This window comes from Delphinapterus leucas, chromosome 18 (assembly GCF_059928025.1).
Source record: "Delphinapterus leucas isolate spDelLeu-1000000601 "Yukka" chromosome 18, BTC_Dleu_Yukka2, whole genome shotgun sequence".
Taxonomy (NCBI): Eukaryota; Metazoa; Chordata; class Mammalia; order Artiodactyla; family Monodontidae; genus Delphinapterus; species Delphinapterus leucas.
In genome coordinates, this window is record NC_143146.1 from 15,070,587 (window position 1) to 15,358,944 (window position 288,358).

The 288,358-nt window shown below is 42.8% G+C and overlaps 1 protein-coding gene and 1 pseudogene across 1 annotated transcript; one reads left to right on the top strand and one right to left on the bottom strand.

Annotated features, from left to right (window-relative positions):
• The first annotated feature begins 17,660 nt into the window (after positions 1 to 17,660).
• Positions 17,661 to 235,110, top strand: ABCC4 (ATP binding cassette subfamily C member 4 (PEL blood group)). The gene is made up of 31 exons (XM_022576930.3): positions 17,661 to 18,391; positions 61,971 to 62,081; positions 62,639 to 62,759; positions 74,392 to 74,616; positions 94,683 to 94,772; positions 95,349 to 95,512; positions 96,892 to 97,017; positions 98,753 to 99,002; positions 105,395 to 105,496; positions 109,040 to 109,129; positions 110,325 to 110,516; positions 115,267 to 115,361; positions 115,589 to 115,675; positions 121,620 to 121,716; positions 124,756 to 124,965; positions 126,326 to 126,466; positions 127,288 to 127,325; positions 127,719 to 127,813; positions 129,528 to 129,674; positions 165,544 to 165,623; positions 185,761 to 185,911; positions 187,327 to 187,446; positions 189,059 to 189,169; positions 190,374 to 190,474; positions 191,527 to 191,718; positions 196,432 to 196,587; positions 212,457 to 212,546; positions 214,423 to 214,595; positions 215,031 to 215,136; positions 221,463 to 221,597; positions 233,341 to 235,110. The coding sequence occupies exons 1-31, from the start codon at positions 18,318 to 18,320 to the stop codon at positions 233,446 to 233,448; spliced, it is 3,978 nt and encodes a 1,325-aa protein (XP_022432638.1). The 5' UTR covers positions 17,661 to 18,317; the 3' UTR covers positions 233,449 to 235,110.
• LOC149746826 (large ribosomal subunit protein uL30m pseudogene) lies at positions 89,132 to 92,918 on the bottom strand (annotated as a pseudogene).
• Positions 235,111 to 288,358: the final 53,248 nt, after the last annotated feature.

Consider the following 288,358-nt stretch of genomic DNA (forward strand, 5'->3'; position numbering starts at 1 on the left):
ACTTCCTGGACTGTTAAGCTGTAAACTAGCACCAGTGAAATGAATTTCTCTTCCGTGCACCTAGGTTCTGCATGGCGTTTTCACACGTGACATCCTGACGTAGACGCTCGGAAAGGGATGGATAATCACAGGTTCAGACTCTCAAGAAAAAGAATCCAAGCTACTAACTTAATCAGGGGGAGAAGTTATTACAGGCGTTTGCATAATTCATAGAATGTCCAGTAGGGGGGACAACTAGGATTGAAGGCTATGTCCACAGAAAAAATACGTCCGAAATTGTGCCGCCCTGCTAGGCTTGTGAAGATGCCTTTGCTACTGCCACTGGCCACAGACATAGCCTCCTGCACTGTTCCTAGACCTTGGACCCTGTTGTTAGAACCATGACCTCCACACTTCTGGAAACTGGCTGTAGTAGCCCTACCTAAGACAGGATGGATTCCACACAGGTCAGTCTCTTGGCATCAGTAGTTCCTAGATCAAAATCTTGTGTGGGTAAGTCCAATTGACAGAGCTTAGGCAGGTATCTGGCCAGGTGGGCAGGTGAGAGGACATTGCTGAATGTTACCCTTTTTTCCTGCTGGCACAGACCCAGTTTTGTTCTGATATCTATACTCCATGCCATCCTGTGATTCAGAAAAGGTGGATTCAACCACCTCAGGAGTTGAATCTAGACCTTTTAGGAATTCTGTTCCCTTGCCAGTGGACGTGTGGTACAATTTTAACCAATGAGATGTGAGGATAAGTCTGTTACAGGGTGTACAGATTCCAAGACACTCAGTTCTAACTTTAGGTGAACAAAATGAGAAAACAAGGCCCTAAATGTCCTCTGTACCAGACAGAGCTTTGTAGTCCCATGGGTTTCATCAGTGACCTTCATTCTGTGTGTGTGTGCGTGTGTGTGTGTGCGCGAGCAGGATGCATTGGAAGAGGGCTGGTCTGCTCTAATGAGGGGATATGTCAGAATAGGAGTCGGGGTGCTTAGCACCACTATTTCCCCCATTAAGTTCTCTAGTCATGGCACATGGAGAGTTGAGTGTTTCAGGGACCTATGCCAATATCTGGTCTAAAAAACAATTATTGGGACTTCACTGGTGGTCCAGCAGTAAAGAATCCACCTTCCAATGCAGGGAACATGGGTTCCATCCCTGGTCAGGGAACTAAGATCCCACATGGCGCTGTGGGGCAACTAAGCCCGTGTACCACAACTACTGAGCTCGCGTGCCTCAGCGAGAGACCCGTGTGCCACAAAAACTACAGAGCCCACACGCCCTGGAGCCTGTGTGCCACAACTAGACAGAAAACCCACACACCACAACTAGAAAGAAGCCCATGCGCCGCAGGGAAGAGCCCACAAGCTGCAGTGAAAGATCCCGCATGCCTCAAGGAAGATTCCGCGTTCTGCAACTAAGACCTGATGCAGCCAAAAGAAAACAAAAACAAAAGCAAAAAAAAACGAAAAGAACCCACAATTATCAACTTCAAAATATCAAAAGAAAGCTATAATATTGAGATTTACAGTTATTTAATTATTCATACAACACAACCAATGACAACTCCTTTCATTGCCAATTTTAATATTTATGAAAATGTTAATGAAAGTGATTTGAAGGACTTACCTGGTGGTCCAGTGGTTAAGACTCCTTGCTCCCAATGCGGGGGGTCTGGGTTCGATACCTGGTCAGGGAACTATTTAGATCCCGCATGCTGCAACTAAAGATCCTGCACATGGCAATGAAATCCCGTGTGCCACAACTAAGACCCAGTGCAGCCAAATAAATATTAAAAAAATAAAAAAGAAAGTGATTTGAAAGGTCTGGTTTTCTCACCGCACAGGTGTTTCTAAACATATACACTATTTGTAAGGATATCTACGGATAGAGATATTACAGTCAATCAAGTAAATGAGTTATTTGTAGCCACATAATTTCAAAGCAAATTCCTTTCTCAAATGATTCCAACATTAAAGCATATCTTCTGTAGGATGTGAGTGCATTTTTTTTTTTTTTTTTTTGCGTTACGCGGGCCTCTCACTGTTGTGGCCTCTCCTGTTGCGGAGCACAGGCTCCGGACGCGCAGGCTCAGCGGCCATGGCTCACGGGCCCAGCCGCTCCGCGGCATGTGGGATCTTCCCGGACCGGGGCACGAACCCGTGTCCCCTGCGTCGGCAGGTGGACTCTCAACCACTGCGCCACCAGGGAAGCCCTGTGAGTGCATTTTGACATGAGAACTTATGTGGGGTGGGACCCATGAGAAGTGTCCAAAGCCAAGGCCACTTTTGTGGACATGCAACCGGTGCATTAGCACAGGGCCCCTGTTGAGAAGGGCCTTGAGATTGGTTTAATGACCTACTGTTGTTATCTTGGAAGTCTTAATAATTTTTAAAAAATGAACCCAACATTCTCATTTATCACTGGGCCCTCCAAATTGTGTAGCTGGTCCTGTCCAGAACTTAATAAGATTTTAAAACAGCCCTGGGTGGAGCTGTTCATCATTCCAAAACAATAAGACTACTGCTTCCTTTGCTTTGGCTTGTTTTTAGGTCCTGTGTTTCACTCATTTGAAAAATGTATGAGATTTTATAATTCTTACAGGGTAGCCTAGATTTTAAAAGTTGGGGCTTGAAAAGACAAAACTCCCGTTAACCAAAGACACAGACCAACATCAGAAGGCATTACAAACAGTGCCAAGAATTTACAAAAAATAAAGGGTACATCAAAATTAGATTCAGACTAATCATTTCAGTAGGTATTGGCGGCCAAATTGCATCCAGGCTGGGAACCAAGAGTGAACAAACATTTACCTCCACAAATTAAATTTTAAGTGGCTGCAAGACATTTTCATCTCCTTCGGATAAAGTTTTAATATGGTTGTATCCACAGTCCATCAAAATACTGTCTAGACAATGGATGGCATTTTCTGTTTGGGGAAACCAGGGGAGGAAAAACCTCAGGGCCACATCCTGCTGATATCCTAGGAGACTCAATGGCAGGATAAGGCCCTGAGCATTCACTTAACCCTCCCCTTTCTTCCCACGCCCTGAGGAGTCAAGGGCCAGGTGAGGACACTGCCATTTGTAGACATAAAAGGAAAAGTCAGTCTAGGGACTGGTGAGCGGAGATGCACACACCCTGGGAGTCGCCGGTGCTCTTTGGACAGGATGAAGGGAAGGATTGCCAGCGGGAGTGGGGCTGTTCATCTTCATCCTCATCAGTTTTATTCTTTAAATAAACTTCATCTTAATTTGCTGGTCAATTTGTTACCCTGCTCGTCACGTAACATTTAGAAAATATGGAAAAAAGCAGAAGAAACCACCCATAATTTCACTTCTTTGAGAAAAACCATTACATCATTAATACTTAGATATCTTTCCTTCTGGTCTCTCTTCCACAATAATGTATATTTTTACACAGATTGAGTAAAATATATGTTCATATTGTACATATATAATTTTGTTTCCTTTTTCCTCTTAAATGGCATGACACAATCCGGATAAATAAAGTAAAAAATAAGATGGTTGAAATTAATTCTAAATATATCAGTTATTATAATAAGTTAATATTGATTAGTTTTATGAAATAAGAGAAATAAAATGTCATGTTGGATGAATAACAAAAGACAGACCTATACTGTTTTACAGGAGACAAAACTAAACCATAAGGACCCATCAAGTTGAAAGGAAAAAAAAAAAAACATTAATCAGATACCAGGTAATACTAGCTAAAAGAAAGCAATAGCCATAGTCATATTATGCAAAATGTATTTTATCCCTCAAATAAGATCTGAATGAAAATGAAAGGGTTGCCTATCAAATCTTGTAGGATGCAGATAACCCGTACTTATCAAGAGTTACATGGTGTCTGTATCTGGGGCATCTGTATTTGGTTATCTGTATATCTATTTTGTAACAGTACAGTTGTTCCAAATTCCTTTGTATTCTTGGCATGTAGTTTTTTTTTTTTTCCATTTTTAAATTTTAACCATTTTTTATGGAAAGATAGTTGATGTACAGTGATATTATATAAGTTACAGGTGTACAATATATTGATCCACAGTTTTAAAGGTTAGACTTCATTTATAGTTATTATAAAATATTGGCTGTGTTGCCCATGTTGTATGTTACATCCTTGTAGCTTATTTTATACCTGATCGTTTGTACCTCTTACTCTCTTAATCCCCTACCCCTATCTCGGCCCCACTTTGTCCCCCTACTGGTAAACACTAGTTCTCTATATCTGTGAGTCTGCTTCTTTTTTGTTATATTCACTAGTTTGTTGTATTTTTTATATTCCACATATAAGTGATATCATACAGCATTTGTCTGACTTATTTTGCTTAGTATAATTGGGCATATGTTCTATTATTTTGGGGGGGGTCATATGTTCTTACTGCATCCCATCTCACCGGCCCCAGCCTCTCCACACACACATTTTTGATATAGGCATGATCAAAATAATCATATTTGGATAGTTGGCTACAAGATGGTTACAGAAAAGCATATTCCCATTTTTTTCTAAATTAAAGAGATTATTCCCTTTAGACCCTTTGAGTGCATCAAAGGAAACTATTGAAGGAAAGGTAAGTTTCCCTCCCATCCTAGACCCCCTGGTAACCCTTTCCAGAGGCAGCAACTGTTAAGTTTCCACAAACGTGCAAGGATGACATATGCTACTGTTTTGGGTTTTTCACAGAGGGGACACATATAAGTACTCTTTTCTGTCTGGCACTTTTCATTTCATGATATATTTTGGGTAGCCTTTGATATCAGATACAGCAGATAGATCTCTACCTCTCTTTTCTGTTTCCCTGGTATTCCATTGTGTCAATGCCCCACATTAATTTAACCAGTCCTCCATTGATGAGCACAACGTATCATTTGCAGCCCTTGCTTTTACAACCAGTTTTGTGATAACATCTTTCTTCAGAGACGTCAACACACAGGCATGATTATCTCTTTAGGATGTGTCCCTGAAATACGTTGTTGTGTTGAAACACATGTCCATCAAAATGTATATAGACTTCGTTTTTCATAAAATGTCACCAAGTCTTATAAAAAGGCCAGTTCCACACCCTAGCCAACACATTTTTTGATCTTTTGCACTCTGTAAGGTGAAAAATTATATATCATTGTTTTAATTAGTTTCCCTAATTATGAGCAAGATATTAAGCATCTTTTCTCTGGTTGATAAGCAATTTGCATTTTTCCCTTATGATCAGCCTTCTGGATCTTTTGTTCAATTTTCAATTGGGTTGTTAGTATTTTTCATACTGATTTATCCAGTATCATTGTAAATGAAAGGAACAGCCCCTTTTATCTACAGCATACCTGCCGCAATTATCTTTTTTTCCTGTCTTGGCATTTATATTTTGATTTTTCTTTATGTGATTTTTGCCATACGACAAACTTCTGTTTTTCGTAAATCTGTTTTAACAGTCTTGTTCTCCATGGTGTGTGGGTTTATGACTTTTAAAGGTCTTCTCTAAGCCAAGATTATTAGAAAGAAATCACCTATGTTTATTTCTAGGACTTTTATAGATTCATTTTTTTAAATATTTAAACCTTTGATTCACATATATATAATATATATATTTTATGGTATAAGGTGTGACATACATATTAAATTTTATCTTTTCCAAATAACCTATTACTTCAATACTATTTATTTTCTTTTTTCTTTCCTTTTTTTTTTTGGCTGTACTTTGTAGGATCTTATTTCCCCAACCAGGGATTGAACTGGGCCCTCAGCAGTGAAAGCTCAGAGTCCTAACCACTGGACCAACAGGGAATTCCCATCCAATGCTATTTATTCAAGAATGTATCCATTCTAGTTTCAATGGCTGCCTTCAGCACAAACTGACCTCCTTCATGTATTGTTGTCCAAAATTGGAGTCTCTTGTATTTTATTAACCATGTTGGTGCTAAACTTTAATTATTTTAGTGTAGGTTTTTGCATTTCTTCTCTGAGGTGTCAACTCATGTTTAGTTCCTTTCTATTTTGTCTTATCCTTACGCACATTTACTCCTTAAGTCCTTAGATTTCTTCTTGGAGCTTTTGCTTCAGACAGGCCATATTTGATTGAATGGATTAGTATTTACCCTAAATTTCATTTTGGATTCCTGACCTGTGCTGTCAGTGATTTCTGATGGAGATTGGCTCTGGAGGTTGAGCCTTACTACTTAGGTAAATAGGTAGGCGACATTGTCCTAGGAGAAAGATTATTTACCTTGGAATTATTTCCATCGTGCAGGGAAGAGTCACTTGACCAGAGTCTCAATTATATAAGCGTATGGTGAGTAGGCCTCCTGTACCACAGTTTGTCTTGCTATAAATTTGACTGCTCAGTTTAGAACAACATAAGTTTCTGTATAAGGTGACTAGCCCCATGTCAGGGAATAATTTAACTAGATTTTTCTCTGTGAGTGGCTTCAGACCTCTGCCATGAAGGAAATGGGGGAAGGTGGGTCTGGTCAGAGAGACAACAGACTAGGACATTCCAGACACAGCCCTTCAGAAGCTGGACAGTACTATGGAAAGTGATTGGGTCTGTGAGGTAAGACAGTTGATGCCTGTCACTTTTACGCTATGCCATGTACCCAGGCCTGTTTGCGTGTGAGGCAAGCTTGACTTGAAGGAAAGCCTCCATACAGAGTCTTTGTACAGTGACTCAGCCCAGCACCAAATCAGCCTCCTCCATCGGTTCTCAGGGCAGAATCTGTTTTAGGATACTTGGTGACACTGATTCCCTAGAGCCAAAATCTCTGTATTTCCACTTTAGATATGCTGGCCAGCACCAGCTTCCCTCCAGCAGCCAGAGAACTATGTGGCCAGGCAAGCCAGAACAGAGGGCTGAGAGAGAAAGGCCTTCCTCCCAGTGACCTCAGCCTAAAGCTTTACTGGGGGATCCCTGGTGCATGAAAGGAAGGAGGCTGGCAGGGGAGAACCTGGATCTCTTCCGTTAAAGCACTCTGAGGATGACTGGGACACTACCCCCCAAATCAAAGAGAAACACCTCCACTGCTCTATTAAATATTACACATTGAGAGCCTGTAAAACAGCCTTGGCATTGGGACCCTAAAAAACAGATGGACAACAACATGGAGGGATTTGGAGGGTATTATGATTAGTGAAATAAGTCAGACAGAAAGGCAAATGCTATACAATATTACTTATATGTGGAATCTAAAAAATAAAACAAGTGAATATAACAAATAAGAAGCAGATTCACAGATATACAGAACAAACTAGTGGTTACCAGTGGGGAGAGGGAAGCGGGGGGCAGGGGGATTAAGAGGTACAAACTACTGTGTATAAAATAAGCTACAAGGGGGGAGTTCCCTGGCGGTCCAGTGGTTAAGACTCTGCTCCCAATGCAGGGGGCACCGATTTGATCCCTGGTCGGGGAATTAAGATGCCACACAGTGTGGCGAAAAAATAAAAAAACATTTTTAAAAATTTTAAAAATAAAATAAGCTACAAGGATATATTGTACAGCACAGGGAATGTAGCCAGTATTTTTTAAATAACTGTAAATGGACTTTAACCTTGAAAAAATTGTGAATAACTGTGTTGCACACTGGAAACAGTAAATTGATATCTCAGTAAAAATTTAAAAAATAAATAAAAAGATAGAGAGATTCTTCTTTCCTTCTTACTTTCAGCAATAACACTTTGGGGCTTCCCTGGTGGCGCAGTGGTTAAGAATCTGCCTGCCAATGCAAGGGATACGGGTTCGAGCCCTGGCCTGGGAAGATCCCACATGCCGCGGAGCAACTAAAGCCGTATGCTACAACTACTGAGCCTGAGCTGTAGAGCCCGCATCCACAACTACTGAGCCCACGTGCCACAACTACTGAAGCCTGCGCCCTAGAGCCCGTGCTCCACAACGAGAAGCCACGACAATGAGAAGCTGGCGTACCGTAACGAAGAGTAGCCCCCGCTCACCACAACTAAAGAAAGCTTGTGCACAGCAACGAAGACCCAACACAGCCATAAATAAATAAATAATAAAAAAAGAAATAACACTTAAAAAAAAATCGTGCTTATAGGGGGTCAGGATATACCACCCCCAAATATGCTACTTTGGCATAAAAGTTATTTTGAACTGGAGGCAAGTGAGAATTAATAGATATAAGAAGAAGCCTTCCCTGAGCTTCCCTTATCCAACTAAAAACAGAAACTTCCAAGAAATGAGGCCAGCCATAAATTCTGTCTCCAGGAAGGTGTAAGGTCCTGTGGAAAGGACTCTCCTGGTGGTCCAGTGGCTAAGACTCCGTGCTCCCAATACAGGGGGCCTGGGTTCGATCCCTGGTCAGGGAACTAGATCCCACACGCTTCAACTAAGAGTTTGCATGCTGCAACTAAAAGATCCCCCATGCCACAACTAAGACCTGCCACCGCCGAATAAGTAAATACTAAAAAGAAAAAGGCCCTGTGGAAGACAGAAAGTGGGCACCACGATTAAAATATTAAAATAACCCTCATCTTCCAGTAGTTTCCTCCCATATATTTACCTTCCCACAGTTTGCCATCCCTAAAAACCTAACCTGGTTTTCCTTTGTCTTGTCATTTCTCTATAGATCTGTTTTTCTTTAAGATGCTACACATACCCCAAGTTCTAAGGACCCCTTTGAGTTACTCAGCACTGCATTTCTCTCATATTTATGCATGCTGCACATGTCAATAAACTATTTTTCTCTTGTCCATCTGCCTTATATCAGTTGGCCTTCCAATGCCCCAGTCTTCTAGAAAGGTAGAAGTAAAAGGAATTTTTCCCTCCCCTACATGGTAAAATATAAATAACCTCAACATTTACCTTTTTACTACTTTTTAAGTATATTGTTCTGTGGCATTAAGTACATCCACATTGTTGTACAACTGTCACCACCATCCATCTCCAGAACTTTTTCATCTTCCCCAGCTGAAACTACCCATTAAACAACTCCCCACCCACCCCAAACCCCCATCCCCTGGCAAATACCATTCTACTTCCTGTCTCTAAGAATTTGACTACTCTAGGTACATCATGTAACTGAAATGATTACCAAACGCAAGTTCACGTGCCCGGTGCACAGTGAGGCCAAACGAACAAAAACGTGAGAGTTTGGAGTGTAGAAAGGTTTACTGCAGTGCCGAGCAAGGAGAACAAATGGCTCACGCTCGAAAACCCGAGCCCTGATGGTTTTCAGGGAGTTTTTATAGGCAGAATTTGGGGTGAGGGCTGCAGGGTGTGTGACTTCCTTTGGATTGGTTGCTGGCGAGGTAACAGGGCGGTGTTCCAGGAATCCCGTGCTCAGCCTGAAGTTGCCATCCTCCACCTGGGTGAGGACTTCAGTTCCTGCAGAAGAACTCGAAGATACTGTTATGTATATTCCTTGAGGAGGAACCAGGATCCTGCTTTAATCTCTGCATTATAGTTTCTTGATTGTTCTTCCTCTGTTTTTGCATTTCCTTATTTCCCTGAATAGCAGCTGTTTGGACCTGCTCTTTGGCATTGAGGAAGGTCTAGGAGGCTGAAGTCTTTTTCCTGCAAATAAGAAATGGGGGGCACAGAACAGCTTTTGTGCCCAGGAGGGCCCTACAGAGTCCTGCTCAATTTCAGAATGGCATTTGTTGACTCAGTACTTCTGGCCACCAAATGGTGGATTGTTTTCCCCACACTAACCAGTTCTCCAACTCTCCAGACATCAACTGTGTCCTACAATTTAACTCAATTCTGACACTATCTACCTGGAGTTAGTGTCAGACCTTGTAGGTTAAGGGCTCAGTCCCACAAGTCTGCCCCTCCTTCCCAACTTTCGAAGCCAATCCTAACTCCAGGTTGTCACACGTGCTTCTTACAGACTGGTTATAAATCAGGGTTCCCACAACCCCTCCACGGGTTTCGTAATTTTCTAGTGGCTTACAACTTAGGAAAACAGTTTACCTAATTAGGTTACTAGTTTATATTATAAATGGATTCAACTCAGGAGCAGCCAGATGGAAGAGATGCATAGCAAGCTATGGGGGGAAAGGGCATGGGGCTTCCAAGCTCTCTCCAGGCAAGTCACCTTCCCAGCACCTCCATGTCTGCCAACCTGGAAGATCTCTGAACCCCATCCTTTTGGGATTTTTAGGTAGGCTTCATTACTTAGGTGCAGTTGATTAAGCCATTGGGCGTTGGTGATTGAACTGTTTCCAGCCCTTCTCCCCTCCCTGGAGGTCGGGGGTGGGACTGAAAGTTCCAACCCTTGAATCTGCTGTTTGGCTTCCCTGAGAAACAGATTCATTCACTCAAACTCAGGTGTGGTTGAAAGGGGCTTGTTTTAAATGACAAAAGAAACCTTATCTCTCTTGTCTTAGACCTCCTAAAGGCTTGAGGAGCTCTGAGCCAGGAACAGGGTGAAGATCAAATGTATATTTCTAATTATAAATCACAATAACACAGTCTTCAGTGTTCATCCATGCTGCAGCATGTGTCAGAATTTCCTTCCTTTTTAAGGCTGAAAGATACTCTATTGCATGTTTACCACATTTTGTTTATTCATCCCAGAAATAACACTTTAGAATGCATTTATTTTCTTCAAATAAATCTTGACATACAGGGAATTCCCTTGTGGTCCAGTGGTTAGGACTCCGCACTTCCACCGCAGGGGGTACAGGTTCGATCCCTGGTCAGGGAACTAAGAGCCCTGGGTGGCATGGCCAAAAAATTAAAAAAAAAAAAACAAAATGAAAACTAGTATCTCTTTAGGAAAAAAATCTTGACATACATATTCAGATGGGTTTCATATATGGACAAAAAGTCTGAAGTTATTTATTTCTCTCTTGTGCTGATATCTACTTTTTAGCTCATTTTTTTTTTAAAGCTGAAAATAGAACTAACAGGATTCTTTCTCCCTTCTCTCCTAAAGATTAGTCTATGTTTTACCTGTAAAAGTAGTGAGTGACTAGTAAATATTCAGCAAATACTGCTGAGAGATAGGTAAGATCTGTTTTCATGTGAAGTGTGATTGAAGAATCTAATTCTGACCAAAAATTTATTCTACAATAGGTAATTATATAATCTGTGCCATTTCTAGGCTTTTAAGCTCATAAATACTTTAAAATTGTGTTTTCTTGGACTGGGCAATTAAAAAAAAATCCATATCTCTGCTGTACAAGCTGATTTTTCTGCTGTTGTGATCATACTGGTTCCAGGGTTTGGGGAGCACAGCGTTCCAGTCATTCTACCCAGCACGATTCTGGTGACACTACTTCACCTTGCTCTGAGGCAACCATTTGCTCCAGCAAACTGTCTTTATACACATCCAGCCTCCTGGTTCTAAATTGCATCAAGTACCTCAGAAATGTTGATGCAATGATTACTTCTTTACTTTCTGTTTGTGACTCTAAAATCATATCTGAAGATGAAGAGAGAGGCAGCCCGAAGTGGCAGAAAGTTCATGGGCTTTGGGACCAATATCTGTGTTCAAATCTTGTTGTTTTTCCATTTTGGAAAATTCACTTCACCTTTCTCTAAACTTCATTACCTGTAAGAAGATAATTATATATACCCTATCCCTATTGCAAGGATTTAGTGAGATGATAAAAGGGTACAGTTACACATTCAATGAAGGGTGGTTATTGTTAGTGAATGAAAAATACCACATTTTGCCAAACAATTGCCTTATATGACATAATCTTTGGTCAGAAGCATAATTACAGACTGATTATAAATTCCTTGGAAGGCTGGATTTTTGGTGTGTTTTTCATATGAATATTGGTACGTAGTTCATTTGCTATGTGTTGCTGAGAAAGCTAACATCAGCATTGATTTTATTTAGTAACGGTTTTTGTTCTTTCAACACTGCCTTCTGAAATTTAGAAAACCTCTGTTAATCTGTATAATGTAATACAGCATTTATTTATTTATTTACTTATTTTTTGGCCACGCAGCACTGCATGCCAGATCTTAGTTCCCTGACCAGGGATCAGACGAGCACACCCCTGCAGTGGAAGAGTGGAGTCTTAACCACTGGACCACCAGGGAAGTCACTACAGCATTTCTTTTAAAAAACTTTTTTTCCCTCAGGAAAAATAAGGTTTTCCTTGGTTTTTAATTACCCATAATGTGACAATACAGAAATAAACAATTATTTGGAATATTTTCATTTGGAATATTTTCTTCCAGTGTTTCTTGTTTCACGCATTCTTGTGCAAAATTGGTATAATGGTTTCATGTCATTATATGAATACTTTCTGTTGTATTAGTTTGGTCCTCTGAAACTAAACTCTAGGACAAGAATTTGAATGCAGTAGATTATTTTGGTAGTGGTCCCAGGAAACGCTGGTAATGGAGGGGGTAAGTGAGACAAGAAAGGGAATGAAGGCAGCAAAGGTTATATTATCAAGCATTTTCCCGGGATGGGCTACTGGAGCATAATCCTGCTGGGTAACTTTAGGAGACAGTGTGGAACACAAGCCTCATGGTTAACTTCTTTGAGGAGTGAGTGAGTTGGGGTATTTATACTCCTGTCTGTCTGTTGACTGAAGGCTGCTGGGGGAGGAGAGCAGAGACATTAAATTCCCTGGTGCTCTGGGCCTGCCTTGTACTTGAGCAGAGCTGACTGTGGTGGCAGACAAAGCCCTCAGGCAGAGTTGCAGGAAGCCAGGCTGGTGTGAAATGTGAGGGGCCAGGGCTTATGGGCAGGCACTGACATCATTGACTCGTCCATGTTATTAAACACTGGCTGTAGAACAGTCTACAGCGTGGAGGAGTGCCTTCAAGGGTTGTACTCCTGCAGTTATTTCTTTTTCCATTTTCTGCTCCTCCTCACAGCAAAATTTCTCAGAGGAGTTGTGCACAGCCACTGTCTCCACACCTTCACACACTGTTCTGTGCTCAACACAGCTTTATAGTGTTTCTGTCTCTCTTTAAAATACTGCTTTTCCGAAGTCACCGAAACCCTCCACTTTGCCAAATCCGGTTGTTACTCTTCAGTCTTCAACTTACTAGCCTCTCACAAGCATAGGTTCCAGCTTTTCCTGCACTTCTGTGACCACATTTTCTCCCACTTCTATCTCCTTTGGCTTCTCCCTCTCTCTCTCTTTCCCTTTGTTTGCTTCCATACATCTTAGTTCTTTAAGGAAAATTCTAAGTAAATATAGGAAAATCAGTATTTTATATAATCGGGGTTATATACACATTTAAAAAATAAAATTTGGCGATACTTTTAGCATTCTTAAAATACTTCACATTAAAAGAGGGAAAATTTACTAACCATTTAGAGACACTTATAAACCATTAGCAAACCAAATCGCCTTGTGATAACATTCGCTTCTCCAGCTGTCATTCTTTAGGCAAGTTCAGTTTCACAGAAGACAACTGAGGCCAAGAGGCATAAGTTGCCAAAATTATATGTACAAACTCATTATTCCTAGCAGAGAGCCTCAGATCCTTACTTTGAAGCCTATTCAATATTACTTTACAAGCCGGTTTAAAAGCATTTAAGGCTGGGGGCTTCCCTGGTGGCACAGTGGTTAAAGAATCTGGCTGCCAATGCAGTAGACATGGGTTCGAGCCCTGGTCTTGGAAGATCCCACATGCCACGGAGCAACTAAGCCCGTCCGTGCCTCACAACTACTGAGCCAGCGTTCTAGAGCCTGTGAGCCACAACTACTGAACCCATGTGCCAACAACAAATGAAGCCTGCGCGCCTAGAGCCTGTGCTCCACAACAAGAGAAGCCACTGCGGTGAGAAGCCCGCGCACCGCAATGAAGAGTAGCCCCCACTTGTCACAGCTAGAGAAAGCCCATGCACAGCAATGAAGACCTAACGCAGCCAAAAAAAAAAAAAGGCATTTAAAAGTAAAATAGTATTAAAAAAAAGGAAGAGAAGAAATAAAAATGTAGAAAAAATAGACGTGAATTTTTTAAAGTTTAAACTTTTTTTTTGTTGTTATTCAATATATATACATAAATCAGTAAACCCCTATACCTATGTTTCATTAGGCCCAAGAGTATTCCACCTAATGACACAATACCACATGCTGGTAATTGTAAGGTCGGATCTTAACAAACGGCACCACGAAACAGAGGAAAGCTTCAAGTGAGCTTTATTAGGGAGCGCTCCCGGGCGAGGTTCACTGGTCCGAGAGAAAGGGGGCCAGAGAAGTCGCACCCTGGCGAGGGTTGGGCAAGATTTTATAGGGGAAGAAGGGAAAGGGGCGTGGTGAATCTGGGAGGGTGCAGGGTATTCCTTATTTGGTGGTCTTTTCGGGTATCCCCGGGGAACGTTAGTCCCGCCCCTGGAAAGGAGGGAAGGCTGGGCTGGGTTCAAAGTCCCCAGGTCAGTTCCTGGAACTGGGTGGTCCGGAATGTCTCCAGGGCAGTTTCTGGAACTGGGTGGTCCGGAGAATTTCGGTCTGATGCAACCTGTGAATCTGATTGTGTTCCCCTGCCTCGGGCCAGTTGGCCTTACAGTAATGATACTAAATAATTAATAACATTTGTCATTGTGTTCTGCCCACTCTGAGAATGGAGGGCCATCAGCAATACATTTTAGAAAAATGCCCATCAAAAAAGTCAACATTTTTTGTTTTAATATTGAAACATAATGGAATTTATTTCCATTATTTACGTTACAATAAAAGCCTTCACTCAAAGGTGTGTCTCTGAGGATGGAAATTGCTAAATTGTAAGCTCTGTGAGGGTATGAAACTTACATGTCATTTAGATGCAATTTGCTACTTCTATACCTACAGCTTCCCTGAGAGTTCATATCTAAAAGGAATGAAGGGGGGGACTTCCCTAGGACTCTGAGCTCCCGATGCAGGGGGCCTGGGTTCAATCCCTGGTCAGGGAACTAGATCCCACATGCATGCAGCAACAAAGATCCTGTTGCTGCAACTAAGACCCGGCACAGCCAAAATAAATACCTAAATATTAAAAAAATAAATAAAAGGAATGAAGGGAAGTCTTTTCAGAAAACCAAAAAGAAATTCTAAAGTTTTTAATGTTCAGGAAGAGTGCTTCAGCTTTTTAACCCCTGAATGTTATATATCTATGAGTATCTAAAAGAGATTAAACAATATGCAATACAAATTAATTTTATAAATCTATTTCTTACCTCAAATTCTATTTCTCTTAGTTTAATATATAATAAAATCTTTTTTAATGAAGAAAAAAATGGACCCGATGATGGTAATTTGCAAGGGACGGAAAGGAGATTATTATGATAACTTTAGTAGTGTTTATACATTATTTCTAAAAATTGACAGGAGAAAAGCTAAGTCTACCCTTCTAATTTTCTTGAGTTGAAGAAAGCTGTATCTCTATCAGATGCAATATAAGACTGAAATTCTCTAAGGGATCAATGGGGATATTTTATTAATACAGAATCGAATCTATAACAAAAAAAAATCTATTTCCACTATTATAACATTTCACCTTTTGGATAAATAGTCTTCATCAGTGTCTTACCAGTGTTTCATAGATTTTTTTTCCCTTTTCTTTCCTCCTTCCTACCTTCCTTCCCTTCTTTCTCTCTTTTTTTTTGAGGGGCAAGTACAGAGATTTCTCATATCTGCCCTGTCCCCGCACTCCATAGCCTCCCCACTACCAACATTCCTCCACCAGAGTGATACATTTGCTACAATTGATAAATCCACATTTACACATCCTAGTCACCCAAAGTCCATAGTTTACATTAGAGTTCACTCTTGGTGTTGTGCATTCTATGGTTTTGGAAAAATATATAATGACATTTCCATCATTATGGTATCATACAGAGTATTTCCATTGTCCAAAAATCCTCTGTGCTCCACCAGTTCATCCCTCACTCCCACCTCCACCCTCTGGCAGCCACTGATCTTTTTATTGACTCCATAGTTTTGCGTTTTGTCATATAGTTAGCATTATACCGTATGCAGCCTTTTCAGGCTGGCTTCTTTCACTTAGTAGTAAGCATTAAGCTTCCTCCATGTCGTTTCATGGTTTGGTAGCTCATTTCTTTTTTGTGCTGAATAATATTCCATTGTCTGGATGGGTCAGTTTATCCATTCACCTACTGAAGGATGTCTTGGTTACTTCCAAATTTTGGCAATTATGAATAAAGCTGCTATAGGCATTTCACAGATTCAAAAAAATTCCTTTCCCTTCCTTCAAAATTGAACATAAAATCAACGAGCTTACTTCCAATATGCATCCAAACCAGACTGAAGAGGTGCCTCCTTTGGTCTACTTCATACTCTCTCCATATTTGCATTAATTGCTTTATTGAATTAGCATACTGTTCTCTCCATCTTCCATGTATTTATTTTAAACAATGCAGGAAAATGCAATAAAACACCCAAATGGATCGACAAGTGCCATTACAATACAGAGATGGTTTTTTAATGGAAACTGAAAAAATTGACTCATGGGCAGAGATGGTTGGTTCATGCTCAGAAATTGCAAACTCCCAGATGGTTTTGGGAAGACATTTTTATAGGCAAAATTTGGGGTGAGGGCTGCAGGGTGTGTGAATTTCTTCAGATTGGTTGCTGTGAGGTAACAGGGCATTCCAGGAATCCTGTGCTCAGCCTGAAGTTACCGTCCTCCACCTGGGCGGGGGCTTTATTTCCAGCAGAAGAACTCAAAGATATTTTTATGTATATTCCTTGAGGAGGAACCAGGATCCTGCTTTAATCACTGCACTATAGTTTCTTGATTGTTCCTCCTTTGTTTCTTCAGTCTCTTACTTCCACTATTAGCAACTATTTGAATCTGCTCTTTGCAACAGGGAGGTCTAGGAGGCTGAAGTATTTATCCTGCAAATAAGAAAGGAGGGGACAAAGACAGGTTTTTGCGCCCCACAGGGTTGTGCTTAGTTACAGATTTATTCATCTTGCATTAACTGACGCTATAAAAGCCGTTGTTTTTTTTAAAATTGAAGTATAGTTGATTTACAACGTTGTGTTAAAAGCCATTATTAATAACACCATTTTAGCCAAGGTACATGGGAAATTATCAAAGTGATCTTGTTATAAGCACCAAGAACTTTGATCTTCCCTCATTTAGGGTAGAAGGGATGAGAAACTGCTGAGCTGGTAAGATGGCCACACAAATAACTAAACACTTATGAGTGGGAGCCCAAGATTTTGTTCATTCAGCCCTACAGTCATTCATTCACTCAAGGTGCATTCTAGGTACTTTCCACACACACTGTCCATCCACCAGACCATGCTGGACTCTCTCTTGAGTCCAAATCAGAATTCATCATTTATTGATTTTAAGACCTTGGTCAAGTTCTGTCCTTAAGCCTCATCTTTTTCATCTGTGAAATAGGGATAATAATGCCTTCTTAAATAGGGCATTGTTAGAGTTAAAAGTGAGATCCGGTCCCCAGAAATTTGAAAAACCGTGTTTTGTAAACATATGTCACTGTTCTTCCACTAGGATCTGAGCACATGACGAAAGAAATCATAAGGCAGTCTCTCTCCCCCATATTCCCCTTTCCTCATCTAAGAGGGCAGCAAAAAGCTCACAGAGGTCCCTCGCACAGTGCAGCAATGTGAGATGCTAAAAGCCTGTCCCCAGTGGCAACATGCAGTCATCTTCCAAAATCATTTGAGTTCTAACCCTGTGTTACTTTTCTCTAGCTCTTGCAGCTCTACGAACATAATCTGTGCTAAACCCTGCTGTTGTCCGTGGTCAAATGCTCGGCCGCAGGTAGGAGACCTTCCCCCAGGACTCCAGTTTGGTCAGGATGAGGGCAGGGGGCCCAGAGGGCAGACTGCTAACGCCTTCTGCCCGCTTTCTCCTGGCGTTTGGAAAGCGGCTGCCGAGGGGGCGTTTCTGAGCAGCAGGGGCGGGCAGATATGGCGCCTCCCCTCTCCACCGTCTGGGTGGGTGCCTGGGCTGGCAGCAAGAACTACGGCAGAGTTTGCAGCCAGGTGTCAGCACGTGGCCGCCTAGGCGCGGAGCCCGGTGTTCCCTGCGCTCGGCCTACCCGCCTCTATCCAAAGGCGCCGGCGACCTTGCCTCACACCTTCGCCAGGCTCCCTACTGCGTCCGCGCGGCCAACCTTTTGTGCCGCCGCCCCCGCACGAGGCCTGTAGCTCTAGGCTCCCAGGGATCCGGCATCAGCGCATTGCCGGCTTCCTCCAGGCGGCCCCGGGAGGCGGTGCGGCCTGGGAGGCGGGGACCCGGAGGGCCACAAGCGCTCCGCTCCCGGAAGCGAGTGGTTCTCTGGCTCCCGGAGCGCGGATCCGCGCGGCAGCCTGAGGTCCAGCATCCCAGCCGACGCCTCCAGGAGCAGCGGGAGCGACGCCCACGCCGGAGCAGCGCCACCCCGGCCAGCGCCCGTCCTGGCCCGCAAGATGCTGCCGGTGTACCCGGAGGTGAAGCCCAACCCGCTGCAGGACGCGAACCTCTGCTCCCGCGTGTTGTTCTGGTGAGCGCCCCGCCTGAGCCGTGACACCCCTTGCCGCCGCGGGCCGGCGCCTGGCGCCTTTCAGGGGCAGAGGGCTGCGGCGAGCAAGCGGTTTCCGCCGGCGCCCAGGCCGCTGGGCTTCTTGCTGCTGGCGGGGCCGCCCCGCACTAGCCGCCTGGTACCCGCCTGCGCGCGGCGGCGGAGGACAGGGCCGGCGATTGGGACCTGGCGGCGGCGGCACCGGGTGTCCCTGCCTTTCCGCTCGCCGCCGCGCCGGCTTCCAGTTCCCGGGAGCGGCGGGAGCAGGAGGCGGGGAGGCTGAGACCCTAGGCTGCCCGCTGGGAACTGGCCGCCAGCGGGAGGAGGGACTGCACCCTCCCCAGCCCCCGACTCCACCTCTGAACTGCACCCTTGTTTCCTTTTTTCGTAAGCAAGCAGCTTATGAACAGCTTCCTTTATGTGACTAGTGCCCTGGACCAGTCGCCGTCTTCCAATAATGTCCCCACCTTTCACCATATTCCTTACGTCTTATATGACGGCAGCGTTCCAACTCCTCCGGGCTCCCTCTGTGTCTGTGACCCTGTCTCCCTCCCTCCCTCTCTCCGTGTGCGTCTCTCAGTGTCCTGGTACGTAGTTAGGGCAAATTTCTAGTGGATTAAAAAACACTCTTAATTTGTATTTAATGAACGGGGACACTATTCGAGAACACGTTTTGCTTTTGCCTGGGACTCACAGCCACGACTGGAGTGTGTATTTGATCAGCCCTTTCCCTGTTGGGAATCTTTCCACTTTCACCTTTGAGGACCACTCTGGGCGTGGGGTCCCTGAAGTCTGTGGGGTCTTACCCAGCTCTCTAGCCTTCAGAGAAGTGTTCTGTGGTCTTGGTGCAGGTGGTCTGCCCAGGAGTCCCATGGTCTTGAAACCACTGAAGAGTCCTTGAGTTGAGAGGAAACACCAATGAAAAATGGTTCAGAGAGGAGCTCTTAACTGAAGTTTTCCATCTAGTAGCTGGGACTACTAACTTCAACCTTTGGGCTTTAGTCACACTTGCTTGATTGTTAGATCTTTTGTTTCAGGACCCTAACCCATTCATCTTTCCCATATATTCTATTTCCTGTTTTTAATGGGACAGCCTAGGGGATCCCCCGGGGATGGGAGCTCCTATGCTTGTTTTGGTGGTGGTGTTTTCAGTTTGTGTAGCTACGTCTCTTGGCCATTTGGTGGCCTTTCAGGAGCAAGAGGGTCCTAGAAGAAGAAGCATGGGTGTGGTTACAGTAACCTCAGGCAGGGCGAGGAACTCTCCAAGCCCATTCTGTTGGTGGACTTTGAAAATGTATGCGAATGGAAATGGGAAGGTGAGGACTTCTCATTGATTTTGGTAGGCATCCATTTCCAGTTTTCCTGCTGGAGGGCAAGGACCTATTATCTCTTATTTTACAGCTGAAGGCACCGAAGCAGAGAGTTTGAATAAGTTGTCTACCATCACACAGCTAGTAAGTGGTGGAGAGGGGCCGTTAACCAGGCAGTCTGGCTTCTGAGCCTGTGTTCCCTGTGTATGTAACTGCAGTTCTGAGCTGCTTCTGTTTGTATACTCGTTGGTAAACGCACAGAGAAGGCGATTGCAAACACATCTTTGTTCTTGTCGGCAGGAGTTTCTCAAGGGAAGTTCTTAGCAGCTGTTGGAGGTCATGGTGTGTGATACATCTCTATAACCAAGCTAAAGGGCGGCTGTTCTCAAAGTATGGTTCTCAGCATCATCACCTGGGCGTTTGTTAGAAATGCAAATTCCCCTGCACTCATTCTAGGCCAGTTCTGTAAAATTAGAAACTCTTGGGATGGGGTTTAAAACAAGCACTCCAGGTGATTCTTTTTTTTAAACATCTTTATTGGAGTATAATTGCTTTACAATGGTGTGTTAGTTTGTGCTTTATAACAAAGTGAATCAGTTATACATATGTTCCATATCTCTTCCCTCTTGCGTAAGCACTCCAGGTGATTCTGACGGAAGGTTGGTGCTGGCTACAGCTTTAAGTCACTTCTCCCACTGGCATTGTTACTTCAGTATTAACTTTTAAAAAGGGGTCCAGGACTTCCCTGGCGGTCCAGTGGTTAAGACCCCACTTTTCCACTGCAAGGGGCACGGGTATGATCCCTGGTCCAGGAACTAAGATCCCGTATGCCACGCGGCCAAAATAAGAAAGAAGGGGAGTGGGGTCCAGACTTTGCGAAGTTAGTTGTTGACCATGATTGCCATCCTGTATTCAAAGTCTGAGGTACCTTAGTGATTACCTTGTGTCCCCAACTTGGCTGTCACGGGAAAGCTGAAACGAGCCCAGCCAGGAAGTTCCGCCCAGAGAGAAGGCCCACCTTGTAGAGAAAAGTCAAGTTTTCATCTTCTCATTGGGTATGTGCTTCTTAAATTTCATCTGGGGTTTAGTGTTTCCACAGCACGGGCTGCGCACGTAGGATCTAAGGAGTCATACACTATGGCTATTGATAATTTTTGTGGATTTTAGGAAAGAATATATATTTTTCTATTTCTGTAAGAAATTTAAAACTATAGAGCAAGACGAAAAGAATAAGGGTGTGTTTCTGTTAGCCAAGCACACTTGCTGATATTTGGTCGTTTCTTAGTCTTTCCCCTAGAAATCTTTATGCACACCTCGTGCCCACATTCGTCTTTTCTATAAAAGGAAATCGTTTTGAATCCTGAACCCTTCTTAATTTTCTATGGTTAACATTTACTTACGGCATTAAATAAGCATGGTATTAAAACATGGTATTTAATTGCAGTTTATGCAGTCTTTCACTTTTGTCCAGCACAGTTATATTGCTAATTATGATGTGATGTATATCCACGACCTTGTATTTTGGTGCATCTTTCCTTTTTCTATATTCTCAGAAGTAAAATAACCAGTGAAAGGCTACATTGTTTTCCATCAGGTTTGGGCCAATTTGCCCTCTTAATAGCTGTTTGTGAGCTCATTTCATTGTCAGCTTTGAGTACGTGAATTACATTTTTCTAGGCCTAAAGTTAAAAATAATATCAAACTCGTTTTTTGTTTGTTTGTTTTGTTTTTTTTGGCTGCGCCACGAGGCATGGGGGGATCTTAGTTCCCGGACCAGCGATGGAACCCGGGCCCCCCCTGCATTGGAAGCGCGGAGTGTTAACCACTGGACCGCCAGGGAAGTCCCCCAATATCAAACAGTTTTAATTTGAATTTATTTGATTTGCAGAAATGGAACCTTTTTTTGGTGTCTATTGACCATTTATTTGTATTTTTTTGAATTGTGTATTAATAGATTTTTTCCTATGAGGTATTTATGTTTTTGAAATAACTTGTAATAGTGCTTATAATTTTCCAGATTTTCATTTCTCTTAATTTAGCTTAGAGGTTTTAAATTATATATCATTAAGCATATCAAGCTTTTCTTTTTGGTTTCTCCTGTTGCTTTTGTAATACCTTTTCTAAATCCCAGCATCATCTAAATCTCTGTAAGCATTTTACGTTACTTCTTGTTTCATTTCTAACAATAAAGCCAGCTATAATTTCTCTTAGTGTTAGATATAAGATAGGCCCCATTTTTTCTGAAACAGCCCATCTTCCTATCATGGTTTATTGAATAATTCTTGCTCATCCCCATTATTGGAAATAAGTGGCATAAATTATGAACCGTGTCCAGTCTGCTGAGACTCTTCCTGGTCATGTTCCCGCTGTCCTGCACAGCAGGCCTCTGGGGTGTGCTCTGTACTTCTCTCCCACCCTCGTCCCAGAGGCCAGCAGTTTGGGGGTTAGTGTGGGACCTGTCTCCAGAGATGAGGGTTGAGTAGGGTCTTTGGCCAGATGCACTTGGCCCATCAGGGAGTGGTTAAATTGTAGCTCCCCCGACGCTGACCACGTCTCAGCTGGTGAACTGTCACCTTGCAAAGGGAGTGCTGTGGTGGAAACTGCCCCTGGTGTCCAGACAGACTCTGGAGACTCTTGTCAGAGAAGCTGATGGCATGATGGGGGATGTGAACTGGCTGAGTGCTGAGATGTGTAGGGAGGTTGGTCCTGTCAGGCCCTCAGTAAATACTGATCATGAATGCACAGAAATGTATAATTCCAAACTAGGGTTCTTTGCACCATTTTCTCCAAATGCTGCAGATGCAGGCTGGGTGAGCTTCCCAGGGCTCTTTCTCCGACTTTGGTTTGTTCCCCTTTCTTAGGTGTCTAGTTTGATTAGTTCTGGCAATTTTATACAATAACTGCAGCACCGTGGAAGATGAAGAACACCCTAAAGGTGTATTAAAATTTACTGCTAAGTCCTTACAGTGAAATGCACAGTGTAACAAATTTAAGTTTCCTTCCTATAGTATATTCTTGATTTTGGGCGTCTCTATAGTCCTCATCTGCTCAGCCTGAGAGGTATCAACTAGTGTCCATTCAGATGTGTCACGTGAATAATTTGCCTTTCTGAGTCTTCCAGGGGTCCCCCAATGTGTTGACTCCCTTCCCTTTGTTGATCTGAAACAGACTGTCAGATATTTCTCCAGCAAATATGGGTTTATTTGGGATCAGCAGAGAGTTGCAATTCAGGGTCTGCAGCCATGGCGAGCCATGTGTACGTCTCCAAAGGGCAGGGGAAGGAGAACTCTTATAGAGGGGAAAAGAGAGTTGCGAGGGCTGTTGTCGTAAGCAGAGTCCATGGCTTTTCTTTCTCCTTTTTTAAAGAATAAATTTATTTCTTTTGGCTGCGTTGGGTCTTTGTTGCTGTGCGCGGGCTTTCTCTAGTTGCGGCGAGCGGGGGATACTCTTCATTGCGGCGTGCGGGCTTCTCATTGCGGTGGCTTCCCTTGTTGCGGAGCATGGGCTCTAGGCGCGTGGGCTTCAGTGGTTGCAGCACGTGGGCTCAGTTGTGGCTCGTGGGCTCTAGAGCACAGGTTCAGTAGTTGCGGCACACGGGCTTAGTTGCTCCGCGGCATGTGGGATCTTCCTGGACCAGGGCTCGAACCTGTGTCCCCTGTGTTGGCAGGCGGATTCTTAACCACTGTGCCACCAGGAAGCCCCATGGCTTTTCATTGGCTCAGTCCTTGGCAGGAAAGAAGAGGAGTCTGCTTGCCTTTGGGCTCTGATATTTTTGCAGGCGTGAGAGCTCCCCCTCCTGGTCTCCCAACTATTTAATTGAGGTTTCTGTTTGTTAATTTTTTTGCCCTCCCCTGTCTGTCTCGCAGGCTGTGTCTGCTATGTGGGGTGTGGAACACCTTCATCCTAAATCTTGCCTGTAACTTTTTGATGGATCCAGGGAACCCTGTCCCTCTTACCATGAGGCTGTTTCCATGGGTTTCCTCTTTGTGTGAGATAAGCCCTTGTAAGAGTTTTCTGTGTCCACCATGGATAAAATGAAGGTGAATACCTGTAATGCAGTGGGAAGGTCTGGACTTAGGTTTGGATGGACTCAGGTCTTATCTTCGGCCCAGCAGTTCTATGTAGCTACATGCAAGTGAATCTCAGCCTCCCCTGGCTTAAAATTGGGAGGCTGGAGATAATCCTAATGCAACTGACCCAGTCCAGAGTTATGGCCTCAGCTTGTTGGGGCCAGGGGATGCCTGAAGACAGGAAGGTAACTTTTAGGTCCGTTCAAAGATTATTCCTTTTAAGATCTCTTTATGTTAGATAAATACCTAGGGATAACTGGAAATGGCAGGGGGTAAACTGAATACTTCCTTCAGATGTTAACTCATGTTTTCCCATTTTCAGCAGTATTTTCTGATGTGCTGTTAAAAATGCAGATGCAGGGCTGTTTCCCTCCCTGCCTCAAGGTATTCAGATTCTGGTAGGTGTGGAAGGGACCTGCCTTTTAAGTTTATTCACAGCACTTACATGCAATTAGTCCTCAGAGATGGAACCATTTAGATAACAATACACATAACCACTAACACCTATTGAATGCTTCCTCTGGGCTCAGAATCTTACTCATTGTTTTTACTTTGTTCAAAATTTTATTTATTTTTGGCTGCTTTGGGTGTTGTCGCTGCCCGCTGGCTTTCTCTAGTTGCGGCGAGCGGGGGGCTGCTCTTCCTTTGCGTGGGCTTCTCATTGTGGTGGCTTCTCTTATTGCAGAGCCCGGGCTCTAGGCACGTGAGCTTCAGTAGCTGTGGCGCAGGCTCATTAGTTGTGGCGCACGGGCTTAGTTGCACCGTGGCACGTGGCATCTTCCCGGACCAGGGATCGAACCTGCGTCCCCTGCATTGGCAGGTGGATTCTTAACCACTGCGCCACCAGGGCAGTCCCTGTTTTTAATGTCTCATTTAACCCTCAGACATTCCTATGAGTCAGTGAGGCAGGCATCCTATGAATGAGGAAATCCAGGTCCAGAGAGGAGCCTCATAGCTGGGAGGTCTGAAGGCCCCAGCTGGGACTCCTCAGCACACCCAGGAGGCTGGCAGTACTCACTGTCCTGTCTGCCTGGCTTTAGCTCCCACAGGTTGGGTGAATAATAAATGAATATGCTGACAGTTAAAACTCATGTTAGTGACTGTATATGCTCTTTACACAGGCATGCATCTGGAGCATGTTTTCCTACGTTCTGTTTGTTATGCTGCTGCCCGAATTGCTGAGTGGGTTGTTGGCATCCTTATTCCTCCAGTTCTGAAGGCATCAACCTGTCAGTTCCCCTCGACTTCTTCAGCCTCACCTGCTGACATCAGATCCTGTTGATTCAACTTTAGACATGCCTTTGGAGTCATTCGTTCATTCAGCAACTGTTTCCTGAGTGTGGATGTGTGGAATTCACAGGAAAGGGGACCACAAAGATGCCACCCTCCTGGAACTTGTGTCCCTCCCCGTCCCTGTTCCGTCCTCACCTAACAGTCTTGGCTTCACGTCTTCCCAACGGGTCTTCCTGCTACCATCCTTTCCCCTAAAACAAATCCATGCCGTCCCCCTGCTTAAAAATCTCTCCTTCCTCCTGCTCTCAAGAGTAATTCTCTAGCATGGCCTTCAAGGATCCTTCAGAATCTCCTTTCTGAGCCTCATCTTTCATCATTTCTTACACAGCTGGACTTGTGTGATGAGTTAAGGCCGATCTTATAGCTATCCTGCCTTTGCAGGGCCATCAGAGCCAGGCCTGGGGTCCTGCCTGGTGAAAGGCAGCTGCCGCTGAGTGAGCCATTGTGTTACCGGGGCTGTGGGAATAGATGCGGGATAGCAGGCCGATGCCCATGTTGTTTTCCCAGCACCGTTGCCAGAGGCTCATTTATACAACACTGAGTCCTCATCCAGGTCGGGTACAGTGGAGCAGTGCCCTATCTGAAGCCAGATTGCCTGGGTACAGATCTGACCTCTGCAACTTACCTGACCATCATACACACCTCACAGGGTTGTGGAGAGCATTAAATGAACCAAACACTGGTGAAACATTTAGTGTCTGGCAGATAGCAAGCAGTAAATAAATATTAAAAGATAGCCATGCCACCTTCTTGTTAGCAGTTGTAAGCTAATGTTTTCGTTTGTAAATTGACACGGTCTATTTCCCAGATGGGTGTGTGCTGCAGGAGGGTATGAAGAAGGTGTGCACTGATTGATGCAGGGTTTTGAGGAGCGGTTGGACGGAGAAGAAGGGGACTCATCCCAGGCAGGAGACGGGCACACGCAGGACACAGAATTCTGCAGAAGGTAGTATGTCCTGAGAATAGAAAGAAGTGTGTGGATGCCCCTCTCTCCCGTCTGGCGGTGTTTGCGGTTCTTCAAGGTCACACCCCTCCCCTATTTCATCCCTGCTGGCTTGCAGACTTCTCTGATCCTTTCCCCTCGTCCTGTACTCCTGACGGATGTCAGTAGCCCGTCTGTGGTTTCTGACGTCGCTCCTCATTCCATTTCCTGGTTTCATGGCCACTTCTGTGCTGATCTCTTCATGTGGCTAGTCCCCACCTGGTCTTTTCCCGAAACCAGCTCCTGTCTGCCCTCCTTCCAGTGTTATGAGCTCAGAGGGCTGGAAGGGAGAGAGCTTCTAGTCCATACTGGATACAGGAACCTCTTCCAGACATTGTGCAATGGGGAAATTTACTGCTCTTATGTCTTCATATTAAAATGACAGAGTGTGGTCTATTGAGCCAGTTTTCTTTCTGACCAATTGATACCCATCTGTGTCTCCTTTTATGTTTTTGGTCAACACAGGAATTTGACTCCCCATCTTCATATGGGGGCCTCCTGGTATTCAGAGATGGGCTTTACGGACCCATTAAATCTTTAAAGAGAACTGTCTCCAGTTTCCATGCTGCCTTTTTTAAAAAAATTAATTAATTTATTTTTGGCTGCGATGGGTCTACGTTGCTGCGCGCAGGCTTTCTCTAGTTGTGGCGAGTGGGGTTTACTCTTCGTTGCGCTGCGCGGGCTTCTCATTGTGGTGGCTTCTCTTGTTGCGGAGCACGGGCTCTAGGCGCGCGGGCTTCAGTAGTTGTGGCACACGGGCTTCAGTAGTTGTGGCTCGTGGGCTCCAGAGCGTAGGCTCAGTAGTTTTGGCGCATGGACTTAGTTGATCCGCGGCATGTGGGATCTTCCCGGACCAGGGCTCAAACCCATGTCTCCTGCATTGGCAGGCGGATTCTTAACCACTGTGCCACTGGGAAAGCTCCCATGCTGCCGTTTTTTTTTTTTTTTTTTTTTTTTGGTGGTACGCGGGCCTCTCACTGTTGTGGCCTCTTCCGTTGCGGAGCACAGGCTCCGGACGCGCAGGCTCAGCGGCCATGGCTCACGGGCCCAGCTGCTCCGCGGCATGTGGGATCTTCCCGTACCGGGGCACGAACCCGCGTCCCATGCATCGGCAGGTGGACTCTCAACCACTGCGCCACCAGGGAAGCCCCTTAAAATTTTTTTTTTTTTCTATGCTGCCTTTTTAAGTGGCAAGGTTTTCAGGCCCTCTTCCATCCGGTTGAACTGAATGCTCTTTAGTAAGGTTTCTTTTAAAAATAAATTTTTTAAATTTATTTATCTATCTTTGGCTGCACTGGGTCTTCGTTGCTGTGCGTGGGCTTTCTCTGGTTGCGGCGAGCGGGGGGCTGCTCTTTGTTGTGGTGCGCAGGCTTCTCAGTGTGGTGGCGTCTCTTGTTGTGGAGCATGGGCTCTAGGTGTGCGGGCTTCACTAGTTGTGGCACGTGGGCTCAGTAGTTGTGACTCATGGGCTCCAGAGCGCAGGCTCAGTAGTTGTGGAACACGGGCTTAGTTGCTCCACCGCATGTGGGATCTTCCCAGACCAGGGCTCGAACCCGTGCCCCCTGCATTGGCAGACGGATTCTTAACCACTGCGCCACCAGGGAAGCCCCTGAATGCTCTTTAGTATCAACATCTTTATTCTCATGTGGCATCTGGAACTGGACAGGTTTGATCTGATCAGAGGTAGTGTTTTAACTAATTACTTAGACAGTTTAACAAATAATTTGCGTGCTTGATGTGTTCCAGGTTATGTTCTAGGCCACGTGTTGGCAAACTATGACCCACAGGTCAAATCCAGCCTACTGTCTGCTTTTGTAAATGAAGTTTTATTGAAACACAGCTATGCTCATTCATGAGCATGAATGTTGCAACAGATGCGAAGTTGCAACAGAGACTGTGACCTGCAAAGCCTAAAATGTTTATGATCTAGCTCTTTACAGAAAATGTTTGCTGCCCTGTTCTAGATGTTTGGGATATAGTAGTGAGCAAAAGAGGTAACAGTCCCTGCCTTCATGTAACTTAAGCTCTAGAAAAGGTGAATAAGTAACCTATAGCATGTTAGATGGTTATGAGTGCTGAGAAGAGAGAATAATAAGATGGGGAAAGGAATCAGGAGTGTGTGTGGGGAAGGGAGGTGACAGTTTTAGGGGGGCCAGGGGGAGCTTCACAGAGAAGACAACACTCCAGAGAGATGACCTGGAGGAGGTGATGGAGTGAGCTGTGCACATTCAGGGGGAAGGACAAGTGTAAGACAAGAGATGATGGGGACTCTGTTGGCCATTGGAGGACTTGGGCTTCACTCTGCGTGGATGGAGTCTACTGAAAAGTTTTGAGAAGAGGTGTGACATGACTTGCTCAGGATTTAGTAAGATCACTTCTGGCAGCTGTACTGGAAGTCAACTAAAGAAAGTTATGGGCAGAAATGGGGACACTGGCAGGAGATTTCACAGGAGTTCAGGCCAGAGATGATAGTGGCTTTGACCAGGATGGAAGGAGTGGCAGTGGTGAGTAGCTGGGTTCAGGGAAGAGCTTATTTAAAGGTGGAGCTGTGGGAGAGGGGGTTGGCTTTGATGGTTGTACTTGAGAGGAAGTGACTTTAAAGGTTATCTCTGGATTTGGCCTGAGCACCTGCAAGGATGGAGTCACCATTAAATGAAATGCTGAAGCCTGCAAGAGGAATGGGTTGGAGAAGACCAGGAGTTTGGTCTTGACCGAGTTAAGTTTGAGATGCCTGGTGCACCTGGGAGAGGTTGAGCAGGTCATGAGTCAAGGGCTCAGAGAAGTCTGAGCTGGAGATAAGATTTGGGCGTCATCAGCAACGCATGCAGCTGAGATGTATTGGACCCGTGGTCAGCTGACTTCACAGTGCATCCCCATACAAACTTCTATTTTCTCTGGTTTTAAGTTCATTTATTTTGTTGATATCAGAGTTCAACATCTCATTGTTGCCTGTAGAAAGTGCTTTGAAAACTTTTGTTGTCTTTACTTGAGAAAGGACAGGTCCTGGGACTGTCCTTCAGGTTATGGCCAATCTGCTAATGAACACCGTGGGCAGTGGGTGAACTTGACACAGGTATCAGGAGAGGTCGGGGGTTCAGAGGTCTCTTATCTACTGGGTAGCTGTTCTGAAACCCTACAAAGAGAAGACTTGAGGCTAGTTTGACATGATTTCCTCTTAATGATTGCAGGCTGGCTCTTGGTGCTGCCTTTCCTAAATAGACTTGGAAATTACCTTCTTCGAACAATTGTTGGCGTGTATTATCTGTTAAACCTGCCAGCTCTTAATTTCATCTTAAGTTCCTGCTATTGAGTGTACAGCGGTTTCTCAGCCCTCAGTATGATTGAATCACCTGGGCAGCCCTAAAATTTGAATGCCTGGTCCCTCCCGTTAGGCCAATTTGAATCATCATCTCAGGGCATGGAACCCAGGTATCAATATTTTTAAAAGGTTCCCTACAAGTTTCTGATGGACAGTGAAGACCAAGAACCCCTGATTAAAAACAATTTCCAAAGGTCAGACATTCTTCTGTGCAAATTTTCGTTTCTGTGGCTGGGGGTTCTGGTCTGCCCTCACCTGCACCCCCTTTTCTAAGTTCCTCTCAAAGCGGGAGAACAACTGGCTTGTTCATCCCCCGTGGGGACTCAGCAGGGTGTTGTGGAGGAAGAGAGCTTCCTCTGTGTGGGGATCTTAGATATACTTGGTCCTTGGGTCCTTGTGGTAAATGCTTGTTGAACCTGGTTTTGTCCTCATCTTACCAAAGCAGGACACTGAGGAGCTCCGAGTTGAGTCAGGATGACAAATTCCAGAGAGTGAGCCATGGCATCTGTGTCACTGTGTTTATTTCCTCACCCTGGGCAGACAGGAATGCCTGGATTGATTGAGCCTACAAGGGTAATTGAGTGGAAATCTCACACTTGTCAGCAAAAAGCTCGTGAGCGTAAAATTGCTACCCAATAAATTGCTTTTATTTGCAGACCCTTATTGGTGTGTTTTGTTGGTCAGGATGTGACTGAGATTAGATGATAAACCCAGTTGGCTACTTCTTTTAACTTCTATTGAAGGGATTCTTCAACTAGGCAGTGTGCACTCTTTTCTCTCTCTGTAAATATAGAAAGGTGTCTGTCCTGTTTTTTTTGGCTGCATCGGGTCTTCATTGCTGCGCGCAGGCTTTCTCTAGCTGCCGCGAGTGGGGGCTGCTCTTTGTTGTGGTGCCCGGGCTTCTCACTGTTGTGGGTTCTCTTGTTGCGGAGCACGGGCTCTCGGCGCGTGGGCTTCAGTAGTTGTGGCACGTGGGTTCAGTAGTTGTGGCACGTGAGTTCAGTAGTTGTGGCACATGGGCCCAGTAGTTGTGGCTTGCAGGCTCTAGAGCACAGGCTCAGTAGTTGTGGCGCATGGGCTTAGTTGCTCCATGGCATGTGGGATCTTCCCCGGGCCCGGGTTCGAACCCGTGTCCCCTGCATTGGCAGGCAGATTCTTAACCACTGCATCACCAGAGAAGTCCTATCATGTCTTTTTATTGCTTTAAATGATCAAGTGTTATTTAAGTCTTTATTCATTTGTGACTTAAAAAAGAAAAAAACTATATTGTTAGCTCTTCAAGGGCAGAAACTAGTGTCTTTGGCATCTCTCAGTGCCTAACTGAGCATCTTGCCCTTAATAGGTTTATTCAGTGATTGTAAATTACTTTAGTCTTAATCTGAGTTTTTCTAACTTGGAGTTGCTGACACCTCCGTCTTAGATGGGAGCAAGCTGAGTATAAGGAGAGGGCATCAGACTGGAGCCAGGGGTCCTAGTCTGGGATCTTACTAGCTGTGTGACCTTAGCAAAACACTTAACCACTCTGGGCTTTGGTACCCTCTTCTAGAAGCTGGCAGAATTAAACCTACTCACAATGTGTTCTAAAAATTAGATTTTAGATTTAGTACAATGAACGAATATAGTTCCATATACTTATTTTTCTCCCCCACTTCCAATCAGGCAGGGCAAGGCAGCAGGGAAGTAATGTGGGAAGTAGTGCAGTGTATAATATCCATCTCTGATGAATGGAGAAGTGACCCGTTAGTAACTGTCCCACAGAAATTAAGATATATGAAAAAAAGCAACAAAGGGGAATGTAATTTATACTCAGAACTGGGCTGCTGTCTGTGGAAGCACTTTGAAAATTATTGGGTGGTGTTGCTACATCTGCCAGAAGTCTTCTGGAAAGCAGTTTCTCAGCAGAGCAATGTGGCCAGGACTGCCCAAGTCAACTTCCGGCAGCTTCCCTCTTTCATTAATAGCGCCAGTGCCTCGATCTTGGACTTCTAGCTGGCAAAGCTGTGAGAGAATAAATTTCTCTTGTCTAAGTCACCCTGTGTGTGGTACTTTGTTAGCCTGAGCACATGAGCAACTCCCGTTTCCCATGGAGGGCTTGGTTGGAGTTAGTGCCACTGGTCATTGATCAGAGCTGCTTTGTATTGTGGTAGTTTGTCCCGTTAGACTGGACTCACCAAGGATTCTGACCCCACAAGCCTTACCCTCTACTCCATCTGCTTATTATAGACCTGCCCTCACATATTTTTTTGAGTTGAATTCAGGTATAATTCCTAAGCCTTCAAACATACATGTAGCCAATCTTCATAAACCCTTCGAGTGCTGTACTTGGGAGGGGAGAGTGCGTTCTGCCCCTGGACAGGCAGGCTGGGCATTGCAAGTATAATTTATTGCTCTAGAAATTAGATTACTCATTGTTGCTGTTAGTTCCCCCAGCACGAGGTGGGGACATCTTTGGCATAAGGCTATCCAGTGTAAGCTCTTCTGTTCTTTTGGGCTATGAGGTAACTCAGACTCATGCTCTAAACTTTCTCTTTTTCATCTACATGAAAGTTTCCCAAATAATTTTGCTTTGGGGAAAACCCCATACAAGACCGTAGTGTATCTGATATTAATAGTCGAAAAAAGATGGCTCTGTTGTTCTCAGGCAAACTCAAAATCCTTTCTTCTCCCCCCTTAGAATACGATGTAGTCCTAGTTTTTCCTTCAACAAATATTTTAAAGAGTAGTCCCTTTGAGCAAGCCAAATTAGGATTCCTCTTCTCCGTCCCTCCTCCCTCCTCCCTCCCTTCCTCTCTTGAGTGGATTTTGGTCATGTCTGCTAGGAGCCACTCAGAAAGTAAATTGAAGTCTTTTGAAGGGAAATTCCAGCCCCTTCATGGGGAGGGATTCCTATAAGGGGGAGACACATTTTCTAAGAACCCCTTCCAGGAAGGATGAGGTGCAGCAGGAAGGAATCCCACAGAGCAGCCAACTCAAACACAGAAAGGGAATTAGCTGCCTTTGATTTCTGGGAACTGGCCGTTTTATTTAGGGCAGAGCAAAGTGAGTAACGAGCAGCTACCGCTGAATGCGAGTTGTGCAAAAGGTGGTCTATGCGGTGGGGGAGGGCTGTGTTGGAGAGATTGAACTCAGCCTGCAAACTGCAGGTGAACTCGAGGCCGGCTGAGCCAGCTGACCCTCTGGGAAAGTCTGATGACTCTGAGAAGCTGGTGACAGGCGAACAGGGGAGGCCCAGGCAGGTTGAAGAAAACGCTGCGCAGGGTCACGCAGACAGAGCCGCTGTGGTTTAAGCCACTGTGCGGTTTCCTCCGCCTCACATGTTTAGGCTGAGTTCCTGGCAAGGATTTCAAGGCCCTAAGAGGTGCACATGAGCACCGCGGCAGCGCCCCGTGTGTGGAAGGACCCGCGGCGCCGAGCGTGGTGGAGACCGTGGACCTGAGTGAGGCCGCTGCGTCCTGCCTTCCGGGGGGCAGGAAGCACGCAGTGCCGCCGCTGGCCTGAGGTCTTACCCCACGCTTCCGGACGCTTCTGTGCTCCCTCCCTCGGGCCTCTTTCTGCCTCCTGGTCCTGCCTTCTTCGCTGTTCTCTGCATCATTTTTCTCTCTGCTCCCCTCCCCTCCGTCCTCAGAAAATTGGCCCCGTCTACTGAGCTCCACGGAAATCCATGCAGTGACGCTGGGTGATCTTTGAAGGTGGGGACTGCGGGTTACCAGGGGACCTCGCCCCGCCCGCCTCCATCCCCCTCTCAGCTGCCCTCGCTCTCCGAAGCAAGAGGCAGTGTCTCCTCGCATCCTCTGCACAGCCACTCTGAGCGCTCCAGGACCCGCGGGGGCTTTGCGGAATACTTTCCAACCTTAAGCAGATTCCGGTAATGCCAGGTGCGATGCTACCGCAACCATGGTTTAACGTTTGTAAAAGCCCGGCCAAGGGCAGCCGCGTTCTTTGCCGCCAGCCGAGGAAACCGAGGCGCGGAGAGGTTAAACAATTTTGTGCCCAAAGCAACACAACTTTGTAAATGGGGAGGGGTTGGTATTGTCTCAGTTTCAGATGTTGCAAGTCCGGTGCCAGAGGTCCTTGGAAGGCAGTGGAGGAAGACTTACACTGAGCTTCGGGAGCTGCTGTGATCTCAGACTAGAACCAGGTGGTGCTTGGAAAACTACATTTTATCTCAGTTTGTGCAGAAATTCTCTTTTTTTAAATCCCTTAAGAAGTGCACCTCCAAAAGCATATCGCACTACAAATGATGGCTTCTTGGCTAGGTTTAGCAGTCTGGTGTTTATGTCCGAGTCCGATCTTTATTTCTGAAGTGTCACCTGATTCCCGATGGACTTTAGCATTTGGCTTGATTGTAGACAAATGGGTTTGTGTTCTTCATATCCTGCTGTTCTGACAGGCCAGGATCCTAGTGTTGTTGCGCTTGCATTTTTTATTTTGTTTTTGTTTTAAATTTTGTTTATTTTATTTTTTTGGCCGGGAGACACAGCTTCTGGGATATTAGTTCCCTGACCAGGGATTGAACCCAGGCCCTCGGCAGTAAGAGTGCAGAGTCTTAACCACTGGAACGCCAGGGAATTCCTGCATCTTTTTATTTTGGAAGGGAATGATTTGGTCTAGCAGCCTCCCTCCTGCTCTTCCACCCAAAAAAGGGGAAATAAACATACCTTGATTTGATATGAAATCAGATTAATAGTAAAATTTTTGATTGCCTGAGGTTGTAGAGCTGTTCTAGGTATTTATTTATTTATTTTTGCGGTACGCGGGACTCTCACTGTTGTGGCCTCTCCCGTCGCAGAGCACAGGCTCCGGACGCGCAGGCTCAGCGGCCATTGCTCACGGGCCCAGCCGCTCCGCGGCATGTGGGATCTTCCCGGACCGGGGCATGAACCCGTGTCCCCTGCATCAGCAGGCGGGCTCTCAACCACTGCGCCACCAGGGAAGCCCTGTTCTAAGTATTTTTTTTGAATTTTATTTATTTATTTTATACAGCAGATTCTTATTAGTTACCTAATTTATACATAACAGTGTATATATGTCAATCCCAACCTCCCAATTCATCCTACCACCCCTGCTGCCCCACCCCACTTTCCCTTCTTGGTGTCCATACGTTTGTTCTCTACATCTGTGTCTCTAGTTCTGCCTTGCAAACCAGTTCATCTGTACCATTTTTCTAGATGCCACATATATGCGTTAATATACAATATTTGTTTTTCTCTTTCTGACTTAGTTCACTCTGTGTGACAGACTCTAGATCCATCCACGTCTCTACAAGTGACCCAATTTCGTTCATTTTTATGACAGAGTAATATTCCATTGTATATATGTACCACAAATTCTTTATCCGTTCATCGTCGATGGGTGTTTAGGCTGCTTGCATGACCTGGCTATTGTAAACAGTGCTTCAGTGAACATTGGGGTGCATGTGTCTTCTTGAATTGTGGTTTTCTCTGGGTATATGCCCAGTAGTGGGATTGCTGGGTCATAGGGTAATTCTATTTTTAGTTTTTTAAGGAACCTCCGTACTGTCCTCCGTAGTGGCTGTATCAGTTTACATTCCCAAAAACAGTGCAGCAGGGTTCCCTTTTCTCCACACCCTCTCCAGCATTTGCTGTTTGTAGGTTTCCTGATGATGGCCATTCTGACTGGTGTGAGGTGATACCTCATTCTAGTTTTAGTTTGCATTTCTCTAATGATTAGAGATGTTGAGCAGCTTTTCATGTGCCTCTTGGCCATCTTTATGGCTTCTTTGGAGAAATGTCTATTTAGGTCTTCTGCCCATTTTTGGATTGGGTAGTTTGTTTTTTTAATATTGAGCTGCATGAGCTGTTTATATATTTTGGAGATTAATCCTTTGTCCGTTGATTAGTTTGCAAATATTTTCTCCCGTTCTGAGGGTTGTCTTTTCATCTTGTTTATGGTTTCCTTTGCTGTGCAAACGTCTTTAAGTTTCATTAGGTCCTGTTTGTTTATTTTTGTTTTTATTTCCATTACTTTGCGAGGTGGGTCAAAAAAGATCTTGCTGTGATTTATGTCAAAGGACGTTCTTCTATGTTTCCCTCTAAGAGTTTTATAGTGTCCAGTCTTACATTTAGGTCTTTAAGCCATTTTGAGTTTATTTTTGTGTATGGCGTTAGGGAGTGTTTGAATTTCATTCTTTTGCATGTAGCTGTCCGGTTTTCCCAGCACCACTTATTGAAGAGACTGTCTTTTCTCCATTGTATATTCTTGCCTCCTTTGTCATAGATTAGTTGACCATAGGTGCGTGGGTTTATCTCTGAGCTTTCTATCTTGTTCCATTGATCTATGTTTCTGTTTTTCTGCTAGTACCATATTGTCTTGATTACTGTATCTTGGTAGTATAGACTGAAGTCAGGGAGTCTGATTCCTCCAGCTCCGTTTTTTTCCCTGAAGACTGCTTTGGCTATTCTCAGCGTCTTTTGTGTCTCCATACAAATTTTAAGATTTTTTGTTCTAGTTCTGTAAAAAATGCCATTGGTAATTTGATAGAGATTGCATTGAATCTGTAGATTGCTTTCGGTAGTATAGTCATTTTCACAATGTTGATTCTTCCAATCCAAGAGCATGGTATATCTCTCCATCTGTTGGTATCATCTTTAATTTCTTTCATCAGTGTCTTATAGTTTTCTGCATACAGGTCTTTTGTCTCCCTAGGTAGGTTTATTCCTAGGTATTTTATTCTTTTTGTTGCAGTGGTAAATGGGAGTGTTTCCTTAATTTCTCTTTCAGATTTTTCATCATTAGTGTATAGGAATGCAAGAGATTTCTGTGCATTAATTTTGTATCCTGCAACTTTACCAAATTCATTGATTAACTCTGGTAGTTTTCTGGTGGCATCTTTAGGATTCTCTATGTATAGTACCATGTCATCTGCAAACAGTGACAGTTTTACTTGTTTTCCAAGTTGTATTCCTTTTACTTCTTTTTCTTCTCTGATTGTCGTGGCCAGGACTTTCAGAACTGTGTTGAATAATAGTGGTGAGAATGGACATCCTTGTCTTCTTTCTGATCTTAGAGGAAATGCTTTCAGCTTTCCACCATTGAGAATGATGTTGGTTGTGTGTTGTCATATATGGCCTTTATTATTTTGAAGTAGGTTCCCTCTATGCCCAGTTTCTGGAGAGTTTTTTATCATAAATGCATGTTGAAGTTTGTCGAAAGCTTTTTCTGAATCTATTGAGATGATCATATGGTTTTTCTTCTTCATTTTAATATGGTGTATCACATTGATTGATTTGTGTGTTTTGAAGAATCCTTGCATCCCTGGGATAAATCTCACTTGATCATGGTGTGTGATTCTTTTAATGTGTTGTTGGATTCTGTTTGCTAGTATTTGGTTTACGTTTTTTGCATCTATGTTCATCAGTGATATTGGCCTGTAATTTTCTTTTTAATAGTATCTTTGTCTGATTTTGGTATCAGGGTGATGGTGGCCTCGTAGAATGAGTTTGGGAGTGTTCCTTCCTCTGCAGTTTTTTGGAAGAGTTGGAGAAGGATGGGTGTTAGCTCTTCTCTAAATATTTGATAGAATTCACTTGTGAAGCCATCTGGTCCTGGACTTTTGTTTGTTGGAAGATTTTTAATCACAGTTTCAATTTCATTACTTTTGATTGGTCTGTTCATATTTTCTATCTTTCTGGTTCAGTCTTGGAAGGTTATACCTTTCTAAGAATTTGCTCATTTCTTCCAGGTTGTCCATTTTATTGGCATAGAGTTGCTTGTGGTAGTCTCTTAGGATGCTTTGTATTTCTGCGGTGTCTATTGTAACTTCTCCTTTTTCATTTCTAATTTTATTGATTTGAGTCCTCTCCTTTTTCTTTGAGTCTGGCGAAAGATTTATCAATTTGACTCTTCTCAAAGAGTCAGCTTTTAGTTTTATTGATCTTTGCTATTGTTTTGTTTGTTTCTTTTTCATTTATTTCTGCTCTGATCTTTATGATTCTTTCCTTCTGCTAACTTTGGGTTTTGTTATTTCTTCTTTCTTTAGTTCCTTTAGGTGTAAGTTTAGATTGTTTATTTGAGATTTTTCTTGTTTCTTGAAGTAGGCTTGTATCGATATAAACTTCCCTCTTAGAACTGCTTTTGCTGCATACCATAGGTTTTGGATCGTCTGTTTTCATTGTCATTTGTCTCTAGGTATTTTTTGATTTCCTCTTTGATTTCTTCAGTGATCTCTTGGTTATTTAGTGACGTATTGTTTAGCCTCCATGTGTTTTTTACTTTTTTTCCTTGTAATTTTTTTCTAATCTTGAGGCGTTGTGGTCGGAAAAGATGCTTGATATGATTTCAATTTTCTTAAATTTACTGAGGCTTGATTTGTGACCCAAGATGTGATCTATCCTGGAGAATGTTCCATGTGCACTTGAGATGAAAGTGTAACCTGCTGTGTTTGGATGGAATGTCCTATAAATATCAATTAAATCTATCTGGTCTATTGTGTCATTTAAAGCTTCTGTTTCCTTATTAATATTCTGTTTGGATGATCTGTCCATTGGTGTAAGTGAGGTGTTAAAAGTCCCCCACTATTATTGTGTTTCTGTCGATTTCCTCTTTTATAGCTGTTAGCAGTTGCCTTATGTATTGAGGTGCTCCTATGTTGGGTGCATATATATTTATAATTGTTATATCTTCTTCTAGAATTGATTCCTTGATCATTACGTAGTGTCCTTCCTTGTTTCTTGTAACATTCTTTAGTTTAGAGTCTATTTTATCTGAAATGAGTATTGCTATATCAGCTTTCTTTTGTTTTCCTTTTGTATGGAATATCTTTTTCCATCCCCTCACTTTCGTCTGTATGTGTCCCTAGATCTGAAGTGGGTCTCTTGTAGAGAGCATATATACGGGTCTTGTTTTTGTATCCATGCAGTGAGCCTGTGCCTTTTGGTTGGAGCATTTAATCCATTCACATGTAAGGTAATTATTGATATGTTTGTTCATATTACCATTTTCTTAATTGTTTTGGGGTTGTTTTTGCAAGTCCTTTTCTTCTCTTGTGTTTCCCACTTAGAGAAGTTCCTTTAGCATTTGTTGTAGAGCTGGTTTGGTGGTACTGAATTCTGTTAGCTTTTGCTTGTCTGTAAAGCTTTTGATTTCTCTGTTGAATCTGAATGAGATCCTTGTCAGCTAGAGTAATCTTGGTTGTAGGTTCTTCCCTTTCATCACTTCAGCTATATCATGCCACTCCCTCCTGGCTTGTAGAGTTTCTGCTGAGAAATCAGCTGTTAACCTTAAGGGAGTTTCCTTGTATGTTATTTGTCATTTTTTCCTTGTTGCTTTTAATAATTTTTCTTTGTCTTTAATTTTTGTCAGTTTGATTACTGTGTGTCTCAGTGTGTTTCTCCTTGGGTTTATCCTGCCTGGGACTCTCTGTGCTTCCTGGACTTGGGTGGCTATTTCCTTTCCCATGTTAGGGAAGTTTTCCACTATAATATCTTCAAATATTTTCTTGGATCCTTTCTGTTTTCTCCTTCTGGGACCTCTATAATGCGAATGTTGTTGAGTTTAATGTTGTCCCAGAGGTCTCTTAGGCTGCATTCATTTCTTTTCGTTCTTTTTTCTTTATTCTGTTCTGTGGCAGTGAATTACACCATTCTGTCTTCCAGGTCACTTATCCGTTCTCCTGCCTCAGTTATCCTGCTACTGATTCCTTCTAGTATATTTTTCATTTCAGTTATTGTATTGTTCGTCTCTGTTTGTTTGTTCTTTAAGTCTTCTAGGTCTTTGTTAAACATTTCTTGCATCTTCTCGATCTTTGCCTGCATTCTTTTTCTGAGGTCCTGGATCATCTTCACTATCATTATTCTGAATTCTTTCTCTGGAAGGTTGCCTATCTCCACTTCATTTAGTTGTTTTTCTGGAGTTTTATCTTGTTCCTTCATCTGGAACCTAGTCCTCTGCCTTTCCATTTTGCCTATATTTCTGTGAATGTGGTTTTCATTCTACAGGCTGCAGGGTTGTAGTTCTTCTAGCTTCTGCTGTCTGCCCTGGTGGATGAGGCCATCTAAGAGTCTTGTGCAAGCTTCCTGATGGGAGGGACTGGTGGTGGGTAGAGCTGGGTGCTGATCTGGTGGGCAGAGCTCAGGAAGACTTTAATATGCTTGTCTGCTGATGGGTAGGGCTGGGTTCCCTCCCTATTGGTTGTTTGGCCTGAGGTGACCCAGCACTGGAGCCTACAGGCCCTTTGGTGGGGCTAATGGCGGACTCCGGCAGGGCTCACAACTAGGAGTACTTCCCAGAACTTCTGCTGCCAGTGTCCTTGTCCACATCATGAGCCACAGCTGCCCCCTGCCTCTGCAGGAGACCCTCCAGCACTAGCAAGTAGGTCTGGTCCCATCTCCTGTGGGGTCACTGCTCCTTCCCCTTTGTCCTGATGCACACATGACTTTGTGTGTGCCCTCCAAGAGTGGAGTCTCTTTCCCCCAGACCTGTCGAAGTCCTGCAATCAAATCCCGCTAGCCTTCAAAGTCTGATTCTCTAGGAATTCCTCCTCCCGTTGCCGGAGCCCCAGGTTGGAAATCCTGACCTAGGGCTCAGAACCTTCACTCCAGTGGGTGTACTTCTGTGTTATAATGGTTCCTCAGTTTGTGATTTGATTTTATTGTGATTGCACCCCTCCTACCGTCTCATTGTAGCTTCTCCTTTGTCTTTGGATGTGGGGTGTATTGTTTGGTGAGTTCCAGTGTCTTCCTGTCGATGATTGTCCAGCAGTTAGTTGTGATTCCAGTGCTCTTGCAAGAGGGAGTGAGCACACATCCTTCTACTCTGCCATCTTGAACCAATCTGCCTCTAAGTCTGTTTTTTAAAAAAATTTTTCTTTTCGCCTGTATCAGGTGGCTCAACTCTTGGTTTTCCCAGGACGGTCCTGGTTTACATCACTTATCGCATTGTAATTATTAACAGCACCCCGTTTCACTCCTAGGAGTATCTTAGGTTGGATGATAAATAATATGGTCACTCTAATGGAGCTAAGGTCATCTTCCTTAAAATGTGCCCCTCCCCCCTGCCGTGGAGTATGGGCAGGAACTGTGGACAGAGTAATGCTAATAAACTTGTTAGTATTTGCTAGACTTTTACCAAGAGTAATGATTAGTGAAAACCTATTACTATTATTATCCCCACTTGAGCGGCTATCCTCCTAAGATAACCCCTGACCTGTGATATGTACATGAGAATGATGGCTGTGAAAGCTACAGGGAGAGTATGTCCTCCTGGAGGTGGCATCTGGCAGGCTAGGTGGGTGGGCGTCTGGGCTGCCTGGTCCCAGCCGGTTGTGGGACCTGGGGGAATGTTGACAGTCTTGGGCCTGGAGAGACAGTACCTAAAGGGGTCTCTTGAAGGTGTGTGCTAGTCTAGCCAGTGAATGCGCTTAGCTCCAGCAGAAAGCCAGCTGAATAGGAAGCCGAGGCAAGGGGGGCCCCTGAGCGGCCGGGCGCCAGGGAAGTCCTGGGTCAGGTGGAGAGGCTGGCTGGCCCCCGGATGACCCAGACGTTCACCGTCTTGGCTAGTTTAGACGATAAGCTGATTGTAGTGCTGTTGTAGTGGGTTGGGAGGAAGAGTGGGCCAAGGGCTCCGAGGGGCCTGGTGGCTCCCTGTGCCCTTGGGCTCTGCAGAGGCTGAGGAAGCTGGATTCTCAGCCCTGATGGAAGGACACTGTGTCTGAGGTGGGGCTTAGTAAGTGAGTTTGAACTCTGTGGTGACTGTCCTGGCTTATTACCAGCTGTGTCATCTCCATCTTGGTCCCGTTCCAATCCGAGCCAGTCTCTTTTTTTCTTTTCTTTTTTAAATTTGGCCACGCCACTTGGCTTGTGGGACCTTAGTTCCACCACGAGGGATTGAACCCACACCCTCTGCTGTGAAAGCCCTGAGTCCCAACCACTGGACGGGCAGGGAATTCCCCAAGCCAGTTTCTTTATTTGCCGATATAACATATTAGTATTAACCTTGTGGGGTGGATGGGAGAAGATTTTAGCCACGTTTGCTTTTGCTGCTTTCCTCTGGGACCTGCCTGAAGCCCAGCTACCTCTCCCAGGTTCCCCGATACCCTCCCTTCTACAGGACATTCTTTTACGATCTCTGCTGAATTAGAGGCAAGTACTTAGTATTTCAGGATTTTTCTGAGAGTGCTTTAGGCCTTTGGCTTCTGACTCGTTGTTCTCTTTGCTTGGAACACGACCCTGCTCGTCCTTTGAGTCTTGGTCCACACCTGGCCTCCTTGGTGAGCACGCCACCTAAAGCGGCTGCCTCCACCCTCAGCCGTGTCTCCCTCTTTTTATTTTCCGTCTGGTCATTATCATTGTTCTGGATGTATCTTTTTTATTTGATGATCGTCCTTCTTCCCTTCCTGAATGTGAGCTCCATAAAAAAGACTGTATCTGAGGTCTAGAACCTAGAAAAGTGCCTGTTACACGATGGGACTGGAGAGACAGTACCTAAAGGGGTCTCTTGAAGGTGTGTGCTAGTCTAGCCAGCGAACGCGCTTAGCTCCAGCAGAAAGCCAGCTGAATAGGAAGCCGAGGCATTAATTCGAATTAATGGTATAATTCCGGTTTCCCTATAGTCCTGTTGTTGAGATTCCTGGTGAAAAAAGTGAGTTTGTGTTTTGCTTCCTTTTGTATTCATAAAGGGGTTACGCATGTGCTGTGGTTTGGGGGCTGCTGCCCTGGGGATCGAGGGAGGAAGATCGCATTTGTCTCTGGCCTCTTTGGAGGGAGAAAGAGGGAGCGGCCCTTCCTCTGTTCTTGGGTTACACAGCAGGGTCCTGGGGCCCTTTCACTGTTCTTAACCCTTTGTGGGGTGTGTGTGCGGTGGTCTCTCTTACCTCTGTCCCCCCATCCTTCTGATGAAGTGCAGGTGACCTCCATGAGGGGCGGGGAGTAGAGAGGCTTGTGAGAGGGAATCAGATTCCCTTGAAAAGGGCATTCAGATCACAGGGGCTGGTTTAGGGCTGTGGGGAAACAGCACAGGCTGGAGCCAAGGTGACAGGCCATCTTAAAGTGTCTCCTACAAAGCATTCTCTTTGCTCACGAAGCCTGCTTGTGTTGTTTTCTGTTGCTTTTTTCCCACCTCTGCAAGCTTATAGGAAACATTTTTTTTTTAAAGCAAATGGGAGAAGGTACCAAAAGTATTAAGGAAGCTGTTTTAGCCTGTCCTAGGATTTGCTAGGGAGTTTCGTCTCTCTCAACTTACTTCCTATCAAATAAGCCCTTTAACAGACCCCGTACAGAGGCTTTTCAGAAGATGTTTTTGTTCTTTCTGAATATGCAGCTATTCAAGCTGAGGGTTGGTATGTTCATAATTGACCTAATGCTTCAAAGAATGAACTGGTTTAGCTGGAATTTTCCTAAAGTCTGTCCTAGTGACTTAGTATTGCCCAGATAGAAAGTCTATAATTTATAATTAGCTTTTCCCCCGTAACTCTGAGTAATAGGCAGAAAGCCTGTTACATTTTAAATTGGGTTGTCATGTTGGACAGCTCTTCTCAGTGTTATGTAAAGAATCCCACATTCCAGGTCTGGATTTTTGAGAGCTCAGAGCTCTAAACAGTTGCCTAGAAGAAAGATGGACAGAATAGTCATAAAGAAGGACTGACTTGGTGCGGAAGAGTGGTTTTATGTTCAAAGCCAGCGTGGGCACTGGGGATTTTTCCATCACGCCTTCTGCCTCAGGGCTGTTGGGCCTTCTGTGTTTTGTTTGTGGAGCTTAAGGAATCTCTCAGTTATTAGCTCATGGATAGTTACCAGAAATATGAACTCAAGGACTTCTCTGGTGGCGCAGTGGTTAAGAATCGGCCTGCCAATGCAGGGGACACGGGTGCAAGCCCTGGTCTGGGAAGATCCCACATGCCGCAGAGCAACTAAGCCCGTGCGCCACAGCTACTGAGCCTGTGCTCTAGAGCCTGCAAGTTACAACTACTGAGCCTGCAAGCCACAACTACTGAGTCCACGGCACCTAGAGCCCGTGCTCTGCAACAAGAGAAGCCACCTCAGTGAGAAGCCTGCGCACTGCAATGAAGAGTAGCCCCTGCTCACTGCAACTAGAGAAAAGCCCGCGCGCAGCAACAAAGACCCAACACAGCCATAAATAAATAAATAAAAAGTGATGTGTGGTCTCTACGCACTTATTAAAAAAAAAGAAATATGAACTCAAATCATTGCTTTTTTTTTAATCCTTTACCTTTTCTTCTGATCATGTAGGGTGGTGACATAAAAATTAAATGAAAAAATAGGCTCACCTACTTTATTAGTTATTCTGTTTACTTGGAGTAAAATCATAGCTGTGTCATCAACTGCCCTTTCTCTTCAAACCTCATACCATTTGCCAAGAGATAATCGTGAATTGTAGGGCAACCTAGACCAGGGGTGGAAGTCTCTGTCAGAGTGTTCCTACGGGGCCTTAAATATTTAAAAATTAGTCACCTTGCTGTGTGATGATATAGAAGAATCTGATGGCCAGGCCCGAGGAGAAAAAAGTTTGGGCAGAAACATGAAGAGCTGAAGCAGTTTGCTAAGAAAATCCTGGAGCCAGCTGCAAGAGGCATTGGAGAGAACAAGAGGGTCAGTGGTGCTATACCAAAGTCTTAGGGTCCTCAGCTCGCTCAGCGGAACAGAAGGAAACGCACCAAATGCCGCCTCATTGAACATCGTGAGTTTAATTTTAACTTTCTGTATTTTCGATGACATCCTCTGGGGAATTGAAGGCACAACTGAGTCTGATCGGTGGGCCTGCCGAGTCATGACCCCAAGGGGAGGGACCAGGAAGAAAAGGAAGCAATAACAGAGGTCCGCCCTTCAGGACTTCACGCCTAAGCCAAGTTGACAGAGCTGCAGTGAGGCTGGGCAAGATGGAATTGCACCCTGAAATTCACATCAGTGTTGAAGGGAGCCCTAGACTGTCAATGCTGAAAGAATCATCAGAAAAAGAGAATGTCTAAACATTAGAACTGTGCTGTGTGGAGGCTTTGGGAAAAAAAAGTTTGGAAGTTTTGGGGAGATTCCAAATAAATAGGAACCTTGTTCTGAATAAATTGTTTTTGAGTTAGAGATAAATGATTGCAATAGATGCATCTTCCTGATTTTTTTGGGTGGCAAAGTATCTGTTTTTCTTGTCCTTTTGGGGGACATAAAATAAATGGGGTCACAAATTAGGCATATGTGTGTTTTTGTGTTAAGTAGCAAGTATTTAGGTTTGCCCAGAACATACTTTGCATTATATATATTAGATGCTTTGGGGAAATGAAAACAGTAAAGACAGCCTGTGGCCTCGTGGGGCCACTGAAAGTAGAGGGGATTGATTTAGATTTCATGTTTGACTGTGAAATTTGTGGCAATTTCAGCAGTGCCAGGCTGTAAGGTGCTTTCTTCCCTGGCTGTGAAATGTTTTTCCTAAGTACATAAACATTATAAGTTAGATGCCCTGAACTCTAGAATGTTTTTCCCAAGGAAGTTGTCTCAGGTCCCTGAGATTAAGCAGCCTGCGCCTCTTTTGAGTTCATCCGATAATTTAGATTTCTCATGAATTCCCCTTCAGATGGCTTTTTCTTAGAGTTAGTGGGCAGAGGCTTGCGATGGGAGTTCTTGGGGCGTGAGTGGGGAGGATCGGGGCTTCCTAGAGATGTTCAGCCTGTTTCCCAGGCTTTGGTTTAATGGTGATTGCAGGCTGAGGGAATCCTGTTCCCCTCTTCCGGTTTCATGCAAAGCCATGTCACACTTTGTGCCCTGATACATTGTGTGCCAATGTCTGTTACGTGCATAGCAAAAGAACACAAAGTTAGGTAAACTTCTCCCTAAACCCAAGAAGGTTCCACTGCAAAACAGAGCGTCTCAAAGTATCATGGGGTTATTGCCAAGTTCTCAACTGCTTCTTGCAAATTTTGGACACACACAGTGTACAAAAGGTTACAAAACCTTTATAAACACTGGACTGCTAGTATGTTGAGGGCTGAGGTGATGCAAATATTTGCCGAGATTTTATATAGACAAGTAGTCTGTTAATGATAGCTGTGGTCTCAGGGAGTAAACAATTTCTACATGGACTTCTGCGTAAGAACAGGAGTTCTGGTGGGCCCTGTGTGTGAACCCAAGGCCCACGTGTGACCTTCTTGTCCTCTTGTCCTCTTCTGCCAGGCCAGCTGTCGCTGTTCGTGTGCTGTGGAGATCCCACTGTTGACAGCCCTGTCCTCTGACTCGGGGCGGCAGATACTGTTTTTAATAGAACCCAGGCAACTTGTATCACGTTACACATACTAAAGTAATCTGTCTGCAGCTGTCTCTGGATTCATTTGCTAGCTGCACTTGGAGACCGGAGTTAATCATAGGTCAGAGTTAAACTTTGTCATGGGTCAGGAGAGAAAGGCCAGCTGGCTGTTCCTGGTCGGGTCTTTTTTGGTGTGTCTTCTACTGCTCATCATTTGACTGCCATCTCTGAGTCATCAGAAATGAGAACCTCTTTGGTGGGTGTCTGCCTAGAGCCTCGCTGGTCTGCAGACCAGCAGTATCGCCATCACCTGGAGCTGGGGAGAAACATAGTCTCAGGTCCTGCCACAGACTTAGTGAATCAGAATTTGTATTTGACCAGGATCTCCAGGTGATTCGAATGCATGGGTCTAGGCCAGGCTCCTGTTGTCTTCTGCTTTGTCGAAGCTGGGTTACTACCTCATCCAGGTTCTGACGGTGGAAGAGGAGAGCGTGGAGGAGGTGTGCTCATGGTGTTAAGGCCTGGATCCTGCGTGTGAGTGGCACACAGCCCTTCTCCTGTCTCCCGTGCCACACCATCTCCCCTAACTGCAGGGGGGCTAGGAAATAGTCTGAACATATGCCAGGAATAAGAGAAGGAAGGATCAGCTCACGAATGGGCCAAGGGATGTATTAGGTGAGCTACGCTGTGGATGGAGTTCAGCTGTTAATATTATTCCCACCTTTCCTTTTTTTACTCCTTTATTCTTTTTCATTAATTAAAATATTTAAAAAGTATACTCATTGCTGATTAGAGAAAAAGATATTAATTTTATTTCTAACCACAGATAACACCAATATTAATTGTTGGGTGACTCACTTTTATAGAGAAAATAACCCAACATCTAAGACCTATGTACAGATGTGGATTTACCCTCAGTCTTCCTTTTCTCTCATGATGGAAAATGACAAGCATATACAAAAGTAGAAGGAGTTGCATGATGAACCCCTGAGCACTCATCTGTAAGTGTCAACAAGTGTACCACCTCATGGCTAATCTTGCCTCGACTCACTTCATGTGCTGGATGCGAAGTGTCCATTTTCTTGCATGTCTGATGAGTGAAGAATGGTGTTATGGGCTGAATTGTGTCCCTGCAAAACTTATGTGTTGAAACCCCAGTGCCCAGTACATCAGAAAGTGACTGTATTTGGACATTGAGCCTTTAAAGAGTTGATTAAGCGAAAATTAAGACATTAGGGTGGGCCCTAACCCAATATGACTGGTGTCCTTGTAAGAAGAGAAAAATCGGACACTGAAAGAGACACTGGGGATGCACATACACACAGAGGAAAAGGGCCTATGAGGAGACACAGAAGGTGGCTGGCCGACTGCAAGCCCAGGAGAGAGACCTCAGAGGAAACCAGCCCTGCTGACACCTTAATCTTGGACTTTCAGCCTCCAGAAATGTGAGAAATTTCTGTTGTTTAAGCCACCCAGTCTGTGGCATTTTGTTGTAGCAGCCCTAGCAAACTAATACAAATAATATACCATTGCTCTTTCCTTTTTTTTTTTTTAAAAGGAAGAGCACCAAAACCCACTCTTCTTAATGTCACCGTATATATTTGTTATGTAATTTTCACAGGTCTTTGTAGGAAAGTGTCAGTATGATTATATATACACATACACACCTGTTAAATTATGTATTGAAATCACATTGTACATCTTCTCACTTCACAATTTTTTTACTCTTTGTGTCATACAACAGGCACAGAATATTATAAACAAAGGCATAGCTTTAGAGAACTATTGTAGAGTTAAAACCCTGTAACCACCATCCAGATTATGAAATAAGGTTCTGCCAGCTTCCCCATCCACCTTCAAGTATCCTGTCCCAGTCATAAGCCCTTCCCTTTCCTCAAAAAGAATTAAAGGTCAACTTCAAACTCTTCAGTGTCTATTTCTTTTAAATCTTCATCCGTATACCTGTATTGTATTCATTTTTTTAGAGTTTTAATTAGTCTGCATACTCTGACGGGTTCACATCCTGCTTCCTTTTTTTTTTTTTTTTTTTTGTGGTACGCGGGCCTCTCACTGCTGTGGCCTCTCCCTTTGCGGAGCACAGGCTCCGGCCGCGCAGGCTCAGCGGCCATGGCTCACGGGCCCAGCCGCTCCGCGGCATGTGGGATCCTCCCGGACCGGGGCGCGAACCCGCGTCCTCTGCATCGGCAGGCGGACTCTCAACCACTGCGCCACCAGGGAAGCCCCATGCTTCCTTTTAAAATGCAGTATAATTTAATATAAGCAATGCCTTTTGATAATGCAGGTCCTATATTTATCTTTTAAAACAACTCTAATATATTCTAGCATATATATTTTAGCGATTTATCTGTTTTCCGGCACTTGCCATTTGGCTACTTTTTTTTTTTTTTTTTTTGCAGCACGCGGGCCCCTCACCGCTGTGGCCTCTCCCGTTGCGGAGCACAGGCTCAGTGGCCATGGCTCACAGGCCCAGCCGCTCCGCGGCACGTGGGACCCTCCCGGACCGGGGCACGAACCCGTGTCTCCTGCATTGGCAGGCGGGCTCCCAACCACTGCGCCACCAGGGAAGCCCCTGGGCTACTTTTTTACGGTAGTATTTTGAGTGTGATCATCATCTCTGGCCTGATTCTTTAATTCTGCGCCATGTAATCGTTCATCCTCCTCTGCCCCAGGTACTGGACTACGCACTGGGGGGAGAAAGCGCTGGCCTTCTCTCCCAAGCTTTAAAATTTAGCTCTGTGGAGTACATTTCTTTTTTTTTCTGGCTGCGCCGCACAGCATGGGGGTCTTAGTTCCCTGACTAGGGATCAAACCTGCGCCCCCTGCAGAGGAAGCACAGAGTCTTCACCACTGGACCGCCAGGGAAGTCCCTGGAGTACATTTCTAAAAGTGAAATTTCTGAGGCAAAGGATACACTGGCTTTGTATTAAACACATCTGGGTGTTTTTTTTTTTTGTTTTTTTAATTTTATTTATTTATTTTTTGGCTGCATTGGGTCTTCGTTGTGGTGCACGGGTTTCTCATTGCGGTGGCTTCTCTTGTTGTGGAGCGTGGGCTCTAGGCACGAGGGCTTCAATAGTTGTGGCTCGCAGGATCTAGAGCGCAGGCTCAGTAGTTGTGGCGCACGGGCTTAGTTGCTCCACAGCATGTGGATCTTCCCGGACCAGGGATCGAACCCACGTCCCCTGCATTGGCAGGCAGATTCTTAACCACTGCACCACCGGGCAAGTCCCTACATCTGGGTTGTTTTAAAGGAAAATTGGATCAATTTGAAATAAGCCAATCTTGTAACTGTGTCTGTGTTGACCTGGCCAAAATTGGAAGGAAAAATGCAATTGGTCTGGCATGGCACCTCTGTGTTTTTCTGATTCCCACCAAGGTTGACGTTTCCCCAGCACTGTTTACTGTTGGGTTTCCTGAACAGGTTGACTGTTTATCGCTCATGCCCTTATGTGTGAGGCAGGGCCAGGTTCTCTCCTCACAGGTGTCCCTGACTTGAGTCCTACCCTCTTCACACTGGCGTGGCCCCAGGTGCTCGTAATCTGTCCACTGACAGCCCTTCTCCTACCTCGTTCCAGTTGCTGCTGTCAATTTCCACAGCTGCCTGGAGCCTCAGACCTGTTCCACTTCTGAGCCAGCGGTCAGTGGTGGCCGGAGTGGCGGACGTGAGGGGACACCAGTGACAGGGGCCCGTGCATTCCCATTCAGTAGCTGGTCTGCTAGGCAGTACCCTAAATCCTTGCTTCCCCGTCCTTCCCTCAGGCATCCACCACAGCTAGATTCTAGGGGGAGGGAGGGATCTTTGACCTACCCTTTTGCAAGGTTCCTCAGGCCGGGTATCCCAAAGCCTGAGTTTTTGGTTCTAGTTCAATCATTTAACCGACCTTGCCATCTTAAGCCAGTTTTCCTCTCTGGGGCTCATGGGCTGTACTAGATTTTCCGAAGTGTCTTCTAGCTCTCATCCCCTGTGATCCAACAATCGTTTGCCACCGCCAGTCTTTCCTGGAAGGGTAATTCTCCACGCGGCTCCGGACCAAGCCCACGAGGAGTGCTTGCTGAAAACGCAGATTCCTCGTCTCTGCCCCAGATGTGGGGAGTCAGAACCCTGGCGAGTGGGCTCTGTTTATTTTTAACGAGCGTCTCAGGTGATTTCATTACAGAATAAAATGTGCGAAGTCTGTCCTAGAGTTAGATAGAGCCTGTGCCCACCGGGCAAGAGGAGGAAGCTCTTAAAACATTCCTAGTCTCTTCTTTCCGTGTTGGCAGAAATGTTCATAGTGACAGCGATGGGCTGGTGGGCACTAGGTCTAGGGCTGTAGTTGTGTATTAGCTGCGGGGAGGACAGAGAGGCTGTGGGAGAAGGAGGTGGTCAGAGCAGAGGAGCCAGTTGGTGGGGGGCCTCGGCCAGCAGAAGCTAAGCGTGTGTCGTCCTGAGATGTGAGCTGATGATGTGGGGCCTTAAGCTCTAGGGCAGAGTTCTGCACTGAGCTCTGACACCAAGTCCCAGGAGTTGACCCAGACTGCACAGGTGAGGGGCCTCGTCCTCCACAAGACTGCCCTCCCTCCCTTCAGACGCCAGCTCCCAGTCCGGGGCTCCCCAGGCCACCCTCACTTTTGACCCACTGGCTACAAATTAAAGGATTCGCACAACCCCCTCCCATTCAGTAATTCATTAGAACAACACACAGAACACAATTGCTTATTACGGCAAACAGATTCAAATTGGAACCAGTCAAAGGGAGAGTCACACAGGGTGAGGTCTGAGAGGGTCCCAAACTCTAGGCTTCCTTCCTTGTCTTATCCCTGTGGAGGCAGGACATGTCACCCTCGCAGCACATCGGTGTGCGATGGTAGAGTATGGCCGACCAGGAAATCTCCCCCAAGCTTTGGTGTCCAGCGTTCCTATTGGGGTTTCATTATGTAGGCATCATGGATTGGACCATTGGCCGTGTGATTGATCTCATCTTCAGACCCCCCTCTACAGAGGTCAGGCTGAAAGCATGGACTCACAGGCCCGACCTTCTAATCCCACGGTTAGTCTTCTGGTTTGGCTACTCCCCATCCTGAGTCCTCATTAGCATGACCTTTAGGAGCCAACCATGAGTCACCTTGTCAGCATAAACAGTCAGAGCCCACACACTGTTACTTGGGAAATTCCATGGGTTTAGAGGAATGAGGATAAGTAGCAGCCAGTCTTTTTTTTTTTTTTCCTTCCCAGCTTTATTGAGGTCAGTCGACAAAATTGTAGGATATTTGGAGTTTACGATGTGATGAGTTGATATATGTATGCATTGTGGAAAGATTCCTCCCATCAAATTAAGTATACATCCATCATCTCACGGACACCTTTTTTTTTGGTGAAAACATTTAAGTTCTATCTTAGCAGATTTCATTTGGACAATACAGTGTTATCAAGTATAGTCACCATGTTTTATATTAGATTCTCAGACCTTATTCATCTTAGAGCTGAAAGTATGTACCCTTTTACCAACCTTTCCCTTTTTATCCCCAAGCTCCTGGCAACCACTTTTCTTTTGTTTCTATAAGTTTGACTTTAAAAAAAAAAAAAAAAAAGATTCTGCATATAGGTGATACCATGCAGTATTTGTCTTTCTCTCTCTTTCACAAAGAAAGCATAATGCCTTCTAGGTTATTCATTGTTGTCACAAATGACAGGATTCCCTTCTTTTTTAAGGCTGAAGAATATTCCATTGTGGTGTGTGTGTGTGTGTGTATACATATGCATATGTACATATACATATCACAGTTTATTTATCCATTCATTTGTTGGACAGGTAGGTTGTTTCCTTACCTTGACTATTGTGAATAATGCTGCAGTGAACATGGGAGTACAGGTATCTCTTTGAGATAAAGATTTCATTTCCTTTGGATATATACCCAAAAGTAGAATTGCTAGACTGTGTGGTAGTTCTGTTTTTAACTTTTTGAGGAATCTCCGTACTGTTTTCCATAGTGGCTGCACCAACTTACCTTCCCACCTACCGTGTATGAGGGTTCCCTTTTCTTTACATCATCTCCGACACTTGTTATTTCTTGTCTTTTTGATGATAGCCATTCTAACTGATGTGAGGTGATGCATCAGTGTGGTTTTGATTTGTATTTCCCTAATGATTGGTGATGTTGAGCATCTTTTCATGTGTCTGTTGGCCATCTTTATGCCTTCTTTGGAAAAAATGTCCATTCCGATCTTCCGTTTTTTAATCAGTTTTATTGTTTTGTTTTTTTGTGAAGAGGTATGAGTCCTTTATATAGTTTGGATATTAGCCCCTTGTTGGATACGTGATTGGCAAATATCTTATATTCAGTAGGTTGCCTTTTCATTTTGGTGATGGGTTCCTTTGCTGTGCAGAAGCCTTCTAGTCCCATTTGTTTATTTTTGCTTTTGTTTCCCTTGCCTTTGGAGTCAGATCCACAAGAACATTGTTAAGATTGATGTCAGATAGGTTACTGTCTATATTTTCTTCTAGGAATTTTATGGTTTCAGATCTTACATTCAAGTCTTTAATCCATTTTGAGTTAACTTTAGTGTGTGTGGTGTAAGATAATGGTCTAGTTTCATTCTTTTTTTTTTTTTATAAATTTATTTACTTATGGCTGTGTTGGGTCTTCGTTGCGGTGTACGGGCTTTCTCTAGTTGCGGTGAACAGGGGCTACTCTTCATTGCGGTGCACGGGCTTGTCATTGCTGTGGCTTCTCTTGTTGTGGAGCATGGGCTCTAGAGCGCAGGCTTCAGTAGTTGTGGCACACAGGCTTAGTTGCCCCGCGGCATGTGGGATCTTACCGGACCAGGGCTCGAACCCGTGTCCCCTGCACTGGCAGGCGGATTCTTAACCACTGCGACACTAAGGAAGCCCAGGGTTGGGACTGTTGATGTAAATACAGACAAGGTGTGCCAAAGCATGCTCTATGGCAGGTTCTCAGACTGCAGCCGGCGTCAGCATCACCTGGAAGACTTGGTACAGTACAGCTTGCTGGGCCACACAGAGTATTTTTCATAGGGCAGGGTTGGGACTGAGAATTTGCATTTCTAACGAGTTGCAGGATGTTAATGTTGCTGCAGTGGGGACCACAGTTTGAGAACCTGTGCTGTATAGAAGATGGGTAAGCTGGGGGATTGATCCCTTAGCCCTACTTCGTCCTACATTGACCTGCAAAAAAGCCAAGAAGCAGATCCTATGCATAGCTCACAACCACAGTTTCCACATCATATTGTAATTCTTTGTTAACATAGATCCCTTGCTCCCAGACTGAGCTGCTCAAGGACAATTGAACCAGCGAATACAGGGATGCGTTTCAACCATAACCCTTGACTTGGTGGCTGAGGACTGCTGCCAGTGTGCTGTGCTACTCTCTGGGGCCAAACTTTGAAGTAGAGTTCTGTGCCTTTTCCAGAAAGACAGATTAGGGCAGTGGTTCTGATCTAGATTTTGCTACCAAAATGTCATTTTAGGTTGTCACAATTTAGGGTGAAGAGGTGCTACTGGCATCTTGAGGAAGGAGTCCAGGGATGCTGCAAACTCTCCTACAAAGCACAGAAGAGCCACCTGTGACGAGGAAGCATGCAGCCTGAAATGTCAGCACCATTGAGCTTAAGAAATCCTGCCAGGGCTTCCCTGGTGGCGCAGTGGTTGGGAGTCCGCCTGCCGATGCGGGGGACACGGGTTCGTGCCTCGGTCCGGGAAGATCCCACGTGCCGTGGAGCGGCTGGGCCCATGAGCCATGGCCGCTGAGCCTGCGCGTCCGGAGCCTGTGCTCCACAACGGGAGAGGCCACAGCGGTGAGACGCCCGCGTACCGCAAAAAAAAACCAAACAAACAAAAAAGAAATCCTGCCATAGGGGAAAGTGTTCTAGTGCGGTAGGGTGGGTCTTACTGTGAGATCTGTCTGCGTGCCTCTCATTTGTCCCTCACCTCAGTCCCTGCTCTTGGACTTTCTGACCCAGGTCACCCTGCTTCCCTACACCCCCTGTGTCAGCAGCCCTGCCCAGGCTGGGTCATGGAAGCCTCCAGTAATCAGGGAGCACTAAACAACGATTAATAATTTGCCACAGCTAAAAGTGCTTTAAAGTGCATTATTCTTTCAAGAATAAATGACTTATTTGAGTGGGGTGAGGGCACTGGTTGAATGATTAACTGACCTCAGCCGACCTCTGCATTCCCCTTCTCCTAGAGAAATTTAGAGAGGGCTGTGTGAGTGTGTTCTTTGCCACGGCTCCTCCACCAGCAAGTTGTTCATTTATTTATTCAGCAGAGTTTTGAGTGACTCACTGTGTGCCGGGCCCAGTGAACCACCACGGAAAGACTGGGTCCTACCTGCATGGAGCTCCTGCATGGAGGACGAAATAAACAAGTGGATTATTTTTCCTCTCAACAAATAGAATGTAGTAAATGGGTAAAGAAAGTTGGAAGGAGGAAGTAGAGAATCTGGATTTGCTTTTTTAGACAAGGCAGTCCAGGCCTTTCTGTGGAGGCAACAATTAGCTTGAGACCTGGAAGAGAAAAGGTGTAATGATGGGGGAAAGTGAGCAAGTGGATCTGTCTGTTCCCAACAGAGGGAACAGCAGTCAGGAGCCGGGCAGGCTCTCGGAAGCACAGCACAGCAGCATGGCTGGAACGCTGAGCAGAGGTGCTGGACGGGAGATGGGGTGGTGAGCTGGGAGGGGCCCATCATGAGTTGCACTCGGCCAGGACCGTAGGTGTAGTTCTAGTGCAGGAGGACAGCATGCTCATGTACTTTTTTTTTTTTTTTGCGGTACGCGGGCCTCTCACCGCTGTGGCCTCTCCCGTTGCGGAGCACAGGCTCCGGACACGCAGGCTCAGAGGCCATGGCTCACGGGCCCAGCCGCTCCGCGGCATGTGGGATCTTCCCAGACAGGGGCATGAACCCGTGTCCCCTGCATCGGCAGGCGGACTCTCAACCACTGCGCCACCAGGGAAGCCCTGCCCTTGTACTTTGAAGACAGCATTCTGTCTTCTCTGTAGAAAGATCATAGGGAAACCAAGGGTGGAAGCAGGCAGTACAGTTTGCAGGCTCTTGCAGCTCTGAGAACCGATGGCGGCTTGGGGCTTTGGTCTCGGGACGATGGTGGTGGGAGGGTGACAAAAGATGCCAAGTGGTTGGGGCCAGGCTGCATTTTGGAGAAGCAGCTGTGGGACTAGTTGGCGGGTTGGCTGCGGGGGTGAGGGGAAGGGAGGCATCAAGGGTAGTGACCACCAGGTTTCTGGTTTGAGCAGTGCGTCTGTGAGGTTGACATTTACAGAGAGAATGGGAAGAGCAACTTTGGTGGGGAAGTCAGGAGTCCCATCTTGGACTCTAAAGTGGAGATGCCTGTTAGCCATCTACCAGGAGAGGACAAGAAGGCACTTAGCCACAGGAGTTTGGGGGAGTGGCCTCTGTCAGAGAGTGCAGGGAGCTGCTTTGGCTAACATTTCGACACTTCTTAGTGTCTCCTTCAGCCTCTCCTCTTGGGGGCCTTGGGGAACAGAGCTGAAAAAGCAGTGGCTTCATTCACAGATACACTTCCTCAACATCAAGTGGGTACAGCTTCCCAATAATGGAGCCTCAGTTCTGTTTTCTAGCCCCATCCCTGCCTACCTGTAAACACTGCCCGACACCTATAGAGGCCATGGCACGTCTTTGCCAGTTGTTCTCTTCATTCAGTGTTTTTTTTTTTTTTTTTAAGCATGTTCCACAGTTTAATAAAACTTGCCAGGAAGATGCGCCAGTGTTTCTGTAGCTTTGTGCACTCCTGGGGCATCCGTGAGCCCTCCTGGGAGTGTGGGGTTCCCTTGGTCCGGTCAGGCACATGGCTCCGTGGGGCACTGGCCTTTACAACATAAGTACTTGTATTGTTTTGGTCGTTTTACATGTCACTTCCTTCTCACTTTATGCGAAACAAGTGACACAGGGTGGCAGCCAAGTGTGAGCTGGGGAAGGAGGAAGCCCTCCTCAGAAGGAGGTCATTTCCATGTGGCTCCGTATTCACTGAGCTTCACTGTGTCCCAGGAACCGTGCGGGTCACGGAGTGTGTGAAGCGTCCGCGAGGCTGTCCTGCCCTTGAGGGAGCCGCAGTCTGTTGTGGAGATGATGGTGCTGAGGACCGTGTGTGCCCAGCGGACAGCTGTCCACACCAGTGTGGTTCAGATGTAAGATCGCAGCCCATTGGTGCAGCACGAAATCAGTTTTGTGGATTTCGACTGGTGTTTCTTTCTTCTTCAAAATAAGTTTTAAAAATTGTCGTAAAATACACAACATATTTACCACCTTAACCATTTTAAAGTGTACACTTGAGTGGAATTAATGACATTACACTGCTGTGCAACCATCATCATGGTCCACGGGATCCTTTTCATCAGTAAAACAGAAACTCTGTACCCCTCCCCCTCCCCTCCCCTCCCCTCCCCTGGTAGTCACCATTCTACTTTCTGTGTTTGTCATTTTTGACTCTTTGGATACTTCATATAAGTTGAATCATATGGTATTTGTCTCTGTGTGACTGGCTTATTTCACTTAGCATAATATCCTTAAGGTTCATCTATGTTATAGCCTGTGTCAGAATTTCCTTCTTTGAGACTCAGTAATATTCCAGTGTACATGTGTACCACACTTTGATTTTCCATTCATTCATCATTGCTTCCACCTTTTGGGTACTGTGAATAATGCTCCTGTCATTATGGGTATATCATGACTGGCATTTCTTTTGCAATGAAGTAGGCTAGAATAGAAAATAGCAGGGGATGGGACTTCCCTGGTGGTCCAATGGGTAAGACTCCACACTCCCAATGCAGGGGGCCTGGGTTCTATCCCTGGTTGGGGAACTAGATCCCGCATGCATGCTGCAACTAAGAAGTCTGAATGCCGCAACCAAAGATCCCACGAGCTGCAACGAAGATACGGTGTGCTGCAACTAAGACTTGGCGCAGCCTAAATAAATACTAAAAAAAAAAAAGAAAAGAAGAAGAAAATATCAGGTGTACATAGTGTGGGCAGACCCAGACTACTGATGAAGCATGAGGCACAGCTTTGCAAGCTGTATGAGATGCCATATATCGTAAATTAACCTAGACGCATTGATGGTTATTTCCCATGCACCGATACACTGCGCACTCTGTGAAAGCATCAAGATAACTTAATAAATTCTATCAGTTCTTTAATCTTGAGTTAGACATCCTTGTTTTTGGCCACACCACATGACATGCGGGATCTTATTTCCCTGAGCAGCGATCGAACCCGCACCCCTTGCAGTGGAAGCACAGAGTCTTAACCACTGGACTGCCAGGGAAGTCCCCTAGGCATCCTTTTAATTAAGAAAATGTGAATTACTTGTTCACATGCATTTGATTCAGCTGCTGGAATGGTTCTTTGACCCAAGTAAGGTAGTTTCTTTCCTTTGCTCTGTGGTTTCACAAATCCCAATGAGTAGCATCAAAGGCTTGCTTGGGTAGGCAGTCATAGTCATACTCCTTACTCTCCGGAGGGATATCTGGAACTTGGAAGCAAGAGCTCTGTCATCCCTCATGGGGGAAGAAGTTTAATAGTTTGGGAGAAAGCGTTTGATTGGAACAGACACTAAAGGCCAGATATTCAGAGGTGAGTCAGCGCAGGCACTCACTGGCATAGAGGGATCTTGGTGACGAATTGAGTCCTGTATCTGTTGGTGGCCGTGTGTGCTGTGCTAAGTAGGTAAGGTGTCACCTGCTGGTTGTGAGGTCCCTTACTTGTTAGTTCCAACCAATACTGCTTCAATCCCTTCAGAACCTTAGGAGGTGGTCAGCATGAGTAATATTTTACTTGTGATTCCTTGTTTTATTCTCAGTGTTAACTGAATTGCATGCAAATGTGTCAAAAAATTTTTTTTGGAGGGGAGAGATAAACTGGGAGACTGGGATTGACATATACACACTACTATGTACAAAATAGATAAGTACTAAGAACCTGCTGTAGAGCACACAGAGCTGTGCTCAGTACTCTGTAATGACCTATACGGGAATAGAATCTAAAAAAGAGTGGATATATGTATACGTATAACTGATTTAGTTTGCTGAACAGTAGAAACTAACACAACACTAAATCAACTCTACTCCAATAAAAATTAATTAAAAAATTATTTTTGAGGAGGTGATGAGGATGGTTACCCATGCACAGTAGTTGTAGATTCTCAGTCTTGGTTGTAGCGTGGGAAAAAGTATTTGGAAGACGTGTGGTGATAAGACAAGGGACACTACGAAGAAGTGAAAGGAGGGGATTAGCTGGTGGGAGGAAAGGGAGATAAGAAGGCCAGGGGTGAACCAGAAAAGGCCTGGAAGCTCGGAGGCAGGAAGGCTCTGCAGTGCCCACAGCCTGGGAGGACCCTGGTGGACCCCAGGGTAGAGGGTATGGAGGGAGCTGGGGGCACGCAGCTTGCATTGCTGCTTCGCTTAGAACAGGAAGTGGATAAAAAGAGCAGGGATGAGAAAATGGATTTTGAGCAAGTTTTAAGAAATGGGGGGAACTTCCCTGGTGGCGCAGTGGTTGAGAATCTGCCTGCCAATGCAGGGGACACGGGTTCGATCCCTGGTCCGGGAAGATCCCACATGCCACGGGGCGGCTAGGCCCGTGCGCCACGGCTGCTGAGCCTGCGCTCTAGAGCCCGCATGCCACAGCTACTGAAGCCCGTGCTCCACAATAAGAGAGGCCAAAGCAATGAGAAGCCCGCGCACCGCAACAAGGAGCGGCCCCCACTCGCCACAACTAGAGAGGGCCCATGGGCAGCGGCGAGGACCCAATGCAGCCAAAAAAATAATTAAAAAAAAAAAAAAGAAAAGGGGAAAGTTACAGAGGAAAGGAGAGAAGATTCTAGCTTGAACATTGCCACCCACGTCTAATTGGATTTGGCTGTGGGCCACTCCAGGAAAGCCAGGGTGGTGACCCGTTTCAAGATAGTTCATCAGCACTGTGGGTGTTCTGATGTCACGCTGGATAGGCTCCAGTGGTATCTGTGCCAGGCACCGTGGCCCGCGAGGCCCATGGAGATCCCACATGGTACGTGAGTTGTCATTGCCTGGAGGGAGTTGTGGTCTCTGGTGGGACAGTTAGGAGGGAAGTGCTGCTGTGGATGAAGACTCGTGGTGGGGGGGAGAGTATCATGGTGGCGAGGACGACTCTTGGGTTGGAACTGGGTTGAGGGATGGCTACTTTGGCAGTGGTCTCAGTGCTGTCAGTGATAAATTGGAGTCAGGGTGCCAATTGACTCAGGTCTCCATGTCTAACTGTTCAGGTGGCGACACATACTTTAGGCTCCCGTCAGTGAGCTTGCCATCTGATGGAAGTGAAAACCCTCATGCCTTGATATGGTACCCAGATTTGGGAAGTGAAGGGATTTGTGAGGGTCCTTAAATCAAGAGCTATGGGGAAAGACATTTGCCTAATTGAGCAACTTCATCTGTTTTCTGCTGGGGCCCACATGGGATTCCTCAAGATCGCTGTCATGGTGACCTCTGCTCTTTGTCTGATGGGACTTTGTAGTGTTCAGAGCAACACTGATCCTTTCAGTTGATGGCTCAGCAGCCCAGGGAGGTGTTATTATCTCCAGGTGTTCTCCCCTTTTGCTGGAGGCCAGTGCTGAGAGGTCATGTGGCTAATTCAAGGTCATGCAATCAGAAAGCAGCAAAGTATCATTACATTTTAAGAAATTGTGGTAAAATGCATATAAAATAACATTTACCATCTTGACCATTTTTAAGCACATGGTTCAGTAGTGTGAAGTACATTCACATCACTGTGCAACCAATTTCCAGAACTCTTCATCCTGCCTTAGTGTGTCATTAAACACTAACTCCCCACTCTCCTTCCTTCCCGCCCCTGGCAACCACAGCACTACTTTGTTTCTCTCTGAATTTGACTAAGTACTTCATTGAAGTGGAATCATACAGTATCTGTCCTTTGTGACTATACCATTTTACACTTCCAGCAGCAGTGTGCAAGAGTTCCAGTTTCTCTACATCCTTGCCAACACTTATTTCCCTCCCTCCCTCCCTTCCTTCCTTCCTTCCTGATAATAGCCATCCTAATATATGTGAGGTGGCATCTCATTGTGGTTTTCATTTGCATTTCCCTGACAATGAGTGATGTTGAGCGTCTTTTCCTGTGCAAGTAGACTTTTAAAGAGGGCCTTTTCAGGGTAAATCCCAGTGTTAATTCCCTGAGCGTTTTTGGGAGGGAATAAGTGTAGGATAAATGGCAAAACATTTTTCAAACCTGTTTAGTGGTGATGCTCGCAGATTTATACTTTTACTTTGGAAGGAAATTGAGACCTAGAGATATTAAGGATCATGGAGATGCTGAACTGGAGTGGAGAAGGAGATGGGGGGGGACAGTTGAGGCCCTGGGGCCTCAGTACCACTGAGGGACTAGAATGCAGTCTTCTGCCTCCTGGTCTGGGGATCTTTAGAGGTGCCAAGCTACCAGGGTTAGCAAAATCTGAAGCTTAGTCTCTCTTACTGCTTCTTTAATAATTCATAGACATTCATTTATTCAACAAAGAATTCTTTAGCATCTCCTTTCTACCTGTATTGTGCTAGGAATAACGCAATAAAAGAAGTGTGGGGCTTCCCTGGTGGCGTAGTGGTTGGGAATCCGCCTGCTAATGCAGGGTACATGGGTTTGATCCCTGGTCCAGGAAGATCCCATGTGCCATGGAGCAACTGAGCCCGTGCGCCACAACTGCTGAGCCTGCGCTCTAGAGCTCACGAGCCACAGCTAGAGAAAGCCCGCGCGCAACAACGAAAACCCAACACGGCCAAAACAAAAAAAAAAGAAGTGTGGTCTCTGCTTTCATGGGTTATTATTGTCTGGCCTTGGAAATCTCCCTACTCTGGCAAAGTGAGTAGAATGGTGTTAACCTTTGGGCTGTCTCTGCATATTAATCATTACTTAAATAATGCATAATGGACTTGGATAATGTTTTTTTTAGCCCTTTGTATAGTTACTGTTTTTTCCATTAATAATAAATAATTTGTAGAGAGGTAGTTTGAGATTATGTAAATATCATGGTTCACACAAGCTTTCATCCACGAGGTTTAACTTCCATTGATAATTTTCTGACTCCTATATATTTGTTCCTTCTATATTTGTTTGCATTCTAGACTGCAACAGCTTTCCCTTCTCTCCTGTTCATGAAGCAATAAAGTCATGGATTCTTTTGTTATTTAATGGGTTATAATTCACTGACATTTATTTAATACCTAAAGTATCCCAGATGGCTAGCAAGAGCCCTTCAAGCTGGCTTCTCTGTCTTTTGCACACATCCTTGTGATTACTTTAGAGCTTCCTTATTTTAGGGTGCAAGATGTCCAGGCCCATCTTGTACTTTCTCTGCCGCTGGTCCTGGCCTGTCGATGGTGATGCTGTTGCTGGGAATGCCTGGGGCTCTACTCACCTGGACCTGGTCTAGTTATAGCAGCCCACACAGAAATTTCCTCTTTTGGGGCCCATGTTGTGGCTGGCCCGGTCCTTGTGGTTCTTAAGATTGTGAGGCATGTCTCAGCAACAACCAAGAGGGAGTTCTGAAATGGCAAGGTTTATCACTCACATGTCTTGAAGGGTACAAGGCACACCTGAGGTCACACAGCCCCAGAGAGAGAGGGAGAGGGAGGGAGGGAGGGAGGGAGAGCACGTGCATGTGGTGAGCTTGTACCTGCACTTCTGCCTTGTTGGGGTCAAGGGCTGGGTGCATGTCAGGCAGGCACTTATGAAAAAAGCTAATTGTCAGGTGCTGACACACACTGAACCAACCTTGGAATCAGCCATTGCTTCAAGGAGCGCTGGTTCCTCTTAGGAAGGATATTAAAAAGCCGAGATCTGGGTGAAGGGGACCAAAAGGCACAAACTTCAGTTATAAAAGAAATAAGTCATGGAGATGTAATGTCCAGCATAGTGACTGTGGTTAATTATACTGTGTTTTTGAAAGCTGCTGAGAGTTGACCCTTAAAAGTTTTCATTAGAAGAATAAAAAAAATTATTACTGTGTATGTTAAAAAAACAAAACACCAAGATCTGGAGACTTGAATGCTCCTTGCTACCAGTGTGTCACTTCTTCCAGGGCCTCTCAGCGTATAGAGTTGAGAGAGAGAGAGAGAGAGAGAGAGAGTGTGTGTGTGTGTGTGTGTGTGTGTGTGTGTGTGTGTGTAAAAACACGCATCTAATTTTCTTCCCCCATATCTCTATATATTTAAAATGTAGACCTATTTCTGTAGGCCTCTTTTTTTAATTTTTAATTTTTTTTTAAAAACAAAGGCCGTCGATGTGGGATTCTAATTAGACAGATGTGTAGTTTGGATATATGTCACTCTCCTTTAATTTTTAACAGGTGGCTAAACCCCTTGTTTAAAATCGGTCACAAACGCAGATTAGAAGAAGATGACATGTACTCAGTGCTTCCGGAAGATCGCTCCAAGCACCTCGGGGAAGAGCTGCAGGGGTAAGTAGCAGGCAGTGAGGGGAAGGGGAAGGAAGGGTGAGAGCTTCTACATGTGGCTAGTGGTTTGGAGTGGGTTTTACCTTCCTCTGGGTTCTTCTGCAGCCTCCTCGCCCATGACATTGCACGCTCACCCGCCTGGGGCTGACCCTGGGCTTAGCCCACTTTGGAGGCCGGGGGGACCCATGTTTCCTGTGTTTTCTGTGCGTTTGTGGAAGGGGAGGGAGCCAGTTGCCAAGGCCCTGGATGCTGAGCTCTGTCCCCGGAGGTGGTGTCCCTGGAGGAGGCTGTCTGCCCTCTTGAGCTACTCATGGTGCTGTGCATACAGCAAAGCTTGGAAGTAACTTGTTTCCGAGACTGTGACTGTTCCCCTCAGAGCCTGTTTTTCTGGTCCTTCAGGGTCTGCACCCTCCTCTTTCCGGAGCCCTGCAAGCAGTTAACCAGCATTGATGGGACAGCCACAGAGTGCCCTGTAGTGAAGGCCTGTCTTCCACTCTGCCACCTCCCCTGTTTTACCCGTGCCAGGGCTGTTCTTTACTGTGCTTGGTTTCTCATTGCAGGTACTGGGATCGAGAAGTGTTGAGAGCGGAGAAGGATGCACGGGAGCCCTCTTTAACGAAAGCAATCATAAAGTGTTACTGGAAATCCTATTTAGTTTTGGGAATTTTTACGTTAATTGAGGTAAAAGCTGTTACATACAGCGCATTGCTTTTCGGTGTATGTGGCTCAGTAATGAGATGGATGCGACGGGTGGGGAGAGGCCAGTCGTTTAAGGTCCGAGGATAAACCTTGTCTAGGAAACATGTAGCCCAGCGGTTGTATTTAGCTTTAGAATGGACAGGTCCTTAAAAGGAGTGGACCTCCAGGGGGTTACTATTTTTCTTTTAACTGATTAAAAACATAGTGTCGTGGAGGGATGGTGCTGAAAAGGAAAGACATTATGTTACGATGTTCTCGGTGCTCAGTATAACTGCTGAAAGTGATCCTTGACCAAAAGAAAATCCAGCAAAACCTCAAAGAAGATGTGCCCTGGGGTTTGGAGAAAGTAAACTTGGACCTGAGCCCACAGCAACATAAGACATTTTACAGACGTTCAACAAATAACTGTTAACTTGACCAGGTCACATCTGATAAATGCTTTCCTAAGAAGGTATCTTCACCTTCCCCCTTCCAGCGGAACAGAACCCGTGGCCCTGCATCTGGGTTGGAGCTGCCCAGAGCTCGGAAGAGCACACCCTTCGCTGGGCTGGCCCTTCCCAGCGGGCCGGACACTGAGAGCCAAAGCCCCCCACGGGGAGGAGCTCCAGCTTCACCACGAGTTCTGTGCACCACACGTTCTGGTTTTGGTCCCTGGCTGTGGGAGTGGATTGCTGGTTGAAAGCAGAGCCTTGGTAGTTTGCAGAGGGTGTAGGAGGGGGATGTGCAGGGGAGAACCTAAGGCAGAAAGCTGTGAGGTCAGTGACCACCATGACCCAGAAGGTTCTGGGTTAAGATCCCCTAGTGAGACAGTTCTCCCTGGGGGCACAGTGCCAGTTGGCCTGCCTATTCTGGCTGCAGCCTGCTGGAGGTCTGCTGCAAATCCACTTGGGTGGCTCGTGCTCTCTGTGGTACCTTAGTGCTGCCGTAGGGACAGGGCCAGCCTGTGAGTGTGTGAGAGCAGGAGGGATAGAAGATGCAGTTGCTATGAAAGAGTTGTTTTAGGTGGAGAAGGTGAGTTGTCATAAATATGTTTTTATTGGGGGTGAGATGGGTCTGCTAGGTGGTTTGTAGGTGGCAGGTGTGGCTCTTTTTTTAAATTTTTATTGGAGTATAGTTTCTTTACAATGCTGTGTTATTTCTTCTGTACAGCAAAGTGAATCAGTTAATGTATACATATATCCCCTCTTTTTTAGATTTCCTTCCCGTTTAGGTCACCACAGAGCATTGAGTAGAGTTCCCTGTGCTGTACAGTAGGTTCTCATTAGTTATCTCTTTTTTGCATAGTAGGGTGTATATGTCAGTCCCAATTTATCCTGCCTCCCCCCCGCCCCCAATTCCCTCCTTGGTGTCCATAAGTTTGTTCTGTACCTTGTGTCTCAATTTCTGCTTTGTAAGTAAGTTCATCCGTACCATTTTTCTAGATTCCACATGTATGCAATATTATATGATATTTGTTTTTCTCTTTCTGACTTACTTCACTCTGTATGACAATCTCTTGGTCTCTCCACGTCTCTGCAAATGGCACAATTTCGTTCCTTTCTATGGCTGAGTACTATTCCATTGTATATATGTGCCACACCTTCTTTATCCATTCGTCTGTCGACGGACACTTAAGTTGCTTCTATGTCCTGGCTATTGTGAATAGTGCTGCAATGAACATTGGGGTGCATGTATCTTTTGTAATTATGGTTTTCTGCGGGTATATGACCAGGAGTGGGATTGCTGGGTCACATGGTAGCTCTATTTTTAGTTTTTTGAGGAACCTCCATACTGTTCTCCATAGCGACTGTACCAAATTACATTCCCACCAACAGTGCAAGAGGGTTCCCTTTCTCCACACCCTCTCCAGCATTTATTGTTTATAGGTTTTTTGATGATGGCTTTTCTGACTGGTGTGAGGTGATAAATCTCACTGTAGTTTTGACTTGTATTTCTGTAATAATTAGTGATGTTGAGCATTTTAAAATGTGTTTGTGGGCCATCTGTATGTCTTTTTTGGAGGAATGTTTATTTAGGTCTTCCACCCATTTTTTTATTGTGTGGCTCTTGTTTAAAAGGCTTTGTTGTCCTGAAGGGCACTGCGGGCAGTGGGCAGCTGGGTAGGTGAAGTCTGCCCCACACAACTGGAGAAACCAGAGAATTCTGTCACCTCACAGGTGACTGGATGGTCCTGGGAGATTGAGTTCTTGTTGATGACAAAGCTGGCTTGGCCATTGTGCCAGAGGGTGGGGACATCTGTATGGGGCCGTGTTCCATCTTTGAGAGAGCACTGACCACCTAGATACTGCCGTGGCCTTGTGAAGGGCAGGGTGGAGATGCAAACCCATGCGATTTCCTCAGGGGTTGGAGAGGGTGCAGGAGCCCCTCAGTCTGTCCCAGCCCTTCTTTGACCTGTGTACAGCTGTCCCAATGATGGTGTTTCTGCATAGTCACAGTAAGTCTCTGTTTGAAATACAGGCAGCAAGCTGGTGTGGACTGTGTGTGTAGGATTTCCTGACCTCACAGAGCAAGCGCTCATGAATTCTGCTTGTCCGGAAACCTTGGGGCTTCGGGGTGTGCCTGGAGCTCATGCCAGGTGCCTGGTTCGGGGTGAGCAGAGATGAGTGGCCTCAGGGTTTAGTGTTGGATCGTGTCCTGGAGCAGGTCTTTCTGTGCTGTCCGTGGTTCTCTAGTTCCTCTTTGGTACGAGATGCTGAAGAAGGTGAAGGCAGGTGGGTCTCAAAGCGTGGCCCATGTGGCTGGGTTTGAAGCGAGCTGCAGGTTTTTCATGCTGTCCTGCACTGTTGGTCCCTTGGGTGGGGTCACTAAACTTTAGATGGATCGCATCCTAACATGAGCTCCAGGTCTTTGCTGTGGCAGCTTATGGGAGAAGCAGACACAGAGGGAGAGGCCACAGGAACTGGGGTTCTTCCTGAGAGGGAATCGGCCGCACTGGGGTGCTGGGAGCTTTGATTCCAAAGTTGTCCAGCCCCGGTAATACTTACTGCTAGGGGTCCAGGAAAACCAGGCCTGGGGGCTGCGTAAGGTGCAACTGGTAGAGCACTGGCCCCTCTTTCAGGAGGTTGGTTGTTGGGCAGTCATGGCAGAAAAGGGGGGAGTAGAAGACCTGGCAAACGTGCGGGCTCATCTCAGTAGTAGTACTAGAAGTACTAGTAGCGGTAACAGGGGCTCCTACTCAGTAGCACTGGTGGTGGCGACTGCAGTACTATTAGTGTGGTAATAAAAATATTAAGTTCTTGAAAAATACTATGTATCAGAACTGCTGTAAGCACTTTATATGTGATATTAGTATTATTTCTTTGGCTGAGTCAACAAAGTCATAGGTATTATATTACCCCCATTTTAGAGAAGAAGATACAGAGTGCTAAGTAGTTACACAGTGTGCCTGTGGTCACACGAAACATAAAGGACAGACTGAGGTTCCATCTCGGACGCTCTGACTTAAGAGAATGTCTGTCTCAATGACTGAGCTTGTCCAGGGTCAGGAGGGCTTGTCTTGAGAGCTTTGTTTTCATGGTCTCAGACACATGCATCCTGAACTTGGTTTAAGGATAATAAATAGGATGCTAAGGACTTCCTGGAGCAGGAAGCCAGATGGGAACATAAATGAAGGCGGAGTCAAGGTGACCACATCTCCTGGGTGAAGAAGTTACTAGGGCTTTGACACTAGCAGCAGTGTCATGCTGTATTTAGATGGACCAGGAGAGGCCCTTTAGGAAACCACCTTTCACTCGTTACCGGGCTGTAAGTGGATGAGGTTGTGACTGTTCCGGTGACCCAAGTTCTAAACAACCATCCACACTTTTACGAAACCATTCCAGATGGGCTCCCTGAGATGGACCAGGGGGAAGGTAGTAGGTCTTGGATGGTGGCTACGGTGGGACATTGATAATCTGGGCACAGGTGGAGTGTTCCGTGTTGTTTTTTAGTAAGATGCCCAGTTGCTTGCTGAGAGCTCGCTGAGAACTTCCATCCCTGTGAATATGCGGTTGCATTTGCTCAGCGAGAATGAGAATCCCAGGTCGGTTACTGGGGTGTGGAGCAGTTCTCCTGTTCTGTTGTCTGAATACACTTTCCCACACACAGGCGTGTCCCGGGCCTGAGGTCTTAGAGTGATAGCTGGGTAGGACCAGCTGGACTGGTTAGGATAATAAGTGGCAGAACTCATGGTGGTTTACAGTGTAAAACTAGACAGTGGTCTCTCTTCCCTAGGTGATTGTTGTGACGGGCATACGGTGCTCATTCTAAATTTGTGTCCTTAGGATAATAACTTGCAGAACTCTTAGTTCTGATGCAGTGGAGTTCAGGGAGTTGAGGGCCATTAAAGATCAAGGAGAAGTAAACATCGAATTTTATTGGCAGTCAAACGAAGCCTGAAATCCAACACAAATATTCCTGTTTTCCTAGACCTGCCTTTTGACATACTGCTGTTTTGGAGAAGTTAAAAATCATTCCTTATGACAGAGCTAATAAGGATCTGTTCCATTTAAAAACTCATTTTCTGGTGCTGTTTTGGGTTTTCAGTGATTAAAACTACTGAGTTAGATGCAATAAATGTTAGTTAAATAATTGATTTTATGAAGCAACTTCCCATTTTGTGATCGTCTACGCTGCTTGCTGGTCTTTGTATTTTATTTTATTTTAAAAAATATTTATTTATTTATTTGGTTGTGGCAGGTGAGCTCCTTAGTTGTGGCATGCGAACTCTTCCCCCCCACCCCCAACAAATTTATTTATTTATTTTTGGCTGCGTTGGGTCTTCATTGCTGCATGCGGGCTTTCTCTAGTTGCGGAGAGCGGGGGCTACTCTTTTGTTGCGGTGCGGGGGCCTCTCCTTGTCATGGCTTTTCTTGCGGAGCACAGCCTCTAGGTGCTCGGGCTTCAGTAGTTGTGGCACATGGACTCAGTAGTTGTGGCTCGCGGGCTGTAGAGCGCAGGCTCAGTAGTTGTGGCGCACGGGCTGAGTTGCTCCGTGGCCTGTGGGGATCTTCCCAGACCAGGGCTCGAACCCGAGTCCCCTGCACTGGCAGGTGGATTCTTAACCACTGGCATGCGAACTCTTTTTGGGGGCATGCATGTGGGATCTAGTTCCCTGACCAGAGATCGAACCTGGGCCCCCTGCATGGGGAACGCAGAGTCTTAACCACTGCGCCACCGGGGAAGTCCCTGGTCTTCGTATTTTAGATAGTGGAAGATGTATACTCAGTACTCCGTCCTGGATTCTCTAAAACGCAGATGTTTCTTCCTTTGTGACCTCCAGCCCTCTTTTAATTCCTCTGGTGCACAGAGTGCCTCGTGGATCACCCATGATTCCCATGGAGTGTGCTGTGACCACCCACAGTGCAGGCGGGGCCTCCCCCGGCACTACCGGCGGCAGCACCAGCGGGAAGAGTCAGGTGATTCCAGCCCAGGGCGAGGCTTTCGGGATTAGGATTTTGAAGTATGAAAACCTCTGTCCTCTGATAATTGAGGAGTGATCATAATGCTTGGAGAAACAAGTACCAGACTGACGTTGAACATGGAGCTCTTGCAGGCCACCCCTAACTAGAACAGAACGACCAGCGAGTTCGCAGCATGCCTGGCTCCTGTGTGCACCTTCCTGGGGACCGCAGGTGGGGAGGACGGGTCTCTGCCTGCCCAGGGCCCTCAGGTTGGAGAGGAGGAGCCTGAAGTCTTTGCCTGGGCCAGAGACACAGAGGCTGCCTCCCCAGGTCATCGGGGGCCTTCTCCCTGAGAGATGAGGTCTCTGCCTGCTTGCTGGTGTGTAAGTGGGGTGACCTCAAAGAGCAAGTGTGGGTTCGCCCAGTCCCTTCCCCTGAGAGGGGTTATGTATTGTTCCCGGGACCCTTAGCAATGGCCCCCACCTTACCCTTAGAAAGGCCTCATTTGGCCTTTTTCTGAGGCCACTTTTGCTATTGTCTCTGGTCCAGGTGGAGCCTGTAGGGAGGCACATGTTTGTTTCAACCTACCTTGGAACTCATCTGATGGATTGGAAGGAAGCAGAACCCTCCGCTTCCCTGAGAGCTGTACTGGGCCTTTGCATCTGTTTCCCAACACTTCCTTCCACATGTCTCTCACTTCCACTCAACCCAGAAGACTGAGGATGGCTCCTGGTGGTAAAGATACTGTGGGCCATGAGCAGCCACTGAGGGCCACACAGCAAGGGAGAGGTAGAGGGAGCATTGAGCAAAGGATATGGGGGAACCTGCAGAGCAGAACTGCTGTGTGCACCCTGCTGGTTCTTGAGTGTATACATTAGCCATTAGATATCAGTAATACCCATAGTGATGACCTTGAGTCATAAATGAGGGTGATGCTTTTCAATCAATTTTCTTTCCTTTTTTTTAAAACATATGTAAGTTTTTATTATAACAAAAGTTTTAAAAAAATTGGAGCACGATTGACTTACAATATTATATTCGTTTCAGGTATACAACGTAGTGATTAAATATTTCTATACATTACAGAATGATCACCCCCATAAGTCTAGTTACCCTCTGTCACCATAGAAAGTTTTTCAATATTATTGACTATATTTCCTGTGCTCTATGTTACATTCTCTTGCCTTATTTATATTTTAACTGTAAGACTGTACCTTTTAATCTCCTTCACCTATTTCACTCATCCCCCCACCCTTCTCAACCCGTCGTTTTTTAAGAAGTCAGGCAAGTATGTGACTCATTTTTACAAGACTGCATTTATAATGGTTCAAATTTTAAAAATCTGCTTAGAACCGAAACTTTTTATTACTTTCCAGAAAAGTTGGATTTTATGAATGACTTCTCAAGAGTGCTTGTTCTGCTATGATCGCCTGTAAGAAGCAATGAGTTTTCCAACCCTTTGTGAAACCAGCCTCTGCCATTCAGAATAGAACAGGTCTCTTCCCAGAACTTCTGGATAATAAAGTGATCATAGCTTGCACTTGTTTTTAGGCTGGTTTCAGAGCACTTTGAGCTGTTTGTTGATTGCATTTAGCTGTCCCAGGATTCCTCTGAGGTAGACAAGGCAAGTATTTCCACAGACAAGGCCCTGGAGGTGCAGGAGGGCACATGATGGGCTTAGGGGGTCATGTGACTTGCAGGTGGCAGACCTGGGTTCTGAAGCACAGCGTTCTGACTCCTAGGCCAGTGTTCTTTGCATTCTGTCCTGAGGCTTCCTCTCCTGCCACAGCTTCCAGTGAAGGCTCACAGAGCCAAGACTTTATGAGAACAACTTTTTTTTCTGAAAACAGCTCTGTGCTCCTCTTTCAGCTGCTTCCTGCAGTGTGTTTTTTTGTCCCGTCCCCCCCCCCCCCCCCGCTGAAGATTTTAAAGGACATTTCAAAAATAGAAAAACAGAATAATGTTGAAAGGTAGCAGAATGCACCACCCTAGAATATGAATTTCTGGAGTGAAGATTATTTTGAGCTGACTGTTTTTTGAGAAATAGACACAGGGACATTTACATTGATAACTCCATTTGTAAGGGCTTCTCCTTCTCTGTACCTGGAAGAGAAGGTTGGCTCTAAATCACAAAAGAATCTTTTCAATGAAGATTGGGTTTGCATAAGGAATCCAACTCTACCTTTCTTAACTTGTTTACTCTGCTTTTCCTAGTAACCCCTCATAAGGCTCCCCCCTCCCCCCGTTTAGCTGGAACCTCAGGACTTGTGTTCATATAGGTTTTCCTTGGAAGTACGATATGTCTCATGGAATTCTGATTAAAACCCTTGGTGGTACTTGTAAGTCATTCAGAGCAGGTCTGTAGCCCCTCCAGACTCAGATGCCATGGTGATGCGGGAGAGGAAGACAGCAGATGTTTACGTGAGGTTAGTGTCTGCATCCAGAATCTTCCAGGGAGAGGGAATTTAAGGCTCCATCCCTCATCTCTTGAACCTAAACCAGTTCCTGGAGGCTGGGCCTGAGGCCTGTGAGGGCTCTTAACTCCTCGAGGTGATGCAGTCACAACGAAGGCCACTGTGGAAAAGAGGAGTGAAGACAGATACAGAATCCTGGTGGTGATTATTTCTCCAGATCCACTGCTTTTCCTCCTTAGCCTCTGTATCTTTCTCAACTCTAACTTGGTCACTTCTTCCCCAGTTTCTAAAAATTAACTGCCTATTCATTTTCCCCCAAGCTCACTCATTTGTTTCTTTGTGTGTTAGATGGTTTCTATTTCCTGTAATTTTTTTTTTTCCCCTCATGACTCAGAGATGACGGAGTTGGGCAAGAAATATTTAAAGTACATGGGGGAGGGACTTCCCTGCTGGTCCAGTGGCTAAGACTCCGTACCCCCAGTGCGGGGGGGGGCCCGGGTTCGATCCCTGGTCAGGGAACTAGATCCCTCATGCCACAACTAAGACCTGGTGCAGCCGAATAAAATAAATAAATAAATATGTAAGTAAATAAGGAAAGAAAGAAAGAAAGGAAGGAAGAAAGAGAAAGAAAGAACATGGGGAAACATGGAGGAGAAACTAGAAAGAAAGAACATGGGGAAACATGGAGGAGAAACTACCTACTGGGGAAGTTCTACCATCAAACTGTGTAAGAAATACCCCTAAGAAGTAAGAGGTGGGGTTAAATGTGAGGTGCTTTCAGGAGGCTGAATACGAAGGACTCCACCCAGAAATATTTGCCCGAGAGAGTCTTGTGAAACGTCGAACAATGGGACTTTGTCGTATTATATTGGGTTGTTTTAAAATTCCTTTATGGTTTTGCAGTTGTGAAGAATTCTTGTGAAGGAATAAGAACTGTATTCTCAGTTGGTTCGTGGAAAGAATATTCACTGGGTCATAAGTTGGTGCCAAAGATGAAGGGTTTATTGGAGCAATTTTTGACCTTGTTCCTGCTTATCCAGAAAGTTTTCATTTGGTTAGTTTCAGGTTTGATGATGAATATTGTTTCAGTTTTATTTCTCACTAGTTGAGGGTTAGGCTCAGGAACAGACAGCAGTTTGGAAGCTTTGGGCCATGGACTGGCATTACTCTTTTTTTTTTTTTTTTTTAAAGATTTATTTATTTATTTAATTCATTTAATATTTTTGCTGCATCGGGTCTTAGTTGCGGCATGTGGGATCTTCGTTGTGGTGTGTGGGCTTCTCTCTAGTTGTGGCGTACGGGTTTTCTCTAGTTGTGGAGCACAGGCTCCAGGGTGCGTGGGCTTTGTAGTTGTGGCGTGCGGGTTCCAGAGCACACGACCTCTAGTTGAGGTGCACGAGCTCAGTAGTTGTGGCACGTGGGCTTAGTTGCCCCGCGGCATGTGGGATCTTAGTTCCCTAACCAGGGATTGAACCTGTGCCCCCTGCATTGTAAGGCGGATTCTTTACCACTGGACCACCAGGAAAGTCCCTGGCATTACTCCTTAATGAGACTGTTTGCTCAATTGAGTTATTAAAGACGGTCTCGGTGAAAAAATCATGACGCTTAGGCAGTAGTGATCTGCCTTTATTTTGTACTCTTTTTTGCTGAATTTGTTGCATCTGTCGGTATTCTCTTTGGTGGGTTTCTGACATTAGGCTCAAACGGAGAGCTGAGTAACAGGGAACGGTGATTCCCAAAGATAATTATAAGTTTTAGGTAAGTTTGGGACGGCAAGTGTTACCACTGGGCTACTGGTGGAGAGTCCCAGGTTTGTAGGTTGCAGCACCGGGCTGCCCTTGGCCATACCCGGGCTGGGACTGCCCGTGTGTACAGTTTGACATTCTTGCTTCTCTGTGTAAGCCTCCAGATTTCCATCTCAGTAAATTCTAAACAGTGTGTTTTACCATCTACTGTATGAGGGACTCTTCCATGAACTCTTAATGCCTCTAGGGGTGAATGAAGGGGCATGCTGAAAATGTAACAGTGAGCCTTTGTGTCCTTGAGAGCTGATTATCTTGTTCTGATCTGATGATTTTACTCATCATGATTGTTCAACTAAACAGTGTTGCCTTACTTGTCTGTAGTAGATGAAACCTTCCGTGACGTCATGGAAGGCGAGGCAGCTGGTGCAGCCTGTGAACATGTGTGTAGAGCAAGATAGGAGGGTTGGGGTTTGATGTCACACCGATTTGAGAGACGGGGACAGCTTTCAGTCCTGATTGGGTACTAGTTGGTTGAGCACAAAATGCATGTTAGTTTTTTTTTGTTTGTTTGTTTTTTTTGTTTTTTTTTTTTTTGCGGTACGCGGGCCTCTCATTGCTGTGGCCTCTCCCGTTGCAGAGCACAGGCTCCGGACGCGCAGGCTCAGCGGCCATGGCTCACGGGCCCAGCCGCTCCGCGGCATGTGGGATCCTCCTGGACCGGGGCACGAACCCGCATCCCCTGCATCGGCAGGCGGACTCTCAACCACTGCGCCACCAGGGAAGCCCTGCATGTTAGTTTTGTTTCGCGTTTGGAGTTTTGGAGTCTCCATCCCTTCCTCTTGTGTGTGGGTTCTTCAGCTTCAGACGGACAGAAGAGAGCTATCAAATTCAACCTGTCATTTGTTTACCATGTCTGTGTCAGTAAGGAGGGATTGCCTAAAAGGAAAAGCCGAGTTCCAGAAAGATTTCCAAACTTTTGGCACTTTGTCTTTTGAGAAGTCTGTGGAGGAAAGGATGTGGAGGGCGGAGGTGTTTACTTTTGGTGACTTGGATTTGTGTTGAGTGTTTGGTTTTCCTTGATGGGGGAGAAGGGTAACTTTGGAGGGGTGAGTAGAGGGAGGAAGTAGGTTACCGGGTGGAGCAGCCATTTGGCAGGGTGGGCAAGTGTTGCTGTTGTGCCTTTAGTTTTGGGAAAGAAAATTGCTTTCACTAAGTCTTTCTCAGGAGGTAAGCATCAATGCCTCTGAACTTATTGGTTTTAGGATTTTAATTTTGGCCTTGGGGAATAGATGATTGGTAACATTTCTTCCAAACCAGCAGCTGCAGTGTATGGCGGATGGAGAACCATGGATGACATCACTTTTTAGCTTGGCTTCTGTCCTGTTTAATTTTTGATTCCAAGTAACATCCCAGCTTCTAGTGGGTAGAGACATATTCACACAGCGCCCCCTGGGGCTGAGAGCCTGCGAACCTCCCAAGCTTTTGTTTCTTTGTGATGCTCCCTCAGAAGCTGGGCTCCATTTTCTTGATCTTTGGACATGTGGAGTTTGGGTTGGGAAAGAGTGGATGTGTTTATGCCAGTGTCTCATTTCATAAAGGCTCTTAAAACAGAAGATGATGGCAAGAGCATGTCTCCTGTACATGAACCATCTTGACTTTCTGTTGGGCTGGGACGTTGAGAGTACAGGGGGCAGGGGCAGGCTGCCAGCAGGGCTTGTTCATATGGAAGCAAATTTCTTACCCTTCCTCAGCTTATCTTCAGCTAAGACTTACTTGGTATTTTGCCAAATGTTTTCTAAAGCACCGGTTGTAATATTTACTGAGCATCCACAGTGTACGAAGCACAATGCACCAAGGCTTTTTTGTCTTTGTAAAATTTTTGCTTAAGGTTAAATCTGTTGTCTGCTTGTGTTATAGAAGGTAGTGGATATGTGGATTTTCCTTTTAGATTAACCATGAATGTTGCATTTTGTCAAAATGCCTTTTTAACAAGTAATAATAAAAGCAAAGTTTGTGTTAAGAAAAACTGGTTTGGCTTGTATTTCTAATTAAGGCTTTTTTTCTTTACTTTTAGGAGAGCACCAGAGTAGTTCAGCCCATAATTTTGGGGAAAATTATTGGTTATTTTGAAAACTACAATCCCACTGATTCTGCTGCTTTGTACAAAGCCTACGGCTATGCCGGAGTGCTGAGTGCCTGCACGCTCGTTTTGGCCATTCTGCACCACTTATACTTCTATCATGTTCAGTGTGCGGGGATGAGGTTAAGAGTAGCCATGTGCCATATGATTTACCGCAAGGTAAGTGTCATTCGGAACCAAAGTGTGTACCTTTCCTGAACTATCAGAAGCCTTTTGGGGAAGTTCTCTGTAAAGTAAAAACTTTATAACTAGTAAAAATTGTGAATCACTACATTGTACGCGTGTGACTTATATAATATTGCACATCAAGTATACTTCAGTAAAAAAGTAAGAAAAACACATTGTACCCGGGAAAAAAAATTTTTTTCTTAATGACCGTACTCATTTACACCGTACTACAGAGGCTTGCTATTTGCATCAAGCCAATTTTGTTGTTTAAGCAAACCTTACAAGAATATAATGAAAAGATTTCTCTCAGGTCAGGGCTGATTTTGATAACTTTCACTCACAGTCCACTGCATGGTATGCAGTAAATTTGTAATGAAGTCTATAAGCACCCGTGTTATCAAGTTGATTTTTACTGTTTTCATGCCTAAATCTCATAGTGGTATTTATGGAGGCTGTTGTTGTTCATGAAAACCTTTATTTACACAAAATTGTATGTAATAGTAAGCTTCAGTGATTGGATCTATAAAATTAAATCTAGGAGAAAAGAGTGTATTTGAGAAAGGGAATGTTTATATTTTTAAGTGACCCATCTAATCATATTCATTGTAGTTATGTTAACTAACGAGAAATGTCAGTGGAGCCCATGCTACACACAGACTCACTCACTGTGTTGCAGAGCTGTGATTGTTCATAACAGCATTAAAGAAAATAGGTGTTTGGGATAAAAGTTGAAATTTTTCATTGTTTTTAGTAATTTTGGGGAGAATTTGTTACCGTTCATTCAAAGTCTTTTTCTTAATACATTTCCCTTTTTTCTTTAGTATGTATTATAGCAGTTTTAATAAGACCTGGTTTGATGTTTTCAGCGCTTTTGTATTGAGAAATGCCCATAGAATTATTCCATAGATTACCCTGGTCTTAACTAGTATAAAAGGAGTAAGGATTTCAGGTGTCTTTACAAAGGAATTGCCACAGATACACCAGTGTCAGGAGCTGAAGGGCTCTTTATAAACTTGATCCTGGATATCTCTTGTACCTATTTACTTTTTAAAGAATTTTCATTTGACTGTATTGTATACTTGAAATTTACTGAGATAGCAGATACACACACAAAGGACAACTACATAATGGACATGTTAAGTGGTTTTACTACAGTAATTATTTCCCACTGTATATTTATATCAAAGCAACATGTTATACACCTTAAATGTATACACTTTTTATTAAAAAACAATTAAAATCGTCCTTGAAAGCCAAAACCAAACAATTTAAATTGACATTTTTCACTTCTTTTACCTAGTTGCTACTTATTTAGACCTTCTCTTTCTTGGCAGAACTTTTCCTGGCAAAATGGAAGATGTGTCATCATCTTTTCTTTATTTTATTTATTTATTTTTTTTGCGGTACGCGGGCCTCTCAGTGTTGTGGCCTCTCCCGTTGCGGAGCACAGGCTCTGGACGCGCAGGCTCAGCGGCCATGGCTCACGGGCCCAGCCGCTCCGCGGCATGTGGGATCTTCCCGGACCGGGGCACGAACCCGCGTCCCCTGCATTGGCAGGCGGACTCTCAACCACTGCGCCACCAGCGAAGCCCTCATCATCTTTTCTTGAGCAGAGTCTTGTGAATCTCGGGGGTCTGTGAACCCAGGGACCTGGCATCTCACTGTCTGTGTTTGGCTACAGCATCTGAGCCGGTTTCCTCCTGGGTGACGTGGAAATGGTAGTGGTGCCCGTACACTCTAGTCAGGGGTCTTCCTTGTCGTTCATCATCATCTTTGTTATTCTGTTGCGCCTTCTACTACTTAGGAGATGGGTACTCAGCTTCCCACAGATTAGCTAGGTGCTTGTCTCTCCAGATCATGCTTAGCTCCCATAAATAAATAGGAAATTTCACCAGAAGTGCACTGTGAAAACCTTTCGTTAGGTCTGATGGTTCAGTCAAACAGATCGCTCTTTGCTGCACAGGTGAGCCATTGTCTACCAGTTTTTCTTCCTCTTCCCACTGACACTTGGCGTTGCCGTTGGGAAATCTGATATAACCTGGCACATTTGCTTAGATGAATGTAAACATGTCCCAAAGCCATTAATTTGCTGGCTTGATTAGGGTAAGAGAATTGTTCTTTAGGAAGTCAGCTATTGTTGGGATTATACCGTAGATGTGACCTGAAATTCCAGAAACGTGGGAAAGACCAGTTTCCTCAGGCACAGCCTTACATCTAGGAACCTTTTTAGGAGTAGAAATATGACACTGCTTAGCAGGTTACAGGTGGGCTAGTTCCTTAGGGGAAAAGCTTGTACTGCACAGCAGCTCTGAAAAGCCCCTGTGATCTTTGGGGTTTATGCGCCCCCCCCCCCCCCCCCCCCGCTAATCCCTGGTCCTGGGGAGAAATCAGGTTGGGTGTTAGAAATGGAATGGCTGCTAAGTCACAGTTGTAACTTTGAATGATCTTGTGGGATGTAACATATGTAAGAATGACTTGTCGTTTATCTACCTTTCAACTGCTTTGGTAAAATTACTTTTGATCACTGCTTTTTATAAAAATTGTAGTAAATTGTACACAACATCAAATTGTCCATTTTAACTCTTTTTAAGTGCGCTGTTCAGTGACATCAGGCACGTTCACATTGTTGGACAGCCATCATCGCTGTTCGCCTCCAGAACTTTTTCATCTTCCCAAACTGAACCTCTCTCCCCACCCCCTCTCCCCTCAGCCGTCACCCTTCTACTTCTCTCTATGAATTTGACCGCTCTAGGTGCCTCACAGAAGTGGAATCATAAATGTTTGTCACTTTGTGCCTGGCTTACGTCATGTAGCACAGTGTCTTCAAGGTTCATCCATGCTGTCGCAGGTGCCAGCATTTAATTCCTTTTTAAGGCTGAATAATACTCCATTATAGGTTTTGTGTATCCATTCATCTGTCAGTGGACATTTGGGTTGTTTCTACCTTTTGGCTATTGTGAATAATGCTGCTGTGAGCATGGGTGTTCAAATATGTGTTCAAGCCTGTGCTTTCAGTTCTTTTGAGTACATCCCCAGGAAGTTGAATTGCTGTATTATATGCTGATTTTATGTTTAGCATTCTGAGGAACTTCCATACTCTTCCACTGTGGCTGCATCATTTTACATTCACACTTGATCATTGCTTTTTCTGTTTAACTTGAGGACTAAATGAGAGGTTTTTATGAACCGTGACGCTTTGTTTGGATCAGTGGCTCCAGTTGTTGGTTTGTAGAAACAGCTCATGATGGTCTCTTCAGGTTCCTCAAATCCCTAGAGCATTTTTTCGAACTTCTTACCAAATAAAGGGATTGTGGAACGCGGGCTCTGTTTTGTGTAAAGTCAGCAGACTGGCATTACAAACACAGGTTCCTCAAAGCAGTAGTGTTTTAAACATTATATTCACTCATTTTGGGAAATCGCCCCCAGTCCCTGCTGACATTCCCAGCGAGACCAGTGTCTTAATTCCTGTCTTTCTTTGTTCTTGGTTGGGACAGAGAAGAAGGAGAACTCATCCGGCTTCAAATCTCAAAGGGTAACTTCCCCAGCTCAGAGCATGGGAGGTGGGCCCGGGCTGGGGGAAGATGGTAACTTCAAGCCAGCTGAGCCTGGATTGAAGACAGCTGTTGATCTCCAACCCCAGTCAGTAGTGAGAATGTATCTCCCAGTTTCCAGTCCTGCCCTTGTCTTCGTGCCTGAATGTTACAGGTGTTCTGACCTGGGGCGGACAGCATGACAGTCTCTCTAAGCAGGTTGATCGTGTCATATGGCACAGAGATTTTACGTATTATAAAATGCATAGGGCACAGATAGTTTTCCTTAAGAGGCTCCTTAATAGCCTAGTGGACTGTAGGTTTCCTGACTTTGTGTGCAGTTTCTAGAGCTGCGGCCGTTCCCCATGGTGGGTCCTGACGATGGATGGTTTGCTCTGAACGCCAGGTAAAGCCAGAGCAGACAGTCTTTGAGCTCACGGAGCGCCCTCTGCTGCTTGTTTACCCAGTGCAGGCTTTCTTGCAGAATCTAATTAGTTCGAGCAGATTTCTTACTGTGGCTGAAATCATCACTCTCTTTACTGTTACCCAAAGGGTAGTTTGCAGGAGAGATTCGTCATTCTTTGTTTCAGCTTCTAAGATGAGTTGACTCCCTGCAAACACCCTAGTTTCCCTTTATCCTTTATTGTAGATCTGTCCTACAAGCATTTATGTACAGTTAATCCTGGATATTTGTAGATTTTGTGTTTGCGAATTCGCCTACTTGCTAAAATTTATTTGTAATTCTAAAAATCAATACTTGGGGCTCTTTCTTGGTCTTCTGCGGGTGTGCACATAGTCTCTTAAAGTTTTTTGTCATCTGACGTGCGTATTCCCAGCTGGGGTGAAAACAACATGTGCCTGTTCTCATACTGGGAACAGATGCCCTCTCTGTGGTCAACTTAGTGCCTTGCTTCCCACATTTTTGTATTTTTTGGGGGGTGATTTTGCAGTTTAAAATGGCCCCTAAAGAGGGCTGAAGTGCTGTCTGGTGTTCCTTAGCTGAGGAAGACTGTCGTGTGTCTTATGGAGAAAATCTGTGTGTAGGTGAGGAAGCTTGGTTCAGGTGTGCGTTACAGTGCTGCTGGCTGTGAGGCCAATGTTAATGAATTTACAACAGCGATTACATAAGGTTAAGTAGAAACATACGTAAAACAAGGTTATGTAAGTATTGAGATGGTGAAGATGTTGTTACCAAAGGCTGCCAGAACCCTAGCCCTGTACTTCCCTCAGGAGCAGTGAATATTCACTAGTTGACATTCATAGTGACTGTAGAACATGAACATTGTCAGTAGTGAGAATCGACTACTGACTCACGGAGGTTGTTTCTATAGATCAACATCCTGCCTAGAGAAATATTCTTACTTACCTTAGATCTATTTTCAGTCATCTAAGTGATGTAGTTGTATGTTCAGTTTGTCGGGGGACACACATGCTCGCTGTATCCACACTATTTCTATTTCGTGGTTTCAGGTAACCATCATCTTTCTGAGTGAAGGACCCTTTCTCTTTCCTTTAATCCTGTCTCTTAAGACTCCCTCCTCCTCTCAACCACTTTATTTCTTTTTCAGACACTTCAGCTCAGTCATATATATATATATATATAAATTTATTGATTTATTTTTATTTTTGGCTGCGTTGGGGCTTCATTGCTGAGCGCGGGCTTTCTCTACTTGCGGCGAGGGGGTTTCTCACTGCGGTGGCTTCTCTTGTTGCGGAGCACGGGCCCTAGGCGCGGGGACTTCAGTAGTTGCGGCCTGCGGGCTCAGTAGTTGTGGCTCGCGGGCTCTAGAGCGCAGGCTCAGCAGTTGTGGCACATGGGCTTAGTTGCTCCGTGGCATGTGAGATCTTCCTGGACCAGGGCTTGAACCCATGTACCCTGCAGTGGCAGGTGGATTCTTAACCACTGCGCCACCAGGGAAGTCCCAGCTCAGTTACATTTTAAGATCAGTGGTCAGGACAGCAGGCATCCTTTCTCACAGAGCCTAAGCAGGAAGTAGAAGGAGGCCTTCCAGGGTGCAGGGAGTGACCAAGTTTGCAGACTCCTGCGAGCGATGTCTGCTGTCCTGTGCGTAAATGGAGCCTGACTTTAAAAAAATCTATGCACTGAATGTGCTAAGTGTGAGCCGGGAAGGAAAGGTTCACCTCCTGCAGCACCTCCCTCTTCATCCCACCCTTCCAGTTTCATCTCCGTCTGAATTTGCTCCTTGGAGTGTGGAAAGCCGAGAGTAGAAAGCTTTGTCACTGTCTCAGCCATGTGATGTTGTGTTCATAGCTCTCAGAACTTTTGTTTTTATTTAAAGCTAATTCTGTTTCGGTACAGACAGTATATTGCTTTAAATTTAGACTGGACAATATGAAGTGACAGATGTTCAACTGATTTGGGCTTATAAAGCAGCAATTTCGTAGGGTTCAATCTGATATCTTGCTTACTAGTCTGTGGTTGTATTGTATTTTCTTTCTGAAAATATTAAGGGACCAGCATCTCGAGTATTGTTAAAGTGAAACAGTGTGGTATTTATGGAAATAGAGTGACTCCCTTGAAGCACGTGGCACTTTGTTTGGACTTTCTCTTCTAATGGTATTTTCTAACTTTCTGACAAAATTAGAATGAACTAGTAATGCTTCTTACACTGTTCCACACTTTTACAATATTTTAAACACACTTTTTTCCTTATTTCTCATTTATTTCTGATATAAACTTGAATTGGATCTGTGCATTTTGTGAAGAGTTAATCTCATCGGGGGCAATTGGCAGTTGTTCTAATTTGCTAGGGGAGAGCTAAGAGGAGCCATTGGGTGAAGGTTTAATTTTCTGTGGGTGCTCCTAACAAAGCAGCTTAAGGAAGGAGAGGAGAGGCTGTTTGGTTTAGCTTTGTTCAAAGGGGATGTTTCTGCTGCTGGAGAGTAACGGATGTCAGCTGTATTCTACCACCTGATAACTGTCTGCTGTGTGGGGTGCAGTACAAGCTGGAAGGGAACGCTTAGCTCAGTGATTCCCAAACTGCTGCACGATGGATCCATGAAAATTTAAAAACAACACTGATACCCAGGCCCTCTCCGCAGGCATTCCATTTTAATTGGTATGGGGGGGGAATTTTATTTTATTTTATTTTTCGCATGCAGCATGTGGGATCTTAGTTCCCTGACCAGGGATCGAACCCGTGCCCCCTCAGTGGAAGCGCCGAGTATTAACCACTGGACTGCCAGGGAAGTCTTTTTTTTTTCCTCTTTTTTTTTTTTTTTGTATGGAGGGAATTTAAAAAGATGCCAGGTAATAGCCATAGGCCTCAAATGCATGTTCAGCTTAATTTTTTTTCTTATGTCTTATAACCAAGACCTTCCAGTACATAGGGTTATCATGTGGGCTGCAAGTTTAACCTTTCTCAGTGGAGATACCCTTTCAAAATTGCAGCTGTAGACCTGAAGGGTGGTGGCTGTTCTGTAGGCCTCCTGTGTCTCAGATTCCGCGCTGGGAATCTCGTGTGCACCGAGCCATCAGGTGTTGAGCCAGGTGCACAGGTACTTTGTAGAAGACATTGTGGCAGGTCGGATAGGGTAGAAGACTGTGAGTGTGGACCCTGAGAACAGCCAGGCCTGAGATCCAATCCTGACTTTGCTGTTTGCTAAACTGTGAGTGAACTCACTTCTCAGGGCCTCAGTTTCCTGAGTTGAAACGTTGGAGTAGAGAATATCTGGTTCATGGGGTTTGGGAGCATTGGATAAAGTAACTCCCGCGCTTTTTACAGAAGTCATTTATTAAATTTAGGAGGGTGGGCTTCGTAAGCATAACAAGACTCTGTAGTTTGACTGCTTTTGTATGAAGCCCAGCTTTCCTCTTTGTAGATGTTTGCCTTAGGCAAACTGCTCTAAGCCTTAATTCCTCGTTTGTAACAGTACCCAACTCTTAAGGTTGTAGAGAGGATTAAACGAGTCAATCTGTGTAAAGCATTTAACATAGTGCCTGGTATCTAGCTAATGTTCAGACATTCCTATCATCTTTATTATTGGCACTCAGTCACAGAAGGGTCAAATACATAATATAATCAGATGAAATAGCAGTACGGGTGCTAAGTGGTACACAAGTGTACAGACTTAACGGTTTAGGAAAGGATCCCTCCAATTGGTGGAGGGGATGTCTGTGTATGTGTATGTGTGTCTATGTGTATGCACATGGTGGGGGGCGTTCCATGCATTGAGCAGTGTTGAGATGGAATGTTGAAACAGTTTATTCAGGGAATTGTGGAAGCACAGTTGGCATAAAAATTTAGGAGAGCACTAGGCTCCAAGGTACACTTAGAAAGGAATATCGGGACCAGGTGATGGAGGGCCTTGATCATGAGTTTTAGTTGGACCTTGGATTTATTTAGTTGGCAGAGGGGAACCCCTGGAAATTTTTAGTAGGGTAGTAAATGATCAGAGCAGTGATTTAGGAAAATGCACCTGAAGCCTATTGTTCATGGCCATGCATGAAGTTGCAAGGGACCCTCATGGAGATAAGGGTTGGAAAGGAAGTCAGGTCTGGGAGGTGCAGTCTGAGTATCTTACAAGCCATTCATTCACTCGTTCTCTCATTCATTCATTAACTCTTACCATTTCGTCTATTTGGTGAAGCATTTAGTTCTCAATAACTGCTCCTGATACCCCACAGATGAGAGTAGTAGGTCATTGTAAGAATATAATAATGTCTTATTTCATCTCATGTATACGTGAACTGATCTAGTACAATAGTGGGCAGAAATACATGTTAGACAAAATAGCAAAGTGAGTTAGTATGTAGACCTTTTAATTCATTGAAATATTCATGAGAGATGGAGAAAAGAAGAATTGAAAGGAGCCAGATCTGAGCGATTAATTATAGAAGGGGAGAAAAGTGTTGATTAGGAAATCATAGTTGTAATAGGAATCCACAAAGCTCTCAGTCTCTTAAGTATTGCTGTTTTTGCTTACCATCATTCCAAAAATTTGGGGAGGAAGTATCCCAAATGCCATCATCCTATAATGGCAGGTATCGTTTTGCAGATTCTTTTCCAGCCTTTACCTAGCCACACGTATCCATACACTTACAGTCTTATTATGTATACAGCTTGTGTCCAGTTTTGTCACTGTATTGACTGCACGGTTACCTCCTCACTGGCTGCATTGATAGTCCATCTAACAGACTCCCTGTGTTTGCTAGTCTCAGGGTAAAAGATGTCTATATTCATGGCCTTACATGGAGTGTCTCTTTGGTCCATGTTTTGGGATATGCCGAAGTGACCTTCAGATGGGATTTTTTGTTGTAATCGTTTATGGGAGACTGAGTATGGTAGTACACTGTTCCACTTGAGCTGTGCCGTTCTCATAGTGACAATGTTAAGTCCCCCCTGGAGGTGGGCTGTGTGTGACCCAGGGTAATAGGTTTTTACTAGCTAGCCAGTCTGAAAGCAAATGGGCAATACTTGCTTCCTTTCAAAAATTCCCCAACAACAGCAACAACAATAAAATTCCTACACCCTTCCATCAAAAGTTAATGTAACTAAATTCCTAAGTTTGGGGTATACGATACACTTTAATACTGAGTGCTCTGTTTTCATGTAACTAAAGTTCTGTTTCTCTTCACTATTTTTTAATCAACTCGAGTATTTTACATAAATGCACACATTTGTGCATTTGATTTTTGACAAATGTATACACTCGGAATGTATGTATAGCAGTTTCTTTAAGTCTTTCAAAACCGAATGTCTGGGTCAACTTTGTTTTTACTATGAAGAGTGCCTTCTTTTTTGTGTGCGTTACATTTTTAAATTTCTTTGTGTGTCTAGGACTTTTACATTGTTTATTGGACGTTATGAAAACTCCCTTGTAGGTTTGCATTCTGATGTTTTTCTGAAGAGTGTTGAATTTTGCCCAAATCTGTCTTTGAACTTGTGTAGGCTTGGTTTGATGCTTTGTTAGGTTAGATCTTTGGAAGTCCTAAGGTGTTTTTCCCAAGCTTGTCTAACATGTGGGACTCCACCTTCACGCCCCATGTTTCTTGTGGGTCTTCTTAGGCCTTGGTGTTAGTCTTTTCTAGGACAAGTCTAGAGTAAGTCTGTTTTAGAGGAGGGTTTCTAAACCTCAGCAGTACTGACTGCCATCTAGGGCTGGATATTTCTTTTTATGTGTGTGTGTCAGGGGGACGGGGTGAAGAGTAGGGGGCTACCTTGTGCCCCGAGGCTCCCAAGATCCCTTTTTTTGGTAAACCTCTTTATTGGCTGGCGTCTCGCCCTGGAGGAGCCTGCCAGCTGCTCCAGCTGACTCAGTCTCTGGCCTCTGCCTCGGCTCCATGGGACTCCTGTGCTGTTTGGGCCTCAGTTCGCTGCCACAGTTGTGAAGCGGCTGAGAGCCAGGGCAGTGACCGTGTTCACCTCGTGGGTGTCCCTTTTCTCAAAGATCAGTCTTGTACTGCCAGTTATCCAGTGCCTCCCCATGTGGTTGCAGTGGAAGTGGGGCTATTCCACTATCAGCTCCTCAGCCGTTCATCAGAGCAGCAGTCTCTCCACTGCCTTGTTTTTTTTTTTTTTTTTTTTTTGCGGTACGCGGGCCTCTCACCGCTGCGGCCTCTCCCGTTGCGGAGCACAGGCTCCGGACGCGCAGGCTCAGCGGCCATGGCTTACGGGCCCAGCCGCTCCGCGGCATGTGGGATCCTCCCGGACCGGGGCACAAACCCACATCCCTTGCGTCGGCAGGCGGACTCTCAACCACTGCGCCACCAGGGAAGTCCTGAGCCAGTGCCATTTTTGAGAAGATGGATTATAAATACTTTTTCTATATTTTTTTTTTGTTTTTTAGAAGTACGGAAACACGATACATTTTTTAAAAATGTTGATCGAAGTCTTTTTTCCTCCACCCTTTTGGGGGGCCAGTTGATTTGTATTCTCATTAAGATTATCTTTTCTTGCCAAACCCTAAAATGTATATTTATGCATGTTCTTGGATCTCCTTTCTCTCCTTGTCATGGGGTTTTCAGCACTCTCCATGGTTCTTCTTCCTGTTGCCCTACTAGCTCACCTTTGCCACAGCTGTGTGGTTCATCTTTCTGTTCACTTCTCTTGCTTGGTAAACCAGTCATCGGGGCTTCTCTTTAAAACGGAGCAGTTGGTGGTGGAAGGGTCTAAGGGTAAAGGGTCTTTCAGCCAGTATCTTGGAATGTGACCTCGCTCTGAACATACGTCTATGAATTTGCCTTATCTATTCCTTGCATTGATATCATAGACTTTATTAATTAAACTGTAGTCATTTTCCTAAAACAATATATATTGACCACCATCTCACTCATGTAAACACCTATTTTTAGTTCATTGTTTCAAATTTTCTGGGACGTTCTCAAGGACCTCGGCCCCTTCCAGCCCCCCCACAATGGGGAGTAATATTTAGCATGCTGTGTGGTCACCAGCAAAGGGTTTGGCAGTCTTGGTGGCAAGACTTGTCGTAATGGGGGCCTGGCCATATTCTGCTTGTCTTCACTGCAGGAGCTCTAGGGCTTGGGGGGATTCCCAGGGTGCTGCCTCAGGGACTCATCCCCCAGAGGGGATGAGGTCAGAGAATGTGAAGAAACTCCTCCTGAGGAGTTCACGTCCTTAGCCTGACCTTGGGGTAGATATCGCAGGCTCCCATCCCCCAGTGGTTCTCGCGGTCCGCATTATGACTCTCACGTTCAGAGGCTCACTTGTCAGCTCTGTATACATGGCATTCTGGCGAATCCAGTAGGTTTTGTGGTATAATGGTAAAAGGTGGCCAGCAGAATTTAAATGACAGCTAACAGTTCTTCCAGGACAGGAGGTAAATGCCACATCCTTCAAAGCTTGCAGAGAGCTTCTGAGTAATTGTGTTGGCTCGCGTGCCAGCCATGGAACATCAGGCCAACGACAGAAAAGGGCAGTGGAGTTGTCAGGTGAGAGAGCAGCATGTGGTTGATCTCGCATTGACTTTGTTTTTCATTTCCTTCGGTAGGTTTTTTTCCTACAGAACCATAGAGGGAATGTGTTTAGTTTTATAGAGGTCAGTCGTGTTCATGGGGGTGGAAGGTATTAGGCAGATTTTGGCTTCTCCCCTCAAAGCGGAGATTAATGGCTTTAGATTATGCAATCATGAAAGTAGGTGTGACAGCATTACTAAGCACCTCTGGGCAACAATATGGGAAAAATACAGCAATGTTCTGCTTTAGGTGAGCTAAACATATTCTCACCCTAGTTGCCTGTTGGAGTAATAGCCAGTGTACCTAGAAACTGCATTGTCTGACAAGCTCAACTCTGGGGGTAGGGCCGTGAACCAGGAAGTAAGCCAGAAGTGCAGAATAAGTGACACAGTGCCTGTTTTCTGTTCTGAAAGTCCTTTAGGTTCCTACTCAGAGCCTGTTTACTCTGACTCACTTACAGTATTACGAAGCCATATCCTAGTTGAGAAGCAGCAGTAGTTAATGGTGAGATAGCCTCTTGAAGGGATAGCCTGATGGCAAGGGACAAGATGGAATGACAATGTATGAAAACCCCAAAAAGCATGGCCATTTTGGGCACTTCGTAGGAGGGAGGAGCATCTACACACTGAGGATCATTGGCCTCGGAAAAGAGTCATGTTAGTGATGAGGAATCTTCATCATGAGGATGATGAAGTACAGCTCCCATCTTCTGTTTTAAAGGACTATTGGAGAACGGTTTGGGGAGCATTTCTATTAAAATGAAGATTGGATTCTTTTTTTTTTTTTTAGATTGGATTCTTAAAGGGATAATACTTTTCACCAGTCTGGAAAACTCAATTCTGTGGAAAGAAGCTTCTTTTCTCCTCTGCTCCTTTGATGGTTACATTTATCTGCCCACACTTGCGTTTTGTGTTTCACGAAGTCTGCTGATTTAAAATAATTGAGGAAAGACACACTGTTTATTTTTCAAATGAATGACTAATATTTCTTGGATTTCTTTTTTAAAAATTTGAACAAAATCGATGTTTTGGCCTAGATTATAGAGTTCTCTTATGACCCCATATGTAATTTACCACCCCCCACCTCCCATGCCATAGAAACCCACCATAAATGGATCCTTGCTTGGGTGGAATTCGTACTTCGCAATTCATAATATTGTTCTTAAAGGCCATGCGGATTCTAGTATAATCAGTAATTAGATATTCAGATTGTTTTCTAGTTTTTATGTATTAACAAACAGCAGTGCAATGAACCTGATTAAAGCTAAACCTTTGGAGACATCCTTAATTTCTCAGAGTGTATACATTTTAAGCCTTTTGATATGCCAGATTTCCTTCTAGAGTTAACTGTGCGTTCTCTTTAGTGAAATGAGATGGCCCTACACCCTTGCCAAACGTGGATGTCACATTTTGAGTTTCTTTGAATTTGAGTATTTGCGAATTTTCATTAGCCTTTTGTGTGTTTTGTAGTGAATTTCCTGTACATGTTCTTTGCCCTTTAAATAAATTGGTAGGCTTTTATAATATAATTCTTATCTATATTTAGGTGTTCTTGATTTACTGAAGATTAATAGCTTACTAACTAATTTAGCGTCTGACATACATGGTGCAAATTTGATTCCAGTTTGTTTGCCTTTTATTGTTCTCATGGTGGAACTATTTTCTTTCACAAGGAAAACAGATTTAACCAAATAGTATCCCCTTGTAAAATGTCAACTTAAAGGAAAATAGAACCAAGACATTAGCATTTATTTGTATGTTTTTCTCTACACTGGATGTGACGTGTTTTTAACTATAACATGTACATTTTATTAGAACTGAAGTTTAATTTTATACATTAATGAGGAGCAGTGTGTGGACTGAAAAAAAAAAAGCACAACCTAGAAGTTGAGAGTTATATTTTATTTAGCGGACTCTGTCAGGACCTCAAGCCCTGGAGACAGGATGCTCGGATCACTCTGAGGGACTACTCTGAAGAGCAAGGGGGTGCAGGGGGCGAGGCAGGATACAAAGGGGTTTTTGCAACAAGGACTGGGTAGTCAGAACATCAAAAGATTACTGTTCATTAAAGAAAACCAGACGTCTCAAGGTAATGAAATTAGCTTTTTTCTGTGTATAGCAAGATGCAAGTCTGGGCTCATTGAAATCGTTCCTTTGATGTGCACCCCGGCTATCTGGGGCCAGTATCCTGTGCTTTCTCATCCTTAGTCTCCTCAGGGTGCATGACAGGGGTGGCTGCAGCAGTTGACTGCCTCATGACCAACCAGCATTCTGTTTCCATCCCGAGTTCCCTCAGGGGACCGGCAGTAACGTGGCAGCCTGGTGGCTGCAACATCCTTTGTTTAATGACTTGGCAGGTAACATTTCTCTCCTTCACAAGTTGTAACTTTGCTTCATTCGAAACAAAAACAAAACCAAGTAACTGAGTGCCCATTCTTTGTCAGGTATGAATACTTGCAGTTTATTTTCTTATGTGCAAAATAGGAAAAAATTCTTACAAATAAGGTTGTTTTCTATTCCGTGTCTGGCTTGTAGTATGTGCTGAATACATGGTAGCTGTTTTTATGATCATGATGACATAAATGACTATGACGTCTGTGAACTCAACTAGCTGATGGCTCTTGGGGGCAATAGACATGTAATTGATTACCCATATTTCTTATTTCCCTTGTGATACTTTATTTGTTTCCAATATTAACATACTGGAAATATGTTAATTTCCAAATAGTTGGGCTTTTTAGATAAGATATAAATTATTGATTTCTAATTTAATTCTTGTCATCAGAGAACATTCTGCGTACCATTTTTATATTTAGAAATGTATTGAGATTTATTTTATGACCCCAGCATATGGTCTTGGTGAATTTACAATGTGTACTTGAAAAAAACCTGTCCTATAATTGTTGGGTGTGGTGTTCCATAAATGTCAGTTAGATTAAGTTGGTTACTTGTTATTCAAATCTTCTGTATTGTTACTGATTATTTTTTGGAGGGGGTGGTGTCTACTTGTTACATTTACTGAGAAGAAGGATGTTAAAAACTCCTGCTATGATTGTGGGGTTTTCTGATTTTTCTCCATAGTTCTGTTGCTGTCTCATAGACGTTGCAGCTCGGTAATTAGATCCATACACATTTAGGAGTGGTGAATTGACTATCCTATCATTATGAAATGTCCTTCTTAATCTCTGGTAGTTTAATTCCTTGACTCAAAATCAACTTTGATAATAATATAGCCTCACATGATTTCTTGCGCCTACTGTTTGCATGCCACATCTTTTTCCATCCTTTTACTTTAAAGTGTATGTCACATACACAACAAGCTGGATCTTTCTTTTATTAATCCAGTGTGAGTGTGGCAGTCTCTGGCTTTTAACTGGAGTGTTAGTATGTTTGCTTTTAGTGTAAATATTGATGTGATGGGGCTTAAGCCTTTTACTTACTGTTTATTTTCTATTTGTTTCATCTTCCTTCTTTTTGGGTGGCAGGGCTCCATTCCTGACTTATTTCAGTCAATCAGATATTTTTTAGTATTCCATTTTGATTCCTTTGTTGGCTTTTTAGCAGCATCTCGTATTGTTAATCTTGCTTTAGTGATTAAAATAGGCATCTTATTACAGTCTCTTTCTGCATGTTAGTATTGGATTACTTTACATAAAATGTAAGAAACGTATAGGAGTGACATCCTATCCCTTGTACTGTTGTTATCTATTTTACATCAACGTACAAAGTACGGTGTTACCATTATTTTGCTTTTAAGCAGCCGTTTGTTTCGCAAAGAAATGGAAAGGAGTAACGCAATCTCTTATATTTACCTGTATTTTTGTTTGTCATTTTGGTTTCTCTATTTTTCTACAACTGAATTTCCATCTGGTACCATTTCCCTTTAGCTTGAAGAATATCCGTTATAATTTCTTAAAGGTCAGGTTGGGTGGTGAGAAAGTCTCTGAGACTTTGTCTGAAAATGTCTCAATTTCACCCTCATCATTTGAAGGATATTTACTTTTGTTGGTTATAGAATTTGGGGTTGACAGTTATTCTTTTCTTTCAGCACTCTATACATTTTGTTCCACTATCTCCTCCTCCTTTTAAACTGAGGTATAATCGATATACAGCATATTAGTTTCAGATATTCAGCAAAATGATTCAGTATTTTTGTGTGTGTGTGTGTATATATATAGAGTGTATAGTATGTATGTGTCTACGTGCGTGTGTGTACAGAAATGACCACAGTAAGCCTGGTTAACACCCATCACCACACATAGTGACAGAACTGAGTTTGTTAAGTCAGCTATTAGTTGCATTATTTTTCTTCTGTATGTAATGCGTTGTTTTTCGTGGGCTGCTTTCAACACTGTTACTCTCTGGTTTTCAGCATTTTGACTGTGATGTGCCCAAGCATAGGTCTCTTTGTTTTGATCCTTTCTGGGGTTTGCTAAGATTCTTAGGTATCTAAATTAATATTTTCTACCAAACTTGGAAAAATTTCAGCCATTATTCCCTCAAATATTTTTTTCTTCCCTATTTTGTCATCTTCTCCCAGGACTCCAATTACATGTGTGTTTCATTGCTTGTATGGTCCCATTGAACCCTTAGGCTTTCTTTTCTTCAACCAATCTTGCTCTCGTTCTCTGTTTTCTGTTTGTTCTTCAGGTTGTAAACTTAAAGAAAGGCTTAATGAATCTGGGCACAGAGCAATGGAAATTATCTGATATTAAAGTTATCTAGTGAATTTTTCATATTGTACTTTTTAGTTCTGGAATTTCTGTTTGCTTCTTTTTGATAGTGTCCATCTCTCTTCTGAAATTACCTATCCAGAGAATTCCCTGGTGATCCAGTGGTTAAGACTCTGTGCTTCCACTGCTGGGGGCCTGGGTTCGATCCCTGGTTGGGGAACTAAGATCCCACAAGCTGTGTGGCGAGGCCAAAAACAAAAAAAAAATTACCTATCCATTCACTTGTTATAACCATATTTTCCTTTAGTTCCTTGAACGTATTTATAATAGTTGTTTTATAGTTCTTGTCTGCTAATTCCAAAATCTGGATCATCTCAGGGTCTATTTCTAATGCTTGTATTTTTTTTCCCTCTTGATTATGGGTCAAATGTTCTTGCTTCTTTGCAGGTCTAATAATTGTCTTATTATGTTGGGTGTTATGAAGTATACATTATAGGAAGTCTGGATTAAAGGGTATTTGTTCTGATAGGGAATTCCTGGTAGATTGGTCTTGTTAGGATTGGCTTATTCATTCTTTCTATCTTTCTGTTTGTCTTGTCTGTCTATCTGGGGCAATTATTTTCATTTTGAACTTAGTCCAAGTGCATGGCTCTACTCTACAGCGTAAGGCATGGCCTTCCTGGCAGCTAAGTGAATGTCTGAGGCGCTTAAGAAGAACTCTTTCTTCTAGGTAGGCAGAAACTCTAGTCTCCTGGCATTGGCGTGACCTCACAGAGGCTTCATGGAGTCTGACCCTGCTCACGGACAGTGAAGTTCTGGCAAAGTCCCTTTGGTAAATCCCCACAAGATATTCTGGGTCTACCCTCTGCTATTCCTCCCAAATTCCAGCCGTTTCTGCAACTCCCTCTTCAGTTCAGTGAAACTGTAGTTCTGCTTGGGCAGAAGATACCCCCAGGCAGAAAGACAGGCCAGTCCCAGGCTCTCCTCTTCTCTAGGCTTACAGTTTAGCCCTGCTTGTCATTCAGTGCCTGAAAACAGCTGCTTTTCATATATTTTGTCCACCTTTGCAGTTTTACAATGGCGGGCGAGTCCAGTACCAATTATTCTTTCATGGTTGGAAACAGAAATCTGGCAGTTGACTTGTAAGCTCTGTCTCCTCATTAATAATATTACTGTCACTTCATGTTCTGTTTTTTATCCTGTGTGGAATATGACTGATTTTCTTTTGACAGATCCTTGATTTCTCTGTTGGCTGCAGTGTTTTGTTTTTGCTTTTGCTTTTTTGTTTGTTTTTAGAATTTAAAACATATTTTAGGGCTTCCCTGGTGGCGCAGTGGTTGAGAGTCCGCCTGCCGTTGCAGGGGGCACGGGTTCGTGCCCCGGTCCGGGAAGATCCCACATGCCGCGGAGCGGCTGGGCCCGTGAGCCATGGCCGCTGAGCCTGCACGTCCGGAGCCTGTGCTCCGCAACGGGAGAGGCCACAGCAGTGAGAGGCCCGCATACCGCAAAAAAAAAACAAACAAAAAACCCCGTATTTTAATGAGAACACTTTCTCACCATCTTTAAATAGAAGTGACTTGCACTTTTTACTCTGGAGCTGCGAGGCCATCAGGACTTACTCACTTCCTGGTCCGTGGGGCTCTGAAGCCACCCCACCACCAGCTCTGCAGTGCTCCTGAGACACGTGCTGGACATGTTTTCCTCTGTTGGGAGACCTTGTGGCAGCTTCAGGGGCTTGATTCTTACCAAATGTTTAACCACTTTCAGTTCTGCATTCACTGAAGGGGCATTCTTGTGAACTTGAGGGGTATGTGCTTTTTGTAACCCAAGCATCTTTATTATATCTTTCTCCCAATGTGGATGTCTTTTTGTACTTTTTATTCTGGCAACAATATGCAGTTTATGAGGTTGCTGTGGATCCCCACCATATTTTTCATGATCTTCAGGTGAAGGCTGGAAGACTTTATCTGGAATTCTTGACTTCGCAAGTTTGTGACGAATCCAGTCTGTACAAACAAGGGGCTCCACACCTTTTGTCACCATTTGTAGTCTGCCTGGGGGCCTCTGAACTATTGAGCGCAAAATCCCTGCCATGAGCGTGGTGACTGTTCTCCTTTAGGGACAGCAATTCCTAAATGTCTTTCAGCCTGAAGCTCACCACTCAGGGGAACCAGAGCAGAGAAAGGACTTGTTTTTTGTTTTTAAATTAATTAATTAATCAATTAATTTATTTTTGGCTGTGTTGGGTTTTCGTTGCTGCGCGCAGGCTTTCTCTAGTTGCGGCAAGCAGGGGCTACTCTTTGTTGCGGTTCGCAGGCTTCTCATTGTGGTGGCTTCTCTTATTGTGGATCACAGGCTGTAGGTGCGCGGACTTCAGTAGTTGTGGTGCACAGGCTCAGTAGTTGTGGCTCGCGGGCTCTAGAGCGTAGGCTCAGTAGTTCTGGTGCACGGGCTTAGTTGCTCCGCGGCCTGTGGGATCTTTCCGGGCCAGGCCTTGAACCCTCATCCCTGCACTGGCAGGTGGATTCCTTACTGCAGCGCCACGAGGGAAGTCCCTGGCTGCAGTGTTATAGTTGATTCATGTTAACTTTTGTTCCAGAACCAGCCTTTGGGTCCATCAATTCCAATTAGGTGCAGTTGTCTTGATTTTTTTTGATGATCAGTTTAAACTCAGAGTTTGGTACACCATTCTGCCTTCTTTTAGTTGTTCAAGTTAGGGATAAACTAGCTACTTCTTTAAAATAAGTATTTTCTTCATGAGGGATTAACATGTATTTGTATGTAAAGCAGGCTTTAAACCTATTTTCAAGAGAGCTTTCAGAAGTTAAGGCACAGTATGGTTTCTTTCTTTCCTGTAGTGGCACCTCCCTCCCTCCCTCCCTCCCTCCCTCGCTCATATTTGCAAAGCATTTTTCACCTTTAAGAGTGTTTTCAGTGGCCCTTTGCTACCATTCACACATCTCTACTGCGCAGTCTGGTTACCTCTTGACTGTTTCACTGACCCCTAATTCTCCTTTCTTCCAAAAATCTCCTGGGCAGTCACTTCTTCAGTTTAATTTTCCTAAAGTTGAGTTTCTCTAATGTGAAAAAACATTGACCGTTCCATGTTGCCTTCCAAACTCCTTAGCTATTTCCCAGACCACCTTTCTAGCCAGATTTTGCATTTTCCCTCCCTGGAGTCTCTGCATGGGTTCCTCTCACCCACATTGCCCTTCCCTTCTCTCCATACAGTTTATCCTTTTCGTTGTCCAAGCTCCTCCCTCACCACAGTGTCACTTGGTAGAAACCTTCCCCAGTTCCCTGTGGCACTGTGTTTAGTGTTCACTTCACACCTGAATTACAGGTGTTGGCATATATCTTGTCCCATCTCCAAAGATGAGAAGACATGACTATCAGTAAATATATCTCCAGGAGCACCTGGTTTCCTCCACATAGTAGATAACAAATCTGCCATTCATTTGTCATACGTACCCTATGATCTTATGCACGGTGAAGAGTTATTTCCGTTCAAAGAATGAGGAAACTTAGAATACAGTGTTGAAATGATGTCACACACAAAATTAACGATTGATTTGCAGGCAGCTTCCCTGCTTTCATCTAATATGGCCTAAAATTACTTTAGTTGGCTTCTAAGTATGAACCTACATCCCTTTATATTTGGGGCATGTCCAGATTCATCAAAAAAAAAGGTGGGAGATTTTGCGTCGGCCCCTGTTTGCTGTCCTTGTGGGCATGGCTGTCGCCACATTGAGGAGCCAAAGGGTAAACATGGGTTCCTAGAGCCCTGCTGTCAGGGGTCATGCTGCTTGTCCTGACACCACTCAAGACCCCATGAAAACGTGCTCTGTTTTGTTATGTTCTAAGAGTGACTTGGTATCACCGCAGGGATCCAATTCTCTGTTACCCTCTCTTGTTTCAGGCACTTTGCCTGAGTAACTTGGCCATGGGGAAGACCACCACAGGCCAGATAGTCAACCTGCTGTCCAACGATGTGAACAGGTTTGATCAGGTAAGCTGCCCCTGGGGGATCCTTTTCCATTTCCTGTCCTTACTGTGTTTAGCTTTTTGGGATGCCAGGTGGCCAGGATTCTTTTGAAGACATAAGACAAAGAGTTCTCTTTATTCAACTCTCATTTCTTCTGTGTGCCTATTAGATGTAACAGTGTGTATTGTCCTTTAGATGAGAATTTAATTTTTCTAATAATAAATAGGCAGCAGTGTTCTTGCCCAGCGTGGTTAGCGTCTCTAAGGGTGCTCCTGGAGTGGCCCTTCTTGACAGGGGCTGAATTCTGGGGCGGACTGTGAGGAAGCCCTGAGCTCATTTGTGGGATGGACAAAACTGAAATCTTCCGGGCACTGCCGGTCCTCTTCTCCCTGGACGTCCCTGAGCCTTGCCCCATGCTGTCCCAGAACAGCATCACCTGGGGTGGATACTTGATTTCTGCTTTAGCAGGTTTAAAACCCACTGTGATCATTTCTGTTTAGGTTCCTGTCTGTTCTTTGACAGAAGATTGTTTCTAAATTGTGTCCTCACTGGTCTGGTTTTTATACATTCCTAAGAAGACTTTGTTTTTCTTCTTTTAAGGTAACGATATTCTTGCACTTTCTGTGGGCAGGGCCACTGCAGGCTATCATAGTGACCATCCTGCTCTGGATGGAAATAGGAATATCATGTCTTGCTGGGATGGCGGTTCTAATTATTCTTCTGCCTTTGCAAAGCTGCATTGGGAAGTTGTTTTCATCACTCCGGTAAGAGAAACACTGGTGTAAAAAAGTGTTAATATGCAACTGGTAACATCCACCATCTGCTTGATGCTTTTGTTCAAAAACAAAACAAAAATGCCTTCTTTGGTCTCTTTGCATGTGTTGTAGACCCTTTAGGCTTAGCCAGTAGATGCTCCAGCCTTAAGCTGAAGTTTGATCCTGAAACGGGAAAGGTGACAGCATTCGCTCTCTCCTCCCGGCACCGTACCTGAACAAGTAGAGTGTCCTTAAGCGGAATGTACATTGGATAGTGTTATTTAAGCATTATTAAATTGTAATGATCTTACGGGCTCAATTCCATATGCATCTATTTTTGTTATGCTTGTTTTGTTAGAGCCATTTTCAGGTGTGTATATGTTTGCATCTTGTTTTTAATTCAATGTTTCCATTAAGCCCAAGGGCAAGATTGATCTTACTACGTATGTCTTTTTAAAGCCCCACATTCCCAGCAGCCTATGTGATAGAAAAGTGGCTGGTGATGGAGAGCCTCATGCTGATTAGTTAGACTTGAAGCAGGTCCCAGAGGGTTGGAGGTGGGTCATTGTGCAGGTTGTCAGGGGATGGAGATGTTGTGCTGTTTGAAGCTCATTGAGTTCTTGTGTGTGTGTCCGTGTGTTTTTTTTTTTTTTTTTTTGCGGTACACGGGACTCTCACTGTTGTGGCCTCTGCCGTTGAGGAGCACAGCCTCCGGACGCGCAGGCTCAGCGGCCATGGCTCACGGGCCCAGCCACTCCGCGGCATGTGGGATCCTCCCGGACCGGGGCACGAACCCGTGTCCCCTGCATCGGCAGGCGGACTCCCAACCACTGCGCCACCAGGGAAGCCTCGTGTGTTTTTTTTTTTGTTTTGTTTTTTGTTTTTTTCTCTACTTGGAATTTCGTTTCCTCTTTTTGCTATGGAGAGATGTTCCTTATCCTTTGAGGCCCTGTTCCGATGCTACCGGGTCTCTGAAGGCTGTCTTGTTCTCCTTTCCCAGTGGAATTAACAGCCCCATCTTTTCTGCTCCCCAGCACTTTACTCCTATTTTATTACAGCACAGCCACTGTCTTCCTGTTAGAGTCGGGTGTCTTTCTGCCTCCCCTACCTGACCGTGACATCCTTGGGCAGATGGTTTGTACCTGATTAATTCTGGGTCTTCATTAGTGGATACTGCAAGTTCTCCAAGTTACTTCTTGAATTGGGCTGAATGGTTGGCTTCCTAATTGAAGTCTTCTCCATTTCTACTTTGAGTAGGACCTGCCTGTCTGCGCAAAAGAGCTGTAGGGAATCATTTGATCCCTGGTCTCTGGCTGTGCCACTGTTGCTGCTGTTAAGGAAAGTTGGGCTGTGGTCACTAAGGCTCATCTCTCACGTCTGTCCCTTAGGAGTAAGACTGCAGCTTTCACAGACACCAGGATCAGGACCATGAATGAAGTGATAACTGGCATCAGAATAATAAAAATGTATGGCTGGGAAAAGTCCTTTGCAGACCTTATTACCAGTTTGAGAAGGTAAGTGTTTGTATATATACAGCATATTTTCATAATTTATCTCATATTTACTGAATGGTTTAGAAGTCTTACCAAGTTTTCACATTAAGGTGAACTTAACTACTATCCACTCCACCCCCAACATGTGGCAGTGGGGTTAAGTAGAGCAGTGGAGACGTCATTTTAACCTGCTCCTCCATTTACCATCTTCTTAAAGGAAAAAAAATATATGCCTCTTACTTATACAGAAATTAAATTCCAAGTATTTCTGTCTTTTAAAAAAATTATTTACTCATTCATTCATTCACTCATTCATTCATTCATTTATTATTTTTTTGGCTGCATTGGGTCTTTGTTGCTGCACGTGGGCTTTCTCTGGTTGCAGCCAGCGGGGGCTACTCTTCAGCGCGGGCTTCTCATTGCCGTGGCTTCTCTTGTTGCGGAGCACGGGCTCTCGGTGAGCAGGCTTCAGGAGTTGTGGCACGTGGGCTCAGCAGTTGTGACGCACGGGCTTAGTTCCTCCGCGGCATGTGGGATCTTCCCGGACCAGGGCTCGAACCCGTGTTCCTTGCATTGGCAGGCGGATTCTTTTTTTTCTTTTGCGGTACGTGGGCCTCTCACTGTTGTGGCCTCTCCCGTTGTGGAGCACAGGCTCCGGACGGGCAGTCTCAGCGGCCATGGCTCATGGGCCCAGCTGCTCCGCGGCCTGTGGGATCCTCCCGGACCGGGGCCCGAACCCGTGTCCCCTGCATCAGCAGGCGGACGGACTCTCAACCACTGCAGCACCAGGGAAGCCCTGCAGGCGGATTCTTAACCACTGCGCCACCAGGGAAGCCCCCAAGTATTTCTTAATAGCACAGATTCCAAATAAACAGTGATTTAAGATGTTGACGTCTAAAACGATATTTAAACTAAAAGTATAATTTATGTTAATGTAGCACAAATGGGGAGATTATAAAGGTTGGGTACTTACATTGGGCCAAACTTTATGAGTCAGTATTATTCATTCCAAACAAAGCCATAAATATATTTTTTGCTTTGCTTTGTTTGTAGAGTTTTTTTCCATCTTTGACTTAAATATCTGATGAGTGCTTATACTCCAGCACAGGGTACTTAGAATTCTCGGGCAGCACCGTGTCACCTCTCACTTTGCACCTTTGTGGGTGCCCCTCCCTCTGCTGGGAATACACTCATCTTACTTTTTCTCTGGCCTCTGCCAAGCCCGACTGACTCCAGCTCATCTCCTCAGGGTCCACATGCGTGTGACTTGCCCGGACTCTACTACTCCGAGTTACACGCCTCTGCTCTGCGCTCCCGTGGGGGCCGTGCTGGCGCCTCTGTCTAATGCCTTGGTGTCTCACAATTTTGGGGTTGTTTTCTCTATTCTTTTATGAGTTTGTCAACTCCTGGAGGGGGATGGGCTGTGTCTTTCTGTCATCAGTGAGGAGCCCGGCACAGGGCTTCTGGTAATGAATGGATGTTGACTGAATGTTCAAACCCAGTCTGATTGACCCAAAATGTTTAAAATGTGACACTAAGCCTCTGTTTAGTTGGAAGAGTGAAGTGGTGATGGAGTGTGTGGTCTTTGTGTCGGGCGGGCCCCCGGGTGTACACTGTGTAGTATCTCCATGATGTGAGGGATGGTTTATCTTCATCTGTGTCTACTCCGTAGGTAGAGGCCACTCACACAGGACACTTGAATTCATGTCTTGGATGTTGATGCTTCTTTTAAAATCTATTTCCTACTCTTTTCCAGGAAGGAAATTTCCAAGATTCTGAGAAGTTCCTACCTTAGAGGGATGAATTTGGCATCGTTTTTTGTTGCAAGCAAAATCATTGTTTTTGTCACCTTCACCACATATGTGACGCTTGGCAATGTGATCACAGCGAGCCGTGTGTTTGTGGCGGTGACACTGTATGGGGCTGTGCGGTTGACAGTCACCCTCTTCTTCCCTTCGGCCGTCGAGAAGGTGTCAGAAGCAGTCGTCAGCATCCGAAGAATCAAGGTTTGCTGACAAGTAACTTTATTAACTTGTAGGTGGATTTTACCTGAAATGCCTCCTTTTATTTGGTGTCACTGTGTGCCGGTTAGGTGAGACCTAACTCTCACTGCCTAAGCTGGTGGTTGTTCCAGAAAGTCTTTAGTACTCCCGTCTTCTGACAGAGGGTGCGTTATAAATATCTTAAGAGCCTGCTCATCTATGGGCAGTAGTATAAGTACCAGCGGTACAGGGCTCTTGTCGAGTAATGACTGCAAGACGATTAAGTTGTCTGAAAGTAGGAGAAGCAAACAGATCTCATCTCCTATGCTAACTCCACTGACTAGGTGACATCTGTGTTCAGTCCTGGGGTGAATAGGATTCCTCTCTGGGCCGGGAGGGAATGAACATGCTGAGAGGTCTCTGTTCCTTGGGTAGGAAGCATGGCTTCAGTCTCACTTCATTCTCTGTGTTTAAAAATGGGTTCTTTCCTCCGTAGATGGTTTGCTTGTTGATTTCTGAGTATGCTTTTTCGATCTGCCTTTTTGTCCCTGTTCTCTTTTCACTTACGTGTAATCCTATCTCTAGCTGCCCTCTTCCCTTCAAACTTGTGATTCCTACCATACCCACAGTCTCTCTCTCTCTCTCTTTTTAATCTGTCTGTAAACTGCCAGGGGTGAATAATTTACATCACCAAGATAAGAACCTGTAGATACTTAAGGAGTTGTGTGTTTATTAATTGGTGTAAAATGAAGATAAATTGGCTTTGTGAGCCGGCCTGGGTGTGAGCTTGAGTGTCTGGGCTTTACAACACATCTAATTTGTTTTGTTCCTACTTCTGTATAGTGATGGATGGCCAGTAATGGATCTCTTGTGAAGTTAGATAGCTTTGGCTGTGATTTTTATTTGATCATTCAGTCGCCATAAAAGGTTATGATGAAGTTTCTATAATATAAAAAGCTATTGCCCATAAAACAGATCAGTTATACGGGGTCAGTTCTGCTCCCCTGAATTTATCATTCTTTCTTTCTTTTCTTTTTCTTTAATTTTATGTATTTATTTATTCATTTTGGGCTGCATTGGGTCTTGGTTGCTGCGCATGGGCTTTCTCTAGTTTTGGCTAGCAGGGGCTGCTCTTCGTTGCGGTGCGCGGGCTGCTCATTGCAGTGGCTTCTCTTGTTGCGGAGCACGGGCTCTAGGTGCGCGGGCTTCAGTAGTTGTGGCGCATGGGCTTAGTTGCTCCGCGGCACGTGGGATCTTCCAGGACCAGGGCTCAAACCTGTGTCCCCTGCATCGGCAGGCGGATTCTTAACCTCTGCGCCACCAGGGAAGCCCTAATCATTCTTTTTGATGGGGGCTTCTGGCAACACTGTTAAGGGATGGTCCATGCAGTTCAATAAAATTTCTTTTATGAAGCTTTCACATCTTGAAAGAGGACATTTAGGGATATCCTGGAACTGTAGTGACGTTCTTAGTGACACAGTAAGCTGTCCAGATGGAGGCTTCACACGTCTGTTGTGCTGCTGTGGTTTTGTTGTTGCTGCTGCCGCAGCTGCCGGGCGCTCCTGAAGCCTTTGCATGTCATCTCATTTAATCCTGAGAGCAATTGAATGGGATAAGCATTAGTGTCCCCACTTTACAGATAAGGAAACAGGTTCCTATAACAGGTGAAATAGCTCAGCTATCCTTACATAGCTAGGAAATGACAACTAGGATCCTGCCCAAAGCCTTTTTTTTGTTGTTGTTGTTGTTTTTGCGGTATGCGGGCCTCTCACTGCTGTGGCCTCTCCCGCTGCGGAGCACAGGCTCCAGACGCGCAGGCTCGGCGGCCATGGCTCACGGGCCCAGCCGCTCCGCGGCATGTGGGATCTTCCCGGACCGGGGCACGAACCCGTGTCCCCTGCATTTTTAGGCGGACTCCCAACCACTGCGCCACCAGGGAAGCCCAAGCCTGGGTTTTTAAACCCTTGTTACATTGCCTTCTTAGTACCTTCTAGCATGTGGAATTTCTATTTACGTGTTGTTTTCATCATCTGGTCTTAGTCCGAAGACCTTCAAAGTTTCCATGTTACTTGCAGAATCAAAATTTTAAACGCTACGCTCCATTGGCAGCTGTGTTTCACAGCGCACGACCCTCCACTCTGCTGGGGGAGGGGGGAAGACGGGCTGTCTGTGTGACCTGTCACCTTCATCCCTGGTTTTGCCTCACTTTTTGGGCCCCCTGGGTTGCCTTCTCATCAGTCCTTGATTTAAGCAAATGCTGCTGAGCCTCCAGCAGCCCCATGCCCCTCTCCCAGCACTTTCATTCGCACTGATCTAGGGCTTCCATTTGTGTGCAGGGCCAGCCCTGCACGGCCCAGCGTCATGTCAAGTGGGGTGGTCGTGTTGTGACTCCCCAGGGGTATTCTAAGCCCCTTAACGGGAGAGATGGATTGTGGGCTCCTTTCAGTTTTGGGGCTGCAAAGTCACCTGGAATACTAAGGGGAGGAGAAGAGCAAGAATTTGTGTTCTTCCTTTCCCTGCTTCTCAGTTAGATGTGTTAATGCCTAATTAGAAGATGAGGACGGCAGCAAGAATGGAAGAAAACTAGGTGAGGTTTGACCATAGACGGGCTGGAGGCGTGGTGGGCACGTAGAGTTTAGAACAGAGCGTGGTTTAAGCCCTGCTGCCCCACTGCCTTCTGCAGCCTGGGACTCAGTAGACTGGATGGGCCGTCTTCCAAGGTTTCCACTCAGGTCATGTTTGGGGGGTCCTAGGAAGAAAATCCACCACCCCTGGCTACCTTGGAGGTGGTGCGATGGTCCCCTTATTTTTCTCTTGGTAATGAAAGGGGACTGAAGGTCTTGGCATTGAGCTACTGCAATAGGATTAAAAATATCTTGTCTTAACTTAAACGCACTAAAAGTCTTCAGTGACTTTTACATCCAGTAAAATGTGTCTCTGAGGTTATATTGTTCACAAAGCTGCTTAGGTTTTCCCCTACCAGCCCCTGGGAAGTCAGTCTTTTTGGCTGCAGTTCTGACGTTGATACTTGCCCTCATGATGTGTTCTGGGTCTGCACTTCATGGCTCTAATGGCAGTTTAATTTCACCTTTTCCATCAGCCTGAGTCTTGGGGAAAAATGCAATCAGCACTTCTTGCAACTTTACAAGCTGGTCATGTGTTGAATGGAGTCTCATTTAACCCCTGGAAGATTGTAACTTCTTTGCCTTAGCAGACGTATTATTTGTAGACAAGTGCTCAATAGATCTAATTCCTCATTTAAGGCATACTTTTTCTTTTTTTTTTGAAAGTGGGGAATTTCTGTTCTAGCATACATACACTGAATATTGAGGTTTTTATTTTTTACTTTTTTGCGGTACGCGGGCCTCTCACTGTTATGGCCTCTCCCGCTGCGGAGCACAGGCTCCGGACGCGCAGGCTCAGCGGCCATGGCTCACGGGCCCAGCCGCTCCGCGGCATGTGGGATCTTCCCGGACCGGGGCAAGAACCCGTGTCCCCTGCATCGGCAGGCGGACTCTCAACCACTGCGCCACCAGGGAAGCCCTGAATATTGAGGTTTTTTATCTTGGTAACACGCTTAAGGTAAAATTGGAATTTCTGTTTAGACAAGATGTATAACATACACGTATAACCTTTTGCTCGTTGCTCTGTTAGCTCAGACTATGTAAGGCTGTAGCCACGCAGTCACCGGTTGGACTGATTTGAACAGCCATGTAGTCTGTTCCTTCCCTTAGCCTGATACCCATGATGGGCCAACTCTGTGCAAGGCTTGGTCTCAGATGGAGTTGGGACTGTGTAAGTGCAGGAATCACCCAGTGTCTCCCCTCTTTATGACTTTATATCCCTATGAGGATTCAGAGGTAGGGAGGTCAGTGCCAGCCTGGATCCTCCTGAGCTGGTTCCCAGGAGGATTAGCATTTGAGATGACCCAGAAGGATGGGTGGCATTAGTTAGTACTCAGGGTGTCCAGGCAGAGGCCACTTGGGGATATGGACATAGGTGCTGATGGCTCACTGGAGGGGTTGAAGCGTGCTGGACACTCTCAGAGGTGTTGTAAAGAGATCAGGAGGGAGTGGTGTTGGGGGAGGGTCGGTGGTGCTGGGGAGGGCTGGGGAAGGAATCAGCAAAAGAAAAGGCATATCAGTATTTGAAATGGTTAATAGCAAGTGAGATTCTGAAATTACGTTGTTTCAAGAGGAAAGGAGAATTGGGAGAGGGATGAACTGCGGCAGAACAGGCGAGAGCTGGTACCTGGCTGACGATGGGAGAGGTGGTGTGGAGAGAGAACTCAGGCTGCAGTGGTTGAAAACCTGCAGAGGAGTCCTCAGACCACTGTCCATCCTGCCTCCTGCTGGACACGGGCTCGGGGCGGGTAGGAGCGGCCGTGCCCAGTGTTCAGGTTCTCAGTGAGCCTGGATGAGAGGAGGTGGGAACGAGAGGATCGCATCTCCCGCCGGCTGGTCTTTGAGAGAAATGCAAGGATCTCGTCTTCCTTTTCCTGCACAGAAGCAGGTTTTGTTTGTTTGTTTGTTTTTTAAATAAATTTATTTATATATTTATTTATTTTTGGCTGCGTTGGGTCTTGTTGCTGCCCCTGGGCTTTCTCTAGTTGTGGTGCGCGGGCTTCTCACTGCGGTGGCGTCTTATGTTGCGGAGCATGGGCTCTAGGCTCAGGGGCTTCAGTAGTTGTGGCACATGGGCTCTTAAGCGCAGGCTCAGCAGTTGTGGCGCATGGGCTTAGTTGCTCCGCGGCATGTGGGATCTTCCCAGACCGGGGCTCGAACTCGCGTCCCTTGCGTTGGCAGGCGGATTCTTAACCACCGCAGCACCAGGTAAGTCCTCATGTTCAGTTTCAAGGTGTCAGCAGGGTCACGATTCCTCTGAATTCTATAAGGGGGATCCTTTCTTGTCTCTTCTAGCTATTGGTGGCTGGAGACAAACCTTGGTGTACCTTGTCTCCTAACAGCCGTCACTCCAGCCTCCGTGTCCATCGTCACATGGCTGTTGTCTGCTTGTTTGTGTCTCTGCGTCTCTCTTCTGATAAGGACACCAATCATATTTCATTGAGGGCCCACCCTAGTCCAGTGTGATCTCACCTGAATTTATTACATCTGCAACAACACTATTTCCAAATAAAGTCACGTTTTGAGGTATTTGCGGTTAGGACCTTAACATTTTTTTTTTTTTTTTTCATCGGGGTGAGCAATTCTCCCTGTAACAAGTTCCATGGCTAGTATGATCCTCCAGGGTGTTAGGGACCCAGACTTCTCTCTTGTTACTCCTCTGCATGTGGCCTTGACCCAGCTGGTAACCTCCAAGGCCCAGGCCGTGGGGTGGATGAAGGTCCTGGACATTGTCACTTTCCACCGGCCTGGATGTAGTCACATGGCTACACCTATCTGCTCGGGAGGCTGGAGAGAGAGGGCCTCCTTCCAGGCTGCCAGGTGCCAGCTAAAATCTGGGGTTTGTTTCTTGTTGAATTATGTCCAGCATTTGCAGGGCAAGAGGGAGTTTTCCTATATATGATTATGTTAGTTCAGTAGTGGTTCGCAGGACTTGGTTTTATTCAACTGAATTGCATTGAATAGCTGCTAAGGGGTGTGAAAATAGCAAGCAGTGGAGGGTGTGGCCATTCCTGCTGTCGGGGAGAGAGGGCGTTGACTAAGGAGAAGAGACAAGTGATTGTGAATAGATGCTTGTAAACTATTTTTTAAGAGACAGAAACTTAATAAGAGCGTTTCATTCTTAGAACAGTGACTTGAGTGATAGTTAATGACAAGCAGTGATTGATTTAACGTGCGTGAGGAGTAAAGCAGAGTGTACTTAAGTGCCCAGGGAAAGGTCACGACCCAAAACAGGCAGAGCCAGGGTTTTCCTAGGTCTTGTGTTCCCAGCCTGTCCAGTGCCACCTGATACCTGCAGGCCTGGGAATGGCCTTCCTCTCTGTGTTCCTAGCAATGTTGCATGGTGCTTGGCACATGGTGGGATTCAGTAAATGTTTACGGAATAATTCCCTACCAACTCTTTTGTTTATTGTTAGTAACACAAAAGTAAAACAATGGAAATATCAAGCTTTTAAATGTGTTGGAGTTTGCTGCCACAGTTTCTCCTTAGGGTGGAACCAGTACACTTGTTAAGAAAGTTACAAAGACAGCCTCAGGGCCAGGAACTCTTTATTTGTCATATATGTAATATATATCATACTATACCATACACTATCTGTAGACTTTATTGTATATCGTTATAATAGTATATAATATTCCGCATATTACCTAGTCTGTTCTGATGTGAACCTACACTTTAAGTACAGTTGGCAAAATGTATAAAGTTTTTTACTGCAAATTCCAAGAAAGCAGTTATTGTTGTTTATGCTTTTCTCCTGGAGGTTAAACAATCTGTTTTTCCTTTTTCTGTAGAACTTTCTGTTACTTGATGAGATAACACAGTGCAACCCTCAGCTGCCATCAGATGGTAAAATGATAGTGGACGTGCAAGATTTCACTGCTTCTTGGGATAAGGTAACACATCCTGTGTACCAAGATTGTGACTGCTAAAAGACAACAGATTTATTGGAGAACTTTGAGGTTTTACACCTGGTGCAAAATGTGACCTGCTAATTTACTTGAAAGTATGTTATAAAAATTCTCAAAATCAGGAATAGGTTTGCAACTACTGGAGATTAAGTGTAAAATCAGCCTAAGACATTTGACATGTTGCTCTCTCTCGTTTTCAAGAGAGCTTTCAAAGTATTAGCACATTTTGACCTTAAAGTCCATATGTTTGTAATGTTAGAATTTATATTGATTGTGGAGAAAAAAAGCTGCAGTATGGAATGGGTTAACTAAGAAATATACAACCAGTTGTTACAGACCAGAGGCTTTGGGGAATCAGTGTACTTTTTTGCCTTGATGTTCTCAGATCATCTTATGACATACTGAGGCCATGATTTTGGTCTTTGCTTTGGGGCAGGGTGGGGCTCCCCCATCCTAAGCTTCTCGATGGTTCTGGCTACTTTGGTGGCAACCAGGGACGGGGAGGCGACAGCAGGAGGGCATAGTGAGCACCAGTGATTCCCAGTTGAAGGCTTGCACTGTGTGGCAAGCTGACAGGGAGAACTGGCAGTTGCGAACACTTGGTTTATTTATGACGTTCAGGCAAACAGGAAGAAGAGCAGGGTCCGCTCTCAAAACTGCACACCTAGTGCAGCCCCCTTTTCTGACGACTGAAACATTCCTGCCTCCCCCGTTCAGTGGTCCTCTGTGGATCACTCAGTAAAACGGAACCCATACCACAGGAGGGGGCATTCCATGTGGGGAATTACTTATGCAGAGGATGAAAGATGGGGGAAGAAAAAAGCAGAAAGGGCAAAATGAGATCAGCAGTGATTAGCAGTGGTGGGAAGCCGCTCCCACCCCCAGGGCTGGAAGGACTCAAACGAGGTGGTGCCTCTACCAGAGGGTCCACCATCCGGTGCAGAGCCCAGAAGCTCGACTGCTGGTGGGAGTGGAGACCACAGTGCAAGTGTCCGGACTATGCAGACTCCTCGTGTGTATTCATGCCTGTCACACTAAGTGTGGTGCCACTTGCATCCTGTTCACCTACTTCTGATTCAGTACCTGCTTCCCCACCAAGAAAACAGTAGTATGTTCCCAAATAAATAAAAATATACCCCCTTAGCTTTCGCACATGGAAACTCTAACAAGGTACCTTATCTGACCTGATAGTTTCTCCTACCTTAATAGTGTAGATTTACCTCCTGCTTGGTATTTCTCATCATAATACACTCGAAGCATTTATGAAAAGCACCATTAAAATTCCATTACGATGGCAACTCTTTGTGAATGGTAACACATACTTTGTATGAAACATTAACAAAATCTCTTACACCAAACTATGCAGCATTATAAAATGAGCTGTTTTGTTCTTCTTGCAAGAACGTGATAATGTGCTCTCAGACTTCTGTGTAACTTGCAGTGTAGTACAGAACACCCTATTCTGTTGTCCTGGCCTTGCCTATGGAAGGCTGTGCCCTGTGCTGGGTCATTAGTAATTAGGGCCTCTCAGGTTAGGTCATGGGTGAAACATCCCTCGGCGGGTGGGGAGTGGCACAGACCTTGGGGATTTTTGGAGAGAAGCAGAGTCTGAATGAATCCCCTGCTGGGTTGGGAGGCTGGAGATAGACATGGGCTTCCTAAGCTGCTCCGCTATACGGCCCCTTGGGCAGGTGGCAGAAGGTTTCAGGGACCCAGGTCTCATTCATGAAATGATGGGACTTGGTCTCAGTCTTTAAGGTTTAAAGTAAATGGTCCTGTGGGAGCCTCCAAGGGACAGGGATTTCAAACTGTGTCTGGCAGCTGAGTGGGGCTCATCTGATGATCCTGTGTAATCCGCATGCCCTGAGCCTGGATAACCAGGAGAGGACAGGCCTCAGTACCGTGGGCTGTCGAGTGCTGCCCGCTTCTGGTCACCGCAGAGCAGTGCCCGATCCTGAAGCCTGAACAGGGAGGGAACTCGGTGTCTGGTCCTGACACAGTGTGAGGTGTGGTGACAGGGAGCTGATGTTTGTAAGTGGCCCACTATTTTGTCGTCTTAACTGAGTCAAAAGTGGTAAAATAAGAACTCTAAGTGTCAGAGAAGAAGTGGAGAAGCTTAAATGTTTCTCATGTATTAAAGTCTAGCTTCTTATTGATAGATTTGTAATTCCTGTAACATCTGGGGCTAGTGTTTTGGTGATGAAGAGCCTCAAGCCTGAACAGGGAGGGAAGTCCATGTTTTTTGCCCTGACAAACTGAAGGGCTGCAGCAGGAAGCTGTGTTTGTAGGTGGCTCATTATCGTGCAGTCACAACTGAGTGAAAAGTAGCAAAATAAGAATCCAAGTGTTAATCAAAAAGAAAGGAGTGGAGTAGCTTTAAGAAAATGTCTCGTGTTAAAATATGGGGCTAGTTATTTTGATGATTAAAAATAATTATTTTTTCAGTAGCTGCCTGTATCTATAATCAGTTCAGTTCTTTCCAGAGAAATTTTCCATTTAGAACATTATCCAGACTTCTTATCCAGACCCTGTGCTTTTATTAGTCTTTTGGGCATTTTACTTAATCACACGTAACCACTTTTTTTTTTAACATTAGCAGTTAAGATTTTTTTTTAAACACTTATTATATGTAAAGAAATACACATACCCCTAAGTCTCTTTATGATAGAATTTACAGTTTGTTCAAGAACATGACCTGTGATTGGCACGATGAGTACTTTATCCTTCTCCTTTGTGTTAGATTGTTTGCTGTGACATGTACCTCCATGGTTTGTTTTTGTTTTTTTTACGGTAGAAGTACTTTGTTGTCCCTATTTACCCAGAATAGGTAATGCATGTAAGAGGTACAAAATTCAGGCTTGATCACTCTAACCTACTGTGTTATACGTAACCCCCCCGCCACCCCCCCCCCCCTTTTTTTTTTTTTGGTTGTTAGTGTTAAATTGAATCTCTGGTGAAATTGGAGCCTTGACTGCCATTTATGTGACTTTATTTATCAAGAGCAACTTTATCATATAAAGTGCCCCGTTGCTTGCTGACCATTACTGAGATTCATTCTTTATCAAGTGAAAATAAAGAGATGAGTGGAGATGTCAAATTCTTAGTAGAGGACCAGGCATGATATGTACTTACACTGCCACCCTGTGGAGAGGAGTGAAGTAAACAACACCAATGGCTCTAATGAAAACTTACAAATGATTAAAAACCTCCCATACTGGATATTCTATTAATTATATTATATTACTAAGCTAGTGTGCATCATGGAGTTTGCATTTCGAGGACGGGCCTTGTCATTTCAACTACTTAAATTCTGTGGGTGTCTAGAGCTGTGTCCGTATGAAAGGCAACTAGAGGTGTTTCAAACGTGTTTTTTGATGAAAAGGCCCCCAGGACTCACTACCTTAAAATAGGAAGGTCGAAAATGTGGGTTATATTAGCATATCAATGACTTACGTTATTTTCTCTACTTTCTGAAGTTTGCTTTTTTATTTTATTGACATGAACCGTTTTGTAAACTTAAATTTGCAGGCATCAGAAACCCCAACTCTACAAGGCCTTTCCTTTACTGTCAGACCCGGTGAGCTGTTAGCTGTGGTCGGACCCGTGGGAGCAGGAAAGGTAAGTTACGATGCCTTTCGGCAGCTTGATGCAATGCCGCAGCCCCTGTGAAATTCTCAGAGTCGAGCCCAGAGCTGTAGGTAACACAGTTTGAATTGGGTGTATCTCAAACAGCATTTCTCTGTTGCATGGAACATTAGTTTTGCAAGAAGGTTGCATGTCCAAATAAACGTGCATAAATGCCCATTGTGTTTTCCTTCCTGGTGCTTCCTGTTACACAGTTGGGAACTGCTTGTCGGGACTTTGGACTTCTCAGTGAAGGAAATGGTTTATGTGACAGCTGTTCAGGACAGAATGAGACAGTGGGGACTTCTTTCTGTCACAGTGGGCCCTCCAGGAGGCCTGGAGGTGGTAATGGCTCTTCCGGGAAGCTCTGAGCATTTCCTCACGTGACTTGACGTGGTCCCGTCAGTGCACGTGTAGTGAGTGTGCAGCCATGTGCTGGCGCTAAAGATACAGACGTGAGCAAGCCCCGGACGCCTCTGCCCTCCAGAGGCAGCCAGGTTCTGGGGCGAGACAGATACGCACGCAGACTATTTCAGCCCAGCGTGGTGAGCGCTGTGATGCTGTGGACACAGACGCGCCACCTCTGTGTGTTGTTAAAGATTTGAAGGACATGTGCACGTGCACTTGGTCTGAAACAACAAAATACAGGAACCTAAACGTGGGATATGTACACGAGGGGGTGATGATTTAATTTATGATGGAGTTTTGCTCTTTGGACAAGACTCACTTCGGAGTATTTTCGAAAATAATCATCTTTCGATATATTATTCATAGAAAGCTTTATTTAAGAACAAGTGTTTGTCAAGTAAAGGATACCCGGATGCAGGAACAACTGCATTAAACATCAGATACATGAAACTACACGTCCTGCTGGGCTGCTCTGCTAGTTAAGGATGTTAAACATTCTAACTTAGTCTTTGCTGAGCAGAGCATTTCCGTTGCGGGAAACTCTTGGGCAGTTTAGATTGTCATAGTATTATATTAATATTCCTTATCAATCATTAGTGTACATTGACCAGTAGTGTTATTTTCAATTTTTTTGTCTCAACTGCCACAGCTGTACTTTATCCTCTTTTAAAGGAAAGGGTTCTATCGTTTACCAAGCGCCCAGGGTGGGGACAGGTTGTTCTGCTGGCGTGTCCGTCCTGAGTGCTGCCTGTTCACGTGTGTGTGTTGGCATCTGTTTCAGTCGTCACTGTTGAGTGCTGTGCTGGGGGAGCTGCCCCCGAGCCAGGGGCTGGTCAGCGTGCACGGGAGGATCGCGTATGTCTCTCAGCAGCCCTGGGTGTTTTCAGGAACTCTGAGGAGTAATATTCTATTTGGGAAGAAATATGAAAAAGAACGATATGAAAAAGTAATAAAGGCTTGTGCTTTGAAAAAGGTGAGTCATGACTTTTGAGTTGCATATACTCGAATTTCAAATGATGATAGCGTTGGTTTAAACTACAAGGTTTGTTAAAAGATCTTAATCTTGTTAATGTTGTTTAATGCTTTTCAGCTGGTCTTCTGGATGAACATGTACACACGTATGCTACTGTTTGAATTCTGATGTGGTAACGATGCTCACAGAATGCCTGTTTGGGGGAGGGGACTGTTTCACTTTGAAGTTTCATTCACTTTTACCTTCTTTTTTTAATGCACAATTACAAAAATTTGTAAAAATAGAGAGCACAGTTTAATGAACTCTCAGTTACCCACCCCCAGCTTCAGCCAGGATCGGCTCGTGGCCAGTCTTGCTGCATCTCTCCCCCTGCCCACTGCCAGCCCCACTCCCACCCCAAATTGTTCTGAAGAAGATCCTAGGCCTCAGATTATTTCATCTGTAAACATTTCACTAGTTTTCTCTAAAAGACCTTTGGAAAAAAATTACCCCATTATTACACCTGAAAAGTAACCTGAATTTCCTGAATATCATCAATGTTCTCGTCAGTGTTTACATGTTGTTAATCACCTCACTGGGAAATTTCTTTAACCATTGGCTTGAATCGGGCTCCACATAAGGTCTGCGCCCTGCACTTGGTTGATGCCTCCTTGGTCCCTTTCATTCTCTAGGTTTCCCTCTCCGCTTCGCTTTTGACTTGTAATTTATTATTTAAAGAAAAAGTAATGCTTTAACATTTCTTCTTAATACTGCCTATTTTCATTGGGGAAGAGATTGTTTTCAGAAATGACATTGAATTTCATAGAAAATGGAAAATGAAACATTTCTCTGTACCTGGGGATTTAAATGAAATTAGTGAATCAGTTATGCAAACTGAACTTAGCTTGTAGGATAATATAATTTAGTGAAACAAAAGAAAAAATGTAAATACTGATAAATACTGTGTTATTCTCTTTGGTTATAAAAATCTGAATAACGGCGTTAAAGAACTCTCCCCGGGGTCTGGTCAGAGCAGTCTGAACATCGTATTGTTCTTTTATACTGTGAGGAAAGGGCTGGGACAGGGTTTCAAAGGCGTGGTGTTGAAGGCCTGTGTGGGAATAGTTACTCTGCCTGAACAATGGCTTGAACATCGTAGACTGTGTTGGACGAGTAGCATTTGATGAAGCTCTGGGCACAACACAATTGTTTGCTTGTTTAATGGGCTTCTGTTTCCTTCTCGTGAGTTATGGTTAATGGGAGATTTTTCGTTTACAGAAGTGAAGTAAAGTTGACAGCAATGAGGTAGATTTTTTAAAAAATGATATACGAAAAGGGGAAATGCAAATGTAAAAGAGTGAGAAAAATAGCTCTCATTTATTCAGAGTCCATGTGGAAGTCATTTTTCTGTTTGTCACTCACATGCAAGCACACATAACAAGGTGTATGAGTTATTAATCTTTTACAAGGATCTTTGATGTTACCATCCTCATTTTATAGTTAGTAAAACTGAGGCTTGAGAGATGGAATGCCTCACCTCTACATTTGCAGCTCAGGTTTAAGACCCAAGGGGGTCAATGCTTTGCCCCAGCCCCGTGGGGTGGTGGAACCAGTAACTCGGGCCGTGTTCTGGGGCTTCACCCACCCTCAGGTGTCCCTGCGGCACAGACTCTGGTGGGAAGGGGCCCCTGCGGGATTGGGCTGCACAGCGATTCTTCTGTACGTGATGTGAGGTTTATAAATACGTACTGCTCTCCCGTTGTGCTGCGTGGTCGGGACATAGAATTGGGGCCCCTCGTGTCCATTCCCTCCTTGGCAGGAAGGGAGGCCCAGGGCGGAGAAGGAGTGGAGAGCGGAGTCCTGGCCCCGGCTTCGTCACTTGCCTGCTGTCACTTTGGACACGTCCTGTTTCCTGCCTGGGCCTCTGACGTTTCTGCAGCAAAATGAGGGCGTTGGATCAGAGGGTTTCCAAGAGGTTTTGCTGCTGCTCTGAAATGGAATCTATGTGTCAATGAATGGTCATAAGACCGTTACAGGTAATATTGGTGTCGTGGAATTATTTTGACCTGTAGATACAGAGACTACATGTGTAGTAGGAAAAAAAGTGTGGTCTTTGGAGAGAAATGGTCCTGAGTAGTAATTTCAGGTGTTTCTCTGTTTCCTTTTTATAAAATGAGGGGGAGGTATGGGTTTATTGTAAAGAGAAAGGCAATGTTTGTAAAATGCAAACCTGCCAGGTATTCAGTAAATACATACATAGAAACAAAAATAATAAAGATTTCTTTTTATGGGTGGTTCCCATAAAATAGGAAAAAGCAGCATTTCTTTTATTACATGTCTTAATAACTGGATGCTTTATACTAGATCTCAATGAAGTACGTGTTTAAGTTCATTGAGCCGAAAACATATCTGTAGTTAAAATATAAAGTAATCACATTTGGCAACGTCGAGTTAAGCTGATGCCATATTCAAAGTGACCCTATAGGGAGTTATACAACACAGTGTAGGGAACCACACCTAATAATGTTTGGTCTGCTGTAGGGATCGTGTTTAAACTGCAAGGCTTAGGAGATTGAAGGTTCAGGGAATGAGTTTCAGTTTCTCTATTTAGTAGGGAAAAAAATCATGTGATTTCAGCTGCTTTTCTGAACCTCACCTGGCCTCAGTTTCATCATCTTTAAAATGGAAATCATAGTGCTATCGGCCAAATGGATTTAAAGCTGTGATGAAAGGCAGTTTTACGCTGTTTGACTCTGGAACCCAGCCCTCCTCTGCCAGGGGCTCACGTCAGGTCCCCATTAAATATTTTAACAGTCTGTTCCATGTTTGTACACGAAGTCTCCAGCATCCCTAAAGGGCCCTTGATGTGCTTCTGGACAGATGGCATCAAACCAGCGTCGCCATTTCCTAGTTGTCCCGTAGTTTGTGTGTCTGCTTTTCATTGAAAATTGGTGAAGAAGAATACCTTCCTGTCAGTGGGAGGAATTGTAATGTATGATGAACTCAGGCCTTTCCCCTTTAACCTAATCAGAAAATGGTGGCTGGGAAATCAGCCTGACTTGGATTTTACTTCAAATCGTCTAAAATGTTTTCCCATTCGTGGCTGGTCCTTAAATAGATTGCAGAGCTAACAGCACACTGGAAGTCCTCCTACCAGACTTGGAGAGAGAGCCTGTTTCTTATGCCCTAACTGTGCTCGAGTGGATCTAGGTGCCTTTTCTAAAACATGGTTCGGGTTGCTGCACTACAGTGTGCTACTGCTTTGAGAAGGAAACCAAAACAGCATAAAATGGAGGCATAAAAACTAAGCAGAACAGTTTGCAAGGACTGTCATCAGTGAAACAGAGGCCAAGTAAACTGTGTGTGTGTGTGTGTGTGTGTGTGTGTGTGTAAGGCTGCGAACATATCTTCAAACGGCTTATTGTATCTCAGGAAAACCCAAAGCAAGCGATGGTAGTAAAGAATTCAGGTGGAAACATGATGAATTTTCCTGACAGAGCAATTGCTCCTTCCGTTTGATGCCCCGCATTGAAGCCTTGAGGGCGCAGGGGACCTGCGTGCGCCTGTGTGTCCTTGTGGCTGTCGGGGAGGGTTATGATGGGGAGAGTCTCTTTCTTCTCCTTGTGGTCATGTGCTTTGCGTGTCACGATTCACACTGTGCGTGGGTTTTCACTGTTGGTTTGATGAGAAAATAGGCCTCAATCACCAATAGCAAGTTACAATCCCTTCACGTCCTTATTCCATTTATGGAGGGTGTTTGTACACTTGTTTTGATTCTCACAGGATCCTTGAGTTTAGTGATTGTTTCTGCAGCACATTTCTGTAGAAGTTGAAAATGAGACTTAGGGATTTCAAAGGACTGGTTTATCATGGAGATCCCAGTGTGCCACTAGTTCTCTCCCCAGATTTGCTGAAGTAGAGACCAAGAAATGAGGGCTTCATTTGTAGAAAGGTAGTCTGTGTATCCTAGGCTGATGCCTGAGGGGTTTAGTAGAAAACGAACTCTCTGCAAACTCTGCTTGCAGGATCTGTCAGATGATAATTACCCGCAATCTAAATCTAAGCCTGCTTCACCCTCCAACAGATCTACTCAAACCCCCTCTGAACTGAGCCCTTGTCGACCCCAGTAGTGACTCACTTTCCCTCCTTTACTCCCTATCCCCCTAAGCCGGCTTCCTTTTTCTTCTAGTCCTTAGTACTTGCACTCATGTTAATTTTCCACCTCCCATCACGGAAAGAAACTCTAGGGACTTTGTTTCCTCTTGGATGAATTCCTTGTGCCCAGAACACTGCCTGGTATATAGTCGATCCTCAATAAATGTGTGTCAAAATAGTCAACTGCATAAATGCTGTGAAAAACTACAGAATGAAAAAAAATGAAAAGCCCTGAGAGGTTTTTTTTAATGTTTAATGTTACAATTTAGTCACTATAAAATATACCCATTGCTGTTGATCAAATACTTTTATAAAGAACCGATGCTAGAAGGTTAGCATGATAAGAGGAGAACACATTTTATGTGGTTTTTTTGCGGTACGCGGACCTCTCACTGTTGTGGCCTCTCCCGTTGTGGAGCACAGGCTCCGGACGCGCAGGCTCAGCGGCCATGGCTCACGGGCCCAGCCGCTCCGCGGCATGTGGGATCTTCCCGGACCAGGGCATGAACCCGTGTCTCCTGCATCGGCAGGCGGACTCTCAACCACTGCGCCACCAGGGAAGCCCGAGAACACATTTGAAATCTTTCTCTTTTTCCCCTTTTCTGTCTCCATGTAGGATTTACAGCTTTTGGAGGATGGAGACCTAACTGTGATAGGAGACCGGGGAACCACGCTGAGTGGAGGCCAGAAAGCCCGGGTCAACCTCGCAAGGTAAATGGCGTTTCAGTTGCCTTCCTGCCCCTCCCTCCTCCATGGCCCCTAGTGGAAGCGAGCGCGCAGACCCTGCTCACCGGGTGGGCCCTGTGTGAAGCAGGGTCTTGGCCCTTTTCCATGGGCTCTTGGAATGAATAATGATTTGCTGGACACCATCTTGATTCAAAGATGGGACACAGGAAGCTTGAAGCGTCCTTCTCCTGACATCTCTCTACGTTTCCTAGAGCCGTGTATCAGGATGCAGACATCTACCTCCTGGACGATCCGCTCAGTGCAGTAGATGCAGAAGTGAGCAGGCACCTGTTCGAACTGTGAGTTTGCTCCTGTTTTCTATCATTTCTGCTTTCCAAGAACCCCATAGAGATCAGGGAAGAGAGCTCAGGAGAGCGTTTGTGCTTCAGGAGACTCAGCTCGTTCTGCCCTGGTGTCCCTGTCCCCGCTCCCTTCCCTCCACAGAAGATCCGTCCTAGAGAACTTTTGCATGAGGATGAGGTCAAGATAGGAAAATGCAGAAGGAGCTTGCAGTGTGTGGAGGCCAGTGGAGTCCATGCTTTGGGGAGGAGAGGAACAGATGGCAGATTTCCCCCTGCTGCTTGTAGTTGACAACCACACATTGTGGATGGATCCAGCCCCAGCAGTAAGAAAGACGACGTACGTACGGTTTTTAAATCAGAGAGTGGGACTCAGTAGCCTGGTACTTGGCTGCCGGTCCTTTTCCTCCATCATTTGTTTAAGGCATGTTAGAATCGAATTTCTCAGTAGTGACATAGGGCTTCCATGGAAAGGCCTAGCTGGTTTATGCTTATTATTGTATCGGTTTGGAAATACTTAATGAAGTCTAGAATTTAAGAATGATTTTTCTTCCACCTCAGAGTATGACTTCAAATATTTAACATTGCTTCATGGATGCTTACTAGAATTAATACTTAGACCCACATTGTAGGGTTAAGTTGAATTTCAAACTCGGTATCTAATACCTGGGTGAAATGCTGACTTTCACTTTGAGTTTCTGGAATTTGTTGTCAGTGGCTCTTGTTTGGCCACGGAACCCCTGAAGCAGAACAGCTCTGATGCTTTTCTGTGTATAATGTGTCCTAACACATGCTGACTGAGGCCTCTATGGAGTCTAGACTGGCCTCTTTGAAAGCCTCGTGAACTTGCTTTTTCTGAAATGCCACCCAAGTCTACCCCACGGTTAGTTACCTTGCTGTTCACCTTGTTAAAGCCAACAAGCCTTTCTAGCTGCACTTATTAAAGCCCTACTGTGTGCACTGAGATCCATGCCCTTACAGAGGCTATTGTTCAAGACCTCTCCGTTTACAAAGGAGAATAGTGAGCCAGGAGAGGGGAAGGACCCACACGGGGCAGAATAAGGGAGACTGAGACGTTCAGCTCTCATTCCTGCCTCTAAGGAATCTGTCTGTATGGAGCTTGTTAAGACAGATGCCTGGGAAAAGGTCAGCAGAGTCGCGGTTTAGAGGGTTTGGATATAGGATGGTAAATGCTAAGTGGAAGTAGAAGTGGGCAGCTGTAGGCTTTCAGGTGAAGTTGGAAAGCTCCCTGTGCACTGGCCTTAGCGGGAAGTGCCCTGTGGGCCTGCAGGCTGGAAGGGTTTATGGAGGCTGAGAATAGGATTCAGTTCCTTTTGCTAAATGGGAAGAAGCAAGGCTGTGAGAACAACAGCAGGCACGTCCTCGCCTGGAGGATGCAGGTTGTATGGCAGAGAGAAGCAATTTGAAATTTTCGCCGTCAGTTCCTCTTAGTTTGCTAGGGCTCTGTCTGTCCAGGCTGCTCTCACAGGAGACCATAGACTGGGCAGCTAAGAAATAACAGAAATTTATCTCTAACAATTCTGGAAGCTGGGAAAGCCCAAGGTCAAGGCACTGTCAGATTTGGTGTCTGGTGAGGGCCCGATTCCTGTGTCTTCACATGGCAGAAGGGGTGAGGGAGCCGTTTGGGTTCCTTATATAGGGACACTGATCCCATTCATGCAGGCTCTGCCCTCGTGACCTAATCACCTCCCTACGGCCCCATATCCAGTACCTTCGCTATGGGGATTAGGTTTCAGCGTATGAATTCTGAGGAAAAAAACAGTCTGCAGCAGCCTGTTACATGGAGAAGGCTGGAAGGTCAAGATCAAGGTGTGGGCAGGTTTGGTTGCTGCGGAAACCTCTCTTCCTGACTTGCGATGGCATCCTCCTCGCCGTGTCCTCTCGCTGTGTCCGCACGTGGTCTGTTCTCTGTCCATGTGCCCTGCTCTTAGGTATTGGGCTCCTCTGTTTCTTTCTTTCTTTCTTTTTTTTTTTTGCGGTACGCGGGCCTCTCACTGCTGTGGCCTCTCCTGTTGCGGAGCGCAGGCTCACCAGCCGTGGCTCACGGGCCCAGCCGCTCCGCGGCATGTGGGATCTTCCCGGACCGGGGCACGAACCCGTGTCCCCTGCATCGGCAGGTGGACTCCCAACCACTGCGCCACCAGGGAAGCCCGGGCTCCTCTGTTTCTGAGGACCCTAGTCAGATTGGATTAGGCCCAGCGTAATTAAGGGTAACGATGATTTCTTTAAAGGCCCTGTCACCAGATACTAAGGTACTGGCGAATAATGTGTCAACATGAATTTTTTGGGGGAAAAACTTCATTCACAGCAAGTCCTAAGTAGCGTAGTAAAGAGGCTTTCGCAGAGTCAGCAGTGTGAGAGAGAGACGGGTGAGGCAGCCTTGAGCTCTGGGTACTGGGAGCTGAGAATTCCACATCCACGAAGCAGGGGTCATGGGCGGGTTCCACCAAAGTCTGTATGTAACTTGTGCTTAGTTTTGGGCTGGTGAAAGAGCTCTGGAGATACGACAGTGTGAATGTACTGAATGCTACTGAGCTGTATGCTTAAAAATAGTTGAAATGGTAAATTTTACGTTATGTATATTTTACCACAATAAAAAAAAGTGCCCAAGTTAGCACTGAATCTTTCAGAACACGAGAGCAGGGCAGCCGACACGTGGCATGGCCTCCAGCTCTCTGATCTGACCCCTTTTTCCCACCCTCTTCTGATGGTGACTTGATGAGTTTTCCCTTAGAGAAGTGCCTTGTGGCTTGTCATGGGTTCAGTGAAAGGGCGCTAGTGCCGTGACAGAGGTTCCCCACCCCCATCCTCCTGGCATCACGGGCAGTTCAGCTTCCCTGTTCCCAGGGTGCTTATTACCACAGAAGTTCTCCCAAGTTCTTTATAGCTGTTGGGTTTAATGACCTTGGATGTACACTTGATAGAAGCAAGCTTGTTCAGACTGTTGTTTGCTAATGAGAACCACATTCTCTGGGGAAACTTAGGGCAGGGAGCACGAATGCAATTTAGGAAATCACTCAGCAGCAACTGGAGAATGTTCTCAACGAGTTAGAAAATTGGATGGAACAGGATGCTCTGAAAGATGGTGGTCGTGTCAAAGCTTAGTAATGGGGAGTGTTTTGTATTAAAAGTGAACGAAGCGCACTTCTACTTGCCATTAACAGTTTCCCTTAGTCATGAATCTATAGCCAAGGTTATTAAGGTTTGTGAATTTTCCAACTATATGTTGTAAACCTTAAGTGGCTTCTCTCACCTACAGAAGGTTAGAGCCTTAGGTGAACTGATGCAGTCTCACCTGTGTCCAGCTGTGGATCCCATTTCGGTTCAGAGAGCCCCACGTCGCCAGACCCCCCGGCTCCTGCGTCAGCAGCTCTTCGGGCCTGTCCTGGTCAGATGCCCACGCTGCTGTCCACACAGTTTGCCCTTTCTGCTCCAGCCCCTCACAGACCCCCCTCATGTTCAGGCTGCAGATCCAGGTCCTCAGACGGAGAACGAGCTCCTTTGCCATCTGCCCCCAGCAGCCTTTCCAGCTGGCCCTCACACCCACTCAGCCTTCCAGCCGTGCCGGCTTTGTGACGGGCCCTTTCTCACACCTGTCTGTCTGTAGATACTGCTCCCTCTGTGCCAGAGCCCCTGCCTTTCCCTCCTGTTCCTTCAGGGGGAGGCTGTGCCCTTCTGTCTTCCCACAGCCCTCAGTGGTTTGCACTTGACCATTCATCAGTCCTCCCCACCCCGCTATAAGCTGTGAATTCATGAAGGTTCCTTAGCCTAGCATGTTCTGTCCCAGTACCCTTGGACCCGCTGTACCTTTTTCCAGGATGTTTTCCCCCAGATAGTCTCAGGGCTCTCCCGTGTCACCCCCATCTAAGGCAGTAGCCCCCCTTGCTTTTCCTTTAGAGCACACATCACGGTCCGACAGTGCATTTTCTATACTTGTTCAGTGTGTCCCTCTGTTCACGGTGCGGAGTAGCGTCTGCTTTCTTCACCTGTGGATGTATGCTCGACAATTATGACTGTGTCTGGTATCTCACCAAAGCCTGTCGAATGAATGAATGAATGTAGATAGGTGCTCTTTTTCATTCTTATTTGATTCACTCTGCTATGGGATGTACCCCCTGTTAACACAGCCCTTATATAGGATTATATATAGTATTATAGGATTAACACAGCCCTTATATAGGAATAACGCTTAAAGAACTCATCCCTGAATCAATTATTTTTGTATGGTATGTCTTGGAAATCTTTACTCTTAAAAACTTGGAAGATAGATTATTTTCCTAGAGATTTGGATTAAAAGTCTTAATTAGGAATAAATTTGTAGCCATCAACTGATCACTTTATTGTAATTATTTATATTACCTTTTCTGTGATGGAATTACAGGAAGAAAACATTCTAAAACTTTTGGATAGCTCTGTCTTGGACATGGCAGCCCATTAGATTTGATTAACATCTGCCTTCAGTGGCTATTGACAGATAATTTTGAATTTAGGAGAAACAATTCCATGAAAAGCTTTAGTGCTAAGTCTGAAAAGGTGCTTACTTGGTCAAGAAATTTAGTACAAAATCTGAACTAAGACATGTCAAAAGGTAAAAATAAGTCCGTTTCGACATAATGGAGCGATGGTGTATGTGTCTACGTCCTGAGCTCTCGCTTCTGATCACAGACCCAGTGTCCAGCGTGTCCCCTTAGGACTTTTCTGTCCTGAGTCCAGAGCACATGACCGCTCGTGGGTTAGGAGGAGTGCGGGCGGGGCTGACGTGTACTGAGCGGATTGGTGGTTTGATTTCTCAGAACATGTGGGTGAGTTGTCATTGGCCTTGTTTTGAGGTGAAGACACTGAGGTTTAGTAGCCTGTCCGATGCTGTCGGGCTCGTGAGAGGGATTGAGCTGCAGTCTGCTGCCTCCAGACTCTGCACCTGGCTCACTCAGCAGGCTGAGCCGTGGCCCAGGTCCCTGAGATTTGCTCTGCGAGGGTCTCAGGCACCCAGAGTACACGCCTGGAGCCCTGCCTGTGGTCACCGGGGCCCTGGATCCGGCTACTAGCTTCCCCAGAGGGGTTGTAGACCCCTCTGAGATGAGCCTGGGGCTGAGTCCCTAGGGGTCTGCATTTAAAATGTGGAGTAGTTTGAGGGGTTACTGTAAAAAAAAAATAACACTGAAGTTTGAATACTTGAGGGGGTTTTGGCTAAGAGAATTGGCGTTGGTTGAGCCACTGGATGACTTCCACTGTGATGTGGACCATTTGGACTCTCATCTTTCATTTTCACATTCAGAAAGTTTTCAGTGCAAATGAAATAAGATTTACTTCCTGGATGAGACTGGGAGTGTTGTAGAGACTGATCAAGGCCATGATGGCATTTGTTTTCAATCTAATGTTATTTGGGAAGAAATGTCTACAAAATGCAATCTGGCTAAGGTTACTGAGACGGTATGACTTTTTTAGGGGGGTTAATATGTACATCATAAACAATCACCTAGGAAACTGTCTACGAAAAATGTGTACATTTTTATATGACATAGATCACTCTTCTCCCATTCTCAGCATAGGTATAAAATAATTAGTATTTTAATTCAGTCAACTTTTGGAATCTCAGTTTTGCTCCATTGTTTTTCACTGTGAACTATGTAAATAATTGTTAAGATCAGTTTTAGGAAAAACAACTTAGCAGTTGGTGCATCTTTCACTGGACTGCTTTTTAGAATTTTTTAGTGGAGCTAGATTCAAACTTGCTGCTGATTTGGGGACCTAGTTGAATTGATTGATTTATATTTGTATTTAATTTGTATTCATACTGGTATTTGAAGTAGAGAACTTTGACTGCTCTCTTGTCTTTTTCTCATTATGTTTTCAAATTCTCTGTTTCCAATTTGGAGCACCTCCACTAATGTGCTTTTGCATGCTGTACCTTTTGCATTTGTAGGTGTATTTGTCAAGCCTTGTATCAGAAGATCACAATCCTAGTGACACATCAGTTGCAGTACCTAAAAGCTGCAAGTCAGATTCTGATATTGAAAGATGTAAGTAATTTCTAAAAGTCTGTGGAAATTGCTAGCACTTAGTTGTGTTGAAGGCCAGCCCTCCCTGCAGGTCACTCTCCTTGGATTCTTCGTAAACGCCCTTTTCTGCCTCAGTTTTATGCCCCCCTTTTCTCAGAGCCGGTATCCATGGCTTTGAGGATGGATCCAAAGCCCTTAGAAATATCCCTGTTGCACTCTAAGCCACAGAAGCCCTAAACTGTGTAAAAGTGCTACTGCAGAGCTGCTGAATTATCAGTGTTGTTGTGAAAATTGTTAAGGATAATGATGCTGTTTGATTTAGAACTTTTTATTTTCCCCTTCCACAACCTAAATCAAAGTGTATTATTTGGAAATTAGAGATACTGAGACATGTTTTTATCCACCTGTTTGTTATACAGTTTGCCTAAAGAGCATCTTTCATTAATCCTAAAATGGGTAACCGAGCACCCCCAGTTAGAGATGCCCACTCTGCTGGTTTACCCAGTTGCTTTGTCTCAGTGCTCAGATCTTTTTATGTGTCTGATAACGTGTGAGATCGTGTGCAGCAGGAGGACAAAGCCCTGCCTTCCCAGGGCTCCCATTCTTATGGGGACAGATGTGATGAAAGAGGGGGTGGGGCTGATATCCTGGCTTCCTCCCTGAGGAGCTGGTGCCTCTCCGGCCTGAGGGACACTAAGGTGCGGGCCATCCAGGCACCTGGGGGAGGGGGGTCCTAAGGAAGGAGCTGAGCTGGCAGGTTGGAGGAACGGCAGGAAGGCCAGCGTGTCTGAGGAGAGGGAGCGGGGGGCCGTGGAGGGTGCTGGTCTCTGAGCAGTGGGCGGCGGGCCAGGAAGTGGGATGGAAGCCACTGGACGGTCCAGAGCAGGGGAGTGATGTGGTCTGAGGTGGGATTTAAAAGATTCCTCCAGTGTTCGCTGGACGGGCAACAGCAGAAACAGAAGTCTTGGTATTGTTGAGAAGATTCTAGAGCTGCCATAACAAAGTACTGAAGATTAGGTGGCTTAAAACAACAGAAATGTATGTTCTCACTGTTCTGTAGGCTGCAAGTCCCAAATCAAGGTGCCGGCAGGGCCGTGCGCTCCCTGAAGGCTCTAGGGGAGAATCCTCCCTTCCAGCTTCTGGGGTTCACCGGCCTTCGTTGTGGTTCCTTGGCTTACAGCTGCAGGACTGTAGTCTCTGTCTCTGATGTCACATGGCCATTGTCCTCGTGTCTGTCTTAGGCTCTTCTCTTCTCATAAGGACATCAGTTGTATTGGATTTAAGGCATCCCTACTCCAGTATGATGCCGTCTTTCCTTCATTACGTGTGCAAAGAAGCTGTATCCAAATAAGGTCATGTTCAGAGGTGTCATGTTTAAGGCTTGAACATATCTTTTTTTGGGGGCCACCATTCATTGAATGCACAACAACTCACGTGTTTGGGGGTTGAGTAGAGATTATTGAGAATTTTGCCGAGTTAGTGGTTGTTTTATGCTTCACTCCTTGTTTGCCTGTGTTCCTCAGCACTTCCATCGTGAACCCTTGTCTGTCCCAATAGGCCCTCGCTTATGAAATGAATTTCTGCCATAAGAAAGAGTATTAAAATGCAGATCCTCTATTCCTCCCTAAATCGGGGGCTCAGATTCTTCCAACTTGAGGATAATGAATTTCATATGCAGAGACATGATGCTAGTGTGGTAAAGCTCCAGCATTAGCAGTGTTATGAGCACAGAATCGGTGATTGTCAGTAACCTGGATGACCAGAATAACCAGTGTGTGGATGTTTCAGGGCCCCCTTATTGCTTGCTCTGAGGAGGCCACCCTCAGCTTTAGTACTGCCAGAACAAGCAGTTATCCGCTGGTGAGCACCCTTGGGTGAGTTGGGGTCCATCCTTACTGTTTGTCTGGTCCCTCTCTCACAGTAGTGAGGGGGGTGACTGCCTCCCCGTCCCTTCAGAATTATCAACGTTTGGCTGCAGAGTAAAATTGCTTTCTATGTACCACTAGTCATTTCCCTGTGCATCTTACAGATAACTAAGTAGAAAGTTGTAATTTCCTTAAAGAAGGTGTATGCATTTTGCTTCCCAAGTGGAGCAAGACACAATATATCCTGAATAATTTTCTAGTTCTGCAGTGTCAGGTGGTACCCAAAGGCTTCACTGGGTTTCTCCCGGTGGCCCGCCTCAGGGGATAGGGTGAGAGGGGTATCAGCTGGGGTCCTGGCCCACCTTCTTCTTGCCTTCACCAGAGCTGCCCTCCTTTGTTTAGTTTTGCATCCTGGGATTTTCCATATGTTGTTTGCAACTGAATGAATCAGCTGTGTCTTTTTTTTTTATGGTGAAAAAATATAGAAATCTTCTGCACATTACTTTATATAACTTTGTAAGTGAGGGAGACTGTGCAATGATGTGTCACATGTGTTAAAAGAAAATTATTAGACTGGCTGTAGTTGAAGCAGTTGCCTGATTTGGGGAAGACTGGCTGCTTGTGATTGGTTGTTCATTCCTAAGTTCTTTCTCAGGCTAAAGTGCATTGGTTCTGGCTGAAGTTTTCGCTTGTGGCGTGGGGTACCAAGGCATTAGAGCCATCCCAGTCTTAGGGCCTCCTTGTTTAGCTACTTTATCAGGTGGAATATTGAATTTTCTAACTTCTGCGTTTGTGGGGAGGTCGTAGAGACCATGAAGACGCCGCGACGCCCCTCATGGGTTCTGTCCATTCCCATGTTGTCTAAACAGACTATATTGACACTCCCACCAACATCTGTGCTTTTTGCTTCCCTGAAAATGCCCATGATAGTTACGTCAGTGGTCTGCATTTTAAATCCATGATCACGCATTTCTTTCATATCCCCCGGTGCCTAACGCAGGGGGTGGCAGAGAACTGAATGCTCAGTTCAGTTGAACTGAACTGGATTTGTTAACCAGAATTTCAGATCTAAGGATCATTTTTTTAACAAAAATCATACTTTAAGATTAATTTACTTCTCTTGATCAGTATTTACATTATATTAGTATTATCAAATGCAAATGCATTCCTTTCAAATTCTTTATTGTTCTTTTAGGGAGAAATGGTGCAAAAGGGGACGTACACTGAGTTCCTGAAATCTGGGATAGATTTTGGTTCCATTTTAAAGAAGGAGAATGAGGAGACTGAGCCATCTACAGTTCCAGGATCTCCAGCTCTGAGGAGTCGCACCTTTTCCGAGTCCTCGGTTTGGTCTCAACAGTCTTCCAGACCCTCGTTGAAAGATGCCGCTCCGGAGGACCAAGATGTGAGTTTGTCATCCTGCAAATGCCCTGGTCTGTCTGCTCTCGGTGGACTCCTGGACCGTCAGTCTGCTGCTCCGCTCGTGACATCTTCGTTTGTCCCAAAGTAGATCCTAAGTTGCCTAGGCCTTATTCCGTGGAATTGGTAGAATTAAAAGAGCATGCAGGGAGCAAGCCTGATTAGGGTTCTTCTTTGGGTGTAGGGTCGAGAATCTTATGGACTCCAGTAGTGGGTCTACTGCTATGAATTCCAGGATGCATGTGATATTGACATTAGAACTCTTCATGTTACCATAGTTAAGATCGTACTTGCTCTGGTAGACCCTGGCTTCCCTTGTTCATCCAGAGGCTTAATTTGAAGAACCCCTCATACCCAGCCTGCTATGACTTACATTAAATCAGCTACTTTTCCTACATGTTGGAATGTTCTGGCAGTGCAGGTGACTGATGGTGGTATTTTTCCCCATTGTCAGATGGCCTGTGATAGGCCAAAGGTAGCATGTCCAAAGGACCTGACACATAGTAGACACTTTGGAGTTAGTTCTTGTCTGTCTTTCTTATCTTTCAAGACCGAGAACCACACCTTATCCACCTTGCATTTCCAGTGGCCAGCATAGAGCCCAGGACATCCATAGCCCATGTGACTCTATAATGTATTCTAAGTCCTCCAGACAGAAATGCAGATATGCACTAGATCTCCCTTAGAAACATGCACAGGTGTTCCCCGATATCCAATCCCTCACCATCCAAACTCGGGAGCCTGGATGATTCTGATAAGTATTCAGATTAGTCGCTCACATTCCAAAGTCAGGAATCCCTCTCTGAAATTCAGCAACCAAACAGATTTGGATCATATGCTGTTCCCCTGCTATCCAAACTCACATGTCTCCAGCTCACAGTGTGAACTCAGTTTACTCTATTTAACTAATATTTTGAACCCACACTTTGTTTCATGTTTCTATAATTGAGTGACACCAATAAACTAGAGGGGTACTTTAGCTACATAACATTTTGTATAATTATTTTGGGAAAAGCTTCTGCATTTATAGTTTAGTCAGTTATGTTGTAAGGGGGCTATCAATCATGGTGTTCCAATTTAAGCAAAGGTCCCCAAGAACACTGTGCAAATGGCATTCCTTATCTCTAATAGATTCCGAGAAGTAGCATGGTTGGGTAAATGCATACATGGTTTGGCTAGATACTTCCACACCTTTCTCTGTAGGAGGTGGACCATCTTGCACACTCCTATCAGCATATAAGTTGTGTCTCTTTCCCCACAGCTTTGCAGTGGAGGTCACTGTTGAATTCTAAAAATTTTAGGGTTCATTATTTATATTTTTGTCTCTCACTGCCTTTCCTTTCCAGACTGAGAATATACAGGTTACACTATCTGAGGAGAGTCGTTTGGAAGGAAAAGTTGGTTTTAAGGCCTACAAAAATTACTTCACAGCCGGTGCTCACTGGCTTATCATCCTTTTCCTTATTCCAGTAAACATCGCAGCTCAGGTAAGTAAGGACATTTATTTTGATTTGTGCCCTAAGGTTGACACTTATAATACTCTTTATACTGTCTTATTTATTTTACTGTATTATTATTTTTAATATGTGTATTAAGGGATTTATTTCAGAAAACTGACTCCATGAGATTGTGGGATCTAGCTGGGTGAAATCTGAAATCAGAAAGGCAGGTGTGCGGGCTGGAACCCCAGGCAGGAGCTGACCCTGCAGTTTTGAGGCAGAATTTCTTCCTTCTCCAGGAAGCATCAGGTATTGCTCTTAAGGCCTTCGTCTGACTGGAGAAGGCCCATTCACACTGTTCAGGGCAATGTTCTTTACTTAAGTTCTGACGATAGATGTGAACCACATCTACAAAATACCTTAACAGCAATATCTAGATGAGAGTTTCATTGAGTCACTGGAGACTGGCCTAGCCAAGCTGACACAGAAAACTGACCATCACAGTACCTGTCAAGCTTTTTTCCTTTGAAAAATCCTGACATTTATACAATTACTAACTGTATTTTGCAGTCCACTAGGATTTGCACTGAAAAGCGTTAATATGTGCGGAGCAAAATAAGTGAGACTTACTGGGTGTTGTGTGTCCGTGACAGAGAGATTCTAGGAAAAATATGAAGTCTTTTAAAGATTTTAAAATGTATTGTGCCCTTCCCTGACCTGTGGTTATCTGGGATGTGGGGCTTGCCCCTGACCTGAGCTGAAAGGACCGTCTCCGTTCTCTGGAGCCTTTCCATCACCCATTCTAGTGAGTGGGGTTTTGAGGGGGTCAGTAATGTCAGTGTTTGAGTGATTGTTGTTTCCTGCTCCAGGTTGCCTACGTCCTTCAGGATTGGTGGCTTTCATACTGGTGAGTGATTCCTGGTCTGACCCAAAGTGCTAAAAAATCGACACGAATTCTCAGTTTCCCACACGGTCATGGGGGCGGGGGGATGGGGCTTGTTTAGCCTCCTCTTCTGATCCGCACATAGTTTCCCTGAAGAAAAGTTAAAGTTCCTGCTGGTGGGTGCGACCCTCCCATGGTCTCTCCTGATGTCTGACCCTTAGCGGGTTCCTTACAGACAATTTTGAGAACTGTAAGTCATGATTCAAATTGAATTTTTATAAGGTAGACAGACACAGGGCCTTGTGAGCTGGGAACCATTTTCCAGCATAAAACATGACCCCTAAATCGAGGTTAATTTTTTTTTGTATTTACCTAATTCCATCTATTGCATAATGTTTTTTCTTCCCTGTTCCGTAGGGCGAATGAACAGAGTGCCCTGAATGTCACTGTTAATGGACAAGGAAATGTAACTGAGAAACTCGATTTATACCAGTACTTAGGAATTTACTCAGGTAAAATTGAATCATCTGGTCTATTATACGAGAGTCTGAGGTGCTTACTATGAGCCTGTGTGAGCAACTAGGGCTTCCAGGAGTAATTCAGTAATGTCTTAACAGATTAAGAGTCTGAGTCGCATTTATTCTGTGAATTAATTAGAATAATTATTTTTAAAATCTACTAGAAGAGAGAGGTTGAATGAAAACTCTTAATTTGCTCTGTACTGGATTTTGGAAGTTAAACCAGGATTGCACATTCAGAAAACCAGCCACTGGAAATATGTGGCTATTGTCTATTCTAATAGGTTGCTTTAGCTAAATCTTATATCATTATATGGATGGGCAAGAGGATTAGAAACGGATCCCCACCCTGTGGTTCGGATTGTTCCAATTCTTTCTGAATAAACCTTGGCTTTTATGGACCTTGGATGAAATCCTCTGGCAGCAAGGGCCCCCAAATAAAAGCATTATTCCCTTGTAGGTATGCAAAACTCCCCTTCGCCACATTGCTCATCTCTTGGGCTTCACTAATTACTTAAGAGAGAAGCTAAGCAGGGAGAAATCCAGTGTCTGGGAATTAGGATTCCGAGTCTTTCTTACCTTGAGATCACAATGTTATCGTGTCCGCAACTGTGCGATTAATTTAACTTCTGGCTTGCCAGGCTAATATTAACATGGCTGTCTGTTTTCACAAGAGTGCCTAGAATATATGTAGCTTTTAAAAGGAAATCCTCATCTAAAATTTTAAATATTCCCACAGGAAATACTCACGCAAGCCTTCTGCAAAGATAGAGTGAGTTATCTTTGTAAGAACATACTCACTGAAATTTTGTGTGTATTTCGTTGATCTCTTGCTAAGAAATCTAAGTCCATTAGCTGTTTACCTTCTCAATTGGTGGACTATGAGGGCTTAAAGGAAGAAGGAAGGGATTTTGTTATACATTCATATAGGAGGGTGGGCTAAGGAAAGTGCCTATTGATGGAATCCAGGAATTTGAGCGGTTTTCAGGGTTTAAATAAGTGTTGTGTCATCTAAAGGGAAAAAAGTACTTGATGGAATATTTATTACAGAAGTTATTCTATTTAGCACTGTGAGTTCAAAAGATCTTAGGGGAGGGTATTATAATTTTTATGTGCATAGTAAGTACTCATATCACTAACAAAACGGAATTTAAATGATGATTATTTATAATTTGTATTTTTCTTACAATTCAGTTAGTTAGAATTAGATTTTCTGCTTGAAAATTAATGTGGTATTGTCATATTCTTTAAAGCTACTTGGGCTTTGTCTACAAGGAAATGGTAGTAAATCATTTCTCCTGTTACCTGTTAATTCACATGCTGTTACCAAAGCATATCACAATATTAGATTGAGACATGTTGTAATTAGTAAGATTTCAAATGCGAAGAAGGGACCATCAACTACTTTTTAAAATTATCTTTCTTCTGAGCTTTTAGTAGAATGTATAATTGAATTAGGAAATCCTTGAATGAAATTTTATTTTACACTTGATGTTTTTCCCCATGAGATTTCTGTTTAATGAGAGGAATACCATGATTTTTATATTCTTCTTTTTAAATGTACCTTGTGAATGCATTAAACTCTTTCAGAATCCAGATGCTTAATGGAATAAAGTATTTACATAATATCTTTATAAGCTGTGTGGCATGGTTTAGCATCCTTGAAGAAAAGGCAGAGATCTTGTGCTGAGTGGTTTCTCTATTTCAGGGTTAACTGTATCTGCCGTCCTTTTTGGCATCGCCAGATCCCTGTTGGTTTTCTACGTCCTTGTTAGTTCTTCACAAACTTTGCACAACCAAATGTTCGAGTCCATTTTGAGAGCTCCAGTACTGTTCTTTGACAGAAACCCAACAGGTAAGTCAGACACCAAGTTTCTCAGTAAATATGTCTTGTTATCGCACTTAGTGCCTGATTACGTTTGATATTTGAGATGCTTGGAAGAAAATCACTGCATGTTGATCCATTTTCTACAAAAAGCTTTGCTGCTATTTTTCGCCTACGAGAGGATATCTGAATATAGAGGCATATAAGCTTTTATTCCAGTTTATGTGTGTGTGGAAAGATAAGTGTATGCTCACTTTGCAGAATGATTTAGGAACCGATTTGTTGTGTGGCAAATGAAGCACCCTACATTTGATGCAAATATATTTAAATATTTTTGGCTAGTTGCTAAAATATTGGCTGTGTTATATTCTGTTAAGGTAGGTTGTCTGCTAGAACCTTCTTATAATGAATCTCTACACGACAGGCTGTGTGTTTCTTTCTTTCATTTCCCATCCGCTTGTGGAATCACAGAGCTCTGGCATGTGCCGTGACTATGAGGTTTACCTAGAATGGTAATGAAAAATTAATTAAAACCCAAGATTAGTGAAATGTAAACATCCTTTTCAATAAAATTAACTGTGTAATTTACATTGGACTTTTGGTGACATGTAAGAGGCTCTGTGGTACATAGCAGGTGGAGCTTCAGTAGTAAGTTTCTGGATATGAGTGTCCCTGGAGGTTTATCAGCGGTTGCTTCCTCCACCCTCAGGCCTTTGACCTGTCTTGCTCCTGACCTGGGCTCCTATGAAGAGTTAGTTTATCAGCATACATGCCCTCTCTGTTCACTTGGTTCGACTTGTGGTGAGGCCCAGGGTGGCTTTGTTTTTGCAGGCAATGATTGACAGTACCTTTCAAGGCAGGGATGTGGGCTGGAGGGAGGACAGGAGTAGCCTTGGCCTGGCCATCAACTAGCCAGGTGACCAAGGCCAAAGCAGATACATACTGCTGAGCAGGCGAATCTCAAGGCAGGATGTTGTCTGCCTTGCTGTAAACGTATGGACTCTGGAGCCAGCTGCCTGGGTTCAGTTCTGGTGCTAGTTACTAATAGTAACAGTCCGTTAACGTGATATTAATATTTATGTGTTGGTTATTTAATTTCTCTGTGTCTCAGTTTTATCTGTAAAATGGGGGTGCTATTCACACACTCATTAATATAGTGATACTGTTAGAATTAATTAGGTTAATACATTCGCAGCGCTTAGCATACGGTCAGTGCCTAATGAACCTTAGTGACTGTGAATACATGGTATCTGGGAACGTCCCCTCCTGTGAAATGGGAACAGCTGTTGCCCCTCCTGTTTCACAAGACTGTCGTGAGGATTCAGGAAGACTGTGCAGGGCAGCATGTCGTGCAGATTTATTCAGCACATGTTGTCTAGTCCAGGCCCCGTGTGGAGCACAGGACGGTAAACGGCAGAGGCCCGCACAGATCTCGTCTTTTTATGTCATCATAATGCAAAAGTGATTGGAGGATTATGTGCTATTATGGCTGTGAAGTTGCTTCAATTTGTCAGTTAATGTGAAAACTACAGCCATAAAGTTGGGAGCAGTAAGTGGGACTGGATGTCTGTTATCACAGCCTCTGAGTGCTGGTGACCACAGTTAACCAGGCTCTTCATGTTCAAGATCTGTAGGCTTCCTCAGACGCTGGTTTATTTGTTATTCAAGGATTTGGGACCACGTTTAAATCTTTGAGGTCGCTAATCTTAGAGCAGCCAGCACACCAGTGTTAACTTGCCTCCCCCTCCTGTATCTATTAGCAGGACTTCATTCCTTCAAGAAAATAGAAGCCCAAATAAGTACTACAAACATAGGCCTAGTTTGCCCAAAAGGTTTAGGGGCCAAGAATTATTTATTTACTCTTTTAGTGGTAGATGAAAACTTTTTCTAATTAAAAATTTTAAGTGATCGAATTTAATTTTCTGTTTGGATAAAAATTTTGTACTTTTTACAGTTGGAAAAAGTACAGATTCTTACATGGGTAAGAATTATGCCTCTTGGTTGACAATAATATTGATGGTGTGTAACTTAATAATTATATAATATTTTTTAAAATTCCCCTCTACAGTAGAGAGATGGACATGCTTGACTTTTAAGTTGCGTTAAGTATCTGCATTTAATGCATCCAAGTTCCCAGCATAAAGCTGTGGCCCCTGAGTTCCAGAGTATGTTCTCCGGGTAGCATGGAGTGATCAGGAAGCATATCCTTCCATTGTCAGAGCACACTCTCTGGGAGACCCCAGGGGCGAGTAAGTTTCCTGTGAGTTCAGGATCCTGACAGCCTCCCAGAGTTAGAAAAGGGAGGGAGAGGAAGGACTTTGGCCGGTGTGTAGAGTTGGCATGGTGACTGATGGAAGCTGGAAACTCCAGGCAGAGGCCCATCGGATCTGCCCCATCCCCAGTCTGGCTGGGATTTGCAAGCAGTTCGCCGGAGTTCCCTTCTTTATACTTGTCTCCAGTGCCCACTTGTGCCAGTAGATTCTCAGTGACACTGAACTGGATTGTCACTATGCCTTTTATACATTCATCCATTGGTGGGAATGTTCCAGATGTCCTGTCTCCCTTCTCGTGCTTCATCTCAGATCCTCATGAACTTTGTTAGACACTCGGGTGCTCTGCACTTATGCTAAGAACCAGGCCTCCAGGGGAAGTTCCTGAAACACGGGTTGTCCTACCAAAGTCCCAAGTTCACGTACTTGTATTTTAAGAAGGAGGGCAGAGTCAACCTGGCAAGTGTGCGGTTCTTCTGTATAGCATAGTTTCTCTGCCTGCAGTTTAACATTCCAGGAAGCCGATTTTAAAGAGGGTTCCATCCCTCTAAGCTCCAGTGGCTATGTTACCCTCCATTTTGAATCCTTGTATTGGGTGCATGAAGTTTACTTAGTTTGTTTATATAATTCGCTACCTTATTGCCTACTGGTCTTTCATAATCTGTTCCTTAGAATGGCAAAAGCAATGTTTCTTTTCTCTTTTCTTCTTACCTTCCCATTATCTCACCGATCTCTCTGCTATGCTTTCTTCCTTTGATGTATATTAGTAATGGTATTGTGTGTGTTTATTGAAGTGCCACACATTTCCAGGGGCCCCAACATTTCTTACACGATTTGATTGCAACTGGATTTGAATAGTATAGTGCCTTTGCAGATGTGGGCTGTGTCCCTGTGCTGTTTGCTGCGTCCACCTCTTCCTAGCCAGTCTTTGTCTTTTATCACCGAAGCTGCGTTTCACTTGTATCAGATCTTCATACACAGGTAACGAAAATCTCAGGTCAACAGTAAATCAGTTAGAAATTTAGAGATCATTACTATTTTGAATCCAAATTGTGTTTCCGTTGAACAGGCAGAAGTTGTTTTATTTTCTACATCTGGCACAAGAGGGCAGCATGATCTACATTATTTCAGAGGTATAATGTAAGGGGCACGTTATTGCAAAATCTGCTTTTTTTGTATTAAAGATTTCTTGGAAATTCCATTTTTATGTCTTGAATCTTTGTATTTTGTAGTATTGATACAGAATTTTAAAAACACTGTTGTGGTTTATTATGTGTGAAACAGTAAACTCTTGTTGTCCTGAAATATCTAGCATTTCAAACAAGGTATTTAGATCTCTTTTTTTTTTTAATAACAAGTTGGGTTGTTTTTTTGGGGGGGGCTGCGCAGGGCGGCATGCAGGATCTTAGTTCCCCTACCAGGGATCGAACCTGCCCTCCTAGCAGTGGAAGCACGGAGTCTTAACCACTGGACTGCCAGGGATTTCTTAGTTTATGTGTTGTACCCTAGTAACTGGAATAGACTGCTGCCGACTTCTTTTTTTTATTTTTTGGCTGCTTTGGTTGCTGCGCGCCGGCTTTCTTTAGTTGCGGCGAGCAGGGGCTATTCTTAGTCGTGGTGCGCAGGCTTCTCGTTGCGGTGGCTTCTCCTGTTGCGGAACATGAGCTCCAAGTGAGCCGGCTTCAGTAGTTGTGGCACGCCGGCTCTAGAGCGCAGGCTCAGTAGTTGTGGTGCACGGGCTTAGCTGCTCCGTGGCAGGTGGGATGGGATCTTCCCGGACCGGGGATCGAACCCGCGTCGCCTGCATTGGCAGGTGGATTCTTAACCACTGCACCACCCGGGAAGCCCCGCTGCTGACGACTTGACTGGATATATTTTAATTCCTGAAGGGTAGAATATGGTCAGTTGTAGGACCTGAGTCAAGCATGAGTTTTGTAAGAAACATGACCACACAGTTTCTTCCATTTTCATCCATGCCATCAAAGTCAGCAGAAATATTTTATTCTTATCAAGTGTCTAGAATTTCACCCTTTGTTTTGGAGAAAAGATGAGAAGATAGTTGTCCTGCTTTTTCATGCCTAATCCTTGTGACAAAACACTTGGCTGAGTGCTTGGAGTGTAATGGATTCCGGATAAATAATTGTTTATTTTCTGTCAGTTTGTTAATTTGGCTCTAAGAAACTGTGCCACCGGCGTTGCTAGATGTTGTATTTCTTCTTTTACGGAAACGCGAAGTTAATTGAATTGTGGCCAGTATGTTCATTTCACGCGACTTATTTTTCTGCAGTGTGCGCACACGTGTTAGTTCACTTATTTATGCATTCAGTGTAAAAAGAAAGGTACAAATGTATATCTTTAGTTTTTCTTTACAGATCAAGTTAAGTTAGAGCTAACGCATTATCAAAAGAGAAAAAGTACTAATTTCTTTTGTTCTTTTTATTCTTCTGGTAGCACTACAGTTTAAGAGAAGACATATTCTTTTATCTTCTGTAATCAGAACTCTAGAATTGCCCTAAGGATTAATATTTCCAACTTGACTGAGTGCGAAATGAGGCTCTGCAGATTTCACGCATGTAAAATACCCCGAATTAGGATGTGCATCATGTAGGAATTGAGGGTTGGAGCGAGGAGGAGGGTAGTGGAGGTTTGAACTATTGCCGTTTCTTTAACCTGGAAAGGGAGTCCTTAGCCTCCACTACAAGTTGCTAATGAACTTGTGAAGAAGTGAAAAGTGATTTGAAAGCAACGTGGTGAGCTTTTTGTACTATCAGAATAACCCTCTTGCTCTAGTATTTATAATATCGGTTGTCAAGAGACCACTGCCTTGCTAGAAAAAAGAGTCATCCGTAGGGAAGAATAATAATCGCAGGGATACCTGTCTGTTTATTCAGTTCAAATGACCACTGAGGTTAGTGCTAAATGCATATTTTTAACAAGTATAATATTTCAGGACTGTCAAAATTGCCTTGATGATAATAGGCCTGTTAAATTATAGCTCTATAAGTTAGGAGGTAAGATGGCTTTGCTTAGCACACAGTAATCTATGCCTGTTCACACAAGTGATTCTGCTGAGCAGGCAGCATGTTAGAACAAGAAATACTGGTCCTGAAACCTCTGATTTATGGTAGGTGTTGTTTTGACACAGCATCATTCAGACGATTTACAAGGCAAGGCTTCGTGTTAAAATATTTCACCGGCGTCATCATTCGTCACCGACATAAATATTCAGCAGTGATGCTGGAAAATTGGTAATACGCCCATTCATGCCAAATCACTTGCTATGTTTCCTTTCAAGTGAGATCTGTTGTGGAGATGGTTAAAAGAAACTATGATTTTTCTTCCTTGAGAGCAGATGAGCTGTAAGTAATTGAGAATAAGAATAACAACTATCCTGACAGCTTTCATGCACTCATCTTGCCTAGGTTGCTTTTAATTCTGGCTTAAGTCCTACAGCCTCTCCTCGCCCCCCCCCCCCGCCTTTGTTTTTCTTCCCTTTCTTTGCTTAGTGCACATTGTAGAGAACATATTTATATGTACATTAGTTAAAGAGGCTTTTTGTGTTCAAAGGAAGAAGTTAGTCATCATCTGAAAAGCTTTGTTGCAAAACTAAAACACACATTTCCCCTTTCATTTTTCCTTCTTAAAAATAACAAATGCAAGTGACTATAATGGGAATAACACAAAAGATTTCATCAATCATAATGATTCTCAATGGCCACATAAATATTACTTTTTCAGGTTTCAATTAAACAGCTAATAGTTTGAAGTAGGTGTGGTAATTAAATCCTGTTGGGTTGTGACATATTAAAAATAATGTTTTTCACATAACAATGGTTATATGTACTTAAAGTCTTATCAGGGTGATATTAAGTCACATTTTATGGGTGTTGTGCGTTTACTGCTAATAGTATCATAGAAGCCTTTGTTACGAGTTTAAATAGTTACATATATTTGATTACCATTGTTATTTTGTCAGTAATCTCTATAAAGGTGATTATTATAGCACTTGTCTACACCTGGTAAATATTGCAACATTTTGGTGTACATTTTAAATCTATTAGAATGTTCTGATTACTCTTTATCCATTTTTTTTCTCTGTTAATAATCATACATGGAAATACGGACAATTTAGTAACAGAGAAAAGCACTGTCGTTCTCCAATAAAATGTTAAAAAGATACGATTTGAGAAGCTTGTACCTTGTTCAATGTGCTAATGGTACTGTCTCCGGAAATTGTTAAGGATGACATTTTACTTGATTGCATTTAAAACTTTTCCGATATCATAGGATATAGAAGTTCTCCACTTCATTTTAATATGTGTTGTCTCAACCTTCAGCTTAATTGGAGCCAGGCAGTCTTTGGTACCCAGGACTTCACTGCTGTATTCCAGTTTCTGGTCTTAGTGTGCTCAGTAATTTGGCATTATTTTATGGGATGTATGAATTATAGTACAGTTATCCCTTGGTATCCTCGGGTGGTTTGTTACAGGACCCCTGTAGATACCAAAGTCTGAGTAAGCTCAATGTCCCTAATACAACCTATGCGCATCCTCCCATATACTTTAAATCCCTGCTAGATTACTTATACTTTTACTTATATAAGTAAATTCAAGTTTTGCTTTTTGGAGCTTTCTGGGATTTTTTTCAAATGTTTTTGATCCATGGTTGGTTGAATCCAAGGATGTGGAACCCATGGATGGGAAGGCCCAAGTGTAAGTATAATTCAAATACTGCTATTTAACAACACCTGCCTCCCCAGACACACACAGACACACAGACACACACACACACACACACACACTATTACTTCAACCTTGTAGCTGTTTGTGACAGAAAATACATCAAAGTAGTTTTATGACACAGTTCATTGCTTTTGTACAGCTATTTCAAGAGAAACTGGAATAGTTCTTCGAGGTCGGATTCAACAACAATAAACATTAAGTATATCAATTTCCTGGATTGAAAATTCCATATGGTTTTGCTTTACGGCCAAGTCTTTCCCCTCAAAGATTTGATTTCAAAGCTCTCCTATGACACCATGGGGCGAAGTTTGATTTTCATTTTCTAACTGGAGCCTTCATCTTCTGTTACCATTTCTTCCCTGCCTCCCCTTTATTTTAAACATTATTATTATTTTGCCATGAAGAGAATGGAAAAAAATCCAAATATTAATAACATTGAGCCAGCAATGTTTTATTTCACGTAAAGTTATGTTTTAGTTAATTAATTAATTTATTTTAAAAATATTTATTTATTTGGCTGCGCCGGTCTTAGTTGCGGCGTGTGGGATCTTCTTTGCCGTGTGCGGGATCTTCGTTGAGGCGTGTGAGCTCTTAGGCCTCTTAGTTGTGGCATGTCGGGTCTAGTTCCCTGACCAGGGATCGAACCCGGGCCCCCTGCATTGGGAGCCTGGAGTCTTAGCCCCTGGACCGCCAGGGAAGTCCCCATAAAGTTATGTTTTTAATCTCTATAGTACTTTTCACAAGTACAAGTAAATTATAATTTAGGTAATTATGTATTGACTGCCTGTCTCCTCTGTTAGCCTTGTGCTCTCTGCCCTCCTAGAGTATATCTGTGGTGTTACTGTGAAAGCCTCCAAATCAGGATTGGGCAACTGTAGCTGCTTAGTAAGTATTTGTTGACTGGATAGAAGAAAGGGTGTTCAGGAGTGTATTTGAATCTCTCCATGCCATGATCTCGAAGAACAATGGAAGTTTACAGTCTTGAAAGAACACTTGGTGTTTATATTACATTGAATTCTTCCTTATAGTTTATTTTCAAAAGTAGAATTTGTAATAGATTACTTATGGTGGACTTTGGTTTTGGTATTTGATGGCATGAAGAAAAAAACCACCCATATTGGTTCTTTGGAAGCTGCGGCTCATAGAACCAGACTATGCAAGGTTCCAAGTTCTCCTAATGCCAGTCAGTCACGGAAATGAAACTGTCGAACACCTAATACGTTTCCCTGTGGTTTAGTTGTGCATTGAAGACGAATCTTGGCACTTAAGAGGGTAAATATTTGATACCTGGTAGTTTTACCTTATAAACTACAGTCCCTTAAGAAGTAAAGAGGGGGAATTCAACCATTTTAAAATGTCAGTAGACATTAGTAAACTGTTATTAGACAGGGAGCTCAGATGTAGGTGGAGATGTTGCAGCGTTCCTGCTCCGCTAGAACAGAGCTTTGGAAGAACTGTCACTTCACTTTTAACTGGGGCTTTTTTACTCATCAAAATGACCATTTATTGGTCATTTACTGGTTGTCAGTTGTGGTCCCAAGCATTGGAGCAAAAAGTCCTGTCTTCAAGGCGTTTGCAAATTAAAAAAATTGCCGACAGTGGATTATTTATTGTTATTTTTTTAATCTAGTGTTAATATTCTACAATTCCATATAGAAAAGATACAGATTCAGAGGCCTGTGGGCTCTTAGTTGTAGCATGTGGGATCGTAGTTCCCCGATCAGGGATCGAACCCATGCCCCCCTGCATTGGGAGCATGGAGTCTTAACCACTGGACTGCCAGGGGAGTCCTCTCTGGGCTTTTTAGAAGTGTGTTAACAAATGCTTTGACAGTAGGTAGAACATAAGCAATGACATTTTCTCCATAAGTAATGTTATCATGAAATCAACTATGATCTGTTGAGTGTTCTTTTCATTCTTGGTAACCACGATTATTCTGTTAAAAATTTCCCCCTCATATAGATAGAAAGTCCGTCTGACAAGCTTCAAAGTGCACTTTGAGTGGAAGTTTATTAAAATACTGTGGTTAAATGGAAAGATGTCATGAAATCAAGTTCTCTGTTCTGGAAATATTTTCCTTTCATTTCTTTTTTGCATCTGCATTTTAATAGATTGTATCACACGGGGAAATGTTTCAACCTCTTGAACACCTGGAAAGTCTATTTTAGACTTGTTATGTGTTTAAGAGTCTTTATCCAGACATTATTTCAAATACAGTCATGCTCCTCATGATGGGGACTCCTGCCTCTGGGTCTGCTGCTGGGAGAAGGCAGTGCCACCGAGCAGCGTGTTGTTAACACGTCAGGAGAAACCAGAGTATCTGCCCTGGTTGATTTTCAGCCCAAGTTCCTGATTTTGGGATGTTTAAGTCAATAATTAGTTAATGATTTCTCTCTGAACTTCAAGTGGATGTTTCTAGAAGTGATTTTTTTTTTTTTGCGATACGCGGGGCTCTCACTGTTGTGGCCTCTCCCGTTGTGGAGCACAGGCTCCGGACGCGCAGGCTCAGTGGCCATGGCTCACGGGCGCAGCCGCTCCTCAGCATGTGGGATCCTCCCGGACCGGGGCACGAACCCACGTCCCCCGCATCGGCAGGCGGACTCTCAACCACTGCGCCACCAGGGAAGCCCTGGAAGTGTTCTTTTGACTCAGTGACTGATCTTATTCTTTATGCTGCTTGAGGCATATAATGAAAATGTATAGAGACTTTTGAGGGTGTGGTAAGAAAAACAAAGCTTCCACCTCTTTCTGTTCTACACAAAGATATTTGAACAGATACCACAGTGCATGTGGATTTGTCCTTAAACATATTTTCTTACATAAATAATTCTGTTTATCTAGGTCAGTAGCAGTGCTTTGAGATGTAGTCAAGATCATGGATTAATTTTTTTCATTACCTTCACATATTTAAACATAGAATAAGAAGAAATGGTTGCTTTCTTACATGTAGTCATTATTTTTAGAATTTTTTTTATCTTTTCTGTTGGTGTCAGACTGGCCTGGGCTCATAAAATTTATTTCCTTTGGTGGAACTATAAATTTATTATTTTTCCTTTTTGGAAAATAAAGTGGCAATAATATCTTAAAATTATATCTCATGGTAATATAAATCTTAACTATATTTTCCTCTTAGCGTAGAAATGAAAAGGTTGTCAAATATGTCTTAATGAGTTCCACCGATGGGTGATACTGTAGACAGAAATATTTTTTATTGGTGCCAAGTTTTAAATGTTAGTCTTGACATAATCCTGTAAATAGGAGGAAAATAAACACGTATTTCAAGATGATGAGTAATCAGTGTTTCTAGAAAATTGTTCTTCCTTGACTTCAAGATTAAATAAATAGTTGTTGACATAAATAGCCGTACTAATACAAGGCAGCACCTGTGTAATCCAGACAGTCAGTGGTTTAGCCTTCAATCAGATAAGCTGCTGTGTTTGTAAACAAATTGTCAAGTCTTTAGACCAGGTGAGTATATTTCAGTCATACATTAGGGAATTTTAAAACTTGAATGAAGGAGGTTTAATTCCCCTTGATATCCAATTTTTTAACCACTCACATCTCCTTTCACAAAGTAGACACTATAAGAGTTTCATGCTTAATTGACCTGGCCTTCAGGTGTTTCGTCTCTTAGTTCTTGTTATAACCAAGTTGCCAACTTTTTAACGTAAGATTAAGGTTTGAAATTTTAGGTAACACAATGAGTACCTTATAGGTTTTGGATAAACATTGAGTATTTTAAAAAATATACCTCATCTTTTCTCTCCCCCTAATTCTTATGTCCATTTTTTATTTGATATCAGATAAGAGAACTTTGATTGTCATCAGTAGACATTTTAAAGCTATTAATGGAAATGGAGTTGGGATGTAGGTGGAGATATTGCGATGTCTTAGATCTGCTAGAACAGAGCTTTGGAAGAGCTGTGCCAGTCACTTCACTGGCACAATCAAGACCCTCTTGATTGAAGCACAGTTATCTTAAGCAGCATTGATGTGGGGGGGGGTGGTGGTGCTGGTGGTGGTGTGTGTGTGTGTGTGTGTTTGTGAATGAGACAGACTTCTTTTGAGTTAGATTGTCACACCAGAACAAGATTCGTATTATTAGATTCTATTAAAGAGATGTAAAATTTAAGATTTGAATATTAACCAGACAATAAAGTGATCTTTGACTTTACCAACACCAAACTGAATGGTTTTCCTTTATTTTGCAATAGTGGTTTTGACTACTGTAATTTGGTATCCACGGTGCCCAGTGGTAAAGAGAACAGACTTTGGAATCAACCTGCCTGAATGTGAATCCAGCTTGGCCAGCGGCAGATAGACCTTTGTCCAGTCATTTAAACCATCTGCCTCAGCTTTATCTTTACAATGGGGATGATTGTATAATAATAGCACCAATGTTGTTTTATGTGCGTGTAAAGCAGTGCCCAAGAAATAACTGACATTGATTGAATTTTGACTAAGTGACATCATGAAATTTTAGCGATTTTTCTTTTTGTCTTTTTTTACCCCTACAAAATCCAGAGGAATATGTTAATTTTGATAAAATGGTGGGAAAGGATGTGTGTATTTTCCCAGATGCAAGGAAAAATATGTAAATGATCAAGACTAACAACCTACAAAGCAAAATCAACTGCATGTTTTTTGTTTGTTTGCTTGTTTTGTTTTTGTTTTCATCGGGGCTTAGCTTCATTCCCGAGTTCATTTTAATTTGGTTTCACAGCGGGAGCTCAGTTTTGCGTGTAAGTACCAAACATCTGGTCTGTTTTGTTTGTTTGAAAATGATACGGCTGAAGTTTATTACAGAAGTCTATTGTGTAATTAAGTAAAGACAGTTTGAAATTTTATAATATAACTTCTATTTAAATGGAACATTGTAATTATTCCAGGGAACGGCTATACTTCTTAGGAGCAGCAGGAACTTACTATTTTTTAAAGAAAACGCTGTAACTGGTCAAAATGTATTCACCTTTTCCAAAAAGCATGAAAAATGGCACATTTCACAAGTGAAAGTTAAAGTTGACCTAAGGCAGTTTTAGATTGTCCAGGCTTCAAATTTTATTCATGGGATGTTTTTAGAGAAATTTCGTGGTTTGTTCACTCAGGTTAATTCCAGGCAGTTTTCCTGCATTTCTGTCAGATGGACATTCTGATACTTCAAAACTTCTTCTTGTGCAAAATAATGGTTAAAGCAGCCTGGGATGAAAATGAGATTCCCTGTTAGTTGTTATAAACCGTAGATTACATTTTTAATGCAGTTAAAGGCATACCAAATGCAACAGAACAAATACAGTTTTCCTATAAATATTTCTCAATTAGCATTAATAAACTAACCATGTAAATGCCATAACTTACTGGCTGGGTAAACTGGCATTGAGGTCCCTGAAGAATACATCATTTTGGGTGGAGAGACCTAAGTGAAGACAGAGAGAGCACTTAACTTGGTTAACACCTGCCTGCCAGGTGGCTGTATTAGTTAGGCAGGGAGCCCCTACCTCGTCCCAAGTCTTGGCATTCAACCTCAGTTATGTTTGAGAGGCCTTAAGCTCTGAAATTCAATGATGTTATCATCCTGCAGAACTGGCTTAGAAATAATTTGATGAAGAAGAAAACCAAAAATAGGTTGTAAGGACTTAGAGGATTTTTGTGATAGTAGTTTCCGCACACGGTATAATGTTTCAGAGATCTGCTGCACGACAGGTTTCGTCTGTTGGCAGTTATAATGTAGTTCCCTATCATTGAACATCAGCCTGAAGTATGATAAATTTGGACTACTGCCCTATGTCTTGTCATTTCAGAGCAACGTTGTAAATGTATTTGACAATTTAAACTTGTTAAAATACCGTCTCTTCCATTGCTTCATTGCATCTTTAATACCATCGAAGCACAAGAAATTTTTTTGCAGTCTCTTCTGCCTCTGTCAGATGCATGGTCTTCTTTACCTTCTTGCCGAATCCTCTACTTACTGCCCCCATTGGGTTTTATTTGTAAACCATAGAGATATGATGCCTAGAATTGAAAATAATGACCCAGTTTGCCCCAAATCATTAATCATACCGATTATATAACTCAACGTTGAAGAAGCATCTGCGTACGCCATTGTGCTGGGAATTTTGCATAAGGTAACCAGATACTGTATTCTGCAATCTCCATGGCCATTTTCTAAAGGTCCGGCACCCATTCCTACGTATTATATTTCATTATACAATAATGGCAGCTCTTCAGGTGGAGGTGAAGTTATGTTTAGCATAGTATTTCCTATGAAATGAATGTGGACATTGTATGAATCAGAAATTGTTTCAGAAGTTTCCATGACCTGGACAGTCTGCACGAAACAGGTATTTCAGTGTGTATGAAATGAATGGATATGTGTATCTGAGTGTGTGTGTATGAATTCTTTGATCTTCATCTTCCTCATTTTGTTTATCCAGCTTTTATGTGAGCTCCTTGCTTTTATCAATTTTCAGAAGGATTTAGCATTTGAAAATGAATTAGTTCCAGAATGGGGATCGGAGATGGATCTTTCGTCTACAAGGAAGATTACTGTTTCTGAAAACTAGATGATCATTTTTGCCTGTTCTCGTGGCCCTATTTTTTAAGAGACTTTTACTAGTGCCTTGTCATGACTTTTAAAAAAGGTATATTTGTGGTACAACATTGTATAAGTTTAAAGTGTACAACATATTGATTTGGTATATTTATATTGCAGTATGATTGATACTGTGTTAGCTGACTAACACCTATGGCATCATATAATTATAATTGATTCTCATGTTGGGAATGATTAATATCTAGTCTCTTAGCAAATTGAATATCTATAGTACAGTTTTGTTGTCTGTCATCGCTGTACTGTGTTTTAGGTCTCCAGGGCTTATTTATCTATTAATTGCAAATATAGACCTTTAAACATCTCATTTTACTGTCTGGTTGTATGAGTTTGATTTTTTTTTTTTTTTTTTTTTAGATTTCATATATAAGAGATATCATACAGTATTTGTCTTTCCCTGTCTGACTTATCTCACTTCGCACAATTTCCTCAAAGTCCATCCATGTTTTTGCAAAAAGAAAAAAGAATTTTCTTTTCTCCCATGGCTGAATAGTATTTCACTGTGTGTGTATGTATCTGTGTATTTATATATGTACACATAACATCTTCTTTGTCCATTCATCTGTTGATAGACTCTTTGGTTGTTTCTGTATCTCGGTTATTGTGAACAACGCTGCAGTAAAAACAGGAGTGCATGTATCTATTCTAAATCCTATTCCATTTCTGTCTTGACTTTCAGAATAAAATTTTTGTAATTTTGTAACTGATCATAAGTTAGGAAAATGTTAGATCTGAAATTTGTATTATTTGATGTTATAAGAAAATATATGGGATCTTGGTTTCATAGTGAGCTCTTCTTTGGCATTTAAGTCACTCTTGGGAGTGAAAACAGCAAAGCACGCGTGTGAGCCTTTTTTTCCCTAACTTAAGTGGGGAGGAGTCAGAGAGTAAGAGAGTTAGCTCTCAGATCCTGTCATATTAGAAATGCCGTTAAGCATCCCACGCTGTCTTTAATAATTTGCATAAAGAGAAAACTACCCTTAAGTAGGCTATTTTGGAAATGTAGTTTAATGTTTAATAGGGTTCATGTTGACTTTAAATGGGAGAATATTATGGTTAGAGGACTCGGAGTGGACAGAATGGAGATCTGAGAAGGTTCCTATTGGGGGAACCACAGCAAAACCACTCCCTGTATTATAGGAACCCCACCCAGCTCTTCGGTAGATCTCAAGATGTGGCGGTGCTATAGAAGATTGGGTAAGTTCTCGCATTGGTTTAGTTTAGATAAACCCTGTTACTAACCAGGAGCTTAGAGTTGATAATGATGGCAGCCTGGAGCCATAGATGAATCAATCCAGGTGAAATCCCACTTAAAACCACCTTTTCTCTTTCTTTTATTCAGGCTTTGGTACCTAGTTCGTTTTTCACTCCCCTACCCCATGCCCCTACTCCCCAAATTTATGGTGACTGGAAAGAGAAGATTCTTCAGTTGTCTATTTTACCGTCTGTGTCATGATTTTTTTTGTAGTGACGTTAGTGTTTTGCTTTCTTACTTGTTTGTCTGATATAGAAGTAAAAAAATATATTTGGAAAGCTGCAGGAAAATCGTGCCTAGAATATCTTATTGTTTAGTCTATAAGGCCCAATATTTTACAGTGAGACAGTTTTATTTCTGCTCACTCAACTTTTGCTTATTCGCCTTATCCCAATTAGTATAAGGATAGGATCTAATCCTAATTTTAGCCATGTTTTTGTTTTTTGTTGTAAACTTAGGTGTATAACCTGGAAGTATCACTGTTTTTCTTGGTTCCTGGGAAAACCTGTTTCTAGTGTCATTTAAGTTTTGATAGAAATGCAGAAATAGGGTTTCTGAACCGTTGCGGGCTTGGCCGGCTCCCTGGATGGTGATTGGACCAGCTTCTCCTTTGTTGGGCTAAAGTAACCCAGCGTCATGGTCCTGGTCCCCAGTTGTCCATCCTCCCCCCACGTGCCTCACTTCTCAGGTTCTTTTCAAATATTGGCTGAAACATATTAAGGTTTATTTATCAAAAGTGTCATTAATCCCCGGGCGCGTGACACCCACCCCCACCCCCGCCCAGTATAATGTGTAATTTAGTGAAAGATTGCGTATGGGGCTTTCTGTTCATGTGATAGCCTGTGTTCTCTCTCTTCACACTGCACTTCAGAGCAGTATTAAGTTCTTGGATTTTTGAAACTTTTTGTTTCCTTTGTTGAGGGCACAGGTTAGGCAAAAATAATTGGCTGATAAAGACTGCATCTGGACAAAAACAGAAACAAATGAGACCTAGGTGAAAAGTGAATTGACCTAAGAAATCCAAGGATAAGGAATAATGTGTTTTGATCGGAGAGAAGTAAAACGTTGTCTTGGACTCTCTTCTCCATGCACATTTTGATACATTTCATGGCATTTGCAGGCGAGAACCATTCAGCCTTGGGCCTCCTTGCAGCCTCCACGTTGTAACGTCTTGGTGAATTAAAGCTTTCTTACTTCTTTCTGATGAAAATATTAGCAGTTTCGGAATTGTGCCTAGTGGATCTATTCAGCTCTGAGGAAACCTTTCAGTAATGGGACTTTTCATCTGAGGCCTGTGAGCCCATGACTGTCCCAAGAGATTGGGGTCTTGCAGTGATTTTGCTTCATTACGAGCCTACACCAACATTATTTAATGCAACCGAGTTTCAAATGCTGCTAAGGAACACGGTTAAGGTCGTGGTCTTAAAGGACTTTTATGTCCTGCAGAAGCCTGATTTTCGCCTAATATGTAGAACAGCTTGTGCAGTATAGCTCTTGGGAGGTGAATATTTGTTCGTGTAGGTTACAGTCGCCAACATACCCTGAGAGTGGTGGGAATGTCGGGCAGAATATGTATTTTGAGGAAAAAGAAGAACTAGTATGCAAAAATTAGTCATGGAAATCCATAAATACCAGGCCAAGAATATTCCTGCAGATGTGTCCGTTGGGTTTTACTAGGAATGATGGACAGATACATTTTCAGATTTTCCTAATAGAGAATTTTCTTAAAAGTTCAGCAAAATTATGTCTTCATAGGTTTTAAACCCTTTCCCCTTTACATAGAGATTTCTCCTTTCCTCAGTTGCTAGAGTTTTCTGTTGAAAGAATGCACGAGAAGCCTTTTATTCTATGGATTTCTTTTTAACTGTCCCTTAAGAAATACATACCAATTCTCGAGACTAGTACCCTGGTGCAGTCTCTGGTAGCCTGGATTACCGAGATGGTTTGCTGTTCGTATTGTTTGCTTGTGCAACGAGAAATCAGGTTTTAACACCTGATGAATACCTGCAAATTCTTTGTTGAATCAGTATCTTGTCCTTAGACTAGCTTTGTTGCCTTTCCTTTGAGGCTGTGGAGTATCCGTAGGCTGCCCTCCCCTCTGAGGGAGACAAGAGAATGGAGACACCCCCTTCCCACAGTTGAGGAAATGCAGAGCCTGTGGGTGTATGCACCCTGCGTGTTGGTGAGAGTGCACTGGGCTGACTTCACGGGTGAGGAGAGGCTTTGAAGAAGGAGAGCCTGAGGCGAGGCTGCGGAAGCAGAACCGTTCTGAGTGGAATCAGGAGAGGGGGGAGCGGGGATAGTTGAGGCAGCACAGAATCCAGTTTTGCTGGTGGGTAGTAGAACGGCTCAGAGTGAACGCTAGAGGCCAGGAGACCAGCGTGGAGTTGACAAAGTTTCCCACGTGGGTTGTTGCCAGCTTCGTGCCAGGGGATGCTGTGGCGTTTACAGAGGCACATGGTCATGTAGATGTGATTAACCGCTCAGACGTTTGGCGCCAAAATATTCCCCTTTTAGAACAGCTCCCGAGATGGCGGGTTGTGCCGGTGTGAACCGAGTGGGGAATCACAGTTGAATAAAACACGGGCTCCTTAGATATCTTGAGGCTGCAAAGAGGGAACTTAGAATGACAAGCAAGATGAAATCTTATTTTCTTTGTTGAGTTTGGAGGATTTCCGTAGATCCTGCCTTCCTTGAGGTGGAGGCAGACAGAAATCATATACACGTGCACGTTGTTTCTGGGAGCACAGGGCCTCATTCAGCATGGGCAGCTAGGGTGCGCCCAGGCCGGGGGTGGTGGTTCCTGGCGCTGGGGGAGGTCTCCCTCCCCGCCCCCGCCCCCGTCATGCTTTTGTCACAGGGCCAAGTTTCTGTCTGTGTTGTAGCTGCCACAGGAAGAAGCTGGAACATTCCTCTTGTTTTGAATTAGACCAGTGACTGGCCCCATTTACCGCCCGACACCCACCCCTGATGCCCTCTTTCATCCCTCCTTTGGGTGGTCAGTGCCAGCCTGTCCCCACACTGGCCTCAGAGGCTCATAATGAGGTTCCCATAATATCTCTTTTCTAAATAGTGCCGATCTGAAAGCACCACTTTCTAAACACATTTGTTCAGTCTTTTATCCTTCTTTTGTGATAATGGCTCCCTACGTTTTTCTCGAGGCATGGTGTCATCCAAACCTGTGTGTCTTCTGCTGGACACCATGTTAGTAACCGTGGAAGTATGGCTGTGATTGGCCTTGTAGAGCCAAGGAGGCTCAGCTCAGGGAACCGGCCGCATGTGCCAGGGGACCTAAGCAGACGGGAGGAGCAGCTGCTGTTGTGGCACAGGTGGAACTGACCAGAGAATGAGTTGGGTTATCCAGGATGTGGGAGAGGCTGATTGGGGCGAGCCTGCCCTGGAAACCAGGGAAGGAAGGCTGCTTGCCTGGAGTGACGCGAGTGTGGGCAGGATGGAGGGGGCTGAGCCAGGCCGGGGCGGGACAGACTTTGAACTCTATCCCGAGATGGGTAGGATCCGTTTGGTAAGATGCCTGATCACACACCTTTCTGTGCTTCCCAAAGCTCCGTCACATCGTGGAACCTCATAATAGGTGGAGTGGGAATTTGGGGGCATTTTCTCCTTTAAAACGTTTGTAATGGTCTGACTCCTAGTTCACACTTAGCCACGTGCTTTGTGGCCATTTGATTCTTTGGTTTTAATTTCATTGTATCGGCCATAACTGGCAAATTCTGTCTTCTCACTGTTTATTATTGTTCAGAGTGCCTTATAAAGAGGAAAAAAAACAACGTATTTTAGCATACCTTTAACACAGAAAATTATTGCATAATGAGAAACTGTAAAATCTGTGCAAACTTAATTTGAAACTCAGGACAGATTACTGTATTGCCTGGATTTATTTTTGTAGTTCTAAGTAATGACTAATATTTCATAGATACTCATCTACCCTAGTTTAAAAAAGTGAATTGTGGTCCCATCTTGGTTCTGGGATAGCAGTGAAGTTGCCCCTTTGTGAGGAGGCAGCTACAGAACACCAGCAGCTCCTCCCTTTCCCTAGGACTCACAGACTTCAGCTTTCTAAAAGTTTTATTCATGTCAGAGGGGGTTTATTATATGAAAAGAGTAGGACATTTTTCCATAAAAATAAAAATGCTGTTCATGGGGGATTCTCCTCTGCTACCCGCACCCCTCCTTTCCTGAAAAAAATGAAACTTTGGTGCTTATTCAGGGTTCCAGATGTTTGTGTGTATTTATTTATTTCGATATTTATAGTGTTTGCTGTCAAGCCGTTTGCCTCCCTGGGTGCATTCCAGAAATTTTAAAAACATACATGGCAAAGCCACAAAGATCAAAGATCTATGTCTTAGGAACTCTTTGTAGCACTTTAGGCCTGTCTCTGAAATGATTTCTATGAAAGGAACCAAGTAAGAGCTCTTGCTGTCCACCTCTTGTCTTGAGGAATGTTCCAGATGGGGACCAAGCACCTGGTGAAGAACCCATCCTGGGTGGGGTTCTTCCTCTCTGCTCAGTGAGGGGTCTTCGCCTGAAACCCTCCTGCAGAACAAGACCTTCTGTTAGCTCGCTGGGACACCTCTGACCTCTTACCACATTTTATCATTGATGTTTTTATTTCTTCCTTTAAAACATAGGCAATAATTATTTCTCCACCATCCCTGAATATTACTAAATTAACCACATAGAATTTTAAAGACAGCCCATTAGAAATAGGGGTGTCACTGTCTATATTAGTTTAAAAATAATACCATCTAAATGGAAAACAACGAGTTGTTGTAGTAACCATTACCGCCCCCGTGACTAATACCTCAGAACGAGGAAGCGCCCTCAATAGTTGAGGCCCTATAGAAGAATCAGCAGAGGCAGGAGCCGCATTGCTTTCTTCTACGAAAGCCTCAGACACAAAAGGCCTTCTTTGAAGTTCTTACCCGAATGTTTTAAAGATCATGCGTTTGGGTTATGGCATCATTGATCAGCGTTGTAAAAGCAGTCAGTAGATGTTTTCTTGCGTCAATTCCTTACCACAGATGTCTTCCGGAAGAGACTTGTGGTGGAAGGAGGAAAGTGACGAAAGGCGGGCAGTTGTGTGAAGTGACAGCCTTGAAAAGAAACCGTCTCTCGAACCTTCATACCTACTCTGAACACACAGTGTTCTCTACAGAGCAAACCAAGCGAGGTATAAACTTGATCTTCACCCTAGCCCAGCTCTGGGCTTTACCCATTCAGAAGTCTGTGGTGCTTTCCTCACTAACCTGGGCACCTTCCTAGAAGAGCAGCACGTGAGTTGTTAAGCAGCCCAGTTGCTGGCAGTTCGGGCCTCATGCCTCCGTGCTCTCGGGCACTCCCTGTGGCTCGTTACCTTTTCAAGTGCTTGATTCTCCCTTTCATCCCTCTCTCCAGCATATCAGCCACCCTTAGGTGAGAGAGTTGAAAGGAATTGCCTTTAAGCTTAGTGAATTTAGCCCAAAGGGCATGGAGTTCTCCATCTTCTACAGGTCGGCCTATTTGGAGAGGCACCATTTGGCTTCAGTCAGCTTGAGTCTGGATCTCCTTTGAGGAACCCAGCCTTGTCATCAGTGACTTGAAGACTCTAACTGGGCGTAGGTTCTCGATGCTGCCAGTTCATGCTGGGTGTATCCTCAGCAACACCGGCTGTCCGCTCAATCCAGTTACCTAGCCTTTTCGGTTTGTTTTTAATTTGAGAACTCTCCTGAGGATAAAAGCCTCGCTGTCCCTTAAATATTTATAAAATTATCAATTCATTTTTCCATTTAATGAGTTTTACATTGAATTGTGTCGGAAAAGTCACGATTTACCCACATTTTAAAAAATCCACTGAGTTTTGATTTCGCTAAATGTATTTTAAAGCCCACGTTGACATTTAGCTACAGGTGCTTTCATACCTAATGTTCTTTTACCCATTGGGACTGGTGGTTTTTTTAAATATAATTTTTATATTTTATATCCCTGAGATCAGTATTGGCTTCAGGTTGCTTTTTAGCATTAGATCTCTGCAACTGTACACAGTAGGTATAGGTAGTTTTTATGCCTAATGAATGAAAATCTAAATCGAATATAATTGTCAAAATATTTTCTCCTTCTAACATTGGTGTTTTGAATGCTAGCGACCCCTTGATTTTTCTAGTGGGAATTATGCATATTATTAGGATTTTACCTGATCCTGGGAAGAAACTTTTGTGTTGTTTGTAAAACTGTTTCCATACTCCTCATTTAATTTCCTTTGGGTCTGATAGTATTCTTCCCTTTTCCTTTGCCTAAGGGTCTAAATTAAATATCATATGATACGAAACCCTCTAAAGTGGCGTCATGTTCAGAATGATGCTGGGGTTTTCTGCTGGACGCTAAGTCGTCACTACTAAGTTCTACCAAGGCTTGTTGAGAGGTTTTTCGAACAGTTTCTGCATAAGGGAGAAAATATTAGCAATTTTGTGTATATGTGGTAAAAAAAAAAAATTAGCTAGTGATTTTACTTATTGCCTTTTAAAGATATAAATGAAAACAAATGCCATGTGCTATCCGAAGTTTGGGCACAATCAGACCTGTTACATGTATTCTTCTTTTAATTAATTAAAGTTTTGGCTGCGTTGGGTCTTCGTCGCTACGCATGGCCTTTCTTTTAGTTGTGGCGAGCGAGGGCTACTCTTCGTTGCGGTGCGTGGGCTTCTCATTGCGGTGGGCTCTCTTGCTGCGGAGCACAGGCTCTAGGCGTGCGGGCTCCAGTAGTTGCGTCACTTGGGCTCAGTAGTTGTGGTTCGCGGGCTCTAGAGCGCAGGCTCAGTAGTTGTGGCGCTCGGGCTTAGTTGCTCCGTGGTATGTGGGATCTTCGCGGACCAGGGCTCGAACCCGTGTCCCCTGCATTGGCAGGCAGATTCTTAACCACTGTGCCACCAGGGAAGTCCGTGTGACGTGTATTCTGAAAGAGAGGCCCCAGGGCCCTAGGAGTAACCTCCGTGTGGCGTTGCCTTCAGCGTTTGGTGCTGCCACCTTCATCCCTCCCCCACCCTCCCCCAGGCGTTTGTTTGGTGGGTCTTTTATTCCTGCCCACCGAGCTTCAAGGCTCCTTTCCATCCTTTAAGTGGTTCTCAGGATCACCCTTCCCTTAATACATGTTCCTAGATACTCTTTTCTGGTGTACCTTGTGGTATTTTTCTTCTTTGAACTCAACGTTTGGCCCGTCCTCACCTCACTTGATCTAATGATATATCTCTCTTTGCTTTTTATTCCGGGAGACACATGCCCTGGAAGTACAGAGAATGTATATACTCGCTGTCATCTTCTGTTTAGATCCAATTTAGATTTATTTTGGTGTTTTCCCCCTTTGCTTTCTAAGTTATATCACTTCACAGAGGGCAAAGGCTGTTGGCACTTCTAAAAGGCTCTTAATCATGCTTCTGGGTGTAGATGACCAACCTAGGTACTGTCTATAGGGTTCTGCTGGGGTTGTCCTTGCCTTGAAATTATGCAGATCGGGAGGCTTTAAGTGAATCCTGGTTGTGTTGATGTAGCCACATCATCCAGTGGTGCTGGATTCCATTTGTGCTGATCTTCTGCATCTTTTTCAAAAAAGTTTTATTGAAGTATAGTTGACTTATATCTTTTCCATTTTTTTTTTCTTCTTTTGCATCTTGAAAGGCTTTTCAAGGTCTTGGCGAGTTTATAAACGGGGTGGGGGAGTGCATCAAGAATGTGTATTGATTGTGTGAAATATTTTTGAAAAAGGTGAATTGCTACAGCATTGTAGACATGTTTTGAAGACTAAAATGTTAACACATTCTGTTCTGTCTCCTTTTCTTCACTGTGTGGTGGGTGCATTTGTGTCTCTCTGGCACTCTTCTCTGCCACCAGCAGGCAGCCTTGACCTTTGCTCATTTCCACCCTGGCAGATGTTCTTCATCTTCACTCTGTTCTCCTTAACCTACTGAGAGACAGTTCTTCTCTGTTGGTGTGCTGGATGGGACCTGGGACCTTTTGATCCCCGGAAGTGCACAAGCCTCTGTCTTCCTCACCAGGATGATGACACAACTGGCTGCCCCAACAGGCACCTCCTCCTTGGCCCTGGCACTTCGGGTGTAAGTGTACAATATGCAGCTGACATTCCTAATAAGGTCAACAGGAGCAGATGGGCGAGACAGATGGAATGGATTCTGAGAGAAGGATCAGCTTGAATCTTTTCTTCTCTTTTTATTTAAAAAAAAGTTATGGTAAAATACATAGAACATAAAATGTACCATCTTATTCATTTTTACTTACGCTCAGTGGCATTAAGTACATTCTCATTGTTGTGCAACTTCCAGCACCATCCATCTTCAGAGTGTTTTCGTCTTCCCAAACTGAAACTCTGAACCCACAACTAACTCCCTGTGCCCACCCCCCTGCCAACCACCATTCTCCTTTCTGTCTATGAATTTGACTATTCTAGGCACCTTATGCAAGTGGAATCTTTCAGTATTTGACCTTCTGTGTCTGGTTTATTTTATTTCACTTAGCATGTTGTCCTCCAGGTTCATCCATGCTGTGAATGTGTCAGAATTTCCATTCTTGAGGATGAAGAATACTCTACTGTGTGTACATACACCACATTTTGTTTTTCCGTTCATCTATCAATTGGCACTTAGGGTTGCTCCCACCTTTTGGCGATTGTGAACAATGCTGCTATGAGCACAGGTGTACAAGCATCTCTTCAAGACCCAGCTCTCAGTTCTCTTGGGTACCTCCCCAGAAGTGGAATTACTGGATCATGCGGTAATTCTGTGTTTCATTTTTTTTTGAGGAACTGCCATACTTCTTCCATAGCAGCTGCACCATTTTAGATTCTCAGAGTGAACAGAGTTCCAAATGTTCCACATCGTCGCCAGCACTTGCTGTTTTTTGATTTGTTTTTGATGGTAGCTATTGTAACAGGTGCAAGGTGGTCAAATCCTTTATTTTCTTGAGTGAATCGTAGGAGGTGGCTTTGGATGCCAGCAAGGGCTGCGTCCCCCAGACAGTTGGGCAACAGTTCCCTGAAGACAGGATGCCCAGGCGGATCTTGTGCTCTGAGTGCAGGTTTCTTTCCTCTTGTTGCCTCTTTTTAATTCTACACTTGAAAATTAGTTCAGATGCAAACCGCGTTTAGATTTATTTACAGTTTTGTAACTCCTTTCCTGTTTCCCTTTTAACAGGCTTGACTTAAGATGTCTCTTTCAAGTAGTAAATTAATTTAGGTGGCAAGCACCCCACCCGACTTTCGTTATATGCTGGCGGTTTAGATAAATGGATATTATAATCTCAGCACATTTCTGCCCAGCGCTAGCGCGCCTATTTGCAAGAGCCTACAAAAGTGATGATAATATTTTGTCAGTTTGGGGCCTAGAATAAGAAGAAGAAAAATGACATATTTTTTTATTTGTATTTATGGGATGCCTGTAGGGAAGCTGAAAGTGCCGTCTGGCAGTTTACATGGCTAAATACAGATGAAGAAAGATAAGAAACCCGAAGACTTTTTTTCTAGGCACAGGGGAGAAGACAAGGTCCAGATCAGTTACTGTCAGATGTGTTGGAGATGCATTCTCCATTGCAACCGAATATTTTTTCCCTTCAACTCACCATTTCGTTGAAGAATGGAGCCTCTTCTTAATGACTTCATTGATTTGACGATTGGGTTACAGTGTACTTTATTTACTGCTGAACTGTTTTGCTCCTGTCAGCACTTAATGTGAATAAATCCACTTTTTGGCCTCACTTTGATAGGAAAACTTATATCTGCAGGAAAACTTGCTTTTCCTATTTTTATGTACAGACACAGTGTGACTTTCCTTTTCAAAATCATATGTCATAGTGTAGCTGAGAAATAAACACATGCAGGGCTGTCATCCTTGTGTCCTATTAGAGCAACATAAAACAAAATGTGGGTTTATGCCTGAGGGATCACAAAAACAGATTTAATATTTATAATTAAGGTCAATTTTTAAATGATTTATTCATTTACTTTTTCGTTACTGTGTTAAGACTTAGCAGTTTTGGACTCAGATTTTATATGTTTTTTAAAATTATAAATATACAGTATATCCTACATTCACTGTTATGGTTTGCATATGAATTTAATATTTTGTGTCCAGTGAGACCCAGTAAAAGTGCATCTTTTTTTTGTATCACCCAGTTTATGAGCAGAGTTAGAATACATTGCGCTAATAAGTTTTACATGAAGTTTCTAAACTTTCTTATGGAAAACAATGTCACGTGTATTTATCTTTTATCAATTATAATAAATTCAGTTGGGGGGGTAAGATATATCAAAATTCAAAATTTTTCATGAGACACTTCTAAAAATATTTCCTAGTACATATTTTGTTATTAAAGAGAAATACAATTAATTTTATTCATTCGCTTTCACAATTTTATTTTTAAGTGCATGATAAAACTAGTAACGCTACAGCATTTCCTAAAGCTGGACTAGGAACCCCTCTCTAAAGAGGCAAGTAGAATTTCAGCAGCACCTGTACTACAACACTATAAAACCCATTTTCAGCCAACTCTAAGATTTCTAATTCATATCTGAGTCCACAATGAAAGGTAGAAATCATGCACTTGAAAAGTAGCAGCATTAGTGAAACTATGGAAGTGCTTATAGCGCTAGTGTGTGGGGGTGGGGGGGAAAACCCCGGCAAATAGAGACAAATGTCGTTTTCCTTGATACTTCACCCTTAGGAAGAAATGAACTTGCAGGAAAGTAGTAGTTCATGTAAGAAACTTGGGGAACAGTCTCTGGGAATTATCAACTGAACCTAAAATGGCCCTCTTTGTTTTCTTTTCTTTTTTTAAAATTAATTTTTATTGGAGCATAGTTGATTTACAGTGTTGTGTTAGTCCTCTGTGTTCTCTTGGGGAGTTGTGTTCTGAAGGGACGAGTAATTTAAAGGAAGCAAATTGATTAGGTAGGTGCAGGAAACCACAAGTGTTTGAACAGGTTTTTGCTGGACGACAGTTGTGTGGATCAAGGGCTTTTATGGCGGCTAATTATCTGCCCTGGGAGAAGTGGCCATAGCTTGCCTTTCCTTCAGGTGGAAGGTAGGTTCCCTGTCTGTTATTCTTTTCCCTGCTCAGAGTGAATAAATATTTCAAGTATGTGGTCAGCTGTACAGCTCTTTACTTTTCCTTTAGGAAAAAGAGAGTTGCTTGGGTATGGTATTGAGAATAGAACTCAGGAGGACTTGCATATGCCCTCCTGCCCAGGACTAGCTCAGGACATCCTGAAACATGCAAATTGAGCTGCCTGCTAAGAGGGGAAGGAAGGAATATGATGCACCGGCATTTGATGTCTTTTTATGGGGGAACAAAAGAGTTTTGATTTTTTTCACTTGGAGTTCAGCCTGGCTATTGTGTGGTAGAGGAGGCTTAATGAATCATTGTTTAACTAAGATCCTGCCAAGTATTTGACCATTAAATAGCCTCCATGTGTATAGAGCTCTTCTCTGACAGACTCTTATTTGATTGTGATTAATTGGCATTGAATTGGTGTTTAATTACCTCCCACGGAATCTGAGAACAGTTTGTGTTTTGATTAAGTTATATGATGTAAAACCCGCCCTGGCGCTGGGGAAGTCAGCTCTGTCCTTGCTGTACCTGCCTTAGTTCCGACAGGCCGGCCTCTGTGGTTGCTCAAAGCTCAGAGACTGTCTCAAAGTACCAAAAACCCATACAAATTGGGATTTCAGTTTTTCTTTTAATATGCAAAAGTTTTAGGAATCAAAATTCAGCATAAGTCTGGAAAGGTTTTCTTTTTATGTTGAAATTCTTTTTAAGATATTCATTGGGCTATGTTAAACATTTTATACAAATGGATCCGCTTCCTCATTTCTTTTTTTTTTTTTGCGGTACGTGGGCCTCTCACTGTTGTGGCCTCTCCCGTTGCGTAGCACAGGCTCCAGACGCGCAGGCTCAGCGGCCTTGGCTGACGGGCCCAGCCGCTCCGCGGCATGTGGGATCTTCCCGGACCGGGACACGAACCCGTGTCCCCTGCATCGGTAGGCGGACTCTCAACCACTGCGCCACCAGGAAAGCCCCCCATTTCATAATGCGTCACCGTGTACGCGCACGTGAGATGTCCAGGGGGAGAGATCCACCAGCTGGACACACTGACGATGAAGGGACAGTGGGGCCGGTCTGGTTTGGGTGTCACAGCCCTCAGAGAATAGATGACAGCAGAGGAGGTAGGAGATGATCATTGTGGGGATAGAGTTCCAAATACGGGGTGGGGGGCAGGGGGAGTTGCATTTTGGCAACAAGCCAGGTCGCAGGAATGACGAAAGATGTTCAAAGCAAAAACCATTATATCCCAGAAACCAGCATACAGGACTGTTTCAAAAAGAAGGTCGTTAGAAGTGTTATCTGCTACAGAAAAAGTCAGGACGAGTGAGGATGGAAGCAAAGCTGGCTGTTGGTTTTAGAAACTAGATGACGGGTGTAGAGAGGGCAGAAGATGGACGGGAAGGGATTTGTGGGGTTTCTGAATAGGTCATGATTCCATCGTTTGGCTAAGAGATAATGTGTCTCTCCTAAGCTTTTTATAACTGACAGTAGAATACATACAATTATAACTCTTAGAGCAATATTTCCACTTATCACTTTTATCTGAGTTTTGAAAGAAGGAGTACAGTAGTTGAAAATGATTTTTTCCCCTCCTTTTTTTTTTTTCTTTTAAAAAAATCATTGAAGTATAGTTGACATACAGTGTTGTATTAGTTTTAGGTGTACTGCAAAGTGATTCAGTTATTTGTATATACATATCTATCTATCTAGGTGTCTATCTTTTTTGAGGTTCTTCTCCATTATAGGTTATTATAAGATATTGAACGCAGTTCCCTGTGCTACACAGTAGGTCTTCACTGTTTTTTTGTTTTGTGTTTAGTAGTGTGTATCTGTTAATCTCAAAGTCCTAGTCCTACTTTATCCCCCTGTCCTTTCGGTAACCATAAGATTGTTTCCTGTGTCTGTGATTTGTTTCCTATTTGTATAAATTTTTTCATTCCCTCCTTTGTAATGGTGTTCTTACTTGGCAGTTTTTTCCCCCCAACAAAGGCCCACACACATACACTTAATACAACCCAACCACATTTGTGTAACATCTATTGGTGGTCCCCACATGTTCACACGATGCGCTGGAGATCAACTGAGATCAGATTTGGGTGTTGGTGGACCCCACTCCAGCTCACCTTTCAGTCACTTTACATTGGGTGGGTAGTGGGCGGGACGATTGTCTTAAAGTTTAGTCACACTCTCACACCAAATGTTTTGCTGTCCTGTTTCTGAGCATTACATGTCCTTGTACGTGTATTAGAGATGGGACAGGTTGATTTCGCATGTTGAATGGTAACTTCCTGATGTGCCTTTGTGGAAGTGGGACTTCTCTGCTTAGATGAAAGCTTTATTAATAGGTGGTTTTGCCTGCATCTCTGCGGGAACACGTTCCCCAGGTGAGACTGCTACGTGTTCTCCCCCACCCCCCACCCAAACCCCCTCCGATCCCCATTCTTTGGAAGATATGAGATAGAGACTGCGCATTTTGCCTTAAAAGGTGGTCACGGTGCACTGGGCCAGGAAACAAAGACCTTGGAGACAGAGTGGTGCATTCCTCTGGCGGGAGGAGCCCCGTGATAGGTGGTGTCCTGTTCCCTCAGAATTGGCAGTTCTCACCTGGCCCACGTCTCTCGTGGCCACCCCACTTCCTGTGGTTCATGGTTTAGGTGTCTCCTGAAATCATGCAGCCAGTGCACATGGGCATTTTCCAGTGGACATGCTCTGTAGGTTTCATCCAATGCGCAGTGTTTCAGAGCCGCTGTCTTAGAGATTTTCCTGCCTATTGCTGTCCATTCCTGACCTTATATGAGCTGTGAGCCAGACTCCTGCATGACATATGCACGAGATCCAGCGGTAAAGGAACTAGCCTGGTCTTAACTTCCCAACCCCTTTCCCCCCCAATGCTTAGGAGATGTAAAATATCATGGCGGTTGCAGCAGCATGGTTTTGTGTGTCAATTTGTGGGGTGTATCCACTCCTTCAAGGTCAGTCCCTTTCCAAACTTAGCAGAGAGGGATGTGACTTGCCCTATGTCGCAGGACAGGGTAAGGCCTGGAATGAGGTGGCTCTCAAGCCCTGGACTTTGCTTCTGTCCTCATTCATTCTTTTTCAGTCACTTCTTCACTTGTTAATCTATGTATTCATTCCATCTTCAATAACTTCTATAATTTAATTTTGAGGTGGGGTTATTTTAAATGTTTTGCTTTAATTATGGTTAGCCAAGAGAGAATTCCTGGAACTCTTCTAATACTCAAAGCATTCAGCATCTAGTGGATGCTGTGGTTGCTAATGGATTCAACATTAGCCAATCAAAAGGGGCTGGGCTGTCAAAGGCCAGTTTGACGATCACCGTTCATACCAGCTGAACACCAGCCCTGCCTATGATTTTATTGTCTCATCCTTATTAGTACATTTTTAATAGAGTTTTCAGATGCGTCTAGTAAAACAGCTCTGTGTCATAGATGTAATGACGTAAATTTTCTTCGTCTCTGTAACCCTGGGTGCAAGTCCCCAACCTGGCTACTTTACAGCCGAGTGTCATTGAATTAATTTCCTCCTGCCTCTAAGCTTAAGCTGCCTCTTCTGTAAAATGGGGACAACATCTCGCTCATAGTTTTGAGATGATGCGTACATAGTTTCTGGCACTTACTTGGTGCTCATGTGGTGTTGGGGGTGTTCTAGAAACCAAGCAGAGCGACCACAAGAAAAAAATCCCACCAAATCTCTGGTGTGTAGCACAGGCAGCCTGGTGAAGCTGTACAGGGTTTGTCTGTGGGCACACAGGCCAAGACAGAATTGGTCCTCGGCTGTCGGCCGGGGGCTCTCAGACTGTCTGGCCTGGGTCGGATGTGTAAGATGCATGCTCACTCCACTAGGCCCCTCCTCAGGACTTCCACCTCGCAACCATGGCTTTGACAAGAGAAGTCAGACCTCTTTGTGACTCTAGGGAATTTTCAGCAGAGGCCCCTTAACACTACACTCTTCTCCACGCCCGTTCACACACAGGTTCTCTCCTATCTTAGCTCTCCAACTAGGCAAATATTTGTCCTCCCACCCGGACAAACTCCACTCTCCGTCAGTCCATCCTCTGGCCTCCTTCTAAGTGCTCAGGCTGTGTTTCCTCCATGAGAACCCATTAGCCTGACCCTGCCTAAGCCTGCAAGTCAGTGACACTGTCTGGTGTCACCCACTGCTGCTGTGGCCGCGTCTTCGCTCTGTGCCACCAGCATCTTGGATCACGGTGCCTGGCCCAGCGTCTCTGCACGCGGGCCGCCAAGCTGAGGTGTCGGCGCGGCCATTTCGCACCGGGGCCTCTGGTCTGAAGGGCCGGGTGCAGGGCCGGCAACCTGCACGAGGCAATGTGTGAGCAAGTGAAACTTGATTAAGCACAAAGGAAAAGAAGAAAGGTTGGACTTGGTTTTATGACCCAGATTCTATTTTTATTTCCCAGGAGTTGTTAATGGCCTTTGCTGGTGTGAGTATGCCAAACCAGACGCTTCGTATTTCCCCATGCATTTCCCCAGAAGAGAGTGCATGAAATATCAATAGATAATTGAGATTTGGAAACAAACCATTTATTTATAGAAAGGCTCGTTGTATAGATTCATACAGAAGACACTCAAGCACCCTCTGTATGTGAGGCATTGGTCCAGGCACTGGGGTAACAGCAGTGAATGAAACGGGTAGAACTCCTGCCTTAATGATGTCTATATTATAATTCAGTTTCTGTGACTAAAATGGAGACAAGTGGTTATTAGCTTCTGGAAGCAAAGAATGGAATTTAAAGGGGCCGTGAGAATTCCCTGTCAATCCAGTAGTTAGGTCTCTGCGATTTCATTGCCCAGGGCCCGGGTTCAATCCCTGGTGAGCCACTTGGCCAAAATAAATAAAGGGGACATAATTATACATGTTGATAAAACCAGATTAAAGGTTCTTGAGACAGAACATCATCAGAAATGTTCAGGTTGTTCCTTGTTACTCAAAGTGTGGTCCTTTGAGCAGCCAGCATCCACATTACCCTGGGAGTTCTTAGAAATCAGGAATCTCAGACCTCACGCAGACAGAGCTCTTGAGAAGTTACATTTTAATCCAGGTGCCTTGGAGATTTTCATACAGATTATAGCTTAGAAGCATTGTTTTGTGAGTCTTGGGGTCTTTGTGATCAAACTTCACTTGGATGCACAGGAGCCTTCAAGGTCCTGGAACGTTCACCCATGTGTTTATAAATCAAACACGACTAGAGTGCTGGTGGACTCCATAGTGATCAGAATTAATCTTTCCAACTGTGCCCCCGATTGACATGTACAGGATGGTCACTACGTGGGTTCCAGGTCTTACTATATATCTCCCTTCAGGATGAGCCCCTTTTGAAATAATTCATTTCATAGATTTGTTTTAGGTTTTTGTGTAAGAGTGTATCTGCACAGAAGGGTTCCTATTTTAAAAAAGAGGGTTGGAAAGCCAGTACCTTGTGGTGTTTTATTAGTGAACCCCACCTTCTGCCTTGCCCAGCACTTTGCATTTTGTTATAGATTGTGTGAGAAATGTGGTCCATGTTTACAAAGGGTGTATAATCTAGATGTAAACTCAAGACTAATATACATGAAAAGTAGTCAAACCACTAAATAGATTATACTATGATATGTTCTGAGAATATACCCAGACCCCAGGTGGAATCTGGAAGCTCGCTGAAACAGTCCCTCACCGAACAATGTGCCAGAAAAATCTGTGCCTTTAAACATGAGAATCACTTAGGTCTTTGCTGAGAGTGCGTGGAGTCTTCTTTTTGGCTCTACTTGGATGTAGGGTCTCCTCAGTCCTCAGCTCTAAAAGGAAAAATGGAAGTTGGTGGCAAGCTCTGGGCAATAGCATAATGTATCAGCTGAAAGCACAGTATTATAAAAAGATTTTTTTAAAAAAAGTAGTTGGGTGCCGGAGCCTGTGCTCCGCAACGGGAGAGGCCACAACAGTGAGAGGCCCGCATGCCGCAAAAAAAAAAAAAAAAAAAGTAGTTGGGTGGAGGTTGGAGTGCAACTTCACTAGCCTTAAGCAGCCCCAAAGGCTATTGCCATGTTTAAAAACAGTCTAACTGTTAATGGTCAAAATAAAAAAGGTTAGTTTTGTTACTTAAAAGGGTAATTAGTAATTCGAAAATTTAACTGTACAATTCCCCCAACTAATTTTAGAAAGCAAGTCTCTTGTTGGACATGTGGCGCTTGTTCTAGTCTAGGCTTTTGGGTTGCTAGGGGCAGAATCTACACAAGTTAGTTCAGATGAGGAGACCTTGATCGAAAGGAAATGGACATCTCCTGGAGCTGGAACGATGCTGAGTTTCCTGTAACTGAAGCTGGGAACTGGGGTCCTCATGGGAGCTGGGGCCATTGTCACAGGGCTCGTGCCCAAAGCCACTTTGCCTCTGATCTTTGCTGGGTATGGTGAGGCTGGTCCACTTTCCTGGCTTCTCTCCTGGCCTTGTGTTGCTTGAGGAGGGGAAATCGGAATGACTAGGTGGCTAGTCAGTGAGTTGGCTTCCCCTGGGGAGAGAAAAAATTAAAATTGCGCGTAATACATTATAGACTTGTTCAAGTTGTTTTCTACTTCTGACTTGCCAAGTGTGCCACACTGAATATCTTTGATGCACTCATTAACTCCTGGGTATATGTTCCTAGAAATGGAATTTCTGGGTCAGAAGAGGTACACGCTTAGAGTTTATACATACTGCTCTTTGGTCCCCAGTATCTTCCTGTGTAGTACCGGTGGGAGCCATGTGGATATTCATTATACCCACATCTAAAATGTGACCTGGCCTCCAGAATTTATCGTGATTGTTGGCTCTGTGATTGGATATGCAAGATGGGAGAGGTGGTGGTACTACTTTACCCTAAGGTAATCCAGCAGTACCTGGGGTATTAATTTTAATACTGGGCACAAGGCATTAACTGAGACTGTCCATCTGAGTCTGGACAAGAGGCAGCGGCCAAGATAGGACACCGAGCCTTATGAGGGATCATTGAGGCCCCAAGGAGTAGTTGCTGGAAAGGATATGATTCACTTCATTCAAGTATTTGAAAGGCTGTCATATCAAGAGAAATTAGGTTCCCTTTGTGTGGCTATAAGGGCAGAAGAAGCGGCAGAGGTTGGATGTTCTAGGAAGGCAAGATTCGGTTTGATGTGAGAAAGCCGTCTAACAGAACTGTCTGAAAATGCATTGGGTTCCCCATGTTCACGTGAACTGCCCTTCCCTCTACCTCCCTAGAGATAACTCCAGCAGGGGCCATGTGTCATGTGGGTGAAGAGTCATGGCATGTGTGTGAAGTGAATTCATCATTAGGATTTCATTTGGAGAGTTTTGAGAAAAGTTTAATACTATGAGGCCATGAACTTGGAATCACACCTCTGGTTACAACAGCCTATTTCAGAGCCAGGTGAAATATTCTGCAAACACCATTCGTTCTCTTAATATTTCTTAGTGCAAAGAAGTAACTGTTGAGGACTTCCGTGGTGGAGCAGTGGTTAAGAATCCACATGCCAATGCAGGAGGCATGGGTTCGATCCCTGGTTTGGGAAGATTCCACATGCCGTGGAGCGACTGAGCCCATGTGCCACAACTACTGAGCCTGCGTGCTGCAAGTACTGAAGCCCGCGCGCCTAGAGGCTGTGCTCCGCAAGAAGATAAGCCACTGCAAAGAGAAGCCCCCGCATCACAACGAAGAGTAGCCCCCGCTCACCGCAACTAGAGAAAGCCCGTGCGCAGCAATGAAGACCCAAGGCAGCAACCACCCCGCCCCCCCCCGCCCCCCCGGCCAAATAAATAAATAAATAAATAAGAAGAAGAAGTAGTAGTAGTAACTATCGAACTTTTTGATCTCACATTTTCTATACCTAGCTCATTGGTGAATAAGAGTTTCGTTTTTTGGTGATCTCTGACATTCTGTTCAGTTTGCTATGAGGGGAGATGGGTTTTTCTCATTGTTTTTGCTTTGCTTGTATTTTATACTCTTTGCCAACCCTGGGTCTCTCAGACCTTAGGACTCCCACATCTGGTGAATGGTAAAGGGGTGGTTGACACATACTGTTCATCCCTGAGTAGCCAATATCTCTTTTAACACTTTCTAAGACAAATTATACTTGTTTCCAAATTCTGCCTACGTTAAAAAGTTGTATTTTTCCATTGAAGAAGTCACAAGAACTTAAAGGATGTCTTTAACATTTTTTGTCGTGTATATTCCTTATTTGGGCATTGCTGCTTTGAAAAGGTAAAAAATAACTAAATGAGAATATGTGGGGAAATTGCGCATCTGATTTTAATGTTCCTAAAGCAGAATTGATTAAATGATTCCCATCTTCTTGCCCCTCGAAGTGTGATCTGGGAAATAGTTTAAAGGGGGGGGTCACCTGACAGCTGGGAAGAAATGCAGACTCTCTAGCTCCCCCAACACTCCTGAATCAGCAAGTGCATTTTAACAGGTGGACATCGCTCCAGTGTCTGGTAGACTTTCCGAGGTGACATGATGCTGCAGGACCTGGGGGGAATAGTCAGTATCTCTCCTTGGTGGTTGAGCACCTGTTAACTCACCGGGCATTGTGACTGGGTTCTTCACCTGCATGAGCCCATTTAATCCTGAGAATCACCTTCTAAAGCAAGCATTCCTAGAGGCTCCGAAAATTTGTCCCTGGTCCTCCAAACGTGTCACTAAACGACGGTTTCTGGAGTCTGTATTTCCTAAGCCTGAGACAGGAGAATTGAGGCCCAGCCGGTAACGGCCTGGCCTGGCCGAGGGCGAAAGCCTCCGATGTCTACAGCCCCCGGCTTGGCCGCACCCTGTGCTTCCGGTGAGCCAGGCGCCCTGCGGAGGACAGCAGGGCTGGCTCATCCCGGCAGCGGAAACTCAGCGCCCAGCCTCTGCTCATTCAGTGTCCAGCTGTGGCTTGGTGTGAAGGGCCTCGGGAGAAAGTCACCTCTGACAGGGGTCAGGAAGAGCACCTAGAGGCCCCACATCTCACCTGCAGGCTGGCTTCCTGGAGCCTCAGTTATGAAAGAAGTTCAGGGGCCTAGATAACACATTTCTCAGGAGCTGCTACACCAGAATAGGCTGTGTGCGTGCCTGCGTGTGTTGTTACTTCAGTGCCTTTGGATTTAATCATTAAAAAGACCAGATATTTATTACAAATTAGTTCTCATCTTCCAGTCCTGCAGCCTTCAGAGTATACTGTTTTGGTGAATTTTGAGAAGGAAAATAAAAGCAATAAGAAATGATCTTTTAGTCGTCAAGTAATATTTGTTTTCCTGCTTCCATCCCTCTGGTCTTGTTGGATGCTTAAGCATGAGTCGTGTGTTCTTCACACTTGGTGCGCCTCTGAAAACAACAACTTATTACCCTGGTAGTAAATGCACAACTTGGAAATTGGAAGAATCCCAAATTTCCCAAGATGTAAGGTGCTATGCACCATCCTGGGGATTAAAAAATTGCAGACAGGTTGTAATTAGTTTTCTTTTTTTTTAAAGTATCACTTAGCAACATTAATTCTGATAAATCAAAGTTAGTGTAACAATTAGGAGTAATTTATGAATTTTAAATTGTTTACCGCCTCTAGCACTTGAAGTCTTAAATAGGATGGATGTAAAAGGACAAAACATTCTAAAATCCACCAACCCTTCCTGATACTTCCACAAGACCCGCTTCTCCCCTCCCCACCCCCGTTTAAAAATAACGGCCAAAAATTTCAACTGCCCACTCACTGCCATTGGTATTTTAATATCTCTTTAGGTAACGTCTATTTTTTTCTTTACCACTGACATTGGCTTATTTCATATGAATCTATAATATATTAAATACATATGCATTTAAAATATTGTTTTAATTTGTCCATGAATTGTTTCTCTTAAAGGGCCTGTCTGGGGAAATGAGTAATTTCTCATATCCTGTTCTTGCAGGAAGAATTTTGAATCGTTTCTCCAAAGACATTGGGCATATGGATGACTTGCTGCCCCTGACATTTCTTGATTTCATCCAGGTAACGTAACAGTCATGTCAGAGTTCTCACAGCACAAAGCAAAGTGCCTGTTTTTCAAGGCCTTTTCACAGGGGCTGAGATGGGCCTTTCAGCCTGACTGTGTTATCTTAATTAAGTAAAAGGCCACGTTTGTAAGAGAAAGGTGTGGTTGTGATCGGGAGGCTGAGTTAACATGAGTGACACCTGCTGTAGGAGTGGCTACACAGTCACGGTCAAGGTTGGTTCGAAGCAGCGACATGCTTGGTAAGTGGTTCTCCCGCTGCCGTTCAGCTCTCTGGCGTGGATTTCCTTTACTGTGAGCACATTTCACAACAGAGAATCACCTCTCATGGTAGCCTAGATTAACTAAATTATGCATCGGATTACCACAAAAGACAAATACTTACTGCACCGTTTTTTTTGTGTGTGTGTATAAAGCCAGGTGTGGTTACCTACAAAGAAAAGATTAGTAATAATAAGGTGAAAATAATCCTTTAACAAGGACAATAGAGAGCGGTTATGGGAGATACAAAGCCTTTAAAAGCAAGTACCTTTAAGCCAATAATTTGAGTAAGGGATCAGAGTCATCTCAGAAAATGTCTTTTTTGTTTTTGTAGACAGCTTTTCTTTTAACACATTGATTGCTGTGTCTTAAGGTGTCTTTAAAAAAACAAACCTTCAATCCCACAGAAATACCTTCTACACAGCCTTTGTTTTGTCTGTGGACTTGGAAGTTCTAAAGAATGATGTTAGGTCATCTGAGCTCTAATCTCATTTAGTATTGTGCGTTTGGGATGTTTTTATCTGTTGTTTAATTCTGTCTACTTTGAAGTGATTCAGGCTGAGGGGACTTTCTGTTTCATTTCCAAGGGTTTTGGACATCAAAAACATTTATCAGGGCTTCCCTGGTGGCGCAGTGGTTGGGAGTCCGCCTGCCGATGCAGGGGACACGGGTTCGTGCCCCAGTCCGGGAGGATCCCACATGCCGCGGAGCGGCTGGGCCCGTGAGCCATGGCCGCTGAGCCTACGTGTCCGGAGCCTGTGCTCCGTGGCGGGAGGGGCCACAGCGGTGAGAGGCCCACCTACCAAAAAACAAACAAACAAACCAACCAAAAAAACACATTTATTAAAAGGTGTACATTTTCTAAAATCCCAGCTGCTGCTGCTAATATTGATACTTCCTAAGTTGGAAGCCTTTTCACATTCCCTAAGTGCCAGTTAACACGAGCCCATTTTAAGACCAGGAAGGAGGAATGCTGCAGTTAGGGTGTGCAGTCATGGCTTGATACTGATGCTCCCCATACCCCCATTTTTTATTTCAATGCTCAAGTGCTCTTTAAGTCAAAACGTAGGGTCTCTCCTGGAGCCTTTTTTTTTTTTTTTTTTTTTTTTTGCAGTACGCGGGCCTCTCACTGTCGCGGCCTCTCCCGTTGCAGAGCACAGGCTCCGGACGCGCAGGCTCAGCGGCCATGGCTCACGGGCCCAGCCGCTCCGCGGCATGTGGGATCTTCCCGGACCGGGGCGCACGAACCCGCGTCCCCTGCATCGGCAGGCGGACTCTCAACCACTGCGCCACCAGGGAAGCCCCCTGGAGCCATTTTTATAAAAGGAGCCACAAATACTTAATTTGGAAAATTAACTGTGTCAGAAATATCAATAATAGGCCTGAGATTATTCTAGCCATTCCTGTTAGTCACAAAGAAATGCGCCAATGAATGTAGCCTATGGTCAGAGGCCTCCACTGTTTACCAATGTGAGGTAAGCTGTGATTTAGAGGCAGAGTCTTACTGTTCTTTTTAACCTGAGGGACAAGGGTCTAACTTAATCTTGGTGAAATGTAAGTACCAGTAGTTCCAATTAGCTGATTTCTTGAATCTAATTGCAATAGTAAATCTCAATATTATTGTCTTCAAGAAAGGAGTTTTTTATAAAGGATGACTCGGTTATCAATTATGATAAAGATCTATTGTCACTTGTTTTGTTTGCAGGTGTCTCTAAGAAGGCTCCCATAATCCCTTCAGGAAGAAATATTTTCTCCTTTATAAGATGGTATTAGTTAAATATAAAAGCCCTGATCCCTGCCATTGTTGTTGATTCTTTGAGAGACGTTTCCCAACATTCATTGTTTAAATGGTTATCAGGAGGAGTCAGGTGAAACTTAATAAACAGTGCAGTAACTGATTCATCTTTGTGTGCAGGAGCCTTTCTCCAGAGGCTTTGCATTCAATGAGTGGGGTTTTGACGAGGTATCACTGGGATCATTTTGAAGTATTTGGACCTGTTGCTATATTAGCAAGCAAAGATTTTTATTAAAGCCACAAAAATGAAGTCGACCTGCCCTCAAAGAAAGGCCAACAAAAATCAAAATGTAAATTGATTTTTTTTTTTCTCTTTTTTTGAATTTGGATAGGACACTGTAAAGATGAAAAGAACCCAGTGGTGATCTGGGACTCTTAATGGAATCATGTAAACTTAAAATAAACACTATTATGGTAAGCACATAGAATGAAAACTAATTTTCCAAATCAAATACATTATATTCAATTCATTTTCCCCAATCAACCAAATGTTTAAAACCTGTTAGTTATAACAGCGATCTTCTGGAAATTAATTAGAAGCCTATTAGCTCTGCTAGCTGAGCTGAACCGAATGAAGAGGGTTGCTCGTTACATTTCTAAATAGGCTCCTGAATTAAAGCAAAGGAAGGTCAAAATGACAATCAGCTTGACTCACCTTATGGCTTTGCTTAAGAGGTGGATCTATTTTTTTTTTTTAAGGAGTTAATTTTTTTTTAAGGAAATTTTATCCACTTGGACTCAATCCTCTAACTTAAAAAGTCAGGATAAAAGGTATCCTGAATATTATCTTTGTTAACAGTAACGCCCTCACAAGTGCATAGGAATCTGAAATGGAAGTGACATTTAGGTCTCTTGTCTGGCCCATCAGCTTCTCTGAAGAGTTTTGTCATCCGCTTTCAGAACTGAGATAGAAAATTTCTTGTGTGCCTTTGATTTTAATGTCATTAGCAAAACGGGCTGCTGACATCAGGAGACCCTGGGTTTTAATGTCTCTCCTCTGATTCTTAGGGTCAGAATCCTAATGACTAGCAGATCTTCCTCTGCTCAGGGAAGTTCACAGAACGTGAGTCCTTCTAAACCCAACAGCTGACTTTAGAAAGGGTTGGGAAATTCCGTATCAAGAAGTTAACCTTGGTTTGATCTTGTGGTCCTTCCTGATCTACATGTCATCTCTTATTCTTGAGCCAGAAAGAACTTGGCAGGATTTATAGTAACAAATAGAATACAAATCAAAATTCAAAGCTTAGCTATCTTTCCACTTTGCAGAGTATTAAAACCAACACTGACATGTTTAATGTTTGTTTCTTACTGAAGATAAGCATGTGATAATACTTTTCAGGAGAATTAAAATCAAGCAGGTACAGAAATAATGTAATTACACTTATCTGTGGTAACTTTTTAATCCGTAGCATGCATGTTGCATTACTTTATCTGTAAGAAAGACAATGATAATTTTGTTGGTTTTGTAAGTAAGAGTTCAGAAATATGGACCATTGGCCTAGAACATAATTGTGTCTCCAGTTAAGTCTGAGGCTGATGAATTGAAGAAAGGGAACTGAGACAGAGCCCTCATAATGGGGGAGGGGGTATACTCCCATGAAGGCAGTCAGAAGTCAGATTTTATTATTCCACTAACACAGTGACTGAGATGAGAAAATTCTGTTTAAAATGTGAGCAAGTTTGCTGGCCACATGGAAGGTATTTACTTAACTTTGTCCCTTGGACTTCAACAAATGATTCGTATTTGTGTGAACATTTGTGGGGTTTTGTTTGCTTTTTGTTTTGTTTTTGGTTTCATTTAGTGATTCATATCCATGCTGATGGGAAACAGTGACACAGCTCATTTTGAAATGAGTGTAATTTACTATTGTGCAACATTCCAGTGAGAATTCCAGAGGAACAGTGGGGTTAATGTGTGGGATATGGGAACCTGAGCTGACACAGGCATGGAACACGAGTGAATGAAGAGAGACCAATTTTTGACTGACGAGACATTTTGGAAGGGTAGGCCAGAAATGAGGGAAGTTTTTTAAATATAGGAAATAAGTATTTTATACAAAATAACAACAGTCTGCAGGTTATCTCAGCGTTGCCTTGGGCTTTTTAGATAAGTTAGCCAGTGGCTGGCAGTGCACATCTGGCTTATTAAAGTGTTGTTCAGACACATTTTGTTTGTTTGCTTTTTCAAAAATCGTAACAGCTTTGAGTATTAACAGTGTTTTAAAAACCAAGTCATCTATCAATCCCGAACATGGTTCTTCACTCATGAAAACTAAATATCTTTATGAAAATAGGGATTGAAATACAAAGTATAAAGGCCATATAAACCTCGTATGTGAGAAATCAATGAGGGAGAATCCTTTGAATAGGACTTTGGCCTTCGAAACATAATGTATTTGAATAAACATAAACAAACAAACAAAATGTGGTCACTTAAAATTCACATTCTTAAGTGTATGACTTGACTTCCTAATACCACAGCATAAATAACAACAACATAAATATAGCCTCTCACTTTCTTAAAACAGTGATTGATTTAATTAATAATGGTACCATACATACATAATATTTATGTTTCAGTAGTATTTAAAATTTAATTTTATTAAGGATTAAATTCTTAATAATCATTTTAATAATGCAGTAAATTTGTAATATTTGATGGCCAGTTGTATGGTTTTGTGAATGTATTTGCAACTAGAAATATAATGGGAAATCTTGAAGTTTCTCTCAAACGAATTATTTCCATTGCATATTTGTGATGTGTGGATTTGTAATTCGTTCAATATTTCTCTTTCCCACAACATGTCTTCATTTTTGGATTGTTTGCAGCAGTGTTTTATCGAGCTTCTATTATGTGCTAGGGATGTGGGGATGAAAAAGGTAAACCCTTTGTCTTCGTTCATTGGACAAGCATTCATTTGAGTGTGTTGCGTGTGCTAGGCACCATGCAGGGCTTGGGGATGTGGAGTTGAATGAAATCTGATTCCCATCTTCCTTGAGGCACACTCCCCTGGGAGAGACAGATCGAAAGTCAGCAAGTACTGTGCTGTGTGGTAAGTTACAACAGGAGTATACTGGATAGGAGACTGGATAAGGCTTTAGTGTGAGACAAATCTGATTTCCACACCCAGATCTTCCTTGACATTTTTGGACCTCCAGGTGGAAGCATCCTGTACTTAATTGGAAGTAAGAGTCTGGTGTTTGAAAGAGAGACCTGCTGGGCTTCCCTGGTGGCGCAGTGGTTGAGAGTCCGCCTGCCGATGCAGGGGACGCAGGTTCGTGCCCCGCTCCGGGAAGATCCCACATGCCGCGGAGAGGCTGGGCCCGTGAGCCATGGCCGCTGAGCCTGCGCGTCTGGAGCCTGTGCTCCGCAACGGGAGAGGCCACGACAGTAAGAGGCCCGCGTACCAAAAAAAACCGAAAAAAAACAAAAAAAGAGAGACCTGGGATGAGTATGGCACCTGTGTATTCTTTACTGAGCAGGTAAAAGCTGAATCTGTGAAAATGAATAAGACTGCCCAGAGAGAGAGTGAAGCATTTCAGGAGCAAAGATCCTTATGGAAGCCTTTATATTCAGAGGGAAAGCAGAGAGAGAAGGGAAGCAGAGGAGACACACAATGAAGAGATGAGGAAATAGGTTGGGGGACCGAGGAAGGACAAGTCTGTTAAGTGCAAAGGAGAAGGTAAGTCCCTGGAAAGTTGTCAGTTGATTTAGAAATCAGGAGGCTTCTGGTGACCTAAGAAGCAGGTTTCAGATGGGCGGGGCCAGACTGCAAAGGGCTGCAAATTCAGGAGGCGTGGAGGAAGCCGAAGTGAAGGCAGGCTACTCCTGGAAGGAGTCTGAGTAAAACCAGAGAGAGGCCCATCCGGAATGTAGGGTCTGCGGAGGAGCTGCTGGTTGGGTGTTTAGTTTTGGGGTTGGGGGTGTGTGGTGGGTACTATTTTCCTCTGCCCCTCCTTCCCCTCAACAAACAGGGATTAGTGTTGACGCCCTGAAGTATGGGGGTGAGTCAGGCAGGAATCCTCCTCTCCAGGCCCCCAAGGGGAGGGAGACACACAGAGATCCACCCCTTGCCGCCTTTGGAATCCTAACTGTGGCAGCGCCCTGGGGGAAGTCCTGGAAGGCCAACTGGGTGTGGGGCTGGAGGTAGTAAGGGAGCCTGGTCCAGGAGGTGGGCGTGGCTTCTAGAAGCGACCTTTGATCCCAGATGAGAGGAAAAGGCCTTTGTGGATGGTGGGGCAGGAGGGGCTGCTGGAAGCCTAGTTCCCAGTGGGCAACAGTCTTTCTGGGGGCACGTCACCAGCTGAGAGTGGTGTTGGCAAGGGCCTTGAAGGGGGTTTTTCAGTTCGGTTTTGTTTTAAAGGATGTAGGTAGTGCCAAGTGTGTTCAAGCTCATTTTTTTAAAAAAATTAATTAATTAATTTAGGCTGCTCCGGATCTAAGTTGTGGCACACGGGATCTTTGCTGCGGCATGCAGGCTCTTAGTTGGGGCATGTGAACTCTTAGTTGTGACATGCATGCGGGATCTAGTTCCCTGACCAGGGATTGAACCCAGGCCCCCTGCATTGGGAGCGCAGAGTCTTACCCACTGGACCACCAGGGAAGTCCCACAAACTCATTTTTGATGATTCTGCTCATCCTTGGGTATATTTGATAAACCTTGAAATATAGTTGATCATTTTCATTCTAAAGTGTTTGTTCCATATACTTTTTCTCATCTAATTTCTTTCTCGTTCCCTAAAATGAAATCTCAGGTAATTCATTTAATGTTTTGTTATTATACAAAACACCTGCTTTGTATTATTTCTGTGTTTCTTCTGTCTTTTCCTTATGAATACTGTGTTACATAGTTTAGCCTGCCTGCGATCCTCTAAGATCAGATACCTTTATTATTTTTGCTTCCAATGCCCAAATAATTTCAGAAGTTAAGTTTGCTTTTTCACTGAAATGCAGACTAATATATAATAAAAGGGTGAGACCCTTGAAGGGATCATCGGATCCCAGGATCCTCAGAGACTGGCCGTTCATCACCCCTGACACTGCAGTAGGACTCTTTTCCCACGGTGCAGTACCATCTCGGAATACACATCTACATAGATTTGTTTCTCTTTCTTTGCCAGTGATTTATGTCATGAAGGAGCCCAGGCCTAGAGAGTAAAATTGAAATTTCCTAGTCCTTAAATCTAATCTCCCTACAGTTCCTGGAAAGAAAGTTTACATGTCTGATGGACTGGCTGTTGATCTACTGGTTTGTCTGTGTGTGTGTGTGTGTGTGTTTGCACATCTTTTTTTTTTTTTTTTTTGGCCATGCCGTGCAGCATGCAGGATTTTGTTCCCCGATCAGGGATTGAACCCACGCCCCTCTCAGTGGAAGCGCGGAGTCTTAACCGCCGGACCGCCGGGGAAGTCTGCGTTTGCACATCTTTAGCCCATTCTCAGATGGAGCCTCTCAAGGCTTCAGTATTTAAGGACCAGAAAAAGTCTCTCTTCCACATTAATGAAGCTTTTCTTGACCACTCTATTCTGCAATAAAACAATGTCCATACCTTACAGAAAAGAAGAGACCCTGAAACAGGAGGCTGATTGCCTCTAGATGGGACGGCAGATTCAGCAACTGCTCTTTTTCGGTTAATCCGTTTCTTCATTTTCACCTCCTCCTGCGTCACATCATCTCTCCATTTCCTCTGTAAAATATGCTTCCGGTGGCTGCCTCCAGGGTGCCTACACTCTGCTCCAGTCCTCAACCTCGTTATCTTTGTTCTAAATCCGTTGTGACTCTTCCTAAACTTGTTCACGCTACTTGCCCTTGTTGTGTTATCTTAACTGTAAATCTCTGGATTCCAAATGGAAGAGTTGTTTGGCAAGTTGGATACTTTGGAAGGAATTAATAAAGGTGTCACTTAAATAAAAAAGGTGTCGATGAGACAACAGATGAGTGGGGGGGAGGGATGAATTGGAGAAATACAGGAGAATTCTGTGCTGAGAGTTTCAGAAGTGTTTTAGAAACTGTAGATGATGCAGTACAGATGTGATTTACACAAGAGAAACTCGTGACATGATACCTATTTCTGCTGTTAAATTATACCAAAACATTGAGATTTTGTATTATTCTAGAATTGACTAACTATTCAGATTAGCAGTTAAGGGGGCATCTTCTGTAACCCTGCCTGGAGAGACTGGGGATGGCTTCCCATTGATTCCCGAACCTCATGTTGGGATGGAGGATGCACAAATGGCAGGGAGCCCAGGAGACTGCAGGATGGAGGCGGGGGCCAGCATACCGTAAATAGCTGGATCGGGAAGCCTGGGGGTCAGTCATCGAAGGAGATAAAGTTGGAGAGGCCCAGTGGGACAGATCGCAGGGTAACTTGTGTCTCAAGCACAGGAATTCGGTTTGGAGTGTCGGATGGAAGGCTACAGAGAGGAAGAAGAGACCACCAGAAGGATAGGATTTTGCCAACATAGGGAAGACAGGACGAGGCACTGACTTGTCCAGGTTTATCTTTGGGACATCCAAGTAGCAATGCCTTGTGTTTCTAATGAAAACCCTGGATTCTTAATAGGGGTTCCACACTGCAGGACAGTCCGTCCCCTCAGGTGATGGCATTAGTATCCCCATATCCTAACAGGGGAATTACGAGTTTGTACACCATTAGTTTGACTCTTGTAGTTACCAGATATGTTGCGTGTCCAGTTGAATTATAGTTATTGGCCAAACTGGAGTTGTTCATCATTCTAAAGGAAGAAGGAAGTCAACATTAAAAAAAAAAAAAGCCAATTGATGTGGTATATTTAGTGTGATTCTACCTGAGGATGTAAGAGCCCTGAAAATGGTTTTTTCCAGTGTTCTTTGTTCTCTAGGGAAAACGTGATGCTTTAGTGGTGTGATTGTGCTATTGTATTATATACTGATTATATGTTAAGGGATAATGTTCTGTGACGTCAGTAGCTTTAAGGAGTGCTGGAGTGGGGAGCCCCGCAGTCTCCCTTCCCAAGCTTGAGTCCTAGCTCTCTCCCTCTCTCCCACAAAGCTACACTTTCCTTCTCTGTAAAATAGAGAAAATATTACCAACTTCATAAAGTTTGTTGGGAAGACATAATGAAGTCAATAAAATTCTAACTACATGTTAAGTGCTAAATAATGGCTAGTTATTTTTGAAATAACACATATATTTTTCATTAGGAAAAATAGTCCAGTAACAGCATTATGTTACAATAAAGTAATTGTTGCAGACAGTTTCCAGGTCGATCTGTATCACCACATGAGTGTGTGCCACAAAGATTCTAGGTTTGTAATCCTGAAGAATTTAATGGACATTTTCCAATGTAGACCTACAGGGGGGGAAAAACAGTTGTTTTCTGAATAGACCATTGAGTACTAAATATTTCCATACAATTTCGGAAACTTCAAGATCCCTGATAACATTGAGTAAGGAGTCACAATTATTCCAGAATTCTTTCCATTAAAATGTCCACTTTCAAGAAGTCTCCCAATAGAAAAATGAGTGCGCGACAATGGCCAGTAAGATTCGGAAGGTTGGGTTGAGGCATATTAATTAATAAAATTTGGGAACTGCTCTGAGCATGCAAACTTGCATACTGCAAAATGATGTAATTTATTGAGGAAAACGGAACTGCAAAACCTTTCCTCCTCACACACCCCTAACCCACCCCAAAACAAAACAAAACAAAACACGGCAGCTTGGCTGAGCTTAAATAACTGACTTTTCATATCCTTTCACGGACACAAAGGGCTAATCCTGAGGCTACTTGAGCCACCAATGCTGGCAGTGGCGGGGACCACCATGGAACGTGTCATTCCCTCCTCACCACACACAAAACACATTGACTGCAGCTTTATGAAGTGAAAATGCCCAAGAAAAAGAAAATGTGAAGGAGGTGTTCGCAGTCATTTCTTTGCAGAGGGGGGAGCGCAAAAGAACAAGCTGCTGCATCTGGATACTGAGAACAAAGCAAGCCTGAGACCAGGGGCTCATAGCTTGGGTCACTTGCTTTTATAGAAGCAAAGAGTGGAACTGCCTTTGCTTGTCTCAGTACCACTGACCCTTGCATTTCATTGTGTAGAGATGTCAGGGAAAGTGTGTAGAAAGCATTCCAGCCTCTTTCACTGAACAATGACTTTGTCATTTTGAGGTTTCTGTGGTGTGTTGACCCTTTCCCCACCCCCTCCCTCAAATCCCCATTGGACAAAAGTGATTGTTAGTTAGGCTGCCTTGCCCTGTTGGAAAGATCTCTGTGTTTTGGACCCTTTAAAAGTAAACTCATCCATTTTAACTGAATCACAGCATTTTCCCGCTTTTAAAATCAACAGAAGCGTTTTAGTTTGGAATTTGCAGGGATGGGATATTCCCCGAAAATGCTAGTCCCAGAGCTAAAGATTCATGCACACTGCCAAGTTAAAGTGGGTTTCCTTTTTAATAGAAAGGAGAATTGATAATATTGGTTACTGGAAATATTTACAAACACTTGACCCTCGGGTTTCAGAGAGTAAGGTGATATGCTTCACACAAGCCCAGTCATATGCTCCGTTTACCTTTCTTTTTAATGAAAGATCAGACGGCGGGTGGGCTTTTCCAGCTTGATCGTTAGCACACTTAGAAATCAGCACTGCCAGCATCAGCCTGGTGACAGTTAATCAGTGGGGACCTTCCTAGGCTGGCAACCAAGTGTTCCATTTTGTCTGTCCCAGCATGTGTGGTCCAATGATAACGTTTATAGTTTAACAAGAAGCTAATTAAGACCTAAAGAAAAAACAATAAGCACCCCATTTTTATCAAGCCTCGTGGTGCTATTCAGAGCATAGAACTTTACATTGTAGCATTATTGGACGATGTCCATTACAAAACTATAGTGGCCGTTCACAGTGCTTTCTCTCCCCGCCATCTTGTATCTTTAGGAATGATCAAATGGACTGTTGTTCCTAGGGAGGGGAAAATGGCAAAACATTTACTCATGGTGAGGACCTTTAGAGTCTCTATATGCTCTTCTTGAGTATATTTCTTCAATTCTATCTACCAGTGTATTTTCTTGATAAAGTTAAGAAGAACGGGTGAGCTGGAGAACTTCCTTCATTTTTATGAAAACCTCGTCCTTGCTACTTTATGCATGGATATATGTCTCCAGTCTGATGTGGAACGTGATGAATTATAATCTATTTGTCTTGTGCTTGCTCTCTGCTTGTGAGTTTTGTTTCTTGCAACTCTTTCTCTGGGCCTTTTGATTTCGTTTTCCCTGATTGTTATCTGCATCCAGTTAGGAAGCAGATAGGACAGCTCTAGCATTGAAGCCAAGGGCAGCATCCTGTAGGAGATATGTCAGCTGGGGCTCAGGCACCCTGCTGGTTACCGTTATCTCCCACATGTGTCCCCCAGCCTTCTTTTCCCAGTGCACCCAAGGTAGTCAACACATGAAACTATGATTGTGTATTTTACACTTTGCCAACACCTGCCTGAGCATAACCTAAGGTATGGGAATTGGATTCTGGTGTCATCATGGCTGTCGTTGCTGTGTTTTTCTTTTTCTTCTTGTTGTTGTTTGTCTTTTTGTTTTGTTTTGTTTTATGATTTGGCTGCTCTGTGGGGCTTGCAGCATCTTAGTTCCCCCACCAGGGATCGAACCCATACCCAAGCAGTGAAAGCACCGAGTCCTAACCACTGGACCGTCTTCTAATCTATTTTTTAAAACGTATTTGTTGATTTTTTGAGGTATACTTTACGTACGATGAAACAAGCAATTTTTCATTCTTTTGGTTAATGAGTTTTGATAATTGTTTACATCCCTTTGATTACCACACAAAACAAAACGTTGAGCATTCCCATGACCTCAGGAAAATCTCTCTTGCCCCTTTGCAGTCAGTTTCCACACCCCCGCAGTTATCCGAGATTTCTGTCGACAGAAATCAGTTTTCCTGTTCTTGGGCTCCGTATATAAATGGAATCAACATAGTGCAGGTTTTGCTGTGCTGCCTTGTTTTGCTTAACGTGCTTTCAAGATTTTCAAGATCCATCCATGTTGCTACTTGTTTCAGTGGTTCTTTTCTTTCTTTTTACTTTCTGAGTCATTCCATTATATGAAGATACCACAAGTAATTTATCCATTCTCCAGTTGATGGATACTTGTGTTGTTCATAGCTTTTAGCCATGAACCTTCTTGGAGAAGTGTTTATAGGGACACAAGTTATCCTTCTTCTCAGCCCTATTTTAGAGGAATGATACAAGCTCCACGCACAGGTGGAGCTGTTGGGTCATAAGGTAGGCGTTTGTTAACTTTAAAAAAATTACCATGAAGCCTTTCAAGATAGTCGCACCATTTTACACACCCGCCAGCAGCATATGGGACTTCTGGCTGTTCCACACCTTAGCAGTTTTTGCAGCACTTAGTGTTATCAGTCTTTGCGACTCAAGTCTTTCTGTGCATGACTACTCTCATTGTGGTGTCAGTTTGCATTTTCCTAATGACTAATGATACTGAGCTCTTTTTCATGCATGCTTACTGACTATTTTTTCCAGTTATTCTAGCCACCTTTGTTTAAAAGACTTTTATGGACTGAATTGGCACCTTGGTTAAAAATCATCTGACTGTATGTTAATAAGTCTGAGTTTGTATACTTTATTTTGTTCGATGGATCTGTTTATCCTTGTACCAGTACTGCAGTCTTAGTTACTGTTCGTTTTAGTAAGACTTGAAATCCTCTGGTTTAAGTCCTCTAACTTCGTACTTCTTCCTTAAGATTGTTTTGATCATTCTAGATCATTTACCTTTCTGTACAAATTTTAGAAGCCTTTTAATTTGTTTTCAATGAAAGCCTGCTGGAATTTTGATTAATATTTTCTTTTAGCTATAGATCCATTTGAGGAGAGTCTGAGTTTAACACTATTGAATCTGTCAGTTATGTATGTGGTACATCTCTCTACTTATTTAGGTCATGTTGAATTTTAGAAGTGTTTTGTAGTTGTTACAGAAATCTTATATAATCTTTTGGTTAAATTCATTCCTGAATATTTGATGTCTTTTGATTGTATTTATGGGATTGTTTTTAATATCACTTTCCAGTTGCTTGTTGCTGGTGTTTAGAAATACAGTTGATTTATTTGTGAATCCACCTTGCATTTCCTGGGCGTGGTTTTTCTTTTTTAATCTTGTAGAATTTTCTATATCCACGGTCATGTTAGCTGCGAATATTAACAATTTTACTTCTTCATTTCCAATATTTATGAGTTTTATTTCCTTGCTGTGGCTAGAGGTTTGAGTACAATGTTGAAAAAAGGTGATAATACATTCTCGTACTCTTAAGATAAAATCTTTTAATATTTTTCCATCGAGAATGATGTTAACTGCAATTTTTTTAGGTAGATTGAATGTTTCCTTTCATTCCTAAATTCCTGAGAATTTTACTGTTTTTAAAGTCAAGAATAGGTGTTAAAATTTGACCAATATTTTTCTACATTTCTTCACATAATTATATTATTATTCACCATTAATCTTTTAATGTGGTATGTTATAACGATTGATATTTGCAGGTTAAATTAACCTTATATTCCTAGAATAAACTCCACTTGGTCCTAATGTGTACCATATATATTTTTTTTTTACGTATCATTGTATGCAATTTGTTAATGTTTTGTCAAGAATATTTGTATCTGTCGTTCATGAGGCATCTTGGTTCATAATTTGCTTTTCTTTAAATGTTTTGCCAGGTTTTGGTATCAGAGTTATGCAGTCCTCATAAAAAGACATGGGAAATGGATATTTTTGTTATGGTCTTTTTTTTTTTTTCTTTTTTTCGCTGCACCTTGCGGCTTGTGGTATCTCAGCTCCCCAACCAGGGATTGAGCCCGGGCCAGGGCAGTGAAAGCCCGAAATCCTAAACACTAGGCCGGCCACCAGGGCACTCCCATGGTCAGTTTTATGTGTCAGTTTGCCCAGGCTGTGTTCCGGTTATTCAGTCACAGAGTAGCCTAGGTGTTACTGTGCAGATATTATAAATACGATTAAAGGACATAATCAGTTGACTTTAAGTAAGGAATGCTATCTTAGATAGTCTTGGTGGGCCTGATTCAGTCTGTTGAAAGGACTTAAGAGTTAAGGCTTCCCTGAATAGAAAGAAGTTCTGCCTGTGGATAACAGCATTGGCTCCTGCCCAAGAGTTCCAGCCTTTCGTTTGTAACAGCTGGCCCTGTGGATTTCTGACTTGCCTAGCCAAGTTTGATTGTGAAATACTACTTTTTTTATGTTGTTAGATTCAGTTTATTGGTATGTTGTTTAATGTTCCTAAGACAGTTTGGATTGTAATTTTTTTCTTTTAATGTGTTTGTGTGGTTTTTATATCATGATAATGCTGGAGTCAAATTCCCTGGAAGAATTTGGTAAAACTTTTTTCACAATCTACTTGGGAAGCCCTATAGACCTAAAGTCTTTTTTTGGTGGGAAATTTTCGTATTATGGAGTCAGATTCTTAAATTGATATGGAACTATTCAGATCTTCTGTTTCATATTCTGTCAGTCTTTGTATGTGGTTTTTCAAGAAATTTGTTGTTTGCATTGTATTTTTAAGTTTATGAGCACAATGCTCATTATATCCCATCTTTAGTGCCTGTGATATCTCTTGTGTTATTCTCTTTTAATTCACATTAATGGTAATCCCCCCCCCCACCTTTTTTTTTTTTTTACGTGGGCGCCTCTCTGTTGTGGCCTCTCCCGTTGCGGAGCACAGGCTCTGGACGCGCAGGCTCAGCGGCCATGGCTCACGGGCCCAGCTGCTCCGCGGCATGTGGGATCTTCCCGGACTGGGGCCCGAACCCGTGTCCCCTGCATCGGCAGGCGGACTCTCAACCACTGCGCCACCAGGGAAGCCCGACCCTTGACTTTTATACTTTCTTTTTGTTTTTTTAAATAAGACATTTTTTTTGTTACAGCAGTTTTTAGTTCACAGTGAAATTAAGAGGAAGATTCAGAGATTTCCCATGTACACTCTGTGGCCTTTAAAAAAAAATGTTTAAAAGTTATAAATTTACCTCTAAGCACCTTAGTTGCAGCCTTTAAATTTTAGTATTTGTAGATATTCATTTTCTTTTATGCCAAAATTCTTTGTAATTTTATTGTAATTTTGAATTAGATGATACCTTGAAATATATTATTGAACTTCCAAATATTTAGTGACGTACTAGTTGCCTTTTTGTTATTGATTTCTTGTTAAATCTGCTTAGGTCAGAATATATTCTGTACAATTTCTGTCCCTTGAAGTTTGTTGATACTTGCTTTATAGTATAGGATATATGCAATTGAAAAGAATGTCTTAGGTAATCACTGACTGCCGTGTTGTATAGTTCCTAATTAGGTCACATATATTAATGACATTTTTAAAGTCTTTTATATCTCCGTTGATTTTTATCTGCTTTTTCTATCAGTCTTTGAGATGGGTGGGTTTCAGTCTCCCACTATGGGTATGGCATTGTCTATTTCTACTGAGTTCTGTCAGATTTTGCTTTATACATTAGTGAGCTGTGTTATTAGGATTATGTAAGTTTGGATTTTTTTAAATATCTTTTAGATAAAATTGACCCTTTATTCTTATGAAATGTTTTCCTTTATTTCTAGGAATCCTTCCTAACGTCATGTTAGATAGATACTCCAGCTTTCTTTTGGTTAGTTTTTATGTGGGGTACATTGTTCAACATTTTATTTCCACTTTTATTTGGTGTTATTTCTAAGCTGTGCTTTTCAAACACAGGAAATAGATGCACTGTAGTCTTGAATTTCGTAATAAGCTCAAACACTGAAAAAGGTTGGTAAGGAAGCTATCGATCGTTGAGATTTGCTGAACACAAAGGAAGGGAGAAGTGCACTCTGTTTCCCTAATCATTTCTCTTGTGTTGGTTAAGAAACTGTAAACCAAACCCCACCATTCACTCTTTAGTGGAGTTAACTGTGACTCAGGATTAAGGGCTACCTGAAGGATTACACAGGTTCCACAGCTAGTGTGGATCTGAATAGATCTAAGGCAGTCAACTGAGGGATGAAAAGCTTGATTAGTGAATCCTAAGGAAAGGACAGATTTAGAAAAGCTTTATTAATATTAGAGTGTGTATGGATCTCATCATAGAGATAAGATACACCACTTTTTATCATTTTCTTATATAAAAGAGTTAATTGGGTTGGGTGAGGTCAAAAGAAATGTGATAAAGGAGGGGTCTGGAACCAGAGCTGATCTGTAGACTCCCTTAGACATGCAAGGTACCATATCACCTTATACCTGCAGACTCAACATTAACTCTAGGGTTAGTATTAAGTTTAGGAGCTTGCACTGATTTCCCTTTGCTTCTGTTTATCCTGTGATTGAAGGGTAAGGAGTATTGTTTCATAGAAATTACATTATATTGCTTTGTGTTTTTAAAAACTATTTATTTATGTCTTTATTTGGCTGTGTCAACTCTTCGTTGCAGCACGTGGGCTCTTCGTTGTTGCATGTGGGCTTCTCTTTAGTCATGGCGCCCGGGCTCCAGAGCTCGCGGGTTTAGTTGCCCCACAGCATGTGAGATCTCAGTTCCTGGACAAGGGGTCGAACCCACGTCCCTCGCCTTGGAAGGCAGATTCTTAACCCCCCTGGACCACCAGGGAACTCCCAGAAATTACATTCTATTTCTTAATGCTTAGAGAGCTTCGTGTAGGCGTTCAGGATTTTACTGCCTCTACAAGAATCTTGTGTGAGCTAGCAGTACAATTGATGAGATAGTCATTTCATTGAAAGGCTTTTTTTTTTCATCTGATATGTTTCCAGAATAAATAGGTAGAAGAATCTTTCCCACACCCACATCAATAAACAGCTTACTGATCAAAAACTGGGCATTTTTTTAATCTCCCTAAATCAGAAGAAAATCTTGCTGTATTTTCTTGCCAAGAAGTGAATCTCGCTTTGTTTATTGCACTTGAGTCATATTTTCTGCAAAAATCAGTAATAGTTTAAGGCAATCTGGACGATTTGTACTTATCACAACTTGGAATATAATTCTTAGGAGTCTGACTGACAGCAAAATTCAAAGATTTGCAATTCTCTTGGGGTGTTAACAATCTTAATGATCCTCATTTTATTTTTAATCCTGTAAACAGATAATAAAAGTCCTGTCTACTTATTAAGTGATTTTATGATTAAATACATATTTCACATTGTGCCCAATACAAGAGTGAGTGAGAGAGTTCACATAAGAATGGAGTGAGCCAAAAGGATGGATGGCATATTTGTTTGCATAAAGTAAGAAGAATACATTTTTACTGGTGTTTATAGAAAGCATGTTCTTTGGCACAAGCTTCACAGAGACTGGCAGGAACAGAATCCCATGGAATTAAGTTTAAAGTGACATGTGGGTAGAGATACCTAGGAATTCCTACAGGACTGTAAGCAATTTGGACTTTAAATGCCAAACAGGCAAACAGGCCCTCGTATTTCACACTGTGCTTGTGAAAGGAATATGTTAAAGTCTGCCATATTAGAATATAGTGTTAATTCTAGACTTAGAGACTTCCTGGGGGAACTTTAATCCAAGTGTATACATTGAACTTATAAAATCCTCAGCCTCATGTGTGTGTTCTTGGGGTTTATGTATTTATTAAAATTAAGTCATGTTGTATTTTATGCTTTCTTATGAAACTTTAAAAAAAAATTTAAACAGTGATTATTAAAACATGTTAGTGTGTTCTATGAGCAATCATTTTTAAGACCTTTTAATGATCAGTCTGCTGTATGAGCTGATCAGGCTCTAATTAGCTAGGAAACTAGAACTGGCCCCTGCATGGGAGAGAATGCAAATAAATGGGGAAAATTATAAAAGGGGAGTATACTTAGATCTTAATTTTTTTATTATGAGTTTTATCTGTATATGGGATACTGTATCAGGCAGAAATGAAAAGAACAGGCTCGGGAACAAAATGAGTAAATTCTCTGACTTCGAGCAAACTCCCAAACCTCTCTGAGCTTTGTAAACAGAAAGCATAATCTCTCCTACTCAGATGTGATATGAGAATGAAATTAGTAATGCTTGTGAAATACTAGAGAGGTGGGACCCATGGCAAGCCTCATGAAATGTCATCCATTATTGGTAATTTGGAGGGTGCGGTAATAACCACCATTTATTTGTTTGTCAACCAGATCTAGAGAATTGTGGAATTTCTTCAGTATTATGAAAAAATTTGCCATGGGCACTAGCAATACAGCAGTTATCTTAGTTTTCACATTTTTTGAATGGGGAGGTTTTTGAACAAAACCATTAACATTTTCCAGAAAGCATTATTATTATTATTTTTTCCTTTACTGTTTTTCTGTACTCGATTAACAATTCACTTAGCTTATAGTGTGGTTTGTCAGAAAGAGCTGTTCACAGGACAGCATCATTTCTGAGGATGAGAGGTGCTCATTAGACCTCACTTCCGCAGGTGGTGGTGACAGTGTCTTCTGCCTGAGTCATCCTGACATCCTAACAAGGCTGCTTCGTTCCACCAAGAAGGGTGACCTAGGGTGGACACAGTTAAATTTCCTGGGATTCACTAGTTTACAAAATGTAGCTTTTGTACTTTCATTGATATGAACTCACCAATTCATGGTGCATGAAAGAGAAAATGTCAAATTGATCTTCTGTTTGGAATATACTTCTTCATCAGGTTTGCTTTGGTGCTTCAGAGGTCTACCATTTTTTCCCCTTAGTCTCCAAGAAATGCTCAGCAATTTCAGAGCAGTAAGTTTCCACTAATAAGAAGCAAAGTTTGAAATAAAAAAAGGATATAGAATAGGAAACATCTCAAAAAATGGTGACTTGCCTCCATTCCCCTAAGGTTATCAATCTTTGGAAGGCCTAGAGTTGGGAAGAAAATACAGAGGGGACAGAAATTGTAGTACGGATGAGGTTTATTGTTCATATTATTTTAAAAGTGTGTCTTCAAACAGAATAGACCTCACATTCAAGTTTTCTCTGTGGCCAGAGAAAAGCCACAGTCACTTTGGTACAGGTGACATCATTACCACACCTAGGAAAAATAGCACCTGCTCCGATACGTCCTTGGTTGGCACTAAGCTGTTCCAGTCTTTAGAATGAACTGTCTGACAGGGTCCAACCTCATGAGATTCTTAAGATTCTTTGGGTCCATAAATCTATGAATACACCATCCCATCTCTCCTGGCTCCTTGAATCTAGAACACAATTAAGGGAGCTAGAATTTATATTTGTTATATATGAACTGGTAAGCACTTTATGTGCAGTATCTCATTTAATTCCCATCACCATCCTTTCATGTTGTTGGTATATCCCAGTTTTTGCTTAGATTAAGAGTGTTTGTGAGACTTCCCTGGTGGCACAATGGTTAAGGATGCACCTGCCAATGCACGGGACATGGGTCTGAGCCCTGGTCCGGTATGATCCCACATGAAGCAGAACAACTAAGCCCTTGTGCCACAACTACTGAGCCTGTGAGCCACAACTACTGAAGCCCGAGCGAGCACCTAGAGCCTGTGCTCCTCAACAAGAGAAGCCACTGCAATGAGAAGCCTGCGCACCGCAACGAAGAGTAGCCCCTGCTCGCCGCAACTAGAGAAAGCCGTGCACAGCAACAAGGACCCAGCGCAGCCAAAAATACATAAATAAACAAATAAATAAATATTTTTCAGAAAAACTTTGTCACATGGTAAGCGTGCAATAAATATCATGAGCAACACCTATAATTTTCTTCTTTCTTTCTTTTTTTTTTCTCACTGTTGTGGCCTCTCCCATTGCGGAGCACAGGCTCTGGACGCACAGGCTCAGCGGCCATGGCTCACGGGCCCAGCCGCTCCGCAGCATGTGGGATCTTCCCAGACCGGGGTACGAACCCGTGTCCCCTGCGTCGGCAGGCGGACTCTCAACCACTGCGCCACCAGGGAAGCCCCTCTTCTTTCTTTGGATGGGAAAGCATTCCTTACCATTCCAACATGTCCTTCGAAGAAAGGAGTTTAATCCTAACAAAACAACCCATTAAAGGTTATTTTTGAAGAGAATGCTGGATAAAGAGGCCACTGTATCTGTTTTCACTCTTCCAGACATTTCTACAAGTGATTGGTGTGGTGGGTGTGGCGGTTTCGGTGATTCCTTGGATTGCGATACCCCTGGTTCCCCTTGGCATCATTTTCTTTGTTCTCCGGAGATATTTCTTACAGACGTCAAGGGATGTGAAACGCCTTGAATCTACAAGTGAGTACCCGGGGCTCTCAGGTTGAGATGGCAACTCAGGCTGGCTTCCATTTATGCTGTAATGGACCAGACCCCTGAAATTCTGCAGACTCTGTCTTCTGGAATTTCTCACTAAGTTAACATTAGGTAATTAGATATTATGGGCACTGTGAGTCCATGTGGCCCTTAAGGCAAACGGAGCTGGTGGCGGGTCAGCTGCAGCTTTGCATTTTAGCATGAGGAGGACGAATGTGAGCACCGTGAGGACAGGGGACTGTTTCTGTCTTGTTCATGACATGCTTCCTCACACAGAGCATCTACTCCATAAATACTCTTCTTAAAAATACAATATTTCATCATGGTAGAACTAATGTCTTTTCTAGGAGATGCACGGGTAACAAAGTGATGTCAGTATTTCCTGCTGATAAAGCACAAGTTATCACTCATCCCAGAAAGGTCACAGGCTCAGAATCTGCCCACAAAGAAAGCAAGTTGCCTCATTCACGGTGGGGAATGAAAACCAAAAGGGGTCCTCCCTGCCCAGCAACCTACAACCCACCTGTTCCCTGATGTGCGGGAGCCAGACCGTGGTGCTCGTGTTCAGTGTGCTCTTAGAGAAGATGCCAGGAAACAAATGGCCGGTCATGGGACACGAGGCCCCACACCAATACGTAGTCACTAAAAAGAGAATGGCCGCTGTCAGATTCTAAAAGAGTGACATCAGTGTCACATACCACAGTGGCCTCCAAATGCCTCAAGTATCCAGTAGGGCAGCTATAAAAACATCCATCAGGTTCCCAGAGCGGAAGTCGAAACTATTCAAAGACCCCTTGACTGCATGGGTCCTCTGGGCACAAGGGCCGTGTGATGCCCAGGTGCTCTGTGGCACACAAAGAGACTCTTGGCATAGGTGTAGGAAAATTCCCAGGATGGAAGGAGATGGCAGACTATCCGTTCACCTTACTTATCTCGCCTCTGTCCTGTGCCAGCCCTTAAGTTTCTAATCTTAGGTGGAGACGACACACAGATAGTTCATCAAAATTCAGCGTGGTGAGGGACTCTGACGGAGAATTAAATTTTAAAATGATACTGAACCAAAAATTAGTGAACAGGTAATTACCTCCAGGTAATTTCTACCTGGAGGGATGTCAGGGAAGAATTTGGAATGTGGCCCTGTTTGAGGAGGACCTTGATGATTGAGTTAGTATGGAGATTCATTATCTAAATCTAGGTCAGATCTTTCATGTCCAGGTCATAAAAGTGAAGCTTAGTGTGAGCAAGAGTTGGAGGGTCACATGGAGGATCTTCTCCCGAAGAGGGGCGTCATCCCCCTTCCTCCAGGAAGCCCTTGGGTGTTGCCCCTTGGAAGGCAGTGGATTTCTTTGCATCGAGTCTCCCTGACTTTCTCTGTCGTTTGTCTGTCTCTGCTTCCCCAGCTCGGAGCCCAGTATTTTCCCACTTATCATCATCTCTCCAAGGACTCTGGACCATCCGGGCGTACAAAGCCGAAGAGAGGTTTCAGGAACTGTTCGATGCACACCAGGACTTGCATTCAGGTCTGTAAGTTTCTGGACATGATTTCAGAGGATGGGAGGTGCTGCCTTCTGAGGCTTGAGTCCTCGTCCGGTGGCCTTGCCGGCCCACACCGCTCTCTGCGCCTCCCCAGCCCTTCCTCTCAGCCTCCCCTCTGCGCTCTCCTCTTCCCCATCACACCCCTGCTTTTCTCCCCTCACTGGCTTGCATTGTGCTTCCATCAAGGTGCCCTGTGGCCTTCTGTCCGTTTAGGGAGGGTGTCAACAGATTTTATTTTTTTTAAGCAAAGAGCCACACGGTCTCTGTTGCAACTACTCAGCTTTGCTATTTATTTATTTTAATAATTGAATTGTCCAAAAATTTATTTATTTGTTTGTTGGTTTGTTCATTTTTGGCTGCATTGGGTGTTCCTTGCTGCACATGGGCTTTCTCTAGTTGCAGAGAGCGAGGGTACACTTTGTTGCCGTGTGCAGGCTTCTTCTTGTGGTGGCTTCTCTCGTTGTGGAGCACAGGCTCTAGGATCATGGGCTCGGTAGTCGTGGCGCACGGGCTCAGCTGCTCCGTGGCATGTGGGATCTCCCCGGACCAGGGCTCGAACCCGTGTTCCCTGCCTTGGCAGGCGGATTCTTAACCACTGCGCCACCAGGGAATTCCAGCTTTGCTGTTTGTTACCGCACTAAAGCAGACAAAAATAATACATCAGCAAATGGCTGTGTTCCAGTAAAGCTTTATTTACAAAAGCAGGTTGTGGCCATTCTTGGCCCTCAGGCTGTAATTTGCTGACTCTTTTTTTTTTTGGCGGTGTGTGGGCCCCTCACTGCTGTGGCCTCTCCCGTTGCGGAGCGCAGGCTCAGTGGCCATGGCTCACGGGCCCAGCCGCTCTGCGGCACGTGGGATCCTCCCGGCCCCGGGGCACGAACCCGTGTCCCCTGCATCGGCAGGCGGACTCTCAACCACTGCGCCACCAGGGAAGCCCCTGCTGACTCTTTTCAGAGCACACAGGGTGGCAGACCTGAAGAAGGAAAATAATTTCTCTCTTATCAGATTTGCCACCCAGAATTCCCTCTAAGTCAAAAAGTCCTGGCCCAACTTTCCAATCTTTATTGTATTTTGAAGATAAAATGGCATTTTGAAAGCCACATGCAGATCCTGTTAGCTGATGGTCGTTTGGATACTGGCTCCTAAGAATAAACATTGTGCAGGGCCCTGTAGTAAGTGCAGAAGGTTCTGGAAACAGTGTGAGCTGCGCTCTCTGCCAGCAGAGAACTAGGAACAGTCAGCCCTGTGAGAGGATGAGCCTCATGTTGAGGCCCAGAACTGTAAGAAACACACCGACGAGACCAGTTTTCTATGTTCAGGATTAGGATCGTAATTCTGTTTATAACCTGTGGGTTGAAGACTTTAGTACATTCTTCCCACAAAGCCCCTGGACTGATATCTATGTATACCATACGTTGTCTTGTGTCAGAACCTAGCTTTTCGTGATCTCTAGGTTGCTTGAGTATGTAACTTTGCTGTCCTACCTTGTGTAAAAATCTGTTGTAGCTCAACTGCGCAAAATGCTCTCCCTCATTAGAAGCAGCCTCCATGATACTTCTGCTTATTCATTATGCTTCTTATACTTCACAAATCCAGAGGCTTGGTTCTTGTTTTTGACTACGTCCCGATGGTTCGCTGTGCGTCTGGATGCCATCTGTGCCATCTTTGTCATTGTTGTTGCCTTTGGGTCCCTGGTTCTGGCAAAAAGTAAGTACAGATGTGAGTAACTATTTGTATTATGATTACAATTTATAGCTTCGTTTGCAGTTATTAATTTAAACTCTTGGCTCATTGTCTAATCCCATATACCATTTGGTTCTAATGAATTGTATTAAAGTGTTTGCAGCGTGTGGTTTTCCAGTGTGGCCCTTGTAGAGGAGTCATTTGGGTCTTGATGAGGCCTTTAATGAGATGTCTTTTTTGTGTGTGTGCGGTACACGGGTCTCTCACTGTTGTGGCCTCTCCCGTTGCGGAGCACAGGCTCCGGACGCGCAGGCTCAGCGGCCGTGGCTCACGGGCCCAGCCGCTCTGCGGCATGTGGGATCTTCCCGGACCGGGGCACAAACCCGTGTCCCCTGCGTCGGCAGGCGGACTCTCAACCACTGCGCCACCAGGGAAGCCCTAATGAGATGTCTTGCTGAGGGCTTTGATCCTTTTATATTTCTTAAATGGGTTGAAGTCTATACAACTCTAGCAACTGACCTTCTGAACCTTCCTGATAGCGTCTTAGTGTTAGGAGGAGAGAACCAAGTTTGCTGTTAAGCTTTTTGTCAAGCCTATGGCATTCAGCCTCCTCGGATCTCTTGGTTGTAGCTTCCTGGTGTACTGAGGTGAGAAATATTCTCTGTAGGAAAGAACAGTATCCTCTGCCGTGCGGGTACCAGATGAGCAGGTAATGGTGTGTGTGGCGTGAATTCACCATCCCTAACTATTCCATAGTAACAACACTGAATCATAGTGTTTAATGATGGGACAATGAGAGCAGTCTTTTAGATTTAAAAGTACTGGCTCTCAGAACCTATTGACTTGTTTTTCGTGGTTTCCAACTGTGGCTGCGTTGGGCATACAAAGTGAAATTACATAATGGTCCTTGAAACCATAATGACGAAAGCCTGAATGATGACATGATTCCTCACCTGTATAATACTGTCAAGTGTATGTCAATCCTGTCGGGATTAATAAACTTATTTAATAGTTTTCTGAGTTCATAGTTTTTTTTCTTTGTTTGTTTTTTCTTTTTGCTTTTCGTTGGATCATGGTCTCAATCAACAGGTAGTAAAAATATAAGTAATGCTGTTGTTATGTGCAAGTGTTTTAAATATTATAAAGAAGTCTTGGTACAGAGACAGTAGGATCCCAACTCAGGGTTCAGAATGGAACTAAGTTATTCCCCTTCTTCTTCCCCATTTAGCTTTGGATGCCGGCCAGGTTGGCCTGGCGCTGTCCTACGCCCTCACGCTCATGGGGATGTTCCAGTGGTGCGTAAGGCAAAGTGCCGAAGTTGAAAATATGGTAACATTTACCTTTTAGCCTATTCAGGTCTCCTTGTCGTTACATCACATAAAGGCAATTCTTATGTAAAAAAAAAAAAATCTTAAAACTTTTCTCTCTTTTTTTTTTTTTTTTTTTTTACATCATAGCTAACAGGGTTTGTTAGATCCTTCCTCCATCTGTTTACAATTTATTTAAAATAAAATATATACATCTTTTTCTCAGTCTTATGTATGCCATGTCAGCAGGTTTTATATTCATCACAAGCTGTCTTCAAATATAATAAATGTCTCTGTAGGAGGGAGGTTCTGAAATCCTGGAGAAGATATAAGCTAGGGTAATTCCTCATTCCTGGTGAAAGGAGAATTTAGTATTTTGAGGTTTATTTGTTTAATTCATTTAATTTAATTATTGCCCACCCTCCCCATTTGAGAATTTTTCCTTGTATGTGTTGAACACCTGAATTTATTGGTGCCCCTTCTCTCTGAATGTACTATCAAGTTATGGTTGTTTAGAAGGCCTTAGTCAATATGTAAATTCTCTGCTGTTTCGAATATTTTCAGTTTCTCCTAAAGGGAGAAAAATGATGAAAATGAAACTTTTCTATTTCGCTCTCTAACAGAGAAGAAAGTAACTAATTATTAAAATGAGGTGTACTGACTATGCATTTCTATTCATCTATAACAGATGACCCTTCTGTAGCAAAATGCTGCTTACTGGTGGGCGTCCATACATATTCTTTTCATTGACAAAATTCTCTGTTTTTTAAAATTCATATGCAAAAATTAGATCAGTGAAATCATAGTATTCATTTCTCTAGTTCTTTTTGTTTTAATATAATGTTGAAGAAAGTAGCCGTAACAAAAGTGTTACAAGACAATGAACAAGTTTACAAATCATGAGCGTCCTCGTCAAACTACTACTTCTGTCTTTTGGGGGGTTAAGACCTCAGATATTCTTCATTACATAAAAGCAGATATAATGACATAAATGCAGAGCATCTCATTCACAGTCTCTGAACATCCATAAACAAGACCCTCTGTTCCTAACTCATGTGATGTCATATCTTTCAGATGATTTCAGTAGAAAGGGTGATTGAATATACAGATCTGGAAAAAGAAGCACCCTGGGAATACCAGAAACGCCCACCACCGTCCTGGCCCCAGGAAGGAGTGGTCGTCTTTGACAATGTGAACTTCTCATACAGCTTAGATGGGCCTCTGGTATTGAAGCACCTGACAGCACTCATTAAATCAAGAGAAAAGGTTTGTTGTAGCCATTTGCCTCTTTTTGTGTTGCTGTGTGGACGCTGATTAGATCAGTCCCTCGGGCGGGACCAGGGCAAGCTCTTGAAAAAGAGGCTAAATGAGAACAGACATGGTGGCAGGAAGCTCCGCGCACCTGCCCCTCCAGCTTCAAGTCCTGATGTACATACACCCCCTGCACTCGGGTCGTGTGTAGGTTCTCCCAGTGTATCATGTCCTCCCTGCTTCCAGTGCGCACACTGCCCCTCGACCTCAGAGACCCTTCCCTTCTGTCCTGTGGCTGGTGAAAGTCTCCTCATTTTCTGAGTCAAGTCTCATTTGTCTGCTTCTCGGAGACCCTCTATTCTTCCTCAGCGTCTTTTACATAATGAAAGTAACAGATGAATGGGTAAACAAATGTGCTATATCCTTAACAATGAAATATTATTCAGCCTTAGAAAGGAGTAAAATTCCAGTCTATGGATAAACCTTGAGGACATCAGGTTGAATGAAGTAAGTCAGACATAAAGGGAACAGATACTGTATGATTCCACTTATATGAGGTTCCTAGAGTAGTCAAATCCATGAAGGCAGGAAGTAGGATGGTGGTCACCAGAGACTGGGTAAGGGGAGTTGGGTGTTGTTGTTTAATGGGTACAGAGTTTCTTTGTTACAAGGGAGAGAATATTCTGGAGGGACAAGAATATGAATGTACTTAATCACTAAACTGTCCACTTAAAAATGGTTCCGTTGGTAAATTTTATGTTATCTGTATTTGACCACAGTTAACCGGTGGCATCTGTGGCATGCTTTGTATTGGTGGGTCTGTATCTCACAGAACCCTGAGGCTCCTTAAGATCGGAGAGCATCTTGTTTTCATCTCTTGTTCCCCCAAAATTGGCATTCTACAGGGCACAGATAGGGTGCTAAGGAACTGCTGGCTGGGAGAGTGAGTGAGTAACATGTACAGGTGTGAGCAACCAGTAACCAAAATACACACACGAGACAACTGCGTAAACGACTGATTACCTAGAGTGTTAAATACTTTAAGAACTGCTCTTTGAAACTCTTTCCACCACAGACCCATCTAGCGGACTATAGCCATAATTTAATGAATGATACCCTTGTGATGGGAAAGAATATTCAACTTAATGCCCAAATGATACCCAGGGAGCAGCTTCAGTTAGTCACACGGCAAAAGCTGGCTTCTAATTATTTCCAGTTTCACCATAGGTTGGGAAGGAGGTGAGGATTGCTGTGTCGAGGAAACATTCACTGCAGCTCTTGATGCAATCCTGTCCCTGAGAACTCTGTAGGCGATGTTTGCTTACTCACTGACAATGTGTCCCTCATATTTCCTGTTTGATACGTAATTCTGTTAATTTGCACATGTCTTAATTCATATTTTCTGGCTTTGGGGGAAATTTATCTAAGAAACTCTGCAGTAGAACTTAGGAACATAACATATGTGTATTCTTCTATCTTAAAATCCCCAAGTCATAGGATTAGCTGAGCTTGAAAATGTTTGTGGGAAAATTGAATCTGGAGACAGAATTAATAACTGTAGTAACGTGACTTTTTATTTGTGTCTTGATCCACTCACAGTGTCACCGTTAGCTCCATTTCTGTGTTTGGAGATTATATCTGGGTAGAATAGTCGTGAAGCCATTTCACTCCGTCTGTGTACATCCCAGCTTCCCTCTCCTGCACACCTGCCCCAGCCCCTGTTGCTCTGGGACACCCCTTTGGTGTTGGATTTGATTGAGAGAGGCTGCTGCAGGGGAGGATGTGGGAGTGAACCAGGCCAGCAGAAGTGGAGCTTTATTCTCTTTCCATCCTTTCCTCTGCTGTCCCAATTTCTGGAAGTTCGAGTAAATGGGAAAAATTAATAGGCACTATGCAGGTTTCTAATTCATGGAAGAAATAGCAAGTAAAAATAAAGACCCAAAATGAGGTAAATAGCACCCTAGGCTTCCTGGTTAGATTCTGAACACTGGCTGCGTTTTTCATTTAGATGATTTTGTGGTTGATTTGATCATTTTAGAGAGTACTGGGCCATTTTCAAGCCTTTTCTAGCTCTAGAGGTGGATTGATTTTGGTTTGTTATTTTTTTTTTCTTGCTCAGAGCTATTACTTGAATAATACATCCTTACAGATGCTTACTAGACCTTGCTATAATGTGCAAAAATATCAGTTTGCTACATTTTCTCCTCTTTTACATAATATTTCCTCGGCAACCCCTCCCCTCACTCCCAGATTGTCCCACTTCCCCTGCAGGCTTCCTAATTCCTTGTGACTCAGACTGTGGTGCCTGGGCCAGCAGCACCTGCATCGCCTGGAGCATATTTGAAATGCAGAATCTCAGGCCCACCCAGACCTACTGATTCAGCATCGCTTTTGAGGGAGACCTCCCAGTAAAGATTTTCTCCAAGTGTCTTTGCCTTTAGGAATGTAAACTTAACTGGTAATGGTGACACTCTCCTCAGGCAATTGGTAAAACCCTTTGGTGACCTGGAAAAGACTTTCAGATTATAGTTTTGATAACTGAATGGTAGCAATAGCCTAAGCCGGGTTTTCTCTGAGTTGCTTTTTTCTTACTCTCCTCACTGGAGTGTTGTACTTCCATTCCTGTGGCCGTAAGCAGCCTTCGGTGCCACTGCCTATCTCCGCCGTTTACCAGGAGTCTACAAATGTTCCAGTTTGCATAGATGGATCAGTTTCAGTACAGCTAATAGCATAGGAATATACACACATTCTCACAGACACAGTTCTCACCTGTGTTCTGATGTGTGCTGATTTACATATGAGTACGCCCAGAAATACAGGCATACCGCTGTTTCTTTGGGGTTTTTTGCGTGTGTGTGTTTTTTTTTTTAAGTAACAAGTCGAACATTTGTTGCAACCCTGCATTGAGCATGTCCATCAGCACCATTTTTCCTACAACATTTGCTCACTTCGTGTCTCTTTGTCACTGTTTGGTAATTCTTGCAGTATTTTAAACCTTTTCATTATAATTATATTTGTTATGGTGAGCTGTGATCAGTGTTCTTAAGCTTACTACAACCCAGTGAAGGCCCAGATGATGGTTAGCCCTTTTTAGCAGTCAAGTATTTGACATTAAGTATGTACATCCTTCTTTAGACATAATTCTGTTGTACATTTAGTATGCTACAGTATAGTATAAACATAACTTTTGTATGCACAGAGGAAGAAAAATATTCACATGACTTGCTTTATTTTGCGATATATTCCCATTTTTGTGGTGGTCTGGAACCAAATCCATAGTATGTTCAAAACCTGCATGTACACAGGACAAATGACCCATATGTATATATACCCTCTAGGACCTGCTTATATGCAGAAAGTGTCCCATCTATATTATATAAATTAGGATTTACCATATCATACAAAATGGCTACAAATATAAATCAACTAAAGCCACTTTTCTTTCAGTTAATCTCTATAAAGATAACTTTTATTTTGAAATTCGATTATTGTTTTTACAGACTAAGATTCAAAACTTTGGAGGTATTTAATGAGAAAATATATCAAGTTACCGTTGTATAATCAGTGCTCAGAGGGGTTTAGTTCTCCTCTCTTGAAAGCCATGAGTTTGTAAAATTTACTGAATTAATTTACAAATGATTGAAAGCATATCTTAGGCTCCCATCTGTATTTAGATTTATAAATAGAGATGAAATCACCTCTTGGGAAGCTCCCACCAGGGAATTTGTAGCTGGGAAGCTCATTGGTAAAAAAAAAAAAAAAAAAAGGCCAGTTTCTGCATACATGTTTGAATTCAGACAGCTAAAATCCAGTTTATACAATACAGTTTCATTCCTGACCAGCATTTTACCTGCATTATATTGATTCTTTGATCTTATTGTTAATGCACTTAATTTCTCTCTGCTTTGATTTTAATAACTTGACCGATACATGACATGTATCTTTCCAAGGTTTAATTAGAAGTATTAATTGGTTTGTAAAATGCCTTTTGAAGTGCTCAGATGAAAGGTCCCATATAAATAGCAAATGTTATTTGTGTTGTTGTTGATCTCATTATGTGTATTTTGCCTACTGGGTACTGCCTTTTAAGACACTGAGACCTGCATTTTACAACTTTAAGGTGTTTCCTTTCAAGATAGAGCATTATTAAGGTATTTCTTATCAGGAAGTGATTTTGTTTGTCTGCCAAAGAATACTTCCTCTTAAATGATAGAATCTGGGATCCTGAATTCTTGTTTGTGTATAATCCTTCTTACTTGACTCGTTGACATCTCTGTAAAATTACTCACATAATTCTCAATGTTCGGAATAGCCAGACACTAGGAATACAACTCATTTAAAAGCTGACTGCTAATTGAACACATGGGAAACTGCTGTTGTTTCACTGCCAGTAGACTGATTCTGTTATTTTTAATTCTTCCTTGACCAGGGGTTCTTAACCGGGGACATTTGTCAGTGTCTGACGTTTTTGGTTGCTGCAATCTCGGGGATGCTCCTGGTATCTAGTGGGCAGAATCCAGGGATACTGCTAAATACCCTAGAATACACAGGGCATCCCCCATTCCCCAACGAAGAATTATCTTTCCCAAAATTTCAACAGTGCCACAGTTGAGAAACTTACAGACTACACTGTCTACAGAACTTTTAAAATTCATCTTCAGCAACCAAGGGTTTTCCTAGGTTTGTTGCATACTGTGAATTCTTAATCCCTCTTGTATCTCTTTACAGGTTGGCATTGTGGGAAGAACAGGAGCTGGAAAAAGTTCCCTCATCGCTGCCCTTTTTAGACTGTCAGAACCTGAAGGTAAAATTTGGATTGATAAGATCTTGACAACCGAAATTGGACTTCACGATTTAAGGAAGAAAATGTCAATCATACCTCAGGTATGCACTTCAGAGCATTGACACATATTCTTTTAATACGGCACCTAAGTTTAATGTCTTTCAATTTGATTGTTTTTTTAAAATTGGTTGAAAGGGTTGATCCTTTTTCCCCCAACAGAGCATATTTTTTACTTCAGGGATTTTCAACAGATATTTTCATCAGATACCTGGTTTGGTTGGTTGGTTTGTTTGTTTGTTTTTGTGTGCCTGTGATTTAATAACTTACCCAGATAGATTTCTGGATTCAGACTTTCTCAGGTACCACAATTTTATCCACTGATAACCACATAAATCTGAAAAAAAATAAGTGGTTTGTTTAGCATGTGAGCGGTTTGTGTAGGGAAACATGAATTTTAAGTGTCTTAATGATGGAATCATGCTATAGGAAATAAGCTACCTTTTCAAAGGTGATTATCTCCCTGGAGTACTTTCTGGGAAACTGTGGGGCTTTGAGAATTACAGCATGTATATATGCTTTAGAGAGACTTTTATAATTCAGCCATAAGTAAGTGATTTTAATCGGGCAGGCAGTAAGGAATAGTGAGGAAGAACACGGGACATGGAATTCCATCTCTGTGCACCTCAGTTTTCTCTCTCTTTCGAGGCAGGTAACAGGACCAACTCATCGAGCTGTTGTGAGGACTAAATAGGTCAGTGTGTGTGGGGTGCTTCCCGTAGACCCCATACATGGTTTCTGTGATGGTGGAGCGTTGAACTGGGCTCTGATTCTGTTTTCTTTTTTTCCACTTCTTAAATAAGTACGGTTTTCAAGGAGTGTTTGATTATTTGCACAATAGAAGCTCCTGTCATTCCTTATGTTTCATCCACACAAAATAATTCAGAGAACATTTATTCGCAATTACTATCCTCCAGATATATACCCAAGGGCAACATAGGCCCTGTGCCTTCATCTTCTATCCTGCTTTCTGCTTTGATAAACTTGCTGAGTTTGTTGTGGTTTTTTTGTTTTTACTGTGAGGGGGTTTTTGTTTGTTTTTTCATTCAATTTTTGAATTTTATTTATTTTTTTATACAGCATGTTCTTATTAGTCATCAATTTTATACACATCAGTGTATACACGTCAATCCCAATCCCCCAATTCATCCCACCACCACACCCACCCCCTGCTGCTTTCCCCCCTTGGTGTCCATATGTTTGTTCTCTACATCTGTGTCTCAATTTCTGCCTTGCAAACCAGTTCACCTGTACCATTTTTCTAGGTTCCACATATATGCGTTAATATAAGATATTTCTTTTTCTCTTTCTGACTTACTTCACTCTGTATGACAGTCTCTAGATCCATCCACGTCTCCACAAACGACCCAATTTCGTTCCTTTTTATGGCTGAGTAATGTTCCATTGTATATACGTACCACATCTTCTTTATCCATTCGTCCGTCGATGGGCATTTAGGTTGCTTCCATGACTTGGCTATTACAAATAGTGCTGCAATGAACATTGGGGTGCATGTGTCATTTTGAATTATGGTTTTCTCTGAGTATATGCCCAGTAGTGGGATTGCTGGGTCATATGGTAATTCTATTTTTAGTTTTTTAAGGAACCTCCATACTGTTCTCCATAGTGGCTGTATCAGTTTACATTCCCACCAACAGTGCAAGAGGGTTCCCTTTTCTCCAAACCCTCTCCCGCATTTGTTGTTTGTAGATTTTCTGATGATGCCCATTCTAACTGGTATGAGGTGATACCTCATTGTAGTTTTAATTTGCATTTCTCTAATAATTAGTGATGTTGAGCAGCTTTTCATGTGCTTCTTCGCCATCTGTATGTCTTCTTTGGAGAAATGTCTATTTAAATCTTCTGCCCATTTTTGGATTGGGTTGTTTTTTAATATTGAGCTGCATGAGCTGTTTATATATTTTGGAAATTAATCCTTTGTCCGTTGATTCGTTTGCAAATATTTCTCCCATTCTGAGGGTTGTCTTTTCGTCTTGTTTATGGTTTCCTTTGCCGTGCAAAAGTTTTGAAGTTTCATTAGGTCCCATGTGTTTATTTTTGTTTTTATTTCCATTACTCTAGGAGGTGGATCAAAAAAGATCTTGCTGTGATTTATGTCAAAGAGTGTTCTTCCTGTGTTTTCCTCTAAGAGTTTTATAGTGTCCGGTCTTACATTTAGGTCTCGAATCCATTTTGAGTTTATTTTTCTGTATGGTGTTAGGGAGTGTTCGAATTTCATTCTTTTGCATGTAGCTGTCCAGTTTTCCCAGCACCACTTATTGAAGAGGCTATGTTTCTCCATTGTATATCCTTGCCTCCTTTGTCATAGATTAGTTGACCGTAGGTGCATGCATTTATCTTTGGGCTTTCTATCTTGTTCCATTGATCTGTGTTTCTGTTTTTGTGCCAGTACCATATTGTCTTGATTACTGTAGCTTTGTAGTGTAGTCTGAAGTGAGGGAGTCTGATTCCTCCAGCTCCGTTTTTTTCCCTCAAGACTGCTTTGGCTATTCAGGGTCTTTTGTGTCTCCATACAAATTTTAACATTTTTTGTTCTAGTTCCATAAAAAATGCCATTGGTAATTTGATAGGGATTGCATTGAATCCGTAGATTGCTTTGGGTAGTATAGTCATTTTCACAATGTTGATTCTTCCAATCCAAGAGCATGGTATATCTCTCCATCTGTTGGTATCATCTTTAATTTCTTTCATCAGTGTCTTATAGTTTTCTGCATATAGGTCTTTTGTCTCCCTAGGTAGGTTTATTCCTAGGTATTTTATTCTTTCTGTGGCAGTGGTAAATGCCACTGAATAATGGCATTAGATTTTTCATTTTTAGTGTATAGGAATGCAAGAGACTTCTGTACATTAATTTTGTATCCTGCAACTTTACCAAATTCATTGATTAGCTCTAGTAGTTTTCTGGTGGCATCTTTAGGATTTTCTATGTATAGTACCACGTCATCTGCAAATAGTGACAGTTTTACTTCTTCTTTTCCAATTTGTATTCTTTTTTTTTTTTTTTTTTGCGATACACAGGCCTCTTCCGTTGTGGAGTGCAGGCTCAGCAGCCATGGCTCATTGGCCCAGCTGCTCTGCGGCATGTGGGATCTTCCCGGACCGGGGCACGAACTCGTGTCCCCTACATCAGCAGGCGGACTCTCAACCACTGCGCCACCAGGGAAGCCCGCAATTTGTATTCTTTTTATTTCTTTTTCTTCTCTGATTGCCGTGGCTAGGACTTCCAAGACTACGTTGAATAATAGTGACGAGAGTGGACATCCTTGTCTCGTTCCTGATCTTAGAGGAAATGCTTTCAGTTTTTCACCATTGAGAATGATGTTTGCTGTGGGTTTGTCGTAGATAGCCTTTATTATGTTGAGGTAGGTTCCCTCTATGCCCACTTTCTGGAGAGTTTTTAACATAAACGGGTGTTGAATTTTGTCAAAAGCTTTTTCTGCATCTATTGAGATAATCATATGGTTTTCATTCTTCAGTTTGTTAATATGGTGTATCACATTGATTCATTTGCATATATTGAAGAATCCTTGCATCCCTGGGATAAATCCCACTTGATCATGGTGTAGGATGCTTTTAATGTGTTGTTGGATTCTGTTTGCTAGTAGTTTGTTGAGGATTTTTGCATCTATATTCATCAGTGATATTGGTCTGTAATTTTCTTTTTTTGTAGTATCTTTGTCTGGTTTTGGTATCAGGGTGATGGTGGCCTCATAGAATGAGTTTGGGAATGTTCCTTCCTCCGCAATTTTTTGGAAGAGTTAGAGAAGGATGGGTGTTAGCTCTTCTCTAAATGTTTGATAGAATTCACCTGGGAAGCCATCTGGTCCTGGACTTTTGTTTGTTGGAAGATGTTTAATCACAGTTTCAATTTCATTACTTGTGATTGGTCTGTTCATATTTTCTATTTCTTCCTGGTGCAGTATCGGAAGGTTATCTCTTTCTAAGAATTTGTCCATTTCTTCCAGGTTGTCCATTTTATTGGCATATAGTTGCTTGTAGTAGTCTCTTAGGATGCTTTGTATTTCTACAGTGTCTGTTGTTACTTCTCTTTTTTCATTTCTAATTTTATTGATTTGAGTCCTCTCCCTCTTTTTCTCGATGCATCTGGCTAGTGGTTTATCAGTTTTGTTTATCTTCTCAAAGAACCAGCTTTTAGTTTTATTGATCTTTGCTCTTGTTTTCTTTTTTTCTATTGCATTTATTTCTGCTCTGATCTTTATGAAATCTTTCCTTCTGCTAACTTTGGGTTTTGTTTGTTCTTCTTTCTCTAGTTCCTTTAGGTGTAAGGTTAGATTGTTTATTTGGGACTTTTCTTGTTTCTGGAGGTGGGCTTGTATCGCTATAAACTTCCCCCTTAGAACTGCTTTTGCAGCATCCCATAGGTTTTGGATCGTCGTGTTTTCATTGTCATTTGTCTCTAGATATTTTTTAATTCCTCTTTGATTTCTTCAGTGATATCTTGGTTATTTAGTAACGTATTGTTTAGCCTCCATGTGTTTGTGTTTTTTACGTTTTTTCGCTTGTAATTCATTTCTAATCTCATAGCGTTGTGGTCAGAAAAGATGCTTGATATGATTTCAATTTTCATAAATTTACTGCAGCTTGATTTGTGACCCAAGATGTGATCTATCCTGGAGAATGTTCCGTGTGCACTTGAGAAGAAAGTGTGATCTGCTGTTTTTGGATGGAATGTCCTATAAATATCAGTTAAATCTATCCGGTCTATTGTGTCATTTAAAGCTTGTGTTTCCTTATTAATTTTCTTTCTGGATGATCTGTCCATTGGTGTAAGTGAGGTGTTAAAGTCCCCCGCTATGATTGTGTTACTGTCGATTTCCTCTTTTATAGCTGTTAGCAGTTGCCTTATGTATTGAGGTGCTCCTATGTTGGGTGCATATATATTTATAATTGTTATATCTTCTTCTTGGATTGATCCCTTTATCATTACGTAGTGTCCTTCCTTGTCTCTTGTAACATTCTTTATTTTAAAGTCTATTTTATCTGATATGAATATTGCTCCTGCAGCTTTCTTTTGATTTCCATTTGCATGGAATATCTTTTTCCATCCCCTCACTTTCACTCTGTATGTGTCCCTAAGTTTGAAGTGGGTCTCTTGTAGACAACATATATGTGGGTCTTGTTTTCGTATCCATTCAGCAAACCTGTGTCTTTTGGTTGGAGAATTTAATCCCTTCTTGTTTAAGGTAATTATCGATATGTATGTTCCGATGTCCATTTTCTTAATTGTTTTGGGTTAGTTTTTGTACGGCCGTTTCTTCTCCTGTGTTTCCCACTTAGAGAAGTTCCTTTAGCATTTGCTATAGAGCTGGTTTTGTGGTGCTTAATTCTCTTAGCTTTTCCTTGTCTGTAAAGCTTTTGATTTCTCCATTAAATCTGAATGGGATCCTTGCCTGGTAGAGTAATCTTGGTTATAGGTTCTTCCCTGTCATCACTTCAAGTATATCATGCCACTCCCTTCTGGCTTGTAGAGTTTCTGCTGAGAAATCAGCTGTTAACCTTATGGGAGTTCCCTTGTATGTAATTTGTCGTTTTTCCCTTGCTGCTTTCAATAATTTTTCTTTGTCTTTGATTTTTCCCAATTTGATTACTATGTGTCTCAGTGTGTTTCTCCTTGGGTTTATCCTGTATGGGACTCTCTGTGATTCCTGGATTTGAGTGGTTGTTTCCTTGCCCGTGTTAGGGAAGTTTTCGACTATAATCTCTTCAAATATTTTCTCAGGTCCTTTCTCTCTCTCTTCTCCTTCTGGGACCCCTATAATGCGAATGTTGTTGTGTTTAATGTTGTCCCAGAGGTCTCTTAGGCTGCCTTCATTTCTTTTCATTCTTTTTTCTTTATTCTGTTCCGCAGCAGTGAATTCCACCATTCTGTCTTCCAGGTCACTTAGGCGTTCTCCTGCCTCAGTTACTCTGCTATTGATTCCTTCTAGTGTAGTTTTCATTTCAGTTATTGTATTGTTCATCTCTGTTTGTTTGTTCTTTAATTCTTCTAAGTCTTTGTTAAACATTTCTTGCATCTTCTTGACCTTTGCCTCCATTCTTTTTCCGAGGTCCTGGATCATCTTCATTATCATTATTCTGAACTCTTTTTCTGGAAGGTTGCCTATCTCCGCTTCATTTAGTTGTTTTTCTGGGGTTTTATCTTGTTCTTTCATCTGGTACATAGTCCTCTGCCTTTTCATCTTGTCTATCTTTCTGTGAATGTGTTTTTTGTTCCACAGGCTGCAGGACTGTAGTTCTTGCTTCTGCTGTCTGCTCTGTGGTGGATGAGGCTATCTAAGAGGCTTGTGCACGTTTCCTGATGGGAGGGACTGGTGGTGGATATAGCTGACTGTTGCTCTGGTGGGCAGAGCTCAGTAAAAGTTTAATCCGTTTAATCCGTTTGACTGCTGATGGTTGGGGCTGGGTTCCCTCCCTGTTGGTTGTTTGGCCTGAGGTAACCCAACACTGGAGCCTACCTGGGCTCTTTGGTGGGGCTAATGACAGACTCTGGGAGGGCTCACGCCAAGGAGTGCTTCCCAGAACTTCTGCTGCCAGTGTCCTTGTCCCCACAGTTAGCCACAGCCACCCCCCACCTCTGCAGGAGACCCTCCAACCCTAGCAGCTAGGTCTGGTTCAGTCTCCCATGGGGTCACTGCTCCTTCCCCTGGGTCCCGATGCGCACACTACTTTGTGTGTGCCCTCCCAGTGTGGAGTCTCTGTTTCCCCCAGTCCTGTCGAAGTCCTGCCGTCAAACCCCACTAGGCTTCAAGGTCTGATTCTCTAGGAATTCCTCCTCCTGTTGCCGGACCCCCAGGTTGGGAAGCCTGACGTGGGGCTCAGAACCTTCACTCCAGTGGGTGCACTTCTGTGGTATAAGTGACCTCCAGTCTGTGAATCACCCACCCAGCAGTTATGGGATTTGATTTTCCTGTGATTGTGCCCTTCCTACTGTCTCATTGTGGCTTCTCCTTTGTCTTTGGATGTGCGGTGTCTTTTTGGTGAGTTCCAGTGTCTTCCTGTCGATGGTTCTGCAGCAGCCAGTTGTGATTCTGGTGTTCTCACAAGAGGGAGGGAGAGCACGTCCTTCTACTCCACCATCTTGGTTCAAGGCTGGGTTTTTTTTTTTTTTTTTAATACTCTACAATCACCAGGACACCAAGGGAAGCTGACTAAAACATATACCTTCTTGAGGTGAGAACCACAGAGAAGAGACACGATTAAAGAGCCAGGCAAATGTACTTCCTGGAATGTGGGTATAATGAGCTCCGAAATGCCTGGTTAGTAGGAAGCATATAGAACACGGCACCCAAAGGAAGTAGAATGTGGACTTGTGTCTCATGACTGAGTTCAGGTGTTGCTACCTACCGCTGGCCTCCAAAATACCTGGAATTACTCTTAAGTACTTTTGAAATGAAGACAGTCCTGTTAGATCACAATGATATGCCATCTCACGCCCTTTATGATGGCTGCTGTTTAAGGAAAATTAAAAACAAAAAAATAAGTGTTGGTGAGGATGTGGAAAAATGGGAATCCTTGTGCACGGCTGGTAGAACGCAGAATGATACAGTGACTGGAAAACACTGTGCAGGTTCCTGAAAAAAGTTAAACATAGAATTATTATATGATCCAACAATTCTAATTTACGGTATAAACCCAAAAGAATTGAGAAGGGAATGTTACACAGATATCTGTACATGTATGGTCATACCAGGATTATTCACATTAGCAAAGAGGTGGAAGCACCCCATGGTCCATTGACAGATGGATGGATAAACAAATGTGGTATGTATACAACAGAACGTTATTTGGCCTTAAAAAGAAATCAGATTCTGACACATGCTACGGCATGGTTGCACCTTGATGACATTATGCTGAGTGAAATGAGCTAGTCACAGAGGACAAATACTACTTACATGAAGTACATACAGTAGTCAATTCATGGGGACAAGAGGTAGAATGGTGGTTGCCAGGAGCTGCCAGGACAGGAGAGTGGGGGGAGTGGGGAGTTGTGGGGTTTTTGTTTGTTATTTTATTTTTTAACATCTTTATTGGAGGAGTTGTGGTTTAATGGGTACAGAGTTTCAGGTTTGCAAGATGAAAGGAGCTCTGTAGCTGGATGGTGGTGATGGCTTCAACAATGTGAAGGTATTTAATACCACTGAACTGTACACTGAAAAATGGTTAAAGTGGTAAATTTTATATGTATTTTACTGCAAGTAAAAAAAATTATGTATATAATGATATATATGTTTTATTATGTATCATTTATTATGTATACAACGGTTTCCCTTTTAGAAAAATGGAAAGAAATTTTCAGCATGTAGAATCCCTGCATTTGAAGATTCCCTCTGGCTGTTAGATTGGTGGCTTAGTGATAAATGTAGAAAATTAATGATTTTAGATTCCCAACTTTTAAATTTTGATTGTACCCATCTCTGTAATGGGCCAAATTCGATTAGTTTGCAGAAATAATGAGCATGTCTGTAAAGTGCTTTTATGTTCTTGGATGAAAGGAATGTGAAGCGTGCCCTGCATTACTTCTAATGCTTCTTAATAAGAAAAGTTGTATGCTTGTGTACATAAAAGAACTCTGTAAATAAAGAAATAACATTAGATGATTCTTGGCTCTGCCGGTAATGTTTTGGAAGCACATCTGAGCAAAGACTATAAACATACCTTGACATCACCAGGTTTTGGTTCTGTTCCATCGGTTTCCACCCTACTTTTCTGAGTGTGCTCTATGTATACACTCCGGAGAGTGTGCTTACAAAACAGTGCTAAGCTCTGTATCTATGTAGGTAAAGATCAACAACCATTGTAAACACAGAACCCTTTTTTTTTCACTTTATATCCCTTTGTCTCTGAGGTGCAATGCTAGTTGATTAAAGAGAGAGTGTTTGTGTAATGGGTCCCAGGAAATCATTCGGGAGGCAGCCAGGGACAGAATGTTTAAGAGTATAGACTGAATGTCAACATGACCCACGTTTTTATTCCTGCTTTGCCCATACGAATATGGGGACTTGATGTAGTCACTTGGCTTCCGAGTTTCAATGTCCTTGCCCTTAAACTAGGTCTAGGAATTAATGTCACATGGATTTGTTGTGAAGATGTGACTGGATGAGAAAGTATTTGTGGCCCATACCTGGGTTTTGGGAACGCTCGGTCAATGGTAACTATAAATATTCTTAAGGACTGTGGCACTGGCCTTTTAGGTATTATTTCTATAAGACGTAACACATTATGGAAAGGCTATGTTCTTTTCTGTTTAATGTTTTTGTTCTTTAATTTCTGTTTATGTTTTTGCGGTCCTTGGTGATTTTCGTTACATTTATTTACTGCTTATAACATAAACCATGTTATTTATATACATTTAAAGAGTGAAGCAAAAGAAAAAAAGTCAACACAGTAGCAGTTTTAGGGGAAAAGCACAGCCGTGAAAAATCTACGTAACGTGTTTTCTCCAAGGAATAAGAGGAAAGAATATTACTTTCTTGTTTCTTTTGATTTCTGGCTTCCCTCCCACCAGGTTCTTTCCTGACTACCACCCTGTACCCCACTCATACTTTCCAGTCCTCCACCAAGACCTCCGGCATTTTTTCTCAGTCCTCCCCACGTTCTCGACTGTTTTCTTCCTCTCCTTGAGGACAGGGCCTGTGTCTCTCATTTCTTTTGCTCTAGTGCTTGTTGCAGGCCTTGACAAGTTGCACAAGTTTTAATAAGAATTCCTAACATTTGTGGAATCCTTAACACATTTTAGCCTCTTTCTCTACCATCTCCCACTTAATCCTCACAATTTTCTAGTTATCCTCATCTGACGGATTTAAAAACTGAGGCACTGTGAGCTTAACGCACTTATCAGGTAAGCGGCAGAGCCTGTATTCAAATATATTTTAGGGAGATTGTCAACTCCAGAGCCTGAGCAGCTAACCAGTCTGCTGGCGACTTCAACATGCTGTTGACTGCAGTCACAGTAGAGCTGCTTCGTATCATGATTTCATGTGTACACACACACACACACACACGGGAATAAAAATTTCAAAAAGTATTATTTCTCTTGTGCTCTGCACTCTAATATTTTCTATTATATCCCTTCTATTCTAGTTAATATGGATGATAAAATGATGGTCACAAGGCACAAAATGGACTTCCTGATCCATTGGATGCACCTGCAGGTTGACAAATACCACCCCTCACTGTCCCCCTGTTGGGCTGGGCTCCTGGTCATTGTTAGCATTACGCCAGGAGCTTCACTGTTATTCCAGATTCTCACAGGAGCCCCGCAGCGTTATCCCCATTTTACAGTAAGGGAACTGAGTCTTGGGAAGATTAATAACTTACCCTGAGTCTAATTGCTAATAAGCAGTAGAATCAGAACTGTCTGACTGCAAATACATATATGTATATTTCAATATATGTTTGTTGTACTGAATGATGTTTTCGTTTGAGATTTTACCCATTTTTTTTACTACCACCCCACTAAAAAGGATTCCCAAAACCATCACAAAAGTTAACAAGTGCAGAACAGAGCTGAAAGATACTTCTCCTAGTGCTATGTCCCGCTTTTGGACAGTATCAATTTAGAAACATTTATTCATTTATATGTCACGGGGTAATATGTGTCAGGAGACGATACTCAAAACCTTAACTGCAAAAAGCTTGCATCCCTCTTCTCCTAAAATGCATAGGAAGAAGCGTTGCTTATGTCTGAACACCGTAATTCAGGGAACGTTAGAAACTGCGAGCAGATTCTGCAGATTCAGGGAGCCCAGGGAGCCCAGTCCTGCTTCTTTGAGTTGTTCTACTTTGGTGGGCCAGGCCCACATCCTCTCCCCTGGCTCCCTGCTCTCTGTGATCCTGGGTGCAGCAGCGGGCTTCTGGGGTGATCTCTCTCTCCCAGGCTCATCCCCATTACTGTTGACCTCACTGTGAACAGGTTAGAATTGGAGGAGATGTGATAGTACCAAGACCTGCATAGGAATCAGAGGCAGGGGAGTGGTGACATAGACAATCAATCCTTGACTCCTGGATGGAACTTTCAAAAACAAATACTATATTCTTAATAAGGCACTCCTCAATTTGTGTTCACAGTTTCAGGAATAAGCAAAAAATGAAAGCACTTCCGAAATAATTTCCTTAAACAGAACAGGTAGCAGAAATGTATATGGCATTTGTGCTCATGATATGAAGTAGTTAAGTTTGTTAGAGAGGACAAGGTGAGATTATATTCAGGGAGCAGATTGCTTATCTGAAAGGATCTGGAAAAATGGACTTCAAAACCTCTTTGGATGATCTCTACACCTAGAGCCCTTTATCCTGTTGGCACAAAGAAAATGTTTTTAGTTGAAGAGGGCTTCCGTGCAAATTCAGTATTTATGATCTCAGCCCAAGGGTTGACACAGATCAGCAGCCATCATCGTTATCATGAGTAAACACATTCATTTTTTATATTTAGAATTTTTCTTTTCTCAATCAAATCAACAGCTAGGTATTTTTTTAATACAGTCCAGTCTGCTCTTTTGGTATTTCTGTTCCCTGAGCTTTCTTCAGTAGGTTGAAGATCGTGAACCAGAGCTGTCTCTCAGACTTCTTGCTGACTACCTGGTTTTCTTTCCCTTTTTTTCTTGTTGAGAACAAAACTGAAAGAGAGAAGAGGTGGCTATGCTGTTACTAGTAAAGAAATACAACTGGATTCTAGCCTAATGCAGTCGGCCCTTTGTTTCTGACACTGAAGTCTTCATTAAATCCCTTGGAGCTGCTCCCTGGAGCCCCTGAAAGAGGACTTTACGGGACTTAAATTCTTTTTCCTTTGTTGGAGAACAATGTCCTTTTCTCCTGAATATGGATGATGATCAGTTCATTCAGAGGCTACAGGATTTAGGGGGAAAAAAAAAAAAAAAGGAACCAAAATGTAAAGTGACTTCAGGTGATTCTCTTATCCTTGAAACAGGGAGATGAGCTTCCCCTTAAGAAGAGTCCTCAGATTAGAAATGAGAACATAGCTTTAGGACTGGAGGAAACAGCAGCAGTAGCTACTTCTTTTTTTTTTTTTTTTTTTTCTTTTAAATCAAAGTATGGTTGATTTACAATGTTGCATTAGTTTCAGGTGTACAGCAAAGTATACATTCAGTTTTACATATATATATTTAGCAGTAGCTACTCTACATATACTTTAGTAGAGGGCAGTTTCCTGGTTTGGGACTGAAATGATTAGAGGAAGGATTGTGCTTTATCCTCCCATGTTTGTAACCACTTGTACAGTTTTTGTCTTGGTCCCAGGGCATTTTAACCCTCTGAAGGTTAGTGAGTAGGATTTCTTTGTAAGATAATGAGAGGCTTGTCTTCCAGCAGCGTATACAAAAGGTCCAGTAAGACTGCAGTTTTCAGTCTTACAGATGTGTCGAGGGATTATCAATTTACTATATTAAATACTCTGATTCAGAGTGGCCAATTTGGGGTTACACGCCTAATATGAACTCGTGTTATGTTAGTAACAAGGAAAAGATTACTACTGAATATGGCACAAAGGGTTACATGTAAAAAGTATCAACTTTAAACCTTGATGAAAAACAGGTTTGAAACTAATGCTTCATTTAAAATACTACGTTAAACAAGAGCATCTGTTTTTGAGTGTGCTGCGCCACCTCTTATTAAGTGAGGTTTAGTTGTGTCCCTTCAGAAAGAATATTCTTAGGCTAATAAATTTAGTGTATATTTACATGAACTTTGTACATCCTGCCATAAATCTCTACACTGAGGTGTTCTGCGTGCAAACATTTTTACAACACTTACTTATACAATTAGTTTATTAGCTTCATTGCTTCGAGGGGGGTACTTTAAATAATAGTATCTTGCTTCGAGGTGGGTACTTTAAATAATAGTATCTATCAGAAATGATCATTAATTTGACCCTTATCTGCCCTTGCAGTATGTGTCTACAGTGAGCATTTTATTACCTTTGGTAGATAATATAATGTTTTCTCATTTGGCAAGTGGATGAAAGAAGAATGAGTAGAAACCAAAATGAACACCATGCATAAAACACACTGACATATTACAACAGACATTGTTCACAAACCGCCTGCTGGCTTTAAAGAAAAGTGTAGCTTCAATCAGTTAATGTTGTAGTAAATCGTTCTTTTCATTCAACAAGTTTTGAGTGAAATTTTACTGATTTTGAAATATATATTGGGCATGTCCTAACAAAGAGAAATATTCTTGTATAGAAGACAATTTTCTTCCATCTAGTGCTGCTAAATAAAGAAGTGAAATTTCCAAATATATCCTTTTAGACTGACAGTACAGACTTAAGTGGGCACCCTCTCGGCCCTTAAGGCCTACAGAGTGTCTGAGGGTCCTGTTTAAAGGTTAGCATCATCCAAGTTCAGGCGTTGGTCAGGGGTTCAGAAATGAGGGACTCCTTCTGCACAGAATCCCGTTTTAGTCCCCTAGTCTTTGGAGAGACTCATGCCCTTCAAAGAGTTTCCTAAAGAGAAGAAGGTGAGGGAAGTGACAATAGAGAGAGGCCCTGATTATGAAATAGGTGATTGAACTTTATTTATTTATTTTAATTTATTTTATTTTTGGCCGCGTTGGGTCTTGGTTGCTGCGCACGGGCTTTCTCTAGTTGCGGCAAGTGGGGCCTACTCTTTGTTGTGGTGCGCAGGTTTCTCATTGCGGTGGCTTCTCTTGTTGTGGAGCACGGGCTCTAGGTGCTCGGGCTTCAGTAGTTGTGGCTCACGGGCTCGGTAGTTGTGGCTCGCGGGCTCTACAGTGCAGGCTCAGTAATCGTGGCGCATGGCGCACGGGCTTAGTTGCTCTGCGGCATGTGGGATCATCCCGGACGGGGGATCAAACCCGTGTCCCCTGCATTGGCAGGCGGATTCTTAACCACTGCACCACCAGGGAAGCCTGTGATTAAACTTTAAATGAGGTCCCTGTGACTGCTCTCTTGAACCACCAAAACCGCACTTCACAAACGTGCTAATACCATGAGCCCTTTGATTGTCCAAGGAAGGAAGAAAGGTCTGTCTTTTAAAAAGAGAGCAATTTATTTCATAGATTAGCTTAAGTAATGACTCTGGAGTGTACCAAGAAAGCCAGGTAGGCACTTCATCAAAAACTTAGACCTCTTACCGCATGTGAATTTGGTCTATGAGAAGAACCTGAAGGAAAAAATGTTCAGGTTATACAAGCCCTGTTGGCCAAAGAAATGGTCCCGTTGTTACTATAAGCAGATACCCTGTCTCACTTCTCCCAGTTGGGCTCAATCCAATTAATTCCTAAACCTGGCCTCTTTCAGCCCCTTTATCTCCTCAAACACCAGTCCTTGAAGAGTCCCTCATTTGGGGCCTCACAGTAGCATCCTGCCCATGGTTTAGAGCCTTAAGTGGTGACTGTGGAGAAGAGTCAAGGGAGAGGGTGGAATACTGGGGACCGGCCTCCCCTCTTCTGGCCACATCGTTAGTGTAAACCTCATGGACACAGATAAAAGAAGAAAAATCGCCTGGCTTATTAGAACCTTAGAGTTGATAATTACAAAGAATAAAAAACTTTTTTATAAAACTCTGAAGTGGAATGATAGTTATTCCCCTGACGAGGAACTTGGGTCTTGGGTTTTTCAGTTCAATTCAGTAATCATTCTGAAACATCGTATGACCAGTGATTTCAGTGCTTTTGGAGTGTATCAGCCACTTGATCAACTTTGTGCAAAGAAAGCTGCCTTTATAGTGTCTTCAGTTTTGGATTTTGCTTAGGCGTGCATCTTTTCCGTGGCACACCCTGTGTTTTCATGCATTTCTCTCTCCCCAGGCTTAAAACTAAGACAATAGGGAAAGAACGGACTGGAGTCTCTCTGAGTGTCATTCTTCTTGGCTAGGGAAAAGAAATGTCTGTCTTCTTTCTTCTCAGCCTTTTGTGAAGTGAGGAGGAATAGTCCAGCCCCAAGACCATTGGGCTCTTCTCTGTTGCCAATAATCTTGTGCCCTGGCTTACTAGAGCCTTCCAGAAGAAAACTTAAGTGGCCTACATGAGTTTACATACAAGATTCTCTCTTGAAACCCCGCGAGAGGCGTATATTTGCAGAGTAATTTCCTTGTGGTTCCTCCTGGAGCAGGTGAATAGGAAGAGCTATTTAAATCAGAATAGTTTCATTATGACACAGGTCACAGTGGGTTTCAGGTCATCCTGGCCTTGCAGTTAATAATGAGGTTCTGTGAGCATGTAATCCTGATGCACTGGTGAGAGAACATGGGGATCAGCTGATGCCTGATCAGAGGCCAAATCCTCATGAACCAGAGGTGCCACAGGCCCCAGTAGCTGACATTCTCTTTGCACATATGGAGATGTTCCATTCACACATGTGGAGAGATTCCCTATCCCTGAAGGCTGTTTTAGGAATGAAGAAAATATTCCAGTTCAAACGTGCAAATATTTAGCAATTCTGCTTTGAGCCACAAACTTCAACTAATCATGCTCTTGGCATTTTCCAGTATCCTACCAGGATTGGCAGTTAACTTATATAGCTCTTGATGTAACCTTCCTCAAATAATTATATCCTCTTTCCTTTTCGTTTGTTTCTGTTTAAGTAGCTATTACCAGGAAGGCATTTTTTTTAAAAACTCAAACCTTTCTTTCTCTTCTTCCGTTTCTTCTTCAGGTGATACACCTCAACACTGTCTTCTGTTATTAGTGTTCAGTGGTCTGGAAGATATTTTGGAGCACATTTTATAAAATGGAAAGTTAATAGAGATAAAATTTTGTAAAGAGGCATTTGCAACCTTATTACTAATGATTATAGTGAATTTTTCTTCGGTATTTTAATTATTTTCTGTAAGCATTCGTGTAAAATGAAAATAAGCTACAGTAATAACATTCCCTATTTTGTGGCACTTAGGAACCTGTTTTATTCACTGGAACAATGAGGAAAAATCTGGATCCCTTTAATGAGCATACGGATGAGGAACTGTGGAATGCCTTAGAAGAGGTAATTTATAAAATGTAATTAATTTGTTAACATCAATATATATGGATGGGCATTTATAGCATTGCAGGTAATTAAGGGGAGCTTATAGGTTTAACTGACTTTGTTCACCTCCTAGGAGAATACTGATGACGCGGTGCAGTTAAAATGTGTGTACTGACGACGATGGAAACCGACAACATGATGCGTCATGCTTTTTAGCATTTGCCCTAGAACCCAAAGCAACTAGATAGATTATTTTGTCCTTAGCAGAGCACCAAACTAGAAGTTAAAATTATGAGTTTTAATTCTAATAGTGACCTAGTGAATTAATTATCCTAATTACCCTGCAACATTCATCTTATTCCTCTGGTCTTAGGGAACATCTACTAAGTGGATACAATGATAGTTTTTCATTATTAACTGAAAGATAATTGAAATCATACTAATAACATGCTGTGAAGTTTTAGAAAAAAAATTGTATAAAGGTGAACTCTACATTTGGAATGTGATAATAATTATTAATTGGCAATCATGTCATTTTAATGCTGCAGCATGAATGCAGGTAACAGAACCCTGGCCCTTTTGCTCAGTTTTTATATGGATACGTTCATTTCTAGAGGATTTTCTCTCATTTGTGTAGTGTTTCACTTTGGACCACTTCTTTGAATTTCCTTACTCTTGCATGAAAAGGATTCTGAATGGTAGGGTGCTGATGGTTTGTATATTTTAATACTAATTATTCTGTGCATGTGCCCTAGTTCTGAAAATTGATTCTAAGCTACTGATGGCAGAAACTATATCTAGACTTCTAAACCATACATGGGTTTTTAATTCCTCATACAACCTAGCGCAGTCTTTTGCTTTTAGAAAGTAAACACTTAATAAACAGTTACTGAATATTTGCTTGATCTCTTCATTTCAGAGAAGTGTGGCTTGTTTATTTTTTTTTTAATTGCGTTTTTATTGTTGTTGTTTTTGTGTAAATCCCAGTGACCAATTGCTCACATTGTTGTTGTTTTGAATTTGTACGTTTTGTCATTTAGTGTCACCTCTCCAAGGTTAGCTGTGAAATCTGCAGTTTATATGGATGAGCTTGGACTCTGAGCAAGCTGATTCGGCCCTACAGTTTTTCCTGCCAGTAATTCTGGTTTCTGAAGGCAGATTCTCTTTGGCAGTTAAAAGTTTGTTTGTTTTTTTTATTTAAATCTTGTAGTACAGTTTAATCTTATAACAATCCACTGCTTTAAACACCATCTATACCCATAGTCTGGGGGAAATAAAACTTTATGTTGTGTCCTGTTTTTCATGAGTTTTCATTCACTATGAAACATTAATGAAATTGAAGTAAAATACCCTTGACTGGTCTAGCAGTATGGTGTTAAACTTGGGAAAGAAGCATCCCCCAAATAGGCTCAAGGTTTACTGTGGTACAGTTTGTCATAGTCTGAATTTTTTTTTTTTTTAAACCTTTAGACCTTCCAGCATGGTAAAGTGCTGATGAGATTATGTCTCTAGAGAACCATACTTCCCACAATAATTTAAAAAAATGTTCTTTCCCTGTAGTGTACTGACTCCTATCAGCCCTAAAGATCCTGTTTAGATCACATTGGGAGAAATAGCTTTATTTTTTGAGAGACTTCCTTAACTAATCCCTAGGTGGGGTTTCTGGTGGGTGTCATGTGGCGGTGATGGGGGACAATGAGATCTTTCTGTCCTGAGTTGACTCTACCATCTTTCTCAGTGGACGCTATGTGGAAGGAGCTCTTCCCATCACCTGGCTGTACATGTAAGATACCTAAGAAGTCCTGAGGACTTCAAAGCTCTAATGTCTAAAAGGCTTGTCTCCTTCATTAGTAGTTCATTTAGGAAAATGTCGTTCTTCTTTCTGTATCCACAGGTACAACTTAAAGAAGCCATCGAAGATCTTCCTGGTAAAATGGATACTGAATTGGCAGAATCAGGATCGAACTTTAGTGTTGGACAGAGACAATTGGTGTGCCTAGCCAGGGCTATTCTCAGGAAAAATCGTATATTGATTATTGATGAAGCCACAGCAAATGTGGATCCAAGGTATGGAGTTGAGGTCCGTGAAACTTGGAATCTGAATTTTAAATGTGGTAAATGGAAAACATTTAATGTCGCTGAGAAATGTTCTAAGCATTCTCTTTTCCCCACAGATATCTCTTGATAACATTAATTGCAGAAAACAAAGGAAGAAATCAAAACCTGTTATATGGTGGTGTTGTTACTAGGCATCCTAAGAGAGCTAGATTCCTGAATCCAGCTCCTGATAGTTTCAAGTAATTTCGAGGGAAGACTATCTTGCGTTGTTTTATGAAAAATCTTCTAAGGAGACTTTTTATACTCAGTTTTTGAAGAGCAATATTATGTCTTGAAGTATTGATTTTTTAAAACATTATAAAAATATGTGATTTTTTTTTTTTTTAAGTCCTAAGTCTGCTATTTCTGTCTTTACTGAACTAAATTCAACTTCTTTGTTTCCAGGACTGATGAGTTAATACAAAAAAAAATCCGTGAGAAATTTGCCCAGTGCACTGTGCTAACCATTGCACACAGATTGAACACCATTATCGACAGCGACAGGATAATGGTAAGACCCTCACCTGTGGAATATCAGTCATTCCCGTTTATGTTCAGTTTTGTCAGTGTATCCTTCCACAGCAAACATGATAGGAACCTCCAATAAGTTAATTTTCTCTTAAGTTTTCCTCTCATTCCTGACAGTAACTCAAGTACTTACCTACACTTTCAGAATATGCTATTAAATAATATATCCAGTAATTTCACATTTTCCTATTAAAAGTTTATTTGAAATGGTATTTTTCATTAAGATGGCCAACCACGAAAATACTCCAAACCCAAGACACAGCTTCATATTTCAGTGTTCTAGAACACAGTCATTCTTCCTTTGTCAGTTATTTTTTCAGATTTTTAGATTCCCTTAATCAAAAAATTAGCCTTTCATTTAGACTGCCAAGAGGTTGTTGGGTACGGTTGCAGAATTTCTCAGCTGTTGGGACTTTCACAAGATTTCCTGTCAGAGGGGAGTCTATGAGAAGAAAGGCCTAGTGAGAAAAAGAAAGTATTTCAACAGAACGGATTTAATTTAGGAAATTTTACTATATAGGAATTGGAGTCATGGGAAAATGAAAGTGAACACTGTGTAAGTAATGTTAGGAAGCAACTATCTAGGACAGATCTGCAGACCTAACTAGCAAGTCTCTTTCACAATAGATCTGGGCACTGCACACATAGCCGACTCCAAGCTTTGGTCTCCGTATATTTGTCTAGTATCTTCCTTCCAGATTTGATTGGCTCTGTCTTTCTTAGTAACTTAATGTTCATTTATTTAGCTTTATTTCCTTCCTTCCTCCCTCTTTTACTTTTCTCTCTCTTTGTCCTTTCCCTCTGTTGCTTGTTGAGTGTCAGTATATCTTAGGGTGTGGCTTTATAAAATGATAAGATAATCATCCCTCAAAGGAAAAACCTTTGACTGCAAATAAGCCCAAAAGAAGGCAAGTTATTTTCAGGCTAACCCCCAGCCTGTGGCAATGAGCTGCTTCTGCTCATCTTACAGATGATAACTGTTGTCACAAGGTACCACCATATCCAGCGATGCTCATTAGTGATGAAGTAAGTAGATAAAGAAAGCCTGCACAAGTCATAAGAGGCAACAGATGCAGTTAACTAGTGATTTTGATGGTCCGTACTAAGGTAGTAATATACGATCAGTAATGCCCAAAGTCCCTTGTGTCCAGTGATAATGGAGGTGTCCCTTTTGACTTCTTGGGCAGTTTCTGGAATGTCACCTCCCACGCTACTTCATGTGCATTGTCAGGTGGGATCCTCAGTGGGGGAACTGACCAGTCTGTCAGCACTGAAGCAGCGCCACTAGCCTCCCTCCGCCGAGCTGGACGTGCACAGAAATGAGCTCTGGGGAGGCAGACGACAGGAGTGGGGCATCCCCAACCAAAGGGATGCTCTGGGCTCCAAGCAGTGTGTCTGGTCATCTGGACTAGCACATCACAGTAGGAAGCAGGCCCCACCGGCAGTCTTCTGCGCGGGACCAGGTGACATTCCAAGATTGCAGGACAGTGACACTTAGAAACCAGGAACATTGTTTAGCATGGATCAGCCTTAGTCCCTCATTTTGTGTTCTTGAATGCCAGTTGGAAAAGTATCCTTTTATTTCTGTTCTTTACTTTTCGATTTGTTGGTCTCATGTCTCAGCATTGTATTTTCCAGACTGTCCCTCAAAGCATCTTTCTTCCACAAGAAATGAATGATGCTGTGTAGTTTACCTATTTCAAGCCCTTTGTCAGTATTTCGAGGCAGCAGCAGAATGGTGGCTTGATCTCCATCCAGTTCCGTTGGGGGATCCACGGAATTTAATCATTGCTCCTAAATGTAACCTGGAGATCAATTTTTGGTTTTTGGTATTACAGCATTTATGGTAGCTGGTTTCTTTTATTATCTAATTTTTAGAAAAACTGTCACCGTGGAATATAAGATGGGTTAAAGAAACAGTGAGAAGGGACAGAATTTGCAGACATGTCAGCTGGTCACTCCTAAATCTTATCCATCAGCACTTGATCCACAGGTGTGAACATCTGTATCACCTTAGCCAAGCAGCTTTGTTGCCATTATCAAAATATGTCCATTTGTTTAATGCTTTATGTACCAGTATATTCTGGTAAATTTCTAGAGTCTCAAATTTTTCTCTCAGTTTTTCTGAACAAATCCTTAACATGGTTTTACAAAGTGGTTTACAGCTCGGCCCCTCCCCACCTTTCTAGTTTTGTCTCACTGTGCTCTTTCCTTTAGAGCTAAAACCACACTGATGGTCTTTCAGTTCTCCAAATGCAGTTTTCACTCTCTCTTATAATTTTGCCCTCTCTTTTAATATTGCTGGCTTAGACTAAGGTGCTAGCAGTGGAAATGGTGAGATGGTTGGATTTGGGATAGACGAAAAAACGGAGCCAAGTGAACTGTGTGATGGATCGAACGTGGGATCCGAGGGAAGAGAGAGGAGTCGATGCTGGTTTCTGGCCTGATCGTCTGAGCGAATGGGGAAGAAGGAGTCCATTGGGAGAAGGGAAATGCAAGGGTTCTCATTGGAACCTGTCACCTCTGCGATGATGACCAACATTGTTTTCTGTGGTGGACCTTGCCCTTCACCGTGGAGCTGCCCTTCGCACTCCTGTGTTGGCAGACCTTCAGTTTAGGGCTCCCTGGTCAGGGTCATCGGTGATGTTGCAGGGAGGTCCCACCAGGAAATGTAAACATGGCCACTTGTTTACATCTTGGTCCAAGCTGGTTGCAGTTGCTGACTCCTTAGACCTCAGGGGACCCAAGAGACGTGCATCCCCTAGCTTCAGAGCTGGGGAATTGTTCTCTGTGGTCCCATCCACCCTAGGCGTAAACCTTTTATGTTGTTCTGGAGCTCCTGATTACCAGTTGGCTTTCACTTGTGCAAAAATCTCATAAATGATGTTCTTTCCCACACCTTTGATTTTTGTGGCAATTTTTTTTTGCTTGCTTGATTTAGAAATATGGGCATACCTTGTTTAATTGTGCTTCTCAGATGTTGCATTTTTTACAACATCTGTGAAGCACATGGTCTGTGGCAACCCTAAGGCAAGAAAGTCTATCGGTGCCATTTTTCCAACACATGTGCTCACTCCATGTCTCTGTGTCACATTTTGGTAATTCTCAGCACTATTTCACATTCACTGTTTCCACTGTCTTTGCGTTTGTTTTGGTGATCCGTGATCACTGATCTCTGGTGTTACTACTACGCCTTGCTGAAGGCTCAGATGATGGTTAGTGTTTTTTTAGCAATAAAGCATTTTTAAATGAAGGTGTGTATATTGTTTTCTCAGTCATAATGCTATTGTTCACTTGATAGGCTACCGTGTACTATAAACATAACTTCTGTATGCCCTGGGAAACCAGAAAATTCATGTGAACCAATTTATTGTGATATTCATATCTTTGTGGTGTTCAGGAACTGAACCCCCAAAATCTGCAAGGGATGCCTCTTCCTGTTTGCTTTTCAGGAAGCCAGTGATTGTCTGTTCCTAAAGCTTTAAGGGCATAAAGACAAGTCAATCTGCTGCATATCCTGATGTTCCAGAGGGTGGGCGGCCAGCCTCGGGGAGCGGCTGGGGAAGTGACAGATGCTAATGAAGGGCCTAACCAACAGAGTTATCACCATAAAGTCATGTAATTACAAGTGCTTAAGGTGTAATAATTACATTTTGTTGCACTGGTGAATACTTCTGCACAAAGTCGGATGGATATGGTTTTGTTTACTGTAAGTAAATTAAGCAAAAGGCTTGTTGGGAAACAACTGTGACCTAATTAATAGCTATGTTTATGTGTTGGCTCTCCAAATGGATTTACCCAGTTTGGGTTCATTAAGCACCATTAATGTGTCAGGCTAAAAATTCTATTTTGCAAAGATGTTCTCTCAATTTTAAGTTTATTCAACATGATGAAGTCATAATGACAGCTAATGGAATCTTCCTTACTTTCTCTGTTGCCACAAAACAGTGGAGCAAGACAGACAAATCAGAAATCCTCTTCCTCCTAAGACTCAACAACTATCTCTACCTTAAAGGCTTCTTCCTGTAGTTTTTAGGATTAGCTGGTTGCTTGTGACCTGTTTTCTCTTCAGCCAATAGCACAGCTTTTCCCTCCAGTCCCTGCACACTCCAGTCTTCATATCACCGTGGAGTCTCCCTAGAAGTGTGAGCAAAGGAAGCATGTGAAAATCTGCAGTTGCTCTAACAATACTGTTGCCTGTGTTCAACATATTCACTGTCTGCAGTTAGAGAATTCTTTGGAAATGGATGATGAAGAACCAACACCAGGGCCAGGAAACTTGGATTCCACCTCTTCCGTTTATAGACAGTCTTACGGTTTAATATTCTTTGCCTTTCTTCCTCAACTGAGACCTCTTTTTAGTAATGTTTTCCCAGATGAATGAAAACCAGAAACTAATTTGTCACCCCTGACAAAAAAAATTTGAAAGCTGTCCTTATGCGTAGTCATTACGTTGCTTATGCTTATAAGGGTCAAAATAGATCTTTCTGCCATTTATATTGTTGATCCTATTGTTTTTTGAGAGTGTTAATGTTTTTCTGGCTTTGCCTTTCTTAGATATTAGTCAATCCTGAGAACTACTCACCTCAGTGGAATCATGTATTTTAGACAATATGAAAGAAAATGAAAAGATTTGCTATTCATTCAAATTTTAGTAAATAAAGTAGAAAGTTGGACAAGGACAAAATATTAATAATACTTCCCCTAAAAAATATATAAAGTCTTTATAGTCAGAGAACTCATTTCCACCAACTCTGAAGTGGTGATTTTTAAAAGTTGTTGCTTTTGAAGAATGTAAAATTCTTCGTTGTGTGAAGTAATTTGATATAATTATTTACTTTGTCTTTGGCATGAGAGAGACCTATGTTTTAAAATTGCATTTTTTTCCTTCTTCACCGTCAGGAGGAATGGTTATGCTCTATAATGCTACGCATAAGTAAAATTACACATTCAGGGCATCTAAATTGGCATGCCAAATTATACGACATTTTAGTAATTACGTGGATGTAACAGATTCAGTTATTCTTAAACTCTTTTGAGAGACCTGCTGTTAGCAGTGATTCTTAGCAGTAAAAGTTTAACAGGGAAATGGCCTTTATGAGAGTTAATAAATGTTTCCGATTGAATACCCTGGGACCAAATTAACTGTTAATACCTAGATGTGGAAGAACAACCTGTGTCCTGCTTAGGGTTTCATCGTATTCTCTTACGATACATTTACTCTAAATATGATCTAAATGAAGAACTAAGTACCACTTAACATCAAAACTGTTTTCCTAGGTATGTCATTTGGGCCAATTATTTCGGATTCTTTTTTTTCCCTCTGAAACCATTAACCAAAGCCACTAATAAGTAGAAAGGCAGAGTTAAGAGCCTTTTCCTCTTCCTTTCAGTTTCCAATTAGTGGACATATTAATGAGCAATAAAATGGGTGAAAGGAAGGCAGCTGAAGAAAGAACAAGAAGCAAGGAAAGATAATTTGTGGAAACAGATTCAGATCCTTGGTAATTCAGATTGGGCTGCCCCCGTGTGCTGTGCAGGCCGTGATCACTGGAATTTGGAGCTCAGTTTCTTAATTGCTTCTTTAGACTTATCCAAAGAGAAAATTGGATTTCTGGAGATTTTCTTCTGTGCAGAGCAATCCTGCTAAAGCTGTTTAGGTAGCCACTCTTATTGCCAGCTTTTCACTCTCAGGAGGATAAGCTACTACCAAAGCTAACTTCAAGAAGCACCTTAACCTCTCTGGCAAAAGATTCTATCCCCACTTAGCTGAAATATTCCAGGGCCCTAAGGAAATTCCGGAAGCATTTACCTATTGTCCCCAAAATTGCTCAGATTCTGTGAAACCAACTCGGGCGTTCATTTGCTCTCCGCCATCAGTTTCTATGACATCACCCTAATTTTTTGCTAAATTGAGTTTGATTTCCTTGAATCAAGAAATTTCCCAGCTCTGTGTATCTGTATAAATAGCCCTCAAAGCTCAAGAGTCTGAGAGCTTAAAAGCACTAACTAATGATAACAACCGCAAATGCCCTGGGCAGCATATAAAATGCCACATTCTGCTGAGTGCCCCTAATCATAGTCTAAAACTTTCATTTTCTTCCTATAACATTATAATAATAAAAGGTCGGGTTAGGCCTTTGTCTGCCTAGTAAAACAGGGTAATCAAACCGTTTAAACACCAGCCAGGCCTACCACCCAGATAGATTCTATTCTCGCTGTCTTACCCCTTTCGGAAATATTGTCTGAGTTATAATATGTTACTGCAAAACATTGTGTGCTCATGGGCTTCTTCCTGCTGATTAACAGGTTTTGGATTCAGGGAGACTGAAAGAATATGATGAGCCATATGTTTTGCTACAAAATAGAGACGGCCTATTTTACAAGATGGTGCAACAACTGGGCAAGGCTGAGGCCGCTGCCGTCACTGAAACAGCAAAACAGGTGAGCCCGCTGCAGGGAGTTGTAATTAAGGTTCGTCTCCAGGGTTCACTCCTCAGGATCTGGCACCAGGGGTCTGGTAACAAGCACTCTGTGCCCTTTTCAATGATAAGCCTCCAGAGACAAAGCTTCGTGACTGCACCTTAAGAGTACATTGCAGGGGGAGGACACGTCTGCTGAGAATCTGCAGAACTGGTGGGGGCGGGATGCAGGACGTGTGTGCGCACGAGAGAGAGATTTCGGATTGGAGCTTCCACACGTTTGGACTCTGGGGTCAGATCTCACAGAGCACAGAACACTCATTTTGCCGACCCTTCACATTCTTACGATTGGTGCTTAGCACATTTATGATGCTGTCAGGGAACATGCAGGAGATTTGAGAGTTTGAGAAGAAGAATTGGAGTGGAATATTACGAATTGGGTCTAGAAAGATCTACCAGGGAAAGGTGTAGGTCTCTTCTGGCTTCTAACTGTAAAGAAAACTCCTACGTGATAGCTGTCACTTTCCCCCTAATTCTTCGTTGTTTAGAATTAGGTCTGGTTGCCCCCCTATGCTTCCTGTACCTTCTAGAAGATGAAATTGTCATCAGGATAAATCAAGAATTCACGGTAGCCCTAACACTGTAGTCTGAATGGCGCTTGAAGGTTTACAAAGCGTTTCCACAGGTGAGGTGTGTGGAAGCACTAAGCACTGTACATGGTGTGAGAAAGGTGCTCGATGAGTAGCATTCAGGTCACCTGGTATCTCTCTAACAAGGGTGAGGTGGTAGTATCTCATACTACAAATGTGGTAACTGAGGTCTGGTAAGGGACTTAGCCACTGTCATGCAGCCAGCTGTAATTCTCTCTGGAATAAGATAGGAGTGGGATTGATGGAAGGATAGAGGGTGAGAAGAAAGGTCTGCTGTTCTTGCCCTTTCTGATGGGTGGGTTGGGGTGGGCTGAGGCCTCGGAATGGATGTCTTGAGGCTTTCCGTCAAAACTTTACCTCCGGGTGTTAAATTATGGGTGCATTTTTCCTTCTTTATACTTTTCTGCATTTCCCAGATTTTCACTTGTAAGTCGAATAAAAGTACTCTTTCAGTATTTAAAATATCTCTTAAAGAAAACGTCCCATAACGTTACCAACAAGAGATAGAATTAGAAATTTGTATGCTCCCATTATAAGACTTCAAAATAGTAAAATAGCTTATTTTTTAAAAAGAAGGGCAAAAATGGATAAAGCCGCAAGGAGAAATAGAAAAATCCACAATCAGTGGGAGGCATGAAAACAACTTTCTATCAGATTAATAGAGCAAGAAGAAAACTAGGTCAGGATACAGGAGATCTGAATAGTCAGTCAGTTAACCAATTGGACATCATAGGCATATACAGAATACTGGATCCAACAGTTGCCAGTTGCAGCACTTCCCTGGTTGGTCCAGTGGGTGAGACTGCGTTCCCAATGCAGGGGGCCCGGGAACAGCCTGCAAGGGCCGACCAGGTTTGATCCCTGGTTGGGGAACTAGATCCCACACGCATGCTGCAACTAAGGAGTCCGAATGCCACAACTAAGAAGCCTAGGATGCCGCAACTAAGAGTCTGCATGCCACAACGAAGATCCCATGTGCCACAACCTAAACGAGCAAACAAACAAACAAAACCGGGAAAAGAAAACATGTCCCAGTATCTAAGTAATTCTATATGAAACATTTATCTGAAATGTGGCCTGAATTCTCTGTCATTGTTCTATCTCATTCCTCCTCCTTAGAAATGAAGAGCGGTACCTTCCACTGTTTATAATGTAGGAAATTGTGCTGGGTCACAGAGCTGGCTGAAGAGTTTAGGGACCACGGAAGATTGTATTCTGAACTTTTCATAAGTACTTATATTGTATGTAAATAGAGAGAAGTTGCACTTGGAGCCCTATATTTTTTAATGCATGAAATTCACAGAGCGCTTTCACCTGCTAGAGTGTCTCCCAGTCAGAGCTTCCCTCCTAACATCCAATAATTATTTGGGATTCCCTATATAACCTAGTCACAGAACAGCCAGGAATCTCACAAACCCTTTTTTCTTTGACCTTAGGCATTTCACATCAGACACATGTGTCCTCACGTGTGAGTCAAAAGTCTCCACTTAGAAAATATGTAATGATTGTATATTATCAAACATTGAGCAATGAGAAATAGATCACAGCATTTAGGTAGGTACGTAAGTTCAACACCTTCATTTTACAGGTAAGGAAGCTAAAGCCCCCTTAGAAGGAAGTGTCCATATATATACAAGTAGTGATGCTGCTACCGTGCAGCAGACACAGGATTAGAAATCTTTTCTTCCAATAAATGTTTTAAATCAAGTGTAACATACATAGAAAAATAGACATAGGTCATAGAATTAGATATCTTGTGATTCCTGGTATAGTAATCCTGCATGTACTTAAACAATATCAGGGGTACATTTGTGTAGTTCTTTATAATTTATTTTACATACTTCTGACATGTATGATTGCACTTAATTCTCATCACGGTCCTTTCTTATCCCAGGTCATGGATGAGGAGACTGGGTCCAGGGCTCACCTAAGGTCACAGAGCTGGTCCAGGGAGTGCAGGGAGTGAATTGGTGGGGGAGGCTGAGTTCCACCCTAGGCACTCTGCTCTGTGTCAAGCCTGAGAACGCTGCTCCTTTCATGTGGTAGCCAAGGCGGGGCCAGTCACCCAAGTTCACAGGGAGACAGAACATCACTCTTGGATTTCAGTCCTGCCACTGGCTCAGGTCACTTCTTCGGAAAGACATAGCAAAATAACATATCCTGATTCTCATCTCAGTTGAGTATCTTCTTGACGTTATTTCTACATATGCTTGATCCTCTTAGGAGAACAAGCTGTCAGGTTGTCAATTGTTTAAATGTGCAAGCATCAGCTATCGTTCAGAGCTGTAACACCGGGAGGATTAGCCTAAGTCAACAAGCTTTTCACTCTTAACAGAACAGAATTCATTCATTTGAAACGAAAACTCAACATCTGGGAAAACGTGCATCCAAGTCATGTTTTCTTGACTACATAGTTGATTCTCTGAAAATGGTGCACGCAAGCTGAGTCACTGTCTGATTGACCCTTTTAGATGATCCATGAGAGAAAGTACCTTTCAGATACATAAAGCTGAAGGGTACATTAGTTTGCTAGGGCTGCCATACAAAGTACCACAGAGTAGGCACCTTAACAGAAACTGATTTTCTCACAGCCCTGGAGACTGGAAGTCTGAGGTCAAGGTATAGGCAGGATTGATTTCCTCTGAGGCCTCTCTCCTTGGCTTGTAGATGCCATTTTTTTCTCTTTGAAAGAGAAAAAAGAAAGAAACATGATCTTTCGTCTGTGCGTGCCTGTGTCCTAATTGCCTCTTCTTATAAGGACTCCAGTCATATTAGATTAGGGGCCACTTATATGACTTCATTTTAACTGAATCGCCTTTATAAAGACCCTATCTCCAAATACAGTCACATTCTGAACAACTGGTGGGTTTAGGACTTGAACATATAAAATTGGAGGGGGGAGCTTCCCTGGTGGCGCCGTGGTTAAGAATCCACCTGCTGATGCAGGGGACACGTGTTCGAGCCCTGGTCCAGGAAGATCCCACATGCCGCAGAGCAACTAAGCCCGTGCGCCACAACTGCTGAGCCTGCGTGCCGCAGCTACTGAAGCCGGAATGCCTAGAGCCCATGCTCCGCAACAAGAGAAGCCACCGCAATGAGAAGCCCGTGCACCGCAACTAAGAGTAGCCCCCGCTCTCCGCAACTAGAGAAAGCCCGCGTGCAGCAACAAAGACCCAACACAGACCCAAAAAAAAAAAAAAAATTGGAGGGGACACAATTCATCCCATAACAAAGGATAAATGCCTATCATTCGTTTTCTTCTGTGATGAAGCAGACCTGATTGAGGCTTTTTTGAAGTTTCTTTGTTGCCAGTGTGTAACAGAGGTTTCATTTTATCTATTCGTTTTATCACCAGATACAACCCCAAAATTATGAAATCCTAATATCCTAGATCTAGGACCCTGGACTGGTTTGAATAGTGCAGGAGGCACTTAGCAACCTCATGACCTCTTATGTTGCCCAAGGTCTCTGAGCCTCAGGGTCCTCGCCTGTATGTAGTGCAAGGATTACAGCACTGCCCGGCTCCTTCACACTTATTACAAGAATCAGATGAGAGAGTGCTTTGTGAATATTGAGCATTTTATAAGATAAAAGTCGCATCATTTTTTTTTCAGGCTATAGATTCAACCCTTATCTCCCAATAAGAAAATGTACCCACAGTTCTTCTAAGTAGCATTAGAGACTCTAAATAATTAAATTTTATTTTTAATGATCAGTTCTTAAAGAAATGATGTGTCTCATGCTACAAAATTCAAAAACTTTACTTTTTTAGAATAGGTTTTAAAATTTTATAAATGAAATTTAAGTCACTTTACCATTCCTGTCATTACACAGCTCCTCCCCCGGGGTGGAGCTCCAGCACCATCTTTGACTATTCTCTTGACATGTCCTGTGCTTCAGTAATAATTTGTGCCAATGTGGCCTTCCTGTTTTTAAGCACAAACGATAGCTCTTCCTTACTTTTTTCATTGGATATTATATCTATGTGCATAGTTATCTCATTCTGTTTAATGGCTACATGGTATTTATGCTTTCTCCATTCCCTACTCCTCATTTTCCCTTCTAATTAATTGTTACAGTTTTATGTTTATTTCCCCACAAGAGGAGCTCTAGTTCACTTACTATTTGTATTCTTCTTTATAATTTATCACCTTCTGTTATCTTTCTTTCTTTGGTTTATTTTATTGTTGCTTACTTCCTGAATGCATTTGTTTTTATTTTTTCTTATTTATTAATATAAATATTTCAAGGCTGTGAACTTTTCTCTGAATACTGTTTTAGATATATCCTACAGGTTCTGGTGTGTAGTGCTTTCATCATAGTTAGGTTTTTTGTATAGATTCTGCGATTCTGGCTTTCTTTTCCTCTTTGGTCCACAAATTATTTGAGAAGGATATCTTGAAAACTTCCTGGGGGTTGGAGTTTTTTCATGTTTATTTGTTTCTGTTTTCCTCATCAGTCTCAGTACCTTATGATCAAAAAATGTTGTTTGTCCTGTTTCCCCCAAGAAACAATATTTCTTAATACTTTTTTTGTGTTCTGGTAAATAGGCAATTTTTGTGAGTGTTCTGTGGGTATTTAAAAAGATGGGCTATCGTCTGTTTAAGTTATAGAGCTTCATTTTTAATTAGATCTACTTAATTACATTATTTAGTTCTTCTCTATCCTTATTTATTTTGGTCCGTTTAATGTAACTTGGACTAGGTGAATTAGTCTCATGCTACCAAGTTTCACTTTGTACTTCCTGCTTTCTTTGGTTGTTATAATTTTGATGATATGACTTTTTTCAGTGCACAAATATATTCTTGACTTTTGTTATCAGTATGAATTATATTTTCTACTATTTTAAAGTGCCTTTCATTGATTCATTTAATGGTCTTGGCCCTAAATCCAATATGGTTCATAATTAAATTGAGTTCCCCTTTTCACGTTGTTTTCATTTGCCTGGTATGTCTTTGACTGTTTTTGTTTTTGTTTTTGTTTTGGCCATGCTGTGGGGCATGTGGGATCTTAGTTCCCTGACCAAGGATTAAATCCACTCCCCCTGCAGTGGAAGCGCGGAGTCTTAACCTCCTCTGGACCACTAGGGAAGTCCCAGTCTTTGATAGTCTTTTTTTTTTTTTTTTTTTTTTTTTTTTTTTAATATTTATTTATTTATTGGCTACGTTGGGTGTTAGTTGTGGCATGCGGGATCTTTCACTGTGACACGTGAGCTCTTCGCTTCATTGTGGTGTGTGTGCAGGCTTCTCTCTAGTTGTGACGTGTGGGCTCCAGAGTGCATGGGCTCTGTAGTTGTGGCGCACAGGCTTAGTTGTGTGACCAGGGATCGAACTGGTGTCCTCTGCATTGCAAGATGGATTCTCTACCACTGGACCACCAGGGGATTCCTCTGATTATCTTTTAATAGCAGATTACAGATACGTCTCTTGCAATGGCATGTAGTTAGGTTTAGCTCTGAGATTTAATCTTAGCACGTGAGGCACCTCCCCCCCACAAATATACGAGTTTAGGCCATTTACATTTATTGAGATTATAGTTACGTTTTATCTTAGTTCAGTCGTGTTCTACTGTGAGTTTTTAGTGCTCTGTTTTTAAAATTTTTTTTAGCCTGTAATTTGTGTTTCTTTGCTCATTGTTTTATGTATGTTCCTTTCATTTCCTCTAAGAATGCTTTATTTCTTATTTTTGGCTCCCCATTATGAACAATGATGTCATATCTTCCCTCTCCCCCTTCTCCCATCAGATTTTAATTTTCTTCTACTGTTTATCTTCATATCTTTAAAAATCCTTAAACCTCTATTATTTTACTTACTTGTACTAAATGATACTTTTTCCATCTCTTAGTTGGCTAAAATTTGTCCTCTGGTATTGTGTTTTTACACCTTAGTGGTTTGATTCACTAGTGGGGCTGAGAAATCCATTTAATCAGTCACGACCAGCATGCTTTAAGAAATGAAATAGGAAAGAATGGAATAGAAGAAAAGGAGCAATGTATCTTTCATAGTAATAGTAAATATTTCATGAAACTCCTTTCAGGATAGATAAATATAGATACAGATTGTGAATCTGTACTGAGACTCAAAGTAAAGTTAAGTGTATTTACTATTGTGGGTGGCAGTACAAATGAAAGGTTGAAAACAAATCTCTATACCATCATAAAGGAGGGTCATTGGAGTTAAGAATCCCCGCCTTATTGTCTATAGAGTTGACCCTTGAACAACAGGGATTTGAATTGCAGGAGTCCACGTATATGTTTTTTTTCCAGTAAATATGTACTATAATCCTGCATGATCTGCAGTTGGTTGAATGCATGATGTGAAACTGTGAATATGAAGGAGCAACTGTAAAGTTTTACTTGGATTTTCGACTATGTGGAGGGTCCCTAACCCCTACATTGCTCAAGGGTCACCTATATGAAATATTTTTATGCTACATCACCAGTTTATATTTCTGGTTATAATATTCTTGGATCACACGTCCTTTCACTTATTGTGTTGTAATCTTTGCTATAAGGTCTTCCAGCATTGTTTATTCACGTGTAGGAGTCTAAGGCCACATTGGACATAACTTGATCTTTCCTGGATACTCAGAGGATTCTTTTTCTGTTTTGAAAGTCATTTGTTTTTCCTAGAACATCACAGACTCTTGGTCACTAGCTTCTAGTCTTTTATTTTAGGGAGTTTATTTGAATTATACCTTTGAATTTGTTTTAGTTGATTGGATTCTCTTTACAAATATCTATAATGTATATATTGTCCTTTGTTTCGTAAAGCTATTATTTCCTTAATCTTTTTAAAATTTTTATTAATTTATAATTATTAGACTTGCTTTCTCAGTTCTATCCTCCGTGTCTCATATTGTTTGTTCGGTAGTGACTGATCTTTGTGCAGCCTTCAGAACTGTCATTTCTTTGATGTTTTCGTTTTTATCTTCCTTTTCACTTTGGCATCTGTCAATTCATGTCTCATCTTTTGTTGCTGTGCCGTGTTTTCCTGTACTCTCAGATCTCTGCCTCCACGGGTTGATTATTCTACTACATTTTCTTTAAATATGTAATATTATTTTTTTCATAATTTTCATCTGTTCAGTGATTACTTCTTTCATCCATCATGTGCTTATCCTGTTACTTTTCCTAATTTTTTGTTTGTGTGTTTTACAAATTCTGTATTACTTTTTTATTTATTATTATTCCTACTACTCACTTTTTAATTTCGTTTTTTTAAGACCATATATTTGCTAGATAGTTGTGGCTAGCACATCATTTCAGACTAAAGGGTATTCCCTCTGCTTAACATAGAAGCATTCCCCATGATCCAGAGAAAGAGAGTGAGTGTGAGAGAGAAATTGATAATACATATTCATTTAGCCTGTACTCCTCCCTAGCCTTCAGAGATGGGCAGTTACAATGCTGCTTGCATTTCAGAATCTCTCTTGTCCTAGGACCTTACCAGTGTTCATGCTTTAGGCAAAGATGGTGATTCTATAGGATTCCTCATGGACACCTTAGAATTCGCCAGTTAATTGGACAACTGTGCTCTCCCATGATTGCTGAGATCTGCTCTCTTTAGGTACTTTCTCTCTGTCTTGCTAGAGCCCATTGGATCCAGTTGCATAAGGCAGTCCATCTAGATATTTTGTCAGTTGTGATTTCAAATGATTCCTGATTTCATCAGATATTGGGCTTGCTTGGTTTTGTTTTTGTTTTTGTTTTTGTTTTTGTTTTTTTTTTTTGGTACATGGGCCTCTCACTGTTGTGGCCTCTCCCGTTACGGAGCACAGGCTCCGGACGCACAGGCTCAGCAGCCATGGCTCACGGGCCCAGCCCCTCCGCGGCATGTGGGATCTTCCCGGATCAGGGCACAAACCTATGTCCCCTGCATCGGCAGGTGGACTCTCAACCACTGCGCCACCAGGGAAGCCCCGGGCTTACTTATTAATCTCCCACTATCCTTGCTGTTGAGAGTGATTTCTGAGAGGATAAGGGGAGGAAAAAATCCAATATTCCGTTAAGTTAAAAGGAGAAATCGTCTCTTACTCTCCAGCACTCTTTAACTTTGATAATATATCTGTCAGTATGTCCACAAAGTTAGACCTGCTTTAAAGATGAGGGGTTTGAGGGTTGCTGGGCTTGAACTAGGGCCGTGCAGTTCAGGGAGAATGAATGGACAGATTCTTGAACCATAATTCTACATATATTGAACCATTGGTTGCTGGCCTTTATCCGTGCAGGGGAGCATTTATTGCTCTGTTGCTTTTACTAAGATCTAATTTCATGATGGTGGCTTTGTTTACAAGTTGGAGTTTAAATACTAAACTTAGTTTCAACCTACATTGGAGGAACTATAATGAACTAAACCCAAAGAAGGACAGGAAAAGGCTCAAACCCAGCACTCACTGGTCTTATGTTCTGCTTGGCCAGAATTTGAACTTTTTTGGCATTGTCTCTTTTAATCCTCATTAAAGCCATTCTGAGATGGTAGTATTATCCCTCAGATCGAGAAACTGAGGCAGAAGGGGCTAAGGAACTTCTCAAAGTCACAGGTTAGAAAGTGTTAGTAATCTTTTAACTATTTTCTGCCTCCCGGGCTACTATATTTACTGAATAAAATGTGTAGTAACTACGACCCTGCGCTTCTAGAAAGATAAAAATCAAAAGATTCACAAAAGGGCCTCCTAGATGTTTTGTTTTCATCATTTAAGCTGGGTGATGCTGCTGCTTTCTGTGGACTTAAGGGACCACGTCTCTGAGCAGCATCATAATCACACCCAACACTTAGCTCAGCGTGTTTTCAACCTGCAGTTTGTAGCCATCAATTAGTTCCTATGAGGTAAGTCATTGTCTCGTTTCACAAATGAGGCAGCTGGTGCAGAGAGAGCTTAAGTGATTTTTCCAAGGTCAGCAGTGGTCCCAGGAGAGAGAGGTGAGTTTGGGCCTCTCCATCCCAGGCTCAACCCATCCACAAGGACTCTGCTATCAAGCGTTCAGTCATCTCAACTCCCTTCATAACCCGCCCTGTGAAAAAGATGGCTTCTCTCACTTGTGCTGTCAGCCAGAGTGTAGTCTACACCATGGCAACAGATGAGGAAAAGAAAGGTCAAATCAAGGATTTTATACATAGGAAGCTCATTTTCATTATTCAGTTCCAAGTATTTCAGACCATGAAATGAAGACCATTTTGGTTAAAAATTGCTAATAATAAAAAATTTTTAATAAAAAATTACACTGAGAAAGGGGTATGGAGAAAGGAACCAGGTCGATGGGGGAGGGGTGGCTGTCAGGCAGTAGGAAATGAAATTAATTCCCTTCTGCTCTTCTGGCTGTTTTTTCTTTCACCAACAGAGTATATAAATACTAACCACACAAGTATGGCTATTTAAAAAAAAATTGAGGAGGGGGATGAACTGCAATTAGCTCCCCCAAAAGCTTTATTTTTAAATCCTTGCATTATAATGGAAATAGCCTCGAATTTCATCCAGTCGGATCCAAGCATTCTTGGAGAAATTCTTATTTTTCTCCTTTTAAGTGACATTTTAATATACAGCATTTCATATGTAGCGCTGTTTTGGGGGTAGCAAGTATGCAAGCAATAAGAGAAAAAGAAAGTACACATAATATGAAGGTAGGTGTCTCATAGCTTTTCCATTTCATATGTGACGTCCACTATCTCTCATGATAACTTTGTTGACAGCACCCACAAATGTACTTGGAGTCAGGTTTTGTAAAATAGATCTGAACTCATATGACTAAGCACCTCAGCACGTGACACGAGCAAGCCTCAGATAGATGGTACATTTTCTGTTTTAAAGACTCAAACAAAACTTTTCACATTCTTCTTTGGGGGAAAGAAAAATTACTTTTGAAGTCCTTTTTCACCCAAACACATTTAGAGATAAGAGCTCACAAGACTTGACATTATTTCATTTTGTTCTGTGCATCTGTCAAGGAACTGAGATACGATACAGCTACTAAAAACTGATGATTGTGGAACAGACAATCTTGACAGCATTTCATTTCCATTGTGTTCTGACTATACATTTATCAGAAAACCTGTATCTCTTCCAGTTCAGCTAGAAATTGGTAGAATTCAAGAACTCAAAGGCTTGGCAAAGACCTGTCCTATTATTTGGTATCATCTTCCATTTTAGAGAAGTTGCTTGGTTGAGTCATTCTTAAAGCTTTTGATGCTCTTTTCATTCTTATATCCCACTATCCACAGATCACATTTCTATAGGCCCTATAACTGCTTTGCCGCACAAATTAAACGCCAGGATACTTCATACATATACGCCAGCGTTTCAATGCTTGTCATCAGAGTTTATAAAATATAGGGACTGCAACCTGATATTAACATCCAAATCTATTGTGCTCATTTTGTGTGTGAAAATGAGAAACCCTCATGCAGACGCTAGATTTCCCAGCCTCTTTGTCACCCTGTTTTTAATTTATCGCCAGGCTTTGAGTCAGTAAAATGATTTCACTTATCAATTTAATGTAGTGATAAAGCATATCTGTGAATCAGAATGATCAGAACTCAAGTGGGTCTACAGGTTGTTTGGCATTAGGCCCAGCCCCACTGAGGGTTTTAATGGGGCTACTTCCTCCACAGAATAAATACGTCCCTGGTTTTTTCAATTGTTCCTCCACTAGTGATGGGATTGCTTCACATGAAAAGTGGACATAGAAATGCACTGCTTGGGGCTTCCCTGGCGGCGCAGTTGTTAAGAATCCACCTGGCAATCCAGGGGACAGGGTTTCGAGCCCTGGTCCGGGAAGATCCCACATGCCACGGAGCAACTAAGCCCGTGTGCCACAACTACTGAGCCTGTGCTCTAGAGCCCACGAGCCACAACTACTGAGCCCAAGGCCACAACTACTGAAGCCTGTGCTCTGCAACAAGAGAAGCCACCACAGTGAGAAGCCCACGCACCGCAACAAAGAGTAGCCCCCGCTCGCCACAGCTAGAGAAGCTCTGCATGCAGCAATGAAGACCCAGTGCAGCCAAAAATAAATAAATTAAATAAATAAATTTAAAAAACAAAAGAAATGCGCTGCTTTATGGAGGAGGACTTTAAAACTTTTAAACATGTTTTTATACCTGTCTTTTTTTTTTTCAGGTGTACTTCAAAAGGAATTATCCAGAAATTACTCACAATGGGCATGTGGTTATGAATGCTTCCAATGGACAGCCCCCAGCCTTAACAATTTTTGAGACAGCACTGTGATTCTACCATGAGGTCAAGTCTATTCCAAAGACAATTTTCCAATAGTCTTTGCACTGTGTAAACTACACTTTACTTTGTTTTTACACCAGCAACAAATATTTACATACAAGTTGTTCGTCTATTTGGATTTTTTTCCTCCACTTTACCCAATGATTTCAAGCTCTAACAAAATGATTTATTATTGTTATTTATACGTTATAGTATTTTTTGTCTTATCTAAATCAGAGGTACAGGCCACCAATAAAAGCTGTTTACCAGGTTTTGTGCCTTAAAGAGACTCCAGAGCCAAAGCACATTTTCTAAGGTATAAGACAAAGTTGTCATAGATGTTTTTTACTGCCCCCAAATTACATATTACTTTCCAGTTATATCAGGGATTCTATTTACTTGAAGACTGTGGAAGTTATCATTTTGCCTTACCACTTTCTTTAACATAAGTAGGATCCACTATTCCCTGCCCAAAACCTCTGGCTAAACTAGTACAGAAAAAACTAATAGGAAAAACAAAAAATACACTTTAGTTTAAGTGGCATTATAGTAGGAGAGGCCCCCCCCCCCAAAAAAAAAAAAAAGATAAATGGTTAAAATACAGAAGGTCAGTATTTAATTATATTTTCTAAAAGAGATGGAAGAGAAAATGCTTTCAGAAAATAGGAGCCCTTCTAGGGGATTTGATAGTGATGGACACGTGTTATCATTAATCGTCTTCTAGATTTCGTGGCTCCTACGTGATATCTTGCAGTTTTAGACTCAGCTTGGTGATACTTTCAAAAAGGCCGTGCTGCTAACTGTAATTGACCCTCAATTGACGGTCAATTGACTCTTGACCCTCTGCTGACATAAGGCTTTTGCTTTGCCCGTCATTGAAATCCTTTCTAAATCACATGCATGGGCTCTCCTGACTTGGTGAGAAAAACAGAAAGACGTTGCATACATTGACTGTATTTATGCAGTATGTTCTCAGGCTGCATCAAGAAGGTTCACTTTCGTGAGCCTGCCTAGCTAGGTTCGTTTACTTCTGACCACTAACTGTACTTTGTTTAGCTCTTTCTGATCAGTAGATCAACAAGCCACAATACTTCCTAGGGCCTGCCGTACTTTGTTTGAACTATGGGTCCTTAGCTTTTCTTGATGGTGGTGGCTATGATATGGTGTGTTCAAGTTACTAAAGGTTTTACTGTCCTGGTTTTACGTGTGCTCTCAGAATAAGGCATAACCGCCCTCAAATGGAATATATTTATATATATATTATACACACACACACACACGTATATGCCTTCTGATAGCCGGTTTTGGGGTTCTGTAACAGAGAGAAACAGATGTCTCATAGAATGAAGCCTTAAAAACCACACACTCAGCAACCTACCAGAATACACTGAGTGCAGTTGGTATTTAGAAATAATACGGTTAATGTTTAGTCCAGTAAATTGTGTAATAGTCGCGGTTCTTATTTCAGGAGACTGACATGACAACAAGGATAATATTGAGGTTTGTTAAAACAGTGGAAATATTTGAAATGTATATGTGTTTATTTGGTCTTTAGAGGTTTATTTGGTCTTTAAAGGCAGTTAAATATGTTTCTATTTTATTTCTTTTTTAATGTCATTGTAGAGTTTTTTAATGAAACAAAATTCAATTGAAATAAATGTTTTCATCTCCAGAGATCTGTATTTTTATTTTTAGAGGTATAACTGACTCATGTCCTTGCTGTTGAAAGCCAGTGAGGTTCCCTGAGATAATAAAATATCTATTATCAACTGGTTTCTTGGCTAAGTAGGTACCCCAGGTACTCTATGCAGAGAGGAGGGTATCAGACAGATTTAAACAGTTGCTGCTGAAGTAATCCCAGTTGTACCCCTTCCATAAAGGGAAAGTATTAACTTATGTCCCAAGCTTGAACCAAGTAGTCAATTGTTGAAGTTTTTGGGGTTTTTTTTGTTTTTTGCCCTAAACTAACAAGAAACATCTGTTGCTGCTACATTTAAAACACCTGTAGGACGTGTATTGTCACAGTATGGTCACTAGGCTAGCAGTATCAGCATCACCTGGGAACTTGTTAGAAATGCACATTCTGTGTCTCACCCCATGTCTACTGCATCAGAAACACTGGTGGTAGGGACTAGTAGTCTGTCTTAACAAGGCCGAAGGATGATTCTGATGCATTCTGAAGTCTGAGAACCAGTACCATAGAAAATAAAGAACTCCTAAAACTCATTAAGAAAAACACAGAGGGGCTTCCCTGGTGGCACAGTGGTTGAGAGTCCGCCTGCCAATGCAGGGGACACGGGTTCGTGCCCCGGTCCGGGAGGATCCCACATGCCGCGGAGCGGCTGGGCCCGTGAGCCATGGCCGCTGAGCCTGCGCGTCCGCAGCGGGAGGGGCCACAACAGTGAGAGGCCCGCGTAAGGCAAAGAAAAAAGAAAAACGCAGAAAGCCCAATTAGAGAAATGGACAAGAGACTCAAATAGGCACTTCAGAAAAGAGAATATCCAAATGGCCAATAACTGGAAAAGTGCTCAGTCTCATTAGTTACCAAGGAAATGCATATTAAAACCACAGCGAGATACCGCTAAACACCAGGTAGAACGGCTAAAGTTAAAAAGGTTGAGACTACGAACTGAGTGCTGATGGAGTAGTGGGAACTCTTGTGCGCTACTCTGTGTGCGAAAAAAGTGTATATTGAAGAAAAAGCCTTTGGAAAACAGTTGGACAGCATTTACTCAAAATGCACACCCTGTGATCTGTTAATCCTGCTCCGAACATAAACATGTGCTCAAGGATGTTCCTAGAAACCTAATTCCTAGTGGCCGCAAACTGGACATAATCCAAATGCACATCAACTGCAGAAGGAAAGTGGAGTGTGATCTAATAGAATATCCCCCAGCAATGAAAGCAGTTGAACATCAACAACACAGGTGCATCACAAACTTAAGCCTGACCCCAAAGAATATTTATGATTCCCTTTATACTAAGTTTGAACATAGTTACGATCAAGTCATAGGGTTCAGAGTCAGTACTTCACTTTGGGGAGTTAGAAGGTGTTGGTAATTGGGAGAAATAAAAGGATAGCTTCTCAGGTGCTTAAAATATTCTCTTGTTGGGGGGTTTTGGGAAGGTTAGATGGGCATTCCTTGGGCTCTTCATTTATTTTTAGCACTTCTCTGTTGCATGTCATACTTCACAATTGAGTTAACTAAAAAGAAACTTCACAGCCTCAGTTTTATTTTAGAATCTCGTTCAAACGCAGTGGTCCAGTCATCTAAAGGAGAATAATCTGAATCTGGGGAGTTATTTCTGCTGGGTTCTTAAAATATGAGGCTGTGCAAGGTCTTCTGGCCCATCACAAATGGCCTCATATGAAGCTCTTGGTACACGAGAGCTCAAGGTCTATATTTTCTCTAAACAATCAAAATAAATCCTACTTCCTCTCTCCAATTCTATCCAAATGATTCTTTTTTAACCACGTTATTGAAGTATGCTTGACGTTTCAAAAGCTGTACATATTTAATGTAAACAACTTGAAGTGTTGGAGATAAGTATACGCTCATGAAAATCAACCCCACAATCTATGCCATGAACATATCCATCACCTCCAAAAGTTTCCTCCCAGGCCTCGCTTTTAATCTCCACTAGTAGGAAAGATACAAGCAAATCAATCTAATACTAACTGCTTTGATAACACCATAAATGTGTTTTGTGAAGAAACAACTGAAAATTCCCTAAGGCAGTGATTTAGGTAATTTTGACAATTTGGTGAGTTAACTGTTAATCAGCCGATTAACTTTGACCCTATGTAAATCAATGAAAATCTGGGGTTTTCTTTCAGATAGTTTGACTGGAGATATTAGAAGCCCCTCTTCTCAAACCTGAGTCTTTGTTTCATATCTAATTCTGAAAAGTTTAATGATGTTCAGAACCTTATGACCTGAGTGTTGTAGATTTAGCACCTGAATATGTAAGTCACTTTCACAACTGATTCTGTTTTGGAGTGTTTTCAAGATAACATCTTTACCTAGAAAACTGCATGACATTCTGGATACCACATCTCAAGAAAAAACTTCCTTGTAATTTCACTAATGTATTTAAACATAAAAACTGAAAGCATTTCCTCTAGGATCAGGAACAAGACAAAGATGTCCACTCTTGCCATTGAAACTATTTCAATAGTTGAAACTATTATTCAACATTGTTCTGGAAGTCCTAGCCACGGCAGTCAGAGAAGAAAAAGAAATAAAAGGAATACAAATTGGAAAAGAAGAAGTAAAACTGTCTTTGTTTGCAGATCACATGATACTATACATAGATAATCCTATAGATGCCACCAGAAAACTCCTAGAGCTAATCAATGAATTTGGTAAAGTTGCAGGATACAAAATTAATGCACAGAAATCTCTTGCATTTGTATACACTAACAATGAAAGATCAGAAAGAGAAATTAAGGAAACAATCCCATTCACCATTGCAACAAAAAGAATAAAATACCTAGGAATAAACCTACCTAAGGAGATAAAAGACCTGTACTCAGAAAAGTATAAGACACTGATGAAAGAAATCAAAGATGACACAAAGCGATGGAGAGATATACCATGTTCTTGGATTGGAAGAATCAATATTGTGAAAATGACTATACTACCCAAAGCAATCTACGGATTCAATGCAATCCTTATCAAATTACCAATGGCATTTTTTACAGAACCAGAACAAAGAATCTTAAAATTTGTGTGGAGACACAAAAGACCCCGAATAGCCAAAGCAGTCTTGAGGGAAAAAAACGGAGCTGGAGGAATCAGGCTCCCTGACTTCAGACTATACTACAAAGCTACAGTAATCAAGACAATATGGTACTGGCACAAAAACAGAAATATAGATCAATGGAACAGGATAGAAAGCCCAGCGATAAACCCACACACCTGTGGTCAACTAATCTATGACAAAGGAGGCAAGGATATGCAATGGAGAAAAGACAGTCTCTTCAATAAGTGGTGTTGGGAAGACTGGACAGCTACATGTAAAAGAATGAAATCAGAACACTCCCTAACACCATACAGAAAAATAAACTCAAAATGGATTAAAGACCTAAATGTAAGACCAGACACTATAAAACTCTTTGAGGAAAACATAGGAAGAACACTCTTTGACATAAATCACAGCAAGATCTTTTTTGATCCATCTCCTAGAGTAATGGAAGTAAAATCAAAAATAAACAAATGGGACCTAATGAAACTTAAAAGCTTTTGCACAGCAAAGGAAACTATAAACAAGATGAAAAGACAACCCTTAGAATGGGAGAAAATATTTGTAAACGAATCAACAGTCAAAGGATTAATCTCCAAAATATATAAACCACTCATGCAGTTCAATATTGAAAAAATAAATAACCCAATCAAAAAATGGGCAGAAGACCTAAACAGACATTTCTCCAAAGAAGACATACAGATGGCCAAGAGGCACATGAAAGCTGCTCAACATCAATAATTGTTAGAGAAATGCAAATCAAAACCACAATGAGGTATCACCCCACACTGGTTAGAATGGGCATCATGAGAAAATCTACAAACAACAAATGCTGGAGAGGGTGTGGAGAAAAGGGAACCCTCTTGCACTGTTGGTGGGAATGTAAACTGATACAGCCACTATGGAATGTAAACTGGTACAGCCACTATGGAGAACAGTATGGAGGTTCCTTAAAAAACTAAACATAGAATTACCATATGACCCAGCAATCCCACTACTGGGCATATACCCAGAGAAAACCATAATTCAAAAAGACACATGCACCCCAGTATTCATTGCAGCACTCTTTACAATAGCCAGGTCATGGAAACAACCTAAATGCCCATAAACAGATGAATGGATAAGGAAGATGTGGTACATATATACAATGGAATATTACTCAGCCATAAAAAGGAACGAAATTGTGTCATTTGTAGAGATGTGGATGGACCTAGAGACTGTCATACAGAGTGAAGTAAGTCACAGAAAAATAAATACCGTATATTAACACATACATGTGGAATGTAGAAAATGGTACATTTTCATTTCATGTGAACTGGTTTGCAGGGCAGAAATAGAGACACAGATGTAGAGAACAAACGTATGGACACCAAGGGGGGAAAGCGGCGGGAGTGTGGGGTGGTGGTGGGATGAATTGGGAGATTGGGATTGACATGTATACACTAATATGTATAAAATAGATAACTAATAAGAACCTGCTGTATAACAAAAAATGATAAAATTTTAAAAAAGAAGAAAAAGTTTAAAAAAAGTTAATTATTTCTGACTGGTTTGATTATCACTGATTTATATTTTCATAGGTTTTCTGAATTTTCCAAATTACCTACAACAAGCATGTGTTAATTTTAAGGTCCAGAAAATATGTAAAGAGAAGCCACAGTGCCTCTTTCAGTTAGGATAGACTGGGGAGTTTATATTTTATTTATGAACAGTATCTTATCCACCTCACAGAAGCTCCTAGCTTCAACACCCCCACACTGTGAGGACACTCTTAGGATAGATAATCATTCATTTCTAAAACTTCAAAAATTCATTTAATAAATATCACGGTGAAAGAGTTAAGAAAACCAAGTTAACGGTGATGAACACAGCGTACTTTGTCAATGCAACTTCCAAACAGCCACAATAATGGTCAGCCCGATATCAGATCTAGTTATCACTGAAATTTTGGCCTCTAAATTACACAGTGGGTCTAGATTTGCTGCCACATGTCTCTTGGGGAGGCACCTAGGATCAGTCATCAGGCAAAGAGAAAAGTTAGGAAAAGTTCCCTGAGAAGCTTGGTGTTTCTGATTTACATGTGTAGGGGGTAAAAATGCAGATGACAATTAAGAACCTGAGACAATTACTTGTCTGGGGGGAATTTGGACTTTCAGGTCTTTCTGCAGCATCTGGGCTCCTGAGGTGAGGGCTGGTAGATAGACTGTATCAACAAGCCAGCCCAGCTGTAATGTCCGTGGCTGGACCTCAGCATGTCCAGCCCACAGAGGAGGACAGGTTAGCTATCTGTAGGTAGCTTTTAGTTCTCTTCCTTGCTTTCTCACCTTGGTTCCCTCTCCTTCTAATTAGAACATGACTCCAGCTTCGAGGATTTCCTGACTACTAGCCTCTGGGATGGAGACAGTCTAGCCTTTTTGAGAACGGGTTCTATATTAGACTCAGCAATAGTTATCCCTACTTGATAAAGATATCACTATATTGATTTCATCAGTGTCAGGAGCCTCTCTTTAAGGCTAGTTTTTTGAGTAGGTAGACCAGGTAGCCACCCATGTATTGTGATTTAGGGAGCCCTGGGGAAATCCTCTACACAAAGTATGTTCTCCACTGGCGCTTGAAGGGCCATCATTGTTGATTCATTCATGTGAACACCTCGTGCTTTTTCCTTGAGGTCCTTTTAAAACTAAGATCCTGTATTTTAATGAAGGTGTAAAACATGAAGTCACTAACACTTTAACTCAAGTGAGTTTGCCATATTGCTTTCTCTCTAATAGAAGAAGCAGTGGATACCACACATAATTTGGGAGGGTGGGCGTTTGTGATCCACCTGGAAGGGAAGAACTCATCCTCAGTAAACATGACAGGAAACTTCACCAGTAAAGATATTTCAACAACCAGGTTGCACAATAATATCTAATCACAGCAAGGAAATGGCCAATATCTTGGGTAACACATAAGCAATTGAATTTGCCTTCGCCTTGTGCAGCCACATGGACAAATTTGAGCATCACCCACCTGCCAGCCTTGCCTGTTAAATCAAATTATCACTCAGATTCACCCCGGATCAGAATTGGTTGAAGGATCTTGTAGGCTTTGGCTTGGAGTTCATCATTCTGGGAAGAAGGAAGTTGAAGAACCAGGCCTACTTAGTATGGAGAGGGTTAGGCTGCTTAGGTACCAAGGGAGTTTCTGAGGGCAGCCAGGTCTCTCTCATCAGAGCCTGGCTAAACATGGCATCTAGACCATAGAAGAATAGTCAGTGTTGGTGGAAAGAACCAATGGCTTTCCTACTGAGGGTTAGTTGAACAAGTTGATGCTTGTTTCAGGTGAACAACTGCCACCTACATCTCAGCACCAAACAATTCAGATGTAGTTTAAACTTCAAGTCAACTGATTGGAGACAGTGTATTTATGTGCTAAGTGTGCTGTGTTAAATCAATTCTTTCTCTGTTGTTGTTGTTTTCTACTTTAATGTAGGAAGTATCTATTATCAGCAGGGCGCACCCCTGATATTTTCTAGCCCAGGGCAAGAGCACAGATGGAGGCCTGCGTACCACGTGTCTAAACAGGTAGAGCTATAAATCAAGCTAACAAAGTGTTCAATAAAATATGTGTTACCCTCCCAACTTGATAATGCTTCCCAACTACCCGGAAGGCCTGACTCTAATTTAGAATTCTTGGATTCTCAGAGTTCTTGCTGAAATGTGGAGATGTGGGGAGAACAGGCCCATGACCGCAGCCCACACCAAAAGGAGCCCCATTCACACGAGTAAAGGCACCCCAGATGGCACAGGCAAGTTCTGTCCACCCCTCCCTATCCTTGCAAAGGGTCCCTCCCAGGCCCAGGAGTACTCACGCCTGAGTTGTTGCCTGGTGCTATCGCCCTTGGGAGGATGGACTCAGGCAACAGGCCGATGCATGTCCTTGAAGTGGGCTGGGACCTTCGGGCAGGCCATTCCCAGATCCTGGGTACCCTGAGTGGTCTAGATCAGTGCTTCTGGATCTTTAAGGTGCAAATAATCCACTTGGGGATCTTGTTAGAATGCAGACTCTTGTTAACATGCTATAGGTTAGAGGGCAGGGCTGAGAGCCTGCATTTCTAACCAGTGTCTGGGAGATGCTCATGCTGCTGGTCTGTGGACCACACTTTGCCAACCGAGCGTCTGGAGAAATGGTCTCTGAATAGTTGTGTCCCCTTGGTTCTCAGAGGCTTCACCCCATGGGGAATGGCGGGGTCAGTGGAGGGCTGGACTGGGGTCCCCTAAAGTGTGAGGCTTGGGGCAGAGGCCTCTTGCCCTGGTCTAAGGGCAGTCTGGTCCCTTCTTTGCCCACATCCTGATGCATCAGTGGGCTGTGTCCCCACACTGCGGGCCCTGGTCCTCCCCTTCCAGCTCTTCCACTGCAGCCCTTTGATCTCCCACCCACTCTCCCCAAGTCAAGTTTCTCTTGGCTTCTTTCCTGTGGCATTCCCCACTCCTTCCCCTGCTTTTCTCTTATGCCAGGAAACAAATGTAAAAATAGCATTTCAAAAATATTGAAAATTAATGCTGACGAAATCATGTTTTGTTTTCTCGGGATTTAAGAGGCGGTAACAGCAATCGGACATGCAGCCTCTCCAGTGCCTAGCTGTTTTGTGAACAGAATCCTACCTGCTCACCCATTACCTGAAATCAGGATTTCCAAACATAAATGCTTGCTGGGTTAGAGCAGACTGGATTTTTCTCCTGTATTTTTATTTTGACAAGGCTAAGAAAGCTGCTGTCTGGGCATCTGATGGAATCAAATAGGCTGCTAAAAATAACTCTTGCAAGTTTGGGTTTCAAACGGGAAACACCTCTCCAGCTCCTTGCCTATTACTCTTGGTGAAGCTTAATCCTTCGACTTGTGTTCAAGTATTTGCACTGGTTTTGAGTTCTTTGCTTCTTTCCGAGGCTGTTTTTCACTATTTGCCTGAGTTATTTGAACAGGTGGCTTGCACCACCTATAGCTAATGTTAGGCTTTTGTCTGCTTTGAATCTGCACAGCGAGGCATTTAAGGGAGAAATGTTTCTTTCTTGGTAAACTATTCACACCTGTTCGGATAATCACCTGTGTAGCACTAAAATACCGTTCCAGAGAGATCTTCCCCTAAGTGGGCACACGCTCAGCAAGGCAGAGGCCCTGCGGACGGCGAGGAGGCGCGAAACCACCTCCTCCTCTTTTCTGGCCCACGTGACAAGCAGCCCAGGGACCGAGTCCTGTGTCTCGGGGCTGGGTGCCCCCCGGGCTCTGTCTGGAAGCGAGTGGACGTGAGGGATCTCTGCGGAGCAGGTTTGGGGGATCCTCGCTGTATTTGGTCAGCGGCCGGTTGCAGGTGGGCGCGCGAGACAGCAGACCACGGCCGCCAGCCTGAGCCCGGTTCCCGATTCCTTCGTCCTGGGCGCTTCCGGCGGGAGCTACGCTTGTGCGCTTGGCGGGCGATCACAGGTTGGCGCCCGGGACACTCCGCGCGCTCCCTGGCCGCACATCACAGGCGCCCGCCCTCCGCCTGGCGGCCCGGGACCCCGCCTGCTCCCTGGAACGCGATCACAGGCCGGGCCTCCGACTCCGGGGGCGAAGAGGGGCGCGCACGGGCCGCCGGGGACGGCGATCTCGGGCACGTTCCCACGGGGACGTCCAGGGCTGAGCCAGGGCTTCTCCCGGCTTCCCGCGGCGTGTCCTCCTCCGGGGAGAAGGTGGCGCGGAGAAGGGAGGCGACTCCTTCCGGCTCGGGCGAAAGGGAGGCCGGTGCTTAGTGGCCCAGGAGGGGCTGTGTAGACGCCGCAGTCAAGGCCACGCGGTAGTCACTGAGGATGGACTCCTAACCCGGGGCGCGCTGAGGATGGGCTTTTCTAGAACGTTTTTTTTCGGGGGGAGAGGGGGTAGTCTACACTCTATTAGTTCGCTGGTCACAAGAAAAGGAGAATGAAAAGCACATGGAATAGGCAAGATCGGCTTGGATACAGTTTAAAGGTGCCTGTGATGATGCCCAGTGGTTCCCACCCTGCCGCCACTCCTCACCTGCGCGCCGTAGGTGGGCTCCTGACCTGCCTTCCCTCCTGTCACCCAAAGGCACTCAGGGGCAGCTGTGTGTGCGCGTGTGTGAGTGTGTGTACACACACGCACACACACACAATTACATGTAATCTCCTGAGACTCTGGGTATGGCAAGGAAGTGGGAGTGCCTAGCACTCTTCACCTCTATAGATGGCCCTGTACCTACCAGGGCTGTCCAGTCCCTTATTATCTCTACCGGAGGCGGAGGAAGCTGGCAGCTGGTGTGTGAATATAGGGGGTTCCCATCCAGTGGACAACGCATTAGAGGACTCTCATCCCCTGGCCACAGTGATTGTGTTGGAGACAAGCAGTGGCCTGAGGCCTAAGCCAATCAGCATATGACAGAGGTGAGTGGAAGGGAGGGCATATGGGAAACCAGAAAGAATCAAAGCAAAACCGCACTAGTATGAAATGCACTGTCTGTAAGGAACAATAAGACACCCTGAACCCAGAAACACAGAGTCTACCTTACGGAAGGTGGTAGGTGATGAGGTTGGAAGACAGGTTTAAGAGTGTGTTATTAAGAGTCCTAACTGGCACAGCATGTGAATATATCTTTGGGGGGGGGGGAAACAAAAGTAATTTTTAAACCTAAAATTTACATGATTAGATTTGGTTTTTAGGAAGGTATTTGGTGTCACTATGGAGAAGGGATCAAAATAGAGAGAGATGAGGGTTGGAAACTGATTAAGAGGTGGATGTAGTGAGCTGGGGAAGAAATTCTGTAGGGCTGGGGAGTTACAAGGCATTCTAGAAACTGAGAGGACTTCCATGTCACTTGGACAAGTGTGGTCTTGGGATAGAATTCATTTTACTTATCTTCTTCACAGTGGCTTATAATGTATTCCAGGGAGGGGAAACAGAAGGAGGGAAGGAGGTTTCCAAACTTTTCTTAAACCACAGAATAATGAAAAGTTATACCATTCGAAAGAATATTATCAGGACCCCAAAAATGTCTCAGATGAAATGCATGACATTATCAAAATTTGATTGATATGCTAGTTTAAGAGTGGGTTTATCAAGGTATACTTTATGGAAAAGAAAATTCACCAATTTTAAGTGTGCAGTTTGATGACTTTTGAAATGTGTGTAGTCATGTAACCAACACTGTAATCAATATGTGTAACATTTCCATCACCCCGCCCCCCACCCAATTCCCTTCTGTCCCTTTGCAGTCAATCCCCTTCTTCCACCTCCAGCCCTTGGCCAACACTGATAAGCTTTCTATCCCTATAGTGTTGCCTTTTCGGGTTTATCATACGAATGACATCATACAGTTTGTAGTTTTCTTGAATCCGGCTTCTTTCACTTAGCGAAGTGCTTTTGAAATGCATCTATGTTGTTGCATTTATCAGTAGCTAGTTCTTTCTTATGGTCGTGTGCTACTGCACTATATGGGTGTATCATAATTTGTTTTCACGTTCACCCATTGATGGACATTTGGGTTTTGGGGTCGTGTAGTGGGCTGAAGATACATACGTATCCTGATCCCCAAAACCTGTGAAAATTATCTACTGTGGCAAAAGCTGTGATTAAGTTAAGGGTCTCCAGAGAGGGAATTCAGCCTGGATTATCTGGGTAGGTCCTAAGTGCCATCACATGTATCCTTGTAAGAGAGGCTGAGAGAGTTACGAGATAGACAGGGGGAGGAGAGGTGACGTGAAGATGGAGCAGAGAGAGATGCAGCCAGGAGCCAAGGAAAGCCAATAGCCACCAGGAGCTGAAGAGCCTCCAGAGGGAGTGTGGTCCTGCCTGCACCCTGATTTCGGACTTCTAGCCTCCAGAGCTGTGAGAGAATAAATTTCTTTTGTGTTAAGAAATGAATCAGAATCCTATCTTCCCCCCATCCTCGCCAACACTTGTCATTGTCAGCCTTGTTAATCTTAGCCATTCTAGTGCGTGTGTAGTGGTATTTCATTTGTTTTTTGTTTTTTTTTGTTTGTTTGTTTGCGGTACGCGGGCCTCTCACTGCTGTGGCCTCTCCCGTTGCGGAGCACAGGCTCCGGACGCGCAGGCTCAGCGGCCATGGCTCGCGGGCCCAGCCGCTCCGCGGCATGTGGGACCTTCCCGGACCGGGGCACGAACCCGTGTCCCCTGCATCGGCAGGCGGACTCTCAACCACTACGCCACCAGGGAAGCCCTGAATTCTCTTTTTATCATAGATAATTTAGATGCTTTTAACATACACTATAACTTGTACAAATATAACTTTATTTTATTAAGAACAAACTATAAACTATATAAAGAATAAATCATCTTTCAGTTTATGCTTTGCATTATAAAACCCAACATACTGAACAGATTTCTAATGAACTCTATTTTACACCTTTCCCTTTATCAGGTATTAACATTTGGAACAATGGGGCTGAGTCAGACTCCATATCAGGTGCACCATCAAGTCTATTCATTTATTCTGTTTTCGTTGGAGCACAGAGGGTGTCGTGACAAAGGGGAGAAGAACACAGACTGTGTGTTTTGCAATATGTGGGCATCTTTGCAGTGGGCTGCTCCAAAAATCATTAGTTATTTCATCTTGGATAGCTTGCCTTCCAGTTTTTCACGATCTGAAGGCTGAAATTATTCATCTTCATTCCAAATTGTTCAACTTTTTGTTTGTTCAGAGCCACAAGATCGACTTTTTGTTTAAAGCAGCCATCTTTCAGATCCATCCATGAGAGAAGTCAAGTAGAATAAATGTTTTAATATACAATAAACATTGATACTCTCATAAGTATGTGCTGAGATTATAGGAATCATAGCAGGCTGTTGATTGTTGAGTAGACAGCGTGCTGCTTACCTGTCCATGAGCATCGTACATGGACGTATCAGGTGCCCTTACTTCCTGGTCTCCCCAGGTGTGTTGTACCATTGTAAAAGGGAAGTTGTCCTGTTTTAATAATAACCTCTTTCTAAATATATTTAATATTGTTCTTACATATATTTTTTAAATATGTGTAAGAACATATATCCTTGCATAGATTTTTCTTTTGTTGAAGAATTGCCTATTAAGATCATGGATCAGTCTGAGAAACTCTGTACCAAGCAGATTCACATTCATTATTTCACTGAATTTTACTTAAATTCTAGATCAGCGGAATTCACACTGGGGAAGAGGTTTGTTACAATGCAGATTCCTGTTGCAAACCCCCAGGAGTTCTGATTCGGTTGGTCTGGGTAGGACCTCCTCATCTTTCCCAAGTAATTCTGAAGAGTTTGTCAGGCTTTGGGGAACAATGCACAAGGGCCTCAGTTGTCTCAAACTAGGTTTGGTAAGTTTTCTTATAGGGCTTTCTTCTGATACAGGGATGGGAATTAGAAAAAAAATTATAGTCCGGTAACAAGCAGGGGAAAAAAGGCATAATTCAAGGACCATGTAACAACAAGAAATCTAACTTAAAAACAAAAAAACAGTGTATTTTACACATCGGCACCACATATGAAGTACAAACCCTCAGGTCCTGTGGGAACCCTGCCAGCCTAGAGTCAAAAGATCTGATTTCATGCCCTCACCTCACACAAATGGCCTGTGTGGCCTTATGTAAATTACATGACCTCCTCAGATCCAAACGGAAAGGAACAGCTCCCTGCTCTCCTCCCACCCTCCCTCCAATAGATTGGGTCCTCGGGGGCTGTGTGAGTTGGCTGATACTGTGGGTCCTTTCCTGGGGATTTCTGGGATTCCTAATAGGAGGAACAAAGACAGCAAGTAGCTGACTTCAGACTTCACTCGTACATCTTTAGGAACATTAAAATCCCTACGGTTCACAGTAGAGGTTTGAAAAACCTGTGGACTCGTTAAATTTAAGGACATTTCAATGTTACAATTCTGTTTTACCCTTAATATAAAACTCAATGCAGTTAACATTTTGGCTGGAGGAGAGACTAGCAGAAAAGGAAAATAAATATAGAAATAGAAATAAACACAGAGCAAAATGAGAGATGAGAACAAAATGATTTTGTTTCATGATTCTCTCTACTCCCCCCGTACGTTTCTCTGTCTGTCTCTCTCTCTCTCCGTCTTTTTCTATTTCTATTTCTATCTCTTTCTCTCCTTCTGTGGTAGGCAGATTCTACCAAATTCTGGCCCCTGGTATACACACATCCTTTCCTAGTTATTCAATAAAATACGAATCTAGGTATTGCTGTGAAAGGATTTTGCAGATATAATTAATGTGGCAAATCAGTTGACTGTAAGGTTGGGAGATGAACTGATGGGCCTGACGTCTGCCTCTAGAAGTCAGAAAGAAGGAAGTCAGAGAAATTTGAAGCCTGAGAGAGACTGGACACGAGGGAGACAGTGGAGCCATGAGGCATGGGATGCAGGCCGCCTCCAGGAGCTGAGAGCAGCGTCCAGCTGACAGCCAGCAAGGATGGACAGGGTGCTCCATCCTGCAACTGGGGGAACTGGATTCTGCCAACAATCTGAGTGAGCTTGGAAGCAGAATCTTCTCTAAGCCTCCAGCCCAGAACTCAGCCGAGCCGACACCATTATCATCGGTATTACACCAGACTTCTAACCTACAGAACTGTGAGCTAATAAATGAGTGCTGTTTTAAGCCCCTTAAGTCAGTGGTGATTTGTTATGCAGCATAGAAAACTAACACACACACTCTTCCTCTTTCTGTACCTCTTAGCCTGGACATCTATGTTTTTGTCAAAAAATCCTCACCTTTGGGGTCAAAAGGTACAAAGTTCCAGTTATAAATAAGTCCTGGAGATGTAATATCCAGCATGGCAACTGTAGTTAGCGACACTGTATATTTGAAAGTTGCTAAGACAGTAGATCTTAAAAGTTCTCATCACAAGAAAAAACTTATAATTATGTGTGGTAATGAATGTTAACTAGGCTTATTGTCATCATTTCACAATATATACAAACATCGGATCATTATGTTGTACACATGAAACTAATAGAATGTTATATGTCGAGTATGTCTCAAGAAAAAAACAATCCTTACTTGGAAGATCTCTAAATTTGTTGCCTTTTAGGGAATTTGTTGAAAAAGTTTAAAATCCATCTTGTCTTCTTGCAACTTCAGTCATAATTGAGGATCTCATATTTGCTTTGCTATTAGATGACATTAAGCCAAATGTTGGATACAATTATACAATGTAAGTTTCTCTCTCGCTTTAGCTTCCCCCCTCCTCCAGTTAGTAGCATTTAACAGCAAATTTATCAACATCTAGAATAATTTGATTTGGCTATTCAATTGTACACAGTGTATTATTTTTTTTTCTTTTTGTGGTACGCGGGCCTTTCGCTGTGGTGGCCTCTCCCGTTGTGGAGCACAGACTCCGGACGCGGAGGCTCAGTGGCCATGGCTCACAGGCCCAGCCGCTCCGCGGCATGTGGGATCTTCCCGGACCGGGGCACGAGCCCGTGTCCCCTGCATTGGCAGACGGACTCTCAACCACTGCGCCACCAGGGAAGCCCAGGGCTGTGACATTGATTAAAACTGTTTTCAACAAGGACGCACCTTTTTTTTTTTTTTTTGGCCGCGCCGCGCAGCACATGGGATCGTAGTTCCCCAACCAGGTATAAAACCTGGACCCATGGCAATGAAAGCGCAGAGTCTTAACTAGTGGACCGCCAGGGAATTACCTGGACACACCTGTTTTGTATGGCGGTTGTTTGAAAACTGTCATGGTAATGGAACCAGGATCCTTGGAGATACGGCTGATTCTAGGGTTGGGACAGAGGATGTACAAGATGAGCCTGGAGCATCTTGAAGTAAAGAAAGGAAGGCAGTGTTCAAAAACAAAACAATGGGGCCACAAAAATGGACACAAGAGCCAACCTGAAAGAGCTCTCAGTGGCCAGACCTGGAACAATTTGAGTGACAAAAATCAATGTTGGGCTATATCCAAAGTATAAAGTATAAACTAAATATCCATGGGTCCATATTGATAGAAATGAATGGTTAATAATAAGTAAATGGGAAGAAGGGACAAATATACTGTACAGAAGAATTCAAAATTGTTTATGTAGATATGCCCCCTAAAGGAGATGGAGCTTAACTCCCTACTCCTTGAGTGTGGGCCATGCTTAATGACCTCCTTCCAAAGAAATTGTGGAAGGGGGAGTGAAGAAAAAGTGGCAAGCACCACTTCTGCCGGGTGATCAAGATGAACATTATCAGTGATGTCATGTTGCTAGCATGTACTCTTGATCTGACGTGATGACAATGGCACTTTACCTCTGTGGTCTTCCTCCCCAAAACATATAATCCCAGCCTAACCAAAACAGCAACCAAACCAACATTGAGGAACACTCTATAAAGTACCTGATCGGTATTTCTCAAATGGTCAAAGTCATCAAAAACAAGGGAGGTCTGAGAAAATCTTGTAGACCAAAGGAAGCTAGGGAAACGTGACTTCTAAATGTAATGTGGTATCCTGGATGGATCCTGGAACAGAAAAGGGGTATTGGGAAAAAAACTAGTGAAATTCAAATAAAGTATGGAGTTTACTTAATAATAATCTACAAATGTCGGTCCCTTAGTTGTAACTAGTGTAGCATAGTAAGGTAAGATATTAACAACAGAGGAAACTGGATCTGTGCAATTTTTTCTGTAAATCTAAAACTACTGAAAAATAAATGTTTTATTTAAAAAAAAATTGGTCATAAAAATGGATATGTTTATTATTATAGAGCCTGAGGCTATAAGAAACTACAGCTACTATGAAAAAAATGAAGCGATGGTCAATTAAATTTTAGCATCAATTAGATATAAAATAAAGATGATTTTTATTGTCTTGTTATTAAAAGCTCTGTCATTTAAAAAACACAGTGCAATTAATTGTTTATTTTTAGTTCATAGAAATTAGTTAAATTTATCAATAAATATTTACTAACTTTCACCTATATACATTACCCAATTTCTGGGTTTACCATTGTTCCCAGTCTAACTCCTTTATCCTGGCTGTATTTTTCTTCTATAAAGTATTTTATTTACATCCCCAGCAAACTTAGACAGGTAGCAAACTTTCTTAGTTGTTGTATATCTGGGGGGAAAACTATTTTTCCTATTCCCCCACCCCCACCCCATCATCATTACCACCACCAAAAGCAAAAACAACAACAATGTTGATGGTAGCTTAGCTGGGTATAGAAATCATATATGGCAATTATTTTCCCTCATCATTTAGGAGCTATTACTTCATTATTTTCTCCTGGCAGCTAGTCTTCTTGATGAAAAGTCCACTTTAAGTTTAATTGTTTTTACTTTGTAAGTAATCTGTCTTTTATTCATGTTAGCTTTTATGATTCTTCTCTTTGATGATATACCATTATGTTATGATATATTAAGATGTGGATTCATTTTATTTGATCATGCTTAGCATTATGCTTCCTAAGTCTGGAAATTCATCTCTTTCATCAGTGCTGGAAAATATTCAACCACTATTCTTTTGAATATTGTTTTGCTCTGTCATTTTATTCTTTTTTTTTTTTTTTTTTTTGCCATACGCAGGCCTCTCACTGTTGTGGCCTCTCCCATTGCGGAGCACAGGCTCTGGACGCACAGGCTCAGCAGCCATAGCTCACGGGCCCAGCCGCTCTGCGGCATGTGGGATCTTCCCGGACCGGGGCACGAACCCACGTCCCCTGCATCGGCAGACGGAGTCTCAACCACTGCGCCACCAGGGAAGTCCTGCTCTGTCATTTTAGAGAGCATTCTCTATTTCTCTCACTCCTCTTAGGCCTATACTGAAGAATCTCAATTTATCTTATGTGTCTTCAGTGCACTTTCATCGTGTTCATCTCTTTATCTCTGTGCCACATTCTGGCTGATTCTTCCAATTAGCTGATTTAATTCAGCCTAGAGTTTAGTACAATTTTTAAAATTACATTGATTCTTTTTTATTTCCAATTTCTGTCTGATTTTTCATAAGCTCTTTTGTTTTACTCCTGCGTGGGGATTTTGACACTTACTGAAAGACATACTACAGTGCCTTAATATTAGGAATATGTGGCAAGAGTAATAAGTATCTACTATGTGCCATCATTCTGCCTCCTGTTTTCATCCTCTGTGAGACTCTCATCCCCTTCATTTATCCATGACATCCAACAGGTGGCCCCCTGAAGGCTGGGAGCACTGATGCTTTGCTTCCTTTGAGGACCCCCAGAGAAAGATATTCCTGCCTTACATTTCGTTATTTTTTTTAAATTGAAGTATAGTTCATTTACAATGTTGTGTTAGTTTCTAGTGTACAGCAAAGCGATATATATATATATCTCACTATATATATACAGTGAAAAAGAGTATATATATAATATATAGTGTATATACTCTTTTTCATATTCTTTTTGATTACAGTTTATTTACAAGATATTGAATATAGTTCCCTGTGCTATATATTAGAGCCTTGTTTATCTATTTTATACACTGTAGCTTGCATCTGCCAATCCCAGACTCCTAATTTATCCACCCTCCCTACTTTCCCCATTGGTAAACATGTTTGTTTTCTATGTCTGCAAGTCTATTTCTGTTTTGTAAATAAGTTAATTTGTATCATATTTTAGATTCCACATATAAGTGATATCATATGATATTTGTCTTTCTTTGTCTGACTTACTCCAGTTAGTATGATAATCTCTAAGTCCATTCATGTTTCTGCAAATGGCATTATCACATTTTGTTCTTTATTCGAGCTCCATTAATGAGCTAAGAGTGTGTTGTTTATAGAGACTGAAAAATCCCCTAAGGCAAAGGCCACATTTTATGAATATTCACTGCTCCCTGGAAGCAATGTGTTTCCCCAGAATAAGTGCTCAATAGACGTTGGCTAACACTTTTTGACAGTCAAATAAAGTGGAAAAATATGCATAGTTTGTGATCAATTATGAGTGTAACTATGCTAATTTGCCCAGTTGATCAGTGACTCTGAGCATTATGAGGTCTGATGCCCTGACTGTCATTTAAACCCTCCCCAGACATTGATTTCGTCATAAGTTTGGCCAAAATCACTGATCTTTGAAATGGTAGTTTCCCTTGCTTTTGGCCTTCTTCATAGCTGAAGTCAAATCTGTCCCATTTCCATCAGTTTGGCAATGGCCCAAACAATCCAAAGCAACTGACTGTGGAACTGTGCTTACTATGATGACTGAAAGGAAAATTATTATGAGTAAATTTTTTTTCCAGGCCACACCCTCTGCCCTTTGGGCATTTGAGGACAGGGTTACAATGAAGACTCTCTTGGCAAGCCTCCGTTCAAACTTTCTGGAGCTCATTTTCCTAACTGTTCAGACAGGTGAGGACTACCCTCTCAGCACATTCAGAAGGGAAATTTTTTAAAGATTTCCTCCTGAGTCCTCTCTGGACAATATGAAGTTACGCAGTTCTTTCAGAAAACAGTTCCCTAGGGAGCTACTCTTTCGGGGAACCTGCTCAAATTCCCTGGAGTTGCACTAGAGGATAAGTTTGTATGAAACCATGCAGGATCCCTCAGCCCATTTTTCTGTACATCCGGGCAGAGAATAGATCCATGACACATTCTTAACTTGGGGACTTTTTATATTCCACAGAAGGGCCCTCTCAGGGACCCTTTCTTCCATTTGGCAAAACCTAAACTCAGGCATTTGATTTGATTATGACTTATTATCAGCAAAAGAGACTTCGATTTGGAAGAAACTCAGAGATTACTTGGCAACCCTACCAAATTTCTCATCCTATGTCTTCCTGAAGAGTGTAGATTACACAGAAAACAAGTAAATCCAAGAACAGACTTGAGTAGCCCCTAGTTCTCTATGGAAAATATGCAGACAGACTCTAATGTAATACAATTAGTGAAACAATAAACGTTGCACATTGTAAGTTCTTCACAGACAAACCTGAAAACTGGGAATTTCTTAGCCGAATTGTGCCATGTGGGAGAAATCATAGTGAAACATCAAATACAAGAAAGCCCAAAAGACTCATATTCAAAAGCAAATGGTTTGTGGGAAAGGCACTGATAAATACAGAGCACCAAATAAGATATTCTAAAGGAACATTTGAAGTACATCAGCGTATGTATCTAAATTCCTTAATTACTGTGTTCAAAGGAGCAAATATTGAGGTGCCATAACTGTCTCCCAAATATTTACTTTAGGGATAAATCTTTCCATGCTTGCTTTTAGTCCTTAGGCAGTTTTTAGAGAAAAAAAAAAATCATATGGAATCCATCCAGCCATGTCTAATTACGCAAAGGAAGGAAATAATATGCCTTTCTTAATACAAAGAAGAAAAATTACAATTGACTCCACATTCCTTTGATGAATATGATGTCTTTCATTTTGCCTCTGTGTGTGAAGTTTTTGGTGATGTATTTTTGATATGTAACTTTCTACAGATAAACGTCTAGAAGATCTCTTTCTTCAGTAAACTCCTGGGTGGTGATTGATCAAAAGAACCAGAGGGGCTTCCCTGGTGGCGCAGTGGTTGAGAGTCCGCCTGCCGATGCAGGGGACCCGGGTTTGAGCCCTGGTCCGGGAAGATCCCACATGCCGCGGAGCAACTAAGCCTGTGTGCCGCAACTACTGAGCTTGCACTCTAGAGCCTGCAAGCCACAACTACTGAGCCCTCGTGCCACAACTACTGAGCCCGTGTGCTGCAATTACTGAAGCCTGCACACCTAGAGCCTGCGCTCCACAACAAGAGAAGCCACCGCAATGAGAAGCCCGCGCACCGCAACGAAGAGTAGCCCCCCCTCACCGCAAGTAGAGAAAGCCCATGTGCAGCAACAAAGACCCAACCCAGCCAAAAAATTTTAAAAAAACAAAACAGGACTTGGCCTTTGACAGTGAAAGATCTTGAGGTCATTTCTGATCGTTGAATGGAATTAACCTACTTCAGAGGACTTCCAAGGAAAATGGAATACAGCATGGAAGCCACAGGTTCAATCAAGAATTCCAGGGTTCCTCAGTCCTAGCTGTATAAAAGGATTACCTGAGAAGCTTTTTAAAAAGCTAGACACCACCCCCTCAAATCTGGATCAAAGGTTCAGGGGTGAACTGGGCATGAGTCATTTTTTAAAATCTCTTAGTGAATCTGATGTGTAGCCAGGGTTAAGAACCACTGACCCAAAGACCACTTAGATGTTCAATAATGAAGCAAAATCAGTAGATCTGACTCTAAGAATCCACCTAGTAAACATGTTTCAGGTGGTGCTTTCAGTATTTGGAGGTTTCAGAATCTCTGTGACAGAGAAGCAAAGGGCAACATAGAAGGCAGGAAAAGCTGCATGATTCTACCGGATTCTACCTCTCACCGGCACCCACTTCTTTAAGCCTATATTACCCCCAAATAGGAATAATACCTCACAGGGTGTTTGTGAGGAAATCAGATGGTCAACACAGTGTTTAGCATTGTACCTAGTTCTTACCAAGTGTGGGATGTTGAAGAATGACCCCCCCTGCCAAAACATAGCCAAGGCACATCCCTGGAGTCTTTGAATGTTACCTTATCTAGAAAAGGGGTCTTTGCCGATGTGATTCAGGATCTTGAGATGAAGAGATCATCCTGGATTACCAAGGTGTACCCTAAATCCTATGACAATCGAGGCAGAGGGCGGGGGGCTGAGAGAGGACATACAGAGGAGAAGATGCACACAAAGGGGAACGCATGTGAAGACAGAGGCAGGATTGGAGTGAGGCAGCTCCAAGCGACAGCATGGAGCGGATTCCCCCTCAGAGCCTCCAGAAAGCCCACCCTGCCAGCACCTTCATTTTGGACTCTGACCTCCTGAACTGTGAGAGAATACATTTCTGTCATTTTAAGCCACCAAGTTTGTGGTAATTTTTTTTCCAGCAGCCCTAGCAAATGAATACAGTAAGAATTCAGTGAATGCTGGCTTGTTTCATGGCCAGGACAGAATAGGAAGCTCTGGAAAGGAAGCAGTAGGGATCATTTTCAGGCAGAAGCAAAGCCCGTTGATGGTGGGTCTAAAGATGTTTTGGAGCACAATGAAGACTCAAGCACAGAGAAGAACAAACCATCCACTCAAAAAGTCGGAGTAGAGGGTGCTGGAAGTTCTCCTCCAAGCTTTCTTTCACAAGGAGACTGGGATGCGAGACAGAGACGTGATCCACGGTGAACTATCTGTCCATACCCACCAGAGTGGCTAAACGTGGAATATACTAAGTGATGGCAAGGATCTGGGGCTACTGGAAATCGCATACTGAAACTGCTGTAGGTACATAAAATAGGAAACAGTATTTTCTTAAAAAGGTAAACAGACATCCAACATGTAACCTAGCCATTCCACTCCTAGGTATTTACCCAAAAGAAATGAAAATATATGTTCACACAAGGACTTGTACTGAATTTTCATGGCAACTTAATTGTAATACCCCTCAAATGGAAACAACCCTAATGTCCATCAACAAGTGAATAAACAAAATGTTGTCCATTCATACAATAAAATACTGATTATCAACAAAAAGAAAACATCTACTGATACCCTTAATAACTTGAATGTATATCAAAGTTGTTATGCTGATTAAATAGACCAGATTCAAAAGGGTATACACTGTATTATTCCATTTATATCAATTTTTTTTTTTTGCGGTACGTGGGGCTCTCACTGTTGTGGCCTCTCCCATTGCGGAGCACAGGCTCCGGACGCGCAGGCTCAGCGGCCATGGCTCACGGGCCCAGCCGCTCCGCGGCATGTGGGATCTTCCCGGACCGGGGCACGAACGAACCTGTGTCCCCTGCATCGGCAGGCGGACTCTCAACCACTGCGCCACCAGGGAAGCCCCCATTTATATCAATTTTTAAAAAATGAAAACTAATCTATAATGACAGAAGACAGATGGATGGTTGCCTGGGGATAGGTGGAGGGGTTTGGAGGGAACCAGGAGGGATCACATGCAAAGGGGCACAAAGAAACTTTGGGAGTGTTGGAAATGTTGGTGTCTTATTAGTGGTTGTGATTTCCTGGATGTACAAGTCTGTCAAAACTGTTCAAAATGCATATTTAAAAAATGTGCAGTTCATTTCTTGTAAACTATGCCTCAAGAAAGTTGTTAAAAAAAGAAATTTCGGGGACTTCCCTGGTGGTCCCGTGGTTAAGACTGCACTTCCACTGCAAGGGGCACGGGTTTGATCCCTGGTTGGGGAACTAAGGTTCTGTATGCTGCATGCCACAGCCAAAAAAAAAAAAAGAGAAAGAAAAAGAAAAAGAAAAATTTCAGCACCCACCTCTAGGAAAGCAAGTAAGCCAACTGGAAGGCCATTGGGAATCCAAAACTTGAGAGAATTTAGAATTGACTGAAAGGAGTGATGGAAGGAAAGGAGTTCTGGGTCAGTGTCATCAGAGCAATAGTGAAAGTTGACATGTTTCATAATGTTTCACAGTAATGATCTGAATGAGTGACTGCAGTGCACTGAAGCACAGGATTTCCCCATTTCAATTAGGCTCTCATTTCTCAGATCAGGAGCCTTCCTGGGTATAGCTCAAGTCTGCTCTCTGGTGCTTGGAAAGGAAGCTTGTTATTGATTTGTCTGATCTGGGAGATGCCCCCTGATGCTCCTGTTAATTGCTCCTCTCTTCCAGGGCTCAGGCTGAGTTCGGGGTGGGGAGAGCTCTCCCGACTCCCTGGCCTGGGTTCCCTGTGAAAGAAAGCTCAGAGGAGAGCGACCTGCACCCTCACGCCAGCTTCTTGAGTGGATGGATGGCTTGCTCTTCTCTGTTTGAGGTACATTCTGCTCCAGAGACATCTTTAGACCCACTGCAGAAAGCCTTATCTATCTTTGAACATGGCAGAACAGTTGTTGTCACATTTCCACTTTAAAATGGGATATGCTTATAAGGAAAGTTAAAAAGTATTGGAAAATGGGAATAAAGGAAAACATTTCTTGCCATTGCCACCATTCAAATATACACACAAATAACTTTCATTTTTTCCCAATTTTTTCTATTTCAAGGTTTTTTTAAAAAACAATTGTCATGGGGCTTCCCTGGTGGCGCAGTGGTTGAGAGTCCGCCTGCCGATGCAGGGGACATGGGTTCATGCCCCGGTCCAGGAGGATCCCACATGCCGCGGAGCGGCTGGGCCCATGAGCCATGGCCCCTGGGCCTGCATGTCCGGAGCCTGTGCTCCGCAACGGGAGAGGCCACAGCCGTGGGAGGCCCGCGTACAGCAAAAAAAACCCCAAAAAAACAATTGTCATTATGCTACATACACAGCTTTACTTCCTGCTTCTTCCTTTATCATTACCTCTTGGTCACTTTTCCATGTTATTATTCAGGCATCATAAATATTATCTTTAATGGCTGAATAATATTTCATTGAGTGGATATGCCATTGTTAACTACGGTTGTATTAGCAGAGAGTTTGAAACAGTTACATGATGATTTCACACAAGACAGACTTCACTCAAGATGTAAAAGGAGAAGGCCTGATGGCTGGACTGGAGTAGGGCTCAGACTTTGGTTCAAGCTGAGGTCTTAGCTGGTGACCTTGAACATGTGTCATTACTTCACTATGGCCTCTTGCTTACTTACCCATAAGTCACACACCCATGCATCTGTTTAAGGTTTCTTCCAGCTTTACGATTCTGGAATTCTATGATTCACTCTACTAAACCAAAACGCCTGATTTGGGCCATCCAGGCTCCTTACCAATCCATTCATTCTTCATATACCTGAAAGATAGTAGGTGTCCGATGAGTTATTTTATATTGATTTGAATTGTAGGGAATATTTTATATTGAATCAGAGTCACCTGATTCAGCTGAGCTCAATAAACCTTCAACAGACTTTTATTTCAGGAGACCTCAATATGAGGAAAAACAATTTATTTTAACTCCTTCATTTATAGAAATAATTGTTTTGAAAGATCTGACTTGTTTCCTGTACACTGACTCAGGATAGTTCTAATTCATTTCAGGTCACATTGTTGAGAATGACCAAAGTCAACACGATGAGTCTCAATTTCAATAGTGACATAGAAACCAGGCAACATAAAAGACCAGGCGGACAAGGACACAGGCAAAAGTACACATCTTGTTAACATCTGCAATTAAAATAAATCTTCAGGCTTGAAAAGGCTCCACTGAGATTTTACATGGAGATTACTGGATTTGTTCCATACGTAACAACTTTAAATTTGCAAGAGTGTACGCCTCCCAAAATAATAGGAGAGACTCCTACCTGGCTGTCTGGAGCCCGATAAACAACTCTATTAATTAAAAGGTGCAAGTCATTAGCATACGTTTCTGCTATTACTCTGTACTTTAACGTAATTTATATTTGCTTTGCTATGCCAGGTTACATTTTTTTTTTTTTTTTAAACTTTTATTTGCAGCACACACGTGGGATCTAGTTCCCTGGCCAGGGAACGAACCCAGGCCCCCTGCATTGGGAGTGCGGAGTCTTACCCACTGCGCCACTAGGGAAGTCCCCACGTTAAATTTTCTGCTTCTTCTGAGCCTTTCTTTCTTTTTTTAACCAGCAGTTTCTATTTTATGTTTACTGAATAGTATTATGAGTAGGGTTAATCTCTTTATTTCTATATGAGAACAACTCCGACCTTAATGATTTAATCACTACTTATAGAAATTTAACATATAGAGTAAATAATACTTCAAAAGCAAAAACATTCGTATCTAGAAATATAAAATCAGTACACACAAAGTATTAACCAATACTCCCAAATGATGTTGCTATATAGTGGTTAAAAGCTTCATCTAGAATATCACATCACGCCTAAAACAATAACAACAAAAAAGAATATAAGAAAATATAACAGATACAAAATGATGGTGTGTCCTTGGTGTTCCTCAACAGAAAAAAAATGAGAGATGGGGGAAACAAAATAAAAATATATTTTCCCAAAATGTTTTACAATTTTTAATTCTAGTTTGCTAAATTAATTCTAGTTTGCTAAAATATTTTAGCAAATGGTTTTCCTAAAATGGAATTAAAGCTAGAATAAAAATATAACCACCTCATTTCCTTTTAGTCTTCAGTTTGCTTTTTATGAAAGGTAGAAGCTTTGGAAAATTGAAATCATTAAATTACTATGAAAGTCTATGCACTTTCTTTCAATCCTGGAAAAATTTTTTAAGTTAGCAGAATCTTAAGATTACCAATTTATATTTTATATAAGTTCACTGAGCTTTAAACAAGAGGCTTCTTAACTTTGCCAACTGAGTTCTAATTTATAAAGAAAATCACATTTGAGTTGATTTAAATGACCAGAAACAATATAAGTCTATTGATTTTTCAAGATGTTAAGAAAAACGTGGAATATTCCTGCCACTCTGTGGATTTGTAAATGTCTTTATTTGCCACAAAAAAAGCATGCTATGTCTCATTCAAGTACTGAAGGTACCTTAGGGTAGGAATTCATTCAGTCAGGAAAGCCATTGATCAATAAGAAAGTGAGAACCCCATTCATTTGGTTCATTCATTCAACATACTATGGAGTGCTTTCTGTGTGCTGGCAGACAGAAGGGAAATACTTAATTATGAAATCTTAGATCACAATCAGATGCTCCTGAGAATCACCATAGAGCTTTCCTGGACACACTCCCTCCTAGTTTGAGTTCTCAGAAATAATTCCAGCAATTGCTTTCACATGTGTAACATATCTCTCCATATATGTCATCAATAATTGTTTACAGAGAGCCACTTATGGACAGACGATTCATAGATAAATAAGGTAAATTCCCTACCATCAAGTGTTCACATCTACTAGGAAAGGAGATAGTGTTACAAATACCAACAGTCCTGGGAGTAGAAGACCTAAGTGTGTACAGGGCCTGCCAGAGCTCAGAGGGGGAAGAAATTACTTCTGTTTGGGGTCTGGCTCACAACTGTTAGATTTTCTTTCTTTTCTGCTGCAGTGTAAGCTCTGTGAAATCAGGGCAGGGGTGTGTGTCTATCTTAGTTGAATCCTCAATAATGAATGCATACCTGACAGATGCCAGGTACGCGAAAACATTTGTCTAATGAATGAATGACTTGGCATTTGACTTGGTTGAAGATCAGGAATTCCTTCCCACGGACAACGGGGGAGGTAGGGGCACTGCTGATGAGGGAAGGTACTGAAGGGGAAGCCCAGGTGTAGCTCAGCTTCACAGTTTCCAGGCTGAATTAGTCGGGGTAATGAACATGAGGTGCTGCCTTGGAAAAGTCCCGACATCTCAAAGGCTTAATAGGATAATGTTTTCTTTCTCTTTCCAGTCAGCACTTATGTGGGCTGGGCAGTCCTTCCTCCTCATTTTGTAGCTGCACCATTTGGAATACATGGCCTCCTAGGGGGTCATAGCAGGGGAAAAAAGGGATGGAGGAGCCACCTGGGTCTTAATTGCCCTGGCTTTTGCTCTCAGTCAATTAGGACTAACCATGTGATCAGTCAGTCTGGAAGAGAGGCTGGGAATGTGTAGAAAGACACAGAGTATTTGGTGAGCACTACCTCCTTGCCACTCGAGTCTACGTTTATTGGCCTAGTGTGTTTGTGTGTGTGTGTATATAATTTTCATCTGCCCCCATTTTTTCTAGCCTTTTCCAAATCGTAGGTCAAAACTCTCACCCCGTTTGTCACTCCCGTAAAGTAAAGGGAAGTGCTTTATCCTATCTCACTGCTTTAACAAATGCTGCTAATGAGGATCGCATTCAAATCTCAAACTCAGCATGTGAACAGCCTGTATTTTATTCATAACCACAAGAGATAGATTCTCTAGTATCGTTTATTTGATTAAAATGTCTTTGAGTTGGAAATGTGACTTAACAGGATTTGCATTTGGAGCCACAACCAACAGAGAATTCTGACTGATGCTTTTATCCAATCAACCTTTCTGTGCCTGTTAACTCATCTGAGAAATGGGATTATGATATTTGTTTGTAAGTTTCTTTGTTTTTTCAAATAATACTAATGCTCTCATCAAGGTTGGACCATGTAATGACTAAATACTTGATTTTTATACTGTTAAAATTAAAAAGAGACCAGCCTTGAAAATTCCCTGGGCAGACAAAACCAGTTTAGTCACGTAAAGCTTCATTCAGCTTATTTAACTTGACCCGGGTCATTTTTTCCTTATGCCTCTGGAAATTATAAGCAAAACTTGAACTGTTTTCCAAGGTTGGTATGAGGTAAACACTGAAAATTCTAATATTAGAACCAATCACACTGAAGAATAAAGTCCCTGCTTTCTCTCTCTATAAGCTGTTTTATTAACAACACAGCCCTGAACCTCATTTTCCCTGTTTTGGTTTGAGTGCTCCCCGGTTTGCAAGCTGTCTTTTTGGTGTGTGCACAATAAACTTTTACTAATTACTGCTCCGGTGTGTCACTGGTTTTACTTCAGCTCTTTCTGAACTTTTGATAGTACATTATCCTAAGCATGTAAAACAACTGGCGGGATGACAAGAACTTCATGGAAGAGCGTAGATAAATGCAGCCGGTACTTAGTGGTTTATGGGATGTATGTGGTCTTTGACAGTTTCCTCTGTTTTTTGTTTTTTGTTTTTGCGGTACGCGAGCCTCTCACTGCTGCGGCCTCTCCCGTTGCGGAGCACAGGCTCCGGACGCGCAGGCTCAGCGGCCATGGCTCACGGGCCCAGCAGCTCCGCGGCATGTGGGATCTTCCCGGACCGGGGCACGAACCCGCGTCCCCTGCATCGGCAGGCGGACTCTCAACCACTGCGCCACCAGGGAAGCCCTCCTCTGTTTTTTAAAAATTGATTTTTTAAAAATTTCCTCTGAGGATAAAAAATGAGTCGGATTAATCAGAGGAGTAATGGGTGAATGTTTAACTGTCTGAGAAGAAAAAAGGATTAGGTAATGATTTCTCTGGAATTTAAACTCAAAAAATAGGAATTGGCCAAAATGAATTCCCTCCAGATTTGAATTAGGTATAATTAGCCGAGTATCAGAAAAAGTATGTAAAAGTGAACAAAACCTCATATAAATTTTTAGAAAATCCTAAGGTCTCAGTTTGGGGGCACAGGGTTGGTATGCAGTTAATAAGAAATTTTGGTGGCAAAACATCTATCAAGAGAAGCTATCAGAAAAGTCCAGACAGTTGAGAGAATTGCTTCCAGCTGCCCTGCATGGGAGTATTTGTCTCAGTCAGTAGTTCTCACATTTCAGGATGAATCCGAATCACATAGTCGCAGGGTGGGTCGTGGGAGGGGTCCCAACCCCAGGGATTCTGATTCTGTAGGTCTGGGGTGGGACCTGAGAATTGGCGTTTCTAACACATGATGCTGATGCTGCTGGTCTGAGGACTAAACCTTGAGAACCAGTGTTTTAGATCCTTTCTGGCAAAGAGGACTTCAAAGTGTTAATGAGAAACTGCACACTAGATAAATATTTCTGGATGTCATGCCCAGGGTGTACCTGTTCCTGGTCACTCCCCTGGCTGTGGTAAGGTCCACTCAGCGTTTCTTGCTAATTTAATTTCTGCAACGAAATTGGGGAAAAGGTGAGGGTGGCAGTTCGGATTGCTTGTGGATAGAGTCAAATGAGGAGATCACTTCAGTTTCCAGGTATTTCATGGAATTTGGGGTCTGAGAGGGATGTTAAAAAAAGTCTTTGAAGGAACGTGTGGCTCTGGGAGGGATGCACCGTGAGAGAGACAACTGGGGCTCAACTTAATCCATTCGGTTTATTAATAGGGACAGAGAGCGAGCTGCTGCTAATGTTTCAGCAGTACACACAACATTTGCCCTGACCTGGTCAACCTTCTGTAGGACAATGATTTAAAAACATATCTGGATGCAAGTTTTGTAAAACTTGTATACTCTTTCATGTGTCCGAATCAAAACTTCCTGGTTTGGGAGGGACAGATTAATAACTGAGATAAGTTTGTCCAAAGAATTTTGTATCAATAAGTCACTTAGATAGCGAAACAAGAGAGACTAACCTCTAGCTTGCTAATTAAGTTATTATGCCTAGAGGAATCTTCCATCTTGTTTATGAGTCTCCTTTTACTATAAACAAATAGCGCGACTTAGTAATTCTTATTAATAGAGTTTCTGTATATACAATATCACTTTTAAGTTTGATAACCTATTACACAAGTGCGTTGTAAAGTATGTAATAAATGCCCCAATTATAAGGAATGTGGAAATCCTAAGGCAGCCTTGAAAATCAGCATGAAAATAAATCAGACCATAGAAAGTTTTAATCACCCTGCCACCCACTAGGAGGTTCACATATAATAAAATAATGAAAACTTGATTGTCTTCTACCTGCCTGACGTTAGCTGTTACTCTCTAAAGGCTCAGTGGGCACGTGTTCAGAAGCTAGGCAAGAGCACACCACAGATTCTTTTTTTAGGGAGAAACTAAAGAGATAAGCACATGTCATTTCCCACCCAGAGGCACTCTGGATACTAACTGCCCTAAAAACCGTGCCTCTAAATTCCTTCTCTGGGCTGTAAGAGAAACCCCCTGCAAGGAGGATATTTCAATAGAGTCCTGAAAAATATTCAGGGCAAGATTCCAAACTCCACACATGGTTGGGCTTTTAAAAGTACCACTTATTGGTGACTTATTGGTCAATGCTTCTGACCTTTGGAAAAACGCAAACGAACTTTCTGGCCAACCCAATATCTTTGTTCTGATCTTCTGCGTGTAATTAGAGGACACACACACACACATTCATTCATTGAATCTAGGCATATGTTTGAATTAGGCAAAGACTTCTTACTCTTAGTTTAAGGGATTCATAGTCCATAATTAATGCACGTGCTTCTTTTACAGAAATTCTATGAGATTCCTGGCACCCGGTCCCTTGACAATACTTCCCACTTGCTAAATTCCTTCCCCAGATCTGCTTCTAGGCTCCACTGGCTCTAAGAGTCTCACGGACTGGATTGAACTGCTGAATCCTGCCGTGCCTTGCTTTGAGCCCCATAACCCTGTAATTCCTATTAAGTTTGGCAGCCATGCCCCACTTCTCAGCAAGACTTAATAACAGTGATCTTCAGTAAGGTCTCATAATACCAGGTCATCATTATTTGGGTAATATATGCTATTAAGAATTATCATAAATAATTGAAACTAAACCACACTTGTAAAAATAAAGGAACGAAGTACATACTGTGGTGTGGCCATGCAGGATGATGATCCTCCCAGACACGGGGTGAATTAGGAAAAGGTTATATGTGTATGATGAGAAACCAACGGTCAAGGACAGTTTTACTCACCTGGTGCTAGAAGTTGTTTTGGTTTGTTGAACTTTGGTTTTTATTCACTGATACTTGAATATAATATTATGACATTCTAAATAGATGATATCTTAATAATCTGTACCCATGTGCATAACATTCTTGCTAATAGACATTATCCAATTTCCTGAGAATAACAGAATTAAAGTGGATGGCGGTGGTGCATAAAGGCCATCTGGGTGATCATGAGAAAAAAATAGATTACTGGATTATAAACCAAGGAGCATGGGAACCCGTCCATGGGGCCTCCAGTTTCCCCAGTAATATATATATATATTTTTTTTTTACATCTTTATTGGAGTCTAATTGCTTTACAATGGTGTGTTACTTTCTGCTGTATAACAAAGTGAATCAGTTACACATATTCCCCAGGAATATTAATCACGGCTGCCATTCATTGAGTGCTACTCAAGTGCCATTTTGTTCAGGTTCCCACTGTCCCCAAGGCTACATTTCAATAACTATTTACATGGAGCACAAGGCCTGGCCCTGTCAAGACTCTAGGAGAGAGACTCCGGGCCTGAGATGGTGCTCAACCAGATTTCTTTGGGGAGAGGCTCGCAGAGAAGAGGGAATAAGAATAACCTTGTATGTTCCCTCCAGCTCACCGAGTTCTCTGCCTGCTGCTGGGCAGGGTGGCAACACAAAGCAGATTCCATATACCAGGCTCACGAGGGGAATGGGGGCGGGAGGACAGCACCGTATTACCATGGACCCTGGATGTTTCCTCTCTTCTTTTAAAGAAATGCAAAAAGTTAGGGAAGTAGAAAAATACTCTCAGGAGTGGTTTGGTCCTGCCCAATATTACCTGGTAAAGAGACATGGACTCACTCTGGCTGAGGTGACCTCAAGAAATAAAGCATCCATGTCTCTCCAGGTGGATTTTGGGAATGCCCTGCCCTCCAGTACTGGTTGATCACACTCCTTCATTTCTCAGATTCTAGGACATCTATGGATGCTTTACAGTTGGATCTAATCCTAACTCAAGGGGGTTCTTTGTATTTTCCTACGAAATCCTCAGCACTTCTCACCCGTTCAGTCCCCATCGGGAGTGCCCACTGCTCTCCTTGCCCTGACTTGTCATCAAGGTCTGCAGAATCATCTTTGCCCCTTTTATGAACTGACTCAGCCTTCTCCAGTCCCCTGTGTCCTTAAGTACCTTGTACTTCATTGCCAGCCTCTGTCAATTTTCCTAATTTGCCTATCCCTTTGATTGTGGTCCTGCCTTTGCAGAACCTGTTAAAAGACTGTCATTTTCTACTCTCAGTAAATGACACTTCTGATCTCGGGCCCAGCTTCTGTTTTTTGTTTCACTCATCTTGATTATCATTTCTCACCCAACGTTCCCTCTTTCCACCCTATGAGTTAGTGCTTAGCACTCTGCCTTCATGAAATCCTATTCTTTACTTTAAAAACAGCTCAATAAGTAAATAAATGGGATAAGAGAAAGCTTTTCTTTATAGTCGAATTCTGATTAATACGTGTGGGAGGAATGACAGAAATAGAAAATTACCATTTGGCAAACATCACAGTAATAATTGTTATAGGCAAGAATCATGGGTGGATGATAAAATTAGTGGGCAAAATCACAATAAGAAACAGGACATTACAAAGCCTCGAAGCATATTCCCGTGCGAAATTCAATAATTACAAAAGGATAAGAATAACTCTTTGTTGGAGAAACTTGTCAGATACCACCGTAACCAAATGGGCAAAGCTAACACCACCTGTAACGAGACCCGGTAACATTGTGAGCCTGACGAGGGCACAACAGTGATTTGTGGAATTCTTGCCAAAAAGACATAATCTAAATTTAATCGAGAGGATATATCAGGCAAATTCACATGGAGGGACATTCTGCAAAATAACTGGCCAGCGCTCTTCAAAAAGTGTCAAGGTCGTGAAAGACAAAGAAAGACTGTGGAAGGAACTGATTCAGATTAGAAGTAAGGAAACATGACAGCTGAATACAATGCCTGATCCTAGATTAAATCCTGGATCCTAGATCAGATAATGACCATTAGTAGGACAATGGGTGATATTTTCATAAGGTCCATAGAGCAGTTAACAATACTGCAACAATGTTAATTTGATAATTGCTCTGTGGTTGTGCAAGATGTTAACATTTGAAGAAGATGAGTGCGGGGTATATAGGAATCCTCTTACTGTATTTGCAATTTTTTTTAAGTCAGAAATTATTTGAAAATTTAAGTTTAAAAGATTTGTTAAAGCTTACTTCAAAAACCAACTTAAGTCTTACCCCCCCTAAAACCTACTATATAAACTTTACACAGTCAAATCACACACACCACCCACTTGCAGAGTGTGAGTTCAGGCTTGGAAGTGAGTGAATAACTATTAGCTTGACAAACTTTTATTGAGTAGCTACTATGGCCCAGTAATTACGCTAGGTACTGGGACTTCATGGTTGGATGCTCTGCACGTATTTAGTCAGACTTACATGCATACAAGCCACATGCTTATATGGAAAGCTCCTAGGAGACCAATTTAATATTTCTTTTACTTTTCCACAGGATGCCTGGAACAATGCCATTTACACAGCAGCTCCTTGGTAAAAATATATTCATTAATTGGATGAATATTTTCGTTATTCCCTTTCTGCGAGTAAACGTGGGTAGTTGGTTACCAGTCAATTCCATTGTCCCCTTGAGGCAGGCTTGACCTGGCCCTCTTTCTTCTGGTCCCAAGCCTCCCTGGCGGGGAGAAGCCACGCCTCTTCCTTTTGCCCCTCCTGCTCCGTGGGAACGCATCCTTGTCCCTGCAAAGCGGGGCGCTGTGGAAACACTCGGATAAAAATAGAGGATTCTCCATGACCGTTGACGAATCACTTGACCTCCTTGGGCCTCCTTTGCTCGGCCTGTAAAGTGGGAATCCTGATAATGATTTGTCAAAGGTTTTGTCATCCTTCTTTACCAAGTCCAAGTGCAAATTCTCCCTAATGAAGAGTGATGATAAGCAGAGCCACCTGAGTGAGTCTGCTCCTGGGGAAAGACGAGCCTCTGCTTCCACTGTTGAGTCAGAGAAAGCTTCTTGTACTTAAGATGTTTTTAGTCTCACTTTCTCTTGGGTAAATCATAGTTGGCAAAACGCTCATTTGTTCCTAAAATCTTTATCTAGAAAGTAAACAAAATCGTATCTCAGATCCCTGGCTCATCAACTGCTCTCTTTCAAAGGATCGAAATCATCAGGATAAACAGAGTGGATTATACATACGCTTTTAGCAATTTTATAGTAGTCTGAAAAACGTAAATAGGAGTAAAGAATAATTCTTTTTGAACAACGTTGGAATAAATTTATCACCTTACAGATTCAGTTGCAAAGAAAGGCTATGCCATGCTGGGGGCATTTTGGGCTAAGAGCAGGTACCCCTCCACCGCTGCCCTTCTTTCCAAATCCCGAGTTTGCCTCTGCAATGAAGTGTGCTGCTTACAGGGAAGCCAGTCTGCTTACTGCACACCTGCTGCACCTAAGCCATCATTCTCAGTGGCATTTTAGCACCTCTCTTATCGTCTATACTAAAGCACCCAGCGTGCAAATATAAATCTGCTACTTTGTGTGGGATGGTTTGCAGAACTGTCCCGATATTGGTGGTTAAGGAATAGTTAACTTGTGCCTTGACCAGGAGACTGGTACAGAAATGCACAGCCAAAGCAAACAGGCAAGGATGTGGAATAAAGAAGAACACACATTTTCGAACAGCTTGTGAGCTGCTGTGCTTATGGAAACTGCAGCAAGAGATGCACTGGGACTAAAACCAGCCAGAAGACACAAGGCAGGCATGCATAACATAATCGCATTGTCATCGTGTGCCAGAATTCAAAGCAGGCAGGGGCACGTTACTCTTGTGGGACAGCTTTCTGGAACCATTCTGAATACACATTCAAAGATGAGTATTTCAGGAGATGTAACAGAAAAGGGAAAAATCCAAAGATTTTGTTACTCAGGGGAGGGTACAGAGAGAGGAGGATTCCCTAAGGACGAGAAACTAAATAAAAATATGCATCCTGTGGCTGCCGATAATAGAGACTCAGGCTGTGAGAGTGGGCTGGTCAGTTTAGACAAAGTATTCAGCATATTCAGTGTGGGCGAGAGTGATAGAAAAATAATCTGGTTAACATCCTGGGTGTAGGCCGAGATGCTGCAGACGTGGCTGGATACAGGATCAGCAGTGTCCATCATCTTAGGGCAGGGATGTGGAATATCCTTCCAAAGTGTTAAATTGATGGAGACAGACCAGCTCAAGATGCATATTTAAGGGTAGGGAAAAAAGAGAATCTCCTTAAGTAACTAAAAAAAAAAAAAAAAAATCAGCACCTAGCATCAGATACACATGCCTGGTAGAATGCAAGCTCTAAACATTTTGTTCATGTGAATAACTCCTTAAAATTCAGCTAAGCTGGCACTATTTTAGCATAATTCACTCTCCCCACTGACCAAGAGACCAATAGCTGGACAGCTAAGCAGCTTTTGAATATGAACCTGAAATATCCTGTAGAGTAGAAGCAGGAGTTTAAGCTGACTGAAAATAAACATGTTTCCATCAAGCCCAGATTGTATATTATGCCATCTGGTCAGAAGTAAAAAGTGATTTGAAGAATTAAAGATCACTTTAAAAGGTCTCGTGGGAAATGGAGAGTTGAACTTTCTCTCTTTCTGTTAATAAAGCTTGATAATGCTGTCGTTTATATGTCCATGTAGGTCTTGAAACTTTTAAATGGGAAATTTGACAGCTCAATGGGGAACCCAAACTGGTTTCCACGCAGAAGTAGCATGGTTCGTGGAAAGATTACTGGCGTTGGAAGGAGGCCTGGTGCCAGCACTCCCTGGCTGTCTTGCAGTGGAAGAGTTAGGGCATCTCTGTCTCAGGTGCCTCCTGTCTCGATTTGCAAATCGAAGAAAACGTCAGCAGCCTTTCCTAGCCCCCAGTGGTGTTATGAAGACCAAAACAAGAGAACATTTGTGGAAGCCCTTTGAAAATTGCAAAACGCTGTACAAATGAAGGGCTTTCATGAAAAGATGCTATTAGGTTAACAGAAAACTCAGCTCCAGACAGATGTTGAAAAAGAATACAGTGGTTTTGGAAGCGTCCACAGAGCGAAGCTCAACAATAGTGATTAAGAACCAGCCTACAAAGTAACCTTCACTGCGGACACAACTGCATGTAGGTACACAGGGAGGAAGTGGGACTGGCAAGAAAACTTTAGAGAAGGAAATAAACATTTTAACATTTATTGTTATGTCTTTATTGCCTTATAAACTTATGTGAATCATTCAATATTGCATCTTTCTTTCAAATTACCTATGAGATCTTGGATTCTCCTTAACAAATGGTTCATCCCATAGAACAGAAATCACTACAGTTGACTCTTTCAATATGGTTGATTCCAACCTCCTCAGAAAAAGGAAACAACGGACTAAGTTTTGCAGAGCTCAACGTTTATTTGGTTGAGCCTGTGATGTCACTGCCTGCTCCACCAATCAATGCGCCGAGAAACTTCCCGCATCAGTAGCATTTGCCCAGGTTCCAAAGATTCATTTGTATTTTTCCGGAGTGTGATCATTAAACTGCAAAGATCCCTTCTGTCCCAAGGATGCTCTTTGACATTCAGATGACACTTAACTCTTCTGCGAATTACAGAAGGTGATTATAAAGAAAATTTACTTAATAGCTGTGGTGTTGTATAAAAAGTGCAATCCGTAAGTAGCTGGAAATGATTCTGATGTTTTCATGCTATTTGAGTTCTTTTTGGAGGAGTGCCTTAATGAGAAGAAACCCAGTCTTTAACATAGTAGAACAACACAACGGAGCCTAGGTCAGAGGTATTAGCTTGAGCACACAAATTTTTTTTGGAACAAGCCACCTTGGGACAGGAACCATGTTATGATAGATATCTAAGGATAAAAAGATAAATTATTTTTAATCCATTTCTATATTAAAATTCAAGTGAAAAAAATCACATGAGAGGAAGAGGCTTAGGAATAATTTCACTAACAATAATGAGATGATAGTCATGTCTTTTACTTCATGACTAGAAGAATTGATATTTAAAAATAAACTCAGAATTAATGCCTAACAGAGGTTTCTTACTTACATGTATATAATATCTTGCAGTTTATAAGGTGACTCCATACAGCTCCACAGATTCTCATGCTGGAGGAGGACAGACTTTGGGAGGATCGATTTAGATTCAAAACATACTTCTCCCACTAAACAGCTGTGTGGCTTGAGTAAGAAATTTAACATCTCTGAGCCTCAGTTTCCTTACCTGTGAGAAGGTGATAATAACAATCTTGAGGTGTCACTTGTGGATTAAATGAGCTAATGTTTCTAATACAACCATCACAGGTGTAGGGGCTTGAAATGTACATTTTCCTCTATGAGAAAGCTGATGAGTGGACAGCCTTTGGGGACTGACTTTGAGTGAATCAATGGGCCAAACTCCATTTGGAATTTCTTTGGTTCTCTTGACCTGAGGGACACTACAGTCCTATAGCAAAGCACAGAATCAGCACCTCGTAATAAATTAAGAATTGCTTTTTCTCTCTCTCAGCAATGCAACCAATAGGAGGCATTGATTTTAATGAATGCAATGTTAGCTCTATTCAGGAAGGGCTCGTATCTGCAAAGTTTGACTAGTGCCTGGAGCTAGTTGGTGCTCAATAAACATTTATTGAACAGATAAATGAATAAATGGCACCCAAGTCCTGATATCTTTTCTCTTCCCTATCCTTTTCATCCAGTTTTGACCATTCCTATAGTTTATACCCACACCTTTAAAATACATTTTTTTTTTTTTGCGGTATGCGGGCCTCTCACTGTTGTGGCCTCTCCCGTTGGGGAGCACAGGCTCCGGACGCGAAGGCTCAGCGGCCATGGCTCACGGGCCTAGCCGCTCCGCGGCATGTGGGATCTTCCCGGACCGGGGCACGAACCCATGTCCTCTGCATCGGCAGGCGGACTCTCAACCACTGCGCCACCAGGGAAGCCCAAAATACATTTTTTTTTTTTTTTTATGGATTTCCCTACCTCCTTGCAAAAGTTTGAGAGAACTCCCTCATCTAGACTAACAATGAACACGTTTGTCATTTATTTTCTGTACATGGTTCTCGGAGCAAAACAACTACTCTCTATGGATAAGCATTCAGCAAGCGGCTGGTCCCCTGTCCTGGGAGCTCAGATGTGTGGGATCCCCTCTGCAGAGTTTCTGGTCGGTCCTCATCTGCCCCAGATGGACTCCCCCGCTTTCTTTCTGGTCAGTGTCACTGACAGTCCTTCGTTGATGGAGATCCTAAGTGCTTCCTGGTTCTGGGGTTTGATGGTCAGATCAGCTTTTGATTTAGAAATGTTTCATCAGGAGAACCAGCAGGGCCTGTTTTCCAAATTAACTCTCACCGTTTACTGGAAATGACAGCTCTTTTAATGCCACTTCTTATTTCCCAATGTTAGATTTTTAAAATCAAGAGAGGGGCTTCCCTGGTGGTGCAGTGGTTAAGAATCCGCCTGCCAATGCAGGGGTCAAGGGTTCGAGCCCTGGTCCAGGAAGATCCCACATGCCACGGAGCCACTAAGCCCATGCACCACAACTACTGAGCCTGCGCTCTAGAGCCCGCGAGCCACAACTACTGAAGCCCGCACGCCTAGAGCCCGTGCTCCGCAACAAGAGAAGCCACCGCAGTGAGAAGCCCGCGCACCGCAATGAAGATCCAACGCAGCCAAAAATTAAAAAAATAAAGGAAGGTAAAATAAAATCAAGGGAAAGTGATATTTGTATGTTAAATGTACTCATGCGCATGGCCGTTTTTAAAACATATGTGAGGGACAGAGGAGGAAAAGACTCCACTAATAAAGGAATTAAGCCTTATCCCAACAGTAGCAACCTGATTATTGATTGTCTTAGTACGGGCATACCTTGGAGATATTGGGGGTTCAGTTCCAGACCACTGAAATAAGGCAAATATAGCAATAAAGCAAGGCACACAAACGGTTTGGTTTCTCAGGGCTTATAAAAAGTTATATTTATACTGTAGTCTGTTGAATGTGCAATAGCATAATGTCTAAAAAAGCAATTTATATACCTTAATTAAAAAATACTTTATTGCTAAAAACTGCTAACCATCATCCAAGCCTTCGATGAGTGTAGCAGTAACATCACAGATCACCGATCACAGATCACCGATCAAACAAATGTAACAATAATGAAAGAGTTTGAAACATTGTGAGAATTACCAAAATGCGACACAGGGACATGAAGTGAGCAAATGCTTTTGGAAAAATGGTGCTGATAGATGCTCAACACGGGGTTGCCGTAAGCCTTCAATTTGTAAAAAACACAATACCTGTGAGATGCAGTAAAGTGAAGCACAACGAAATGAAGTCCGCCTGTATTCCTAACACCCTGTTCTCTGATTCCTGTCACCCAATATCCAGACCAGAAGAAATGACCATTTTCACAGCAAAACATAATTTCAAAAAAAGATCAAGGAAATATAGGCCGATGGTAGGAAATCTTCAGTTTTTCAGTACTAATAGTGTATCTTCAGTATTATAAGACTTCAATACAATTCACTTGACGTCAGAGGAGAGAGACTGAAGAACAGAAACCTGCATTTTTATCGTATTACATGACACATGTCAGACTATTACTATTTAAAGAGGTTTTGCATTTATTAAGTATTCCATCTACATACACTGTCATAGGTCCAAGTTTACAAATGCTGCTCCTTTGCATGTGTTTTCAGATTGAGAAAATGCAAACCTACTGGGCCCAGCTCCTTGACATTCCACCTCTCAGTGAAAGGGTTCCTTTAAAAATCAACAGCTAGGGCTTCCCTGGTGGCGCAGTGGTTGAGAATCTGCCTGCCAATGCAGGGCACATGGGTTTGGGCCCTGGTCTGGGAAGATCCCACATGCCGCGGAGCAACTGGGCCCGTGAGCCACAACTACTGAGCCTGCGTGCCTGGAGCCTGTGCTCCGCAACAAGAGAGGCCGCGACAGTGAGAGGCCTGTGCACCACGATGAAGAGTGGCCCCCGCTCGCCGCAACTAGAGAAAGCCCTCGCACAGAAATGAAGACCCAACACACCCAAAAATAAATAAATAAATAATAAAAATCAACAGCTAAAAAATAAATTGGCTCCGGCAATTTTAGAGCAAAGATCAGAACAAATGTTGCTTTTTCTTTTCTTTTCCTTTTGAGGTTTGCATTTAATTCAATATTTAAAAATTGGAAAATGTGCTGTCTCATGGACATGCTGGCCTTTGGAAATTTTGGAAAAAGCAAATAAAACCTTTTCTTAAAATGTACGTGTGCAACATAAGGATGGATGCGTAGTCAAAATATGCTGTACATCAAAACCCATCAGAATTTCCAGCTGCATTCTATTAAGGGTTACAATTTTAAATACACTTAAAAAGTCGTAGCTCCAAGTTCAGAGCTGAGATCATCTTCAGGGCAGTACCTAGTAGTTGATAATTTGTAGCATCCACAGTCTTTAAACCATCAATGACAGTATAATTCAGATGAGTTCTAAGGAAGCTATTATAGCCAGTTGGAGAAGTAATGCATGTATTTAAAATACATTAAGTATTCTTATGCAGCCGCTCATTGCTTTCAACAAAATAAAATGCTTTAAAAAACTGCCTGAACCGTGACCGGGTTCTGCCTAGCACCGTGTCTGATGCTCAATAAATATCTAATGAATGAAGTAAGTCTTTGCTAATGTTGATTCAAAAAAAAAAATTAAAACCAAACCTACAGAGTTGTTACACCCCCCGAGCAAGTGGAAATCCATAGGGCAAATTACAGGGTTTTGATCGGGGGCGCCCTGACCGTCCTGTAGTCTAAAGTGGTTTGTACTTTAAGGTTCAAGAGGCGAAACCCACCAAGGGAGGAGTTTGCCCTCCTAACTTCTCAGAACCACGGCTGACCTGAAATAACACCCACCAGCTCAAGTTCAGAATTTCAGAGCAAGGGCTGGGTGCAGGATAGAATTTCATTCTCCGTTTTTGGCCGGCACAACTGACTTTTGTACATTCCACCCCAGGACTCCTCCCGAGCCTCGAGCTTTGTGAAGGCTCCTCTTAAGTTACCCGGAGTTGCAGCCACGGGGCAGCTCAGACGGAGCTGAAATGACTTCCTTGCTTAGGCCCTCGAGCTGGTCTTTCTTTCCTCCCTCTCTTCCGTCCTTCTTCGCACCCCCCCTCCCCCCGGGGAAGGGAAAGGTTGAGCGGGAAGTGCCACGGTGACGATGTGGGCTCCTGAACGCAGACCCGCAGAGCCGGGGTTGGACGACTCCTGCATGCGGGCTGCGGAGTGCAGGGACGGGAAACCTCGCAAGCGTCTGGAGACCGTCCACGAAGCTGCCCCGGGGCGCACGGCGGCCGCCGCAGTCGGTGCTCCCTGCGGAGGCGGAGGCGCTGCGCATAAGCACAGCCCCTGCCTGCGGGTTGGGACACGAGCGAGCTGCGCGCACCCCGCGCCGGGTGTTGCTGTGTCTACGTCCCGGCGTTCCCTCGGGGTTCCCCCTTTCGCCCGGGGAGAGCACCACCTCGCCCCTCCTGGGACTGGAGGATGTCATCGCTGCCTGCTCTTTGCTTCCCTCTGCTCCCCGACAGCGGGCCCCCGTCTAGGCACCCCGCCCTGGTTTCCCTCTAAGTATACCTCCTCCTCCCCGACCGAGCGCGCAGAGCCCCCGTGAGAGGCCCCCGCGGAACTGGGCCGACGGCACAAGGGGGAGCCGGGGACCGTGCCCCAAACTTGCGGAGGAACAGAAGTTGGAGGGGAAGATGGGGAAGCGAGGCCTGCCAGCGCCCCTGCCCCGGTGGAGCGTGGAAGCGCCCCAAAGAGAAGAGGGACGAAATGCCTGTCTGCCTTCGTCCCCAAACGTCGGGAGCGGCCCCGCTAGCAGCCGCGGTCGCCCGCAACGAGGCCGAGGGAGTGAGGGGAGCCCTGGCCTCGACCTCGCGGAGGCACGGTTTGGGGGGCTGGGCTGCAGAGGCCCCAGACGCTGCCCGGCCGCGGGTGCCACCCTCCACGGCCGTGCGGTGCCCAGTAGGCCGGGTAATTAGGACCCCCGCCACGTTGTCCCAGCAGCCCTACGCTTTGCGGGGCTCGCCATAGGGGAAGCGCAGAGTCATCAGTCTGCAGGGAGCTGCCGAATGACAGACCGCCGGGCCTCCCCGGCGCCCCGGTCTCGGCAGAGATGCCACCCGCGCGGGCGATTGCCCGGTTCCGGCTCCGGCTACACCCGCGCGGATGGAAGAGGGAGGCCGAGACGGCCCAACACCCCACCCCCGCTCCGAGGGAGCCCTCGGGGTCTGGGATGAGCCGGGAAGAAAACCTGTTGAAAACTCTTATCGCCGGCTCGAAAGACGATCAGATCTCTGGAGCAAAACCCTCTCTCCAATTTGATGTTTTGAAATGTCATAAACGCTGCGTTGCAGTAAGATTGCTGCGCCCTTAAATGGGCCAATAATTTCCAGCCCTTTCCCGCAAATTCCTCCAGCCTGGGATTTCTATGTAAAGCAATTCAAATAAGTAAAAACCACTTTATTGCTGTTCGAAAATTCGCATGCATTTATTCTGCTTAAAATTTGATATAGGACATTTTTTTTGTATTCGCATTTATCGCTTGCCAAGAAATAATTAAGAATAGGAGCGCGAAGATTAATTTTAAATAAAAAATCTTCTCAAATGAAAATGTCAGGTCATAAAAATTCCTTTTAAATCATAACAGCATATAAATCTTTGAAATTAACCATGTAATTACAATGTCTATCAACTTTTACCTTGAGCTTTGAGCCTCTCTTTTTAATCTTCCATTCTTTTTTAATGAATAGCTATTCTGAAATTAAAAAGTACTGTTCATTACACATGCCCCACTACAATAGGGTTTTTATCATATTTGCTCTATGTAAAAATACTTGCTACTTTGTAATTATTCACACGCCGATCCTTTCCTATATTGAGTAGAAAATAAAAAATGAAATAGAAGTCAAAGGTGCTTTAGAGCTGAATGATTTACACAATTCATTAAGGACGGTGATTTTTCAGTTAGCATCAGATTAAATGGTTACTTACTCTCAAATAGCCCTTGGGGAGTTGAATTGCTGGGTAGCAAACAGATTAAAGTTTGCATTGAAAGAAAAATTGAATTCAGAGGTAATCAATAGCATAATAGGGGCAGTGAGTGGTGCCTGCTGCCTGAAATGAAATTACCATATTTTTAATCTTAATTTTCCACTCTGTTTATCTGACAGTGTGGATGTGCAATCCAAACAGATAATGAGAGAGTGGGATATTGACACTGCTGTCCTCTGGAGTGCTTGTTTTCAGTGATTAAATGCTGTGATCTGTGATTACTTTGTGCAAGGATGTCAGGGCTGCTGGCCAGAACCATGGGAGGGGCTCTCACTCCGCAGCTGCAACTCTGGGCTCTCCCAGGTCCTAATGTCTGAAATTCATTTTCCACCGGCAATGCTGAAAAATAAAGATTACCTATTTATGTATATACTTCGGCTGCACAAATTACAGTAATTAATCCCATTGTTATTGCTGTCCTGATTCAAAAACGTTTAATTAGATCAATATGTAGTGAACCCTCTCTGTAAGTTTTCTATTAATGAGCCCACCAACTTGCTTCTTGTAAGAAGATGTGAGTTATAGGAAGCAACACGCTGGGAGACTTTGAAGGGGAAGTGTATTACCATTACAGAAGCGGGAGAGAGAAGAAAACTCGGGGCATTGTTGAAGGCATCCAGCCCCAGTGGCTGCAATTACATAACAAGCTGTGATAATTTTCTAAAATGCAAATAGTCTTCTCTGGGTACTGAAAGTCCTTTGTATATTTAATGAAATTAATACCTCTAGCCAAATAACAGAAATACCCAATCACAAAATTTTAAAGTTATGTAAGTCCCATATTCCCTAAATTCATTACCTTTTTTTTTAACATCTTTATTGGAGTATAATTGCTTTACATTGTTGTGTTAGTTTCTGCTGTATGACAAAGTGAATCAGTTATACGTATACATATATCCCCATATCCCCTCCCTCTTGCGTCTCCCTCCCACCCTCCCTATCCCACCCCTCTAGGTGGTCACAAAACACCTAGCTGTTCTCTGTGCTATGTTCCCTGTGCTACGCAGCTGCTTCCCACTAGCTATCTATTTTACATTTGGTAGTGTATATGTGTCCATGCCACTCTCTCACTTCGTCCCAGCTTACCCTTCCCCCTCCCCGTGTCCTCAAGTCCATTCTCTACATTTGCATCTTTATTCCTGTCCTGCCTCTAGGTTCTTCAGAACCTTTTTTTTTTTTTTAGATTCCATATATATGTGTTAGCATATGGTATTTGTTTTTCTCTTTCTGACTTACTTCACTCTGTATGACAGACTCTAGGTCCATCCACCTCACTACAAATAACTCAATTTTGTTTCTTTTTATGGCTGAGTAATATTCCATTGTATATATGTGCCACATCTTCTTTATCCATTCATCTGTCGATGGACACTTAGGGTGCTTCCATGTCCTGGCTATTGTAAATAGTGCTGCAATGAACATTGTGGTACATGAGTCTCTTTGTATTATATTACCTTTTGATATCTAAATGTACCTTGCTGTTAGTATAATTCTGACAAATAGCTTATATTTAAAGCATTATTCCATTTTTGCAATGAGGAATTTTACAGAGCTTCACATTGGCCAACATATTATGGATGGATCATTTGAATTTGAATTCACTTAATCCCCCTGTGGGAATACATTTACAATAGATGATGCCTATCTACCATCTACACCGCCAAGTTGCAATGTACAGCCTACTTTTGCTTCCACTGGGTAAAGTCTGTGTGTGTTTGGAGAATTTGGCAATTATGCATAGTTAATTAATTTATCCTCCTTTAATCCATATGTGGACCCAAATAAAAAGACATGAAGAGAAAGAGTGATGGGCAGCACCGGCTATGTGACAACAGATTATTACACAGCATTTATGCCTCCAAATTGGAGAGTGGTCACAAAATAAAGTGATAGTGCCGGCTCATTCAATCATTCCTTAGTCTGGGCTAGATGTATTGTCTTCAGTTCCTAATGCACAGGATAACTTTTTTTCTTTTTCAGTCATTTGTGATATGCACAATTGTCTGGTAGAGGAAAAGTAGTGCTAGGCTAAGTGCTTAGAAGTGAAGAGTGCAAAATAACTGTGAAAAAGGTGAATGAGTTCCCTGACCGGCTGTGAATTCGAGGCTGTTAATCCCCTGATCCTCGTCCCTCACGAAAATCCCCCACTTCTCTGAAAGTCAAGTGGTTGAAATTGGAAAATTTTAATAAATTAATATTTTAACCCTTGAGTAGCCACAGGCAGCTCTGCTCTTATAACACGTATTTACCAGTAAAGAAACTGGAGAGGTATATATGCTGATAAATATTGACCGATGACCATTGCTTAGTTTCATATTTTAAGTGTAGGCTAAAGAAATTCCCTCCTGTTATATAAACCTGCAATGAAAATTGCACATCTTGGTTTTACTGCTTGCTTTAGGTATGCTATACACTGTGTTATTTTGTAAATTGCTCTAAAGAAAGGTGACATTAGATCTACACCATAAATGAATATAGCCAAGTCCCAATGAATCTATGTAGTTGTGCTGGAATAAGCTTAAAATTTTTGCTTAGAGTCTTTTAAAAAATCACAAAAAGATGTATCAGGCAGATTAACAGTTTGGACTGATTCTTTCACATGGAGTTTCAGTGCCCTTTTGACAATTTATTCGGTATTCAGAAAAATTCATAAACTTGAATATAAACTACATACGGTCCTGTCTTCATTACAACAAACTCATCCAATTTTTTGATAACTGGTATTGTGCCCTTAAAACTTTTTTTATCAATACTTAAACATGTTGATTCTTATAGCAAGGGAATATGGCTGATACATATCCATTGACATGGAAAGTAGTCTTGACTTGCCTACCTCTATAATCCAACTGAAACCTAGGTTTTCTAAGGATACAAAAGCTTTCCTCTACCCCTATACCTGCAGTCACCATTCGAAGTTTATTGAGCTTTAGAGCACACAAAGAGAGTGAGAAAATCCAAACCAATCTCTTTCCTTTCACTTTCTAAATCCTGACATGGTCCATCACCTTTTAAAAATAGTGAGCTGAAAAAAAAAAAATAGTGAGCTGGCCTTCCCCAAAAAGGAGAAAGGAAACAAAATCTAATGGAAAACAATGGGAGAAGGATAATCTAATCTTTAAATAAGAAGACATGTTTCTGAAAGCTTAAGAAGGGTGAGTTTCACACTGATGTCACCTTCTCCTGAAAAATGCCAGCCCTCCAGGAGGTGAAGAGGGAAATATTAATGCCATTAATCCATTGTCCCCCAATTCTCCCTAAATAGATGGGATTTGAGGGAAGGCTCTAGGTCACAGAAGTGGAAGTATTCATGGAAAACAAAGTGGTTTGCTCCTGATTGGCGTTTAGTTTGTTCAACCATTAACAAGCCAGTCCTGGGAAAACCTAAATATTCCAATGAACCACACACACAAACAAGTAGCTATTACCTCTCATCAATGACCCAATCTTTCCTTCCAATGCCAGTTTCTCATGACCAGTGAAGAAAGAAAACATACTTAGCACAGACTATGGATATGAAGTCCATTCTGGGGCATCACCAGGTTGACTAACGTCTCCTGTATATTGTGTGTTAAGGAAACAAACCCAAAAGGGCTTCCTCAAGGAATGGTGGCTCTAGAGGACCCAGCATAGCAGCACCAAATACTTTCATGCATTTTCTTTCACCTCCAGAAGACAGGGGATTTTTGGTTAACTTTTGAAGTCTGTACTTCCTTGTAGCGTTTAGGCATAATCTTGGCAGCAAGAAGTGGAAAATAAAGCTACCAATGATGAAAAAAGAGGAGTGACAATTTCTGTGGAATGAAGGTGAGGAGTAAAACTGGGCTTCATAAAACCTACTTGGGGGCACATCTGCATTATTTATTCTCTATCATCAATCTCTAGCTCAGCGCCTGGCATGTGGTAGAATTAATCAGTTGTTTAGTGAGTGAATATACAGATACAGGAAAAGTTGGAGAATGGTCAGATTTGATTTTAATTATCATTAATAATCCAGGCCTCAAATGTTTAAGTTATGATGAAAGACCAATATTCTCAGGGCTCAGAGCATTCCCTAACTACACTCTATCTAAAAATTCATTACTCTAGCAAGTAACTTGGAAGACAGAAACCAGAGCTTAGCAAATGAAATAGCCTTGCAGACACTCAGCCTACGTTGCCCCTACTTACTCAGTCAATAAAGCACGACTGATCACCTTCCAGACGCTGTTAGTTTCGATTGCTACCCGCTGTGTGCTTTCACTCCCCATGTTGTCTTGACATTACTCTTCAAGACACTTGTCCCTCCCTCGCCCCTTTGAGAAGATGGGCTCTGTGAAGACAGGGACCAAGTCCTATCTTTATTTCTCTTTTCCTTGGCACAGAGAGGCCTCCCTAAGGATGTATTAAATGAATTAAAATAAGCCTGTGCAATGTACTGACAAAATCTAATTCTGAGCTGTTCCTGGTTAAAAAATAACTATAATTATCATCTCTTTGAGAATTCCATTCCGAATTCTGCCTCTGTCTCAGTGTCCCCTTGGGAAGAGAGTTAATAATCAGGATTCCCCCTTTCATCACCCATAAAATGAAGGCATGGCTCCAGGTAGCTTCCAGCTTTAAAATGCTATGACTCAAAGTTATTCTTCTTGAAAATTTAGCTGCTGACTAGATTTGTTCGCAAACTAAACATTTTTGGAGACTGTGGTGTGTATAGGTGAAAGTAGGGTTTTCTGAATCATCTTTTCTTTCATTCCACATAGAAAAGCTGTAGAAAAAAAAGTGTTTTCTTTACAGAAATGTAACTACAATATGTGTCTTCTTGAATGGCTTCGCATTTAAAAGCCTGTGAATAAATCCTGTCCTCTGAATTTAGTCTAAGGAAGACTTTTCCCACAACTATGAGGCTGTCTGTTTCCTTTCAGCCAGAGAAAGCCCACAGCCTTAAAACAGAGAAGAGCCCATTCTGCTGTTAAGTGATAGGAGGACTGTGGCAGCCAGGATGGCATGCGGTAACCTCCACTTCCACACTGTACCAGCACTGCCTGTGTGGTCAGTAGAATACAGAGAAGTGGTGACATGCCACTTCCTGGATTGGGTTATAAAAGACAGTGGCTTCAGTGGCTTCAATGCTGGGTTCATTCTCAGTCTTTCTTTCTCTCTTTTCACTTACTGGGGAAGCCAGTTGCTATATTGTCAGCTGTCCTTTGGAGAGGCTCACATGGCAAGAAACAGCAGCCCTCAGTCCAATAGCCAACAAGGAGAGGCCAGGTGCCATGTCATGAAGACATTCAGACAACCTATGGAGAGGTCCACAAAGTGGAAAACTAAAAGTCCTGCTAACAACCAGTGAGGACCAGAGGCCCACCAGCAGCTCCATGAAGGAGCTTGGAAGTGGATTGTCTCCCAGTCAAGGCTTCGGATGAGACAGCAGCCCTGGTTGGCAGCTTATACCAAGAAAGGTGATTCTTGAGCTGGAATCTCCCAGCTAAGCTGCTCCCAGATTTCTGCCCATAGAAACTGTGAGATCAAATATTTGTTGTTTTAAGCTGCTAAGTTTTGGTGCAGTTTGTTACACAAGACCAGGCATCAAAATCCAGGGGTTTTACTTCAGCATCATGTGGTATCAATTGCACACCTTCAGGAATCCTTTTTATTTTTGAAGAACCTTTTCTGCCGGCCTTAGTAGATGTGAGTTTAGGTATTCTAAGCTGTGGTACCTAAATGAATAGTGTCCTAAGATGTGGAGGCAACACAATTATTTATTTTTAAAGTTGGTGGCAAAAATGTCTTCTTGATACTATGTCTCTAGTGTTTAAGTTTGAGGACTGCTTTGCTGGGACCTATATTTATAAAATCTCATAGAGATTTGACCCAGATCAATAAGCATTTCTCTGGTTAATTAAAAAATTATGCATGTATCCAATAGACTCACAGTTTGAATGAAGACAGGAAAAATGATAAGATATTCAAAGACACCCATTTATTCATTTGATTTTTCACAGTTTGAAAAAATCAGTGTAATGACCCCGTAGGAGACCAGAGGAGGTGGTAAAAGCGAGACATGATTATGAAAGACTATTTTTTTCTTTTAGATTCTCCAAAAAGTTACAACATGACAAATATTTACAAACAAATTAAAAACATGCAACTAGTTTGGGTTTTTTTTTTGTTTTATTCCGGTACGCGGGCCTCTCACTGTTGTGGCCTCTCCCGTTGCGGAGCACAGGCTCCAGACGCGCAGGATCAGCGGCCATGGCTCAAGGGCCCAGCCGCTCCACGGCATGTGGGTTCTTCCCGGACCGGGACGCGAACCCGTGTCCCCTGCACCGGCAGGCGGACTCTCAACAACTGCGCCACCAGGGAAGCCCAAGTTGCGGTTTTGATAGCACATTTGTTCAGAGTAAAGAACTAGAAAAAATTCTAGTTTGACTATGAGATATTTCCCTTATCATCTTAACTTGAATAGTAAATAATAGCTACGAATTTATGACAATAGTAATAGTGACTGTTTACTGAGAACTTATGTAATTTACACACACATTTTCACATCTAATTCAAACTTCCTTTTAGACTGAATTTGAACAATTGGCATTATTATCCCATTTTGTGGGAACAATATTGAGGCTGAGAAGATTTAAATAATTTGCCTACATCGAGTAGCTTGTAAAAATGGACCCGGGACTCAAAGCCAGGACTTTCCGAGTCCTAGTTTATGCGCTCAGTACTATGCTGTACTGCCTTTCTATGTTATTATTTATATTAGTTTTAGTAATGACAGTATATTAGCAACTGTTGAATTCTTTAGTACGGATTTATAGCAAATCCATAACCATCACTAACAACAAAAAACTCTCATGTTCAAAAAGATTTTTTTATTAAGCTCAAGGTGAGGAAAGGAGCTTCCACTTACTGAGAAGATGCTCAGAAGGGAACAGGGAAAGGATGATGGTTTTTAGCTTCTGAACTCTCCCTACGTGTCTGATGAGAAAGACTTGTCAGCATTTTATGGATACCCTTTCATCACGTGCCTGCATTTTGTAACTGTCGCTGTCTCCCGAGTTTTAGAGTTGGCCTTCTGTCTCAGAATATCATTTCCCCTTTCAATTTTCCTATTGAGGGTAAATATGATTTTAATATATTTCTGAGTATTCAGTGCCAACCTTTAAAAAAATCTATACACATATAATTAGATTTTTTTTTTTCCAGGGGAGAAGGCCATTTATGTTATTCATCTTCCCCTGGAGTCTGAGCTGGAATACTTTGGTTTTTCTAGTTAGGATTCAAATCAGGCAGCTTCATCAGAGAATTTCCGGGCAGAAGGCATATTGGCGCTGGGCTCTGTTTGTTGGTCGGACTTTGAGGGAATGCGTAAGAAGGAAGATGGCAAGGGCTGCTAGTCCTCTTGAGCATGTTAGCATCCTCAGGGCGCTGCTTTGTCTGTGGGCCCTGCCACTTACATCACCACTGCGGAAGATATCGAAGGAGAATGGGGAGAGAAGCAATACAGCTCATGTCATCACGCACAAAAAGGAAGATGCTGACATTTATTCAAATACATATTAAATACGGGCAATCATCACCTCTGGCTCATCAGTTCCAATAACAGAACATGTCTTTCAAAAATCAGAGGAAAACAGAATTAGACTCATAGACATAGAAAACAAACTTACGGTTACCAAAGGGGAAAAAAGGGGGAGGGGTAAATTAGGAGTTTGGGATCAACAGATACACACTACAATGTATAAAATAGATAAACAGCAAGGACCTACAAAATAACACAGGGAACTATATTCAGTTTCTTGTAATTACCTATAATGGAAAAGAATCTGAAAAAGAATGTGTGTGTGTGTGTGTAACTGTACACCTGAAGATAACACAACATTGTAAATCAACTATATTTCAGTAAAAAAAAAATCAGAGGAAAACTAACATATAGCAGTTCAATGCTTTGGTTTTTTTTTTTTTCCTTCGCGGTACGCGGGCCTCTCACTGTTGTGGCCTCTCCCGTTGCAGAGCACAGGCTCCGGACGCGCAGGCTCAGCGGCCATGGCTTACGGGCCCAGCCGCTCGGCGGCACGTGGGATCTTCCCGGACCGGGGCGCGAACCCGTGTCCTCTGCATCGGCAGGCGGACTCTCAACCACTGCGCCACCAGGGAAGCCCAATGCGTTGGTTTTTGATATTACTCGTGTTTGTGTATGTGCTATTCATTAAGTAAGAAGTGCTGCAAATTCACTGAATAGTAAATGTGATTCTGAAATATTTCTTTTTCCTTCATATTGCAGTGAACTCCATTTTGAGGATGATTTGCTAGGATATTACTGCCACTGCTGTATGTAAATATGGCTGGCGAATTGAGAGTATAAATATTTTTCAAACAATTGTACCTGGTTCACCTCTCCATAAGGGCTCTATCTCACTTCTTAAGTTTATTTCCCTTATTTCCTAAGTTTTGTTTTTGGTTGCTTTCTTCTTTTAAGTCAGATGTTTCTTTGTACCTTCATGCCACTGTCCCCATTTTAAGGATGGAGAAAGACATAAATCATTAGCACTTAATTCCTGATTGCAAAGAAAAATCCCATAGCATAGATTTGTAATATCCCGACTTATGAGCTGAGTACCTGGACAAAACACATTCTGTGCCTGCTTTGAGCACCATGGCTCTAGAAAAGATAAAAGTGGTCCCTGAACAATCATCACCAAAAATCTCTAAGAAAAAATATTATCTCGACTCAGGTAACTTTTAATGTTGTAATGTTAAAATAGAAAAGTTAAATCAATGATTTGTAATTTGATAAAATCAGTATTAGAATACACCTTTGATTATTTCTGTGTTTTGTAAGGAGATTAGCTAAACTTTGTCTCCATCTGTGTTATTTTGAAGAAGTTTAGACAAACTATATCTATTTGACTTAGTTATTGAAACAGCTAATACAGCTTAAAACACATTAAAATGTATTCTTGATGTGTTTTTTTGTTGACATCATCTTAGACTACCTTGTGAAATGTCTCTGCTATACTGTAGGACACTAATGTTCTACTTTCTTTACAGAAATTTGCAACTTAGATTAGTGAATTAATAGGTAATGAGCAGAGTTTAAAACGGAGGTCTCTAGACATATTTGATAGTGTATCTCTATAATTAAGAGAATCTGAGCATGTATCGCTAACCTATGCGTGTTTATTTATAAAGTATATACATGTACTACTTCATGTAATAAATATTAGTAGGGCTTAGTTCCTTTCTCATATTTTAGATTAAGAAATACCAGTAGGGGACTTCCCTGGTGGTACAGTGGTTAAGAATCCGCCTGCCAATGCAGCAACAAAGACCCAACGCAGCCAAAAATAAATAAAATAAAATAAATAAAATTAAAAAAAAGAAATACCTGTAGAAGTTACATTTTTCTTCCTGTACCCCAAACATTATATTGGGTGTATCTCACTTTGGAGACGACTGATGTAAACTGTTGTAGTTTCTATTTTTCAAGTGGAGATGTTTTTCTTTACATAACATATTTTTACTTAGTTGTTCATGTACTTAAATTACAGGTATAGCTTTTAAACTGTGATTTATGGTATTTCTATAGCTTTATTGCAATGTAAATGCAAATGAGTAGTACAACCTTAAAGACTAGAGTGTAATCCAGTCCCTGATCTGAAAATGAAGGGTAATGCCATGTGTTATCAGAATGTCTGTTTATATGTGGGTGGTGTCAAGGCAGAGGAAGGAGGACACAAGTATTGTCAACTATCTGAAGGGCTCGTATGAGAAGGAGGTTCCCCTTGTTCTGTATCTTTCTAGAAAGGCCATTTGGAACCCAGTGGAAGTTACTGGGAGGCAAACCTTGCACATTTTAATTTAGAGATTTATTGACAATCTAGGCTGCACTACAGCAGACCATTGTCCTGTGATGTAATGAATCCCCCATGTCCGGGACTGTGTAAGTAGGGGTTGAAACTGTTGGTAATATGTAGATGGGTTTCTGCATAGCAGGGAAGTCAGAGCAGCTCATCTCTAACATGCCTTCCAGTTCTTAAGTTCTGTGATTTTTATAATAATCAAAGAATAATTATCCAGAAGACTGGTAACTTGGAATCCCTTTGCCACAAAGAGACGAATTGACTGTGCTCAAAATTGCAAAGGTTGTGTAAGAGGCAGAGGTTGAACGCAGCTTCCACTTGTCCAGAACTACATGAAAAATTCCAACTTCAACTGGGCACAGAAATTGTTGGGAGCATCCGTTGTGAACCATTGTCTGAAGTGAACTTGGGAAGGTTCTTCCCTTAGAGATCTTTGCAGAGGGAATAAAAAACTATCCCTTGGAAAGGTCTGAACTTAACTAAGTCAAGTGTAAGCTGATCTTACAGAATCTTTTCCATTACTGTGGTTCTATGCCTTATTATGACCATCTGCTATGGTTAATTAACTAGAACTATCACCTCCCCCTGCCAAAAAAAGAAAAGAAAATTTCCAGTAAAGAACAGAAGAGAAAGTGTCATTTTAATGCTTTCCTTCGACTTGCTTCTTCTGGTTGTCAGAAATTTGCTAGGAGTCAGTAGGCAGGAGCAGACATAATGCATCTTTTAAAAAAATAATGAAATATTATGTTGCATCATTTCTCATAGATCCAGAATTAAGGACTGGGTGGGGGTTTCTGGTCTCTGCAGGATCTGACCAAAATAAATACCTTGGAAAATAAAGATAAAATTCCATTACGTATAGGCATGGGAAGCAGAGAACCTATACCCTTCTTCCCGGGTGATAAGCAGGACAGCATTCCCAGTGAATGGTTCCA

Excerpts from the sequence above, each read along its gene's own strand:
- ABCC4 (XM_022576930.3), top strand. The coding sequence starts at position 18,318 with ATGCTGCCGGTGTACCCGGAGGTGAAGCCCAACCCGCTGCAGGACGCG. Across the intron at positions 196,588-212,456 it reads AAATGTCAATCATACCTCAG|GAACCTGTTTTATTCACTGG; the intron begins GTATGCACTTCA and ends TGTGGCACTTAG. Across the intron at positions 214,596-215,030 it reads ACAGCAAATGTGGATCCAAG|GACTGATGAGTTAATACAAA; the intron begins GTATGGAGTTGA and ends CTTTGTTTCCAG.